This window comes from Bombina bombina, chromosome 11 (genome assembly GCF_027579735.1).
Source record: "Bombina bombina isolate aBomBom1 chromosome 11, aBomBom1.pri, whole genome shotgun sequence".
NCBI classification, from domain to species: Eukaryota; Metazoa; Chordata; class Amphibia; order Anura; family Bombinatoridae; genus Bombina; species Bombina bombina.
This window is the reverse complement of record NC_069509.1, coordinates 61,549,070-61,837,427: the sequence shown is the minus strand read 5'-3', so window position 1 is coordinate 61,837,427 and position 288,358 is coordinate 61,549,070. Positions and strand designations below refer to the sequence as shown.

Here is a 288,358-nt window from a genome sequence, read left to right as displayed (position 1 = left end):
CAAAGTTCTCTTATCTTATTTGGTTACGAATATTTAGCATTCTATAGAAACTATCTTTACCCCAAGTTGATTAGTGAAGCGAACATACTCTGGGGCGGAATAAGGTAACAGCCTTCCCGTATGTGTGGTGGAAGATTTATTAACTGATAAGAAACTTATAAGTTAATTTCCTTAACACTCTATAATTATAAGCACAACAATTTAACATCTAACTTCATAGCGCAAGCTATGACAAACGGATAATATTGGCTAGATAGTTTATAGTGGGCAGCGCACAAGCCAATACAGGCAGTGATAGCAAGTATTTGCACTAATTACGAAATAGCCTGTTGGCAGCGGTCACATAAACATTACTCCTGACAATAAACAGAAACCGGGATTAACTGTATTTATTATAACTGCTCCTGACCGCACAAATTACATCTAACCTACTGACCGATTAATTTTTACTATTACCAAAATTAAAGGAGTTTAACCTTTCCATCAAGATTTTATAAGTACCGTTTACCATGCAGGTAAAACAAAAGCACTTACTATACACTCTCCTCATGCAACGTTATAAGCTATTCTTGATCTGTATGTAATAAGTGGGTAATATTTCATTACTCTATTGTTATACAATAGACATATATAACAAGCTATACTTGTATTATAATCATTGAGATATACATTATATTCTCCACACAGTTGCACCGGGTGAGTTTTGACACTGGTGCAGCAAAAATATATTTCAATCTATCACCACCTAATATATAATTTAACAACAGCGTATGTATAGCAAATAGCAGACTCAAATGAAACAGTATACTAATTATTATCAAGCATAACTATTAAACTATATTATTACGATACCCAGAGACCTGGTGAAGATTTTGACTATATAATATGTGTGTATGATTATAACTAACTCACAAACATACAGTAAAGATTAGTTAACCATAACTCTCTGGATATAGAGATATCTATACCATACAGTTAATGTAACATGTACACTATTTAACTGATCAGCTGTGAAGCAATTCTATCAATATATATGGACACCATCCCTTAACACGCAGGGAGTGAGATATATATATATATATATATATATATATATATATATATATATATATATATATATATATATATATATATATATATATATATATAGAATTATTATAATTCATTATAGTACTATAGTACCCATGGTACTATCATTGATTAACACATTAAGACAGTCTAGATATAAGTAGATTAACTATATACCCATCTTAACGTACTCAACGCCAAATAACTTTAGACCAAGCTATGTGACATTTACCTGTACCCAAGGCCATATTATATCATTATCACAGTCACTATATTGGTCCATTTGTACTTTGAGCATAACAGAGTCTATATTTTAATTATTCTGTTAGTTTTGTTTTTTAACTGTAACACATTAAAAGTTATGTTTTAATTATACCTGGAAATAACCGCTCTCAAGTCTGGGCAGAGAGTGCTAAGTGCATTCTTTCAGTGGATAGTATATCATCCACTATTTTTTTGGTCAATTTAACTAATGCACAGCACCAACCCACACAAATCAAGATATTAATCGATCTATAGCGCAATTACAATATGCTATAAAAGGGATACTATAAAAATATCAATTATTTTGTGGGGATTGCCACCCAGTTAGTGCCATTGTCAACTTTTTGTGTTGAACATATATTCTTTGTATCAGTCAAACTATATACCCATGTTCAAGACTATTAGAGATTTAATGGCAAAATGGAGGAAATTCAAAATATCCCTCATTGGTAGAATTATATGCACCAAAATGTCCCTGCTCCCCAAACTGCTGTATCTCTTAAGATCCCTTCCTATTACTATTCCACATTCTGAGCTGCAAAAACTCCAGTGATATCTTAAATTTTATATGGCAGGGCAAAAGAGCTTGGATCAATAAAGGACTCATGTGCGCGACCAAAAGAGAAGCAGGTGTCGGAGTTCCGGTTTTAATTCCTTATTACTACTCGGCTCGAATAGCACAAACTCTTCAGTGGTTTAAAATTAATAGCCCTTCACAATGGGTACACATTGAATCTAGTATCATGGAAACTGCACTGTTATCTAACATACTTTGCACCCCAGACACTCCTGCACCCCCTAGACCATGCAACTACATTGCAATCCAGCATACTTTACACCTATGGAAAAGGCAAAATTCTAAATTTCCTTTAATTCAAAAGAGATCTCGGTTAACACCATTGGTGGCCCACCCCTCCTTTATAAATAAAACTATACAGCAGAAATGGTCCAACAAAGGACTCTATAGGATAGCAGATGTTTACAAAGAGGGAAAATTGTTAACTTTTGAACAATATCAAGCATTAGACAGCGAGGACAAGAACATATGGTATCATTACCTACAATTAAAGTCAAGAGCACAGGAAATTATAGGTAGTGAGAAACTTCCCTCAAACACCACACTTGAAACACTATGTCTCTCTACTCACCATACTCGGGGAGCGATATCCATTTTATACACTATATTTAACCGGCCTCCATCGGCTAGCAAATCTCATCTTATGACAAAGTGGGAACGGGACATATGTAAAGCATGGCCAATTGGGACTTGGACAGAGAATCTGGATAATGGTTTAACCTTTTCACAGAACGCAACACTCATTTTAAAATTTAATGAAGGTAGCTTTCAGATGCTACCTCTAACCAACAAGATCGGGAGGGGGGAATCACTACCCCAAAACTGCTACAGAGGGTGCGATGAGAGTGGCACCTACCTACACATGTGGTGAGAGTGTGTAAAGGTTAGGGAAACCTGGGACCATACTTCTGATCTACTGAGTTTAATATTTCAAAAGAGAATACAGTCTACAACCGAACAGGCATTACTTCATTTCCCAATACCCGGGCTAGCAAAGCAAAATAATAAATTGGTCATGTTGATATGCACGATTGTTAGGTTAGGTTTTGCAATTCTGGAAAAAAGAGCCTCCAAGCTTTGAATTAATAAAACATAAGATCACCTATCACTACAACATGGCGAGTGCAGCCGCAGAATTCCTGAACAATAGAGAAAGCTTCCTACTGCAATGGAAACCGTATATTATGCATCATGAGGCTTCCCTGAGAAGCGGGGTTCAGACAACTGGGGTTGAGAGCTGGGGCACTGGGATTAATATTGCGTAAACAAAAACAAATAATAATAAATAGGAGTGATATATGATGAGGAAATGTAGGAGAACCAAAATGTGATTTTACTCTGCATTGATGTTTTGTATTTAGCTACAGAGAACTTGTAGATATGTACTTGACTGTGACACGATGGAATGTTTGATTTATGTATAACTCATTTACTTAAAAATTCAATAAAAACAATTTCAACATAAACAAAGGAGCTCATTAACCAAACAATATTACTTCTTCCCAATTCCTTCACCTTTTTTGGCGCCAAACAGCATAAAGGAATGAAAAAAATCGATTTTATCAAGCGATCATTCATTTTTCATCTGTTTCATCCAATAAAGTATTCAGCTGTTAATGTATCAAACGACTTGATGAATCAGCAATACTCAGACGAATTTGCATTACTCCAAAGCCTTAATACACATCTCTACTGAAAACTAAAAGAGAACATGGAAGCCTAACCCTGTCCCCAATTTGCAGTTTTGACAACAGTGGCAAGAAATGTAATATCCAGACTGAGGTCCATACTGGCTCCTCCAAATAAGTAAGTGGTGAATGGAGTTTTACCATTGACAAACAATTGCAGCAAAAAAGGTGTTAACCTATGGGCCCAGCTCTTTACAGATCGCATCATAAGAGCCGACTACAACAATGAGGGCAGAACCCTCTACCCACTTGACCCCTACAAAAGCTATCCTGTACACAGACTATGTTTACAGCGCTGTGGAATCTGTTGGCGCTCTACAAATACCTGATAATAATAATAATAATATTCTAATAACATTCAGAATTTTTACAGTATGTATATTCATTTTGAATAATATTTTTTTTTAATTTTATTTATATTTAACATTTTAAAAAACGCACTTTCAGATTAGTTATTCTTCATGTGCGCTAACCGTTAAACTAAAGTGCAAAACACAAATCGTGTTACACATATTTTACATTCCTATGTTCTTCACATAGATGATATATACGTGATTTTCATTATTAAATAAATATTTCTATATACTGTATATCTGATAATGTTAATATAAAACAGATATCTAAAATAAGTTCACCTGTAGCTACATACTTACCTTAATGTGCTCTGCAGAGCGCGCTAACCCAACTTGCCAGAGCACGGGACACGCTAACAGGAGGCTTAGCAGTTTGGCTACTCAGGACCTGTACTAAAGTTAACAGGAGAATAACGTCTTAAAAATCTATTTAAAGGATTTTGTCAGTATTTCTTAGATTTCTTTTAATTTCGTTGGTGCATTCATTTGGATATTCGTTTTGTTTACGAAAACAAAAATCTGATTTCAGGTACAAATGCACATTTGTCCAAAAACAAATGCACATGTCTTTTATATAACTATTTATCTAAATTCAAGATAACGAGCATGGCCAGTATTTTTTTTTCCAGAAAAGGTGGCAACCTTAATTCTGTGGAAAGCAGAACCCAGCTGCAGAGTGAATGTTTGATCTGTGCAGGAGCTTGTATAAAACTGTCCCTAACGGGCCACAAGAAAAGAAGTTAAATAAAAAACACTCAAGAGGCTTTCTAAGTGTGTCCTAGCCCTGCAAGACAATGCAGATCTATTTAGCAAAATTCTTTTAAAGTGTGTTTTACGTGCAAATATTTTGCAAAACAGTGAATATTTTTTAATGCATAAATAAAAGTTGGATTTCAATTTTCCTTTAACTGCTAGATCATAGAACACCCCTCAAATATAAAGTTACATTAGATCCCTCATCTGAAAGAGAGAACTGCTAAGCTTTCTTTGAGGGATACCAAAGAGCGCTGCTGATTTCATCAGCAGCAGTTTCTGCTAGGGAAGAGCAGTGTTCTGTACTGCGAGTCTCAAGCGGGAGTTTAAAGGGACACTAAACCCAATTTATTTCTTTCACGATTCCGATAGAGCAGGCAATCTTAAAGGGACACTATACCCAAACATTTTCTTTCATGATTAAGGTAGAGAATACAATTTTAAACAATATTCCAATTTACTTCTATTACCTAATTTGCTTCATTCTTTAGATATACTTTAATGAAGAAATAGCAATGCACACTGTGAACCAATCACAGGAGGCATCTATGTGCAGCTACCAATCAGCAGCTACTAAGCATATCTAGATATGCTTTTCAGCAAAAAATATCAAGAGAATGAAGCAAATTAGATAATAGAAGTAAATTAGAAAGCTGTTTATAATTGTATGCTCTTTCTAAATCATGAAAGAAAACATTTGGGTTTCATGTCCCTTTAAGCAACTTTGAAACTTACTCCTATTATCAATTTTTCTTTGTTCTCTTGGTATCTTTATTTAAATGTAAGCTTAGGAACCGGACTATTTTTGGTTCAGCACCCTGTGTAGCACTTGCTGATTGGTGGCTACATTTATCCACCAATCAGCAAGCGCTACCCAGGGTGCTGAATCAAAAATAGACCGGCTTCTAAGGTTAGATTCATGATTTTCAAATTAAGATATCAAGAGAATGAAGGGAAATTGATAATAGGAGTAAATTAGAAAGTTGCTTAAAATTGCATGCTCTATCTGAATCATGAAGGAAAACATTTGGGTTCAGTGTCCCTTTAAATAATGACAAGTGGACCCTGACAATGTGCTCAGACAAAATGTATGTCCCTTATCTGAAAATGAAGGTCATGGTCACCCCATACTAACGGAACACGGCTGACAATTGTGTCTTGTGTAAACACCTGTTGTGACCTACAAGTACAAACAAATAAATGCTGTCCTGCAGCTCTTTATACATTTTTTCATAACTATCTTAGCCTAGTTAAAATCTCAAATTAAAGGTACAAAACAGAGCTTGTATTAAAGGGCTGTAGTTGAAAAATGATGTTCTAATTTTCTAGAACATGTTATTGCAAGAATAGCGACCCTGCACACAGTAGAAGTACCGTTTAGGACCCTCAGAGATATACTGGTCCCGAGACCAAACTGCTGCTGATTTAATCAGGAGTGCTAGTCGCAGGACCCAGCTATATAGCTAGTTCGGATAAATAGATAATTGGCAGTTTCTTCTCAGGACCTGCAGTGCTCTGTGGAATGTCAGCAGTACTTTTACTATGTGTTTAACCCCTTTTCCTTTACGGAGGTTAAACACATAATGCGCATTGAAGTTAACAATTCTTTATGTGCGCTAACCCGACACCACGTTAGACCTAAATCGCGAACCCTGATGCTCTAACGCATATTTTACATTCCTTCACATACATTTTTTTTTTTTATTAAATTTATATTTCTATATACATGTGATAATGTTAATGTAAAATATATATCTATACCTATATATCTATAGGAATAGATATACAGGTATAGGAATATACAGATATGTATAGAAGTATGTATTTAGAATAAAAATGACATATTCCTGTATGTGAAGAACATTGGAATGAAGAAAATTTATAACTGCCGTTGGGTTAGCGTGAGGGATAGGTTTTAGGTTTTTTTCTTCCAGGCTTGACTTCTTTGGGGAAAATATGTTAACACAGTCACGATATTTGGTTTGGTGGGTTTCACTCGTGTGCAAACTTTATACTTCAACTTGTAATACATGCGTTATCCGAAATGCACAAAAAACGTCTGGCTAAATAGCACCCTACAAGTAATCTAGCCCATAGAGGGTTAATAATCTCATTGAGTATGTATGTGTGTTTTTGCAGTTGGATAAAGTAGTGTTTATTTTTTCATTAAAATAAGTTTTTAATGTAATTTACTAATAGGTAAACAAACATTAGTATTGATATCCATATTGCTTTTGCAACTGTCAATATCTTTTAGGTATATTTTATTAACGTTTTTGTACTTTTATATTTCATGCAGTTTATGATAATGATGAGTTATTCAGTATCCTTTTATTTGGTTCGATTCAATCGTCATCAAAAAAGGGCTGTCGCCATTGTCGGCATGAGACACCATATTGTTTTTCAGGTCTGAGCATGTGCAGATTATTGGCCAATATCTTTATATCAGATTTGTGCTATCGCTCGATCTGTGGGCTTTGAGCCTTTTATATCAAGTGCCTTTGGCTGTTCAGTTCCAAGTATGAATTTTGTTATCAATATTTAGTTGATAACTTGTGGTTGGGTGGATTGAGATCACAAAATGAATGCCGTCAATGCATTGTATCAGTGAATTTTCCAATATCCGATTGGATCTGATCGATATTTTTACAATAAAGAAATCATGTTATCATTTTGCTTGTAAAACAGACAATAAACATTATTTACAATATTGGAACTGACCCCTATATGCATCCCCTAATTGGCTCAACTGCTGTGTTCTTCTCCAAACCAATAGTGCATTTCTTTTTTTAGAGCTGACTTTAACTATGTGTTTAATAACATTGTAGGGGTTAAACACAGCACTGTGAAGCACTAATTTAATTATAAAAATGCTCAAACTCAGAGCAATTTATTAGTGCTCCTTTATATATATGCATTTAAAGGGACAGTCTACACCAGAATTTTTATTGTTTTAAAAGATAGATAATCCCTTTATTACCCATATCCCAGTTTTGCATAACCAACACAGTTATATTAATATAGTTTTTACCTCTGTGATTATCTTGTATCTAAGCCTCTGCAAACTGACCCTTTTTTCAGCTCTTTTGACACACTTGCAGTCTAGCCAATCAGTGCCTGCTCCCAGATAACGTCTTGTGCACGAGCACAGTGTTATCTATATGAAATACGTGAACTAACACCCTCTAGTGGTGAAAAACTGTTAAAATGCAATCTGAAAGAGGTGGGCTTCAAGGTCTAAGAAATTAGCATATTCAACTAAGAATACCAAGAGAACAAAGCAAAATTGGTGATAAAAGTAAATTGGAAAATTGTTTAAAATGACATGCTCTATCTGAATCATGAAAGTTTATTTTGTCCTAGACTGTCCCTTTAAGTGTTGTACCTATTAAAAGAAAAGAAGATACTTTCTTAAATTACATTCACATATAGGTTGGCAAAAATAAAGCAATTGCAGCCTCTAGTGTTCACATAGGGAACTGCAGATTTAAATGTGCGTTGTCTTTCCTGTAATCCTTATCATTTAAAATCCTTTTTCTCAAAATATGTATTTTTTTGTCAGTTGGTTTAACAGATTTTCAGATGTAAATTCAGAACTTTTTTATAGGGGTTAAAAATGCATTCTCTGTGCTTATTAATGGTTAATGTTGCAAGGATATCTGAATTATTAGAGTTAAAGGGACAGTCAACACCAGAATTTTTGTTGTTTAAAAAGATAATCCCTTTATTACCCATTCCCCAGTTTTGCATAACCAACACTGTTATAGAAATATACTTTTACCTCTGTGATTACCTTGTATTTAAAGGGCCATAATACCCAAATGTTTAAACACTTGAAAATGATGCAGCATAGCTGTAAAAAGCTGACTAGAAAATATCTCCTGAACATCTCTATGTAAAAAAGAAAGATATTTTACCTCAAAAGTTCCTCAGTAGCCACCTCCCATTGTAAAGGATTTCTAAGCAGCATTTTAGTGTGTCTGTCCTGGGACAGCTTAGCGGATGAGCCTTGTGAACTCTCATATTATTTCACCAATCAGGTAAAGGAAGCTTACTATGAAATCTCATGAGAGTTAAGTCAAATCTCATGAGATCACAGTAAGAGTTCATGACCTCAGCAGTGCTGATGCTGATTGGCTGCTGTTCATTTCTTCATTTTTTTCAATTTTTTACCTGCAGCTGGGAGCAGCTGAGTATAACTTTTTACACAGAACTTACTCTGCTGAGCTGAGGAGATTGTGAGGTAAAATATCTTCCTTTTTTACATAGAGATGCTCAGGTGATATTTTCCTGTCAGCTTTTTACAGTTATACTGCATCAGTTTCAAGTGATTTAGCATATGAGTATTATGTCCCTTTAAGCCTTTGCAAACTGCCCTCTTGTTTCAGTTGTTTTGACAGACTTGCTTTTTAGCCAATCAGTGCTCACTCCAGGGTAACTTCACGTGCATGAGCTCAATGTTAGCTATATGAAACACATGAACTAATGCCCTCTAGTGGTCAAAATGCATTCAGATTAGAGGCAGTCTTCAAGGTCTAAGAAATTAGCATATGGGCCTCCTAGGTTTAGCTTTCAACTAAGAATACCAAGCGAACAAAGCAAGATTGGTGATAAAAGTAAATTGGAAAGTTGTTTAAAGTTACATTCCCTATTTAAATCCTGAAAGTTTTTTTTTTACTTGACTGTTCCTTTAACACAGTGCATCCAGAGCAAAGTGCTGTTTGAAGAGAACAGTCAAATATGGAGTAGCTCTGCAAAGTAGCACTGCATTTATTGTTGACTGGTTCTCAACTTCTCCCCCATACTTCCCCAGTCTGCAAAGCTGTGAATTCTGAATGAAAGATGTAAGAATGTAAGATGTATTTGTGATCATTACTACATTTCTACCTTGTGATGTTAGACCAAGAGAAAAAGGAAACAACATTTTTCAGTTGACTTTTTTTTCCTCCTCTGCAGCTAATTTAGCACTGCAGTTGAAAATTGCATTGCAGATTATAAAACTTAAAAAAAAAGGCTTTACTTTCTAGTTAATTAACACACTGCAATTGAGCTGGCGATTTAGTGTAACTACCTCATTTAAAATTGAATTTTATTTTAAAATGACCTGCAGACAATTTTTCACTAAAAAAATGTCATTGCAGAAAGTGAAGAAAAGTTCTGCCTCTGGGAGTTGTATTAACCTCTTGGTAACAAAAGCATTAAAGGGACAGTCTAGGCCAAAATAAACTTTCATGATTCAGATAGAGCATGTAATTTTAAACAAGTTTCCAATTTACTTTTATCACCAATTTTGCTTTGTTCTCTTGGTATTCTTAGTTAAAAGCTTAACATAGGAGGTTCATATGCTAATTTCTTAGACCTTGAAGGCCACCTCTTTTCAGAATGCATTTTAACAGTTTTTCACCACTAGAGGGTGTTAGTTCACGTATTTCATATAGATAACACTGTGCTTGTGCATGTGAAGTTATCTGGGAGCAGGCACTGATTGGCTAGACTGCAAGTCTGTCAAAAGAACTGAAATAAAGGAGCAGTTTGCAGAGGCTTAGCTACAAGATAATCACAGAGGTTAAAAGTATATTATTATAACTGTGTTGGTTATGCAAAACTGGGGAATGGGTAATAAAGGGATTATCTATCTTTTAAAACAATAACAATTCTGGTGTAGACTGTCCCTTTAAGGAAAACTTACTACACACCTGACAGAATCCTGCTGGATGCCTATTACAGCCCTCTCTGGTATTAATGAGGTTAACCCTAACAGTTCAGTGCTAATTTTTTATAAACAGCAGAAGAAAAATCAGGTTCTACAATGTAATATCTAATGTGTAATAAAAAAAAGATCTATCTTTCATTTAAAGGGATATGATACCCAAATGTTGAAGCATTTGAAAGTGATGAAGCATAGCTGTAAAAAGCTGACTAGTAATTATCACCTGAACATGAAAGAAAGGAAGATATTTTACCTCAAAATTTCCTCAGTAACCACATTCAAAGGTAAAGGGATTTTTTTGAGTCTCTGATGAAGCGCCACTAGAGGGCGTGAAACGCGTCAGACTACCTCTTGTCTATGTCTGTCATGGTTTGATTTTACCAATAAACCTTTGGAATTTATTAGAACCTGTGTGCAGCCTTCTATATGTAAAGGGATTTTTAGCAGCCAATCAGGATGCTAGTCCTGGGCCTTGCAAGGGAGCGTGCGTCTGGCATGTGCAGGCACAGACATGTTATTTTCCTCTTCATGAGATCACAGTAAAGCAAAGCATGTCCTCAGCACTGCTGATGCTGATTGGTTATTGTTTTTTTTCCAACCTGCAGCTGGACAGTAGCTGAAGTATAACTGTTCACAGAGCACTTACTATTGTGAGATGAAGAAATTTTGAGGTCAAATATCTTCCTTTTTATAAGAGATGCTCAGGTGATATTTTCTTGTCAGCTTTTTACAGTTATACTGAATCCCTTTCAAGCGATTTAGCATATGAGTTATGTCCCTTTAAGATCTTCAGAAATGGAGATGTGGTAAAACTGTGTTGTCTGTAAATGTTGCATGTACAATAATGGGAAGTGGTTTTGATTCTGAAATCAGTATTACATTTTTCAGGAAATATTGTCACTACGCTTAAGAAAAACAACTTTAAAAAAAAAATGCCATTCTCAGTCATTTTAATGAGAGCTGGAACATTTGGAACATTTAAAAGATTATAATGGTTTTATAAGGCTACACAGGGAGAGATTAAAGGGACAGTAAAAAATAGACATGTGCGTTTCGATTCGTTCCGAATCAAAATTCGGCCGAATTTGTTAAATTCTGAGATTCGGATCGATTCGAATTTCCGAATTACGGTAGTACCGAATCTACCGAATAAATCCGAATTAGTTCGGATTTATTCGGTAAATTCGGATGGCCATGGATTACACTAGTATTGTACAGTATATTAGGTTATATCACTCTGCTATGGGTTACACCTAATATACAGTACATAATACTAGTCTAATACACAGCACATCCCACCTAACACATACCGAAATTCCGAATTTCCGAATCGAACCGAACCGAATCCAGCCGAATTTATTCAAATCCGAATGAATCTGAAACGAATCCAAAACGAATTCAATCAAATTTTTCCGAATTCGAATCGATCCGAACCGAAATTCGAAAACATCCAAACCGAACCGAAACAAATTTTTCGGCCATGCACAAGTCTAAAGATAGATTAGCCATTTATTACACATTCCCCAGTTTTGCATATCCAACATGGTTAGATTAATATAATTTTTACCTCTGTGATTACCTTATATCTAAGCCTCTGCGGACAGTCCCCCTTATCACGTGACTTTTTATTTTTTATCTATTGGCTTGCATTTTAGCCAATTAGTGCAGTGTCAGCCACAACTGCACGGGACAGAGCACAAGGTTATCTATATGGCACACATTAATTAGCAGTCTCTTTTTGTTAAAAGCCAATAAAAAAAACATGTGATAAGAGGCTGTCTGTGATGGCTTAGAAACAGGCAGAACATTAGAGGTTTAAAGGTTATAAAGTATATTAGGGACCAGTAAATATCATGTATTTGTTGATTATGCAAATCTTCTCTAACAAAACAATGCAATAGCACTTAGTCTGAACTACAAATGAGTAGTACATTTTAGTGATGTCTATTTCCACTCCTGTTACAAGCACAGACCCACATCACATCGCCGCCTGCCCGGCACTCACTGCCTCTCATTCTCTGTAACACACAGTGCACAGCATGGATGAGAGGCAGTGCCGGGTACGAACAGCTAGAGAGCTGAAATTGCGGCCGTGGGGATGAATGAGAGAGATAGTGAAGTGAGGGGAGATAGTTAGTGTGAGGGGTTGCCATATGAGTGTCTCACTGAACTGAATGAAGGGAGACACAGGAGAGCGCAGGGGAGAAAGGAAAGAATCCTGTAGTAAGCTTTTGGGAGACGTCAGAGAAGGAGGGGTCAGGCGGCCATTTCAAAACGGTCAGATGAGATCTAGTAAGTGTATTTTCTGCCAAAGTTTGTTTAGATGAAAATTGGGATACAGTTTGCTGTAAAGATGGTTAATTAACTAATCTAAATAAGTAACAGTAATTTTTGGGTTGACTGTCCCTTTAAGGGGAAGGTCCAATGTAAGCGTGAGTTCCTATTTGGTAAATAAAACAAATAAGAATAAGGAACACAGAGGGGGAGAATAAAGGGAAAGTCTGTCACTTTTTAGTAGGGGTGCACATACAGGATATTACATATAAAGTAACAAAACTCACCTTATGGAGAAATACTCTTTCAGCACCAAGAATAAATCCCCAGGTATGGCCCCCAAACAGAGGGTGGAAAAAGCAAAGCTAATGCAGAACTCTCATCAGATCATTTCTCTGAGAGAGAGCAAACAACATCAATGGTAGATCCACAAGTGCAGGCGAAGCAGATTACAGAGATGATGGCGCCACAGTTTGATAAGGAAAGATATCTCTCAACTCTCTGCAGAAGTAAAACAGTTTGCTGCAAGATTAGAAGAGGAGGAAAGAGTATCTGGTTTAGAGGATAGAACTCATTCTCTAGAGCAAACACTGCAAAATTATGATATCAAGATTAAAACGCTACAGAACAGGATAGATGAAATGGATGACAATGTCAGAGTAGAAGGTCTTACCGAAACAGTGGAATACCAGGGTCTATTAAATTTTTCCACCAGTAAATTACCTGAGATCCTAGGGATGCAAGTGAAGAACATTCCAATTGAAAGAGTTCATAGAATTGGTCAGAGCAGAGAACAGGGACAGGGAAACAATAGGAAAAGAAGGTGATAATAAAATATCTGAATTTTCAGGATAAAGTCAATGGGCTCCATGTACTAAGCGGCGGGCGGACAGCTTCTCAACTCGCGAAGTTGTCCGCCTGCTTTCGTTACATACAGGCAGCGGATCTGTTGATCCTCTTGCCCGTATGTATCATTACACACTCATCGGAGTGTGTAATGCCCACCCCTTCATTCGCGCGACCAATCACGTGGCTGAAGGGGCTGTCAATAACCAAGAGTGAGCTCTCTGTGATTTTCCCTCGCCACCTCAGAGGTGACGTAAGCTGTAAGAAGCAGCGGTCTAATGACCACTGCTTCTTAAATTGCGGAAAGCAGGCTCGCATATGCGAACCTGCCCCGCAAGGGCTCCAGAGAAGCTTTCGCTGGTTCGTACATGGAGCCCAATATCTTCAGACACTATAGAATAATACTGCCCCTGAAAATAGGTGAAAATACCATTTTAATTTTTCAAAATTTCGCCATAGACACCTCAAATCCACCTGAGCATCTCTATGTAAAAAAGGAAGATATTTTACCTCACAATTTCCTCACAAGTTCCGCAGAGTAAGTTCTGTGTAAAAAGTTATAATTCAGCTGCTGCCCAGCTGCAGGTAAAAAAAATTAAAAAATTAAGAAATGAACAGCAGTCAATCAGCATCAACAGTGCTGAGGTCATGAACTCTTTTACTGTGATCTCATGAGATTTCACTTAACTCTCATGAGATTTCATAGTAAACTTCCTTAAACTGAATAGGGAAATAAGATGAGTGTGCACAAAAGCTCACTCCCTTAGCTGTCCAGGGACAGACATACTGATTTGCTGCTTAGAAGTCCTTTACAATGGGATGTGGCTACTGAGGAATTTTTGAGGTAAAATATATTTTTCTTTTTTTTTTTTTTACATAGAGTTGTTCAGGTGATATTTTCTAGTCAGCTTTTTACAGCTATGCTGCATCACTTTCAAGTGTTTCAACATTTGGGTATTATGGCCCTTTAGGATAATCCTGCTTCAAAAATCTCGTTCCTCTTGTCAAAATCTACTGTTACTTATCAAAGATAGGGATATAAAGAAGTTCAACTCTGGCTGCTCTCAGTTCCTGTAGAACAAAAACAAAGCAAGGCCAGCTCTAAGGAAATTATCGCAAAAAAAGGAATGGGGAGGGCTGAGCTTTCCAAATCTCAAACTTTATAATCTTTCATGTATGGTGAAAGTGGCCAGTGATTGGATTACGGGAAAAAAATCTGGTGTCCTACGCTAACATAGAAAATGATTCAGTTGAGATAGCTTCGGTTACAGGGTTACTTCATTTAAAGAAGAAAGATATTCCAAAAGTGATAAAAGATAGGAAAGTAATATATAACATTGTATTAGCCTGGCTGAAAAAAAAAAAATAGGTGTGAATAAACAGCTATCCAAATATCTACCAATTTGGGGCAATGCAGAATTTGCTCCTAGTCTGGTCACGAGCATTTTTAAAAAATGGAAACAGAGGGGTTTGATGTATATGTATCAACTAGAAGATCTGTCTTTAGGTGCAATTAAATCTTTTGAACTTCTTAGGCAAGAATTTGGATTACCGGTAGAAGACTTTTATGCTTACTTACATGTCAGGCAGTATTACAATTCCCTAATTAGGAACCATGGCAGAAATTGGTCACTTGGAGAGGTGGATCAAGGGATACATCTATATAAAGCAGGGATTACCGCAATTTCGGTCTGGTATAATCTGTTAAAGCAAAAATTGGCTTTAGAAAATCTAGAGAGACTACAATATAAATGGCAGGAAGAGTTCTCGGAGATTTCAGCGGAGTATATTAGAGATAGCTTATCGGTAGTACATAACTGCACTAATGTGCAAGCTTTGAGAGAGGCTCATATGAAAGTTATAAAGTATATCTGACTCCAGAAAAACTATCTAAGTGGTCTCCATGGAAGACTGCGACTTGTTCTAGATGCTCTCTCCTAAAGGCTGATTTAACACTGTTTTTGGTTTTGTCCAAAAGTGGAGAAATTTTGGCAAAAAATAAATTTCTGGCTCAATACGTTTCTGATAAGGAAGGAGACACTTAATTTATCAGACATTTTTTTCCTCTATATAACAGATGCGTAGTCAGCTCAAATCAGGACTTGATAAGTACTTGTATCCTTATGGGCAGGAATATAATTGCACGCTCTTGGAAGTCCAGAGTCAGTCCCAGCATGAAGGAATTCACTAATAAAGTACAATATCAAATCACGTTAGAACAGCATGATCCAAATATAACAAAAGAATTGGGAGTCAAATTTTATTTTGCTAAAGGGGGCAAGGTTACACTTTCATATCCCGAAAGAACACAAAGAGAAATAGTAAGTTCATTCCATAAATGAGATTTTTTCTTTTTGGATATCGGTCTTACACGGACGGTTCCCTGATTATTGGCTAGAATAACAAGATTTGATGCCCTAAGATTACGCTATAACCCTGAGTGATTTGGGGCTATTTATTTTTAGTATCACATACATCATCTGGAGTTAAAGTGGTTATTCAACCTTCCCCCCCCTTTCCTCCCCTCTAAAATGGATATCAGACAGTAAAGCACAGTATAAACGAAGATGTTTAAATCTCAGTGGTACAAAGGTCACCCTTTATGATTAGATAATAAGGGGCAAACAATGATTGACTTGGGTTTGATTTTCTGTTTTTGTTCTTCTTCTGGCTAGAGTGAATATATCTTTTAAAACAAATATTAGGATATTGTTCCCTTTATAATGTTAATTGTGCTATTGTATTGATGAGACTGTGATGTCACAGTCTCCTGTAAGATTGTAAATGAAAAACTAAATTTTATATATATATATCCAATTGATTGTGTTACTCGCTTAAAGGGACACTGAACCCAAAAATTGTTTTTGTGTGATTCAGATAGAGCAGCACTTTTAAGCAACTTCCTAATTTACTCCTATTAGCAAATGTTCTTCATTCTCTTGGTATCTTTATTTGAAAAGCAAGAATGGAAGTTTAGATGCCGGCCCATTTTGGTGAACAACCTGGGTTGTTCTTGCCGATTAGTGGATACATTCATCCACCAATAAACAAGTGCTGTCCAAGGTCTGGACTTTCTTTTTCAAATAAAGATAGCAAGAGAACGAAGAAAAAAATTATAATAGGAGTAAATTAAAAAGTTGCTTAAAATTGCATGCTCTATCTGAATCACAAAAGAAAAATTTTGGGTTCAGTGTCCCTTTAAGAATAGGGAGAGATGTGAGTTTTCTGAATAAGCTCTATAAATAATAATCTTAAAGGGACACTGAACCCAAATTGTTTCTTTCATGATTCAGATAGAGCATGAAATTTTAAGCAACTTCTTAATTTACTGCTATTATACAGTTCTCTTGCTATCTTTATTTTAAAATCAGGAATGTAAATCTTAGCAGCCAGCCCATTTTAGGTTCAGCACCATGGATAGCGCTTGTTTATTGGAGGCTTACATTTATCCACCAATAAGCAAGCATAACCCAGGTTCTCAAACAAAAATGGGCCGGCTCCTATGCATCACATTCCTGCTTTTTAAATAAAGATAGCAAGAGAACGAAGAAAATTTGATAATAGGAGTAAATTAGAAAGTTGCTTAAAATTACATGCTCTATCTGCATCATTAAAGAAAAAAATTGGGTTTAGTGTCCCTTTAAATATAGAACTGCATCACCAATCAGCAGCTAGCTCCCATTTGTGTATTGCTGCTTCTCAGTCTACTTAGGTATGCTGCTTTTCAACAAAGGATACCAAGGGAATAAAGCAAATTAGATACCCAGATGTGCCATGACAAATGTGCTGCAGTCTGAAAATGTTTATAAACCAGTGGTCTGTGATTTAGATGGTAATGTATAGAGGAGCTGCGACGTTGGACCAAAGCTGCACAATATCTCTCCGGCTTTGACAAACTTACACTAAACATGGTTTTATGTAAAAACAAACAAAAAATAAACACGGAACTGCGCATATAAGAAATAAAGTCTTACTATATAAATAAGATTGATATTTATTGTTGGACAGATTATACTGTAGAACGATTTACACAGAGGTCATATTACAGTTTAATACAGGTCACAGACAGATCTTTGACATATTGTGATAAGAATCCATTTTAGAACCTTGGTTTTGTGTGTGTAGGCAAATGCCACTGAGGTATATTAAATATAAATGTTTTAAGAAGTTACAGTTATTGTTGATCATGTGAAAAACAAAACAATTAGCAATATTGCCAGAAACAGAAAAATACTTAAAAATTCAGGTACCTTCTACAATTTACACAAGACTAGACAAAATTCTCTCTAAAAGGAATATTACGCTTAAAAAAAAAATATGATGGAAATCACATTTATTTTTATTGCTATATGTAAAACCTTAGGTTTGAAAATGTGATGAAATGCTTATTAGTTCCCAAGCAGTGTGAAGTTATGTTTCACTTTTCTGCCTTGTGAACGTTTCTCATATATTGTGCATATCAACCAATAAGAACTAAAACAGCTGTATGAAATGTGCCAATCATCATTGAGAACTAATACTGTGGTTTAAAAGGGACATCAAACCCAAAACCTGTTTTCATGATTCTGATAGAGAATACAATTTTAAACATTTCAATTTACTTCTATTATCTAATTTGCTTCATTCTTTAGATATCCGTTGTTGAAGAAATAGCAATACACATGGCTGAGCCAATCACACGAGGCATCTATGTGCAGCCACTGAGCCTATCTAGATATGTTTTTCAGCAAAGTATATCAAGATAATGAAACAAATTAGATAATAGAAGTAAATTAGAAAGTTGTTTAACATTGCATGCTCTTTCTAAATTGTGAAAGAAAGAAAAATTGGGTATCATTTCCCTTTAAACTCTGCTCAGAATATATTAAACATTTAAAGGGCCATTATAGTGCAATAAATACATTCTCTGATTCGTTAGAGTGTGCACATTTTAGCACCATTGGCCCTACAAATCTAGGTGTTTAAAGGTGTTAAATACATAGGTAAAATATCACTCAGGAGCAACAGCGAACTGCTGGTCCTGAGCGGAAATTGCCACCTAATCAGCAGCGATAGTCACATAAACCAGCTGATTGGCTTTTGCAGCAGTTTCTGCTCAGGACTAGAAGTTCTTTGCAGCTACCGAGTTGAACTTTACCCATGTGTTTCACCTCTTTGTTGGGAGCATGTAACTATTTCACTATATTGGCCCTCGATGACACACAACATAATAGTTCAGAATCCCATATTTCTCCAAGCAAAGTAAACCCAAGTAAAATAATAGAAAAAATTCAATACAGCAATCTGACCTATAAAAAGTGCAAAAATAACAGTTATTTTGACTAACCAGTATCCACTGATGAGGAGTACTCAATAAAGTAACAAAATAGATTTCTTTTCAGTGGGATTAAACATTTCACAACATAGATAATGATTTTCTCTGTAAACCTGTAATACACGTTTTTGGGAGGTTTATACCTTTAAAACAAAGTGCATTGTGGGAAAGTAAATAAAATCACTGCAGCCCTATATGATTTTTAAAATATGTGGAAAAAGAGGGCGACCCCTAGTGCAAATCAATTATGGAGATATACTGAGTATCTACTTATGATAACAAGGGATTACTCACAAATTATATTGCACACTGTAGTGCAAATGAAGCATACTAGGTATATTATGGTGACCTAGTGCACATTTAAACCAAGGTAATGCTGCTGCAATAGGAGATGAACTCTAAATGGACTGCTGATGAACGTCAGGACCAGTCATTTGCCTGAGGAAAAAGCGCGGTTAGCGCTTAGAAACGCGTAGCAATTTAACACAGGTTTATTGTCTGATCTGTGTATTTTTATATTTCTTTTAATTAAATATTTTATACTCATTTCTACACTGGAGTCTTCTTCCTTTGGTCCTGACGTTCATCAGCAGTCCATTTAGAGTTCATCTCCTATTGCAGCAGCATTACCTTGGTTTAAATGTGCACTAGGTCACCATAATATACCTAGTATGCTTCATTTGCACTACAGTGTGCAATACAATTTGTGAGTATTCCCTTGTTATCATAAGTAGATACTCAGTATATCTCCATAATTGATTTGCACTAGGGGTCGCCCTCTTTTTCCACATATTTTCAAACTACAGATCTTTCTGATTTTGGGAGGAGCAGCCACGGCACGGTGCACAGTTTACTGGGACACTGAAGTTCCCAGCACACTCTCCTAGGCATTATCTCTGCCTTTCAACATTGTTAATATGTTTCTTTTTCTCATCCTCCATTTGTGATTTATTGGCTACACTAGGAGGCGCCCTTTCTCTGCTTTGTTTTCCTATATGATTTTTATTTGGTTTAAAATCCCCAAAAAATGGTGATGAATAAAATGATGCAGGTGAATCAGATTAAATTACAGGTGTAGCTATAGGCTCCTCAGCAGAGACTTCGCACCACATCTGACACCATCACATACAGCTCCTCACCCCAGACGTCCTTAACGGTTTTATCTCGAGTGATTCATCCAGTGATGGCGCATCAGGAAAGGCTCAGGCCTGCCGAGACATAAGGCCTTCTGCAGTTTTTTTAGTTTCGCTTTGCTCCCCCATCAACATTGTCTGTAGAAAGAAAGAAAAAAAAAAAAAAAAAAATGTAAAAAATACCTTTACAGTCATTTTCAAGAGAAAAACTAAAGTATTTTTTTTTCAATCAAGTTATTACAAGCATTGCTAGTGGTCAACATTCCGATGTAGACAAATTGAAATCACGCGATTGTGCAAACGATTGCGAGATTTCAATTATGGGATCAGGTCTGGGGTTGTCCCTATGACGCTAAGAACGCGCTCTAGACTGCGATCAAATCCTGCAAGCGCAGTTGACTTCAGGACAGCCGTTGGCTATGACGTTGTATTCTGTCATAACGGTTTTAAAGCCCAGCGCCGTTGTGACGGAATACAACAGCATAATGGCGGGAAAAGGTTAAAGAAGCAATGTGATAGGGATGCTTAGGACACATGTATTTATATTAACAAAATTACATTTTTATTGCACAAATTATCATTAAATAAATTTTATGTTATGCAACTAATTTGTGCTTTGGATAGCTGAATTATAAAATATTACACTGCCCCCACCCGGCTACTTCATAATGCCATAGAACGCACACACACACACATATATATTATAATATAATATAATATAATATAATATAATATAATATAATATATATATATATATTTCACATGTACATCAAGCTAATCTGTTAATTTGTGTTTTAAATATATCATATCTCGCATGAATATACCTTTAAAATGTAAATTATCTTTCCAGGAATGTACATGCTGATCTGTGATATTTATGAACTCACATACAAGTTCACAAATCAAGGACTAAGATGCAGATATCCAGTTAGTGCTGCATTATAAAGTTAACTATTAAGCCTTAAAGATATCTGGGGATATAGGGGCAACAGGTTCATGTAAAACATTTCCAAGACATCTGATGAACAACAAAAGCATCAGCTGCAAATTCCAGCAAAATAGTTTCTTCCATGTGGCTATTGCTTATGTATATGTATGTTCTACTTGTATAGTGCTGAATATATACAGCTAGCCCTTATGTATATGCATGTTCTACTTGTATAGTGCTGAATATATACAGCTAGCCCTTATGTATATGCATGTTCTACTTGTATAGTGCTGAATATATACAGCTAGCTCTTATGTATATGTATGTTCTACTTGTATAGTGCTGAATATATACAGCTAGCTCTTATGTATATGTATGTTCTATTTGTATAGTGCTGAATATATACAGCTAGCTCTTATGTATATGTATGTTCTACTTGTATAGTGCTGAATATATACAGCTAGCTCTTATGTATATGTATGTTCTACTTGTATAGTGCTGAATATATACAGCTAGCTCTTATGTATATGTATGTTCTATTTGTATAGTGCTGAATATATACAGCTAGCTCTTATGTATATGTATGTTCTACTTGTATAGTGCTGAATATATACAGCTAGCTCTTATGTATATGTATGTTCTACTTGTATAGTGCTGAATATATACAGCTAGCTCTTATGTATATGTATGTTCTACTTGTATAGTGCTGAATATATACAGCTAGCCCTTATGTATATGCATGTTCTACTTGTATAGTGCTGAATATATACAGCTAGCTCTTATGTATATGCATGTTCTACTTGTATAGTGCTGAATATATACAGCTAGCTCTTATGTATATGCATGTTCTACTTGTATAGTGCTAAATATATACAGCTGGCTCTTATGTATATGTAAGTTCTACTTGTATAGTGCTGAATATATACAGCTAGCTCTTATGTATGTTCTACTTGTATAGTGCTGAATATATACAGCTGGATCTTATGTATATGCATGTTCTACTTGTATAGTGCTGAATATATACAGCTAGCTCTTATGTATATGTATGTTCTATTTGTATAGTGCTGAATATATACAGCTAGCTCTTATGTATGTTCTACTTGTATAGTGCTGAATATATACAGCTAGCTCTTATGTATGTTCTACTTGTATAGTGCTGAATATATACAGCTGGCTCTTATGTATATGTATGTTCTACTTGTATAGTGCTGAATATATACAGCTAGCTCTTATGTATATGCATGTTCTACTTGTATAGTGCTGAATATATACAGCTAGCTCTTATGTATATGCATGTTCTACTTGTATAGTGCTGAATATATACAGCTAGCCCTTATGTATATGCATGTTCTACTTGTATAGTGCTGAATATATACAGCTAGCTCTTATGTATATGTATGTTCTATTTGTATAGTGCTGAATATATACAGCTAGCTCTTATGTATGTTCTATTTGTATAGTGCTGAATATATACAGCTAGCTCTTATGTATATGCATGTTCTACTTGTATAGTGCTGAATATATACAGCTAGCTCTTATGTATATGTATGTTCTATTTGTATAGTGCTGAATATATACAGCTAGCTCTTATGTATATGCATGTTCTACTTGTATAGTGCTGAATATATACAGCTAGCTCTTATGTATATGCATGTTCTACTTGTATAGTGCTGAATATATACAGCTAGCTCTTATGTATATGCATGTTCTACTTGTATAGTGCTGAATATATACAGCTAGCCCTTATGTATATGCATGTTCTACTTGTATAGTGCTGAATATATACAGCTAGCTCTTATGTATGTTCTACTTGTATAGTGCTGAATATATACAGCTAGCTCTTATGTATATGCATGTTCTACTTGTATAGTGCTGAATATATACAGCTAGCTCTTATGTATGTTCTATTTGTATAGTGCTGAATATATACAGCTAGCTCTTATGTATATGTATGTTCTACATGTATAGTGCTGAATATATACAGCTAGCTCTTATGTATGTTCTACTTGTATAGTGCTGAATATATACAGCTAGCCCTTATGTATATGCATCTTCTATTTGTATGGGGCCCTTTCACAGAGTTTGCCTGGGGCCCAGCGAGTTCCAGTTATGTTTCTGCCCTTTAGGGAGATTTCATGAGTGGGAAAATGCAGGGTGAAGTTTTCAGCATAATATATTGTTTATTAGCACATATAATATTATGGTTTTAGTTGCTTTGAAACATGTATTTTATCATTTCTGATCCATAAATTTTAGTAGTATTTTCCATAATAAGATTATAGCATACATATGAATATATTGAATCACAACAGTTGTGGGGTAGTGACTCAGTCAATGGGAAACTAATCTAGATGGATAAAAAGGCAACAGATAGAGAGAACAGTATCCTTGAAAAAGCCAGACATCTTCTGGCAAAACGTACATCGGATTGGACACTTGGGACTGAACGTCACAGCACGGTCGGGATTTCTAACAAACTACTTCCCCACTCATTGTATTTGCTAACAGTGTCTTGATGTTGTGTTGGTAGTTTTGGTAACTGAAGTTTTCCTTGTACCAGAGTGATTTGTATGTTCCCTGAATACATTTTTTTTAAATTCAACCTTACGTGTTGAGAATGTATTTTATGGGCATATACACTGAGAGCTAAGTTATAGCTATTCTATACATGAGTACGGTTCTTCCTGACACCTTTCCAATTTGCTTACGGAACTTGGCTATTGTGTACTTTCTACACATTTTTCTTTGGAGGTTGCATCTACACTGAACAAGAGAAACCTTCATTTAGTGCACATACAAAATAAACAAAAGGAAAATATATAATTTATCTATTGTATGTTACAAGGTCACCAATTATTGTTATAATCCATATTTTCATTACAACCTAAGTGTACTCAATGTGGGGACTTTAGAAAGATGAAAGGTTAAGTGGATTTGATGCTGTGAGAATTTCTGCTGTTTCTGCCCAAACCTGCCTGAATAATTGGATATGCAAATTAAGTCATACTTTACTTTGGTATAAAATAAATAAATAAATACTGAATTAATTGTAATGTCAGTCTTCTACATTTGCACAGCTTTCAAACAACATAAATAAAATTGATTGTGAAATACAGTTTTCCCCATTGGAAACAAGTTAAATTGATGAATACAGATGGTTTGGCTATTGTAGCTAGATGAAGCAACAAGGCGGTTACCTTTGGGTACGAACTTAAGCGAGCTGCTGAATATTCAGAAGCGCGACTGACCCTTCTTTGGGCCATCGTTTATAAACTCATGACCCAGTCCATTTCCGCACTTTCCACATGAGACCTAGAGAAAAAAAAAAACACGGATACCAAACATGAAAAATGGGTAGAAAGACTGTATTTCTCATTTGATGCACAAACTACAGTTTGTAAAGGTAGGAAATTATACTTGTTTCTTCTATATGTTTACTCAGCATTTAAAACTGATTTTATTTGTTGATTTTCATTTTATATTCTTGGCCATACCCAGCCAGTATTTTGGGCAGATTTGCAATTAAATTTGAAAATAAAAATAAATCCATTTTTCTCATTAAAAGGACACTATAATATAAATGTGTTTCCCTTTAATGTTTTACAAAATGACTTGATATACCTACTGCAGACTATTAAATGTATGGGAAATTGTTAATTTGTGTATACTTTCATATTTGAAATAGCTGTTTTTCTTAAGGACATACCCATAAAAATGGGCTGAGCCTCTGGGTAATGCAAACCTGCTAATGCTATGTGTAAACATGCCGCCTATAGTTAGGAACTGAAATATTAATTATGGCTAAAGGGGTTCAATGAGCACAACCAGCTATTTCCAATATAAAAATATATATTCTTCGTTCTCATGCCCCACTGGGAGATTAATTAGTACTAGTGTTTCAGGTTTACATGGCTTTCTAGAGAGAATATGTTATTCATACTATCAGAATATGTAGTGGTTTCTACAGGCAAAAGCAGCTGTTTCTAACAACAAAATAAAGGTAAAGAACACATCTGCAAACAAATACATGACAGCACGTGTAATGGGCCATAAGGAACACAATAAACAAGACAAAACTTTAGAGTTCAATATCCCTTAAAGGGGGGGGGGATCATTAAAGTACATTTTTGTTTGCTTTTTTTTTAATCAAAACATGGTTTGTTTTGCAGTTCTTTTCTAATCATCTCTGCTGAAGCCCAGTAGGGACAGATATGTGTCAGTGATAGGCTTGTGACTGCAACCATGTGCTCTTTGAGTTCGTAGAACTTTTCAAACTTTAATTATTTGGAAAGGGGGGGGGTTATAAATAATGTATACTAAAAAGCAGATGTAATATGCATAAATAAACTTTTTATATTACAATCTCAAGGCATTTACCGTCCCTTTAACTGTTCTGTGATAAACAAACCCACAGTGATATGAAGTCCCTGCGTTTCCTTCTCTCAGTATCAACTAACTAGCAGATTCTAAACAGGTCACATGACATCTCTTACCTTAAACGCATTGGGCCTTTCTAAGTACTTGGACACACTGTCATCGTGAACGGTCTCACTGAACGCCGGCCAAGGGGATGAATGTTCAAATTTGGTACGGCTGGAAAATAGCTCATATCCACACTTAGAACATACATAGATTCCTGAGGAGACAAAGAATAATTTACAATGGAAAGGTCTAGTGTTAGTCAAAGTAATGGTTAACTTCATTATCATGGTATCCTTTATGGCAGGAGCAGCAATCCAGTACTGGGAGCTAGCTGAACACATTTAGTGAACCAATGAGATGAGACATTTATGTGCAGCTAGCAATCAGCAGCTAGCTCCCAGTAATAAATTGATGCTCCTGAGCCTACCCAGGAATGCTTTTCAACTAAGGATACAAAGAGATTGGAGCACATTTTTGGGGGTTCAGCAATTATATCACAGGCTGAAGGGATTTATGAATGATCATTTTTAATAGTGTGTAGTGACACTAATAGGTCTATGGCCTTCTGCTATATTCAGCACCAGATTTATTGCTGTAAAACTGCATCACAAATATTATTACACTAATAAATCAAATGCTGAAAATACCCGTATACCACTGCCTGTGGCCAAATTCGGCATGCGCTTCTATAACGGATGCAAACGCAAATTCTTGCTCATGCCCTAACAGCAGTATGAGTTAATTTACGCAACCTTTCAAAGTTATAACATAAAGGTTACATAAGACAGGATAAAAATTACACAGAATGTCTTCAAATTGCGGTTAGACTAGAGATGTGCAAGTTATGTACCTCCACGGATTTATATGTAGACATAACTTCCAAAAGTACAGTCACTATGTAACTAACAGATATTGCACAAACATTACACAATTCCTGCTAATTTAGTAAACAGTTATATACATATATTGGATAGGGGGGGGACAAAACGTGCATTAAGTTCACAATCGAATGTTAATAAGCATGGAAATTCCAAAAATAAACTACCCAACCAAAAAATACTTTTATATAATTAGGTTTTATGCGGTAGGAGATTTTTTATTTCAGAATTTGTGCTTTTTAACATTTACAAAGCTGTGGGATTATCGCTGGGTAACTGAAGTTTCTTTTTTTTCAGAAATGTTTAAGTGCCAGACAGGTTAAATACAGCAAGCAACGAGGCGGCAGTCACTGGTCCTTTTACACAGCAAACCAAGCTTTAATTTACGGCTGTGAGTGCCGTCTCATATACATATATACACACATAAATACATAGCTCTGGAATAAAGTTAGAGCACTACAAAAGTATCAGTTTCTTTGGTTTCACTATTTATAGGTATGTGTTTGAGTAAATTGAACATTTTTGTTTTATTCTTTAAACTACTAACAACATTTCTAGAGCATTTCATTTGCAGAAAATGACAACTGGAAAAAATATAACAAAAAAGATGCAGTGTTTTCAGACTTTGAATAATGCAAAGAACAAGTTCATATTCATTTTTAAACACCACAATACTAATGTTTTAGTTTAGGAAGAATTCAGAAATCAATATTTGGTGGAATAACCCTGATTTTCAATCACAACTTTCATGCGTCTTGGCATAATCTCCACCACATTTTCACATTGCTGTTGGATAATTTTATGCCACTCCTGGTGCAATCATTTAAGAAACTTGGCTTTGTTTGATGACTTGTGACTATCCATCTTCTTCAGGTTTTTAATGGGGTTCAGGTCTGGAGATTGGGTTGCCCTAACAGGGTCTTGATCTGGTAGTCAAACAACTTTCAAATATACTTACGGTTATCTAATGTGTTTCATTCTCTTGGTATTCATTGTTGGAAAGCATACCTAGGTAGGCTTATGCACTACATAAAGCTAGCTGCTGATTTTTGGGGGCACATGTATACCTTCTGTCATTGGCTCACCTGATGTCTTCAGCTAGAGTTCAGTACCGCATTGCTACATCTTCAACAAAGGATACCAAAAAACTAAAGCAAATTAGAAAGTTTTTAAAAATTATATGTCCCATCTGAATCACAAAATATTTTTTGGAGTTTTATGTCCCTTTTAAAAAGGACAAAAAGTCAGAATTAAACCTTCGTAATTTAAATAGAACATGTAATGCTAAAAAAAACACCAACAAACAAAAGTCCCCCCATTTAAATCTGCTATTTTTTATTGAAGAACTACGTAGGCTCAGGAAGGCATCATGCGCACGTTATAGCAATAGTGTTTGCAACAATGTATAACAATGTTACATCCTTGAAAGCATTGTTGCCATATGACGCTCAAGCCACTCACATACTCATGTACCTACCTAGGTATGCTCATTAACAAAAGACCAATTTAACATAAGTGAATGATAAAGTTTTGTTTTTGTTAATTGCTTGTTCTATCTGAGTCATGAAAATCTGAGTTCCATGCCCCTTTGAACTACAGCTGAATTGTATGTGGCATAGAGTTTTCATCCCCAGCATTACATACTCACAATATCATAATATTAATAGGACACCGTGAGTTCTAAGAACTGGGTGAGCTCCAATATAATTCCATGGAAACCCAAAACTTCAGCCAACTACAATAAATGACACACTAGTAGTCAGAATACACTGGGCATCACTCCTAATAGAGAAAAGCTTTAGGCAGAGCCAGTGTTTTCAGAAAAGCTTGTGAGGGAATAGCCATATTTGCTGAAATTTAGAGCTACCTGAATTATCTAAAGAGATTGAACAGCATATTTTTATTAATGTATCACTACAAGAATATATAAATATGTTGTATCTATAGAACAGGTACATACATGTAAAATAATCAAGAAATAGGAGCCAAAAGGAAAATTCTGTAAGTTCCAGGGCTGATCTAATATGAGTTTGTATTGCATAAGCAGTGGTGACAGCAGTGTTTTTTTTTCACTGAATAGGAAACTTCCCTGGTCTTTAAAGCTTATGCAACACAATACTGCAGGGGTCACAGAGTGCAACAATGTTACATACAGCCATAACTTGTACTACATACAAATCTATCAACATACAGTGACATAGATTCAATACCAACTTAATTAGCCCCTCTAAGGAAAGAAAAACAAATATATCCACTGCCTGTCTTAGAGAGCACTCTCTCACATTAGTGAATTATCCCCATAACAAAGCATTTGGTAAGCTTCATCTATAAAGTGAGGAAAATATCTCCATCCTCTATGATATCTAAGGGCTCTGATTTATTGATTATAAATAACTTCTAGGAAGTTTGTGAATCAGAGCTGGGGAATTGCAATGGAACTGGATATTTTTGTCTCACTCTGCAGTTTTTGCCAATATTGCTGAATTTAAACTAAATGCCTCTCTAATATAGAGCTGTAGTGTCATACGTATTGTATAAGAAAGTAACAAGAATACGTTACATAGTATCACTGCTATGTGTTGTGCAGACTTAGTTATGCAATACCTGACCACACACACACATAATACAAATAGTCACACACACATATATATACTGTACCAGGCTGGACAGACATTACCGTTTTTGAAGTGATCTTTATAAACCTCCCCACCAAAAAAGGAGCAGAAAGACATGTCGTAGGAAATAAGAAACCGCAAAACTACTAAAACTGATCCTCGCCGGCCACCACCTCAAGGAGACTGACACACAAGCTGGGACTCTCTAGTAAAGAACCTGCTAGAGTCGGCTGGGGCTGCCTACGTCGCAGCAAGGCGGGGCAAGCGTGTACCACGTGACATGCTCAGCAGGCTCTGTTGATGTAAAGTGGAGTAGTAACTAAAGCTGATTGGCAAATCTATATATTCTGCGTAGAACTCACTGTTTAATTCATCTTTTTTAACTACGTTAAAAAAAACCCTGAATATTTGTTTCACAATTTCACATGTTAATCATCACATTACCTAAATACTATGGTCTACCAATGTGTTAGTTCTTCGTTTTCCATTACAAAATATGTAATTACTTTTGGTTTTAATTGTATGCTAAGCTGTAACACTGAAGAGCTGCATGGGCTTAGTAAAGTCAAAATTAATATTTAATGATTCAGACAACACGCAATTTTATACAACATTTTAATGTGTTGAAAAGGCAGCATATCTAGGTAAGCTATGGAGCAGCAATATATGTCTCTTGTCGTTGGTTCACCTGATGTGATCAGCTAGCTCCCAGTAGTGAATTGCTTCTCCTTCAACAAAGGATACCAAGACAATGAAGTAAATTTGACAACATAAGTAAATTGGAAAATTGTATGTTCTGTCTGAATCATGAAAGAAAAGAAAATAGGGTTTCATGTCCCTTTAACCCCTTAACAACCAAGGACGTACGCCATACGGCCTAAAAAAAAATACAGTTAATGACCAAGGACGTATGGCGTACGTCCTTGGTCTGGAAAGCAGCTGGAAGCGATCCTGCTCGCTTCCAGACGCTTTCCGATTATTGCAGTGATGCCTCGATATCGAGGCATCCTGCAATAACCCCCCCTTGGCCATCCGATGCAGAGAGAGCCACTCTGTAGTCCTCATTGCACCGGACATCGATGGCCGGTATCGTTGGTGGGTGGGCGGCCATCGATGGGCCATGTGACATCAAGGGGGTTGGGATCGCCGGGGGGCGGGCGCGCGCGTGCAAGGGGGCGGGGGCAGGCGCGTGCACGGGGTGGATGCGGGTGGGAACGGCTACACTACAGAAAAAAATTAATATTAGAAGTTGGGTAAAAGAAAAATAAAATAAAAATCGAAGTGATCTGGGAGGTGGAGGGGGGGTTGCTACACTACAGAAAAAAAAAATGAATAAAAAGGCATTTTTTTGCAGAAACTGGGTACTGGCAGACAGCTGCCAGTACCTAAGATGGCTCCCAGTAAGGTAGAGGGGGAGGGTTAGAGAGCTGTTTGGGGAGATCAGGGAGGTTGGGGGCTAAGGGGGGAATCCTACACATCAGCATATGTAAATATGCTAAAAAAATATACATTTTTTTTTAAAATACCTTTTTATTTTAGTACTGGCAGACTTTCTGCCAGTACTTAAGATGGCGGGGACAATTGTGGGGTGGTGGAGGGAAGAGTACTGTTTGGGAGGGATCAGGGGGTCTGATGTGTCAGGTGGGAGGCTGATCTCTACACTAAAGCTAAAATTAACCCTGCAAGCTCCCTACAAACTACCTAATTAACCCCTTCACTGCTAGCCATAATACACGTGTGATGCGCAGCAGCATTTAGCGGCCTTCTAATTGCCAGAAAGCAACACCAAAGTCATATATGTCTGCTATTTCTGAACAAAGGGGATCCCAGAGAAGCATTTACAACCATTTGTGTCATAATTGCAGAAGCTGTTTGTAAATGATTTCAGTGAGAAACCTAAAATTGTGAAAAATTTTACGTTTTTTTTTAATTTGATCGCATTTGGCGGTGAAATGGTGGCATGAAATATACCAAAATGGGCCTAGATCAATACTTTGGGTTGTCTTCTACACTACACTTAAGCTAAAATTAACTCTACAAGCTCCCTACATGCTCCCTAATTAACCCCTTCACTGCTGGGCATAAAACACGTGTGGTGCGCAGTGGCATTTGGCAGCCTTCTAATTACCAAAAAGCAACGCCAAAGCCATATAAGTCTGCTATTTCTGAACAAAGGGGATCCCAGAGAAGCATTTACAACCATTTATGCCATAATTGCATAAGTTGTTTGTAAATAATTTCAGTGAGAAACCTAAAGTTTGTGAAAAAGTGAACAATTTTTTATTATTTGATCGCATTTGGCGGTGAAATGGTGGCATGAAATATACCAAAATGGGCCTAGATCAATACTTTGGGATGTCTTCTAAAAAAAAATATATACATGTCAAGGGATATTCAGGTATTCCTGACAGATATCAGTGTTCCAATGTAACTAGCGCTCATTTTGAAAAAAAGTGGTTTTGAAATAGCAAAGTGCTTCTTGTATTTATTTCCCTATAACTTGCAAAAAAAGTAAAGAACATGTAAACATTGGGTATTTCTAAACTGAGGACAAAATTTAGAAACTATTTAGCATGGTTGTTTTTTGGTGGTTGTAGATGTGTAACAGATATTTTATAATATTTTTAATAATAAATTATAAGATATGATGAAAATAATGGTATCTTTAGAAAGTCCATTTAGTGGCGAGAAAAACGGTATATAATATGTGTGGGTACAGTAAATGAGTAAGAGGAAAATTACAGCTAAACACAAACACCGCAGAAATGTAAAAATAGCCCTGGTCCTTAAGGGAAAGAAATTGAAAAATGGCCTTGGTCCTTAAGGGGTTAAAAAAAAAAAAACCTAGAAATTTGACTGTCAAATAATAGCAGTCAGTGGAGGGGGGCGGGATCGTGGGCGGGGATGTCCGGGGGCGCGCACGGACGTGCGCACGTGCACGGGAGGGCGGGGGCGTGCGCGTGCACGGGGAGGAAACGGGTGGAAACCGCTACTCTACAGAAAAAGTTGGTGTAAAATTTTTTAAAAAAAGGAATAAAATTTAAAAAAAAGGCAGGTGGTGGGGGTTGGTCTGTGGGGGGGGGGGGGAGCTACACTAAAGAAAAAAAAAAAAACCCCCAGAAAAAACTACTTTGTTTTGCAAACTGGGTACTGGCAGACAGCTGCCAGTACCCAAGATGGCCGCCAATAAGGCAGATGGGGAGGGTTAGAGAGCTGTTTTGGGGGGGATCAGGGAGGTTGGGGGCTAAGGGGGATGCTACACCACAGCATATGTAAATATGCTAAAAAAATAAATTACAAAATATTTAAAAACCTTTTATTTTAGTACTGGCAGACTTTCTGCCAGTACTTAAGATGGCGGGGACAATTGTGGGGTGGGGGAGGGAAGGGAGCTGTTTGGGAGGGATCAGGGGGTCTGATGTGTCAGGTGGGAGGCTGATCTCTACACTAAAGCTAAAATTAACCCTGCAAGCTCCCTACAAACTACCTAATTAACCCCTTCACTGCTAGCCATAATACACGTGTGATGCGCAGTAACATTTAGCGGCCTTCTAATTACCAGAGAGCAACGCCAAAGTCATATATGTCTGCTATTTCTGAACAAAGGGGATCCCAGAGAAGCATTTACAACCATTTATGCCATAATTGCATAAGTTGTTTATAAATAATTTCTGTGAGAAACGTAAAGTTTGTGAAAAAGTGAACAATTTTTTTTTATTTGATCGCATTTGGCTGTGAAATGGTAGCATGAAATATACCAAAATGGGCCTAGATCAATACTTTGGGATGTCTTCTAAAAAAAAATATATACATGTCAAGGGATATTCAGGTATTCCTGACAGATATCAGGTTTCCAATGTAACTAGCGCTCATTTTGAAAAAAAGTGGTTTTGAAATAGCAAAGTGCTTCTTGTATTTATTTCCCTATAACTTGCAAAAAAAGCAAAGAACATGTTAACATTGGGTATTTCTAAACTCAGGACAAAATTTAGAAACTATTTAGCATGGTTGTTTTTTGGTGGTTGTAGATGTGTAACAGATTTTTCAGGGCCTGCCAGGGCACAGTGTCACACCAGTGCAACTCATATCTGGTGTAACAGTAGTGTGCATTAAAAAAAAAATACAATTTTGACTGTAATAGATTGAATAGCAGTTAGTTGTCTGCAAGCATGTGTGTCAGGCCTACAGCGTCTACTCTGCCAACTTCTGCCAGTGCACAGTGCCACTCATATCTGTTGTCACAGAAGCTTGCACGCATAGTACCACTAATCGAAAAAAAAATGACAGGCAGAGGCAGGCCACCCCGCAGGGGCCGTCGTGGTGCTGTGATTCCCTTTGGCCCTAGAATAATGCCTAGTGTTCAGAGGCCACGTACCCTGAACTCGAAAAGTTCTGAGGACATAGTTGACTGACTAACACAGGACACCCAATCTTGTACAGCTTCCGCTCAGAACCTTGACGCACCATCCTCCTCCAGCTTAGCTTCGGGCACCTCTCAATGCGCAACCATTATTGCCAGAGGATGTAGATAACAGGGATATGTCTCAGTCAGGCAGCATTACACACATGGACGTACGGTGTGATGATGATGTTGTACCCGCTGCGGGAGTTTGGTCTGTCACTGTGAAGCGGGCGTAACCCTTACACTACCTGATCGATACAACATCATACCTGATGTTTTAAAGCACGTTATTCCAAACAATTTAGGAATGTTAGGTGATTTATGCCTTTTATGGATTAAAACCAGACTCTGCATCAACTATGTAATTTTCCATGGAAGTTTTGCCATGGATCCCCCTCCGGCACGCCACAGTCCAGGTGTTAGTCCCCTTGAAACAACTTTCCCATCACTATTGTGGCCAGAAAGAGTCCCTGTGGGTTTTAAAATTCGCCTGCCCATTGAAGTCAATGGCGGTTCGCCCGGTTCGCCGGTTCGCAAACTTTTGCGGAAGTTCGTCGTTCGCGAACCCAAATTTTTAGGTTCGCAACATCACTACTTGATGCAGATGGGCTACAGCAGCAGAAGACCACACCGGGTGCCAGTCCTGCCAGCTAAGAACAGGAAACTGAGGCTACAATTTGCACTGGCTCACGTAAATTGGACAATAGAAGATTGGAAAAATATTGCCTGGTCTGATGAGTCTCGATTTCAGCTACGACATTCAGATGGTAGGGTAGGAATTTGGCGTAGAAAAACATGAAAGCATGTATCCATCCTGCCTTGTATCAACGGTTCAGGCTGGTGGTGTAATGGTGTGGGGGGTATTTCTTGGCACATTTTGGTCTTCAGATGGCTACTTCCAGCAGGATAATGCACCATGTCAAAAAGCTCAAATCATCTCCAACATGTTTCTTGAACATGACAATGAGTTCACTGTACTCCAATGGCCTCCGTAGTCACCAGATCTCAATCCAATAGAGCACCTTTGTGATGTGGTGGGACGGGAGATTCACATCATGGATGTGCAGCCGACAAATCTGCAGCAACTGCGTGATGCTATCATGTCAATATGGACCAAAATGTCTGAGGAACGTTTTCAACACCTTGTTGAATCTATGCCATGAAGAATTAAGGCAGTTCTGAAGGCAAAAAGGGGTCCAACCAGGGACTAGCAAGGTGTACCTAATAAAGTGGCCTGTGAGTGTGTGTATATATTTATAATAGGACCAGTAGAGGGCGCTAATCACTAAGAAAACAGAGACATTGTTTGTAGCACTGATGCTATTGCTTATAAAAAAAAGGATGCAGGATCCTGGAAACTTGGCCCCTTTTCTCTTCTTTTTAGTTACCCATTAAAGGAACATTAAACACTTTGATAATGTAATATAAAATGTTTAATAATATGTAGTAAAAATAGCTTTCTCAATATAGTTTTATTTATTTTGTCCCCTTTTTCCTGAAATTTAAAACAGTAAAGTCAAAATTACAATACAATTTTAAACTAATTTTCAAATTACTTCTTTGATCTAATTTGCTTTGTTCTCTTGACATTATTTATTAAAAAGCATTCCTATAGGTAGGCTCAGGAGCAGCAATGCACTATTGGGTGCTATCTGCTGATTGGTGTCTGCACACATTTGCCTCTTGTTATTGGCTCCTCTGATGTGTTCAGCTAGCTCCCAGTAGTGTATTTATGCTCCTTCAAGAAAGGATACAAAGAGAATGAAGCAAATTTGATAATAGAAGTACAATGGAATTGTTTACTAATTTATTTGAATAATAAAATAAATATTTTGGGTTTTCACTTTAATTCTCAAACATTAGACTTTCAAATTCCTGTTAAAATTAGAAGTGCAGATTACAAAGGAACAAAGTATGGTTAACCATTTAGTTTTAGTGCTTTAACACATATTCATTTTGATACGTTACCCAATGAGATTAAAAAACTTCATTTTATTAGGTTCCCTATTTTAGTTTGGCAAAAGACCTGTACGAAATTGTTTATTAGGGTCGAATTTCAAACTTCCTTCGTATAAAAGGGAATCCAAATTTCTTGGTTGGTAACACATCGAGTTTTTAAGCTCTGGCATCAAAATCGTTTTTCCCATGTCTTTCAAATCTTTGATTATTAAATAAAAATAGTTTTTTGACTTTGATTATATTAAATCAAAATATAATTGCTCTAATAAACATTTTTTTTGCATTTTTACAAACAAGACATTTCTATTTATCTTTAGGGAATGATGTTTATCTTTAGGGAATGATGTTTATCCTTAGGGAATTATGTTTATCTTTAGGGAATTATGTTTATCCTTAGGGAATGATATTTATCTTTAGGGAATGATATTTATCCATAGGGAATGATGCTTATCTTTAGGGAATAATGTTTATCCTTAGGGAATGATGTTTATCTTTAGGGAATAATGTTTATCCTTAGGGAATGATGTTTATCTTTAGGGAATTATGTTTATCTTTAGGGAATGATGTTTATCTTTAGGGAATGATATTTATCTTTAGGGAATGATGTTTATCTTTAGGGAATGATGTTTATCTTTAGGGAATGATATTTATCTTTAGGGAATAATGTTTATCCTTAGGGAATGATATTTATCTTTAGGGAATAATGTTTATCCTTAGGGAATGATATTTATCTTTAGGGAATGATGTTTATCTTTAGGGAATGATGTTTATCTTTAGGGAATTATGTTTATCTTTAGGGAATGATGTTTATCTTTAGTGAATGATATTTATCTTTAGGGAATGATATTTATCTTTAGGGAATGATGTTTATCTTTAGGGAATTATGTTTATCTTTAGGGAATGATGTTTATCTTTAGGGAATGATATTTATCTTTAGGGAATGATGTTTATCTTTAGGGAATGATGTTTGTCTTTAGGGAATAATGTTTATCTTTAGGGAATGATATTTCTTTTTAGGGAATGATATATATCTAGGGAATGATATTTATCTTTAGGGAATGATGTTTGTCTTTAGGGAATGATATTTGTCTTTAGGGAATGATGTTTGTCTTTAGGGAATGATGTTTATCCTTAGGGAATGATGTTTGTCTTTAGGGAATAATGTTTATCTTTAGGGAATGATATTTATCTTTAGGGAATGATGTTTATCCTTAGGGAATGATATTTATCTTTAGGGAATAATGTTTATCCTTAGGGAATGATGTTTATCTTTAGGGAATGATGTTTGTCTTTAGGGAATAATGTTTATCCTTAGGGAATGATATTTATCTTTAGGGAATGATGTTTGTCTTTAGGGAATGATGTTTATCCTTAGGGAATGATGTTTGTCTTTAGGGAATGATGTTTGTCTTTAGGGAATGATGTTATCTTTAGGGAATAATGTTTATCCTTAGGGAATGATGTTTATCTTTAGGGAATGATGTTTGTCTTTAGGGAATAATGTTTATCCTTAGGGAATGATATTTATCTTTAGGGAATGATATTTATCTTTAGGGAATGATGTTTATCCTTAGGGAATGATGTTTGTCTTTAGGGGATGATGTTTATCTTTAGGGAATGATGTTTATCTTTAGGGAATAATGTTTATCCTTAGGGAATGATATTTATCTTTAGGGAATGATGTTTGTCTTTAGGGAATGATGTTTATCCTTAGGGAATGATGTTTGTCTTTAGGGAATGATGTTTATCTTTAGGGAATGATGTTTATCCTTAGGGAATGATGTTTGTCTTTAGGGAATGATGTTTAACCTTAGGGAATGATGTTTATCTTTAGGGAATTATGTTTGTCCTTAGGGAATGATGTTTATCTTTAGGGAATTATGTTTATCCTTAGGGAATGATGTTTATCCTTAGGGAATTATGTTTGTCTTTAGGGAATTATGTTTGTCTTTAGGGAATGATGTTTGTCTTTAGGGAATGATATTTATCTTTAGGGAATGATGCTTATCTTTAGGGAATAATGTTTATCTTTAGGGAATTATGTTTATCTTTAGGGAATGATGTTTATCTTTAGGGAATGATATTTATCTTTAGGGAATGATGTTTATCTTTAGGGAATGATGCTTATCTTTAGGGAATGATGTTTATCATTAGGGAATGATGTTTATCTTTAGGGAATGATATTTATCTTTAGGGAATGATGTTTATCTTTAGGGAATTATATTTATCTTTAGGGAATGATGTTTATCTTTAGGGAATAATGTTTATCTTTAGGGAATGATGTTTATCTTTAGGGAATAATGTTTATCTTTAGGGAATTATGTTTATCTTTAGGGAATTATGCTTATCTTTAGGGAATGATATTTGTCTTTAGGGAATGATGTTTATCTTTAGGGAATGATATTTGTCTTTATTGAATGATGTTTATCTTTAGGGAATGATGTTTATCTTTAGGGAATGATATTTGTCTTTATTGAATGATGTTTATCTTTAGGGAATGATGTTTATCTTTAGGGAATTATGCTTATCTTTAGGGAATTATGCTTATCTTTAGGGAATTATGCTTATCCTTAGGGAATGATGTTTATCTTTAGGGAATGATGTTTATCTTTAGGGAATTATGCTTATCTTTAGGGAATTATGCTTATCCTTAGGGAATGATGTTTATCTTTAGGGAATGATGTTTATCTTTAGGGAATTATGCTTATCTTTAGGGAATGATGTTTATCTTTAGGGAATGATGTTTATCCTTAGGGAATGATGTTTATCTTTAGGGAATGATGTTTATCTTTATGGAATTATGTGTATCTTTAGGAAATTATATTTATCTTTAGAGAATTATGTTTATCTTTAGCGAATTATGTTAATCTTTAGGGAATGATGTTTATCCTTAGGGAATGATGTTTATCTTTAGGGAATGATGTTTATCCTTAGGGAATGATGTTTATCTTTAGGGAATGATGTTTATCCTTAGGGAATGATGTTTATCTTTAGGGAATGATGTTTATCCTTAGGGAATGATGTTTATCTTTAGGGAATGATGTTTATCCTTAGGGAATGATGTTTATCCTTAGGGAATGATGTTTATCTTTAGGGAATGATGCTTATCTTTAGGGAATTATGCTTATCTTTAGGGAATTATGTGTATCTTTAGGGAATGATGTTTATCTTTAGGGAATGATGTTTATCCTTAGGGAATGATGTTTATCTTTAGGGAATGATGTTTATCCTTAGGGAATGATGTTTATCTTTAGGGAATGATGTTTATCCTTAGGGAATGATGTTTATCTTTAGGGAATGATGTTTATCCTTAGGGAATGATGTTTATCTTTAGGGAATGATGTTTATCTTTAGGGAATTATGTTTATCTTTAGGGAATGATGTTTATCTTTAGGGAATGATGTTTATCCTTAGGGAATGATGTTTATCCTTAGGGAATGATGCTTATCTTTAGGGAATTATGCTTATCTTTAGGGAATTATGTGTATCTTTAGGGAATGATGTTTATCTTTAGGGAATGATGTTTATCCTTAGGGAATGATGCTTATCTTTAGGGAATTATGCTTATGAAGGAGAGAAATTGGATAAAGCTACTATTTCTCCATGATATAATCTCATTAATAATCAAAAAGCTTTCCCATATTTGCAAATGTTATCCCAGAAATGGTCTAAATTATTTCCACATAATCAGATGACACCTCAGCAGTTTATATTTAGTATGATGTGAGTGGAGAAAGACACAGTAGCATCACACACGCGGCTCTTGCATCTTTCCTATCTGACTCAAGTCATGCCAACATTGAAGAATTCCGATTTATCGTATACATTACAATGCTTCTATAATTGCCCCAAAATTAAAATAATGTTGGTTCAAAGTCTGCTATTGGTTAAAAATATATAAAGTCAGGATATCACACTTTCTTTGATATCATATTCCAAGTGAAAGCATATCAATTTGATCCAGTAACCAGAATAGTTAATAAGATTAATTAGCAGGTGAAATCTTATACTTAGTAATTGGAAGTCTAAAAAAAGAACCTAAATTGAAAGCCTAATTAAATAAATTATACATTTAAATGATAATTTAACAGTTTGATGTGAAGATCAACTCTGAAACCAGTTTTAGAATATTTCTCTTTAAATGGGAAGGCTACATTAGGTCATTAAATGTAGATACTCAAAAATGATAACCTACCTTTTTAGGAACTCTGAAGGGATTCAATCTGCTCAATTAAAAGGTCTTTGGATATTTTAAAGGGACATGAAACTCAAAATTTTTATTTCACGATTCAGATAGTGAATACAATTTTAAGCAACATTCCAATTTACTTCTATTAACCCCTTAATGACCACAATGTACCCTGTATGTCACTGGTCGTTAAGGGTTTTTTCAAGACATAATAGCACAAGTCTAGCAAGAACACGCTATTAATGCCCTCCCTCCAGCAGGCTTTGTGGAATAGAGCAGTCTCAACGCTGGTGGCAAGACCGCACTATAAAACAATCAAGTCCCAAAAAAAGACCAGCGACATACAGGGTACGTCGCTGGTCCTTAAGGGGTTAAAGTGTGGATACAATGTTCCCTTTATAAAATCAGATCCGGAATGTTAGTTATATTTTAGATAGAGTTTTATTCATCAGTTGTAATGAAAATGTGCCATAACTTACTTTTTAATATAGAGAAAAAAAATTCAAATACCCCACGGTCCGCCCCCCACTTCAATTGTCAATTTCTCTGTGAGCTAACAGTTTGAATTGTTGTCCAATCAGCACTCTCCCCATATGGCACTTTTGTTGTAGCTAGAGCGCTGATTGAAAAACAATTGGAAACCTGTAGCACACAGAAAAATTTACTTTTGAAGTGGGCAGTGGAGCAAGGGGAATTTAAATTGTATATCTATTTTAAAAAATAAGTTAGAACGCAACTTCATTACAACTCATGAATGAAACTCCCTCTAAAATAACAATAACATTCCGGATATATTTTTTATAAAGGGGAGAGTTTGCCATCACTTTAATTAATTTACTTTCTTCTTTAGGTATCCTTTGTTGAAGAAATAACAATGCACACGAGTGAGCCAGTAACATCTATGGCATCATGCAATAGGGCTAATCCGGAACACGGTCAAGACCACTGGTCATAGCAGAGAGAAGCAAATATAAGGTAACTGCTTTCCTACATACCCGGAGTGCCGTAGAAGGCGGAGGATCACGCCAGGATTATCAAGGAGGAAAACACAAGATTGCAGGCACTGCTAGGTTAGTTAAAAGTAAAAGTCCATTTATTAGAAACATTAAAAAAAAGTGAGAACCCAGACAAGGGTTAAGCTATGATTAAGCACCACTAGGGGGCGCGAAATGCGTAAGACAGTCCTTTTTGTGTTAGTACCTTGTCTGGGTTCTCACTTTTATAATGTTTCTAATAAATGGACTTTTACTTTTAACTAATCTAGCAGTGCCTGCAATCTTATGTTTTCCTCCTTGAACATCTATGTGCAGCCACCAATTAGCAGCTACTGAGCATATTTAGATATGCTTTTCAACAAAGGATACTAAGCGAATGAAGCTAGTTAGATAATAGAAGTAAAATGGAAAGTTGTTTAAAATGGCATGCTCTTTCTAAGTGTTAGTTTGAAGTCATTTTTCTTTACTGTATTTGATTGCAAATTTATTTGATTTTGATGTCTGTAATTCTCCATAAAAGAAATTAAAAAAGAAAACTGTACAAAAAAAAAAAATTCAAAAGAGCTTTAAGTTTATAAAAGGAGTATAACAGTCTTGGCGAATAAGCTGAACCGGGTGTTCCATGGGGGTGTCCACAGTTTGCTCACAGGTTTTAATGTATTCTCTAAATATCTAACCCCTCACCTGCCTGCCTTTCAAATTTATCTCGCCAAATATTAGCTGACAAGTTTGTCTCAAAAGATATAATGCACTTATTACACGGAAGACGTTTGTGAAATCAGAAGCAAAAGCAAGTTACAGTACACTTAAAATAGCACAATTTCATTTGTATGTGATTCAAAATCAGGTTGCTATCAGTGTCTGGTGCTCCCTGTCAGATTCACTGTCCTCTGCAAAATGCTGCATTCCTCAAAGCTATATTATTCTCTTTCAGAGGCAGCTCGCCACTTACTGGGTTCTCTTTTTTTGTAGAGAACTGAGTGAGGTCAGTCCATGCAAGGATTGTTGAGATGATTTCACTTCATCCCGTTGCACTTTAGAGAATCCGTCCCTAAGTGAAACAGAGAATACATTTTTTGGGCTTATTGATCTTTTAGTATCTCACATGAATAGTTTTGTTTGCAAGTATAAGAAAGAGTTAATACTCGGAAATGTCTTTCACCTAGATTACGAGTTTTGCGTTCCGGTTTTAACGCTGAAAAAATGGCCATTTCGTAATTTAGTGTTTGTTATTTTTTGTAATTTAGTATTTTTTTTATTTTTTTTTTAATTTTAGAATTAATTTTTTTAGTAGTGTTAGTTTTTTTTTAATGTGTAATTTAGTTTATTTAATTTGTAGTTATTTTAATTTTAGTATAATAGTTATATTAGGTTAATTGTTAGTTTAAACTTAGGTTTTTTTAATTTCACATGTAAGTTTTTATTTATTTTAAGACAGGGATATTGTAATTTTAATTTAAAGTTAGGGGGTTGTTAGGTTTAGGGGTTAATAGTTTAAATTAGTTTTTGACGATATGGGGGGGTGGTGGTTTAGGGGTTATTAGGTTTATTTAGTGGCAGTGATGTGGGAAGCTAGAGGTTTAGGGGTTAATAACTTTATTTAGTGGCGGCGATGTCAGGGAGTGGCAGAATAAGGGTTAATGTCTTTATTATAGTGTCACGATGTTGGGGTGCGGGGGAATAGGAGTTAATAACTTTATTATAGTGGTGACGATGTCGGGGGCAGCAGATTAGGGGTGTTTAGATTTGGGGTTTATGTTAGGGTGTTAGGTTTAAATGTAACTTTTTTTACCCCATAGACATCAATGGGGTTGCGTTACAGCGATCGCCATTCTGCGCTTCAGGTGTTAGTTTTTTTCTAACACTCTCTCCCCATTGATGTCTATGGGGAAAGCGTGCACGAGCACGTATTCTCAGCCCTTGGATTTTGTGCGGTATGGAGCTCATGGTTACCATATTGCACGCACAAGGCAGCTTTTCTAAATCCTGTAGAGCTATGGAGGGTAAAATAACGCAACTTTTGTTGCGTTCGTTTCGCACCCTCTATAGCGCAAAACTTTTAATCTAGGTGTTTGTATGAAAAAAGCTGACGCATGAATTTCTTAAGCCAATCAATAACTTAGCAGTCTGACAAATATATTTAGATGACATTCACAAGGTGAATAAGCTAATTCCAAGGCTGTAGTTATTGCCAAAGGCTTATCTTTTAAATTGCATCAAGGTGTCACAATTTTTTTATTTATTATTTTTAAAAATGTTTATCTCAGTTCTGGGTATATTTATTTGTATCAAGTTTCTGGAGGCTCCTCCAAGTCCACCAATGACATATGCAGTTTATGACACTTACTTTGCTTATTTGAATTGAATATGAATGTGTACGTTTTTGTTTTGATTAATAGTATTTCTAAAATGTGTTATATGGCCTTGTGCTTTACAAAAGAAATGGGCTTTAGCCCCTGCTTTCCAAACATTCTACTCATGTATTATATTATACTAGTCCTAAAGCCCGTTCACACGGGCCATTTTTTGTAGTACAGCGTTTACACCCCTTGCGCTCTCTCCCTCCCCCTCTCTTTTGCTCCCTCTCTCTCCCCCCTCTCTTTTGCTCTCTCTCTCCCCCCTCTCTTTTGAGCTTTCTCTCCCCCCCCTCTCTTTTGAGCCCTCTCTCTCCCCCCCTCTCTTTTGCGTTCTCTCCCCCCTCTCTTTTGCGCTCTTTCTCCCCCCTCTCTTTTGCGCTCTCTCTCCGCCCTCCTCTCTCTAACCCCCTCTCTCCCCCGTCTCTCCTCCCCCTCTCTATCTCTCTCCCATCTCTATCTCTCCCCCCTCTCTATCTCTCTCCCTTCTATCGCGTGACCGTGCCTGGCCACGCCCCTTCCTAACCGACCACGCCCCCACGACCATTCACACCAGACCACGCCCCCTTCACGCTGGCCACACCCCCGCTCACGCCGGCCATGCCCACTTCTGCCAGATCAGCTAGGGACTCAAAGGCCTGGTGTGTTTGTCCTCGTGCTGTCTCTACTGCGCATGACAGCTTCGGACAAACACACTTGGCCTTTTATTATATAGGATAGATATTTTTTCTTCAGCAACATCGTCACCACTATACTAAAGTTATTAACCCCTATTCCCCCGCACCCCAACATCGCCCTCACTATAATAAAGATTTGAACCCCTATACTCTCTGACATTGCCGCCACTAAATTAAGTGATTAACCCCTAAACCTCTGGCCTCCCACATCACTACCCCTAAATAAACCTATTAACCCCTAAACCGCCAGCCCCCCACATCGCCAAAAACTAAATTAAACTATTAACCCCTAAACCTAACAACCCCCTAACTTTAAATTAAAATGACAATATCCCTATCTTAAAATAAATAAAAACTTACCTGGGAAATTAAAAAAAAACTAAATTTAAACTATAAATTAAACTAACATTACTATTATACTAAAATTAAAATAACTACAAATTAAAATAATTAAATTACACATTAAAAAACCTAACCCTACTAAAAAAATTAAATCTATAATTACAAAAATATAAACAATTACACCTAATCTAATAGCCCTATTAAAATAAAAAAAAAACCCTAGCCTACAATTAACTACCAACAGCCCTTTTGTAGGGCATTGCCCTAAAGAAATCAGCTCTTTTCCCTGTAAAAAGAATACAAAGACCCCCTCAACAGTAAAACCCACCACCCAAACAACCCCCCAAAATAAAAAAACTAACTCTAAAAAAAAACGAAGATACCCATTGTCCTGAAAAGGGCATTTGTATGGACATTGCCTTTAAAAGGGCATTCAGCTCTTTTTCATTGCCCTTACAATGGCATTTAGCTCTTTTAAGAATGCCCAAAACCCTAATCTTTAAAAAAAAACACCCAAAAAAAGTTTAAAAACCTAACACTAACCCCGACAATCCAATTACAGTTTTTGAAGTCCGGACATCATCATCCAGGCGGCGCAGTCTTCATCCAGGTTTGGGAGGTCTTCATTCATCCAGGCGGCGTCTTCTATCTTCATCCAGGTGGCATCTTCTATCTTCATCCCGGCGGCACGGAGCGGCTCCATCCTGAATACATCCGGCGCGGAGCATCCTCTTCATATGGTCGCCGCCGTATACTGAATCTTCAATGCAAGGGAGGTTTTTCAAAATTGCGTCCCTTGCATTCCTATTGGCCAATAGGATGAGAGCTACTGAAATTCTATTGACTATCAGTAGCTCTCATCCTATTGGCTGATTTGAACAGCCAAAAGGATTTCAGTAGCTCTCATCCTATTGGCTGATTTGAATTTCCAAAATCAAAGCGCCATTTTGAAAAGACTCCCTTGTATTGAAGATTCAGTATACGGCGGCAACCGTATGAAGAGGATGCTCCACGCCGGATGTCTTCAGGATGGAGCCGCTCCGTTCCGCCGGGATGAAAATAGAAGATGCCACCTGGATGAAGATAGAAGACGCTACCTGGATGGATAAAAACCTCGCCACCTAGATGAAGACTTCACCGCCTGGATGAGGATGGATATCTGGACTTCAAAAACTGTAAGTGGATCGTCGGGGTTAGTGTTAGGTTTTTTTAAACTTTTTTGGGTGGGTTTTTTTTTACATTAGGGTTTTGGGCATTCTTAAAATAGCTAAATGCCCTTTTAAGGGCAATGAAAAAGAGCTAAATGCCCTTTTAAGGGCAATGAAAAAGAGCTAAATGCCCTTTTAAGGGCAATGAAAAAGAGCTGAATGCCCTTTTAAGGGCAATGCCCATACAAATGCCCTTTTCAGGGCAATGGGTAGCTTAAAGGGATAGTTCACCCAAAAAAATTCTCCCCTTTAAATTATCCCAATGATCTTTGTAACCTGCTAGAGTGTATTAAATTGGTTACAAGTAGCTCCTTTACTCCTATTTCAGCATTTGAAATAGCTGATTGAGCCTGTGGTATCGCCACCTACACTGAACAAATTAATACTGGAGAATAGGCTATTGAATAGCCTAAGTATTCACAGCCAGCAGAAGAGATTACACTCTCAGTGGGATGCAGGATAGTTAAGTAATAAAATGATCATTTTCCATTGTTCTCTCTATGTATTGAGCTTTGGTGTTCCATCCAAATAAAAGATAAGGAAGCAAATCTGTTTACACAAGCTTAGAACATAATGAGATCTGATATCACCTTTAAGTTCAACCCATTGTAATAGGCTGTGGTTTCAAAGCACAAAAGCAGCTACTTCATATACACAAATAAGCATGAAAATGGAATTTCTCAAATATTTTGTACTCTGCAGTTGGTATAACAAGTCATTTAAAATACATTAATGGAAAAACAATTTTACAGTGTACTGTCCCTTTACATTTTTTTTTAGAGTTAGGTTGGTTGGGTGGTGGGTTTTACTGTTGGGGGGGGTCTTTGTATTTTTTTCAGGGAAAAGAGCTGATTTCTTTAGGGCAAACTACAAAAGGCCATTTTAAAGGCTATTGGTAGTTTATTGTACGCTAGGGTTTTTTTTTTTATCTTGGGGGGGATTTTTTGTTTTGATAGGGCTATTAGATTAGGTGTAATTGTTTTTATTTTGGATAATTTAGTTTGGTATTTTTCGTAATTTAGTATTTTTTATTTTTTGTAATTTAGCATTTTAATTTTTTGTAATTGTAGATTTATTTTTTTTAGTAGTGTTAGGTTTTTTTAATGAGTAATTTAATTTATTTAATTGATAGTTATTTTAATTTTAGTATAATAGTAATGTTATTTTAATTTATAGTTTAAAAAAAAAAGTTTTTATTTATTTTAAGATAGGGATCTTGTCATTTTAATTTAAAGTTAGAGTGTTGTTAGGTTTAGGGGTTAATAGTTTAATTTAGTTTTTTGTGATGTGGGGGGCTGGTGGTTTAGGGTTTAATAACTTTATTTAGTGGTGGCGATGTCGAGGAGCGGTGGAATAGGGGTTAATATCTTTATTATAGTGTGGGGGCAATATTGGGGTGGGGTGAATAGGGGTTAATAACTTTATTATAGTGGTGGCGATATCGGGAGCGGCAGATTAGGAATTAATAGATTTATTTCGGTGGCGATGATGTCGGGAGCGGCAGATTAGGGGTTAATAACTTTATTTAGGTGTCAGCGATGTCGGGGGCAGCAGATTAGGGGTTAATAACTTTATTTAGGTGTCAGTGATGTCGGGAGCGGCAGATTAGGGGTTAATAACTTTATTTAGGTGTCAGCGATGTCGGGGGCAGCAGATTAGGGGTGTTTAGACTTGGGGTTTATGTTAGGGTGTTAGGTTTAAACGTTAACATTTTTTCCCCATAGACATCAATAGGGTTGCGTTCCCCATTGATGTCTATGGGGAAAGCGTGCACGAGCACGTCAAAGCAGCGCTTGGATTTTGTGCGGTATGGAGCTCATTGCCACCATATCGCACCCACAAGGAAGCTTTTTTAAAACTCGTAATGGCAGCGCTATGGAGGGTGAAATCACGCAACTTTTGTACTTGTAACAATTTATCCTACAAAATGTTATCAGTCTTAAATGGACACTAAACCCACATTTTTCTTTCATGATTCAGTTAGAGTATGCAATTTTAAGAAACGTTCTATTATGAATTTTTCTTCATTCTCTAGCTATCTTTTTTGAAAAAGCAGGAATCCAAGCCAAGGAGTCGGCCCATTTTTGGTGCAGCACCCTGGATAGTACTTGTTGATTGGTGGGTACATTTAGCCACCAGTCAGCAAGCACAACCCAGGTGCTGAACCAAATATGGGCCGGCTTCTAAGTTTACATTCTTGCTTTTCAAATAAAGATAGCAAAGGAACAAAGACAAATTGATAATAGGAGTAAATTAACAAGTTGCTTAAAATTGTCTGCTCTATCTGAATCATGAAATAAAACATTTAGGTTTAGTTTCCCTTTAAAGGACCACTCATTGCAGTAGAATTGTATAATTAACAAGTGCATCATAGAAAGAAAATGATTTAACACCTAGGGGCCGATTTATAAAGGGCCGAACGGGCCCCTGATGCCCCTCTTTAGGCTCGCCGGAATCAGCAGTTATGAAGCAGCGGTCTTAAGACCACTGCTCCTTAACTGGCCCGCTGGCTCTGAGGCTGCGGACATGAATCCGCCCTATCCTATACAATCGGGCTGATTGACAAATCTGCAGGGGGCAGCATTGCACAAGCAGTTCACTAGAACTGCTTGTGCAATGTTAAACGCCGACACCTACTGACAGCTGTAGCGTATTATGTCCACCAGACAATGAAAATTCAACCTCCTACTGAATTTAAAATAAGCAGTAGCATTTTTTTTCTGACAAATTAAATTTTTCTTTCATTGTCCCAACCCCTGTATCACGTGACATACATCAACCAATCCCAGACTAGTATACGTATACCCTGTGAGCTTGTGCACATGCTCAGTAGAATCTTGTTCCCCAGAAAGTGTGAATATAACAAGATTGTGCAAAATTTGATAATGGAAGTTAATTGGAAAGTGTCTTAAAACTGTTGCTCTATCTGATGCATAAAAGTGTATTTTGAATCCATTGTCTCTTTAACTATTGCTTCTTTTAACAATTTAGATGCTGATCAAAAATTGTCAGGTATTACAGAAAACAGAGTTATTCTATTTTCTCATTTAAACCCCTATGTGCTAAAGTTTGCAGTTTATATATCTACTTGTTTTCATGTTGAAGAAGTAACCTGTCTAAATGACCACCTCTCCTCTTGTTTCAAACAATTGTTTCATACCTTTATATCTGTTCCCAACTGAAAAATAAATAATCATAAGGTGGCCGAGAAGTTAAGGAGCAGTGGTCTTTCGACCGCTGATTCTTAACTTCGGTTTCAGGCGGACCTGAAATGATGGGGCTCCCAAGCAGCATCCGTTGCGTAATAAATGGACCGCTTAAAATACAATCTTAAACAAATTTCTAATTTAAGCCTATGATCTAATTTGCTATATTCTCTTGGTATCCTTTGTTAAAGACACAGCAATGCACATAGGTGAGCCAATAACATGAGACATATGTGCAGCCACTAATCAGCAGCTCCTGAGCCTACCTAGGTATGCTTTCCAACAAAAGATACCAAAAGACTGAAACAAATTAGATAATAGAAGTCAATTAGAAAGTTGTTTAAAATTGCATGCTCTGAGGCCTACTTATCAAGCCATCAACCACAAATACGCTGGAATTCTGCAGCGTAATTGTGGGAAGCCTGATTCCCCTTATTTATCAAAGCCTACAGACCGGCAAAAGTTGAAATGCAAATTCGAAAGCTTATGTTCGCTGCTGCCCAATATCCCATTGATTTCTATGGTAGAATAAAAGTTACGTTTACACCTAACACCCTAAAATATTCCTCGAGTCTAAACACCCCTAATCTGCCGCCCCGACATCGCGTACACCTACATTATACTTATTAACCCCTAATCTGCCGCCCCGACATCGCTGACACCTGCATTATACTTATTAACCCCTAATCTGCCGCCCCGACATCGCCGACACCTACTTTATACTTATTAACCCCTAATCTGCCGCCCCCGGACCCCACCACAACTAAATAAAGTTATTAACCCCTATCCTGCCACTCCCAGACCCCGCCGCCACCTACATTATACTTATTAACCCCTAATCTGCTGCCCGCCACCACCGCCACCTACATAAAAGTATTAACCCCTATCCCGCTGCTCCCGGACCCCACTGCCACCTAAATAATGTATTAACCCCTATCCCTCCGCTCCCGGACCCTACCGCCACCTAAATAATGTATTAACCCCTATCCCACTGCCACCTAAATAATGTATTAACCCATATTCCGCCGCTCCCGGACCCCGCCGCCACCTAAATAATGTATTAACCCCTATCCCGCCGCTCCTGGAGCCCACCACAACTAAATAAAGTTATTAACCCCTAAACCCCTGGCCTCCAACATCACTACCACTTACTAAACCTATTAACCCCTAAACCGCCAGCCCCCCACATCGCCATAAACTAAATTAACCTATTAACCCCTAAACCTAACAACCCCTTAACTTTATATTAAATATTAACTCATCCCTATCTTATAATAAATTAAAACTTACCTTTAGATTTAAATTAAACTATATTAAACTAATAATTAACCTACCCTAACTATTATACTAAAATTACATTAAACTATATTAAACTTTTCATTAACCTACCCTAACTGTTATACTAAAATTACATTAAACTACAAATTAAATTAAATATATAGTTAAAAACCTAACCCTACTCAAATAATTTAAATCTACTATTAAAAATTACAAAGTTACAAAAAACTAACAACTAAGTTACACAAAATAACAAACACTTAAGTTACAAAAAAAATAAACACTAAGTTACACAAAATAAAAAATAAATTATCAAATATTTAAACTAATTACACCTAATCTAAGAGCCCTATGAAAATATTAAAGCCTCCCCAAAATAAAAAAAAAACCCTAGCCTGCAATAAACTACCAATGGCCCTTAAAAGGGCCTTTTGCGGGGCATTGCCCCAAAGAAATCAGCTCTTTTACCTGTAAAAAAATAATACAAACAACCCCCCAACAGTAAAACCCACCACCCACACAACCAACCCCCCAAATAAAATCCTATCTAAAAAAACTAAGCTCCCCATTGCCCTGAAAAGGGCATTTGTATAGGCATTGCCCTTAAAAGGGCATTTAGCTCTTTTTCCTTGCCCAAACCCTAATCTAAGATTAAAGCCCACCCAATAAACCCTTAGAAAAAAACTAACACTAACCCCCGAAGATCCACTTACAGTTTCTGAAGACCCGACAACCATCCTCAACGAAGCAGAAAAGTCCTCATCGAAGCCGGCAGAAGTCTTCATCCAACCGGGCAGAAGTCTTCATCCAGACGGCATATTTTGTATTTGTATTTTTTTACAGGTAAAAGAGCTGATTTCTTTGGGGCAATGCCCCGCAAAAGGCCCTTTTAAGGGCCATTGGTAGTTTATTGTAGGCTAGGGGTTTTTTATTTTGGGGGGGCTTTTTTATTTTCATAGGGCCCTTAGATTAGTTGTAATTAGTTTAAATATTTGATAATTTATTTTTTATTTTGTTTAACTTAGTGTTTATTTTTTGTAACTTAGTGTTTGTTATTTTGTGTAACTTAGTTGTTAGTTTTTTGTAACTTTGTAATTTTTAATAGTAGATTTAAATAATTTGAGTAGGGTTAGGTTTTTAAATATGTAATATAGTTAATTTAATTTGTAGTTTAATGTAATTTTAGTATAATAGGGTAGATTAATTATTACATTAATATAGTTTAATTTAAATCTAAACGTAAGTTTTAATTTATTATAAGATAGGGATAAGTTAATATTTAATATAAAGTTAGCGGGTTGTTAGGTTTAGTGGTTAATAGGTTAATTTAGTTTATGGCGATGTGGGGGGCTGGCGGTTTAGGGGTTAATAGGTTTAGTAAGTGGTAGTGATGTGGGAGGCCAGGGGTTTAGGGGTTAATACATTTATTTAGTTGTGGTGGGCTCCGGGAGCGGAGGGATAGGGGTTAATACATTTAGTTACTTGCGGTGGGGTCCGGGAGTGGTGGGATAGGGGTTAATAAGTTTATTAGAGTTGCGGTGGGCTCCGGGAGCGGCGGGATAGGGGTTAATAAGTTTATTAGAGTTGCAGTGGGCTTCGGGAGTGGCGGGATAGGGGTTAATAAGTTTATTAGAGTTGTGGTGGGCTCCGGGAGCGGCGGGATAGGGGTTAATACGTTTATTAGAGTTGCAGTGGGCTCCGGGAGCGGCGGGATAGGGGTTAATACGTTTATTAGAGTTGCAGTGGGCTCCGGGAGCAGTGGGATAGGGGTTAATAACTTTATTTAGTTGCGGCAGGGTCCAGGAGTGGCGGGATAGGGGTTGAACATTTTAATATAGTGCAGTGTTTAGTGACAGGGTATAAATAAAGCTGTGAAAAAGCCAAATAGCAGCGAGATCGATGACTGTTAGTTAACAACAATCTGCTGCTCATCACCCCGTACTTGGTGCGCGGCTTTTTGACAGCTTTTTATATAAATATGCAGAGTGTATTCAGGTCCGCGGCCGCGATGTTATGCGATGTCAGGCGAGCGTATTAGTGCCATTGAATGCAGCACAGTTGACTACTTGATAAATAGGCCTCTCTATCTGAATCACAATATAAAAAAGGGTTTCATGTCCTTTTAAAGGGACATGAAACTTAACATTTTCTTGTCATAATTCAGACAGAACATGCCATTTAAACAACTTTATAATTTACTTCTATTGTCAAATTGTATTTATTCTCTTCGTATTCTTTGTTGAAAAGCAGATAATTCAGCTCAGGAATGTGCAAGTGCCTGACGCATTATATGGCAGCACTTCTGCAAGAATGTTATCCAATTGCAAGAACTCTAGATGGTATAACTATTTCCTGCTACATAGTGCTCCAATCTCTTTAACAAAAAAAATAACATGAGAATGAAGTGCAAACTTTGTAAAATTGTCTAAATCACAAAAGAGAAATTTTGGGTTTCATATCCTTTTAAGACAATGCATTTTATTACTAAACAAATAACTATTTATGGGCTAGATTACAAGTGGAGCTCCTAAATATCACTTGCCTGCAAGCGATGTTAGCTCTCCACTTTTGTAATACCAGCACACGCTAATGTACTTTAGTATTGCAAGGTAAGCGCAATGCGAACGCAACCTCGCGTTTGCCTTGCTAGGAAGCACTGCGCTCACAAGAGCGAGCTTCCATAGGCTCCAATGGAAGCCTCGTTCTGATGCAGTCTCTGACCTAAGCGCAGAGAAGGGGGTAAGCAGCAGTTTTGCAAGAATATTATCCATTTGCAAAAGCACTAGATGGCAGCACTATTTCCTGCCATGTAGTGGCCAAAAACAGCTACCTAGGTATTTCTGCAACAAAGAATACCATGGGATTAAAGCAAATTTCATAATAGAAGTTAATTTAATTTTTTTTTAAATTGTATGCTCTCTCTGAACCAGCATTATTTCCTGCCATATAGTGTTTCAGATGCCTATCTAGGTATTTTGATTAGAAATAGCAGGAAGAGACTTGCTCTTTAAAGAATACACACACTAGCACTCAAGGTTAATAGTTTCCAATGTGTTAGGACAGCATTTATTAACTAAACTTGTGATATTAAATAAAACATAACTTTTATTCAGTAACTTATAAAATTAGGAATTTCATTAAAACCATATTTGGTCACCTTCTGTAGTAGAAAGTTAAGTTATATACATCAATAGTATCTGGTCTGATGTACAAATGGAAAGCTGTATATAGTGAGTTAATATCACTGTGATCAGAAATAAATAAATGAATCTCTACAGATCATCTATAGTTATAGAGAATTAGATAACGCTAGAAATGTCTGTTTGTTATCAATATTATATGGTACTCTTGGGATTGGATGAACAGGCAGTTATAAAGGAGTTGGATAACTAGTAGCACATCATTACATGGGTTATAAGGACACAATATGTCAATGTTAACTGCTTTGTATGTATTATACAATGATGAAGTAGGTATTTATTACCATATATATTGAGTCAGTATTCTAAGTATTCCCAGATTCAGTTGGATTGTGATTACTTATATCCACTAGGTTGTGGTGATAACCTTAGGTAAACGCTAAGATAGTTGTATATTTAATCACTTGCATATATTAATTAACTAAAAAGAAATTAAATTTATATCTTAGGATGTAACTGGTCATAGATATTAGCGGTTTATTAGTAAGGTCCGCTCGTAGTTTGCGGTATATAATACTCGGGTATCTATCAGTATAATATAGCATTTAAAGTTAACTGTTTGTAACAAGCCAGTTTATTCAATCCGTGATGCAAGGGAATAATATAAATAGGGTTTGAGTGCACACTAGAGTAGTGGTGCACTCAGCCTCGCCACAAGCTTGGCTTATATTCCAGAAGGTGATTAATCGTAAGTGTTAACCATTTGATAGATTATAATTGCCACCAGTAGCCTATCTAGGTATCTCTTCAACACAGAATTGGACACTGGTCTGCTCTGTCTGAATCACAAGACATTTTTTTTTGTTTTATATTCATTTAAAGGGACATGAAACCCAATGTTTTTCTTTCGTGATTTAGAAAGAGCATGTCATTTTAAACAACTTTCTAATTTACTTCTATTATCTAATTTGCTTCATTCTCTTGATATCACTTGCTGAAAAGCATATCTAGATATGCTCAGTAGCTGCTGATTGGTTGCTGCACATAAAGGCCTTGTGTGATTGGTTCACACATGTGCATTGCTATTTCTTCAACAAAGGATATCTAAAGAATTGAGCAAATTAGATAATAGAAGTAAATTGGAAAGTTGTTTAAAATTGCATGCCCTATCTGAATCATGAAAGTTTAATTTTGACTAGACTGTCCCTTTAAGCTTGATGTAGCTGCTGTATACATTTTTCAGACTGCAAATGCTCAAATGTCAAAAATAATCGCTCTGGCAGCTCATATGCTATCTTTAAACACTGCTTAGCGGTGCATAAGAAGAGTAAATGCATTAATAGTAGGATACCTTAATGACTTTAGCCTCTCAATCCTCTTATAGTCAGTAAATCCGGCTTAACAGCACTACTCTATATATTTACTATTTGTCAATCTAAATCATAAAAGCTGCATACAATGCCAACTTTTACAAATGTCAATAAAATATCTGTACAACTAAATCCTGACTGTGATACAGTTTTACATAAGGGTTATGAGTTAAAGGGACAGTGTTCTATAAATCTTGTTTCCCCTTAATGTGTTTTCAATTATTTGTTATACCAGCTGCAGAGTTTAAAATCTTTTTTGGAAATGTATCATTTTGGTATATTTTTGTATATGAAATAGCTGTCTCTGCTACACAAACCAATCAACACCCGTACTCACGCACAAACCCGATCGCATATTCTCAAGTGCGCTAACCCGACATGAAATAGTAATATTGAACATTCCAATGTTCTTTAAATAGTTCCTTAGGCTTATTAGAATACTGATGCAGAAAAAAAAGGTTTTAACTTAGAATGAGAGTCCCAAATTTTTTTTCTCTTATCACCCTTTTACCTTCCACAAACGCTGCTTTCTTTCAAACTTCTTGTTAGCAGGTTACACGCGTTTTGCCCATAATCCGTTGCGTGAATGGGCTTCGTCATGGCTGCCATTGATTGGAGTGCAGTCAGTCTATATTGCACAAATTCCTCCCAAGTCTACCACCTCCTATTTTAAGGTGGATTATTCTACAACTATAGCCATACTCTATACTTTTATTGTGAATCCACATCTATTCTATAGATCAAATAAACCTTAAATTGTATGGGGTATTTTGCAAGGAATAATGGCATTCATAATATTATCAATATATATCATATCTTACAAAGAGTATATAACATTTAATTTTATGTTGGAACATTTTACTTCTTCACCTCTATCTTTATACATGTTTACAATTTTTTCTATAGGTGAAAAAACATCATACTGCTTAATATACATATTAATTTTCATTTAGAGAAATATATATATATATATATAATGCAATAATGAGCACTCTCACCTTAATGACAACTGCCAGGGTGCCAGCGGTTAAATATATCAAGAAGGAGAAGGCACTCATTTGAAAAGACCAGTGAGGGCCTTCTCCTAATTGATAATATATATATATATATATATATATATATATATATATATATATATACTGTATATATATCTTAATATAAATTAATATAAATATATAAATATATCTTAATATAAATTTGTATATATATATATATATATATATATATATATATATATACTGTATATATATTTTGTTATTTTTTTTATGGAAAGGTGTTATCTCAAATTGAGTCAGGTATTTTATCTACTACAAATCTTACTATCCCCCTCCTGCTCCTATCAGCACCTGCATCCTCATCCATCTCTCTCCTTCTCCTACTTTGAAGTCCACTGCATCCACATTTTCTCCCCCCTCTTCCTCAAGGTGGCAGTTATCACCTCCCTGGACCAACCTCCCAATTCCTCAACATTTTTGCTTCCTGGCTTTCTCACTTTCTCTCTACAAATACACCTGCTCTAATCCTAGGGGACTTCAACATCCCCATTGATAACCCATCTGCCCCTGCTGCCTCTAAACGTCTCTCACTCACAAACTCCTTTAGTCTCTCACAATCCACCCTATTCCCTACTCACCGTGATGGACACTCTCTTGATCTGGTATTCTCCTACCTCTGCTCCCCTTCTGATGTCACCTGTTGCCCATTTCCCATCCCAGACCACCATCTGCTCACCTATAATCTCAATGTACAGGCTAAACCTATTTCTCCCCCCCGCCTCCGCACCTGTAGAAATCTGCATACTATTGTTCCTCTCTAACTTTCTAACCTTATTCAAAAACGCCTTCCACACACTTCCGCAGGTATCCTTCCCTGACCTTGCTACAAACCACTATAATAATACTCTCTCCTCTGCACTCGACACCCTTTCTCCTCCACAAATGCTATCTACAAAAATGCTCCCGTGCTGCTGAACGTGCCTGGAGGAAATCCCGCTCTGAACCCGATTTCCTAAACTATAAGTTAATTCTTCATTCTTACTCCTCTGCCCTTCACTTAGCCAAGCAAAACTACTTCTCTTCTCTCACATCTCTTCTCCACTTTCAACACACTCCTCTATCCACCTTCATCACCCCCTTCATCTGAATTTAGTGCTCAAGACTTGGCAGACTACTTTTTCAACAAAACACTTACCATCCAAAGTAACATCCCACCACAAGACTGCAACCTTCCATCTCCGCCCCCGATCTCCCCCTCCAACACTCTCAGTACCTTCCCCCCAACCACTGAGAATGAAGTGAGTTCCCTAATATCTTCCTCACACCTCACTACCTGCCCCCTTGACCCTATCCCTTCACATCTAATACCTTCTCTGTCCTCTACCCTCACCCCTCCTCTTACTCACATATTCAACCAATCTTTTACTACTGGTTCATTTCCATCATCCTTCAAACATGTAAAGGTCACCCCCATCCTCAAAAAATCCTCCCTCAACCCCAATTCTCCTGCAAACTACCGCCCCATATCACTACTTCTGCTAGCTTCTAAAGTCCTGGAAAAACTAGTTTTCAATCGCCTAACACACTTCCTATCCTCCAACTCATTACTTGAACCTGGCTTCCATCCCCAAAACTCAACTGAGCCTGCCCTCACCAAGGTTATTAACGATCTTCTTTCTGCTAAAAACAATGCCCACTATTTTATACTTATCTTACTTGACCTGTCTGCTGCCTTTGACACTGTTGACCATCTCCTCCTCCTACAGACTCTCAGCTTCCTTGGGCTCTCTCTAATAGGTCCTTTTCTGTCTCATTTGCTGGCGACTCATCCTCTCCATTGCCTCTGTCTGTTGGAGTACCTCAAGGCTCTGTTCTAGGCCCTCTACTCTTCTCTATTTATACTGATAAATGTGACAATAGTCACTAGAGGGCGCTATAGGACAATATGTACTACTTCGATATGTTGACACATCCCTAAGGTAGAACTCACCATAAATATTTACAATATTATGTAATATACCACACAGTCAAATGACTAATATAGAACCATATACCCCCTTCTTAGGCTCGATATAAAAATTAATAGCGCTATTGCTATTTTTATAATAATAATAAATGATAAACAGAAAAATGATAATAGAAATATATATATGAAGCTGCTCCTCTTTAACCCTAAGCTCTAAAAAGGCTGTGAGATAAAAAAATAAAAATGTATGAACACAACAAGAGGGCGCTAAATATATACTAATTAAAACAGGTATACAGCAAACTAGCATGGGATATACAGTGCCCGTCTAAAATAATGTATTGTAAGAATGTATGGTGGACCCTCACTAAATATTAGTATCTCATTAAAAATCTGTCCACAAAATAGTGATCTAAAAAGACCAGTCCATAATTAGACAAAGAAATCCCTGTCGACAACGATGGATAACAAAACTCTGCAGACTCCTTCTTTCCCTCTCAGGCAGCAGATGAATCTGTGGAGGTGGGAGACAAACAGAAGTGACCAATGTGTGTATCCAAAGCAATAATAGCCCAAACTCGCACCAGTATTCTATGCCCAGGGTACTCACACTCTTGCTGAGCACACCGATGTGCTGGTAGATACAGACTGGTTATCAGAGCCAACCAGCTTGCTCTCTCAAGTCAACACTCTCCCTGCAGCGGTGAACACTCTCCTGTCGGCTTGCTTCCTCCAATAGTGCTCCTCCAAGCAGCGGTCAGGGATACTCCGCTTACAGATAGTTTCCCCCAACGGAATGGTAATGAGATTGCTCACTTGTTTCAATCATTGCTACATACAGTGATCCTTATTCAACAAATGAGAGGAATTCCTCAATTAAAACAGATCTCCCATTCACAACAAAACATAAATTGGCGATGTACTAGTCGAGTAAAATCGGGGACTAAATTTGTTCAACAATAAACCCATTCATATTCTCCTCCACTGCACAACCAGATCCTACCTCTCGCAAGCCTGCTAAATTATAAACGTGATGTTGCTTCAACATAATAATAGTATGATACATGATGTTACATTATTACAATAGTGTTCTATTAGTTCGTCTCACTGCTTAAAGGGATATATACAATACTTAATAGTAGTGAATTACATAAAGGCGTATAATATTAAAGCTGTATAGAATCGTGTGGCGCTGTCACTTAGTTCACATCGCCACCTTAAAGGTGTATACACAGCATTATATTTATTGTATTTGCCATACATGTATATGATACAGGGACTAAATTGTCAGATATTAAAGGTGCCAGCCTAAATCATACTCTAGTGGCATCCAATTGTGTATCTATCAAGAAAAAATTAAAATTAAAAGTGCAAATTAAATCTAATATCCATTGACAACAATATTGTGTGAATACTATTCTGAATTTGATAATGAATATGTGTATAGGTGATAGTATGATTTAAACTAAATAATGGTGATGTGATCAAATATAGATTAGGTTTACATAGGAGGACAAATATATGTCTAAGTGTGCTAAAATCAAATAATGAAGTGTTCTATCGAGAATTTATAAATATATATATATATATATATATATATATATATATATACAGGGAGTACAGAATTATTAGGCAAGTTGTATTTTTGAGGATTCATTTTATTATTGAACAACAACCATGTTCTCAATGAACCCAAAAAACTCATTAATATCAAAGCTGAATAGTTTTGGAAGTAGTTTTTAGTTTGATTTTAGTTATAGCTATTTTAGGGGGATATCTGTGTGTGCAGGTGACTATTACTGTGCATAATTATTAGGCAACTTAACAAAAAACAAATATATACCCATTTCAATTATTTATTTTTACCAGTGAAACCAATATAACATCTCAACATTCACAAATATACATTTCTGACATTCAAAAACAAAACAAAAACAAATCAGTGACCAATAAAGCCACCTTTCTTTGCAAGGACACTCAAAAGCCTGCCATCCATGGATTCTGTCAGTGTTTTGATCTGTTCACCATCAACATTGTGTGCAGCAGCAACCACAGCCTCCCAGACACTGTTCAGAGAGGTGTACTGTTTTCCCTCCTTGTAAATCTCACATTTGATGATGGACCACAGGTTCTCAATGGGGTTCAGATCAGGTGAACAAGGAGGCCATGTCATTAGATTTTCTTCTTTTATACCCTTTCTTGCCAGCAACGCTGTTGGAGTACTTGGACGCGTGTGATGGAGCATTGTCCTGCATGAAAATCATGTTTTTCTTGAAGGATGCAGACTTCTTCCTGTACCACTGCTTGAAGAAGGTGTCTTCCAGAAACTGGCAGTAGGACTGGGAGTTGAGCTTGACTCCATCCTCAACCCGAAAAGGCCCCACAAGCTCATCTTTGATGATACCAGCCCAAACCAGTACTCCACCTCCACCTTGCTGGCGTCTGAGTCGGACTGGAGCTCTCTGCCCTTTACCAATTCAGCCACGGGCCCATCCATCTGGCCCATCAAGACTCACTCTCATTTGATCAGTCCATGAAACCTTAGAAAAATCAGTCTTGAGATATTTCTTGGCCCAGTCTTGACGTTTCAGCTTGTGTGTCTTGTTCAGTGGTGGTCGTCTTTCAGCCTTTCTTCCCCTGGCCATGTCTCTGAGTATTGCACACCTTGTGCTTTTGGGCACTCCAGTGATGTTGCAGCTCTGAAATATGGCCAAACTGGTGGCAAGTGGCATCTTGGCAGCTGCACGCTTGACTTTTCTCAGTTCATGGGCAGTTATTTTGCGCCTTGGTTTTTCCACACGCTTCTTGGGACCCTGTTGACTATTTTGAATGATACGCTTGATTGTTCGATGATCACGCTTCAGAAGCTTTGCAATTTTAAGAGTGCTGCATCCCTCAGCAAGATATCTCACTATTTTTGACTTTTCTGAGCCTGTCAAGTCCTTCTTTTGACCCATTTTGCCAAAGGAAAGGAAGTTGCCTAATAATTATGCACACCTGATATAGGGTGTTGATGTCATTAGACCACACCCCTTCTCATTACAGAGATGCACATCACCTAATATGCTTAATTGGTAGTAGGCTTTCGAGCCTATACAGCTTGGAGTAAGACAACATGCATAAAGAGGATGATGTGGTCAAAATACTCATTTGCCTAATAATTCTGCACTCCCTGTATTATGATAAATAATATTTATCATAATATACGAAACTATTAAATTTTTACTATTAAATGTATTTAGTGCTAAGTCTATTAATATTTATGAAATAAATATTAATGATTATGTACTAACTAAATAAAATGAGTGTACGAACGTGAGCAATTATGCCAAGTGATGTAATAATCTCTATGGGCATATGTGAAAATATTTTTGGCTAGTATAACAGCCGCTAAATAAAGGTGCTCATGACCTGTGCATAATATAAAAATGATATGCAGTGATATCAAATCATAATATATATGCTATTCATTAGGAATTATCAATCACTAATAATATAAATTTAATAAATGTGAAAAAAAATGTGAGCAAGCTGGTTGGCTCTTGTAACCAGTCTGTATCTACCAGCACATCGGTGTGCTCAGCAAGAGTGTGAGTACCCTGGGCATAGAATACTGGTGCGAGTTTGGGCTATTATTGCTTTGGATACACACATTGGTCACTTCTGTTTGTCTCCCACCTCCACAGATTCATCTGCTGCCTGAAAGGGAAAGAAGGAGTCTGCAGAGTTTTGTTATCCATCGTTGTCGACAGGGATTTCTTTGTCTAATTATGGACTGGTCTTTTTAGATCACTATTTTGTGGACATATTTTTAATGAGATACTAATATTTAGTGAGGGTCCACCATACATTCTTACAATACATTATTTTAGACGGGCACTGTATATCCCATGCTAATTTGCTGTATACCTGTTTTAATTAGTATATATTTAGCCCTTTTGTTGTGTTCACACATTTTTACTATTTATACTGATGATGCTGATGATATTCAGATCTACCTATCCACCCCTGCACTCTCCGCTTCTGTCCTTTCCCACATCAGCGACTGCTTATCTGGCATTTCTTCCTGGATGGCCTCTCACCACCTAAAAATCAACATGTCCAAGACTGAGCTTCTTCTAATTCCCCCATCTAATTCTACTCCAGTTTCTAACTTTACTATCACTGTTGGTGACACCACTATCTCTCCATCACCCCAAGTCCGCTGCCTAGGAGTTACACTTGACTCCAACCTGTTCTTCATACCCCACATCCAATTGCTCTCTTCATCGCAACCACCTATGCAATATCTCCAAAATGCATTATTTTCTGAGTGCTGAAACTACTAAACAGCTAATCCATTCCCTAGTAATTTCCCGGCTTGACTACTGTAACAACCTACTAACTGGCCTTCCTCTCTCCCACCTCTCCTTCCTTGAATCCATCCTAAATGCCTCTGCTAGGCTAATCCACCTCTCCCAATGCTCTGTATCCACTGCACCCCTCTGTGAGTCCCTTCACTGGCTCCCCATTCACAGCAGAATTAAATTAAAAATTCTCACTCTGACCTACAAAGCCCTTACCAATGCAGCCCCCCCATACCTGTCCTCACTCATCAACAAATATACTCCAGCCCATTCCCTGAGATCCAACAACGATCTACTCCTTGCCTCTTCTACTATCACCTCCTCTCATGCTAGACTACAGGACTTCTCTTGTGCGGCACCAACCCTCTGTAACGCACTTCCTCGTGCTGTCAGACTTTCCCCCAACCTCTCCTCCTTTAAACGCTCCCTAAAGACCTTCTTGTTCAGGGAAGCCTATCACCAAATCAGTAGCTAATGAATTCCACTTGCCTAATAGTTGCCCTCATCTAACTCCACACTAACATCATTCCCACCTTTGCAGTCCCCACCTCCTGTTTCTCACACTCCTACCCATTTAGATTGTAAGTTCCCATGGGAACAGGGCTCCCAATTCCTCCTGTATTTGTTAAATTTTGTCTGGTGTCTTACATTGTACTGTCCTTTTACCTTTGTTACCCTTGGACAGCGCTGCAAAATCTGTTGGCGCTTTTTTATATATATAACTTTTTATATATATATATTTTCTAAAGTGTAAGATCCCCCCTTACCACCCAACCTTCTTGATCCCCCAAACAGCTCTCTTACCCTCCCCCCTCTACCTATTAGTCACTATCTTAGGTACTGGCAGCTGTCTGCCAGTACCCAGTTTGACCTAATTTTGATTTATTTCACCCAATTTTTTTCTGTGGTGTAGTGTAGCTGCCCCCCCCCCAATTACCATACCCACCTCCCCCTCCCAGATCCCTTTCTCTCAACGGATCCCACATAGGATCCCCCTCATTGTCCCTCCTCCCTACTCTCCCCTCACTGACACATTTTTTTTTTCTCCTCTTGCCTGTAGCGTGGCGTAGTGGTCCCACCCGCTCCCGCCCTCCTCCAGTCCCCTCCAGCGATGGGCTGCCCACCCGCCTCCCTCCTTACCCTCCCACCCACCAACGATCGGCACCACCGCTATCCGATGCAGAGAGGGCCACAGAGTGGCCCTCTCTGCATCGGTAACTCTGCAACTCTATTTCTGCAGTGCCCCACTCATGGGACTTGCAGAAATAGCACAATCTCGCTCATTAACGAGACCGCAGGAGAGAGAAGCCCAGGACTGCAGCCTCATACAGGGTACAACGCTGTTCCTTAAGGGCATAAGGGGATATATACTGTGTATATATATATATACGCATTCATACATTTACATATTTAAACATGTGTGTATGTATCTCTATGTTATAGCATTTTGCATACTTTTTTTTAAAACTCTTGAGACCTTATATCTTATAACTTTTTGTGCAATATTTTTTGGAATAATCTTTATTAGACAGTGTTATTATGAGTGTAACTGTACTGTGAGATGTATTTTTGAGGTGTTTTGTGCAACTTTTTTGTCTCATGTAACCGTTAACCAAAGCTCTGAAGTCGCGCTAACCTGGTGCGCGTTACATGCAATTGCACTCAACCAAACTCATTTATTTTCAACTCGTATTACGCGCACTACTTCCGTGATGTACCCCTTAGAGCTGCAATATAACCCTTATTGCTCGCGTGCAACAGTTAGCGCACCACTCATAATGTAGTTACTCTAAATTGTCCTTAGCTTAGTATAATGAGACCAATACTAAGGCCCAGTTCTCAAGAACTCACAGTTATGAAGAGAGATCATCAACTGATTTTACTGAGCATTATATTGTAATAAATGTGCCCTCTCCTTCACATAAATAATATTAGGGAACTCCCCTTAATGAGATACACAGTTCCCAAGGTGAAAATTGCCTTTAGAATAATCACTGAGGGGCCTCGTTATACTGATAAAGCTTCTTATGGAATCTCACTAAACCAGTGAGCTTTAGAGCTTTGGACCCTTGGAGAAAACAATTGGATATTAACATTTTAGTATATTTCTGTTCCACTCCCACTGGGAGCATGATTTCTTATAAACCTTTGTGTTTACATAGCTTTTCTATAACCAGTATATATTGAAATGTTATATATATTGAAATGTTATATATATAGTTATATGTTATATAGTATAGGTGGGAATACAACAGGCAAAAACAGCTATTTCACATGGCAAAGTAAAGGTAATGGTGCAATTTGTAAACCATTTAAGATAAAATAGATTATTGTTAACATATTAAACGGGGGGAGGGGAAATCACAGTACACTGTCCAGTTTAAGTCCCCATAGATTCTGAGTTATTAATTTCAAAGTGAATGTGTGGCAACCCTTTTTATATTAAAAATCTGTAAGGTTCATTTGAATTGTGTGTAAGGGCTGGGATGGTCATCAAATTTGATGAGGCATGAAAAGGAAGACATGAAGCTTGACTTGCTCAAGAGCATACGTGTCTCTAGGGGGCCAGGGGGCACTGCCCCACATTCATAGTGAAAGGCCCCAAATATGCGCTCCACCAAGGTGAATATCCCTCTCAATATAGTGAGGTTTTCTATATATGGTTCTTGGAATCCCTTTAAAGGAACGCTAAAGTCAAAATTAAAGTTTCATGATCCAGGTTAAGCAGGATAGGTGAGCAGGTGTGCCCACTCTAGAGCTGGAATCAGAGGTAATGCCCACCATACGGCCAGTAACAGGAATGCCCACTCTAAGGCCGAGACTAAAGTGCCCACTTGAGGCTGAAGACAGGAATGCGCACTAGAGGCCGAAGACAGGAATGCCCACGAGAGGCTGAAGTCTGGAATGTCCACTTGAGACTGAAGTCAGGAATGCCCACTAGAGGCTGAAGACTGGAATGCTCACTAGAGGCTGAAGACTGGAATGCCCACTTGAGGCTGAAAACTGGAATTCCCACTAGAGTCTGAAGGTTGGAATGCCCACTAGAGTCTGAGGACAGGAATGCCCACTAGAGGCTGAAGACTGGAATGCCCACTAGAGGCTGAAGACTGGAATGCCCACTAGAGACTGAAGACTGGAATGCCCACTAGAGGCTGAAGACTGGAATGCCTACTAGAGGCTGAAGACTGGAATGCCCACTAGAGGCTGAAGACTGGAATGCCCACTAGAGGCTGAAGACTGCAATGCCCACTAGAGGCTGAAGACTGGAATTCCCACTAGAGGCTGAAGACGGGAATTCCCACTAGAGGCTGAAGACTGGAATGTCCACTTGAGACTGAAGTCAGGAATGACCACTAGAGGCTGAAGACTGGAATGCTCACTAGAGGCTGAAGACTGGAATGCCCACTTGAGGCTGAAACCTGGAATTCCCACTAGAGTCTGAAGGCTGGAATGCCCACTAGAGTCTGAGGACAGGAATGCCCACTAGAGGCTGAAGACTGGAATGCCCACTAGAGGCTGAAGACTGGAATGCCCACTAGAGACTGAAGACTGGAATGCCCACTAGAGGCTGAAGACTGGAATGCCTACTTGAGGCTGAAGACTGGAATGCCCACTAGAGGCTGAAGACTGGAATGCCCACTAGAGGCTGAAGACTGCAATGCCTACTAGAGGCTGAAGACTGGAATTCCCACTAGAGGCTGAAGACTGGAATGCACACTAGAGGCTGAAGACTGCAATGCCCACTAGAGGCTGAAGACTGGGATTCTCACTAGAGGCTGAAGACTGGAATGCCCACTAGAGGCTGAAGATGGGAATTCCCACTAGAGGCTGAAGACTGGAATGCACACTAGAGGCTGAAGACTGGAATTCCCACTAGAAGCTGAAGACTGGAATTCTCACTAGAGGCTGAAGATGGGAATTCCCACTAGAGGCTGAAGACTGAAATACCCACTAGAGGCTGAAGACTGGAATGCCCACTAGAGGCTGAAAACTGGAATGCCCACTAGAGACTGAAGACTGGAATGCCCACTAGAGGCTGAAGACTGGAATGCCTACTTGAGGCTGAAGACTGCAATGCCCACTAGAGGCTGAAGACTGGAATTCTCACTAGAGGCTGAAGACTGGAATGTCCACTAGAGGCTGAAGATGGGAATTACCACTAGAGGCTGAAGACTGGAATGCACACTAGAGGCTGAAGACTGGAATTCCCACTAGAGGCTGAAGACTGGAATGCCCACTAGAAGCTGAAGACTGGAATTCTCACTAGAGGCTGAAGACGGGAATTCCCACTAGAGGCTGAAGACTGGAATTCCCACTAGAGGCTGAAGACTGGAATGCCCACTAGAGGCTGAAGACTGGAATTCCCACTAGAGGCTGAAGACTGGAATTCCCACTAGAGGCTGAAGACTGGAATTCTCACTAGAGGCTGAAGACTGGAATTCCCACTAGAGGCTGAAGACTGGAATTCTCACTAGAGGCTGAAGACGGGAATTCCCACTAGAGGCTGAAGACTGGAATGCCCACTAGAGGCTGAAGACTGGAATTCCCACTAGAGGCTGAAGACTGGAATTCTCACTAGAGGCTGAAGACTGGAATTCCCACTAAAGGCTGAAGACTGGAATTCTCACTAGAGGCTGAAGACTGGAATGCACACTAAAGGCTGAAGACTGGAATGCTCACTAGAGGCTGAAGACTGGAATGCCTACTTGAGGCCGAAGCCTGGAACAGGATTCAGAAGCTTGGTGGACAGGACACCCACTGCAGAGTGTGAGTACAATAGGTGTGCTTTCATTATTTAGTACAGTAATTTGTCTACATTTCCTGTAATTTAAATATGAAATCTGAGACTGCAGAGCATTCTGTGGAATTCGGATACCTGACCCACCTACGTGCTGTACAGTTATTGCCTGATATGTGCAGGAGTTCGTTACTATCGATCCCTGATTGGCCACAGCAAAGGAGATATGGTAAACATTCTCTAGAAGCTTTCAAGGAGTGTGTACCTGGCTTGAAAAACAGTGAAAATTTTGCTAACAAAATTATAGCTGTAATTGGTTTTAAAACATTTATTTTGTATCCAGATCTGTTACATTACAGTGTATTAAAGGGACATGTTAAAAATGTTCTTTCATGAGTCAGATAGAAAATACAATTTTAAACATCTTTGCAACATCTACAGTACTATAAAATTTGCTTTATTTTTCTCTGTATCCTTTGTTGAAGAAGCAGAAATGCACTACTGGGAGCTAGCTGAACACCCAGTACTACATTTCTGCTTTTCTCTGAATCATGTTTAACTTTGCAAAGGGGTTAAACACATAATACTGCTAGGATTGAGCTAAACACATCTGATGAGCCAATGACAAGAGACCTATATGGGTAGTCACTTATCTCCAGCTAGCTCCCAGTAGTGCATTGCTGCTCCTGTGCCTACCTAGATACACATTTCCACAAAGTATACCAAAAAAATTAAGTACATTTTGATAACAGAAGTAAACTAAAGAATCTTTATAAAAGTTTTATAGTAAGTTTCATATTACTTTCATTTTTACTTTGCTGTCCCTTTAAAGCCCCTTTAAATGCAAACTTAATAAAGAGAAGAATATCAAACCCTTAAAGGGACACTAAACCCAAATATTTTCTTGCATGATTCAGATAGAGCAGCGATTTTAAGCAACTTTCTAATTTACTCCTATTATCAATTTTTCCTCGTTCTCTTGCTATCTTTATTTGAAAAAGCAGGAATGTAAGTTTAAGATCCAGCCCATTTTTGGTTCAGCACCTGGGTAGCACTTGCTGATTAGTGGCTAAATATAGCCACCAATCAGCAAGCACTACCCATGTGCTGAACCAAAAATGGGCCAGCTACTAACCTTACATTTCTGCTTTTTCAAATAAAGATACAAAGAGAACAAATACAAATTAATAATAGGAGTAAATTAGAAAATTGCTTAAAATCGCTGCTCTGTCTGAATCATGAAAGAAGAAAAAAATAGGTTTAGTATCCTTTTAATCTTGGCATTCACAGAGTTAAGACTCCAGAGGCATTAACAATTTATAAATATAGTGTACATCTGCTGACCTGTGCTTTCTCTCTGCTTCCTTCAACACTGTAGAAGATACATTTTCAGCATCTTAAATGAAATCCTAAACTTCAGAAATCAAATAACCAAATCTTTGCTTCCACAAAGTCAATAGTGCAGAGTTGGTGAATGGGACAGTGTGTAGCTGGAGTCCTTGGTTACAAAGCTTTGTACACCTTCTGGCACCCATAAACACAAATTGTAAACTACATGATTGTAAACATTCATATATAAGAATAATTTTGCAATGAAAACTGCAGCTTTGTTTTGTCAGATGAGTTACTATTTTATGTTTATTCTTTTCACTGATTAACCTGTCCCTCAGAACAAAATAACCCCTGCTAACTAATCAGAAACTAATATTAATATATAGCACAAACTCTCAGGTAGACTACGAGTTGTGCGTTCATCTTTAAATGCTGAAAAAATGGTAATTTCATCGTTAAAACAGCAACGCAGCCATTACAAGTCTTGTCGGTAACAAGACTTTAGCCTGTAACGCAACGTCAGTCCCGCACTCGTAAAAATTACGTTTCATATCGCTATCATTACAAGTTTTGCGGTAAGGCTAAAAAGCTTGCGTTACACCCTATAACGACAAGATCCGTACCGCCATCTGAGAGCAGTAGTTATGAGTTTTACGCAGCAAAACTGTTACATAAAACTCATAACTAAACTGTTACAAAGTACACAAACACCCATAAACAACCTATTAACCCCTAAACCGAGGCCCTCCAGCATCGCAAACACTATTTAAATATTATAAACCCCTAATCTGTCGTCCGCATCGCCCTCACTATACTATAGTTATTAACCCCTATTCTGCCACTCCCCAACACCGCTGCCACTATAATAAACCTATTAACCCCTAAACCGCAAGCCCCCCACAACGAAATATACTAAATTAAACTATTAACTCCTAAACTGAAAGCCCCCCACATCGCAATAAACTAATTTAAATTAGTAACCCCTAAACCTTAACTTTATATTAAAATTACAATTTCCCTCTCTTAAATTGAATTAAAACTTACCTGTCAAATTAAAAAAAACTAAGTTTCAACTAACTAATATAATTATTAAACTAAAATTAAACTAACTACCAATTAAAGAAAACTAAAATACACTTTAAAAAATCCTAACACTACTATAAACATTACAAACTAATTACAAAATATAAAAAAATACTAAATTACAAAAATAACAAACTAAATTATGAAAAATAACAAACGAAATGATCAAAAATAAAGAATTACACCTAATCTAATAGCCCTATAAAAATAAAAAAGCCCACCCAAAATAAAAAATAAACCTAGCCTACCATAAACTACCAATAGCCCTTAAAAGGGCCTTTTGTGGGGCATTGTCCCAAAGAACTTAGTTCTTTTGCCTGTAAAAGAAACACAAAGACCCCCCAAGAGTAAAACCCACCACCCAACCATCCCCCAAAATAATAAACCTAACTCTAACAAAAACCTAAGCTGAAAAGGACATTCAGCTCTTTTAAGAAAAGCCCAAACCCTAAACTAAAAAAAAAAAAAAAACACCCAAAAAAGTTTAAAAAATCCTAACACTAACCCCCGAATATCCACTTACAGTTCCTGAAGTTCGGACATCCAGGCGGCGAGAGGTCTTCATCCAGGCGGCGAGGTCTTCATCCATCCAGGCGGCGCCTTCTATCTACATCCAGGCAGCATCTTCTAGCTTCATCCCGTCGGCGTCTTCTATCTTCATCCCGGCGGCGTGGAGTGGGTCCATCCTGAAGACATCCGGCGCGGAGCATCCTCTTCATATGGTCGCCGCCGTATACTGAATCTTCAATGCAAGGGAGCCTTTTCAAAATGGCGTCCCTTGCATTCCTATTGGCTGATTTGATTTTGGAAAATCAAATCAGCCAATAGGATGAGAGCTAGTGAAATCCTATTGGCTGTTCAAAACAGCCAATAGGATGAGAGCTTCTGAAATTCTATTGGCTGATTTGTACAGCCAATAGAATTTCAGAAGCTCTCATCCTATTGGCTGTTTTGGGTGGGCTTTTTTATTTTTATAGGGCTATTAGATTAGGTTAATTCTTTTTTATTTTTGATAATTTCATTTGTTATTTTTCGTAATTTAGTGTTTGTTATTTTTTGTAATTTAGTATTTTTTATTTTTTGTAATTACATACTTTGTAATTTTTATAGTAGTGTTAGGATTTTTTTAATGTGTATTTTAGTTTTCTTTAATTGGTAGTTAGTTTAATTTTAGTTTAATAGTTATATTAGTTTAACTGTTAGTTGAAACTTAGATTTTTAATTTGACAGGTGTGTTAATTTAATTCAAGAGAGGGAAATTGTAATTTTAATATAAAGTTAGGGGGGCATTAGGTTTAGGGGTTACTAATTTAAATTAGTTTATTGCGATGTGGGCAGCTTTCGGTTTAGGGGTTAATAGTTTAATTTAGTATATTTCGTTGTGGCGGGCTTACGGTTTAGGGGATAATAAGTTTGTTATAGTGGCGGCAGTGGCGGGGAGCGGCGGAATAGGGGTTAATGAATTTTCATAGTGGCGGCGATGTCGGGAGCGGCAGATTAGAGATTAATTACATTATGTAGGTGTCAGCGATGTGGGGGGCGGCAGATTAGGGGTGTTTAGACATAGTTTTTATGTTAGGGTGTAAGGTTCAAACTTAACTTTTTTTTCCCCATAGACATCAATGGGGCTGCGTTATGGAGCTTTTTATTCCGCCATCGCAGGTGTTAGTTTTTTTTCTAACACGCTCTCCCCATTGATGTCTATGGGGAAAGCGTGCACTAACACATCAAAACAGCGCATGTATTTTGTGCGGTATGGAGCTCAACGCAACCATATTGCACGCACAAGCCGGCTGTTTGAAAACTTGTAATGGCAGTGCTATAGAGGGTGAAATAACACAACTTTTGTTGCGTTCGTTAAATACCCTCTATCGCGCATAACTTGTAAACTAGCTGATAATTTGCACATGTGCAGACTGGGGTAGCCTGCCCTCTTGTATTCCTTTAAAGTGGTTTAGCACTGATTCAACTTAGTTACTATTGCAAAGAATGATTTTCCTATCATGTTTGTTGAAGCAAAACTGATAATCCACCTTTTAGAAGCACGTGACACCATAGAAGCTTACGGCTAGATTTGGAGTTTTGTCGGTAACGACCCGAAAAACTAACGCCGGCTTTTTTCTGGCCGCACCATAAAAATAACTCTGGTATTGAGAGTCCACATAAAGGCTGCGTTAGGCTCCAAAAAAGGAGCGTAGAGCATTTTTAACGCAGCTTCAACTCTCGATACCAGAGTTGCTTACGCAAGCGGCCAGCCTCAAAAACGTGCTCGTGCACGATTCTCCCATAGGAAACAATGGGGCTGTTTGAGCTGAAAAAAACTTAACACCTGCAAAAAAGCCGCGTTCAGCTCCTAACGCAGCCCCATTGTTTGCTATGCGGAAACACTTCCTACGTCTGCACCTAACACTCTAACATGTACCCCGAGTCTAAACACCCCTAACCTTACACTTATTAACCCCTAATCTGCCGCCCCCGCTATCGCTGACCCCTGCATATTATTATTAACCCCTAATCTGCCGCTCCGTAAACCGCCGCTACTTACATTATCCCTATGTACCCCTAATCTGCTGCCCTAACATCGCCGACCCCTATATTATATTTATTAACCCCTAATCTGCCCCCCACAACGTCGCCTCCACCTGCCTACACTTATTAACCCCTAATCTGCCGACCGGACCTGAGCGCTACTATAATAAAGTTATTAACCCCTAATCCGCCTCACTAACCCTATAATAAATAGTATTAACCCCTAATCTGCCCTCCCTAACATCGCCAACACCTAACTTCAATTATTAACCCCTAATCTGCCGACTGGAGCTCACCGCTATTCTAATAAATGTATTAACCCCTAAAGCTAAGTCTAACCCTAACACTAACACCCCCCTAAGTTAAATATAATTTACATCTAACGAAATTAATTAACTCTTATTAAATAAATTATTCCTATTTAAAGATAAATACCTGTAAAATAAATCCTAATATAGCTACAATATAAATTATAATTATATTATAGCTATTTTAGGATTTATATTTATTTTACAGGTAACTTTGTATTTATTTTAACCAGGTACAATAGCTATTAAATAGTTAAGAACTATTTAATAGCTAAAATAGTTAAAATAATTACAAAATTACCTGTAAAATAAATCCTAACCTAAGTTACAATTAAACCTAACACTACACTATCAATAAATTAATTAAATAAACTACCTACAATTACCTACAATTAACCTAACACTACACTATCAATAAATTAATTAAATACAATTCCTACAAATAAATACAATTAAATAAACTAGCTAAAGTACAAAAAATAAAAAAGAACTAAGTTACAAAAAATAAAAAAATATTTACAAACATAATAAAAATATTATAACAATTTTAAACTAATTACACCTACTCTAAGCCCCCTAATAAAATAACAAAGCCCCCCAAAATAAAAAAAATGCCCTACCCTATTCTATATTACTAAAGTTCAAAGCTCTTTTACCTTACCAGCCCTGAACAGGGCCCTTTGCAGGGCATGCCCCAAAGAATTCAGCTCTTTTGCCTGTAAAAAAAAACATACAATACCCCCCCCAACATTACAACCCACCACCCACATACCCCTAATCTAACCCAAACCCCCCTTAAATAAACCTAACACTAAGCCCCTGAAGATCTTCCTACCTTATCTTCACCCTGCCAGGTTCACCGATCCGTCCTGAAGAGCTCCTCCGATGTCCTGATCCAAGCCCAAGCGGGGGGCTGAAGAGGTCCATGATCCAGCTGATGTCTTCATCCAAGCGGGAGCTGAAGAGGTCCATGATCCGGATGAAGTCTTCATCCAAGCGGGAGCTGAGAGGTCCATGATCCGGATGAAGTCTTCTATCAACGGCATCTTCAATCTTCTTTCTTCCGGATCCATCTTGCAGACCTCCGACGCGGAACATCCTCTTCTCCCGACGCCTACTAGCCGAATGACGGTTCCTTTAAGGGAAGTCATCCAAGATGGCGTCCCTCGAATTCCGATTGGCTGATAGGATTCTATCAGCCAATCGGAATTAAGGTAGGAATATTCTGATTGGCTGATGGAATCAGCCAATCAGAATCAAGTTCAATCCGATTGGCTGATCCAATCAGCCAATCAGATTGAGCTTGCATTCTATTGGCTTTTCCGATCAGCCAATAGAATGCGAGCTCAATCTGATTGGCTGATTGGATCAGCCAATCGGATTGAACTTGATTCTGATTGGCTGATTCCATCAGCCAATCAGAATATTCCTACCTTAATTCCGATTGGCTGATAGAATCCTATCAGCCAATCGGAATTTGAGGGACGCCATCTTGGATGACGTCCCTTAAAGGAACCGTCATTCGGCTAGTAGGCGTCGGGAAAAGAGGATGTTCCGCGTCGGAGGTCTGCAAGATGGATCCGGAAGAAAGAAGATTGAAGATGCCGTTGATAGAAGACTTCATCCGGATCATGGACCTCTTCAGCTCCCGCTTGGATGAAGACTTCATCCGGATCATGGACCTCTTCAGCTCCCGCTTGGATGAAGACTTCAGCCGGATCATGGACCTCTTCAGCCCCCCGCTTGGGCTTGGATCAGGACATCGGAGGAGCTCTTCAGGACGGATCGGTGAACCTGGCAGGGTGAAGATAAGGTAGGAAGATCTTCAGGGGCTTAGTGTTAGGTTTATTTAAGGGGGGTTTGGGTTAGATTAGGGGTATGTGGGTGGTGGGTTGTAATGTTGGGGGGGGTATTGTATGTTTTTTTTTACAGGCAAAAGAGCTGAATTCTTTGGGGCATGCCCCGCAAAGGGCCCTGTTCAGGGCTGGTAAGGTAAAAGAGCTTTGAACTTTAGTACTTTAGAATAGGGTAGGGCATTTTTTTATTTTGGGGGGCTTTGTTATTTTATTAGGGGGCTTAGAGTAGGTGTAATTATTTTAAAATTGTTGTAATATTTTTATTATGTTTGTAAATATTTTTTTATTTTTTGTAACTTAGTTCTTTTTTATTTTTTGTACTTTAGCTAGTTTATTTAATTGTATTTATTTGTAGGAATTGTATTTAATTAATTTATTGATAGTGTAGTGTTAGGTTAATTGTAGGTAATTGTAGGTAGTTTATTTACTTAATTTATTGATAGTGTAGTGTTAGGTTTAATTGTCACTTAGGTTAGGATTTATTTTACAGGTAATTTTGTAATTATTTTAACTAGGTAGCTATTAAATAGTTATTAACTATTTAAAAGCTATTGTACCTGGTTAAAATAAATACAAAGTTACCTGTAAAATAAATATAAATCCTAAAATAGCTATAATATAATTATAATTTATATTGTAGCTATATTAGGATTTATTTTACAGGTAAGTATTTATCTTTAAATAGGAATAATTTATTTAATAAGAGTTCATTAATTTCGTTAGATGTAAATTATATTTAACTTAGGGGGGTGTTAGTGTTAGGGTTAGACTTAGCTTTAGGGGTTAATACATTTATTAGAATAGCGGTGAGCTCCGGTCGGCAGATTAGGGGTTAATAAGTGTAGGCAGGTGGAGGCGACGTTGTGGGGGGCAGATTAGGGGTTAATAAATATAATATAGGGGTCGGCGGTGTTAGGGGCAGCAGATTAGGGGTACATAAGGATAACGTAGGTGGCGGCGCTTTGCGGTCGGCAGATTAGGGGTTAATAAGTGTAGGTAGGTGGAGGCGACGTTGTGGGGGGCAGGTTAGGGGTTAATAAATATAATACAGGGGTCGGCGGTGTTAGGGGCAGCAGATTAGGGGTACATAAGTATAACGTAGGTGGCGGTCCGCAGATTAGGGGTTAAAAAAATTTAATCGAGTTGCAGCGATGTGGGGGGACCTCGGTTTAGGGGTACATAGGTAGTTTATGGGTGTTCGTGTACTTTAGAGCACAGTAGTTAAGAGCTTTATAAACCGGCGTTAGCCCAGAAAGCTCTTAACTACTGACTTTTTTCCTGCGGCTGGAGTTTTGTCGTTAGATGTCTAACGCTCACTTCAGACACGACTCTAAATACCGGAGTTAGAAAGATCCCATTGAAAAGATAGGATACGCAATTTACGTAAGGGGATCTGCGGTATGGAAAAGTCGCGGCTGAAAAGTGAGCGTTAGACCCTATTTTGAGTGACTCCAAATACCGGCGGTAGCCTAAAACCAGCGTTAGGAGCCTCTAACGCTGGTTTTCACGGCTAACGCCAAACTCCAAATCTAGGCCTTAGGGAGGGAGGGAAAGTAAACAAAAGTTTTCATAAATTGTAAAATGTATTTTACAACAAAATGCTGCAAAATAAATAATGAATGTATATTGTGATAATGTTTGTATTTGCAATAATGAAACATTTGATGCATTGTTGAAATGTCAGGTTTAATGTTTCTTTAAGGGATGTCAATTATCTGCTTTGGGGGACGGAGCAATTCTCTGTATTTTGTCAAGTTCTGAAGCTTAAACATTTCCAAAATTAGATGTTGTAGATGGAAATGAAAATGAGATAAATATAACAATTTAATGCATTGCTGTATTGACTTACCTAATCTGTTTTACGATTTGCATTTAAAGGAGCATCAACCTCAAAATTAAAGGGACATTTAATTAAAAATTAAAATCCCTATAAATGTATTATAAATTAAACACCATTGTAATATACATTTATTAATTATTTTGCCTTTCATTTTCTGTTTAATTTGTGTTTACATTTTTCCTAGAAAAATCAAAATGCAAATTATTATTCAGGTACCTAAGTATGGTGCAAAATACAGCAAATTGTCTGAACCAGCTAACCTAGCTTATCTCCCTTAAAAGGAAAGGAAACCCCAATTTTTTCTTTCATGATTTAGATAGAACATACAATTTTAAACAACTTTCCAATTTACTTCTATTAACACATTTGCTTCATTCTCTTGTTATCCTTTGCTGAAGGAACAGCATTGCACTACTAGGAGCAAGATGAACACATCTAGTCAGCCAATCTCAAGGGACAAATTTGTGCAGGCACCAATTAGCAGCTAGCTCCCACTAGTGTAGGATATGTGCGTATTCATTTTCAACAAGGATTACCAAGAGAACAAAGCACATTTAAAAATAGAAGTTAATTTAAAAATGTCTTAAAATTACATGCATCTGAATCAAGCAAAATTAATTTTGACTTTCCTATCCCTTTAATTGTGGATAATTATGACTAACTTCAAATTAAATCACTACAAGGTAAAATAATCAGGGTTAGGCAGTTTGCTGCATAATTAAAGAGACATATTATTCAAATGTATGTATGTATGTATATATATATATATATATATATATATATATATATATATATATATATATATAAAATAAAAAAAATCTAATAAAAAATATGGACATAAACTAATTCCACAACCCCCCCCTTTTATGTGGGTACTCACACAAGTAACCTCAATCAATAAGAGGTAAGGTATGTACGTAATACACCTCAAAGGGTGAAAACAGGATATCCCACTATGCGGTCTGTTGTATATCCAAAAGTTCGTCCGATAGTCTACAAATGTTTGTGACTCCAAGCAATCTGCTGTGAGACGATCCCCATGCGTTGTGAATAATCACAGTAATAAAATAGCCAGACTATGTGGCAAAGAGAATTGCATGTAACAGATACAAATTGCTACTTAGTAGCGTGTATCCCTTGTCGGCTCCTTTCACCGTGACTTAAGGTCGGGGGCCCACCTTACACTACAGTGAAAGATGCCAACAAGGGATACACGCTACTAAGTAGCAATTTCTATGTTGTGGTATTTTAAATTTGAAAAGTCTTTCTACCTACAGTTGATGGGGACGGTGATAGGGTCAAACATGGCCCCATCGTACACCAATTTATACATGACTCAATTTTTAAGGAGTGGGTCACTGAGCTATTCAAATATAATCAAATTAAGTACTTTAAGAGGTACATTGATGATTTGTTCCTGCTGTGGAGTGGTACTGAATTCAAGTTGCGAAATTGGTTTCAAGAACTTAATGAAACTATCCCTTCCCTACAATTTTAGATGACTTGTCATGAACAATGGTCGATTTCTGGATTTCAGAATATATATTGAAGAAGATCAGCTTCATACAACTCTATTCAGAAAGAAAACAGACAGGAATTCCTTACTTGAGGCGACCAGTTGCCACCCGCCATCACTAAAAAATGCTCTCCCTATGTCCCAGTTTAAAAGGGTGATATGTAACAACAGAAATATGAGCCAAGCCCAGGAACAGCTGGGAGAAATGAAGACCAGATTCTTGCAAAGAGGCTATTAAGGAAAGTACAATCAACAACATTTCCGGACCTTTGAGAACATGGATCAAGATACAGCTTTGCGGACGTCCAAACCACAACATAGTGGTGAGAGAATGATGTTTACAACCGCCTACACATCGGATAAAAGAGGGTTACCTCAACTGGTGAAGAATAATTGGCATATTGTGGAGACAGATAAGAACTTGCCATTTAAAGAGATGCAGCACCCTCAAGTGGGTTTCAAGAGATCCCGATCAATTAGGGACATTTCAGTAAAAGTGGACGCAGTACACAGTTACAGGACTACCACTTGGCTACAAACTGTTAAACCTGGCTGCTACAGATGTGCCGGGTGCACCACTTGTAAAGGTCTATTAACTACAAAATTCTTTACCCATCCAGGTACCAACCATAGATATACTATCTGACATACAGTAACCTGCACAACGACATTTATTGTATATTTGTTACATTGTCCGTTTGGGTTATTCTATGTTGGAAAAACAGTGGATGATCTCCGGACACGTATGGCCAATCATCGCACTGCAATTAGAACTGCTATAGAGAAAATGGGTCTGAACAGAGCCCATAGCTCGCCACTTTGCGTTGACTGGACATACCGTTGCCGATATGACATATGTGATCATTGATCACATCCCACCTCCTGTGAGAGGGGGGATAGAGGCAGAATGTTGTTGTAGTGCGAGTCCAGGTGGATATTAAACCTGGGGACTTTGGTGCCTGGTGGTTTGAATACACACCTGGACTGGCACTGTTTCCTTTATATGATGTTGTCCAGTATGGCTGGCCTGTTTTTCATGGCTGAAATGTCAAAATGTGAAAAGGTTAAAAGTGTTAAAACTTCTCTGCACAATGCTTAGTTGCAGTTAGCTCCTATTTTATTTTTAATTGGGTTTTCTTTCTTGTATATACTATTTTATATCCTATAGCACCTGTTGTGTAGTGAATGTTATGCTTGGTTGATCTTCGTATAGCTTGATTATATAGGGATCTTTACTATAAGTATAATTTACCCCCCCCCCCCCCCCCCCGCTATTTATAGGCTATAATGGCAACTATTAGAATATGCACAATAGTGATGTCTTTAGTAATGATTTAGATTGTGACTATTATGAAATAATAGACCAGATAGCTAAGTATAATAACGATCGTGTGTGCATTTTAGATGTATTATGATCTATGCTGTCTCTGTCGCTTTATTTTTTAGAAACGCCACGTCTGGTAACCACGTCAACGGGCTGAGCCTGCGCAGTGGTGCGGTCAGGCATGCCGGGGAGTTTCCGGGTTGGTGGTGTGAAGGTTTGGTGGAGGGTACATAGGAAGTAAGGTATGTGCACTTTTTTACTTTATGTGGTCTGAAGACGGGGATAATATCCCCGAAACGTCACTGCTATGATTGAATAAACTAAATATTTATATTGTGATGACCGAGTGAGTGCTTTCCATTACTCTTTTGTATATATATATATATATATATATATATATATATATATATATATATATATATATATATATATAGAAGCAAGTAAAATGTGTTCACTCAGTACACTGGGTAAACACAAGTGATACTCTATAGTTGGCGCTAGTCAATATTGTGTAGGGTATAGTGGCAGCTATATAAGACAAGTACGGGTTGGGATGTATGGTCCCAGTCAGTAAGTGAAAAATGTGTATACAAGGATAGATACAGCGCCTATATATCCATTAAAGTATGGGTGGTATATGGGAATATGATTGAGCTATATTGACTCCTGGAGACCGACTATTGCCTGCCTGACCTTGCTTTTTCGTGGACTCTCAAACTAACTCCTGGATTTATATTTTCCTTTTCCTGTCTGAGTCTTCTACAGTCCTGACTAAATTTATACCAAGACAGAAAAGGTACTCCAAGAGGCTAACTACCAACACAAAGGAAGTACAAGGGATCTATCTACAACCAGAAACACATCCCTGCATACTCCAGGAGGCTAACGAAAACCCTAGAAGCACCACATCTGGATACAAGGAGAAGATTCTACCATCTGTATATACCCCCAGTGCGGCATACTTACCTCATTAGATTGAGGTAATATCTGGTAAGGGTATTATATACCATCTATTTACTGCATATCAACTTCATGTGAGGATGTACCACGGACTGTATATTGTCTAATGACTCATATGAACATTGTTTCATAATCTATTCATCATTTTTTTAGCATTATTTATTTCACTATTTTTTATATTCTTTTAATTGTTATTATTTCTTAATTAATTATCCTTAGCTCTCAATCATATTCCCATATACCACCCATACTTTAATGGATATATAGGCGCTGTATCTATCCTTGTATACACATATATATATATATATATATATATATATATATATATATAATTATTTTTCTAATTATTTTGCAAGAAACAGATACAGGAACATCAATTAAAAAAAAAAATACCGTAACACACTTTGAAACACTCTGTTTTAGACAAAACAGATTAATCTTTTGACAGTTGTCTTCCTTTAAAGGGATATTAAACAGTGCTCCTTTAGTAAAAACAAATATGTTAAAGTAAACATGAGAAGAAACAGATTGTGTAAATAAAAATAACAGACAACTTACTTGCTTTCTTGAAAAAAATGAGCACTTAGAATTTCTTATTGTAGCCACTGCCCTCAGGGAGATAAGAGATGAGACATAAATAGACCAAACAACAGTAATGGGGTATAAAAGCTGCAGCCCACTTTATTAAACATCCTCTAAAATATATAAATAAATAACCATAACTTTTAACAATGTAAGATCTTTTAAAGAATAACCAGACTCCCAGGTTAACTTACATATCTTCTACTGGCTAACAGCCAGGAATGCCTCCCAATACATAAACGCTCCCACTACATATAATGATGTATTCCAAGAAAAGATAAGTATGAGAATAACATATTGATGTATTTTTAAAGACAAAGTCTCATTAGCTGTTTAAATAGTGACAAAATAAGTGTAAAGTTTTACGGCTAGATTTAGAGTTTTGTCGGTAACTACCCGAAAAGCTAACGCCGGCTTTTTTCTGGCCGCACCATAAAAATAACTCTGGTATTGAGAGTCCACATAAAGGCTGCGTTAGGCTCCAAAAAGGGAACGTAGAGCATATTTAACGCAGCTTCAACTCTCGATACCAGAGTTGCTTATGCAAGCGGCCAGCCTCAAAAACGTGCTCGTGCACGATTCCCCCATAGAAAACAATGGGGCTGTTTGAGCTGAAAAAAAAACTAACACCTGCAAAAAAGCCGCGTTCAGCTCCTAACGCAGCCCCATTGTTTGCTATGCGGAAACACTTCCTACGTCTGCACCTAACACCCTAACATGTACCCCGAGTCTAAACACCCCTAGCCTTACACTTATTAACCCCTAATCTGCCGCCCCCGCTATCGTTGACACCTGCATATTATTATTAACCCCTAATCTGCCGCTCCGTAAACCGCTGCTACTTACATTATCCCTATGTACCCCTAATCTGCTGCACTAACATCGCCGACCCCTATATTATATTTATTAACCCCTAATCTGCCCCCCACAACGTCGCCTCCACCTGCCTACACTTATTAACCCCTAATCTGCCGAGCGGACCTGAGCGATACTATAATAAAGTTATTAACCCCTAATCTGCCTCACTAACCCTATAATAAATAGTATTAACCCCTAATCTGCCCTCCCTAACATCGCCGACACCTAACTTCAATTATTAACCCCTAATCTGCCGACTGGAGCTCACCGCTATTCTAATAAATGTATTAACCCCTAAAGCTAAGTCTAACCCTAACACTAACACCCCCCTAAATTAAATATAATTTACATCTAACGAAATTAATGATCTCTTATTAAATAAATTATTCCTATTTAAAGCTAAATACTTACCTGTAAAATAAATCCTAATATAGCTACACTATACATTATAATTATATTATAGCTATTTTAGGATTAATATTTATTTTACAGGTAACTTTGTATTTATTTTAACCAGGTACAATAGCTATTAAATAGTTAAGAACTATTTAATAGTTACCTAGTTAAAATAATAACAAAATTACCTGTAAAATAAATCCTAACCTAAGTTACAATTAAACCTAACACTACACTATCATTAAATTAATTAAATAAAATATCTACAATTACCTACAATTAAACCTAACACTACACTATCAATACATTAATTAAATACAATACCTACAAATAACTACAATGAAATAAACTAACTAAAGTACAAAAAATAAAAAAGAACTAAGTTACAAAAAATAAAAAAATATTTACAAACATAAGGAAAATCTTACAACAATTTTAAACTAATTACACCTACTCTAAGCCCCCTAATAAAATAACAAAGACCCCCAAAATAAAAAATGCCCTACCCTATTCTACATTACTAAAGTTCAAAGCTCTTTTACCTTACCAGCCCTGAACAGGGCCCTTTGCGGGGCATGCCCCAAGAAGTTCAGCTCTTTTGCCTGTAAAAAAAAACATACAATACCCCCCCCTAACATTACAACCCACCACCCACATACCCCTAATCTAACCCAAACCCCCCTTAAATAAACCTAACACTAAGCCCCTGAAGATCATCCTACCTTGTCTTCACCTCACCGGGTATCACACCGATCCGTCCTGTCTCCGATATCTTCATCCAACCCAAGCGGGGGCTAGACATCCACTGAAGAAGTCCAGAAGAGGCTCCAAAGTCTTCATCCTATCCGGGAAGAAGAGTAGATCCGGACCGGCAACCATCATCTTCCAAGCGGCATCTTCTATCTTCATCCGATGAGGACCGGCTCCATCCTGATGACCTCCACCGCGGACCCATCTTCATCCGGCGACGTCCAACTGAAGAATGACGGTTCCTTTAAGGGACGTCATCCAAGATGGCGTCCCTCGAATTACGATTGGCTGATAGGATTCTATCAGCCAATTGGAATTAAGGTAGGAATATTCTGATTGGCTGATGGAATCAGCCAATCAGAATCAAGTTCAATCCGATTGGCTGATCCAATCAGCCAATCAGATTGAGCTCGCATTCTATTGGCTGTTCCGATCAGCCAATAGAATGCAAGCTCAATCTGATTGGCTGATTGGATCAGCCAATCGGATTGAACTTGATTCTGATTGTTTGATTCTATCAGCCAATCAGAATATTCCTACCTTAATTCCGATTGGCTGATAGAATCCTATCAGCCAATCGGAATTCAAGGGATGCCATCTTGGATGATGTCCCTTAAAGGAACCGTCATTCTTCAGTTGGACGTCGCCGGATGAAGATGGGTCCGCGGTGGAGGTCTTCAGGATGGAGCCGGTCCTCATCGGATGAAGATAGAAGATGCTGCTTGGAAGATGATGGTTGCCGGTCCGGATCTACTCTTCTTCCCGGATAGGATGAAGACTTTGGAGCCTCTTCTGGACCTCTTCAGCCGCCGGAAGATGGATCGCCAGCCCCCGCTTGGGTTGGATGAAGATTTATTTTACAGGTAAATTTGTAATTATTTTAACTATTTTAGCTATTAAATAGTTCTTAACCATTTAATAGCTATTGTACCTGGTTAAAATAAATACAAAGTTACCTGTAAAATAAATATTAATCCTAAAATAGCTATAATATAATTATAATTTATGTTGTAGCTATATTAGGATTTATTTTACAGGTAAGTATTTAGCTTTAAATAGGAATAATTTATTTAATAATTATATATTAATTATTATATAATAATTAATTTTGTTAGATGTAAATTATATTTAATTTAGGGGGGTGTTAGTGTTAGGGTTAGACTTAGCTTTAGGGGTTAATACATTTATTAGAATAGCAGCGAGATTCGGTCGGCAGATTAGGGGTTAATAATTGAAGTTAGGTGTCGGCGATGTTAGGGAGGGCAGGTTAGGGGTTAATAAATATAATATAGGGGTCGGCGGTGTTAGGGGCAGCAGATTAGGGGTACATAGGGATAATGTAGCTGGCGGCGGCGTGCGGACGGCAGATTAGGGGTTAATAAGTGTAGGTAGCTGGCGGCGACGTTGTGGGGGGCAGATTAGGGGTTAATAAATATAATATAGGGGTCGGCGGTGTTAGGGGCAGCAGATTAGGGGTACATAAGGATAACGTAGGTGGCGGTCGGCAGATTAGGGGTTAAAAAAATGTAATCGAGTTGCGGCAATGTGGGGGGACCTCGGTTTAGGGGTACATAGGTAGTTTATGGGTGTTAGTGTACTTTAGAGTACAGTAGTTAAGAGCTTTATAAACCGGCGTTAGCCCAGAAAGCTCTTAACTACTGACTTTTTTTCCTGCGGCTGGAGTTTTGTCGTTAGAATTCTAACGCTCACTTCAGACACAACTCTAAATACCGGAGTTAGAAAAATCCCATTGAAAAGATAGGATACGCAATTTACATAAGGGGATCTGTGGTATGGAAAAGTCGCGGCTGAAAAGTGAGCGTTAGACCCTTTTTTGAGTGACTCCAAATACCGGAGGTAGCCTAAAACCAGCATTAGGAGCCTCTAACGCTGGTTTTCACGGCTAACGCCAAACTCTAAATCTAGGCCTTAGTGTCTATTAAACAATGGGAGCTGCCATATTGTAACTTAGGTTACCTTTTCTGCTGTGGCCAATTAGGGACACTTATAAATAGGTCACTAGAGTGTGCAGCCAATGGCTGTGTGGAATATAACAGTGTTCTGCACTTCCATTTCTAACAGGAACTGAAAAGCTCACAATTTCAGCATGGAATTACAGGAAAACAGGACGCAATAAATAAAGAAAGTATATTGCAGAGTTTTTTTATAGATACTATTTATCATTTTATATTACAATCTCAAAGTGTTTAATGTCCCTTTAAGTCCTGCACCTTACCACAGTTGTGAAAGCCTCATTCTAGGGTGGGAGAGAACTTCTTCTTTCTACTTTCCAAAAAGTAGCTTCTGCTATCCCCCACTACAATTAACCTCTCACAAAACACCTCTCCCTGACCTCAGTATCACCCTAACAAACCTATGGTTGACTGTGTACAAAGCTACTCAGACAAACACAACAGGTCCTTGCTGTGTTTCCTGCTACTACACAATGTGCAATTAATGTTAATAATACATGCTAATATAAAGCTTGGAAAAACAAAAAATGTAAGCCTACAGTACAAGTGGCTGCAGTTTATCGTAGCGAGAGAAACTGTAACTTGCTGATAAACCTGAACTATGATAGAAGAAAAAACAGTGAAGGCAAAGATCAGTAAAACTTCAATTATAAAGTGAGAAAGTTTTTTGCTTTGCGTATCTAGGATAAAACACTAAAATTATCTTTCACTATTGTGTGATTTTAAATAGCTGTTTATACTTATACTGACCATTTTAGTACAAAAGTAATGTTTATAGAACAGTTGCGCACACAAGAAGCAGCAGAAGAGATCACACTTGCAGAGGGGGGTGATACAGACACTTATATGATACAGACACAATTTCAAATGCTCTTTCTATATGGTATATGACAAGGTGTTGGACTGCATAGGGCTCAAAGGGGTATATATAAGTGTGTGAATTTGAACGTGCTTATATATATATGTGTATTTGTGTGTTTTTATGTATTTATATGTATGTATGTATATGTACTTATATGTATGCATGTATTTATATGTATGCATGTATTTATATGTATTTATATGTATGCATGTATTTATATGTATGTATATGTATTTATATGTATGCATGTATGTATATGTATGTATGTATTTATATGTATGTATGTATATGTATTTATATGTTTGCATGTATTTATATGTATGCATGTATTTATAGATACAGATTAGTTGTATATAAAGAGCGCTCACCTGCTTACATCCATGATCATCTGTAGAACCGGCACAATGGAGCGTGGGCGGGGACACACCCCCTACGTTAACCAATGCCTAGGCTGCTACTCCGGGCGGAACTGCCATACACGCCCCAAACAAAACATCGACAGATAATCCAATATGTAGTAGCGCCGTACAAAGCACGGTATATTGAGAGACAAATGTTGCAATCACAAAGATGAATGAGATCCCAAAATGTAAAATTACAAAAATCTTTATTCCGAAGTTAACCTGTTCTATTTTTCAACCTGATGGTTGTGTTTGTTGCTGGCTATTTGGCCTGTCTGTTTTTAACTTCGGAATAAAGATTTTTGTATTTTTTACATTTTGGGATCTCATTCATCTTTGTGATTGCAAGATTTGTCTCTCAATATACCGTGCTTTGTACGGCGCTACTACATATTGGATTATCTGCATATATTTATATGTATGTATATGTTAGAGCATGCAACTTCACTGTTTGGTGGCTGAACAATTCTTAAGCCTACAGTTTTAACCTAGTTTTGTGGCGTAGGAGTCTGTGTACAGGAAAACAGAGATCCAGTGTGATATGGGATATAAATGACTTTAATTTTAAAGCAGTGGTGAGCGCAAACAACATTTCATAATAACTACAACAGCTGTAACACAATATGAAACTGTCTGTGATTTCTACTAATGGTGACAAAGTAGCAGGTACTGCTAATACTATTATGGTTTCAGCTAGAGGGAAGTAAATATAAAACTGTACATTTATTTTTCCTATTAACGTTCACAGACTCAGTAGAGCCCAGACTTAAGGGTCATGTGATCATCACTGGAATTAGGAGACCATCCTCTTTCAAATGAATGGTTTCTTTGATTTATTTTTGGCATAGCAAGGCAATGTTTCAATATACTTTCTATTCATTCCATTTGCTTTTTTTTTTCTTCAATGAGTAATCTTACGCCATGCATGGTGCAACATGGCAGAGGTATTTTTTTAATACTTGACCCCAAGATCAGACCCCAGACACATGTGCATGCTTGAGGGGGAATATGACCACTTTTGCCCAATGCTGTACTTTTTTGTTTTGAAAAACTAATCTCTACTCTATAACAAACAAAGTACTTGATTTTACACTAATGGGGCATTTTACTTCACACTGATAGAGCTGTATGAGTTGGGTTCATCAGTCAGTGAGCCATGTGTCTCTAGGGTTGCCAGGTGTCCAGTATAATACTGGACACTTAAAGGGACAGGCTACTCCAAAATGTTTATTGTTTAAAAAATATAGATAATCCCTTTATTAACCATTCCCCAGTTTTGCATAACAGCACCATTATATTAATATACATTTTACCTCTGTGATTACCTTGTATCAAAGCTTCTGCAGTCTGCCGCCTTATTTCAGTTCTTTCAACAGACTCTACAGGCATGAGCACAATGTTATCTATATGGCACACATGAACTAGCTCTGTCTAGCAGTAAAAAAACTGTCAAAATGCACTGAGATAAGAGGCGGCCTTCAAGCGCTTAGAACTTAGCATATGAGCCTACCTAGGTTTAGGTTTTAACAAAGAATACCAAGAGAACAAAGCACATTTGATGATAAAAAGTAAATTGGAAAGTTGTTTAATTGCATGCCCTATCTGAATCATGTTGATTTTGACTAGATCTTTACATTTCCAGTTTTTAAAGTTGATGAGTCTTAAATGTATAATACCTCCTTTGCCTCAATGCATTACAAATATGGAACAGAAAAAGTGAAGAGCTGTCAAGGTGGTCAAATCTCTACCGTTTACACATGTTACTAACAATAAAATAGGTAGAGTTTTTGATTTCTATGTTACTGACAGTCAAGAGGTAAAATGACTGCCTAGTTGTGAAACATATACATTAGTATCAAGAGTGGGGTCTAAGGAGTTTTGGTTGGGGGGGTTGAATGACCCCACAGATCATTGTACCCACTCACTTACAGATTTACAGTATTTTTACCCTATATATCCCAAGGAATGCACTAGGTGTTTCTCTGTAGTTATCATGCACAAATATCTTTAATATATAAAAATAGTGCGCTGTCACATGCACAATATTTTTTTAAAGGGACAGTCAACATAAAAAAAAAATAATTAAAGGGCCATTTTAGTGAAAAAAAATGACATGTAAGGGTTAAACACATAGAGTTGCAGTGTCATATTTTTAGAGTATGTATTTTTAACGAAAATGTCCATTTAAGAATTAAAAAGACCCAGGTAAAGACTTACCCTTGACTATGAATATTTATTTCAAAGAATTAGCCAAAGTACCTTTTGGAAACCCCAAAGTGATATGATGATAACACTGTTCAACTGAAGAGAAGCTGCACAGCCAATCAGATACTGTACCACCTGTCACATGGACTGTAAAGCAGAGCACGCCCCTGCTGCTAAATATTACTGGTTACATCTGATTGGCTGAGTTGTCCATCTTCAGGAAACCAGAAAAAATGCCCATGAGTTTGTGTGAACATGGTACTTTCAGGAGATCAAAACATAATTTTCTTAATGAACTAAATGCTGGTGATTTTATTTTTTTACATTTAATATCCCTTCAAAAAGATGTTTGGAAAAAGCTAATTTTAAATTAAAGCATACATTATGCCAACAAATATCTAGATATGCATTGGTCAATACCTGATCAAGACAATGTCCACAGAGTTTTGATTGACAGGGTGGGAATATGCCTCCACAAACCAGGCAAGAGAAAAAGTAGTTTTATTCAGCACAAGAGCACCAAGTTTTAAAAAGTAATACATTGTTAAATTCTTCCATTCAGTTTGAGCAAATAAAAAAAATATAAGAGCACTGTCCCTTTAAAGGGACAGTAAGCACCTCATAATTACTCATTGTTCTCTATTCTTCCACTAGATTAACATAGCAGTCTAAATTAGAACAGGTTATCACCTTGTTTGCTGCAATCATTTTTCAATGGCCAAACTCCACACACTACTTTGCTTATTGAAAGAGAACATGGCAGCCTAAACCTGTCCTAATTTGCAGTTTTCAGGACTGACTGAAAAATCTGCAGGGAAAATGGTCAAAATATATCATGAAAAATATAATAAAAAGTTGTTTTGGTATGTATACGTTGTATACTATGTATATATTTTTATTTCATGATTTTGATAGAGCATACATTTTAAAAAAAAATGGGGTTCAATGTCCCTTTAAGTATTTTATATTGCAATATTAAAGTGTTTATTGCCTTTAAATTTGCTTCTTATTCTTTGGGTTCTCAGGCACTAGGATAATAGAAATTAGTCAAGCCTGACAGTGACCATTAGCTAAGTCCAGGGTGGTATTGACACAGATGTCCTCCTAAAAATAATATCTGTCACCTGCTTCAGGCATTAAGTCTACACACACTTCCCATTCTGCATATTAAGATGACAATTCACAAACCAGTCTGATGAGGCTGCTAAACAGCAATCTACAGAGAAGACAAGTTAAGATGTATGTCCCTTGCAAGTCAATAACGCAGCATTATTAAAATAGCACAGCAAGTAATTCCATGGTGCTAGGAGCATCTCTGTTAATATGCTGATGTACACATGAGATATGCAGTGAAACTACAGATGGAAGAATCAATGAAGAGATAAGAGCTGCATAGATGAGAGAAAAAAAACAAATACATTATTGTAAAGAGAAATTGCAGCATCCTATGAGCAGAAATATCCAACAAAGTGCACCAGGATTTGCCCGGAGAGCAAGATACTTGTTTAATGTATTCATCCAATAGAATTATGATACTGACTTCTACAGCATTTCATCCCTGAAGGAGTTGGATGAGTGTGTGGCAGTTCTCATGCGGCACCCACAGTGTTGTCAGATTAGCAGAGAGCTGGTAGAGTGCAGTCAGCAGAGCCCTGCAGTACCCACACTTGGCTGCTGCTGCTGGATAAAATACGCAGAGATAAAGATGAATGTTCCTGGTCACTGCTGCTGACCTGAGATTTGGTGTCAAGGCCATTCCCAGGGCTTTAATTGGGAGGCAGAGAAATACCTTCCCTAGGACTGATGGTCAATGAAGCGTGAAAGAATTGCACCCTAGGTACGTGTCATTTAAATATTTATATTAATGGAACTGTTCCCATTCTAAGCCCTGCTGCAGTTACTGGATATAGGGATCAGTGCTGCAAGTATGTAGATTTAATACCTTAGCCAAAATTGCATAATTATATTATTAAATCTCCAAAACGGCCAAGTGCCCCTGAGACTTGCTGCATCAATGTGCCAGGTTATATTATAGCTGTAAATTAAACACTGGTAGAAATAGCAACAACAACAACAATAATAATTATTGTTTTCATAGATGTTAGAGATTTTTGTTGTTAGTAACTGTAGTTAAATTTACAACTAGAATGTGATCTGCTCGTGTAACCAGTAGAATAGGTTGCTTTAATATATCTCTTTTTAAAGCCTTCTCAAAATTGCTTGAAAGAGATAAAACTTCCAAAAAGCACAGGAACAAATTGCAGCCCAGTCCAGGGTAGTTGGCTTTGTATGCTTAGAAGACAGTACTGTATATTTTATTTAGCTGGACAATCTCACAACATACTGCAGAGTGAATAAATTGACTGTGTGTAGGTAAATAAACAGAAATCTGTCTCTATAAAGATACATGAAAAATTGTTTCTAAATAACTGCACTATGCAAGGGACAAATTATTTAAAGTGATTTCTATCTTTCCATTTATCTAACTGCAGATTTTCATATTTTTTTTTGTTACATTACACTTGCAAATGCTGCACTCTGATTGTAAACATTACTTAGCTTGCTGCATTTAGAGTAAGAAAATGTGTTTAATCAGTGATTACATTTCCAATTAGGGTTCTGCATTTTTAATGTATAGATTAGTGGAATTTGCACTGTGTGAAGCCACTTGGCAACAATATGAAAACCAATTTGTACTAGAAAAAATTTGAATCTGAAAATGCCATAAAAATGATTGTTCTATTGCATTAGAACAGGCGCATTTTTTTAAAATAAATTAATGTTCATTTCCAACATAATGATAAATATTTGTACTTATCAATATACTAATACAACTTCAATAGTCATTAAAGGGATATAAAACTCAAAACTGAATTGCACTACTGCATTCATTTTTCCAATATATTATACACTAGTGATGCACCGAAATGGAAATTCTGGACCGAAACCGAATCCGAAAATCCGTGATGCACTTGGCCGAAAACCGAAACTGATACCGAAAATGTATTTTTTTCAAATTGTTTTTTTTTTTGCATAATTAGAGCCAATAAAAAAGCCCACCCTTTTATTGAAAGTAACACACTAAAATTGGACAAAAATATCTTAAAACAATAATATGCTACAAAATAATTTTACCAAGGAAAAAAAAAAACAGGCAAAAAAATAATGCCATTTTCGACCAAAATGTTTCTGCAACCAAAATTTTGGTGCATCCCTACTTAAAACAATTATAAATATCAATATACTGTATTATTCTTCATTTAGTTCTATGTAACAGAATCATATTTAACAGGTTTTTTTTTTTTTACCAATTATCCAAATAAAGTATAGTCCTAGAAAACTCATTGTATGCAGAACAGTAAGTGAAGTAATAAACTTAAACTCTAGGCTAGCATCGAATTTGAAATAAGCTACACAATAATTTTACCGAAACTAACATGCAAAAAAAACGAAAAACGAAATAACCAAAAATGCCATTTTCGGCCGAAACTTTCTGCGGCCGAAATTTCGGTGCATCCCTATTATACACATATAAGCAAAAATGCGTTTAGTAAACCTGCAAAATTCAAACAGACTCTATGTTGTCTCTTATATAAAATCTTGTCTCACAGTTATGTCGGACCATTTCTAAGCCAAGGTTGTCTAGTTATTTATTTATTTTTTAATTTTCTGTAACTGTTTTCTTTTGTTTATTTGTTATACTTGATTGCTTTATATAGGGAGTTTTTTTATTTTAATTTGTTTATTAATGTTTTCAAGCTGGAACTTGTTAACGGTTGTGAGATAGCTCTATTGATTATAATGGAGCTGATCTCACAACTCTCAGCTTCGATGAGGGAAGGGTTCAAATCTTTATCAATACCAAAATTTTCGAGCTGTGATGTTGCACCCAAAATGTGCTCTCTGAGCAGACACAGGGCGAGATTACGAGTGGCCCACTAAGAGTTACACACAAGCGAAAAGGGTTTATTATGGATGTTTGCATGCATTGGATGTAGCGCTCATTTTACAATTTGAAAGTAAATGCAATTGCTTCAGCACAATTGAAGTTAGCACGTTTCGGGATAGAGTGTTTTTAGAGCTCTGGTTAACTGTTCCGCTAAACAAAGAAGTGTCACAAAGCACATAAAAAATAAATTTAAAAGTACAGTTACATTCATAATAACACCATCTAATAAAAATTATTTTAAAAAAAATATTGCACAAAAAGTTATAAGGGCTCAAAGATATGAGGTCTCTGGTGTTAGAATAAAAAAGGCAGGAAAAGGGGTTTTAACATAGCAGGAGTGTAAATCTCAGGAGCTGGCCCATTTTTTGGTTCAGAACCTGAATTACGCTTGCCCTTATTAACCTGTCTGGGCTATAGTAGGAGTTACCGCTTTTGTGGCATTTTTGCATTTGATTTTTTGCATTATTATTTGTATACAGGGAGTGCAGAATTATTAGGCAAGTTGTATTTTTGAGGATTAATTTTATTATTGAACAACAACCATGTTCTCAATAAACCCAAAAAACTCATTAATATCAAAGCTGAATAGTTTTGGAAGTAGTTTTTAGTTTGTTTTTAGTTATAGATATTTTAGGCGGGATATCTGTGTGTGCAGGTGACTATTACTGTGCATAATTATTAGGCAACTTAACAAAAAACAAATATATACCCATTTCAATTATTTATTTTTACCAGTGAAACCAATATAACATCTCAACATTCACAAATATACATTTCTGACATTCAAAAAGAAAACAATTACAAATCAGTGACCAATACAGCCACCTTTCTTTGCAAGGACACTCAAAAGCCTGCCATTCATGGATTCTGTCAGTGTTTTGATCTGTTCACCATCAACATTGCGTGCAGCAGCAACCACAGCCTCCCAGACACTGTTCAGAGAGGTGTACTGTTTTCCCTCCTTGTAAATCTCACATTTGATGATGGACCACAGGTTCTCAATGGGGTTCAGATCAGGTGAACAAGGAGGCCATGTCATTAGATTTTCTTCTTTTATACCCTTTCTTGCCAGCCACGCTGTGGAGTACTTGGACGCGTGTGATGGAGCATTGTCCTGCATGAAAATCATGTTTTTCTTGAAGGATGCAGACTTCTTCCTGTACCACTGCTTGAAGAAGGTGTCTTCCAGAAACTGTCAGTAGGACTGGGAGTTGAGCTTGACTCCATCCTCAACCCGAAAAGGCCCCACAAGCTCATCTTTGATGATACCAGCCCAAACCAGTACTCCACCTCCACCTTGCTGGCGTCTGAGTCGGACTGGAGCTCTCTGCCCTTTACCAATCCAGCCACGGGCCCATCCATCTGGCCCATCAAGACTCACTCTCATTTCATCAGTCCATAAAACCTTAGAAAAATCAGTCTTGAGATATTTCTTGGCCCAGTCTTGACGTTTTAGCTTGTGTGTCTTGTTCAGTGGTGGTCGTCTTTCAGCCTTTCTTACCTTGGCCATGTCTCTGAGTATTGCACACCTTGTGCTTTTGGGCACTCCAGTGATGTTGCAGCTCTGAAATATGGCCAAACTGGTGGCAAGTGGCATCTTGGCCGCTGCACGCTTGACTTTTCTCAGTTCATGGGCAGTTATTTTGCGCCTTAATTTTTCCACACGCTTCTTGCGACCCTGTTGACTATTTTGCATGAAACGCTTGATTGGTCAATGATCACGCTTCAGAAGCTTTGCAATTTTAAGAGTGCTGCATCCCTCTGCAAGATATCTCACTATTTTTGACTTTTCTGAGCCTGTCAAGTCCTTCTTTTGACCCATTTTGCCAAAGGAAAGGAAGTTGCCTAATAATTATGCACACCTGATATAGGGTGTTGATGTCATTAGACCACACCCCTTCTCATTACAGAGATGCACATCACCTAATATGCTTAATTGGTAGTAGGCTTACGAGCCTATACAGCTTGGAGTAAGACAACATGCATAAAGAGGATGATGTGGTCAAAATACTCATTTGCCTAATAATTCTGCACTCCCTGTAGATTAAATAATTGGTTTAATGCATTTACAGGTTGTGACCTCTGATTTTTTTCTGAGTGCCAGATAAGGGTATAATTTAACCACCTGTGGAGACACATCTTGATGTCACCAAAAGCTGGAATTTCTTTTTCATGTATGTGTGTGTATATATATATATATATATATATATATATATATATATATACTGTAGGTATAAATATATATGTATGCAAAATACCATCATATATATATATATATAGAAATGTGTATTTATGAATAAATAGAACATATTCTGCTATGTGAAGATTCAGAACATTTGAATGTGAAATATTCATATTTTCATGTCAGGGGTTTGCGCACTTAGAGGCCCATTTATCAAGCTCCGTAACCCATTCCGCCTGATCTGAGCAGGTGGACAGGAATCGCCACAATTCAACCCTACGATCGGGTTGATTGACACCTCCCTGCTGGCGGCCCATTGGCCGCAAATCTGCAGGGGGCGGCATTGCACCTCTTGTGAGCTGCTGGTGTAGTAATGCTGAATACGGAGAGCGTATTGCTCTCCGCATTCAGCCAGGTCTTGCGGACCTGATCCTCACTGTTGAATCAGGTCCGCAAAACCTTTGATACATAGGCCTCTTAAAGTGAAGGTAAACTTTGATGAATGAAAGCCTGTTTTTTAAAAATACTATTAAAAACAGGGGCACTTTCATTCATCAAAGTTTACAAAGCAGCCGTTTTGATTAAAAACTTACCTTTTTTTCTTTTCACAGCCAGAGCAGCTTCCCCCTCCTGGAGATCCTCTCTTCACAGGTCAGCAATGACTAATCCAGCTTCCTCTAATCAGGGCTTTCCCCCCAGGGTAGTCATTACCTGAGGCCATGCTGTGATTGGAGGAAGCCGGATTAGTCATTGCTGACGTGTGATGAGAGGATTTCCAGGAGGGGGAAGCTGCTCTGGCTGTGAAAAGAAAAAAAGGTAAGTTTTTAATCAAAACGGCTGCTTTGTAAACTTTGATGAATGAAAGTGCCCCTGTTTTTAATAGTATTTTTTAAAAACGGACTTTCATTCATCAAAGTTTTCCTTCACTTTAAGAAAATGCAAACAAGTTTGAGTGTGAGTAGGGTGTTTTCCCCACTTTTTTTGCTCCATTGACTACTATGGGGGAATACTATATTCAAAGTGAGCACTATATACGTGAGCACTATATTCAAAGTACGCTTTTTGTTTGCATCGGGTTAGCGCGTGAGCGAAAATGTTTTACTTTCAACTTGTAATACGAGCACTACCCGACGCGCGCATAAAGCTTACTTTTAGCAGAGTTAGCGCGCGAGTGGGATCGTTAAATACAGCTTCACTTGTAATCTGGCCCACAGTGTTTAAAGAAGAGTACATGTGGAAAATATGTGAATATACTCTGTGCACAGCAAAAGCTGACACTTATTGTTGCTAGAAGTATTTTTGCTAATTTATTAGTATTGATAGTGTTTCCCCCCCAAACTGAAATGCATTTATGACTATGTCAATGTTGAGTTATGTTCATTTAAACTGTTTTCCAATACAATTGTAATGGAAATCATTTAGAAGTCATGCAGTCTATTCTGATTTATTACAACTATAAACAATTATTTGTTTTTGTTTTTCTAAAAGTTGTTCTATGACATTTTCACATTCGCGATCATTTAAATCCATTTGAAATCTGTTACAAAACTTGGTAGTCATGTGTTTTTTCAATAACTTTGCTTCACAAAAACTCCCTTAATACTTTGCATTGAAAGAATTTCTAGTTCTGCAGACACTTTAAGGCGCTTTTTCGTGTGATTTGTTTCTAACTTTTCATTTTAAAAAAAGCCTCAACCTCCTGAAAATTAATATTTGCCTGTCTAGAATGGAATATCTTTTCTGAGCGCACAACTTTTTATAAAAAGGTCAAATTTTGGCACGTGCCCAATTGACATATTAATAATAATAATAATAATTTCCCGGGAATGGCAATTCAAGCATTCGATTTATAGAGAGCATACATTATCCTGATTGAGTCAGGAATACACGTGTGTTGGGTCACAGGTGTTCATTAGGCAGAATCAGCAGCATAACTAACTACCCAGTGTTCTGTGCTTGAGTATATAATGCAAGGGACAGTGCACTGACATTTCACCCATCCAAAATTACAACTGAGTGTAATGCTTATGTACAAAACACTCATCTGAGACGGATACGTAGATAGATAGACAGACAGACAGAGGACACACAGAAACAGAGAGAAATATAGACAGCTAGACAGATAGATAGACCAATGATAGATAGATTGATAGATAGATAGATAGATAGATAGATAGATAGATAGGCAGACAGATAGATAGATAGATAGATAGACAGACAGACAGACAGACAAACAGATAGAAAGGCAGACAGATAGACAGACCAGCAGAAAGATAGAGAGATAGGCAGGCAGATAGATAGAGAGATAGATAGATAGATAGCCAGACAGACAGATAGGTAGATAGATACATAGATAGATAGAACGTGAGATAGATAAACAAAAGATAAAGCGATAGATAAACAGAGACATAGGTAAACAGAGATATAGATATATATATATAGATATATAGATAGATGACAGATACATAGAAAGCGAGATAGATAAACAGAGAGATAGACAGATAAAGAGAGAGATATGTAGATAAACAAAGATATAGATAGATAGATAGATAGATAGATAATAGATAGATAAATAGATGATAGATACATAGAAAGCACAATAGATAAACTAAAAGAAAGAGGTAAACAGAGAAACAGAGAGATAGGTAGATGGATAGATAGATAGATAGATAGATAGATAGATGATAAATAGATAGATAATAGATAGATAGATAATAGATAGATAGCTGATAAATAGATAGATAGATAGATAGATAGATAGTCACCCTGCAGATGTGTTCATTCTTGGAAAGGAGTGTATTGCTTTTTGACAAAGAAGTGCATTATACTGACAAAGCTGTTCTGTTTATCCTGCTACTGTCGTTATAAATTAGGTCATCTCTTTGTCTTCAAATCAACAAATGTGTAGAGCCCCAGATAATTCTGGGCACATCTATTTTAAAGACCAGATTGACCAGGAAATGAGTTATGTCCGATAAAGAGGATTGTAAGAAATGTAATGACTGTCACAAACACCAGTACTAGAATTAAAATACTTTTGCCACTACTGCAAGATAATTTACAATAGTTAGAAAGAAAAAGCACAATTTATCCAAATGATCTGAATAATATTGTATATCCAGGAACTCAGAAGAGATGTGCATTTTTCATATACATTACTAGAGAGATTGCATAATGCTGAGAACCTGACAGCTACTAATCCCAAAATGTTTGCTTCTGGTCATTAAAGTAAAAATTAAACATTCATGAACAACTTCTATTATCAAATTTGCTTCATTCTCTTGGTATCCCTTGCCGAAGAGCATACCTAGGTATTCTCATAAACAGGAGGTATGCCTCTTGTCATTTGCTTACTAGAAGTGTTCAGCTAGCACCCAGTAGTGCATTGCAGCTCCTGAGCCTACTCTTCAACAAAGGATACCAAAAACAAAGCAAATTTGATTATAGTAGTAAAGACAAATTGTTTAAAATTTGAATCATTAAAGTTTGACTACTGTCCCTTTAACTGTTTAACTATATATATTAATAGAAGTTTCTTTACTGGCTTCTAAAACTATGCACCTGGTTTACCCTGACTGGCACCTACGTTTCTTATAAGTTGGTGTCCATGTCTTAAGATTTCTTTACATATATAAAATATGGTCTATTTAAAGAGACACAGAAACTGCTCCAATTGAAAAGGCCAATTTACACAAACCTACCCAAACAATGTTGGTGCAGTGTTTTCTGGGGACTATAATGACCCATTAAAAAGGTACCAAAAATATTGATCATTACTAACATAAGCAATAACTAATCTAAAGCAATCTAAATCAATTTGTCCTTTTGTTATACATCTGTTTTTTTTCTAACGCCTTCTTTTTTTCCTAGAAATAAAGCCATGTTTTGAAGAATGTCTGACCCATCTGAAGTCAGTGCTGTTGAGGAAGGTTCTCCTTCAGTTAACAGTTCAATAACTTGCTCCACACAAGTTGATAACTTGCCTTATGTCCCACAAGCGATAACCATTCAGTTAACTAAAGTACACAGTGAAGAAAACTGGGAAAATTTAGATGAGAGTGAGCTCATTTTCACATTGGATCAAGATGATGATGCTGGCTCAGGATCTATAGTTGAGAAACCCGTATCCCCAGCACATTTCCATTCTGCAGGACACTCTGGAATTGTGGTGAATGAATTGGCCTTGGCTGCATACGAGTGTGTTGGTGATGTTTTGTTGTGTAATGAAACCCAGAGATGCCTCTCCCCATTATTTCCAAGCTCGCCTACATCCAAACCACTCATCAATTTGGTGAAATCTGTCTCCACTGAAATTGAGTCTAAGGACCCTTCGCCACATAAGCCTCATCCCTTGGTAAATCTAGTCAAGTCCATCTCTACAGAAATTTCCCGGCTGGAGCCTGAGGTGACACAATCCAAGTCAGACTCTAAACTCAACGTTCACCTCTGGAGACAGATAACCCAACCTAAAAATAAGAATGGAGACTCCAGGACAGCTCCCTCATCTCCAAGCATGTCACCATCTGAGAGTAAAGGAATGTTTTTTAATGTCCAGGATGTAGAAGCAAAACTGGAAGATACTAAGAGGAGGCTTTCAGAAGCCATGCAAGAACCCTTGAGTATGCTTAGTAAGATAATAGGAGATGAACCTAGTTCCAGTTCCAGATATAGAACTAATTCTCCTGTAGTATTAGCACAAGAGTCCCCAACCAGCCAAAGGGATCAAGTGCTTTTTGATGCAAGGAACACGTTATCAATATATCGAAGAAATGAAGAAGCTGAGAGTTTAGTCTTCACAGAAAGTACAACAAAACCTGTCCATAAAGACTCCCTGAAAAACTATTGCAACTACGAAATCTGTTCATATGGCGATGTAATTCAGGTAGTAGAGTTATCAACCAATGACAGTTCAGAAGTAGACTCTCCTGGTGCCAATCTCCAGCCTCCACTTCATCGCAGTGATGTGCCATGCAGTGCTCTGGCCTGTGTTGCAATCTTAACTTACAACTTTTTCATTTGGCCTCTTCCATCATATATATCAGGTCTTTTGCTTGGTCTGGCAAGTGGCTTTCTTTTAGGCTTTTTTTTAATTTTGTTGTTTGTGCCCAAAACAACTTATTCCACCAGACATGCACGTTTCGTACAGGAGAAGTTAAAATCCTCTTTAGCAACACCTAAACCCCAGGAACCTGATATAATGAAGGTAAGAAATATTTACTTTAGACTTTCATTATATCCATGAAATAGAAAAAAAATAAAAACATAAATAAAACTATACATTCAAAAGTCCCAAACAGAAAGAAATGTCATGTGAGTGGGGTCTACCTGTGGCTATTAGTATTTTGTGTCTACGTCAAAGTTATTTAGACGTCTTTAATATGGGTCTTTACCTTTTTTTGTATCAAAAGTAGTAACAGGAATATGTGAAAGGTTTAACTTGGTGAACTTTATTTTTTTTTATCATATATTACTAAGTAACTAGAGGTAGCAGCAGACCAAGATTTTAGTAAACATATGGTTGAGAACAGATGTGGTAAACCACACTACCCACTGATCAAGTCAATTGTACTTTATTAAAAACTAATATGTTTATAAATCTTAAAATGTTTACTTCATGATTCAAGTAGGGAATACAATTTTGAACAACCTTTCAATTTACTTCTATTATCTAATTTGCTTCATTCCCTTGGTATCCTTTGTTGAAGAAAGAGTAATGCACATGGGTGAGCCAATAACATGAGGTATATAAGTGCAGCCACCAATCAACAGCTTCTGAACCTACCTAGGTATGCTTTTAAACAAAGAATACCAAGAGAACTAAACAAATTAGGTAACAGAAGTTAATTGGAAAGTTGTTTAAAATTGCATGTTCTCTCTAAACCATGAAAGAAAAAAAATCTTGGTTTCACGTCCCTTTAAGGATTAAAGTTGAACATTTTTGGCCAAACAATGGATTGTAAAGTGCATGAAACTAACTGCTAGGTAATGACTTTAATTGCATGACCCCAAAGACAGTTATTTTGCCCATTGTATGGCCTCTTGTGCAGCAATCATTTTTCACTGTGAAATATTCCTACTTGTTAACTTTATTTATATGGCTGTAAGTTTTCCCCTCCTTGCTAAGGGCTTGATTACAAGTGGAGTGCTATTTTATCGTGTGCCCATAAATGGGCAAATTCGCCCGTTTGAGGACGCAAGATAAATAACCATTACAAGTGGCTGGCTATTGCTACCACGAGCTCGCGGTAGCAATTAGCGCTCAGAAATTTAACCAGAGGTCTGATTTTCTAAATGTTCCCTAATTGCCCCCAAAATACAGTGAGTAGTTCTTTTTTAAAATGAACAAATGCTAGCATTTTTTAAAGGAAAAAACGGCACTGAAAAGCGCCTTTACATTGCGGTCTATGGGTTCTGTGTGTTCTCTGTAAATATATATGTATATTCTTATATAAATATATATATTTATGTGTTAATATGTGTGTATACACATATAAACACATATGTAGATAATCCTATACATATATGTTTATATTTGCTGCCTATCGCTGTGTGACCTACCCCTGTGCTAGTTCTCATGTTCTTTATATGAATGATATACTTAAAGGGACAGTAAAGTCAAAATGAAACTTACATGATTCAGATAGAACATGCAATTTTAAAGAACTTTCTAATTTACTGCAATTATCAAATTTGCTTTGTTCTCTTGGTATTCCTTGTTGAAAAGCATACCTAGGTAGGCTCAGGGCCAGCAATGCACTACAGGGAGCTAGCTGGGGATTGGTGGTTGCACATATATGCCTTTTGCCATTGGCTCACCAGATGTGTTCAGCTAGCTCCCAACAGTGCATAACTGCTCCCGATCCTACTCTTCAACAAACAATACCAAGAAAACAAAGCAAATTTGATAATAGAATTAATTTGAAAATGTGTTTAAAATTGTATGCTCTACCCAAATAACAACAGTTTAATTTTGACTTTACTGTCCCTTTAAATTCTTTCTAACATATGAAAAAGCGAAAACCACTGAAGCATTGTTGTTCCTAATAATAGTTCTCAAAGAGCACAATACAGATGACTAGATTTTACAAAAGGCCTGAAAATATAGTGTGCGGTTAGCGGGAGTTACTTCACTGCATCGCTATGGAATTTAGCCAGTGCTGGAGCCAAGTCTTAGAATGAACAATATATCAGCATAAAGCAATGCCAGGCTTGGCTGCACACTTCCTATCACGCTAGACCTCAAGTCAAAAATAATAATAAAAAGACTCATTTGGCTGAGATTGTCTCTAAAAAGCTATGTGAGCCACTGCAAGGGAAGATTCAGTTGTACTGCTTCATGCTGTAGGATCTGGGCTGCAGAATGAACCATAAGAGGAAGCCATTATATTTCTTAAAAAAAGAAATGGTGTTTGATTTAAAAAAAATGATGGAAATGCAATGGAAAATGTGTTGTTGCCTTATAGGAATGAAAATATTATATTGATCTGTTTCTATTTTAAAATATAACATTGTGCACAAACTGTATTTATTGCTAAGGTAGTCCAGAGTGGTGTATTTGCCAAGGAAATCCTACATCTGCAACAATTTGAGATTATATTTGCATTCCTGTATTTCTCAATACTGGAGACCAAAGACAGGTGACCCCATTAGATAACCAGGGACCACTGATTTGTTATAATATTAATAATATATTAACCCTTTGAGTGCTAAGCACTATCCCACCTGGGTGCTAAGCTGTTTTAAGGTTGTTGTTTTTTTTGTTTTTGTTTTTATTTTAAATATATTTTTTTTTTACTTTTTTTCCCAAGATCCCAAAGACTTACACTGTTGGAACGGTTAGGTGATTACCTTTCTAACGGTGGGTCTTGGGGGTTTGTAGCTGCTTAGATGCCTAAGATACAGGCTTCTAAGCAGCATGCCCCCTTTTCCTATAGTTAGCATTGTCATTTTGTTAATAAAGTTGTGCAGTGACGTCATCATGTCATTGTGCGTGACGTCACCACGCAAAACGGGAAGCCCCAGCGACGCCTGGGGGTTAGACTTAGGATTTTTTAAGGTTTTTTTGGGGGGATTTGTTTTATTTAGAGTAGGGATGGGCAGAAAAAGAGCTAAATGCCCTTTAAATGCAATGCCCAAACTAATGCCCTTTTCAGGGCAATGGGTAATTTAGGTTTTTTAGTGTTAGGGTCTTTTATTTTGGGGGGTGGGGGGGTTTAATGTTAGGTGTATATTTTTTGTAAAAGAGCTGATTATCTTGGGGCAATGCCCGGCATTTTAAGGGCTACTGGTAGTTTATTATTAGAGTAGGGGGTGTTTTTATTTTGGGGGGTCTTTTTTATTTTCATAGGAATTAATTAATTAATTTTGTGAAATTTGGTAATTTGATTTTTTTATTTTCTGTAATGTTAGCTTTTTTTCAATTTTTTGTAAACTTATTATTATTTTTTATCTTTTGAATGTATTCGTTTAGGTAATTTGGGTTTATTTAATGGGGTGTTAAGTTAGGGGTTGTTAGGTTAGGGGGTGTTAGGTTAGTACTAAATTAGCTTAGAGGAGTATGTGTTTGTGTGTGTGTACACATGTATGTACTGTATATGTATGCGTATGTACAGTATGTGTGTGTACATATGTATGTGTGTGTACAGTATGTGTGTACACAATGTATGTATATGTATGCGTATGTACAGTGTGTGTGTGTAGATATGTATGTGTGTGTATGTACAGTATGTGTGTACACAATGTATGTATATGTATGTGTGTGTACAGTATGTGTGTGTACATATGTATGTGTATGTACAGTATGTGTGTACACAATGTATGTATATGTATGTGTGTGTACAGTATGTGTGTGTACATATGTATGTGTATGTACAGTATGTGTGTGTACATATGTATGTGTATGTATGCGAATGTACAGTATGTGTGTGTATATGTGTGTGTATGTATGTATGTGTATGTACAGTATGTGTGTACATATGTATGTGTATGCATGCATATGTACAGTATGTGTGTGTACACATGTATGTATATGTATGTGTACGTACAGTATGTGTGTGTACATATGTATATGTATGTGTATGTACAGTATGTGTGTGTATATATGTAAGTATGTGTATGTATGTGTATGTACAGTATGTGTGTGTACATATGTATGTGTATGTATGAGTATGTACAGTATGTGTGTGTACATATGTATGTGTATGTACAGTATGTGTGTGTACATATGTATGTATATGTATGTGTATGTACAGAATGTGGGTGTACACATGTATGTGTATGTATATGTATGTACAGTATGTGTGTGTACATAGGTATGTGTATGTATGTGTATGTACAGTATGTGTGTGTACATATGTATGTGTATGTACAGTATGTGTGTACATATGTATGTGTATGTATGTGTATGTACAGTATGTGTGTATACATATATATGTGTATGTATGTGTATGTACAGTATGTGTGTACATATGTATGTGTATTTATGTGTATGTACAGTATGTGTGTGTACATATGTATGTGTATGTGTATGTACAGTATGTGTGTACATTTGTATGTGTATGTATGTGTATGTACAGTATGTGTGTGTACATATGTATGTATATGTATGTGTATGTACAGTGTGTGTGTACATTTGTATGTGTATGTATGTGTATGTACAGTATGTGTGTGTACATATGTATGTATATGTATGTGTATGTACAGTGTGTGTGTGTACATATGTAGGTATATGTATGTGTATGTATAGTATGTGTGTACATATGTATGTATATGTATGTGTATGTACAGTATGTGTGTGTACATATGTATGTATATGTATGTGTATGTACAGTGTGTGTGTGTACATATGTAGGTATATGTATGTGTATGTACAGTATGTGTGTACATATGTATGTATATGTATGTGTATGTACAGTGTGTGTGTGTACATATGTAGGTATATGTATGTGTATGTACAGTATGTGTGTACATATGTATGTATATCTATGTGTATGTACAGTATGTGTGTGTACATATGTATGTATATGTATGTGTATGTACAGTATGTGTGTGTACATAGGTATGTGAATGTATGTTAATGTACAGTATGTGTGTGTATGTATGTGTATGTACAGTATGTGTGTACATATGTATCTGAATGTACAGTATGTGTGTGTACATATGTATATGTATGCATGTATTTGTATGTATGTGTATGTACAGTATGTGTGTGTATATATGTATGTGTATGTACAGTATGTGTGTGTACATATGTATGTGTATGTATATGTATGTACAGTATGTGTGTGTACATAGGTATGTGTATGTACAGTATGTGTGTATATATGTATGTGTATGTACAGTATGTGTGTGTACATAGGTATGTTTATGTACAGTATGTGTGTGTACATATGTATGTGTATGTATTTATGTGTATGTGTGTGTAGATATATATTTGTATGTACAGTACATGTGTGTGCATATTAATGTGTGAATTACATATGTAAGTGTATGCATGTGCATTTGTGTATACATGTGTATGTGTGAACATATGTATGTATGTGTGTGCAGATATGTACTGTATGTGTATGTGTCTGAATAATTATGTGTATGCATGTGATTGTGTACATATGAAAAGAACTGTGCAAAAGTTTTTGGCAGGTGTGAAAAAATGCTTGAAAGCAAGAAAAATTAGATATTAATAGTTTATTTTTTATCAATTAACAAAATGCAAAGTGAGTGAACAAAAGAAAAATCTATATCAAATCATTAGCACCTGTTTGGTATAATTGTTTCATAATGCACCTGACTACGCCTACAAAATCATTGACTTTGCACAAGTGTACCTAGAAGAATTGATGCTGTTTTGAAGACAAAATGTGTCAGACCAAATATTGATTTGAATTAGATTTTTCTTCTGTTCACTCACTTTGCATTTTGTTAATTGATAAAAATAAACTATTAACATTTCTATATTTGAAAGCATTCTTTCTTTACAGAATTTTTAAACCTGCGTAAAACATTTGCACAGTAATGTGTATGTGTATGTATGTGTATGTATATATATATATATATATATATATATATATATGTGTGTGTGTGTGTGTTTGTGTACATATGTATGTGTATGTATGTATGTGTGTACATAAGTATGTGTAGGTATGTATGTATGTATATGTGTGTACATATGTATGTGTTTGTGTGTGTACATGTTGTGTACATATATAGTGTTAGTGTGTGTGTACATATGTATGGGCATGTATGTGTTTGTGTGTGTAGTACATGTGTACATATGCATGTGTATTTGTGTGTACATATGTATGTGTTTGTGGTTGTACATATGCATGTGTGTGTACATATTCATGTGTATGTGTGTGTACATATGTATTTGTTTGTGTGTGAACATATATATGTTTTTGTGTGTGTAGTGTACATATGTATGTGTAGGTGTGTGTACATATGTATGCGTACATATGTATGTGTATGTATGTGTTTGTATGTGTACATATGCATGCATATTTATATATGTATGTGTATATATATGTACATATGTGTGTATATGTATGTGCTTGTGGGTGTACATATACATGTGTATGTGTGTGTACATATGTATATGTTTGTGGTTGTACATATGCATGTGTGTGTGTACATATTTATGTGTATGTGTGTATATATGTATTTGTGTGTGTACATATATATGTGTGTGTGTGTACATATATATTTGTGTGTGTACATATATATGTGTTTATATATATATATGTGTGTGTTTGTGTGTGTAGTGTACATATGTATGTGTGTGTACATAAGTATGTGTACATATGTATGTGTATGTATGTGTACATATGTATACGTGTTTATATGTGTATGTATATGTACATATGTATGTGTGTGTGTACATATGTATGTGTTTGTGAGTGTACATAAGTATGTGTGTGTATATATGTATGTGTGTGTGTACATATTTATGAGTACACATACATACACATGTACACACACATACATACATATATACATACACTTTTGAGCCCTTCCTAGTCCAACACTGTCATATACCATATCCCTTTAAATCAGTCTTAAAACACTTTTATTAATAAGAAAATAAACATATATTTAATCTAATATATTTAGTCCAACACTGTCATATACCATATCCCTTTAAATCAGTCTTAAAACACTTTTATTAATAAGAAAATAAACATATATTTAATCTAATATGTACAAATATGTGTGAAATACTTTCTTAACATATTATGTGTTTTATTATATTTTATTCTAGCCCTAACACTTTATTTTTAAGCACTATTATGAATTGCGCTCACGCACTACACATTACTCTACACTAATATGAGTGATGTTAGTGTGCCCTATGCTATCCTTTGAAAGTATAAGGCACGCTAAAAATGTCGGCTAGGCTAAAATCCTCTTATAAAACTATTTTACACTTGAAATACTAGATTGTGTGCTATTCTTAGTGCAGTGCACAAAATGGATAGCACACCTGCGCTATCAATAGTACTCCACTTGTAATCTCTGTCTATGCCGGTTAAAGGGATAGTAAACATCAAACATGTTATTGTTTAAAAAGATAGATAATCCCTTTATTTACCATTCCCCAGTTTTGCATAACCAACACTGTTATAGAAATATACTTTTTACCTCTGTAATTGCCTTGTATCTAAGCTTCTGCTGACTGCCTCCTTATCTCAGATCTTTTGACAGACTTGCATTTCAGGCAATTAGTGCTGACTCTTAAATAACTTTACGTGCATGAGCACAGTGTTATCTATATGAAACACATGAACTAGCACCCTCTAGTGGTGAAAAACTGTCAAATGCATTCAGTTGAGAGGTGGCCTTCAAGGGCTTAGAAATTAGCATATGAGCCTACCTAGGTTTGGCTTTCAACAAAGAATAACAAGAGAACAAAGCAAATGTGATGATAAAAGTAAATTAGAAAGTTGTTTAAAATGACATGCCCTATCTGAATCATGAAAGTTTGTTTAATAAGTCGATAGATAGCAAAAACATCTGAGTAATGGAGTTTTACTTACCCATTCCCCAGCTTTGCACAACTAACATTGTTATATTAATTTACTCTATAACATTTAAACCTTTAAATTTCTGTCTGTTTCTAAGCCACTACATACTTATCACATGCTTTTTTATTTGCTATTTCATGTGGGCCATATAGATAACATTGTGTTCAAGCCCGTGGAGTTATTTAAGAGTCAGTACAACACAGCACTAATTGGCTAAATGCAAGTCAATAGATAATAAATAAAAAGTCATGTGATCAGGGGGCTGTCAGAAGATGCTTAGATACAAGGTAATCACAGAGGTAAAATGTATATTAATATAACTGTGTTGGTGATTCAAAACTGGGAAATGGTTAATAAAGGGATTGTCTATCTTTTAAAATAATAAAACATAATTTATGTAAGAACTTACCTGATAAATTCATTTCTTTCATATTAGCAAGAGTCCATGAGCTAGTGACGTATGGGATATACATTCCTACCAGGAGGGGCAAAGTTTCCCAAACCTCAAAATGCCTATAAATACACCCCTCACCACACCCACAATTCAGTTTAACGAATAGCCAAGAAGTGGGGTGATAAAAAAGTGCGAAAGCATATAAAATAAGGAATTGGAATAATTGTGCTTTATACAAAAATCATAACCACCACAAAAAAAGGGCGGGCCTCATGGACTCTTGCTAATATGAAAGAAATGAATTTATCAGGTAAGTTCTTACATAAATTATGTTTTCTTTCATGTAATTAGCAAGAGTCCATGAGCTAGTGACGTATGGGATAATGACTACCCAAGATGTGGATCTTTCCACACAAGAGTCACTAGAGAGGGAGGGATAAAATAAAGACAGCCAATTCCTGCTGAAAATAATCCACACCCAAAATAAAGTTTAATGAAAAACATAAGCAGAAGATTCAAACTGAAACCGCTGCCTGAAGTACTTTTCTACCAAAAACTGCTTCAGAAGAAGAAAATACATCAAAATGGTAGAATTTAGTAAAAGTATGCAAAGAGGACCAAGTTGCTGCTTTGCAAATCTGATCAATCGAAGCTTCATTCCTAAACGCCCAGGAAGTAGAAACTGACCTAGTAGAATGAGCTGTGATCCTCTGAGGCGGAGTTTTACCCGACTCAACATAGGCAAGATGAATTAAAGATTTCAACCAAGATGCCAAAGAAATGGCAGAAGCTTTCTGGCCTTTTCTAGAACCGGAAAAGATAACAAATAAACTAGAAGTCTTTCGGAAAGACTTAGTAGCTTCAACATAATATTTCAAAGCTCTAACAACATCCAAAGAATGCAACGATTTCTCCTTAGAATTCTTAGGATTAGGACATAATGAAGGAACCACAATTTCTCTACTAATGTTGTTGGAATTCACAACTTTAGGTAAAAATTCGAAAGAAGTTCGCAACACCGCCTTATCCTGATGAAAAATCAGAAAAGGAGACTCACAAGAAAGAGCAGATAATTCAGAAACTCTTCTGGCAGAAGAGATTGCCAAAAGGAACAAAACTTTCCAAGAAAGTAATTTAATGTCCAATGAATGCATAGGTTCAAACGGAGGAGCTTGAAGAGCCCCCAGAACCAAATTCAAACTCCAAGGAGGAGAAATTGACTTAATGACAGGTTTTATACGAACCAAAGCTTGTACAAAACAATGAATATCAGGAAGAATAGCAATCTTTCTGTGAAAAAGAACAGAAAGAGCAGAGATTTGACCTTTCAAGGAACTTGCGGACAAACCCTTATCTAAACCATCCTGAAGAAACTGTAAAATTCTCGGTATTCTAAAAGAATGCCAAGAAAAATGATGAGAAAGACACCAAGAAATATAGGTCTTCCAGACTCTATAATATATCTCTCTAGATACAGATTTACGCGCCTGTAACATAGTATTAATCACAGAGTCAGAGAAACCTCTTTGACCAAGAATCAAGCGTTCAATCTCCATACCTTTAAATTTAAGGATTTCAGATCCTGATGGAAAAAAGGACCTTGCGACAGAAGGTCTGGTCTTAACGGAAGAGTCCACGGTTGGCAAGAGGCCATCCGGACAAGATCCGCATACCAAAACCTGTGAGGCCATGCCGGAGCTACCAGCAGAACAAACGAGCATTCCTTCAGAATCTTGGAGATTACTCTTGGAAGAAGAACTAGAGGCGGAAAGATATAGGCAGGATGATACTTCCAAGGAAGTGATAATGCATCCACTGCCTCCGCCTGAGGATCCCGGGATCTGGACAGATACCTGAGAAGTTTCTTGTTTAGATGAGACGCCATCAGATCTATTTCTGGAAGTTCCCACATTTGAACAATCTGAAGAAATACCTCTGGGTGAAGAGACCATTCGCCCGGATGCAACGTTTGGCGACTGAGATAATCTGCTTCCCAATTGTCTATACCTGGGATATGAACCGCAGAGATTAGACAGGAGCTGGATTCCGCCCAAACCAGAATTCGAGATACTTCTTTCATAGCCAGAGGACTGTGAGTCCCTCCTTGATGATTGATGTATGCCACAGTTGTGACATTGTCTGTCTGAAAACAAATGAACGATTCTCTCTTCAGAAGAGGCCAAAACTGAAGAGCTCTGAAAATTGCACGGAGTTCCAAAATATTGATCGGTAAAATCACCTCCTGAGATTCCCAAACTCCTTGTGCTATCAGAGATCCCCACACTGCTCCCCAACCTGTGAGACTTGCATTTGTTGAAATTACAGTCCAGGTCGGAAGCACAAAAGAAGCCCCCTGAATTAAACGATGGTGATCTGTCCACCACGTTAGAGAGTGTCGTACAATCTGTTTTAAAGATATTAATTGAGATATCTTTGTGTAATCCTTGCACCATTGATTCAGCATACAGAGCTGAAGAGGTCGCATGTGAAAACGAGCAAAGGGGATCGCGTCCGATGCAGCAGTCATAAGACCTAGAATTTCCATGCATAAGGCTACCGAAGGGAATGATTGTGACTGAAGATTTCGACAAGCTGAAATCAATTTTAGACGTCTCTTGTCTGTCAAAGACAGAGTCATGGACACTGAATCTATCTGGAAACCCAGAAAGGTTACCCTTGTCTGAGGAATCAATGAACTTTTTGGTAAATTGATCCTCCAACCATGATCTTGAAGAAACAACACAAGTCGATTCGTATGAGATTCTGCTAAATGTAAAGACTGAGCAAGTACCAAGATATCGTCCAAATAAGGAAATACCACAATACCCTGTTCTCTGATTACAGACAGAAGGGCACCGAGAACCTTTGTAAAAATTCTTGGAGCTGTAGCTAGGCCAAACGGCAGAGCCACAAACTGGTAATGCTTGTCCAGAAAAGAGAATCTCAGGAACTGATAATGATCTGGATGAATCGGAATATGCAGATATGCATCCTGTAAATCTATTGTGGACATATAATGCCCTTGCTGAACAAAAGGCAAGATAGTCCTTACAGTTACCATTTTGAACGTTGGTATCCTTACATAACGATTCAATATTTTTAGATCCAGAACTGGTCTGAAGGAATTCTCCTTCTTTGGTACAATGAAGAGATTTGAATAAAACCCCATCCCCTGTTCCGAAACTGGAACTGGCATAATTACTCCAGCCAACTCTAGATCTGAAACACAATTCAGAAATGCTTGAGCTTTCACTGGATTTACTGGGACACGGGAAAGAAAAAATCTCTTTGCAGGAGGTCTCATCTTGAAACCAATTCTGTACCCTTCTGAAACAATGTTCTGAATCCAAAGATTGTGAACAGAATTGATCCAAATTTCTTTGAAAAAACGTAACCTGCCCCCTACCAGCTGAGCTGGAATGAGGGCCGCACCTTCATGTGGACTTAGAAGCAGGCTTTGCCTTTCTAGAAGGCTTGGATTTATTCCAGACTGGAGATGGTTTCCAAACTGAAACTGCTCCTGAGGATGAAGGATCAGGCTTTTGTTCTTTGTTGAAACGAAAGGAACGAAAACTATTATTAGCCCTGTTTTTACCCTTAGATTTTTTATCCTGTGGTAAAAAAGTTCCTTTCCCACCAGTAACAGTTGAGATAATAGAATCCAACTGAGAACCAAATAATTTGTTACCCTGGAAAGAAATGGCAAGTAGAGTTGATTTAGAAGCCATATCAGCATTCCAAGTCTTAAGCCATAAAGCTCTTCTAGCTAAAATAGCTAGAGACATAAACCTGACATCAACTCTGATAATATCAAAAATGGCATCACAGATAAAATTATTAGCATGCTGAAGAAGAATAATAATATTATGAGAATCATGATCCGTTACTTGTTGCGCTAAAGTTTCCAACCAAAAAGTTGAAGCTGCAGCAACATCAGCCAATGATATAGCAGGTCTAAGAAGATTACCTGAACACAGATAAGCTTTTCTTAGAAAGGATTCAATTTTCCTATCTAAAGGATCCTTAAACGAAGTACCATCTGACGTAGGAATAGTAGTACGTTTAGCAAGGGTAGAAATAGCCCCATCAACTCTAGGGATTTTGTCCCAAAATTCTAATCTGTCAGACGGCACAGGATATAATTGCTTAAAACGTTTAGAAGGAGTAAATGAATTACCCAATTTATCCCATTCTTTAGAAATTACTTCAGAAATAGCATTAGGAACAGGAAAAACTTCTGGAATAACCACAGGAGATTTAAATACCTTATCTAAACGTTTAGAATTAGTATCAAGAGGACCAGAATCCTCTATTTCTAAAGCAATTAGTACTTCTTTAAGTAAAGAACGAATACATTCCATTTTAAATAAATATGAAGATTTATCAGCATCAATCTCTGAGACAGAATCCTCTGAACCAGAAGAGTCATCAGAATCAGAATGATGATGTTCATTTAAAAATTCATCTGTAGGGAGAGAAGTTTTAAAAGATTTTTTATGTTTTCTAGAAGGAGAAATAACAGACATAGCCTTCTTGATGGATTCAGAAACAAAATCTCTTATGTTATCAGGAACATTCTGCACCTTAGATGTTGAAGGAACTGCAACAGGCAATGGTACATTACTAAAGGAAATATTATCTGCATTAACAAGTTTGTCATGACAATTAATACAAACAACAGCCGGAGGAATAGCTACCAAAAGTTTACAGCAGATACACTTAGCTTTGGTAGTTCCAGCACTAGACAGCGATTTTCCTGAAGTATCTTCTGACTCAGATGCAACGTGAGACATCTTGCAATATGTAAGAGAAAAAACAACATATAAAGCAAAATTGATCAAATTCCTTAAATGACAGTTTCAGGAATGGGAAAAAATGCCATAGAACAAGCTTCTAGCAACCAGAAGCAATGAAAAATGAAACTTAAATAATGTGGAGACAAAAGCGATGCCCATATTTTTTAGCGCCAAATAAGACGCCCACATTATTTGGCGCCTAAATGCTTTTGGCGCCAAAAATGACGCCACATCCGGAACGCCGACATTTTTGGCGCAAAAGAACGTCAAAAAATGACGCAACTTCCGGCGACACGTATGACGCCGGAAACGGAAAATATTTTTTTGCGCCAAAAAAGTCAGCGCCAAGAATGACGCAATAAAATGAAGCATTTTCAGCCCCCGCGAGCCTAACAGCCCACAGGGAAAAAAGAGTGAAATTTTTAAGGTAAGAAAAAATGTTTGATTCAAATGCATTATCCCAAATATGAAACTGACTGTCTGAAAATAAGGAATGTTGAACATTCTGAGTCAAGGCAAATAAATGTTTGAATACATATATTTAGAACTTTATAAACAAAGTGCCCAACCATAGCTTAGAGTGTCACAGAAAATAAGATTTACTTACCCCAGGACACTCATCTACATGTTTGTAGAAAGCCAAACCAGTACTGAAACGAGAATCAGCAGAGGTAATGGTATATAAATAAGAGTATATCGTCGATCTGAAAAGGGAGGTAAGAGATGAATCTCTACGACCGATAACAGAGAACCTATGAAATAGACCCTGTAGAAGGAGATCACTGCATTCAAATAGGCAATACTCTCCTCACATCCCTCTGACATTCACTGCACGCTGAGAGGAAAACCGGGCTCCAACTTGCTGCGGAGCGCATATCAATGTAGAATCTAGCACAAACTTACTTCACCACCTCCATAGGAGGCAAAGTTTGTAAAACTGAATTGTGGGTGTGGTGAGGGGTGTATTTATAGGCATTTTGAGGTTTGGGAAACTTTGCCCCTCCTGGTAGGAATGTATATCCCATACGTCACTAGCTCATGGACTCTTGCTAATTACATGAAAGAAAAATTATATTGTAGACTGTCCCTTTAAGTCCCATGTTATTCAGTACACGTTGGTAAATAATTTTTTTGAAATGCTAGGATTTACCAGTGCCTAAATAAAGGTGACTTTCAGTCATGAAGTATAAAAAACTACATGCTAAGAGTACCTTTATTTGGCCACAAGTTATTGCCAAGCTGAGTGCCTCCGACCACCCACAGCAAAACTCCTTTTTATCAACAGCGTCCTCTTAGCCAATAGCGTGCTAGCCATACAGCAGAATTCTGATCAGCTTCCACAACTATTGGCTAAGAGGTGAAAACATCACCTCACTGAAAAAAAAGGAGTTTTACCGTTTTAGGCGCTGAGGTCGGCAATAACTTGTGGCTAAATAAAGCTACTTTCAGCACAATGTTTTTTATACTTCATGACTGAAAGTCACCTTTATTTATGGCTCTGGTAAATCCTAGCATTTCAAAATGGATTTACCACCACTTTAATACCAGTATTTTCTCATTTAAATAGTAAGTACAATGACTGTGAAATTAGCACTTCCATTGAAAGTATTGGACACACTATTTTTGTATCAGGTGTATTAAAAATGCTTAAGTTAAATATTTCGCTTTGGCCAAAAATGTGCTTTATTAGTTGTGGTTAACTTGTCATTTAGGCCGTATTGTTTCACTGTGCTTGTAATGAAAATAAAATAAAATCATGTTATATTAAAAAAAATTAAATTTATTAGAAAACAAAAAAAATATTCAGTATAATTTATTGGTTGCTTGCACTGGTATATGAATGAACAAAACATTTCTTGATAGAGGAAGTGCAGAGTTCTTAATACATAATAGAACTTTATCCAAGTTGGTTCTGAAAAAGCATTACAGACTAAAGCTAACCATTGTCATCATTAAAGAAAAGTGACATTGAAAATGTTATCCCCCATGAAAGGGTTAAACACACAGTAGAAGTACTTCTTAAGACATGCACAGCACTGCAAGTCCCAAGCGGAAACCGAAGCTAGTTACACAGCTTAGTTGTGCAACTAGCTCTGTTGATTGGATCAGGAATGGTTTCCACTCAGCACCAGCAGTGCTCTGCAGGTCCCAAGCAGTATTTCTACTATGGTTTTAACCCCTTTTGTGGATTAGAGCATGCCATTTTCCACTAGTATGGCCTTTTAATTAAAGGGACAGCCAACACCAGAATTATTGTTGTTTTAAAAGATAGATAATCCCTTAATTACCAATTCCCCAGTTTTGCATAACCAACACAGTTATAATTATGAAACATGACAAGACGGGCGCCTCATGTGTATATCAGTATGTTACAACAAGACAGATACAAGAAGCCAAATGGGTACTCACATTAGGCCGTAGTACACCTATGTACTAATAGATGCAGGCCGGTAACTCTAGGTGTACCGGCTAACCTTAGTAGACCAAAGACAGGGCTGCTCTCCTCCTCACAGATATATCCAGAGCTGAATGAAAGATAGGAGACAAGAGGGGCGCCTCATGTGTATATCAGTATGTTGCACCAAATATAAACATTTAAGAAGCCAGGTGGGTACTCACATTTTTTTTCTTAGTACACTTATGTACTAGTAGGTGCAGGCTAGTAGCTTAAGGTGTACCAGCTAACCCTCTCCAGGTGTAGATAGGCCAAAGCAGAGGGACTCTGCTCTTCCAGGTGGTGATATAGGGTGTCAGTTGCAGCAGTATATACTGCCTGATGAAACAGCCCATGCTGCGGCTGAGAAACGTGTTGCATCCCAAACCTTTGCTTGTTTATGTTTTTAAACTTGTTTTAATATCTGTTTTTAATAAACTAATTTGCATAATACAAGTGCTGGTTTACCTTCATATATAGCAGTATATACTGCTGCAACTGACTCCCTATATCACCACCTGGAAGAGCAGAGTCCCTCTGCTTTGGCCTATCTACACCTGGAGAGGGTTTGCTGGTACACCTTAAGCTACTAGCCTGCACCTACTAGTACATAAGTGTACTAAGAAAAAATGTGAGTACCCATCTGACTTCTTAAATGTTTATATTTGGTACAGTTATAATTATACACGTGTTACCCCTGTAATTACCTTGTATCTAAGCCTTAGCAGACTGCCCCCTTATTTCAGTTCTTTTGACAGACTTGCATTTTAGCCAATCAGAGCTGTCTCCATGGTAAATTCACGTGCATGAGCTCAATGTTATCTATATAAAACATGTGAACTAATGTCCCCCAGTGGTGAAAAACTATCAAAATGCATTTAGATTAGAGGCGGCCTTCAAGGTCTAAGAAATTAGCATATGAACCTCCTAGGTTTAGCTTTCAACTAAGAATACCAAGAGAACAAAGCAAAATTGGTGATAAAAGTAAATTGGAAAGTTGTTTAAAATTACATGCCCTATTTAAAACATGAAAGTTTTTTTTTTTACTTGACATTCCCTTTAAGGTAAATAAAACCTTGTTGCTGTGTAAATTCACTACCAGGAGTTTTAGACAAAAACTTGCTTAAAGTCCTGGAGAATGTTTAGCAGTTTTGCTATTACTCTATTTAAACCTTTTTTTTTTTTATTTACCTATGAAACCTATAGATTTTTTGGCATAAAAGAGCTTTCAGTGGATAACAATTTTAAAATAGCTATTTATTCAAAGACATTATTGTAAATTTACCAAAAAAAAAAAAAAGTATGTAAACTATTATCATATTCCCCAAAAATCTGTAGCTTTCTAACTGTAGAAAAAAATCTCTTAAAATGTGTCCACTGGCAACTTCTGATTCAGCTAAAACCACACGTATATATTTTTCATTATTTTTTATTATTTTAAGGTGTTTATCTGCAGTTTTGTATACAATGATGCAATGTGGTAACTTTCATTTGGTATAACAGAACTGCCCAAATTCTCAAAATTGCCTTTTATATATATATATATATATATATACATACCAAAATTCATTAAAATTATGGGGGGAGATAAAAAACTGAAATTAAAATCCTCCATGTCTCAAAATTAAATCAATGTAAATATTTGCATAGGAAATTAGTACATCCAGGCAAGTATCCCCGCTTGCTTTTCCCCAGAAATTCTTAATATACAATGTTTCCAATGCACAAGAGAATTGTGGGTAAGATATGCAAATTAGATATGCAAATTCTCAGTTTTTTTGCTTCAAAAATACTGTTTTGACACAGCGGTCCTTTTAAACAGGACTATGACAGCAAACCAGAAATCACTCACTAGACAAGCCTGTTTCGTTCTTTTTAGAACTCATCAGTAGGAGATAGATTTCTGGTTGCTGCATTGGAAAAGCTATTTTCATGGTTAAACCAAAATTCATTAAAATTATGGGGGGAGATAAAAAACTGAAATTAAAATCCTCCATGTCTCAAAATTAAATCATTGTAAATATTTGCATAGGAAATTAGTACATCTAGGCAAGTATCCCCGCTTGCTTTTCCCCAGAAATTCTTAATATACAATGTTTCCAATGCACAAGAGAATTGTGGGTAAGATATGCAAATTAGATATGCAAATTCTCAGTTTTTTTGCATCAAAAATACTGTTTTGACACAGCGATCCTTTTAAACAGGACTATGACAGCAAACCAGAAATATTTTTTTAAAGGGACATTGTACACTAGATTTTTTTTGCATAAATGTTTTGTAGATGATCCATTTATATATTTATATATGCCCAATACAATCAAGAAAATTATATATATCACATAGAGATATATATATAATCTCTTTTTCCGTACCAAATCATGTTGATAACAATTCAAATCCTTTTATTACTTTATAAATAAATACATTTTCTTTCATGTAATTAGCAAGAGTCCATGAGCTAGTGACGTATGGGATATACATTCCTACCAGGAGGGGCAAAGTTTCCCAAACCTCAAAATGCCTATAAATACACCCCTCACCACACCCACAACTCAGTTTTACAAACTTTGCCTCATATGGAGGTGGTGAAGTAAGTTTGTGCTAGATTCTACGTTGATATGCGCTCCGCAGCAAGTTGGAGCCCGGTTTTCCTCTCAGCGTGCAGTGAATGTCAGAGGGATGTGAGGAGAGTATTGCCTATTTGAATGCAGTGATCTCCTTCTACGGGGTCTATTTCATAGGTTCTCTGTTATCGGTCGTAGAGATTCATCTCTTACCTCCCTTTTCAGATCGACGATATACTCTTATTTATATACCATTACCTCTGCTGATTCTCGTTTCAGTACTGGTTTGGCTTTCTACAAACATGTAGATGAGTGTCCTGGGGTAAGTAAATCTTATGTTCTGTGACACTCTAAGCTATGGTTGGGCACTTTGTTTATAAAGTTCTAAATATATGTATTCAAACATTTATTTGCCTTGACTCAGAATGTTCAACATTCCTTATTTTCAGACAGTCAGTTTCATATTTGGGATAATGCATTTGAATCAAACATTTTTTCTTACCTTAAAAATTTGACTCTTTTTTCCCTGTGGGCTGCTTCATTTTATTGCGTCATTCTTGGCGCGGACTTTTTTGGCGCAAAAAATCTTTTCCGTTTCCGGCGTCATACGTGTCGCCGGAAGTTGCGTCATTTTTTGACGTTCTTTTTGCGCCAAAAATGTCGGCGTTCCGGATGTGGCGTCATTTTTGGCGCCAAAAGCATTTAGGCGCCAAATAATGTGGGCGTCTTATTTGGCGCTAAAAAATATGGGCGTCGCTTTTGTCTCCACATTATTTAAGTCTCATTTTTCATTGCTTCTGGTTGCTAGAAGCTTGTTCTTTGGCATTTTTTCCCATTCCTGAAACTGTCATTTAAGGAATTTGATCAATTTTGCTTTATATGTTGTTTTTTCTCTTACATATTGCAAGATGTCTCACGTTGCATCTGAGTCAGAAGATACTTCAGGAAAATCGCTGTCTAGTGCTGGAACTACCAAAGCTAAGTGTATCTGCTGTAAACTTTTGGTAGCTATTCCTCCGGCTGTTGTTTGTATTAATTGTCATGACAAACTTGTTAATGCAGATAATATTTCCTTTAGTAATGTACCATTGCCTGTTGCAGTTCCTTCAACATCTAAGGTGCAGAATGTTCCTGATAACATAAGAGATTTTGTTTCTGAATCCATCAAGAAGGCTATGTCTGTTATTTCTCCTTCTAGAAAACATAAAAAATCTTTTAAAACTTCTCTCCCTACAGATTAATTTTTAAATGAACATCATCATTCTGATTCTGATGACTCTTCTGGTTCAGAGGATTCTGTCTCAGAGATTGATGCTGATAAATCTTCATATTTATTTAAAATGGAATTTATTCGTTCTTTACTTAAAGAAGTACTAATTGCTTTAGAAATAGAGGATTCTGGTCCTCTTGATACTAATTCTAAACGTTTAGATAAGGTATTTAAATCTCCTGTGGTTATTCCAGAAGTTTTTCCTGTTCCTAATGCTATTTCTGAAGTAATTTCTAAAGAATGGGATAAATTGGGTAATTCATTTACTCCTTCTAAACGTTTTAAGCAATTATATCCTGTGCCGTCTGACAGATTAGAATTTTGGGACAAAATCCCTAGAGTTGATGGGGCTATTTCTACCCTTGCTAAACGTACTACTATTCCTACGTCAGATGGTACTTCGTTTAAGGATCCTTTAGATAGGAAAATTGAATCCTTTCTAAGAAAAGCTTATCTGTGTTCAGGTAATCTTCTTAGACCTGCTATATCATTGGCTGATGTTGCTGCAGCTTCAACTTTTTGGTTGGAAACTTTAGCGCAACAAGTAACGGATCATGATTCTCATAATATTATTATTCTTCTTCAGCATGCTAATAATTTTATCTGTGATGCCATTTTTGATATTATCAGAGTTGATGTCAGGTTTATGTCTCTAGCTATTTTAGCTAGAAGAGCTTTATGGCTTAAGACTTGGAATGCTGATATGGCTTCTAAATCAACTCTACTTTCCATTTCTTTCCAGGGTAACAAATTATTTGGTTCTCAGTTGGATTCTATTATCTCAACTGTTACTGGTGGGAAAGGAACTTTTTTACCACAGGATAAAAAATCTAAGGGTAAAAACAGGGCTAATAATAGTTTTCGTTCCTTTCGTTTCAACAAAGAACAAAAGCCTGATCCTTCATCCTCAGGAGCAGTTTCAGTTTGGAAACCATCTCCAGTCTGGAATAAATCCAAGCCTTCTAGAAAGGCAAAGCCTGCTTCTAAGTCCACATGAAGGTGCGGCCCTCATTCCAGCTCAGCTGGTAGGGGGCAGGTTACGTTTTTTCAAAGAAATTTGGATCAATTCTGTTCACAATCTTTGGATTCAGAACATTGTTTCAGAAGGGTACAGAATTGGTTTCAAGATGAGACCTCCTGCAAAGAGATTTTTTCTTTCCCGTGTCCCAGTAAATCCAGTGAAAGCTCAAGCATTTCTGAATTGTGTTTCAGATCTAGAGTTGGCTGGAGTAATTATGCCAGTTCCAGTTTCGGAACAGGGGATGGGGTTTTATTCAAATCTCTTCATTGTACCAAAGAAGGAGAATTCCTTCAGACCAGTTCTGGATCTAAAAATATTGAATCGTTATGTAAGGATACCAACGTTCAAAATGGTAACTGTAAGGACTATCTTGCCTTTTGTTCAGCAAGGGCATTATATGTCCACAATAGATTTACAGGATGCATATCTGCATATTCCGATTCATCCAGATCATTATCAGTTCCTGAGATTCTCTTTTCTGGACAAGCATTACCAGTTTGTGGCTCTGCCGTTTGGCCTAGCTACAGCTCCAAGAATTTTTACAAAGGTTCTCGGTGCCCTTCTGTCTGTAATCAGAGAACAGGGTATTGTGGTATTTCCTTATTTGGACGATATCTTGGTACTTGCTCAGTCTTTACATTTAGCAGAATCTCATACGAATCGACTTGTGTTGTTTCTTCAAGATCATGGTTGGAGGATCAATTTACCAAAAAGTTCATTGATTCCTCAGACAAGGGTAACATTTCTGGGTTTCCAGATAGATTCAGTGTCCATGACTCTGTCTTTAACAGACAAGAGACGTCTAAAATTGATTTCAGCTTGTCGAAATCTTCAGTCACAATCATTCCCTTCGGTAGCCTTATGCATGGAAATTCTAGGTCTTATGACTGCTGCATCGGACGCGATCCCCTTTGCTCGTTTTCACATGCGACCTCTTCAGCTCTGTATGCTGAATCAATGGTGCAAGGATTACACAAAGATATCTCAATTAATATCTTTAAAACCGATTGTACGACACTCTCTAACGTGGTGGACAGATCACCATCGTTTAATTCAGGGGGCTTCTTTTGTGCTTCCGACCTGGACTGTAATTTCAACAGATGCAAGTCTCACAGGTTGGGGAGCAGTGTGGGGATCTCTGATAGCACAAGGAGTTTGGGAATCTCAGGAGGTGAGATTACCGATCAATATTTTGGAACTCCGTGCAATTTTCAGAGCTCTTCAGTTTTGGCCTCTTCTGAAGAGAGAATCGTTCATTTGTTTTCAGACAGACAATGTCACAACTGTGGCATACATCAATCATCAAGGAGGGACTCACAGTCCTCTGGCTATGAAAGAAGTAGCTCAAATTCTGGTTTGGGCGGAATCCAGCTCCTGTCTAATCTCTGCGGTTCATATCCCAGGTATAGACAATTGGGAAGCGGATTATCTCAGTCGCCAAACGTTGCATCCGGGCGAATGGTCTCTTCACCCAGAGGTATTTCTTCAGATTGTTCAAATGTGGGAACTTCCAGAAATAGATCTGATGGCGTCTCATCTAAACAAGAAACTTCCCAGGTATCTATCCAGATCCCGGGATCCTCAGGCGGAGGCAGTGGATGCATTATCACTTCCTTGGAAGTATCATCCTGCCTATATCTTTCCGCCTCTAGTTCTTCTTCCAAGAGTAATCTCCAAGATTCTGAAGGAATGCTCGTTTGTTCTGCTGGTAGCTCCGGCATGGCCTCACAGGTTTTGGTATGCGGATCTTGTCCAGATGGCTTCTTGCCAACCGTGGATTTTTCCGTTAAGACCAGACCTTCTGTCGCAAGGTCCTTTTTTCCATCAGGATCTGAAATCCTTAAATTTAAAGGTATGGAGATTGAACGCTTGATTCTTGGTCAAAGAGGTTTCTCTGACTCTGTGATTAATACTATGTTACAGGCGCGTAAATCTGTATCTAGAGAGATATATTATAGAGTCTGGAAGACCTATATTTCTTGGTGTCTTTCTCATTATTTTTCTTGGCATTCTTTTAGAATACCGAGAATTTTACAGTTTCTTCAGGATGGTTTAGATAAGGGTTTGTCCGCAAGTTCCTTGAAAGGTCAAATCTCTGCTCTTTCTGTTCTTTTTCACAGAAAGATTGCTATTCTTCCTGATATTCATTGTTTTGTACAAGCTTTGGTTCGTATAAAACCTGTCATTAAGTCAATTTCTCCTCCTTGGAGTTTGAATTTGGTTCTGGGGGCTCTTCAAGCTCCTCCGTTTGAACCTATGCATTCATTGAACATTAAATTACTTTCTTGGAAAGTTTTGTTCCTTTTGGCAATCTCTTCTGCCAGAAGAGTTTCTGAATTATCTGCTCTTTCTTGTGAGTCTCCTTTTCTGATTTTTCATCAGGATAAGGCAGTGTTGCGAACTTCTTTTGAATTTTTACCTAAAGTTGTGAATTCCAACAACATTAGTAGAGAAATTGTGGTTCCTTCATTATGTCCTAATCCTAAGAATTCTAAGGAGAAATCGTTGCATTCTTTGGATGTTGTTAGAGCTTTGAAATATTATGTTGAAGCTACTAAGTCTTTCCGAAAGACTTCTAGTTTATTTGTTATCTTTTCCGGTTCTAGAAAAGGCCAGAAAGCTTCTGCCATTTCTTTGGCATCTTGGTTGAAATCTTTAATTCATCTTGCCTATGTTGAGTCGGGTAAAACTCCGCCTCAGAGGATCACAGCTCATTCTACTAGGTCAGTTTCTACTTCCTGGGCGTTTAGGAATGAAGCATCGATTGATCAGATTTGCAAAGCAGCAACTTGGTCCTCTTTGCATACTTTTACTAAATTCTACCATTTTGATGTATTTTCTTCTTCTGAAGCAGTTTTTGGTAGAAAAGTACTTCAGGCAGCGGTTTCAGTTTGAATCTTCTGCTTATGTTTTTCATTAAACTTTATTTTGGGTGTGGATTATTTTCAGCAGGAATTGGCTGTCTTTATTTTATCACTCCCTCTCTAGTGACTCTTGTGTGGAAAGATCCACATCTTGGGTAGTCATTATCCCATACGTCACTAGCTCATGGACTCTTGCTAATTACATGAAAGAAAACATAATTTATGTAAGAACTTACCTGATAAATTCATTTCTTTCATATTAGCAAGAGTCCATGAGGCCCGCCCTTTTTTTGTGGTGGTTATGATTTTTGTATAAAGCACAATTATTCCAATTCCTTATTTTATATGCTTTCGCACTTTTTTATCACCCCACTTCTTGGCTATTCGTTAAACTGAGTTGTGGGTGTGGTGAGGGGTGTATTTATAGGCATTTTGAGGTTTGGGAAACTTTGCCCCTCCTGGTAGGAATGTATATCCCATACGTCACTAGCTCATGGACTCTTGCTAATATGAAAGAAATGAATTTATCAGGTAAGTTCTTACATAAATTATGTTTTCAATCTTGAAAATATTTACCCATTAATATTATCGCTATCTATACTACACAAAAAACATAACTTTGTATTATTTTTCACAACCTTATCTTTCCAGTTATTCACTTCACAGATTTTTAATATCATTAATAATCATTTATTCCACCTTAATAATCAGAATTCACCCCACTTTCAATCTTTAGTACTGACACCGATTGAATCATACATTAATCCCTTACGATCTCACTCTTTATGATACTTTTTGATATCACAATTTAACACTTTCTATTTACTATGTAACTTTTTTTTGCTCCAACATTTTGTTCACAATTGATTGACAGCTTAATCAGTCAATCCGGAACATCAAATGCCGTTTATTTTAAACATATGGATTTTCACACAATTTCTGTTTTTGACACACCTTCTTGTTTTCTCCACATGATACATTTTTGAATCGCTAAACCATTTACACTGTAACATCCCTGTTTAACCTTTTTATTTTAAAATGTAACTTCTTAAGATATTGTTTACTATGATTGGACTAGAACAAATAATTGACATCTGTTACAACCAATCGCTAATGCCATAATAATGACTGACAACAAGGTTAACCAATCGATAATCAGACATTTAAAATTGAGGCAATAACATACTCAGAACTTATTTTCTGTCATATCACTAAACGTATTTACCTCTGAGTAAACTAATCTACACACATTGTAATCCCAAAAGTGTATTAAAGGGAAACTAAACCCAAAATGTTTCTTTCACGATTCAGGTAAAGAATATCATTTCAAACAACTTTCCAATTTAGTTTTATTATCTAATTTGCATCACTCTTTAGATATTCTTCGCTGAAGAAATAACAATGCACATGGGTGAGCCAGTCATACGAGGCATCTATGTGCAGCCACCAATCAGCAGCTACTAAGCCTATCTAGATATGCTTTTCAGCAAAGGATATCAAGAGAATGAAGCCAACTAGATAATAGAAGTAAATTAGAACGTTGTTTAAAATCACATGCTCTTTCTAAATTTTAAAATAAAAAATTTGGGTTTCATGTCCCTTTAATAATCAAACTAATAGTTTAGCAACACGATCATAATTCCACCAATCATATGACTTTGGTAGTGATTGACAACTAAATTAACCAATGAACACGAGCGAGATCGTATAAATCATCTTGTGAAATTATGCTCAACGCCCTTTGAAAAAGCCTTGATGGCGAAACGCGTCTGTGTTTGTCTGTTGTGTTGGGTAATATTTAACCCTATGCCTACTATCTCATTACCCTAAATTTGTGAACACAGTGTTATTCAAAAACCACAGTTGTGAAATTATATTTTTTTCCCTTTTGATATTTTTGCAATTCTCATTTATGTGTTTTTTTCACATCATTTGTTTTTAGCTTCTGAATAAAAGTTAATTTTTTAACAATAGAGCATTCATACTGTTAGACTATGGTACGTCTGTGAGTGCAATATGTGTATTCTTTTCTTTCAGTTCTTAACTGAAAAACCCAGTTTCCAAGTTTAACACAATACACTGCACCCCATCCTTTACATGATTTAATATATCCAATTAAAGGCAAGGTAAAGTTTGGTACATTTGCAAACACCTATAGTGTGCTATTTAACACTGAAATGCAGTCGCTAACTTTTTATTAACTTTGCATAACGTATTTTGATGAAAAATAAATTATTTTATCCCTACCGTTTCGTGTAAAACTCCTCCCCCTTCTATTTCCTCTTTTCTTTGTCTCATCGTAGAGACCCAACCCACTTGCTATCAACGTCGGCATTTTGCACGTTCACGGATAAAAAAACTTGTGCGCATGCGCAACTTCCGTAAAATACATTGTATTGAATGTATCAGACAGAGTCTTTTACCTTATTGTCCCTGAACTATCAACTTGATTATACTTACTATTTACGAGATCTCTCTCTGCACAGCTGTTTGCTAAAGTACACTGTAATTTTCACTGAGCATGCACGACTCATGAACGCGCACGGTCAATAATGTAGAGGATTACGGTCGGACGCATGCGCTATGATATGCTGTGTTCACCACCATGTGGAGAAAGCATTGATTGAAGGACACAGTGGTAGCGAAGTGTCAATCATTTCTATAGAAAAGTCGGGCGGCCGAGGAATCGTTGATGTATGAAGTTTTAAAAATAAGAATTGCGGCTATAGATATAGATCCATAGAAAATGATGAATGAAAGTTATGCTAATTTTAAATGATATTTCAGAAATAGTTAACGAGTGCACACAAATTTACCTTGCCTTTAATAATAAAAGGAAGATGTAAATATCTGTACCACAGGTAGTGCCACTGTTTTTTCCAATATACTTCCATTTATATAGCCCATCTGGGTGTGTTTTTGTAAAAATGTTTTGTTTATTTTCAAATAACATTGTGCTGATTTTCAGACTTCTAACCAAGCCCCAAAGTTTTAGATGTATACGGATGTATACAGTCTTCAGATTGCTTCTGTTTGTATAATGGGTCTTTTCATATGCAGGGGAGAGGCTGCTCTCAGCCCCTTTCAGTGGGTGTTCTAGCCTAACCTCATAAACAGTGCTAAATTGGGAGCTTATAAGTAAGTTTTTAAAAGGTTTTATGCTGGATTTTTATATCAGTATCTGTGTATATTATTCTTTATAGTAGTGTCTATTACATGCAGTTAAATGAAAATTGGTGTATACTGTGCCTTTAACTTTTCACAAATGTTGGGGTTCTCACTGAAATTATTTACACATAACTTGTACAGTCATAAGACAAATGATTGCGCTGTAAAACCTGTGATTACCTTAAAGGGACACTGTACCCAAAAAAAAATATTTTGTGATTCAGACTGAGCATGAAATTTTAAGCAACTTTCTAATTTACTTCTATTATCAAATTTTCTTCTTTCTCTTGGTATCTTTATTTGAAATGCAAGAATGTAAGTTTAGATGCTGGCCCATTTTTGGTGAACAACCTGGGTTGTCCTTGCTGATTGGTGGATAAATTCATCCACCAATTAAAAAGTGCTGTCCAGAGTACTGAAACCAAAAAAAAGCATAGCTGCCTTCTTTTTCAAATAATGATAGCAAGAGAACGAAGAAAAATTGATAATAGGAGTAAATTAGAAAGTTGCTTAAAATTGCATGCTCTTTCTGAATTACAAAATAATTTTTTGGGTACAGTGTCCCTTTAAACAAGGATCGAATTTTTCATCATATGTGACAGGAGAAACTTTTACCACCCAAGGTTGTATAAAAAGTTCTACCCATTATGTCATCTATTTCATTGAATGTTCCCAGTGTTTCAAGCAATATGTAGGGTTAACTACGAGAGACGTTTGTACTAGTATTAGGGAACATTTAGGATACATCACCAATAATCAATCATGCTCAGCATTATCACATTTTATTGAGACACATTACCAGAAGGGGGACTTATTCTTACGTAGAGTGGTTATTAAATTAGCCAGATTGGAGCGTCAAGAGATATATTGGATTCATAAACTGAAAACATTGGTGCCAAAGGGCTTCAGTTCACAGTTTGATATTATTAAATATTGGGAGTAATACTATACTATGTAACCTATAGAGTAATATGTTTACATTTCAATTGTTATAGGCTAACTTCTTTATTGTTAACTGGCATTCAAATAGTTAATTGTTTTGGATTATTTTTAATGTAGGAGGGACCTAGTCCCTTTAAAACACGCCATCTAGCATTGGTAGATCAGATCTATGATTACGGCTAGGAATACCGAAATACGTTAGATCGTGTTTTTAACTTCTTGGATGAAGTATGCTGTTTATTTTAATATGCTTCAATAAATTTGGACTTTTATTATACAAGTTTATGGTACATAGACATTTTTTTTATAATCTCAAAGTATATTTCACCTGCAAGTTTTGCTATTTTAACTCACCAATAGCAAAAAGCATTTATCATGCTGATAGAAAAAGAAGTATGCAAAACTAGATACAAATGCAAGTTAATGTAGGCTGAAAACAGAGCAATTTGTATTTGCTTCAAAAAATATTATCAGTTCAGGAGCCCCCCATTATATTCAATTTCCTCTCTAAGATTCTCTATTCCAGAGAAATCATTATTTTGTATGGAGGCAGCTCGACACTCGCAGAGACATCCACCCACATTCAGTCACATTTTTTTGAGAATTTAGTGAAGTCTGCCCATGACATGAGAGGGTTGGCGTGATATTTCTCTCCATGCCTATATGTTTTGAAGAATCAAGCCCTTAGTATTTAAATGGGTGTTTGTAAAAATGTCTTACATGCTTTTTTTCTGTCATTTTTAACATGTTTAAATAGTGCACTTTTATATTTATGATACAAATGTTGATTTTAAAGCCACTTTAAGTGTGCTGCAGCTTCTCTGACTCTTCCTTCACGCTTAGATCAGTGCAGAAGCTATGATATTGGGCCCTAATTAGCCACAATCAAATGAGATAAACATATTCAAGAATGTTTTTAAGGGGTGTAGCGCCTGGTTGCAGTTGCTTTGCAAAATCCCTCAAATATTCTTAACAGAATAATAGCTCTTGGGTTTGAAGATCTTTTATAGCATAGCTCCTAATTGCTGAGATATACTATGCATGTGTGTATATATACACAGTATATATATATATATATATATATATATATATATATATATATATATATATATATATATACATACATACATACATACAATCTTTCAAACTCTACTAACTATGGAGGATTAGCACCTGGACATAAAATATTATGGTTGTTGTAAGTCTATTGCTACTATGATTGTGTATGTATGTATGTATATATATATATATACACACACACACATATAAATATACTCTATATATATATATACACACACACATATAAATATACTCTATATATATATACACACACACACACATATAAATATACTCTATATATATATAATTAGAGATGTGCATTCATTCAGGAACAAATGCAAAAATAACAATTTATGTGTTATTAGTTGCATTAGTTTTTTGACTAATGAACGAATTACCATATGAAGGAATAAACAAATTTTGTTCATACATTCATTCATATTTGTTCTATGAAAAATACTAATGAGAAGCCAATCACAAGAGATCAGGAAGTACTAAACTGATTGATTGCTTAAGCAGCCTGTCAGTGTCAAACCTGAAAGTGAACAAAGAGTAATTTCTTATCCAATCCGGACTAAAAAACCCCCACATTTAATCCCGTGCCTGAGATAGCTCTGATCAGAACCATTTTGAAATTCAGTTTTTGAACTCTTGGTTAATACTTCTGGGCCAAACTGACCTAAGACTGTTTCTTGTCTTCTTGACACTCAGTTACTTTATTACATCTAAGGCTACATTACAAGTGGAGCGCTAAATGATTGCGCGCCCGCAAATGGGCAAATTTGCCCATTTGTGGGCACGCAATAAATAACCAGCCATTACAAGTGGCTGGTTATTGCTTCTGCGAGCTCGGCTGGCCATTAGCACTCAGAAAATTAACCAGAGGTTAATTTTCTAAATGTCCCCCAATTGTTAGTTTTCTTCTTCTTCTTTTTTTTTTTTAATGTAGCATTTAAAAAACAAAACAAAACTGTGGGTTAAAGTCGGCGGCTATGGGGTGTTATTTGTTATTATTTTAATATGTCTCATACAGAATTATTACATTTAATGTTAAAAGGAATTATTTAATTTCTGTATAATAAAATTCTTAATTTTTCCTGAAATTATTTGTTATATGTTCTGTAACTATTTTTTGCATTAAATTAACTTTTTTTTTAAATTGTTTAATGTAAGTCTCGGGTTATTTTGCTGTCCATTGAAAATAATAGTTGAAGAGTAATCATTACATTTTTTCATGGCGAACATATATATATATATGTAGTATATATACAGTATATATATATATATATATATATATATAAAATATCTTTAACGTCTCTTTAAAAATAATTTGCTTTTTTTTCATACCAGGGCTGGATGAACGAGATGTTTTCTTATGACCCTGAGACTTACCACCCAGCGTTCACACACTCTGTATTTGTGACATTAGAAGGCACATCCATAAAACGTTCATACCCAAAAAACAACTTGCCTCGAAGATCAATCTTTGGAGAGGAGATACCTGACATTGTCTTCATTAACCATCAGGTCAACGACTTGACCAATGCAGAGGTAAGAAAAAGAGAGAATTCAAATAGTAGTTAATGATTACCAAAAAAAATGTTTAAACATTTTCAAGCATGCACCAAAGATCCCTATAGATATTTAGTTATATGAGGTTTTTTTTTATTTATGTCCTTATTTAATTAATTTTTATTGGATGATTACAACCACATGTTACACCTCAAATTTTTGTTTGGATTAGCCTTTTCTACAACTGTAGCTTGATATACTAAAGTTGCCACCCTACTGGTATTTTACTGACATGGCTGGTATTTTTAAGGTTCGAGTTGAAAATAAAGATTAAAGGGACATGAAACCCAAATTTGTTCTTTCGTGATTCAGATAGAGAATACAATTTTAAACAACTTTCCAATTTACTTCTATTATCAGATTTGCTTTATTCTCTTGGTATGATTTGTTGAATGAGCCGCAATACACTACTAAATGAATACATTACATACGCCAATAACAAGAGGCATATGTGGTCAGGCACCAATCAGTAGCTAGCTCCCAGTAGTCCATTGCTGCTCCTGAGCCTACCTAGGTATGCTTTTCAACTATTACCAGTTATTATTATTATTTTTATCAGTAATTTGTAGAGCGCCAACAGGTTCAGCAGCACTAAAGACATGGGTCTAATATGCAAAGTGACTGTTATGAGAGACCAAGGTATAGATGGCCCTACCAAGAGTTTCACTGTTGCAAATCATCTCTCATGAAGTTGATCTACAAAACAGCTAGGCTTGTAGGCTTACATGCTAAGGGTGTTCAAGGGGATAGCAATAGAGGAGAGGAACTGGTATTAGGAAAGGTTAGTGTAGGTTGTATGCATCCCTGAACAGTAGAGTCTTTAGGGAGCACTTGAAGCTTTCAAAACTAGGGGAGAGTCTTGTGGAGTGAGGCAGAGAGTTCCACAAGATGGGAGCCTGGGAGCCAGTCTGGAGAAGTCCTGTAAACAGGAATGTGAGGAGGTAACAAGAGAGGAGGAGAGTAGGAGGTCATGAGCAGAGCGAAGGGAACGGGAGAGAGAGTATCTAGAGACAAGATCTGAGATATAGGGTGGAGCAGTGTTATTAGGAGCTTTAAAAGTTAGAGTCAGGATTTTATGTTTTATTCTGGAGGTTAGAGGAAGCCAGTAAAGGGACTGGCAGAGAGGTGCAGCAGATGAGGAACGACATGTAAGGAAGATCAGCCTGGCAGAGGCATTTATTATGGATTGTAAGGGAGATAGACGGCAGCTAGGGAGGCCGGAGAGGATTGAGTTGCAAAAGTCAAGGCGGGTAATGATGAGAGAGTCTTTGTTGTGTCTTGTGTGAGGAAGTTGCAAATTTTGGAGATGTTTTTAAGGTGGAGGTGGCAAGAATTGGCCAAAGACTGGATGTGGGGAGTGAAAGAGAGATCTGAGTCAATTGTGACCCCAAGATATCGGGCATGAAGGGTTGGGGTAATTATGTTAATATCAACAGTTAGAGAGAGTTGGGGGGTAGGGATTTTGGAAGAAGCTAAGGATACCAAGAGAATGAAGCAAATTAAATAATAGAAGTAAATTAGAAAGTTGTTTATTGCTCTATTTAAATCATGAAAGTTTAATTTTGACTTTACTGCCCATATAAATATAGAAATAAAGATGCTATCATGGTCAAACTACTTCTAAGTTCGCTGGAATCTAATTATAAACAAATTATCATTTAAAATAAGTCCTGTAATGAGCATGACCTGTATTTTAACCAAGAAAAGGTGGCAAGTACTGGCAACTCTAGATTTAACCAGGATAGATCACTTTATTTTTGGTATTGCTACAGGTGTTCCTTTATCCATATGGTCTGGCAAGGAAAAGACTATGGAATAAAAAGTATCCTATCTGCATCCAGCTCTCTGACACAGAAGAATTGGTGTCCCCAAGTTTAGAACTATGTGAGACAGAGGATGTAGGGGAAGAAGCTCTGAAACTCAATCCAGAAAATACCCAGAAGCTACCTGGGGATTGTAAGACAGAAACATTATATCTGTTTGGAAGAACAGGAAGGGAAAAAGAAGAATGGTACCAGCACTTGGTGAAAGCTTCCAGAGGGCTCACAAATGGGCAGGGAAATACCAGCAGATGTGAGAGCAAGGCAGGTAACTATCAGCAATGAAATGCCTAGTAAATATGCAAGATTCATTATTATTTTTTTTACCAATAAGTTAGTTTGGAAGCAATGACAACTTGTTTTCTTTTGTGATTCAAATAGAGCGTTCAGTTGTAAAAAAGAAACACATTCAAATTCACATCCATTATCAAATTGTCTGTTCTCTTGGTCCTTTGTTGAAGAGCATACCTAAGTAGGTACTGTGCATGTATATAGAGCACTATATGTCAGCAGTTTTGCAGAAAACTATTAACAATGTTATACATTGTTAAAGGGACAGTCTAGTAAATTAAACTTTCATAATTCAGATAGGGCATGCAATTTTCCAATTTGTTTTATCATCAAATTTGCTTTGTTCTTTTGGTATTCTTTGTTGAAAGCTAAACCTAGGTAGGCTCATATGCTAATTTCTAAGCCCTTGAAGGCCGCCTCTTATCTCAGTGCATTTTGACAGTTTTTTTTACAGCTAGAGAGAGCTAGTTCATGTGTGCCATATAGATAATAGATTACCTAGGAGTCAACACTGACTGACTAAAATGCAAGAGGCTTAGATACAAGGTAATCACATCATATATATGCTTGTTGATATGTATTTATATGTTTATATATGTATTGACAGACATAAATACACATATAAACACATATATACATATATACTGTGTATTTACTGTAAATAATTTACATTTCAATGTTCTGCACATAACAGAATATGTTTTTAGGTCTTTATAAATAGATATTCCTATATACATACAGTATCTATTTATATCTATACCTATATATAATCATGTATATATATATATATATATATATACACAGTATATATATATATATATATATATATATAGGTACAGATAATATATTGTGCCAAAATGCCATCAAATAAATGTAGAAATGTGTATTTATGAATAAATAGAACATATTCTGCTATGTGAAGAACATTGACATAATCATATTTTCATGTTAGGTAAGCGCACTTGAGAATATGCGATCGAGTTTGCATGCAAGTAGGGTGGTTTTTTTCCACTTTTTTTGGCTCCATTGAATTATATTGGGGAATAAGTTATCACGTGCAATATATTAAATTGGGATTTTCACACTGGAGCAGTTGGGATTTTTACTTCTGGCACAGTTCGAGTGGGAGTGTTAAACAACACTCTACTTGTTATCTGGCCCTAAATTGGTTGTGGTTTAAATGAGCAAAAATAGCTGTTTCATATACAAAAATAAACCTAAACCACAATTTCCCATACATTCAATACTCTGTAACTGGTACAACAAGTCACTGGAAATACATTACTGGGAAATTAATTTTAGAGTACACTGTCCCCTTAAAAGAACATTTAAGTCAAATTCAGGATTCAGAGCATATAATTAAAAAAACAAATGCAATTATCAATTTGTACACAGTTTTTTATATGCACACGGTCTAAGGCACCAGCTACTACTGTGCCTGTGCAAGAGTTCACAGTATATACTTTAATGAGTCTATCATTCGCTGATTGCTGTCACATGATACAGGGGCAGGGAAACGGAAGGACATATCAAAGATTTCAAATAAAAAAAATCTGCTCCTCATTTGAAATTCAGAGTGAGTGCTATTGCATTATCTTTTATTGTTTATTTATTGGGTATGCAGTTCTACTTTTAATGCCCCTTTAACTTCAATCCCAGTCCCAACAATAATCCTAAACCCCACAAAAAATGGGTTATTAAATGTAACTAATAATTTTAAAAACTGCCTTCTGTATGTCATTGGAATTTAGGACACACAGGATAACCAAACTTGGACATTTCAAGCATATTCTTACCTGTTGTCATGTGTAATGATACTATGTGGCATAAAGTACATATATAAATATATATATATATATATATAAAAAGCAAATTGTGGTCACCAAGCACTCACGTTGTACATATGATGCCTAGGTGCAGTGCATAAAGACAATATAAACAAAAGCAGAGACCGCACTCATAGGTCTTATTTTCACCACCACTGTGGACTTTATTCAATCTGTAACGTTTCGGGGTTTCCCCCTTTGTCAAACATATATATATATATATATCTTACCAGTATTATATTGTGATGCCCTTTTTCTTTTTAGGTTTTGTTCCAAACACACATTCCAGCCCGAGCAGCTGGGGAGGACCTAGTAACTGCAGTGGGGAGAGCACAGAGGAGAATCCCTGCCAGTTTAGGCCCAAGGACCTGGTAGGAAATGTCAAACAGAAGATACTTCTGGACTACACATCCTACATGGGTCATTTTATCCCACCTGAACAAATTAGCCCCCTTCTAAGCCCCTGCCAAAGTGAGGCCAGTAGCCCAACTCCAAGGAAAAAGGTATATTTTCTGTTCCTCTCTGATATTTATAGTCCTTAAAGGAATAGTCTAGTCAAAATAGAGCATGCAATTTTAAACAACTTTCTAATTTAATCATATTTTCAAATTTTCTGAGTTCCCTTTGTATCTTTATTTGAATGTAAGCCTTGGAGCAGGCCCATTTTTAGTTCAACGCTTGGGTAGCACTTGCTGATTGGTGGTTACATGTAGACACCAATCAGAAAGTGCTACTCAGGTGCTGAAGCAAAATAGAAGTAAATTAGAAAGTTGCTGAAAATTACCTGATCTACCTGAGTCATGAAAGTTTAATTTTGCTTAGACTATTCCTTTTATATATATATATATATATATATATATATATATATATATGAAAACAAAAAAAGGACCAATGGTACTACTCGTACGTATTAATTGCCCCTATGTTACCCAATTATATAAATGGACACTGTACCTGTATTATATTCACAGGAATTGTGAGGTTCTAGTAATAGAATTAGCAACAACAAACAAGAGAGACGGAGAAGCCAACACTTGAAAACAGACTACACATGTACACATGCCTCTCTTGTTTGTTGTTGCTAATATATATATATATCATTTGGTGGGTACAATAAGAAGATAAAAGAGATAACAATATCTCTCAACATTGTCTACTTTGGTTTCAGGACCATGAGCCTTTAGGGTGGATTTTAGGCAAAGAATGACTTGTTTCAAAGATGGAGTATTTACAGCCTATGACAGAGCTTGCTGTTTAGGGTTAAAGTTAGATATCCCTTTGTAGGGGTATGAGCCAGTGTTTGTGCAGTCCAAAGTTTCTTTTATAGCAACCAGGAAATAAATAATGGGAGGAGGTAGCAGGTGGGAAAGCAAGATAGAGATTCCAACCCAAAACGATCACTGCAAAATGCGGGACAATTCAGAGTTCTGTCTCTGTCTCAGATAACTAGGTCATGACAACAAACTGGTGAAAGGAAAACTCTTAGGTAAATGTGACTAAAAGTGAAATAGTCTCAGGCAGATTTAGAGAATTCTAAATATAGCAGTCAAGTTGAAATTAATAAATTACATCTGAGAATTTCCATCAGATAGGAAAAAACTGTTCTGACACCTCAGTTACCCTTTTTGGTTCATATTATTTTGATGAAACAGTTAAGTATTTTACATTATTTGTATTTTATTTGAAGTTAAATATTTTTTAATAACTATGACTATTTATACCAAAGCTTTTAGTCACTAAGATTACAAGTTCCGCCGCCCCCCGACATCGGCAACACTAAATAAAGATATTAACCCCTAATCCGCCGCCCACCCACATCGCTAACACCTAAATAAAGTTATTAACAACTAAACCGCCACCACCGACATCGCCGACACTAAATAAAACTATTAACCCCTAATCCACCCCTGACATCGCCAACACTAAATAAATCTATTAACACCTAAAATGCCGGCCCCCCTCATTGCAACTACTATAATAAACCTATTAACCCCTAAACCACTGCTCCCCACATCGCAACTACTATAATAGACCTATTAACCCCTAAACCGCCGGCCCCCCATATCGCAACGACTATAATAAACCTATTAACCCCTAAACTGCCGGCCCCCCACATTGCAACTACTGTAATAAACCTATTAACCCCTAAACCGCTGGACCCCCACATTGCAACTACTATAATCAACCTATTAACCCCTAAAACGCCAGCCCCCCACATCACAACTACTATAATAAACCTATTAACCTCTAAACCACTGGCACCCCACATTGTAAATAATATAATAAACCTATTAACCCCTAAACCGCCAGCCCCCCCACATCGCAACACACTAAATTAAAATATTAACCCCTAAACCTAACACCCCCTAACTTTAAATTCAACTTACAATATAACTACCTTTAAAATAAATAAAAACTTACCTGATGAAATAAAAAAAAACTAAGATTAAACTATAAATTAACCTAACATTACTATTTAAACCCCCCCCCCCATAAATTACAATATTAAAAAATCCTAACACTACGAAAAAAAATAAAAAACCTAACATTACAAAAAAAAAACCCCACTAAAATTACGAAAAATAAAAAACACTAGGATTACAAAAAATAATAAACAACATTATCCAAAATAATAAAAATTAAACCTAATCTAATACCCCTATAAAAACAAAAAAGCCAACACAAAATAAAAACACCCCCTAAGCTAACAATAAACTACCAATAGCCCTTATAGGGCCTTTTGTAGGGCATTGCCCTGAAGCAATCAGCTTTTTTACCTAACAAATTACAAAGTCCCCCCTAACAATAAACCCCCCCACCCATGCATGTAATTGTGTGTGTATTTGTATGTATGTGAGTAAATATGTATGTATGTATGCATGTAATTATGTGTGTGTTTGTATGTTTGTGAGTGAATATGTATGTATGTATGCATGTAATTGTGTGTGTATTTGTATGTATGTGAGTAAATATGTATGTATGTAATTATGTGTATGTTTGTATGTATGTGAGTGAATTTGTATGTATGCATGTAATTGTGTGTGCATTTGTATGTATGTGAGTGAATATGTATGTATGTGAGTAAATATGTATGTATGTAATTATGTGTATGTTTGTATGTATGTGAGTGAATTTGTATGTATGCATGTAATTGTGTGTGCATTTGTATGTATGTGAGTGAATTTGTATGTATGCATGTAATTGTGTGTGTATTTGTATGTATGTGAGTAAATATGTATGTATGTAATTATGTGTATGTTTGTATGTATGTGAGTGAATTTGTATGTATGCATGTAATTGTGTGTGTATTTGTATGTATGTGAGTAAATATGTATGTATGTAATTATGTGTATGTTTGTATGTATGTGAGTGAATTTGTATGTATGCATGTAATTGTGTGTGCATTTGTATGTATGTGAGTGAATATGTATGTATGCATGTAATTGTATGTGCATTTGTATGTATGTGAGTAAATATGTATGTATGCATGTAATTGTATGTGCATTTGTATGTATGTGAGTGAATATGTATGTATGTATGCATGTAATTATGTGTGTATTTGTATGTATGTAAGTGAATTTGTATGTATGCATGTAATTGTGTGTGCATTTGTATGTATGTGAGTGAATATGTATGTATGCATGCAATTGTGTGTGCATGTGTATGTATGTGAGTGAATATGTATGTATGTATGCATGTAATTATGTGTGTGTATTTGTGTGTATGCATGTAATTGTGTGTGTATGTGAATGAATATGTATGCATGTAATTGTATGTGTATTTGTATGTATGTGAGTGAATATGTATGTATGCATGTAATTATGTGTGTGTATTTGTATGTATGTGAGTGAATTTGTATGTATGCATGTAATTGTATGTGTATTTGTATGTATGTGAGTGAATATGTATGTATGCATGTAATTGTGTGTGTATTTGTATGTATGTGAGTTAATATGTATGTATGCATGTAATTGTGTGTGTATTTGTATGTATGTGAATGAATATGTATGTATGCATGTAATTGTGTGTGTACTTGTATGTATGTGAGTTAATATGTATGTATGCATGCATGTAATTGTGTGTGTATTAGTATGTATGTGAATGAATATGTATGTATGCATGTAATTGTGTGTGTATTTGTATGTATGTGAATGAATATGTATGTATGCATGTAATTGTGTGTGTATTTGTATGTATGTGAGTTAATATGTATGTATGCATGCATGTAATTGTGTGTGTATTAGTATGTATGTGAGTGAATATGTATGTATGTATGCATGTAATTGTGTGTGTATTTGTATGTATGTGAGTGAATACATATGTATGCATGTAATTGTATGTGTATTTGTATGTAAGTGAGTGAATATGTATGTATGCATGCAATTTTGTGTGTATTTGTATGTATGTGAGTGAATATGTATGTTTGCATGTAATTGTATGTGTATTTGTATGTATGTTAGTGAATATGTATGTTTGCATGTAATTGTATGTGTATTTGTATGTAAGTGAGTGAATATGTATGTATGCATGTAATTGTGTGTGTATTTGTATGTATGTGAGTGAATATGTATGTTTGCATGTAATTGTGTGTGTATTTGTATGTATGTATGTGAGTGAATATGTATGTTTGCATGTAATTGTGTGTGTATTTGTATGTAGGTATGTGAGTGAATATGTATGTATGCATGTCATTATGTGTGTGTATGTAGAAAGATGTGTGTGGGTGTATTTCTGGTGTAACACTGAGAAAATAAATTACTGTTATAGTATATAAATAAAATTAATTAGATTAAATAGTCAGAGACCACTTCAAGACTCAATGGTGTGTCAGTCTTTCTATACTTTCATTGCATATTTTAAATATTATTTATTATAAGAATGAGAAGTTTAAAAAAAAAATCCTTGAGCAAATCAAATTTCTCTCTGTAAACAAAATAAAATATTTATAGAAACCTATGGCTGGAATTATGCAAATATTTGTTTGTGTATAGAGAAATGATTGGTTCAGTGGAATGTAATTTTAGCTATGGCTTCAGTTAGACAAATGCTATAGAGAAGATGTTCTGCAAACGTTATATTAAACAATCATATTTAGGTAACAGCTGTTTAATATGTAGCATTCCTCAACTAAGAAATCCGTTTCTAGGTTTCTGCTGCACCAGTTAAAGGGACACTGAACCCAGTTTCTTTCTTTCATGATTCAGATAGAGCAGAAATTTTAAGCAACTTTCTAATTTACTCCTATTATCAAAATGTCTTCATTCTCTTGCTATCTTTATTTAAAAAGCAGGAATATAAAGTTTATGAGCCAGTCCATTTTAGGTTCAGCACCATGGATAGCGCTTATTGGTGGCTACATTTAGCAAACCAATAAGCAAGCATAACCCATGTTGTGAACCAAAAATGGTCCGGCTCCTAAACTTACATTTCTGCTTTTTAAATAAAGATAGCAAGAGAACGAAGAAAAATTGATAATAGGAGTAAATTAGAAAGTTGCTTAAAATTGCATGCTCTATCTGAATGATGCAATGATTTTTTTTGGTTTAGTATCCCTTTAAGGTCCGACACCCTACCTAAAGTATGGCTAAATAAAAAGTGGTGAGCGGAGGGGGGGGGGGGGGAGTGGGCCTCTATGCCCCAAAATGCCCAGGCCTTTTTTTGGTCCCAGTCCGGCCCTGGGGGGGGGGCGGCGGTTTAGGGGTTGATAGATTAGTATTAGCTATGTGGGCGTCTGGCGGTTTGGGGTTAATAGGTTTATTATAGTAGTAGCAATGTGGTGGGCCGGCGGTTTGGGGGTTAATAGGTTTATTATAGTAGTAGCGTTGTGGGGGCCAGCGGTTTAGGGGTTAAAAGGTTTATTATAGTAGTAGCGATGTGGGGGGCCGACAGTTTAGGGGTTACTAGGTTTATTATAGTAGTAGCGATGTGGGGGCTTGCGGTTTAGGGGTTAATAGGTTTATTATAATATTTGTGATGCGGGGGGTCGGAGGTTTAGGGGTTAATACTTTATTTTAGTGTTGGCGATGTAGGTGGCAGATTAGGGGTTAATACTTTAATTTTGTGTTGGCGATGTGTACTTTGTACATTTTTGTTATGAGTTTTGTGAAACATTTTTGTTTTCCAAAATCCATAACTACTGGTCTCTGATCGCGGAATGGATCACGGCAGTAAAAGTTATAACGCTAGCATAATAGCCGGACCGCACAGCCTGTAATACGTGCGCAATGAAAATTCCACACTTAAAAGTCATTTATTGAGTGCGGAATGGAGAGTTGCGTAAAGGCTAAAATGCTAGCGGTATAGCTGTACTGCCACAACTTGTAATACAGCAGACCTGCATATTCCGCATGCAATGGCCAATTTTTCAGCGGTATAGCCATACCGCAACACTTGTAATCTTGCCGTTTGACAGCTAATGAAGCACAACCTAGAGGTCAATAAAGCAGCAAATAATAATATTTTGCACCAGCTGCATGTAAAACATAATGTAAAAACAGAAACATGTAATAGTGTATAATCATCAATGAATGTATTTACATATTTCAACTTCTCAATGCATTTTTCAGAGCTTCCTTAGGAAGTTAATAGCTCAACACATTTTAGCAGGGCTTCCGTAGGGCGCTAATAGCTTCATACATTTTATCAGTGCTTTCTTACGGCTAGATTTGGAGTTTTGTCGGTAAGGACCCGCGTAGCTAACGCCGGCTTTTTTCTGGCCGCACCATAAAAATAACTCTGGTATTGAGAGTCCACATAAAGGCTGCGCTAGGCTCCAAAAAAGGAGCGTAGAGCACATTTAACGCAGCTTCAACTCTCGATACCAGAGTTGCTTACGCAAGCGGCCAGCCTCAAAAACGTGCTCGTGCACGATTCCCCCATAGGAAACAATGGGGCTGTTTGAGCTGAAAAAAAACCTAACACCTGCAAAAAAGCCGCGTTCAGCTCCTAACGCAGCCCCATTGTTTGCTATGCGGAAACACTTCCTACGTCTGCAACTAACACCCTAGCATGTACCCCGAGTCTAAACACCCCTAACCTTACACTTATTAACCCCTAATCTGCCGCCCCCGCTATCGCTGACCCCTGCATATTATTTTTAACCCCCAATCTGCCGCTCCGTAAACTGCCGCTACTTACATTATCCCTATGTACCCCTAATCTGCTGCACTAACATCGCCGACCCCTATATTATATTTATTAACCCCTAATCTGCCCCCCACAACGTCGCCTCCACCTGCCTACACTTATTAACCCCTAATCTGCCGAGCGGACCTGAGCGCTACTATAATAAAGTTATTAACCCCTAATCCGCCTCACTAACCCTATAATAAATAGTATTAACCCCTAATCTGCCCTCCCTAGCATCGCCGACACCTAACTTCAATTATTAACCCCTAATCTGCCGACCGGAGCTCACCGCTATTCTAATAAATGTATTAACCCCTAAAGCTAAGTCTAACCCTAACACTAACACCCCCCTAAATTAAATATAATTTTAATCTAACGAAATTAATTAACTCTTATTAAATAAATTATTCCTATTTAAAGCTAAATACTTACCTGTAAAATAAATCCTAATATAGCTACAATATAAATTACATTTATATTATAGCTATTTTAGGATTAATATTTATTTTACAGGCAACTTTGTAATTATTTTAACCAGGTACAATAGCTATTAAATAGTTAAGAACTATTTAATAGTTACCTAGTTAAAATAATTACAAAATTACCTGTAAAATAAATCCTAACCTAAGTTACAATTAAACCTAACACTATACTATCATTAAATTAATTAAATAAAATACCTACAATTACCTACAATTAAACCTAACACTACACTATCAATACATTAATTAAATACAATATCTACAAATAACTACAATGAATTAAACTAACTAAAGTACAAAAAATAAAAAAGAACTAAGTTACAAAAAAAAAAAAAATATTTACAAACATAAGAAAAATATTACAACAATTTTAAACTAATTACACCTACTCTAAGCCCCCTAATAAAATAACAAAGCCCCCCAAAATAACAAAATGCCCTACCCTATTCTAAATTACTAAAGTTAAAAGCTCTTTTACCTTACCAGCCCTGAACAGGGCCCTTTGCGGGGCAGGCCCCAAGACGTTCAGCTCTTTTGCCTGTAAAAAAAACATACAATACCCCCCCCCCCCAACATTACAACCCACCACCCACATACCCCTAATCTAACCCAAACCCCCCATAAATAAACCTAACACTAAGCCCCTGAAGATCTTCCTACCTTATCTTCACCATACCAGGTTCACCGATCCGTCCTGAAGAGCTCCTCCGATGTCCTGATCCAAGCCCAAGCGGGGGGCTGAAGATGTCCATGATCCGGTAGAAGTCTTCATCCAAGCGGGGCAGAAGAGGTCTTCCATCCGATTGAAGTCTTCATCCAAGCGGGGCAGAAGAGGTCTTCCATCCGATTGAAGTCTTCATCCAGGCGGCATCTTCTATCGACATCCATCTGGAGCGGAGCGGCAGCATCCTGAAGACCTCCGACACGGAACATCCATCCTGGCCGACGACTGAACGACGAATGACGGTTCCTTTAAATGACGTCATCCAAGATGGCGTCCCTCGAATTCCGATTGGCTGATAGGATTCTATCAGCCAATCGGAATTAAGGTAGGAATATTCTGATTGGCTGATGGAATCAGCCAATCAGAATCAAGTTCAATCCGATTGGCTGATCCAATCAGCCAATCAGATTGAGCTCGCATTCTATTGGCTGTTCCGATCAGCCAATAGAATGCGAGCTCAATCTGACAGCCAATCGGATTGAACTTGATTCTGATTGGCTGATTCCATCAGCCAATCAGAATATTCCTACCTTAATTCCGATTGGCTGATAGAATCCTATCAGCCAATCGGAATTCGAGGGGCGCCATCTTGGATGACGTCATTTAAAGGAACCGTCATTCGTCGTTCAGTCGTCGGGCAGGATGGATGTTCCGCGTCGGAGGTCTTCAGGATGCTGCCGCTTCGCTCCGGATGGATGACAATAGAAGATGCCGCCTGGATGAAGACTTCAATCGGATGGAAGACCTCTTCTGCCCCGCTTGGATGAAGACTGGATCATGGACATCTTCAGCCCCCCGCTTGGGCTTGGATCAGGACATCGGAGGAGCTCTTCTGGACCAATCGGTGAACCTGGCAGGGTGAAGACAAGGTAGGAAGATCTTCAGGGGCTTAGTGTTAGGTTTATTTAAGGGGGGTTTGGGTTAGATTAGGGGTATGTGGGTGGTGGGTTGTAATGTTGGGGGGGGGGTATTGTATGTTTTTTTTTACAGGCAAAAGAGCTGAACTTCTTAGGGCATGCCCCGCAAAGGGCCCTGTTCAGGGCTGGTAAGGTAAAAGAGCTTTGAACTTTAGTAATTTAGAATAGGGTAGGGCATTTTTTTTATTTTGGGGGGCTTTGTTATTTTATTAGGGGGCTTAGAGTAGGTGTAATTAGTTTTAAATTGTTGTAAGATTTTTCTTATGTTTGTAAATATTTTTTTATTTTTTGTAACTTAGTTATTTTTTATTTTTTGTACTTTAGTTAGTTTATTTCATTGTAGTTATTTGTAGGTATTTTATTTAATTAATGTATTGATAGTGTAGTGTTAGGTTTAATTGTAGGTAATTGTAGGTAGTTTATTTAATTTATTTATTGATAGTGTAGTGTTAGGTTTAATTGTAGGTAATTGTAGATATTTTATTTAATTAATTTAATGATAGTCTAGTGTTAGGTTTAATTGTAACTTAGGTTAGGATTTATTTTACAGGTAATTTTGTAATTATTTTAACTAGGTAACTATTAAATAGTTCTTAACTATTTAATAGCTATTGTACCTGGTTAAAATAATTACAAAGTTGCCTGTAAAATAAATATTAATCCTAAAATAGCTACAATGTAATTTTAATTTATATTGTAGCTATATTAGGATTTATTTTACAGGTAAGTATTTAGTTTTAAATAGGAATAAGTTATTTAATAAGAGTTAATTTATTTCGTTAGATTTAAATTATATTTAACTTAGGGGGGTGTTAGGGTTAGGGTTAGAATTAGCTTTAGGGGTTTAAAAATTTATTAGAATAGCGGTGAGCTCCGGTCGGCAGATTAGGGGTTAATGTTTGAAGTTAAGTGTCTGCGATGTTAGGGAGGGCAGATTAGGGGTTAATACTATTTATTATAGGGTTAGTGAGGCGGATTAGGGGTTAATAACTTTATTATAATAGCGGTGCGGTCCGCTCGGCAGATTAGGGGTTAATAAGTGTAGGTAGGTAGCTGCGACGTTGTGGGGGGCAGATTAGGGGTTAATACATATAATATAGGGGTCGGCGGTGTTAGGGGCAGCAGATTAGGGGTACATAAGGATAATTTAAGTAGCGACGCTTTGCGGTCGGCAGATTAGGGGTTAATTATTGTAAGTAGTTTGCGGCGACGTTGTGGGGGGCAGATTAGGGGTTAATAAATATAATACAGGGGTCGGCGGTGTTAGGGGCAGCAGATTAGGGGTACATAAGTATAACGTAGGTGGCGGTCGGCAGATTAGGGGTTAAAAAAATTTAATCGAGTGGCGGCGATGTGGGGGGACCTCGGTTTAGGGGTACATAGGTAGTTTATGGGTGTTAGTGTACTTTAGAGTACAGTAGTTAAGAGCTTTATGAACCGGCGTTAGCCCAGAAAGCTCTTAACTACTGACTTTTTTCCTGCGGCTGGAGTTTTGTTGTTAGATTTCTAACGCTCACTTCAGACACGACTCTAAATACCGGAGTTAGGAAGATCCCATTGAAAAGATAGTATACGCAAATGACGTAAGGGGATCTGCGGTATGGAAAAGTCGCGGCTGAAAAGTGAGCGTTAGACCCTTTTTTGAGTGACTCCAAATACCGGAGTTAGCCTAAAACCAGCGTTAGGAGCCTCTAACGCTGGTTTTCACGGCTAACGCCAAACTCCAAATCTAGGCCTTTGGAAGTTAATGGCTCAGTGCATTTTAGCAGGGCTTCCTTAAGAAGTTTAAGGCTCAACACATTTTAGCAGGGCTTCCTTAGGAAGTTAATGGCTCAACGCATTTTAGCAGGGCTTCCGTAGGACGTTAATAGCTTCATGCATTTTAGCAGGGCTTTCTTAGGAAGTTAATGGCTCAACGCATTTTAGCAGGGCTTCCTTAGGAAGTTAATGGCTCAACACATTTTAGCAGGGCTTCCTTAGGACCTTCATAGCTTTGTGCATTTTAGCAGGGCTTTCTTAGGAAGTTAATGGCTCAGCGCATTTTAGCAGGGATTCCTTAGGAAGATAATGGCTCAACATATTTTAGCAGAGCTTCCTTAGGAAGGTAATGGCTCAACACATTTTAGCAGGGCTTCCTTAGGAAGGTAATGGCTCAGCGCATTTTAGCAGGGCTTCCTTAGGAAGTTAATGACTCAACACATTTTAGCAGGGCTTCCTTAGGACATTAATAGCTTCATGCATTTTAGCAGGGCTTCCTTAGGAAGATAATGGCTCAGCACATTTTAGCAGGGCTTCCTTAGGAAAGTAATGGCTCAACACATTTTAGCAGGGGTTCCTCAGGAAGGTAATGGCTCAACACATTTTAGCAGGGCTTCCTTGGGAAGTTAATGACTCAACACATTTTAGCAGAGCTTCCTTAGGAAGTTAATGGCTCAACACATTTTAGCAGGGCTTCCTTAGGACGTTAATAGCTTCATGCATTTTAGCAGGGCTTCCTTAGGAAGATAATGGCTCAACACATTTTAGCAGGGATTCCTTAAGAAGATAATGACCCAGTGCATTTTAGGAGGGCTTCCTTAGAGAGTTTATGGCTCAACGCAATTTAACAGGGCTTCCTTAGAGAGTTAATGGCTCAGTGCATTTTAGCAGGGCTTCCTTAGGAAGTTAATGGCTCAGGGCATTTAAGGAGGGCTTCCTTAAGAAGTTAATGGCTCAATGCATTTTAGTAAGGCTTCCTTAAGAAGTTAATGGCTCAACGCATTTTAGCATGGCTTCCTTAGGAAGGTAATGGCTCAACGCATTTTAGCAGGGCTTCCTTAAGAAGTTAATGGCTCAACACATTTTAGTAAGGCTTCCTTAAGAAGTTAATGGCTCAACGCATTTTAGCAGGGCTTCCTTAGGAAGGTAATGGCTCAACGCATTTTAGCAGGGCTTCCTTAAGAAGTTAATTGGTCAACATATTTTAGCAGGGCTTTCTTAAGAATTTAATAGGTCAATGGGTTTTAGCAGGGCTTCCTTAAAAATGTAATGGATCAACGGGTTTTAGCAGGGGGTCCTTAAGAATTGAATGGGTCAACGGGTTTTAGCAGGGCTTCCTTAATGGCTAAATACATTTTTGCATCCTTCCTAACAAAGTGGAATACTCCGGAAGAAGATAGTTTTTTGCTTAAATGTGTTGAAGTATTTAATGGTGTCCTCATCTGAAGCAGAATGGGGGTGTTCCAGAATTTAAACTAAGATAAAGCGTTTAACTCTTTTGATGGCGTTAAATACTTAAAGGGACACTGAACCCAATTTTTTTCATTCATGATTCAGATAGAGCATGCAATTTTAAGCAACTTTCTAATTTACTCCTATTATCAACTTTTCTTTATTCTCTTGCTATCTTTATTTGAAAAGCAATAATGTAAGTTTAGAAGCTGGCCCATTTTTGGTTCACAACCTGGGTTGTCCTTGCTGATTGGACAGCACCAATCTAGGGTTCTGAACCAAAAATGACTAGGGTACTGAACCAAAAATTGGCTGGCTCCTTAGCTTAGATGCCTTCTTTTTCAAATAAAGATAGCAAGAGAACAAAGAAAAAATAATAATAGGAGAAAATAAGAAAGTTGCTTAAAATTGCATGCTCTATCTGAATCATGAAAGAAAAATTTTGGGTTTAGTATCCCTTTTAACAAGGAAGTGTGTTCAAAAACAAAATGCTCTAACAAAACAGAATATTTTATTTTTACATTAGTATTTCTGTTTCAGTGTGTTCTTTATTTTTGTTTCTGTGTTTTTGGACCTCCTGTGAGTTTTTCATGTTTAATAAGTATAGACTGTGAATGTTAATGATATGGTGCATTCCTTTTATCATTTTGTATTACCTTATCTATAATAATGTCTATAGAACAGTAAATATAAATTCATTATAAATATGAAGGATTTTTTTTATTTGATTCTTTATATTAATATTCCTAGTACAACGTTGTCAGGATCTACAGCACTTAGACATGTACAGGAGCAGAGAGTTCTTTGCTTTTTTTAGCATATACAAAATATTCAATTAATTATGTGTATTTGAGCCCAATATGACAGATGCTACCACGGAAACCAGCTGAATCTTTCAAGCCTCAGGCAACATCCTCTGCTGTTTTTTTCCCCAGTACCAGGTAGAACGCAGCCCCGTAAGCAACTCCCAGTTAAACTGGATAAATGTTCTCATTGGACGAATATTTTGGGACTTCCTAAGAGAGAAGTACTGGGAAGATATGGTGGCCAACAAGATTCAAAAGAAGCTGAGTAAAATCAAGGTAAGGTTTTAAGAAGCAACCTTAAAGGACCACTAAACACAGTATAATAGCATAATCAATAAATCCATAATAAAAAAGACAATGCAAAAGCATTTAGTTTGAATTTGGTGGTAGATTTTTTTCGAACAAATTTTGTTAGTTGCATTTTTCTTTAACTACATCATATGACAGCCATCAGCCAATTACAAAATGCATATATGTATATTCTTGGAATCTTGCACATGCTCATTAGGAGCAAGTGCCTCAAAGTGTTCACACAAAAATGTTTTGCACATTTAGATAATGGAAGTGAATTGGAAAGTGTCTTAAAACTGTGTGCTCTATCTGAATAATGAAAGTTGTCCCTTTAAAGGGATGTTAAACATCAAATTAAAGAGAGTAAAAATGCTATTGTTTGTACAGATCTGTTTTTAACCCTTACAAAGGGCTGCAGGTTTGTTTCATGCACCAATAAAGCCATGGTGCTTGCACTGAGTATTTTTACAAATACCTTTTTCTTCAGCAAAGCCGGACTGGCAATCCCCCACCCACAGCGCCTCTGCACTTATGTCATCAATGACGAAACCGGTGTCCTCCAATCATGGCGTGCACCCCAGAGTGTCCATCTCGTGAGGCCACACCGTGATTGGAGGAAGCCGGTTTCGTCATACCTGTGCTAAGTACAGCATGAAAAGCGAGCGGGGGATCACTGATCCGGCTTTGCTGAAGAAAAAGGTAAGTATTTGTAAAAATACGTTGCAATGTAAAGTTTCATGAATGAAAGTGTCCCTGTTTTTAATAGTATTTTTAAAAACCGGGCACTCACTCATGAAACTTTACATTCACTTTAATACTTGCTCTGGTAAACAATTTTAAATACCAGATTGTGTGTTATTTTTAGCGGAAGACTGCGAGCAAGAGACGCACACTCTTTCATGAAACTTTACATTCACTTTAAACACATAGGTAACATCCCACTCAGGAGCCCCAAATTGTATACATCAAGGTATCATCCAGCAATTTCACTGGGACTGATGCAGTTAAAGCCTGGTAAATTCATTAGAGCATAAAATGTTGTCTTAATGAACCTAGATTAACCTGCAAAGGAGTTAAACACCTTAGTAAAATTGTGCTTGGGAGATGCAGCTTGCAAGCAGAACACAGATGGTGGCGGGTTGTGTGACTACATCTCCTGATTGGCTCACAGACTGTGTTCTGCTTGCAAGCTGCAGTTCCTGAGCACAATTTTACCTATGTGTTTAACTCCTTTGCAGGGGTAAGCTAGAGTAATAAAGGCAACATTGTATGCTTTAATGAATTACAATGTTTTAATTGCATCAGTCCCACTGGGATACCTAGATATTTACACAATTTGAGGATGTGGATGAACAATGCAAGCTGCTTTGTGCCCCAGACCTTACACTGTAGAGTGGTGTATAACTACTGTCTTTAATTTTTATTTTAGCTGCCACATTTTATGAATGAATTAACCCTCAAAGACCTGGACTTGGGAACATCACTGCCACAAGTGCTCTCCAATTCAGCTCCAACGATGAACGAAAGAGGTAAGTATCACATTCCTCTTCTGGGGTGATTTTTAGCAAGAAGAAAATCTAATTTACTTTCATAATCAAATTAACTTTTTAAAATGTGTATCCTTTTGTATTGTATCCCCACCACCACGGATTTTCCTCTCCACCTGGAGTATAAACTGCAGGGGGTGAAAAAAGACAATTCAATGTCCTTTGTGTTCTTCTTTTAATCCCCCCTCAGTGTAGCTCTGTTTTAGAGGACAAAGCACAGCATTCTGAGAGTTATATAGCATTCTGGAATTTGTAGCACACTATTTAACTCTCAGTATTGTGATTATGCAATTCTGGACTTAATTCCCAGCATGCATTGTACAGTGGTGGGAAGTGAGCTTCTTGGAAGGCAGAATTTTTTTGCATGAAGTCATACCCCTCCAAGACACTGGAGAAGGCAGCTGGGAGTATTGTCTGACCCTTTACACAGTTTTATATGTTTATTTGAATGGTCAGACCTCCTGGACAAGTGGTAGTGGAGGGAAGGGGTGCACTATGCCAGTGATCTTAAACTCTGCACCATGACTTCCAAGTTATATATTTCCACTCCCACAACTTTAACAGCAGCAAATAATAAGGTATCTCATTAATGGAAAGAAGTGACAGGCAACAAAGGGGATACATCTCTACTATTTACGTGTGTTACTGGAAACCAAAGAGGTACAATTATTGATTTGTATGTTTCTAACAGCCAAGGGCTAAAATGACTGCCTAGTAGTGAAAAAATATACATGGTTGGATAACGCGTAGGGTCTAAAGTAAAGCTTTTGTGCAAGGGCATTGAGTGACCGCACAGATCATTATGCTCAGTTGCCTATAAATTGTCCAATAATTGTATGGAGGACATCTGAAAACCAACTATAGCAGTCTTGCTCATGGTACATCCCAGTCACGCCCCCGTCACATTCCCACCAACAAAAACACTGTTAGTCCTCCAGGAGCTGCTGGGAGCTATGTATGTGCCCCCTTATGTGGTTTCTACAGATGACACTGCCTTCTGTCAACTTGCTCCTGAACCTGCTACCCTTCATTTTCAAATCATGTCCCTTTGTTCTGGTTCCATTTAATGGAAACAAATTCCAGCCTAAGCTTTTTTGTCAACTTCGTACTTGTTATGTACTTGAAGCTTACTATCATATAATCTCTTGCCATTTATTGGTGCACAGGGCTACTGGCATTCTCTCAAAGAAGATAAAACCTATGAATTTAAGGGGCATTGAAATAAAAAATGTTCTGCTATACATTGAATGGGAAATAAAACACATTTTGTGAGCCAATGACAAGATGCATATATGTGTAGCCACCAATCACCAGCTAGCTCCCAGCAGTGCATTGCTGCTCCTGAGCCTGCCTATGTATGCTTTAATACAAAAATAAGTTCCATTTTGACTTTTATGTCTCTTTAAATCTCTCTTAATGTATATGCATGCAATAACGCATTTTTGCCCAGTGACATCAGAGTTAGGAATTACATTCACTACAAACATACATTTGTCAATGATGATATTAAAGTAATTTTTTTATACATACATATTATATATCATACATTGTAAAACAAATGTTGAAGGGTAAGTAGGGTTGCCATATTGCAGCTTTAAAGGATCAGTAAATAAAGTAGATTTGCATAAACAGCAAATGCATGATATAAACAATGCAATAGCACTTAGTCTGAACTTCAAATCAGTAGCAGATTTTTTTCTGACAAATTTTAAAGTTATGTTTTACTCTCCTCCTGTACCATGTGACAGCAGCCAATCACAAATACATATACATATATTCTGTGAATTCTTGCACATGCTCAGTAGGACCTGGTAATTCAAAAAGTGTAAATATAAAATGACTGCATATTTTGTTAATTTAAGTAAATTGGAAAGTTGTTTAAAATTGCTGCTCTATCTAAATCATTAAAGTTTAAAGTTAATTTTGACTTGAGTGTCCCTTTAAAGGAGGACACATGAGGGTGGAGCTTGACTGAGCTCCAAGATGATCGTGTGAGCTCTGAACTCTGGGCGGTTAGTGAAGTATAAAGGAGGAATAAGCTAGCAATCCTGCCATAACTCATCTCAAAATAGCCCATAAAGATCCACAGAGGTGAGGAGAGCTTGCTGGACTGTGCCGAAAATGTGATTCTCCGAAACGGACCTGCTGGGGCCTACATGCATGCCGCAACTGAAGCCTGACTGTGGGTAGTGACGGATCCGTGATATCTAATCCGCTTACCTAATGCAACTGATAAAACCTGCAGGACTATCTACAGTTCTTGAGCCGTTGGGCAGAATTAATTGCTGCGCCATCCAACGGATAGCAGCATCCACGTGGGTAAGAAGCTATTGTAAAATGTCAGCAAGTTAACCTATATAACCTAATATGAGAGCTAAACTGAATCTAACCATGCTACACATATCAGGGAGATTATGTTAATTGCCACAGGCAATCTGCTACGGAAGCAAGGTCCATGAGTTATGGATTGGTAGTCTGAAGTTATCTGTTAAATTTTATTTGAACAGCCAATAGGATTTTAGCAGCTCTAACTCCTTTTGGCTGATTCAAATATTTCAGCCAATAGGAATGCAAGGGACGCCATCTTGAAATGGCTCCCTTGCATTCAAGATTCAGTGTACGGTGGCGACCGTATGAAGAGGATGCTCCACGTCGGATGTCTTCAGGGTGGACCCACTCCGAGCTGCCGGGATCAAGATAGAAGATGCTGCCTGGATGAAGATCGAAGAGGCTGCCTGGATGAAGACTTCTTTCCACCTGGATGAGGACTTCGCCACCGGGATGAAGATCGTTCAAGCGGGACTTCAAAAACTGTAAGTGGATCATCGGGGTTAGTGTTAGGCTTTTTTTTAGGGTTTTTGGGTGGGTTTTTATTTTAGATTATGGTTTGGGCAGCAAAAGAGCTAAATGCCCTGTTAAAGGGACAGTTTCCTAAAATAAATTCTCTTCTTTAATTTGTTCCCATAGATCTACTTTACCTGGTGGAGTGTATTAAATTGTTTACAAGTATTTCCATTGCCCTTATATTGGCATTTGAAATAGTTTATTTAGCCTGTGGTATTCCTACCCATCCTGAAAGTTTTTGGCCTCAAGGCCAAGCTGTGTTAACACAGCCAGTAGAAGAAATTACACTCCCAGTGGGTTATAGAAGAGATAAGGTAATAAAATGTTAATTTTCCATTGTTCTCTCCAATTATTGGTGATTGGTTTATGGACAGATATAAGATAAAGAAGCAGGTATATGTACACAACGTGATAAAGTAATGAGATCTGATTATACCTACAAGCTCAACCCATTGTATTAGGTTGGGGCCTAAAAACACAAAATCAGCTAATTCATATACACAAATAATCCTTAAAAAAGCAAATTTCATACATTTTATACCCTGCAGTTGGTAAAATAAATAATTAAGGGAAAAGCTATTTTACAGTATACTGTCCTTTTAAGGGCAATGCCCATACAAATGCCCTTTTCAGGGCAATGGGTAGATTAGGTTTTAAAATAGTTTTTTTTATTTTGTGGCTTTAGGGGGGTGGGGGTTTGTAATGTTAGTGGGTATTTGTATTTTTTTTTTTCTTCAGAAAAAGAGCTGATGGCCCCTATTTATCAAAGGTCTGGCGGACCTGATCCGACAGTGCGGATCAGGTCCCACAGACCTCGCTGAATACGGAGAGCAATACGCTCTCCATATTCAGCATTGCACCAGCAGCTATTGTGAGCTACTGTTGCAACGCCGCCCCCTGCAGATTTGCGGCTAGCAGGGGGGTGTCAATCAACCTGATCGTACTCGATCGGGTTGAATTGTGGCGATTTCTGTCCGCCTGCTCAGAGCAGACGAACAGGTTATGGAGCAGCGGTCTTTAGATTGCTGCTTCATAAATGCTGTTTCTGGCATGTAATGTATTTTTTTTTTTCGTTTTTGGGTGAGTTTTTATTTTTAGATTAGGGCTTGGGCAGCAAAAGAGCTAAATGCCCTTTTAAGGGCAATGTCCATACAAATGCCAATTTCAGGGCAATGGGTAGATTAGGTTTTACTTTATTTTTATTTTGTGGGTTTGGGGGTGGGGGTTTGTATACTGTTAGGGGGTGTTTATTTTGTTTTGTAGCAAAAGAGTTGTTAACTTTAGGGCAATGCCCTACAAAAGGCCCTTATAATTTTTATTTTTTGGGATAATTTTCGTGTTTTTTTTGTTTGTTATTTTGTAATGGTAAGTTTTTTTTTATTTTTTTGTGATTTTAGTGTTTTTGTATTTTTTTGTGATTTTAGTGTTTTATTTTTTGTGATTTTAGTGTTTTTTTATTTTTTGTGATTTTAGTGTTTTTTTATTTTTTGTGATTTTAGTGTTTTTTATTTTTTTGTGATTTTAGTGTTTTTGTATTTTTTTGTGATTTTAGTGTTGTTTTATTTTTTGTGATTTTAGTGTTTTTTTATTTTTTGTGATTTTAGTGTTTTTTTAATTTTTTGTAATGTTAGGTTTTAGTGTAAGGCAGGTTAGGTTTTATTTCACAGGTAATTTTGTATTTATTTTAACTAGGTAGTTAGTAAATAGTTAATAACTATTTACTAACTAGTCTACCCAGTTTAAATAAATACAAACTTACCTGTGAAATAAAAATAAAACCTAAGATAGCTACAATATAACTATTAGTTATATTGTAGCTAGCTTAGGTTTTATTTCACAAGTAAGTATGTATTTAGTTTTAAATAAGTATTATTTAGTTAATAATTGTAAATTTAATTTAGCTCTATTTTAATTATGTTAAAGTTAGGGGGTGTTAGGGTTAGGTTTAGGGGTAGGTGTAGGGGTTAATAGTTTAATTTAGATTTTTGTGATGTGGGGGGCTGGCAGTTTAGGGGTTAATAGATTTATTTAGTGGTAGTGATGTGGGAGGCCAGAGGTTTAGGGGTTAATAGCTTTATTTAGTTGCGCGATGTCTGGAGCGATAGAATAGGGGTTAATAACTTTAGTATAGTTGCAGCGATATCGGGAGCGGCAGACCGGGCTGCCACTAGAAATTTTGAAGCCCCTGACTTAACCATTGATCAGGGCCCCCCCTCCTTTGACATGTGCAATTTTTGACCAAGTGACTAAAACGTATATGCACTTTATTCTTAAGTGTCTATTTAAACTTGGAAATGTTGTAAAGGTAGTAACATACAAACACACAGACACACTCATACACTGAAACACACACACACTCACACATAAGGATTCACATATAGACACTCTAGCAGACACGCAAAGAAACACACTCAGACACCCAAACAGACACTCAGCACTTGTTTACATTGACCAATCAAGTAATGAGGTAAACTACAGTTTTGTAAAAAAAGGAAATTTAGAAAACAAAATATGGAGTTCTGATTATCTTTTTGTAAAGGAAGATGCCAACTAAATGATGACAACAGCATGCAGTGGCTGAAAGGAAGGGCCCTGAACTTCTTAAACAATAATTTAAAGGTTAAATGGTGGATTGGTGACTTCCGGAAAAGTCTCGTTAGTCTCAAAGTCTGTAGAAAGATGTGAATATTCAGTAGTAAGGTCATAATGTCCTAAAAAAGAACAGACAATGGACACACACACACACAAACTCAAACTTGCACATACACCCAAGTAAACACCGACAGAGACAGGAAAATCAATCGATAACTGCATTCCATAAAAGTTAAAATGTTTCCTTTATTCAAATTCGATTAAAATCCACGGCACACATGTTAAAACCATAAAAATTCATTGGGAAATCTGTCAGTCTGACGCGTTTCGGCTATCTAGCCTTATTCATAGACTTAATCTGACTAGCACCTGTGGAGCTTAAATACGCTCCCTCACATTCTCATTGGTTGCCTCTTTTCCCACTGAAAGCTGTAGTATGGAGACTTAAAGAGACAGCAGTTCAACACCATCAATGATATTGTAAAAGGGAAGCACACATTATTACAGTACAGTTAACCCCTAACTGACTATGGTGTAACTTCTCTACTTGTAATATTGCATGCATTTCATTAGATATATTTTCAAATCCATCTTAATCTAGTTAAGTACTACATATCTACTAAACAATGATAATAGATGAGTATATATATATGTGTTGTGCATGCATATATACAAGTTAGATTTCTTCATCCTTATTCTAGGAGAGACACTGACTGTACCCTAATATTTAACTTTTGTTTGTGTTTAGAATAGAAAAAATGATTAGTAACAATTATTCTCATCATTACATCCATTTACTATACATGGCCTATCTTACTGCCTATTTACTCCCAGAAGTTAATGATGTCTCCATCTATGTTTAGGCCATTTGGTTTACGCGTCCTAAGTGTAAAAATCCAGTAGGCCTCCATTCTAAAGAGGGCATGTACCCTATTACCACCCCTGGGCTGTTTCATTACCAAATCAATAATCATCCAGGTGAGCATACTTATATCTCCCCCATGTTCAAATATGAAATGTTTTGAGACTCCTGTTGTAGCTCTATTCTTATCTATGTCATATAGGTGTTCCTTAATCCTGACTCTAGTCTCTCTGGAAGTGCATCCTATATACTGTTTCTCACAGGCTGTGCATGTCACCATGTATATGGCATAGTCTGATCTACAATTTGTACAAAAGCCACAGTTAAAGACCTTGTGGGTACTGGAAGATTGAAAAACCTTGCTCGTCTGCGTAAGGTCACATGCTACACAGCTACGTGTGCCACACTTATAGTGTCTTTTACATGTGAGCCAACTGCTAATCTTCTTGGGTTTCCTCAATACACTAGGGGACACCATATTACCAATAGTAACATTCCTTTTAGACACAAACTTGCACCCCTCTTCAATCACGTTTTTCAATACATTATCAGCTTTCAAAATTGATAAATTCTTTCTGATAATATTACAGATACTATTGTATTGGTTGGTGTAGGTAGTCACGAATGTGATTCCTCCAGTTTGACTCTTGTGGCTTGTACCTTTCTCATTCCTCTTACATTTTGTTTTTGACATTTTGGGTTTAAGTAGTTCTTCCCTAGATATGTCTCTAACATCTTTATAAGCTATTTTCTGGATAGCCTCTAGCTCTCAATTTGTTAATTAAGTTTCTACTCTCCTTAAGAAAGGTATCTTCATCAGAGCAATTACGTCTAATTCTTATCATTTCCCCTTTGGAAACCCCATAATGCATGTGTTTGGGGTGACAGCTCTTTGCATGCAAAAGGGAATTTGCAGATATAGGTTTGGTATATAGTGAGGTGGATATACATCCAATGCCTGTATCTCCCTCAAGTGTTACATCTAGATAGTCAATCCTATTCTCTTCAAACTGAGAAGTGAATTCCAGACCCACTCGATTGTTGTTGAGATAGGCTACAAACTGTTCACTCTCTGCTTTAGACCCTATCCACACAAACAGGAGATCGTCGATATAGCGTTTGTACCCTACCAACGACTCCCTGTGGGGATTACCATCTGCATAGACGTGGGACAGCTCCCACCATCCCATAAATAGGTTGGCGTAAGCTGGGGCAAATTTAGCCCCCATAGCTGTCCCACGTCTCTGCAGATAGAACTTGCCCTCAAATTCAAAGTAGTTATGGGTCAGCAGAAAGTGAACAGTTCTTACAATGTATTCCTTCAGAGTATCCTCATAGTCACTAAGGAGATCCATCATTTCTTTGATGGCTTTTAAGCCAAATTCATGTGGTATGGAGGAGTAAAGACTCACCACATCAATGGTGAGCCAATTATACCCCTCCTTCCAGGTAATTTCTTTTAATGAGTTAAGCAGATGTTTAGTATCCCTCAAGAATGAGGGTAATTTACAAACAAGTGGCTGTAGTAGGGACTCTATCCAATTAGACAGGTTCTCAAAGAGAGAACCGATTCCTGAAACAATGGGTCTACCCTTAACATTGGTGATGGACTTGTGGACCTTCGGTAAGTGATGAAAAATAGGTACCACTGGCTCATGTATATATAGATATTCGAAGGTCGACAAGTCCATCACCCCTTGTTCCAGGCCATCATCAAGTAAATCTTTCAAAAGTTCTTGAAAGTGTTTGGTGGGGTTAGTATGAAGTGTCTTATAAACATTTACATCTTCTAGTTTTCTAAGTGCTTCTTCTATATATGTGCTCTTGTCCATTACTACAATCGTACCCCCCTTATCCGAACTTTTGATGACTATATTGTCTCTTTCTTTCAATTTTCTAAGGCCCTCTTTCTCTTTGTTAGTTAAATTGGACCTATGTGTCTTAGCATCATTTTTAAGTCTAATTAGATCTTCCTCTACTCTCTTATGAAAGAGTTCCAGAATCAAACCCCTAGATTGAGTGGGATAAAAGTTAGACTTGCGCCTGAAACCATTGTGTATTCTTTTCATAGTGGAGGGAGGACAACTTTCTTTTTCTAGGTGGTAAAGGGAAAGGAAATCAGCGACAGAGACAGCCTCAGAAAACACACAAAGACATACACACACATACAGAGACACCCACAGAAAACACACAGACATACACACAGAGAGACAACCACAAAAAACACAGAAATACATACATACACACACCCTCACAGAGACACCCACAAAAAACACACTCCCTCACAGAGACATCCACAGAAAACACAGACATACATACATACACCCCCCCCTCACAGAGACATCCACAGAAAACACAGACATACACACCCACCCTCACAGAGGCATCCAGAGAAAATACACAAAGACAAACATACACACACCCTCACAGAGACACCCATAGAAAAAGCTCAGACATATGCACACACCCTCACAGACATCCACAGAAAATGCACAAAGACATACACACCCACCCTCACAGAGAGACCCACAGAAAAAAAATACATATACACTCATAGACACACAAACCAAAGCACAAAGACATAAACACAGACACCCACAGAAACACTCACAGGAGTAAACATTTATGCACCTAAATCAACAGTGTGTGACATGCATGATAAAAAAATTGCAGAAATTAAGAGATCACTTTTTAAAGAATCATATTTGTAAATGTGCAAACAAAAATAATTCTGTGAATTCAAAATTATACATTAATGATCTGGGTAGATGGCTAGATGAAGAAAAGTACTTTTAAAAGGTTGCCATATGTTTGTTTTTTTCCCCATTTTCCCCAACCAAGAGCACCACTTCAAATATAGTGTACAAATGTTCCCATATGTCAGCTGTACTCTATATGGTCTTGGTGGAACCATAAGCTGTGGTACTCATACCATTAGATCTGGTTAAATGCATGATTTAGACTTGTTGGTATGTATTTCAAAATTAAGTCAGCTGTAGTGTAAACTGAACAGTTTTAAGTTAACCTGTCTCATTTCAAACACTGAGCAATCTTAGTCTGAGAGTATAACATTTTATGCAGATGTAAAAATCTTATATAAAATGCCTCCTTGCATCTGGAAAGTCTTTGCATAAAGGGGCAGTAAACTGGAATGTAATATATATATATATATATATATATATATATATAATGTATTGAGGAGGAAACATTTCTGCATGGTTTTAAATATAGAATTTCTACAGCATTGTAAAATAATCATAAATACACTGCTGCTAAAAAAAAATTGTTTTTATGGACCCCTGGCCCCACCCTACAGCTACTACCACACTGAAGTTACAATCCGAAATTGCACAAAGAAATAAAAAACATTTGGTAAGTAAGTCCTACCTCCTCTGCAAATGAAAGTGATCTGACTCAGGCACACACTGTATAAACAAAGTGCCAAGTCTGTCTCACACTGTGCATAGTGGTTTAGTACACACTCAGAAATCCTCTCAAATGCTAATACTTTTTTCCTTGTAATAACATTTCCCATGCTCAATTAGCACTCTGCTGTAGTACCCACTGGTGGCTGCCAAAATAAAATTAAAATATATATATATATTTTTTTTAGTTCTTGCCTCATGGGGCCCCCCTGGCCCATTGGGCCCCTGACAGGAGTCACCCCTGTCACCCCCTGATGGCGGCCCTGGATTAGGGGTTAATAATTTTATTTAGGTGGCGGTGATATAGTGGGCGGCAGATTAGGGGTTAATAAAATTATGTAGGTGCCGGCGATGTCGGTGGGGGACAGATTAGGGGTGTTTAGACTAGGGGTTTATGTTAGGGGGTTTAAACGTTATTTTTTTTTCCCCCAAAGACATCAATCGGGCTGCGTTACGGAGCTTTTTATTCCGCGATCGCAGGTGTTAGACTTTTTTCTGACCCGCTCTCCCTATTGATGTCTATGGGGAAAGCGTGCACTAGCACGTCAAAACAGTGCTTGTTTTTGGTGCGGTATGGAGATTAAAAGCACCATATCGCACGCACAAGCCGGATTTTTAAAAACTTGTAATGGCTGCGCTACAGGGGTAACGCAACTTTCATTAATTTCCCTATAGCGCGCATAACTCACTATCAAAGTTGCACTTACTTGGTCTCCTCTCCAGGATTTTCTGATTGGGTCTTGGTTTTCAAAAGTGTTTCGCGGGCTACCAGAGCGAGAGTGAGCTACATTCAGTTCAATGTCACGATCAGGCATGCTGTGATTAGATACCAAGTCCGTGAAGCGCTTTTGAAAACCAAAACCCAATCAGAAGAGCCTGGAGAGAAGACCAGGTAAGTGCAACTTTGATAGCAAAAATCTCTCAAAGCTTTTGATTTTGAAAGTTACCGCTAAGATAATATATAATTCTGCACTATGTGCAGAATTATATAACATTATTTTTTAAGTGTGCTGTCCCTTTAATGGCAATGATTAGCCTTGTTGTCTGCCGACTCAAATTTATTTGGCTCCTCCAAATAAGGCGAGTGTTGGGTGCAGTTTTTCTATTGAAAACCAATTGCAGTAAACAGGATTTTATTTTGTTAAACAAATGTTTACACTTGGCTGATGTGTTACTCTGTAGGACGGTAACAGAAATGTCTTGTAATTACAAGGTGTTTACTGTCCCTAATTAGCATATGTAATTGTGTCGTGTAGCTAAGAAACTACAGGTCCTAGGTCTGTCATTATTAAATAGTAGATTACCCACATTTAGAAGCCTTTATGTCTGTATCAATGTTATATTAATTATAGTTGATCTGAACCATACAAAAAGGGTGTCCAGTATTTTAGCAATCTGTACAAAAATACTGGACACTTAAAGACCCCTGTCAGCTAAATGTAAAGGGCCTTCTAGGCCTGTATGCATTAGAAATATGGCTCAAAAAGATGTTACACTCTGCTACAGGCAACCATGGAGGGCGTTCAATCATTTCTAAGTGTTTACTTCTTGCAGCCAAGGGGGTCACATCACTACTACGTACATGTGTTACTGTCAACCAAGGGGATAAATGACTGCTTAGTTGTGAACAAATATATGTAGTGGGATCAAGGGTGGGGTCTAAGTTTGAGCTTTTGTGGGGACAATGTGTGAACCCAGCTACGTCCTGCATGCAGTCACCTATAGGTTGGCCGGTATTTTTATGGAGTGCAGCTGGCAACTCTTAGTGGGACTGAAGTCTATTTGATTCATGTCCTAAGCCTCACTACAATCCACTTAAAGCATTGGTCCCTAGAGGTCTGTTTCTGTCATCTCATGGTTTAGTTGGGAGCAGCTGCCGCAGTTGGCTGCACACAGCACCCTTCCTATCAGATTAACAGTAGCAATTAGAAATCACAACTAGAAAATAAGTCATTTTATGGGATAGAGCTGTAAATTACAAAACACGTTTAATCTGGGGATTACATGTCAACAAACCAGAACATCAAATTTTCCATTAACTATTCATATCGCTTAACTGACGTTTCTGACATCTGTTGTACAGTATTAGCTGGCACATTGCTCTTATGGGTTATGCAGGTTTGAAAATGTAAAGGTCAAAGAGATTATCGTCACCTGACAACAGTTGGAGCTTATATTTATACATAAAAAAGTGATTTACCAGTGATGTTATTTTTAAAGATACATCAAATTCTACACATGCAGAATTATCAGTCTGTGTGACACACTATTTGAGGTCTCTTTTACATTCTATACTATAAATAAGTAAAAGCAAACAATGAAATAAAAAAGGATGCAGTGATTTCCTGATCACTGCAGTAGCTCATTTATATATGTGGCCACAGCAAATAAGATAAGATAAACAACACAGTCCATAGACAGCAAAGCAATGCAAATTCTGCTAAAGAATATTAGAGATTGAAATAATTATAAAATATTTATTTTGTATGCAAATATTTTGCCCAACTGTGCATATCTGCTGAAATTTACTATGTATTTGTATAAACAAATAGCTTTGTCTCTTTAATACTTGCTTAAAGGGTCATGAAATCCAGAATCTTTCTTTCATGATTCAGAGTGCACAATTTATTTATTTTTATCTGAGTTGTTGTATTCAAAGCTGCTGCAGGAACACACTTTCAAATGGGCTTGGCTCTTTCTCGCCCACTGAGAGTGCACCCTGCGCTATCAATATTACTCCACTTATAATCTGGGCCTTTGTGTGTTCAAAATTGCAACTAGTCCTGAGTGTTTTAAAATACACCATTTGTCTGTACCAAAACATTCCAGAGAGCTTTCTGTGTAGTGAGTATTTTCACAAGATATAGGTTTAACTAAAGGGTTATTTATTTACTTGATAAAGGTTTTGAAAGTACCATTCTATATCCATTTATTTGATTAATATACACATAGTGGTCCATTTATCATATTCCAGATGGATAAGGTTTGCTCTCATAAACTTCATGGCGAGGAGCCCACATTTATGCCGCCCCCTGCTTATGCGCGGACAATCACTCATGAGCATGGACTGTAAGTCATCCTAATCCAATCGGATCAGGATAATTTAACTCCGCCACACTTTAGGTGGCAGAGAGGTTAAGTAGCTATGGTCTTAAGACCGTCACTACTTAACCAGCATAACCACGGAAGCCCCAAAGCTGAAATCACAGCTTAATAAATGGGATCACTGGCAAAGAAAGAGAGAGGCATTCATCTTTTTTCATTCAATCCTTGGATGATGAACTTTATTGGCTTTGTGACAAACATATCTTTTACATTCTAGGTCGAAAAGGTCAACCTTTGTCTTGTCAGATCATGGCACATTTTCCCAGATAGTTTGGGGTGACTGGATGGATCTTTTGGCATAATTTAGATGGGTTTGGGTGTTCTTTTTTGTAAGAAAGGATTTCCCTTTTTCCACCTTACCCCATAGCCCAGAGATGTGCAGAATACGAGAGATGGTGGTCACAAGCAAAGAGTGACTGGTACTTGCCAGAAATTCCATCATTGTTGCTATTTTCCTCTTGGTAGCCATCCTGATAAGTTTTCTCCCTGTCCTGTCATCAACTTTCGAGGGTTCTCCTGATCTTTGTAATGTCTCTCTGATGCCACATTTTCTACACTTATTGATGATGGTTTTGACTGTGCTCCATGGTAAATCAAGTGCTTTCAATATTCTTTTATATCCCTCTCCTGATTGGTACTTTTTAACAATTAGTTCTTACAGTTTCCTGGCAACTCTGCGGACCATGGCTCTCCCAGTAGGTTGTAACCCCAAACATTCAAGCAAATCCTACAGCAACAGCTGATATTAATCTGGGTTTAATCACTTCCATTAATGGCAGATGAATGCTATTTACCTACAGACATGATCCAGAATGTGATTGGTTATCTTGGAACACAGCTAGAGCCCCCACTTATGCAATCAGGGTGTTTTTTTTTGTTGTTGTTTTTTTAAATGTTTCTAATAATTAACTATTTTTTTCCTCTGGATTTTTGTTTATTGGAAGATCACATTACAGATCGAAAAAGTCAGATATTTACAATATTATTCTTTCTGTCCTTTTATATCGACTCTACACACATACAGTGTTTACACATACATACTCAAGCACAACACTTGTAATATGAGCACTAATGGAGCTCCCTGCGCTATCTGTTAAATAATATATGGCAAGCTAAAAAAATCTCTTTGCTTGTAATTGTGCACTATTCTTAGCTATCTGAGTACAAGATAACACGCGCTGCATTATCGATTGAGCTCCACTTGTAATTTAGTCCTGCCGTTTTATTTACTTTCTCCCTAAAGCTGGAATTTGATTTGACTTATACTGCGGTTTGGTTAGCAGAAAATCTGTTCTTAATAAAAATTGATTGGAAGTCATAATATGATCGGCTCCTTGCTGAAAATATAATTAGACTCAATCGGGCCAAATTATCAAACTCCGAATGGAACTTGATGCCCCTGTTTCTGCGCAATCGATGTGCGGCAAACATGATACGCTACATAGTATCATGTCCGTCCACACTTTAATAAATCGACCCCATGCTCTCAAAAATTCAACCTGTAGAGATCCAGATAAGTCTTAAATTCTGTTTTTTTTTGTTTTGTTTTGTTTTTTTAAAAGAACATGATATTTGTTATATTTCCTTTGTAGTCAGAATTATAACATTCAGTTCTTTGCTGCTACCCAAAAATACTCAAACAGTTTCTCTTTTCTATCTAAATGAGAATTTTTTAAATTGTATTACGTAGCTTTGTTTTTTGGAAAATAAAAATGTATGTTTACATGCTAAATGAATGTGTGTCCTTGTAAACCAGTGAGCTGTAGAGTCACATGACTCTGCTGTGCACAAATCAAATCTGTTTGCCTTTATTCCTTAGGTCTGTGGATGGATATGGAGGTGGCTTACTTGGGCTCCCTGCAAGTCACTTTAGAGACGAAAATGAACTTATCCAAACTGGGGAAGGAAATTTTAGAGGAACGAGGGCAGACAGAAGACAGAAGGGAAGGGTAAGAGATATTAAGCCTTTTTTTTTGTATTTTTAATAGGTTCTATTTTACAAACTGATTTATATTTAGTACAAATATCGTGGTCAGATCTTTGTGCAAACACAGCAACGATCTATTCCTTTCCAATATCCTGGTGCATCCTGGTCAAAAGATGATTGTACTTAAAGGGACATTAAACACTAAATACATGCTAGATAGAATGATGCATTCAAAGAAAAGATTAGTCCATGACTAACATGTAGATGTATTTTTTAAAGTTTCATTAGTTGTTTAAAAAGTGACAAAATAAGAGTAAAGTTGTAGTGTCTATAAAACACTGTGAGCTGCCATGTTGTAACTTGTGTTACCTTCTCTGCTGTGGCCAATTAGAGACAGTTATAAATAGGTCACTAGAGTGTGCAGCCAATAGTTGTGCTGGATTTAACAGTGTTCTGCACTTCCATTTCTAACAGGAACTGAAAAGCTCGCAATTTCAGAATGAAATTACAGGCAAAGAGGACAAAATAAATAATTAAAGTATATTGCAGAGTTGTTTTATTATATACAATTTATCATTTTATATTACCATCTCAAAGTGTTTAATGTCCCTTTAATGGGACATTTTAGTGCAAACGAAATTCATGCTCTTATTAGTTAGAACGTGTAACTCATACTGAAACACAATGGGGCATATTTATCAAGCTCTGTATGCTCCAAAGACCGCTGCTCCATAACTTTTCCGCCTGCTCTGAGGCCGCGGACAGAAATCAACCCAATCGAATACGATCGGGTTGATTGACACCCCCTGCTAGCGCCCAATTGGCCGTGAATCTGCAGGGGGCAACATTGCACCAGCAGTTCACAAGAACTGCTGGTGCAATGATAAATGCCGACAGCGTATGCTGTTGGCATTTATCGATGTGCGGCGGACATGATACGCTACTTCGTATCATGTCCGCTCGCACATTGATAAATATGCCCCTATATGTTTAACCCCTGCAAAGTCCCGCTCAGCAGCCGCAAGTTCTGCAGCTCTCTCTTCCTGTGGGAAATTAAGGGGACAGTAAAGTCAAAATTAAACTTCCATTATTCTTGTAGAGCATGCATTTTTAAACAACTTTCCAGTTTACTTTTATTATCTAATTTTGATTTGTTCTCTTGGTATCCTTTATTGAAAAGTATACTTAGGTAGGCTCAGGAGCAACTTGATTTTGAATTTGAGGTGTCCATTTTGTTGGCAAAATAAAGTGCAAAGCCTGTGGTCTGGTGGATTGTGATTGCTGAGGCCATTGCTATCCATGCATCTTATTGTATATAGGGTTGTCACCTCGGCCATGTTTTCCTGGACAATTATGAGTTATACATGCTGCAGGGTGTGCATAGAGGAATATGAAGAGTGCTGTTCAGTGTTACTATTTTTGTGCTGTCCAGGGTTGAAATTCATGTTCCTACCATGTATAACTCATAAGTGTCCAGGAAAACGTGGCCGAGGTGGCAACCTTATTTATGGGTAATATCCTGTCATCTGCTCAGATCCAATCAGAATTTTTTCCAATACGGAAATGGTGTTACCTCTTGTATTGTTTTTACTAAGAACTTGAAAAACAACACAGATCGGGAGCCTAATAAATACAGATAAAAAGGATAAGTAAGATTGGAACCGACCAGATAATTATATGTAAGTAATTGTGCAATAATAAAATACTATAACACTTGCTATGTAATGTTACAGCTGTGTTGATTAGTCCGGAAGACTGTAGGGATGAAACACACAGAGGCAGGGAGCCAATTGTCTATATCTGAACTATGAACCAGGCTGTGTAAAAGAGTTCTGGTCTCCTGAATGTCTGTGCTCCAGGAACCACACAATTCTTTTGCCATACTGAACATTTATATACATCAAACTGTCCTTAAAGGGACATTAAACCCAAATTTTCTCTTTCGTGATTCAGATAGAGAATACAATTTTAAACAACTTTCTAATCTACTTCTGTTATCTAATTTGCTTCATTCTCTTGATATTCCTTCCTGAAAAGCATTTCTAGATAGGCTCAGTAGATTCTGATTGGTGGCTGCACATATTTGCCTCATGTGATTGGCTCACCCATGTGCATTGCTATTTATTTAACAAAGGATATCTAAATATTGAAGCAATTTAGATAATAGAAGTAAATTGTAATTTTGTTTAAAAATGTATTCTCTGTCTGAATCATGAAAGTTTAATTTTGACTAGACTATTCCTTTAAAGCCTAGGACTGTTGGACATATATATATATATATATATATATATATATATATATGCGGTAACTAACTCTTCCATTGCTGCTTTTTATCTTAGTTTAGAGCTTGTGAGTGAGTGCTGGACTTTTTCTGTGTGTTATATTAAAGTAAAAGTTATATTAAAGTAAAGTGTTATATTAAAGTATTATTTTTTTGTAATTTTCCCTGTTTGGGCCTTGCACCCAGGCAGGTCTGGGGTTAACTGCCAGTGACTCTGGTGACAGTGCAGCTTCCTGAGAGTGCTGGTTTGCACCCAGGGCTGTGCATGTTGCAGGGTTATAGGATATGTACCCAGTCCGGTCTGAGAGTGCTGACCCCACCCGTGTTTTGTATATGTTTGGGGAGATTACATAAACCTGTGCACCCTCCATTTTTCACAGTTGCTTTTTTTTCACAGTTGTTTGATTGTGAGCCTGCATTGGGTGGCTGTTTAGGGACCCAGGTTTTTTGGAAGAGACCTTGACAAGGTACCTGGGCTTTTCCCATTTGGCCAGATGTGGTAACTAACTCTTCCATTGCTGCTTTTTATCTTAGTTGAGAGCTTGTTAGTGAGTGCTGGACTTTTTCTGTGTGTTATATTAAAAAAAAAAAAAAAATATATATATATATATATATATATATATATATATATCCAGATGGTCCTTAAAGGCTCATTAAACTGCTGGGCACCATATCAACAGGATGGTTATTAATCATATGATATAGGTTTTCCTCTTATGCCTGCAGTTCTCTTCAGACCAGTTCTCTGATTTAAACCCTTTACAGATGCCAGTTGGTAAAGTTCTGCATATTCACATTAGGTGCCGCCATTTTTAAACTCACATATTTTTGCACCCTGTGACAGAAGTAGTGAACATTTACAGATCAATGATGTTGCTGGCTTTCTAACAGCTGTACAATGCGCTTTAGATTAGCATACACAATAACAGTAGGAGGTTTACATTCTTTGCTGTTTTTATACACAGTTTAAAAATTATACTTTAATAATATAGAGCAATGTAGCCAATTCAAAAAATATAAAGCTCTTATTCTGTATTGTGTACGCTAACCCAAAGCGCACAAAACAGCTGGTAAAAAGCAGGCAAAGAGTGAGCATGAGCCGGTATTGCTCATATCTATAAATGCTTCTGTCAGAGTTCAAAAATACCCAAGTTTCAAAATGGCAGCTCCTAGTATTATGATACAGAGTTTGACCCAGCAGCACCTGACGAGCAGTTTAATGTCACTTTAACCAGTGAGCTTTTGTGTAAGCTCTATGTATAAAGGCTATTTGGCAAGTAAACAGTTTAAGAAATCATTGCCCAGCCTAACCAGGAATGTTACTTTTTCTAAGATGTTATCCTGTATCTATTTTTGTTCCCTGCTGACATTGTGCGCAGCTCCCTATGCTGATGGAAGATCATATATCTTTGATCAACACACTGAAAACTGACATTTGGTTTTCTTTGAAGTGGAGAGGAGCTGAAAAATAATTTTCCAAAATCTTGAGTAAAAAAACATGATATTTTTTTTTATCATAGATATGAAAAAAACAGGAATTACCTCATTTTAGTACTTTTTCACTACCAGGACTTTCAGAGAAGAACTTGCCCAAAATACCGGACATTTTTTAGCATTTTTGCTATCACTCCATTTAAACAGAAATAGAGCTTTGATTTTTTTATTTACCGGTCAAAACAATATATTTTTTTTAAGTAGAAAACCCAAGGTATTGATCTAGGTCCATTTTGGTATATTTCATGCCACCATTTCAACGCCAAATGTGATCACATAACAAACATTGTTAAAGGGCACTAAACCCAAAAAATTTTCTTTCGTGATTCAGATAGAGCATACAATTTTAAGCAACTTTTCTAATGTACTCCGATTATCAAATTTTCTTCGTTCTCTAGGTATCTTATTTTTTTTTTTTTTAAAAAGGGATGGAAACTTAGGAGCCGGCCCATTTTTGGTTCAGAACCTTGGCAGCGCTTAAGGATTGGTGGCTAAATTCAAGCTTTTTCAAAAAAAGATACCAAGAGAATGAAGAAAAAATGATAATAGGAGTAAATTAGAAAGTTGCTTAAGATTGCATGGTCAATCTGAATCATGAAAGAAAACATTTGGGTTCTGTGTCCCTTTAACTATAAAGTAAATATAAAGTAAAGTAGACCTGCTAATGTTATTTATTTTAGGTATTATGTCTGGGGAGGGGGGTTTGAATAAGCACAACCAGCTATTTCATATACAAAATATCTCTCTTCATCATACCTCCACTGGGAGATTAATCAGAACTAGTTTCTCCTGTTTACAAAGCTTTTCTACAGAGAAAATGTTTGTAAATGATTTCAAGTTGAATGTTTTCTATACTGGAATTATGTATCCCTCTTACAAAGTAGATGCATGTTCAAGTTCCAAGCGATCAGAATAAATCAGGTTAAAGGTGTAGCATTCATTTAAACGGAGGACACTAAGAAGTTCTTTTCTAATTTACTTTGATGTTAGTAAAACCTGTGTCTGCATTTTTAGCTCACAGTGACATAGTAAAGATTGGATTTTTGCAGGTTTTAATTTTCTGGAATTAATTAGAGGGAGCTTTTAGGCTTAATTAGACATTCTGTTCTATCTGATTTAATTAGGACACGCTACCGGCACAGATGTGTGGAGATAATAGTGCTGTTAACTATTTGTACGCTGGAATAAACTGGGAGGTTCACATAAAGAAATCTGACATCTTTTTTGTGGATCAATGAATTAGTCTCATTTATTCATTAGAGCATTGTGTCACATCTAAAATAAGTCTGGAGTTGTCTTTGGTGTTACAGTAGGAAAATATAGAGAAATATTTCATCAATTGAAAGGTCAATTTTTAGAGAAAATTAAGTTATAATTAAAGGTACAGTCAACACCAGAATTTTTTTTGTTTTAAAATATGGATAATCCCTTTATTACCTATTCCCCAGATTTGCATAACCAACACAGTTATATTAATATTACTTTTTACCTCTGTGATTACCTTGTATCTAAGCATCTTCTGACAGCCTCCTGATCACATGATATTTTATTATCTATTGACTTTCATTGTAGCCAATTAGTGCAGTGTCTGTCACAATCCACGGGCGTGATCACAATGTTATCTATATGGTTTACATGAACTAGCTCTCCCCTGTTGTGAAAAGCAAATAAAAATGCATGTGACAAGAGGCGGCCTTCATGGGCTTAGAAATCATCATATGAGCTTAGCTTTCAACTAAGAATACCAAGAGAACAAAGCAAAATTGGTTATAATAAGTAAATTTGAAAGTTGTTTAAAATGGCATGCCCTATTTGAAGCATGAAAAGTTTTTTTGGACTTGACTGTCCCTTTAAAGGGATAGTAAACACCAAAAATGTTATTGTTTAAAAATTTAAATAATCCCTTTATTTACCATTCCCGAGTTTTGCATAACTAACACTGTTATAGAAATATACTTTTTACCTCTGTGATTACCTTGTATCTAAGCTTGTGCAGACTGCCTCCTTATCTCAGATCTTTTCACAGACTTGCATTTCAGGCAATTAGTGCTGACTCTTAAAGGGACACTGAACCCAAATTTTTTTCTTTCATGATTCAGATATAGCATGCAATTTTAAGCAACTTTCTTCTAATTTACTCCTATTATCAATTTTTCTTCATTCTCTTGCTATCTTTATTTGAAATAGAAGGCATCTAAGCTATTTGTTTGGTTCAGACCCTGGAAAGCACTTGTTCATTGGTGGATGAATTTATCCACCAATCAGCAAGAACAACCCAGGTTGTTCACCAAAAAATCAGCCGGCATCTAAACTTACATTCTTGCATTTCAAATAAAGATACCAAGAGAATGAAGAACATTTGATAATAGGAGTAAATTAGAAAGTTACTTAAAATTGTGTGCTCTTTCTGAATCATGAGAAATAACATTTGGGTTCAGTGTCCCTTTAAATAACTCCACGTGCATGAGCACAATGTTATTTATATGAAACACTTGAACTAACGCCCTCTAGCTGTGAAAAACTGTCAAATGCATTCAGATAATAGGCGGCCTTCAAGGGCTTAGAAATTAGCATTTGAGCTTACCTAGGTTTAGCTTTTAACTAAGAATACAAAAAGAACAAATTAAATTTGATGATAAAGTAAATTAGAAAGTTGTTTAAAATTACATGTCCTGTCTGAACCATGAACGTTTAATTTGGACTTTATTATCCCTTTAAATCTTTCATAAAATGTTTATATTTATTCATAAGACATACATGTGCATTAAAAATTCATTATTTATTTTGCATGCTTCTTATTTTATTTGCCTTTGCAAATTTAGCTTTTTCCACGTCCCCTAGAGGGGCTTGAGCACTTCCTGCATAGAAAAATGCATTCAAATACAATTTGTGTGTCTAGAATCTTGTGCCGGAGGATCACATTATTAGATCATCTCATCTGAGCGTAGAGCGTTATGGGAGGCATTTCTAATCTCTAGTCTCTAGTAGTTCCAGGTTCCACCGTTTTTCTTATGGCTTTCAGTGAGTTCATCCCAAGCTGGAGAATCTTTTATCATCAGACCCTAAGTATTATGCTCACTGTGTATAGAGAGATAAGATAAAGAGAATTTTGTGTAACTATAGAGATATAAGGTCTGCTCTTGCTGTAAGCTCAGCCCATTTGTTAAGGTTGTGGTTTTAGATAGCAGAGACTACTGTTTTATATACAAATATACCTAAAAGAGCTGGTATAACAACCAATTTTAAACTCATTAAGAGGAAAACAATTTTATAGTACATGGCCCCTTTAATCAACATTCTAACACTTGCAATCACTTATACGACCATAATAAACTGTTCTGAATTAGCCAAATCCAAATGAGAAAAAATAAGATTGTGAAAACCTCTAATCAAAGCTCTGTCAAAGTAACAAAGGAAGCTCCTTTCCTGTTCCCTACAGACTGTACCACATGGATTATAATTAAGAGGACTGCTTCACACAGATAACAATTAGGCATGTCACTGCCTGATACACGCAGAGTATAAATAGAAGTGCAACTACAATATCATTTGCTGGAAACTAAATTGAGTGAAGTATTTGTGTGTGCTTGTGCATGTGCTTGCATGTTTGGCATGTGCTTGCATGTTTGCACATGTGTGTGCCAGGGGTGTGAAACCAGGTAAGCAGCTCCGGACTGGGAAATCAGACTGGCCCTGGAAATTTTTAAGACCGGCCCAGCCAACCTGGCCCCCACATACAGCTCAACCCCCCCCACCCCCCGCCTAGGAAAGGCCGAGGATAGATGCGCTATGCTGAGTACAAGGCTCGCTCCATGTCCTGGCTGGGAGACTGTCTCTACACCTTTGCCCAGTAAGTGGCCCTGTGGTACCGGTGGCCCACTGGTAAATCTTCCAGCATCTCAGTGGGCCCATCCGGCACTGCAGGTAGGGGGTTTATATTCCATTAAAGGGATACTAAACCCAATTTTTTTTTCTTTTATGATTCAGCTAGTGAGTGCAATTTTAAGCAACTTTCTAATTTACTCCTATTATCAATTTGTCTTTGTTCTATTGGTATCTTTATTTAAAAAAGCAGAAATGAAAGCTTAGGAGCCTGTCCATTTTTGGTTCAGCCCCCTGGATAGTGCTTGCTGATTGGTGGCTACATTTAGCAAGCAAGCACTACCCAGGTTCTGAACCAAAAATGGACTGGCTCCTAAGCTTTCATTCCTGCTTTTCAAACAAAGATACCAAGAGAACGAATACAAATTTATAATAGGAGTAAATTAGAAAGTTGCTTAAAATTGCTGCTCTGAATCATGAATGAAAAAAAAAATGGGTTTAGTATCCCTTTAAACTAATCTTAACAAATTATTTGTAGCTGTTATACAATTTGAGAGGAACTTTTATGTTCACTTATCATGTAATCACTTCATGGTGCTAAATTGGCACTTAATAGTTTGGGCTTTTCATCAGTGAACTTAGGTTTGCACTCAATTTGAATTGCTCACATTGAGGGATATTAAAAGCAGAAACAGTGTACTCCATATCAGCATAGGTAGGTTTATGAAGGCAGTACACAGAGGTACAAAGTATAGCAAACAGTTTTACTTTTTTATAGATGTCAGATCTTAATAAATGTTTTCTAGTTTTATTTAAAATGTTATACACTCTCCTGCACTAGTAGATGTTAACCCTCGACTAGTAAACTAATGTGATATTTTCCACCCCTGTATAGATAAATAGATAGATAGATAGATAGATATGGATAGATAAATAGAGATGGATAGATAGATTAGTTAGATATGGGGGTCTATTTAACAAGTTTCCGCGCAAGCCTTAAGACCGCTGCTCCTAAACTCATACGCCACCTCCGAGGCAGCGTATAGCAATCCGCCCGATCATGTACGATTGGGCTGATTGACACCCATGCTAGCGGCCGATTGGCCGCGAATCTGCAGGGGACGGTATTGCATCAGCAGTTCAAAAGAACTGCTGATGCAATGATGAATTCCGACAGCATATGCTGTCGGCATTTATCGATGTGCGGCGGACATGGTTCTCTATAGCGGATTATGTCCGTCCGCACATTAATAAATAGACCCCATAAAGTTATTTTGAACCAAACTATAACATGAATCTATATATTACAATTGGGAAATATTAAAGGGACATGAAACCCACAATTTTTCTTTCATGATTTAGGTAGAACATACAATTTTAAACAACTTTCCAGTTTACTTCTATTATCAAATTTGCTTCATTCTCTTGGTATCATTTGTTGAAGGAGCAGCAATGCACTACTGGTTTCTAACTGAACACATGGGTGAGCCAATGACAATCGGTATATATATGCAACCACCAATCAGCAGCTAGAACTTAGGTTCTTTGCTTCTCCTGAGCTTACCTAGATAAACCTTTCAGCAAAAGATAACAAGAGAAGGAAGCAAATTAAATAATAGAAGTAAATTGGAAAGTTGTTAAAAATCACATACTCTTTCTAAATAATGAAAGAGAAAATTTGGGTTTCATGTCCCTTTAAACACAACACAAACAAATAATGTTTTTTTCCCCCCCACAGACCACGGACTTCCAGGACTAGAATTCTAGCAGACAGTGATGAAGAGTCTTCCAGTGCCGGCTCCTCGGAGGACGAAGAGATTCCCATAACAGAGGTGCCGGGGATTATGGGCGAGAGACCCAGCCCAGCTAATGTTGAATGGTAATATTAGCTAGTTTTGTCCTCCATACATAAACAAGGGAGCTGTTTTAGAATAACTGGAAACTGTAAAACATAAAAATAATAAACCATAAAACTAGTTGTCCAGGATGGGGGTTCAGTCCAGTCGACACCAGATAATTAAAGGGCCATTAAGCACTAATTCATTTTATAAGCTTGCTATTCGCAGCCTCCCTCTAGTCGTGGGTGCTGCCATTTTGAAATCTAACTTTTACTGTGTTCTAGTGCTGATGTGTTTTCACCTGTGTGGCAACTCTCCTTCAGATACCTGCAATGTAAACTAGGTTCTGAAATGGTGGCACATGGGTCATTCCTGGGATTCGGTAATATTTCAGTCCCCCAGAGTTTTTAAAGTAGTGGTTCACCAAAATGAAATGTTAAAAGCTTTTTAAAATACCTTGTATGTCAGTTATAATGAATACAAATAATTATTGCATTCAGATAATTATTATAATAAAGAATGGAATATTTCTATCTTACACCAAGCATTTTGTCATGTTCCTGAGGCACTTCACTGAATTTATACTTAGAAAATAATTAATAAAATGTGCAGAACATCTATAATTTTTGGCAACAATGTAAGTATTTATTTGGGTTTCTTTCTTGTGAAAAATAATTTTAAAAATAAATGCAGGATAATTTATAAAACCAGGCTATAAAGTTATGTCCCTCAGTATGGACTTAACCCCATCACACCATATAAACAATATATTTATTTCATTGCTGCATTGTAGTCTTCCTTTCTTACGCCTCATTAGGAGCAGCGGCCATTTTGAGCAAAAAAACACAACCCCATCACACTCAACCCCATCACGTATGCCATTGTTTTGTGGTTTTAAACTTGTGACAGGGTTGAGTTATTAACCACATTTATAAATAAATAATTTAAAACATATGAAATGGTCATGGTTTCAGTAAACATATACTTACTAAAATCATAAAAACTCACATTTTTGTTACAAATAGAGTATTTGATGTAACATTTACAAATTGAATAAGCGCCTGTTCAATATCAACCAGGAATACGCCTACTATTGTGAGCTAAAAAAACAAAACATGGCAATGGATAAGGCATTGATCCACATCAATTTTTCAGAGAACTATGTCTGTAAATACGCATCAAAGATCCAAGCTGTTCACTTTGGGGCCTCACACAAACAGGCCACTCTACATACTGGGGTAAGGCATGTAGGGCAACAGGAGCCCATATGCTTCACCACAGTCTCCCCTTCCAGACACAAAGGCCCTCCTGCTATATGGAAATATCTTGATCCAGTGCGAGACTACCTTCAGGCTACTCATCCACAAGTTTCTCTCCTGCATTTAGTGATGGATCTTGCACATAATATAAACAGAATGGAAACGTTCTGCTTTTTACTACAGAAATCCACAAATGTGGATTTAAAGCTGGCACATGGAACTATTTTGAGTCGAGCCCCTGATGTTGTGGGATGAGCATTAAAGAGAACAGCAGGCAGGTTGGTGGCTAAAGACCATAACATCCAAGATGCAAAGCAGCTGTATGAATTCCTCCTGTTATTTATGGAAAGTGCTGATGTCGAACATGCAGTAGAGATGATGCACAAGCCTATAAAAGCAGTGCCCTCTTCAATGAGAATACATCAGGTCATCACCCTTGTTCCAGGTGAACTGATATGTTGTGATGTAAGCTGCTGTTGTTCAACAAAGAAAGACCTTAACTGGACATGTTTTAACACACAGCACTTCAGTTTTGGTCAGAACATCCCAATGCCTACACAACCAGCAGACAACACACAACTCATGGAAGTGGAGAAATCCTGATGTTCTTGGACAGTGGTGCATACTGAGATATGATGATGACCTGTATCCAGGCATCATTCTTGACACAAGTGTTCAAGTCAAGTGTATGCATCATGCTGGAACAAATATATTTTGTAGGCCTCCTCATCATGATTAGTGATGTCGCGAGCCTAAAATTTTGCTTTCACAAACGCGAACTTCTGCAAATGTTCGCGAACCGGCGAACCCGGCAAACCGCCATTGACTTCAATGGGCAGGCGAATTTTAAAACCCACAGGAACTCTTTCTGGCCACAATAGTGATGGAAAAGTTGTTTCAAGGGGACTAACACCTGGACTGTGGCATGCCGGAGGGGGATCCATGGCAAAACTCCCATGGAAAATTACATAGTTGATGCAGAGTCTGGTTTTAATCCATAAAGGGCATAAATCACCTAACATTCCTAAATCGTTTGGAATAACGTGCTTTAAAACATCAGGTATGATGTTGTATCGATCAGATAGTGTAAGGGTTACGCCTGCTTCACAGTGACAGACCAAACTCCCTGTTTAACGCACCGCAAACAACCGCAAACAGTCCATTTGCACAACCACGAGATCAATAGATTTGATAGATAGATAGATACATAGATTACATAGATCAATAGATGCAATATACATTTGATAGATACCAATTACATAGATCAAAAGATGCAATATACATTAGATAGATACGAATTACATAGATCAATAGATGCAATATACATTTGATAGATACAAATTACATGGATCAAAAGATGCAATATACATTTGATAGATACGAATTACATCAATAGATGCAATATACATTTGATAGATACCAATTACATAGATCAAAAGATGCAATATACATTTGATAGATACGAATTCCATAGATCAATAGATGCAATATACATTTGATAGATACGAATTGCATAGATCAATAGATGCAATATACATTTGATAGATACGAATTGCATAGATCAATAGATGCAATATACATTTGATAGATACCAATGACATAGATCAAAGGATGCCATATATATTTGATAGATACGAATTCCATAGATCAATAGATGCAATATACATTTGATAGATATGAATTACATAGATCAAAAGATGCAATATACATTTGATCGATACGAATTACATAGATCATAAGATGCAATATACATTTGATAGATACGAATTACATAGATCATAAGATGCAATATACATTTGATAGATACGAATTACATAGATCAAAAGATGCAATATACATTTGATAGATATGAATTACATAGATCAAAAGATGCAATATACATTTGATAGATATGAATTACATAGATCAAAAGATGCAATATACATTTGATAGATATGAATTACATAGATCAAAAGATGCAATATACATTTGATAGATACAAATTACATGGAAAATGAAAATAGATTACACTTGCAATCTGATGTAAAAAATTTTTTTTTTAAATTTACACTAATGTTACACCAGATATCAGTGGTGGCACAGAGCAATTAATCACAGTATATGCTGTGAGCCTCACACACAGGCTGACAGGCAGGCAAATGCAATTAGATTACAAAAAAAAAAAACCAAAAAAAACATCGCAACATCACTAATCATGATATCCACTGGTACCAATTTGATGAAGTCCTTGGGAGGATTCCAGCTCTGCAGCATGTGACATCTCCCCATGTAGAGGTTCTGAAAGGGATTTGGGCCAGACCAAAGAATTGCACGCACACCTGGTAGCGCTTATGTCAAGAAATATGAATTAGATTTAGGGGAATATTTATGAAAGGTCTGGCGGACCTGATCCGACAGTGCGGATCAGGTCCGCCAGACCTCGCTAAATGCGGAGAGAGCAATACGCTCTCTGTATTCAGCATTGCACCAGCAGCTCTTGTGAGCTGCTGGTGCAATGCCGCCCCCTGCAGATTCGCGGCCAATCGGCCGCCAGCAGGGGTTTGTCAATCAACCCGATCATACTCGATCGGGTTTAATTGTGGCGATGTCTGTCCGCCTTCTCAGAGCAGGTGGACAGGTTATGGAGCAGCGATCTTGAGATCGCTGCCCCATAACTTGTGTTTCTGGCGAGCCTAAAGACTCGCCAGAAACACGGGGAGTCAAGCTCCATACGGAGCTTGATAGATATGCCCTTTAGTGTTATACAGTTATTCTTCCAGTTTATGAAAATGTGAATAAAGTAACCATTTTAAAATCTTTGTATTGTTAAAGTGAATGTAAAGTTTGCAGAATGAGAAATTAGGTTTTTAAAAATCTTATTAAAAACAGGGGCAATTTCATTCATCAAACTTTGCATTTCACTGGTTTTGTTAAAATACTTACCTTTTATTCTTGGAAGCCGCTCCAGCGCTTCTTCAGCCCGTCACAAGCCTCTTCAGATGTCAGCAATGACAATTCCGGCATCCACGAATCACGGCTTCCCCCCGGGGGAATCAATGCCTAAAGCAACGCCGTGATTGTAGGAAGGCCGGAGTCGTAATTTCTGACATAGGAAGAGGCTTGCGATGGGCGGGGGAAGCGATGGAGCGGCTTTCACGAAGAAAAGGTAAGTATTTTAACAAAACCAGTGAAATGTAAAGTTTGATGAATGAAAGTGCCCCTGTTTTTAATAGGATTATTAAAAACCGGGCACTGGTTCATCAAAATTTACAATTCACTTTAAGTCATGTTTGTGTGACACTTTTATATGTTGCAGTTTTGCTCTTGCAAAGAGGGATCTTTACCTACGCCTATTGAGTAAAAGGTTCTGTTCAGTAATGTGTGTGGTAACGTTTTTTTTTGTTTGTTTTTTAATTACTTGAAAGTTACCAAGACCCTAATGTCTGTGTTTTAAATAGTCTATGCAGTTTGGTTAATAAAGTTCATATTAAAGGGTCAGTAAACATTAAAAATGTTATATAATTCTGCACGTAGTGCAGAATTATATAACATTTTATTAGCGCAAACATTATAAAACATAATATACCCTTTGAATTTTTTTTTAAAAACGGCTGTTTTACAGACCCGCTCTCTGTGCTCTTCTGAGTGGGTCTGGTTTTTTTACACAGCGCATCGGGCCAGCTGTATAGTCACAGCCCGGCCCGACCGCGACATAACACTAAGTGCAGCTCGCTCCTGCTCTGTCTGACAGCAGGAGCGAGCTGCACTGTGTATAATGGCGCCTCTCTGCCAATCCCTTCACTGGCTTCCTCTTGCCTCTAGGATTAAACATAAAATCCTCACCCTGACATATAAAGCTCTCAACTGCACTGCTCCCCCCTACATCTCAGAACTTGTTTCTAGATACTCTCCCTCCTGTCCCCTTCGATCAGCTCAGGATCTCCTCCTCTCTTGTTACTTTCTCACATTCACGTTTACAGGACTTCTCCAGACTGGCCCCCATCTTGTGGAATTCCCTGCCTCGCTCCATAAAACTCTCCCCTAGTTTTAACAGCTTCAAGCTCTCCCTAAAAACTCTACTATTCAGGGATGCATACAACCAACACTAACCTTTCCTAACTCCACTGCTTTCCCCTTGAACCCCTTAGAGTGTAAGCCTATGGGCCCAGCTGTTTACAGATCGCTTCATAAGAGCCGACTACAACAGTGAAACTCTCGGCAGGGCCCTCTACCCACTTGACCGCTACAAAAGCTATCCTGTACATCGACTATGTTTACAGCGCTGCGGAATCTGTTGGCGCTCTACAAATACCTGATAATAATAATAATTCTGCACATACGCCTAGATTTAGAGTTCTGCGTTAGCCGTCAAAAGCAGCGTTAAGGGGTCCTAACGCTGCTTTTGGCCGCCCGCTGGTATTTAGAGTCAGGCAGGAAAGGGTCTACCGCTCACTTTCAAGCCGCGACGTTTCCATACCGCAGATCCCCTTACGCCAATTGCGTATCCTATCTTTTCAATGGGATCGTCCTAACGCCGGTATTTTGAGTCTTGGCTGAAGTGAGCGGTAGAGCCTCTACCGACAAGACTCCAGCCGCAGAAAAAAGTCAGTAGTTAAGAGCTTTATGGGCTAACGCCGGTTTATAAAGCTCTTAACTACTGTGCTATAAAGTACACTAACACCCATAAACTACCTATGTACCCCTAAACCGAGGTCCCCCCACATCGCCGCCACTATAATAAAAATTTTTAACCCCTAATCTTCCGACTGCACACCGCCGCCACCTACATTATCCCTATGAACCCCTAATCTGCTGCCCCTAACATCGCCGACACCTACATAATATTTATTAACCCCTAATCTGCCCCCCCCCCAATGTCGCCGCCACCTAACTACACTTATTAACCCCTAATCTGCCGACCGGACCTCACCGCTACTATAATAAATGTATTAACCCCTAAACCGCCGCACTCCCGCCTCGCAAACCCTATAATAAATTGTATTAACCCCTAATCTGCCCTCCCTAACATCGCCGCCACCTAACTTCAAGTATTAACCCCTAATCTGCCGACCGGACCTCGCCGCTACTCTAATAAATGTATTAAACCCTAAAGCTAAGTCTAACCCTAACCCTCACACCCCCCTAAATTAAATATAATTTTAATCTAACGAAATAAATTAAATATTATTAACTAAAGTATTCCTATTTAAAACTAAATACTTACCTGTAAAATAAACCCTAATATAGCTACAATATAATTAATAATTACATTGTAGCTATTTTAGGATTTATATTTATTTTACAGGCAACTTTGTATTTATTTTAACTAGGTACAATAGCTATTAAATAGTTATTTACTATTTAATAGCTACCTAGTTAAAATAATTACAAAATTACCTGTAAAATAAATCCTAACCTAAGTTACAATTAAACCTAACACTACACTATCATTAAATTAATTAAATAAAGTACCTACAATTAAATAAACTAAACTAAATTACAAAAACAAACAAACACTAAATTACAAAAAATAAAAAAAGATTACAAGAATATTAGGCTAATTACACCTACTCTAAGCCCCCTAATAATAAAAAAAAAAAAATAATAATAATAAAGGTCCCTACCCTATTCTAAATTAAAATGTAACCAGCTCTTTTACCAGCCCTTAAAAGGGCTTTTCGCAGGGGGATGCCCCAAAGTAATGCAGAAAGAAAGAAGTAGAGCACCGGGCTTCCACGGAGAGTAAAATTATAACTTTATTAGATACAACATTTACAAATAAGGGACCATAGTCCCCGGGGTAAAAAACTGACTAATGAAGGACAGAGAACGGCTAACATGTTTCGGCTCCCACGCCGTAATCTTAGCCTAATTTAAAAACACGCTCACTTCCCTTCTAAAAAACCTCTCTCAGTTTCCCATTGGATGTGTAGTACACACCTTCCTAATTCTCCACCAATGGGAACACTGTCAGCTCCGATCGCCATGATTGGCTATGTTGCACACTCCTTCACATACACCAGTGTTAATTTCGTCGACTAAAACTAGACTAAAATGAGTATAAAACTAAAGAAATTCTAATGACTAAAATACGACTAAAACTAAAATGGCGTTTTAGTCAAAAGACTATGACTAAAACTAAATCAAAATGACATTTTAGTCAAAAGACTATGACTAAAACTAAATCAAAATTTGCTGACAAAAACATTTTACGCAATCCATATCTAATTACTGCTCTTTAGTCAAATTTACGAAACTTAATTTTATTAATTTTAAGATAAAGACATGTTACATAACACAACAGTTAAATCTGTATTGTATGTTCAAACCTTAATACCATAAATAAAAACAGGTTAATAAACCTTTACTCCAGGAGTATATAATGAGTTTAGAAGTTCCAGAGCAGTGCTAATATCGTTGCCGAAAATTTTTCGAATCTGTGATCAATTGATTCTTTCTATAGAAATAAGCATAACCCACCAGTATGGGTTTAAGTTATGATGTGCCTGTGCTAGCTGCAGAAACATTTTGTTGTGTTGAGTTACTTGATACTTGTTTTAATTATTAACAGAGAACTGTTAAAGTTTTTATATTGGGTAATATGTGCAATACAGTCAATACAGTTTATAGTTTTGTTTTGTATATTTTAAAGTTGCACTTCTGTTTGTTTATGAAACTTGATTTTATTTAAGTTTAATAAAGATGTTATATATCACAACAACTAAATCTGTGTCCATATAGAAACCTTAATACCATAAATAATAACAGGTGTTATGTTTACTCTTGGAGTATATAATCAGTTTACAAATTATAGAGAAATGCTTAAATAATGCATTACACTTTAACTAAACCCCTTAGATTTTAGTCGACTAAAATCTACTGGAGATTCAGTCAACTAAAACTAGACTAAAACTAAAACAATTCGGATGACTAAAACACGACTAAAACTAAAATGGCATTTTAGTCAAAAGACTAAAACTAAGACTAAATCGAAATTTCCCGTCAAAATTAACACTGACATACACTCACCAATCCGAGCTGACAGTGTGTAACAAGTACCGTAACACATTTACTCGTTAGTATATACGCTCAATTTATGTATAAAAAGCTATACAGTGTACAATTGTATTTAACAGAGGCTGCTCTCAAAGCTAACCCACTCTTTCAGGTCCTATCCAATGTGAACCTCACTAATCGCTGTATATTATTATCTATTATCTATCTATTGCCTAGAGTGTGATGTGACTCTTACATTTACTGTCTATTATGAATGGTATAGTTGAATTCTATATATATCAAACCAAACTATTAGTTATATGATGATGTCCGCCGGACTTGTGTTATTGTAATTGATCTCCATTTCATCCCGCCTAAAGGGGTGCTTTGTCTTTAGTTTTTCACTCTCTGTGTTCAACTTAATAGTGTAGTGTAAATTCTCTTTAACATTCTATTTTGCAGTTGGCATAAGTGTTTAAATATTTAGAGAGTTCCTTTATATCATTATATATAGTGCTGCCTCCTTTACAAAGCTATAGGGCTTCAAATTCTAAGGTGCTCAGTAATTACCTGTAAAGGCTAACAACATTAAGCTGCATCCAACCACTGTTTGGATATGTTACTTTGATGGATAGCTAATCCTAATTCTACCCTCTCTTTAATAATGAAATACTGTTATCTAACTGTTGGGATCTCTAGATATTGTTTTTCACTTGTCTTAGGGTCTTAGATGTATATTTGTTAAATACCTGCTATTACAAATCTCATATTTTCTGTCCCTAAAATAGACTATTTAATATCTGATGTTAGTGTGTAAATCCTCAGTTATTGTTTTTCACTTGTCTTAGGGTCTTAGATGTATATTTGTTAAATACCTGCTATTACAAATCTCATATTATCTGTCCCTATAATAGACTATTTAATATCTGATGTTAGTGTGTAAACCCTTAGTTATTGTCCTTGGGGGAATTTCTACCAGAAGTTAATCAAGTCAAATTCAGAGTTGAGGCCTACTGGAACTCTGGACTTCAGTTTGAATATCCAGTAGGCCTCCCTCTCTTCCAGTTTTCTAGTCCTGTCCTCGCCCTTTTTCATAGGTGGTAACCTCTCTATGATGTTCCAAGTGAAACTGCTGACATCTTTGTTGTGAAGTTGCGAAAAATGATTAATTAGCGGTGTAGTTAGTACTCCTGTCCTAATATCCGTCAGATGTTCCCTAATCCTCACTCTAGCTTCTCTAGTACTAAGTCCTACAAATCAATTTTCATGCCCCAAAGTAATCAGCTCTTTTGCCTGTAAAAAAAATACAAACCCCCCCAACATTAAAACCCTCCAACCACATACCCCTACTCTAACCCAAACCCCCCTTAAATAAACCTAACACTACCCCCCTGAAGATCTCCCTACCTTGAGTCGTCTTCACCCAGCCGGGCCGAAGTCTTCATCCGATGGGGCAGAAGAGGACATCCAGACCGGCAGAAGTCTTCATCCTATCCGGGCAGAAGAGGACATCCAGACCGGCAGAAGTCTTCATCCTATCTGGGCAGAAGAGGACATCCGGACCGGCAAACATCTTCATCCAAGCGGCATCTTCTATCTTCATCCATCCGACGAGGAGCGGCTCCATCTTCAAGACCTCTGGCACGGAACATCCTTCTTCCCCGACCACTAGACAACGAATGACGGTTCCTTTAAATGACGTCATCCAAGATGGCGTCCCTCGAATTCCGATTGGCTGATAGGATTCTATCAGCCAATCGGAATTAAGGTAGATAAAATCTGATTGGCTGATTGAATCAGCCAATCAGATTCAAGTTCAATCCGATTGGCTGGTCCAATCAGATTGAGCTTGCATTCTATTGGCTGATCGGAACAGCCACGCAAACACCATCACATATTCTCATTAGCGCTAACCTAACATGAAAATATGAATATTTCATATTCCAATGTTTTTTACGTAACGGAATATGTTCTATTTATTCATAAATACATATTTCTACCTACAGTAATCTGATGTGTTTTTTTTTTTAAACGAATATATATTTATACCTATATATATATGATTATTTATAGGTATAGATATATACAGATATATATAGGAATATCTATTTAGAAATACTTCAAACATATTCTGCTATGTACAGAACATTGAAATGTGAAATATTTACAGTAAATACATAGTTCCGAATTTAAATAAATATGAACATTGCATAAATATGTTTTTACATGTTTTCATCTACTTAACGGAAAAAGGCTCTTATACACTTATATGTCTGTATATTTATACATATAAATATATGTGTATATATGTCTGTAAATACATATATACACATATAAATATTTAAATACATGTAATACATATGTTTTCATATTTATTTGGGTGTTTTTTCTAACAACCGAGACCTCATATCTTTGATCCCTTATAACTTTTGTGTGCAATATTTTTTTAAATAATCTTTTTTAGATAGTGATATAATGAGTGTAACTGTACTTTGTAATGTATTTTTGATGTGTTTTGTGAGACTTTTTATTTTCACAAAACAGTTCACCACAGCTCTGAAATCGCGGCAATGATTCTAGAGCAAAGCGCAATCGCGATTGCCCTTAACTTGTAATATCAGCACAATTTAAACAGAGGGCAAACCCTCGCAAAAATCGCTTGTGCACGACTAGAAAATCTAGCTCTTAGTGTTTAATATCCCTTTAAGTTAGTGGTTTTAATGTTGGATGACAGATGGAGAATTTAATGTTATATGCTGATTCTGTAAGTTTATTTCATATCTGTTCTTTGCAAAATTATCAGCAGACATAATAAATTGTAACCTTTTTAATATGAATTCTACAAATATTCTTATGTTCCTTTTTTATATAATATCAAAGAGAAATTGCGATCCACGCCAGAAGATGTTTAAAAAATAGAAACTTGACTTCCGGTGGGCGGGCTGAGGAGTGAGCAGCCTGGAGAGTGAGCTCCGGAGCTGAAAGCCTAAAATAAGTGGATTACCCAATATTAAGACAACGGCTGTACTCCCATTTCACCCTCCTTACAGCCCAGATGCGCCCAAGCCTTGGTATATTCAGTGCCCGGCAATTCTTGCATCGGCTAACAACTTTTGCCCTCACCGCAAGTCCGCTAGCACACAGGGTGCACTTGTAAATAGCGGCACTACAGCCTTCAGAACTAGCCTGCTACTGGTGCCTGGGAAAGACTCCTGACGGAGGCAGAGGAGCGAAGACACTTAGCAGAGCTTCCCACCCAGGTCAGAGTTCCGCCGACACGGCAAAGACAGGAGCAGACCCCCTCTCCCCCGCGTGCTGCTGCACTTGTAAGGCGAGCTTGAAACTGACCGGAGACGGTCTGGAATCCTGCAGGTGGAGGGCGAGCTGAAGAGTCAGCGGGTGATCCCCCCCAGAAGCCCTACAGGGAGTGCACAGGACAGATCGCTGCAGCCCGACGTCGGACATCAACGGACCTGCTTGCCCGCAACGGACCGCTTCCAGTGGCGCGAAAAATTGTGAGCGCCATCTTGGTTCAAACACGCTGAGTCGCACACGGCAATTCCTGCGCTGGGAGCTAATGCAAGCATCTGACCGTGCAGCAAACTACCACATAGGAAGGATCTTGATCTGTGCTGGAGTGGCTCTCCTCCGGTTTGAAGAGGAAAGGGTAATGTAATGTTCCATATCCACACCTACACACAGGCCCTTATCTGAACACAGTGAAGTGACACTTCTCTATTAGGAGCTGGGGTTGGGACATACCTAATACTTTGCAGGTGGGAGAAAAGCGGCTCTATAACACGTTACAAGCACTTTTACCACCCTAAGATCACAACCCCGGGCACAGACTTTTTAGAGCCTAAGGAGTAGACACTATTCACAAATGAGGCCTAACTGTGTCACCTCGCCTGGCTTATAAGTGGGTTTACTGCCCTACCTGCATACTTGTGACAGAGGGAGGGGAAGGAGGAAGGAAAAGAAAGGGAAAAGAAAGAGACATTTACAGTATTCCTCTTGACAATATGCTATCTATGTTTCCCAACCTGTGACACTAAACACCCAAAACATTGCTGGGACTCTGGGGAAATAATATCTGATCAAAAGCCTGCTCTCAAAAGAACTGAGAACTGCATGCCTTTGCCTGCTGAGAGAAGATGTGCATATGTCTGTTGGCTGTCTTTATTGTGACTCTTTAGTGGCTAATACTCTCTATCAAAGCAAAGTACAATATTTAAAGAGCTGCCTCTAATAGAACTAGGAAACTGCATTTCTCCCCCTTTTTTTTTTTTTTTTCTTTTATAGTTTTTTTTTTTCTATTATTATTTTTATTTTATTATTTCTTTAATTGTTGAAAGGAGATTTGTGCATGTCATTTTAATGCAATTGTGATAATTCTTTGTTGCTAACACTCTCTATCTGAGCAGAAACAAAACTATATTGTGCTGGTTCATGGATAGATTTCTCTCTGGGAGTAAGATGTCTGGTAAAAATAAGCATGTAGCTAAGAGCAGGGGAGCTGCTGACCATCCGCAGGAGGCACATTCCCCTAGACAGGAGTCCAATGTCAATGGACACACATGTGGTGGTGCAGCAGCTCTCCTCCATTTTCCTCCCAAAGATAGAAAGCCTCCAAAAGGGTCTAGATCACTTAACGGGTGAAATGAAGCAATTTTCTGTCAGGTTTACCGAAATGGAAGATAGGGTATCAGGGCTGGAGGATACTTCTGTAACACATGACACCCAACTAGATGCCCTACTGAAACAGAATATAAACCTTCATCAGAGACTAGAGGACTTGGAAAACAGGTCACGCCGCAATAATTTGCGCATTCTAGGGATCCCCGAAAATGTAAAACCCAAAGACCTCATTTGCTTTATAGAAGACACCCTCCCTAGGCTCCTCAAATTGACCCCAACTGTTTTTAAGGGCAGTGTAGAAAGGGCCCATAGGGTGGGTCCAGAGAGACAAACAGACAGAGGTACTACACAACCTAGACAGGTTATGATCAGGCTGCTGCATTTTCAGCTTAAGGTAGAGATACTACGAGCCTATAGAAGGGCCACCCCTGTCTTATTCGAGGGTTCCAAACTACTAATCTTCCAAGATTACTCAGCTGAGTTACTGCGAAAGCGCAAAGAATTTTCGCCCATATGTTCTGACCTAAATAAGAAAGGAAAAAAAGTGTACCTTCTGTACCCTGCTAGACTGAAGTTGCTTACCCCTGCTGGCCCTAGATTTTTCAACTCCCCGCAAGAGGCTAATGAATACTTGCGTTGTAATGAAAATAGGGACGGGGGGGACTCGCCTAGATCATCTCGGTCAGACCCGGGATGAGGGAGGAGGGTGGGAACACCTTAGCATTTCCACAAAACAGGCCCTGAATGGAGTCGACTATGGTCATAACTGTTATACTGTTGTGTTTCGCAGATATGTTAAGTTTGAAACTTAGTTTTATTTGTTATGCTATATTCTGCCCTTATGCATTGGTCACCTCTGGCATAGTAGACCTCTTATACAGTTGTCAATCTCTTCATTGTCATGGGGAACCATTTACACATAATGTACATGTCTTAATCTATAGAAATTACTTGCACATACTGTTTTTTCTGGATATGGTAATTGAGATATTGCTGCTTACCCCTGGGGGTGGAGCCCTGGCCCGTCTTCTAGGTGTTGCGGAGCCAAAGCCCACTGGCTTTCTTGCTAATCACGGCTCGGGTGCGGGACACAGGCTCCACTACAGGGCACTATGTAACTCAGCATATTTCCTCTCTGAGATGCAAGTAAATACCTTACCCATGCTAGAATGTTACCTAGACATGTTTAGATTGAGAGTTTGCATTGTTTGTTTTATTACTTATTTATTTATTTTTTCTGTCTCTTCGGTATCGCCTGTGGCGGGCACAATGGGCGTTATGCCTATCTGCCCCTATAGGAATGAGCCACGACCAATGCACTGTGAAGCGCTGTTCCTAGTGGACAGTGGAGTTAGAGCAGTTAATTATTTAGATAAGAGATTGTTGTATCAGCCAAAGGAGCGGCAGAGACTTATGCTCTATCAAATAATACTGATCAATTATTGTGCACCTATTTTTGTATGTAGGATTTGCCTGCATATATTACCCCTTATAAATAACATAGCCAAAATACTATTACCTAATCCTAGGAGTGGAACACTGATTCTGTATCTGGATGTGGCGAATCCAGAGTTCATTAGTTTAAATGTTCACTACAATAAAAATGTAAAACAAATACTCCGCCTCCTAACACTCTACAATCCATCAAGTCTTCTTGCAGAATTGCGAGTAATTAATGTGATTATGGTCAGGACCCTACTGTACGCGTACAAAACAAATGTAAGCATAGAAAAAAGAGAGGGTTTTTTTTTTTTTTTTTCTCTCTCTCTCTCTCTCTCTCTCTTCCTCTCCTCTCCCCCTTTTCTTTCAAGTGTCCCTCCTTCTCTCTTCTTCTCTCCTACACAGGACCGACGGGACCCGAGCCCATATGAAATTACCTAGATGGCGGTAAAGTTTATAACATGGAATGTGGGGGGGATTAATTCTCCCGCCAAAAGAAGTTCTATACTGACACATTTGAGGCGTTTGGGAGCCGACATTGCACTATTGCAAGAGACTCATCTTTCTGAGACAGAACACGAGAAACTAAAGAGAGACTGGGTGGGTTTGGTAGAGCATATCTCCTACACTAATTCAAGTAGAGGCATTGCAATTCTGTTTGGGAAAAGAGGGAACGTTGAGATTTTACACAAACTTAAGGACAAGGAGGGTAGATTTTTAGTAGTCAAAGTTAGAGTACACCAGAGGGTGTTGGTAATATGTAATATATATGCCCCAAACTGTAAGTCTACTGCCTTCTGGACACAACTTATACAAACACTCATTCCTTTCTTGGGCCTAGAGATCATACTTGGGGGAGATTTCAATTTAGCACCAAATCCCATCTGCGATAGAATGCGAGATCCGGAACGTGCGACGGGGGTATGCCAGCCAGGGGGCAATGGCATCTTTGAGCGTAAGATTTTCTCTAGAATCTCTAATGCCCTACAACTTGTTGATGTGTGGAGGTTAAGAAATTCGGAAAGTAAAGACTTTACTTGCATCTCCAGAGCCACTCCAACACTATCGCAAATAGATCTCTTTATGATATCCTCTAGCATAATTCCGAGGGTTACCAAAACCAAGATCCACAATGTGGTGGTCTCTGACCATGCACCAGTTGAACTTAGGATCTCGGTCGGAGCTGTGATTGCCAATAAGAATACGCTTAGATTCCCGAGTTTCCTTTACGCCTCTGAGGCCTTTACCAAGCATTTAACACATGCGTGGAACGACTTCTACACAGATAACCAAGCTCACCAGGACAACCCAGAGTTGTTCTGGAATACGGCAAAAGCGGTTCTTTCAGGCGACATTATTACTTATGTAGCTGCCTTGCGAAGGAAAGCACAAGCCAAACTGCAAAAACTGCAGGAAGCCCTAACGGAATCTTACCAAGCATACTGTGGCAACCCATGCCAAGCCCTAAGGGACAAGTATCTTGAAACCAAAGGCGAACTGGATGTATTTCTGGGTCACCAAGCGGTTACGCAACTCCTCAGAACCAGTGCCAAATATTACAGAGAGGGAGACAGATCTGGTAGGCTGTTGGCTTCGCTGGTAAACCGGCGGACGGCTCGTAAACCTATTGCAGCTATCTCCTACCGCAACAAGACGCATAAAACCCCAGAATCCATAGTGAAAGCCTTAGCGGACTACTACACCACCCTATATACTAGCCAGAAGCAGCCCTCTCAAGAGGTCATAACATCCTTCTGGAGGGATCTTGATCTCCCACAACTCAGGGAAGAACAAGTGGCGACCCTTAACTCACCCATCTCTCCTGATGAAATTCTAAAATCTATCTCCTCTATGTCTAATGGGAAGGCGGCGGGCCCCGACGACCTCCCTGCTGAGTTCTTCAAAATGCTCAAACCCCAGATCACACCTACCTTAACTAAATTATACAACTTATATTATAGGGACTTGGTGACGCCTTCTCAGGTGTTCACAATGGCACATGTGTCATTAATCCCGAAGCCAGGGAAAGACCCCGGTTTACCGGAGTCCTATCGCCCCATCTCCCTGCTCAACTCGGACTACAAGATACTAATGAAGATCTTGGCCGACAGGCTCAAAGTAATCTTGTCAGATATTATTCATCCGGACCAAACCGGATTCATGTGCCGCAGAACATCTGTGACTAACGTGCGACGGGTGTTGCACTCCATAGCACACTACGAGAACAGGCCAGGACGTCCGGAGGCATTAGATCAATCGGAGGCCTTCCTGCTATCCTTGGATGCGGAGAAGGCCTTCGACAGGGTGGAATGGGGCCATTTGATGGATGTGTTGAGACGTTTTGGCTTCTCGGGACCATTCCTTCACTATATTGGCAACATATACACGGCCCCATGGATTTCCATTATGGCTAACGGTTTGTTCTCACCGCGCATTACTCTACAAAGGGGCACTCGCCAGGGGTGCCCCTTATCCCCCCTCCTTTTTAACTTGGCTCTGGAGCCATTGGCTGTAAAACTGCGTAAGGTCTACCCGGGCATGATGTTAGGAAATGAGAGGCTGCATCTAGCACTTTATGCGGATGACATGCTCCTATTCGTGGAACATCCGGCAAAGCACATCCCTAAAATCTTGGCGACAATTGAAGCCTTCGGATCTTTCTCGGGTTATAGAATAAACCAAACTAAATCAGAAATACTGTGGCTTCGGAAACGCAAGACACAACTATGCTCCTACCCATTTCAGGAGGCCAAAGCCACACTTACTTATCTGGGCATTCAACTGTCCACCAACAGGCAAACCTTATACCATGATAATATCACGCGGGTGTGTCGTGACTTGGCACAAACCTTGGAGGGATGGAGGAGTCTGCCGATTTCCCTCACAGGACGAATCCACTTAGTAAAAATGGTAATCTTACCACGGATCCTGTACCCCCTCTTGATGCTACCGTTTCTGATCACTAGAAAAGACATGGCGCTATACACAAGGGCCCTATCTGGGTTTCTGTGGAGGGGGGTAAACCTCGAATAGCACTAACAAAATTATATGCACGCCCCTCTTGTGGTGGACTGGGTCTCCCCGACCTGAAACTGTACAACTGGGCAACACTAGGCCGCCTCATGCTGGACTGGCAACTCAGAACAGAACACTTCTATACTCCGGAATTGGAGAAGCATGCTCTGGGGGGACTGGATCCCTCATTCCTACCCTACGCTCAGCCTAATAGCATCCCCACGGAAACCAAGGACAGCTTCCTTTATAAAGACGTGCTGAGGGCGTGGCGACTGGCTCTTGGTTATATTGGCCGTTGTTATGCATCACCCAGGTTAACCCCACTGAGAAACAACACCTGTTTCCCCCCTGGGATTGACACCTCCCCGTTTACTGTCTGGGAGACTAGGGGATTGGGTTCGGTGGGGGATGCTCTAGACCTTTCTAGGAGATGCGTCAGGTCCTTTGAGGATCTGCAAACTCAATACGGGCTACCGAGAGCCCACTTTTATGCCTATCTTCAGATGAGGCATTACATTGACCAGCTAATTAGGGAAGACTCACAATTTTGGGAGCCGCACGCATTTCACATCTCGATATCAGCTTATAAGCTAGGAAGCTTTTCTATTTCAGGAATATACAGAACACTGCTAAACCACACGGAATCTAAACACCTAGACATGTTAGAAAATAAATGGAGGGGACACCTAGAGAGGGAAGATCTACCAGAACTAATTCAAAGGAGCATAGAGAATGTTAAAAGAGCAACGCTGTCTATGACTCTGAGAGAATCTCAGATACGGATGTTGCATAAGGATTATATTATCCCACGAAGACTAGCCAAATGGAAGCAGGGAGTGGTGAACGAATGTAATAGGTGCAAGCTACGTGATCCAGATTTTCTTAATTTCTTCTCTACCTGCCCACGAGTTAGGCAATTTTGGGGTAGGATAGCTTTCTGGATCACAAATGTCATTAAAATCAGGGTCAAGATAGAAACAGAGCAAATCTGCTTCCTGGAATGGGGGGAACAGGACCCTAGACACATCCCAATACTCACTACTATGATTCTAATTGCCAGAAAGGTGATACTTGGGGTTTGGACGGAGAGCTCTGCTCCTACCTTTAATGCATTTAAACACAACTTGCACAAACAATTGCTTATCGAACAGCTAGACACCAAAATGGACACCGACAGAAGACTTAAACACTTTATTACTAAATGGCGGAAGTATATCGATACTCTAACCTTAGAAGCACAAAAACAGTTATTGTCTCCTTTTGCACACACTGAATATATGCTGACAGCCTCTCTGAGGGGAGAGTGGACATTCTTATACCAGACGCGGGGGGGTGGGGGAGAGGGGAGAGAGAGTATTAATATCTAATGAGCTAACACCGCCTACCCGCCCTTGCTACTATTTGTTTACCCCCCCACTTTGGATCCTCTTGGATCCCCCCTTTTCTTTTCTGGGTTTTTTTTTTTTTTTTTTCTCTTTTTCTCTCTCTCTTACCTTCACAGTTAGAATAAGACTGACTCATTCTATGATAATAGTTGGGACACCGCATGGCTGATTAGTTTAAGTTCAAGTTATAGTTAGGTTAAGTTTGAGTTTAAAAAGAAAACTTACAACTTGTTAATTTTCCATAAGAAATGGATAGTAAGTGAAACTCAAAAAAAAAAAAAAGAGGGACATGAGATAATGATGTATGGCGTTTTTTACTTTATATCTAACCGATATTTATGTATACAAATCTTCATTTGTTCGTGTTATAACTGTCTTGGATGTAAAAATGTGAACCTCTTTGTACATCTTCTTATGTCCTCAATAAAAAAGAATGTTAAAAAAAAAAAAAAAAAAAAAAAAATAGAAACTTTATTTCACTTCTTAAAAACAAATGAAGGTTTTGGCAGCATACAGAGTGAGTGCAGCACCTGGCTTACACGTTTTGGCATACAAGCCATAATCATAGCCTGTGGTGCTGTGTTCCACTCTGCTATTTAAGAACAAAGCAAAAAAGCTTATTGGCTCAAACTTAATTATTTGTTAAAAACACATGAATGCGCTCACTCTGTCTAGTGTTTAAATATTGAGTGCCCAGACTGAAAGGAAAGAACATGAGAGAGGGGCAAAACAAATGTTCCATGTACAATTAAAAGGGAACAAAATTATGCAGTTATAACTAGTAAGGTTATCTGGTGTAACATTCAAAGAAGAGGCACAAGAAACATATATGTAAAAAAATCTAAAATAACCTAAGCTCCCCATTGCCTTGAAAAGGGCATTTGTATGGGCATTGCCCTTAAAAGGACATTTAGCTCTTTTACATGCCCAGACCCTAATCTAAAAATAAAACCCACCCAAAAAAACCTTAAATAAACCTAACACTAACCCCGACGATCCACTTACAGTTATTGAAGTCCCGCTTGAAGGATCCATCAAGCCAGCAAGAAGTCTTCATCCAGGCGGCCTCTTCGATCTTCATCCAGCTGGCGAAGTCCTCATCCAGGCAGCAAGAAGTCTTCATCCAGACAGCATTTTCTATCTTCATACATCCGGCGTGGAGCGGATTAATTCCAAAGACATCCGGCGCGGAGCATCCTCTTCATACGGTCACCGCCGTAATATGGATCGTCAATGCAAGTAACGCTATTCAAGATGGCATCCCTTGCATTCCTATTGGCTTAAAGATTTCAAAGAGCCAATAGGAGTAGAGCTGCTAAAATCCTATTGGCTGTTCCAATCAGTCAATAGGATCTGAGCAGCTCTCATCCTATTGGCTGTTCCAATAACTGTAAGTGGATCATCGGGGGTTAGTGTTAGGTTTATTTAAGGGTATTTTGGGTGGGTTTTATTTTTAGATTAGGGTCTGGGCATGTAAAAGAGATAAATGCCCTTTTAAGGGCAATGCCCATACAAATGCCCTTTTCAGGGCAATGGGGAGCTTAGGTTATTTTAGATAGGTTTTTTATTTGGGGGGAGTGGTTGGGTGGTGGTTTTTACTGTTGGGTGGTGTTTGTATTTTTTTTTTACAGGTAAAAGAGCTGATATTTTTGGGGCAATGCCCCACAAAAGGCCATTGGTAGTTTATTGTAGGCTATGGGTTTTTTTATTTTGGGGGGGCTTTTTTATTTTGATAGGGCTACTAGATTAGGTGTAATTCTTTTTTATTTTTGATAATGTGTTCTGTTTTTCGTAATTTAGTGTTTCTTTTTTTTCTGTAATTTAGTACTTTTAATAATGTTTAATTGTATATTTAATTAATTTGAGTAGGGTTAGGTTTTTTAATATGTAATTTATTTTATTTAATTGTTAGTTTAATTTAAATGTAGGATAATAGTTAGGGTAGGTTAATTAATAGTTTAATATAGTTTATTTTAGTTCTACAGGTAAGTTTAAATTTATTTGAAGATAGGGATGTTGTAATTTTAATTTAAAGTTAGCGGGTTGTTAGGTTTAGGGGTTACTAGCTTAATTTAGTTTATGGCGATGTGGGGGGCTGAAGGTTTAGGGGTTAATAGGTTTAGTTAGTGGTAGTGATGTGGGATGCCAGAGGTTTAGGGGTTAATAAGTTTATTTAGGTTGCGGCGGGTCGGGGAGAGGCAGAATAGGGGTTAATAACTTTATTTAGGTTGCGGCAATGTCGGGCAGCAGATTATGGGTGTTTAGACTTAGGGTTTATGTTAGAGTGTAAACGTAACTTGTTTTCAACCATAGAAATCAATGGGATATCTGGCAGCATCGAACATAAGCTTTCGGTGCTTTTAGACTCCCATTAATTTCTATGGTATCCGTGGCCTCCAGGGTGGCGGATTGAAAACCAGGTACGCTGGGCAGGAATAGCCGCGAGCACACCTGTTAAAAGTTTGATAACTGTGAAAAAGTTTCAAATAGAGCCGAATGTGTATTCGGAACATCTGTAATGACGTAAGCATCGATCTGCGTCACATTGAGACCGGCGGATCGTATGTTACGTCACAAATTTCAACATTTGCCAGTCTGTTGCTTTGATAACTAGGTCGGATCAAGCTCGCAACAATTACGCTGCGGAATTCCGGCGTATTTGCGGTTGACAGCTTGATAGATAGGCCCCAAAATGTGTGTTTCCTATACCTTTAACCTCCACTATGACATATAAAGTGTTGAGATTATCCTCTCACCATCTTGCATCAATATCTTTTTGTCAACAGCTATCATGCATAGGGCCCCAAATTGTTCTCTTTGTCTTCAGCTTTACAGGCGGGAGCAGCACCGGCCGCAGAATCCTGAGGTTTGTGGACAAAATTGCTAAGTCTCGATACTTCCAGAAGGCAACAGAGAACGAATACATCAAAAGGAAGATTGAAGAGGTATCAAACACCCCTCTTTTGCTGACCGTTGAGGTCCAGGAACTGGAAGGCACTTTAGTTGTTAACATCCCTCCTCCACCGACAGACAGTATATGGTATGAAATATGCATGAGAGGTGGGGCCTAAAAAAAAACAAAGATATCATAGTAGTGGGCTTTGTATATCAATTTAAACTGATATTGTTCAAAAGGAGGAGCATATGGATTCTGGGCCCAGGTACAATAAATGGTTTTATAATAATAACTAGTATTTATATAGCGCCTTTCTCCCAGTGGGACTCAAAGCGCTTTTTCAGCGCCCGCTCTCGGAATTAACCAAATCAGCAGCTGAATAGTAATAGTTGTTATTATTACCCAATTTAATGGTACTCATTTTATCGACCTCGGAAGGATGAAGGGCTGAGTTGGCCCTGCCAGGATTTGAATCTGTGACCTAGGATCTTTTAAACAGGATTTTTTGTAGTCAGGGCATTTAACAACTGAGCTACCTCACCAGCTTTATCTCTCCCATACATAGTACACTGTGGTAATTAATAATAATGCTGTAAATACTAATTGATATAGAGGTTTATTTATTTATTAATTGCCCAGGTCAAGCCCCATTGTGCCAGTTATATACCCATCTGAAATCTCCTATCAGATGCTTGTACTCTGAAGCCTGTTGATCCATATTATAAAAGCTACATACCCAAATGACACCTTAGTTCAGATGCAGCCTCTTTTAAACCAGCTACATAACTATGTAACCCTCGGATACCTCTCCCCTGCAGCTCATGGCTCATGTGATGTTTCGCAAGACATATCTTAAATATGCCTCGATGAGTCCCCCCACCGTGACTCTATGCATAGAATCAACCTTCTCTCCTCTATATAAATATTTTTATTTGTGCAAGAATATAAATAAAGGCTGTAACGTAATACATTGGTCATTTACAGGTATAGCTTTCGAACGCCCCCACGACTGGAGATGAAGGTGCGGCCGAAGCTTGGTGAACGAGAGGTGACATTCATCCATGTGACGGAATGGATAGAGAAGAAACTACAGGATGAGTTTCAGGTATTTATCAGCAAATGACTGTAGTGAGCTAGTTAGATACAGTCGGATAAAGTCCCTGTGATGTCTCTCAGGTACAATCTCTGTGTAATTCTGTGACTTACTAACCAACTTCAGATGTTGGTTTGGCCAGTGAAGTTGGATAATAATAAAGTGGATGAGTTAAAGGGACATGAAACAAAAATTTATTTTTCATGGTTCACATAGAAGATACAATTTTAAAAATCTTTCCGATTTACTTTTATTATCAAATTTGCTTCATTCTCTTTGTATCCTTTGTTGAATGAAAAGCAATGCACTACTGGAACCTAGCTGAATATAGGTAGTGAACCAATGACAAGTGGCATATATATGCAGCCACCAGTCACCAGCTAGCTCCCAGTAGGGAATTGCTTCTCCAGAGCTTACCTAGGAATGCCTTTAAACAAAAGATACCAAGAGAATGAAGCAAATTAGATAATCTAAGTTAACTGGAAAGTTGTTTAAAATTGTATGTAAATCATGAAAAAATCATGAAAAAAATTGGGTTTCATATCCCTTTAATAGTAAAATCTTAATTTAAATGAGTTTAAAAATACAGCTTTCATTGTATTCTGTGGGACGTGGTCAATAAAAAGTGAGATTTTATAACACTAAAGAACAAGTTCAATATAACACGATAGAAAGTTAGTTATACAATTAAAATATTAAAGAAAGATGAACAACTCAGGTTAAAGTTACACGCCATTATGTCACGAGGAGGGGCGGACTCTTTTTTTGCAAACTGACACTTCTAAACACCAAGGGGCTACACATCAATAAATGCCGACAGCATACTTGTGAACTGCTGGTGCAATGCCACCCTCTGCAAATTCGCAGATAATCGGCTGCTAGTAGGGGTGTCAATCTACCCGATCGTATTCGATCGGGTTGATTTCTGTCCGCCGCCTCAGAGCAGGCGACAAGTTATGGAGCAGCAGTCTTTAGATCGCTGCTTTATAACTTCTTCATAACTTCTGAATGCTCGCCGGAAACAAGGGGCCTCAAACTCCATACGGATCTTGATAAATACGCCCCCAAGCTGCTACATTGTATCGTTAAAAGGACGATTTGTATGCTAAACGCTAAATGGTATCGAGTATGTGAACATTTGTTTTAAACATTGTGACAATAAAGTGGAAATTGCTTTTTACCTGAGTTGTTCATCTTACTACATGTGAGTATTTCAGTCTGCTATAAGAGAGTGAATTTACAGCGGCGCTATGGAGTTTATAAGAATAAGAAGATCCATTGATTCGTTTATGGACATTCCATATAGAGGAGTTCTTCTTTTCAAACATTTCGGTTTTATGTAACAGGTTTATTGTGCACTGTGTATTATTGTCAGTTTTTACATTTTCAATCTATCTGTCATCTATCTATCTATCTATCATCTACCTATCTATCTATCTATCTATCTATCTATTTATCTATCTATCATCTACCTATCTATCTATCTATCTATCTATTTATCATCTACCTATCTATCTATCTATCTATCTATCTATCTATCTATCTATCTATCTATCTATCATCTACCTATCTATCTATCATCTATATATCTATCTATCATCTATTATCTCTCTATCTATCTATCTATCTATTATCTATCTATCTATCATCTATCTATCTATCATCTATATATCTATCTATCTATCATCTATATCTCTGTATCTATCTATCTATCTATCTATCTTCTATCTGTCTGTCTGTCTATATATCTATCATCTACCTATCTATCTATCTATCTATTTATCATCTACCTATCTATCTATCATCTATATATCTATCATCTATTATCTCTGTATCTATCTATCTATCTATCTATCTATCTTCTATCTGTCCGTCTGTCTGTCTATCTGCATGTCTATCTATCTATCTATCTATCTATCTGTCTGTCTGTCTGTCTAGCTGTGTGTCTGTCTATCTATCTATCTATCTATCTATCTATCTATCTATCTATCTATCTATCTATATGTTTCTTTAAACCATGATTAGATGTTTTAGATATACTCATAGATTTACAATGTGATCTTAATTAGAAAATGAGTTTTAGTATTTAAATGTGTCTCTCTTTTTAGAAAGTTTTGGTGATGCCAAACATGGATGACCTTTATTTTCCAATCATGAAATCCAGTGTGGAGAACCCCCAGGCATGACAAGCACATAAGCAACCAGTTCTATGAACCAATCGAATGGAGATTTAGAAGATTTGCTTCCAGCACCTTTCATTGGAGAACTGTGACTATAAAGGAACGAAAGACTGCACCTGAAGCCCATTTAATTAGCTATGGGGATACGGACTGAGATAAACCACTTGAGAATACATGAGATAATAAAGTGCTGTAAGAGTGTATGATCTGTTAAAGATTTTTGCCATTTCAACGTGGAACAGCCAACGATGATAACCATATGTAAATATAATGTTTTGGAGCAAAAATATATGCCATAGGCAATCTTGCTGATGCCATCAATTCCTCTAAGGAGCTGCTATTGACTTTAATAATGTGTTTCCATGTCAGTATTTCAGTTTAATTAATTTATGGTTGAACTTCATCTTGGTATTTCAGTTGCTGGTCCACTATTGAATAATTGATGCACAAGATGCTGTAATGTACTATAAAATCATGTAGAACTCTGTTTCTATTCTTTATTTTTTAATTTTCTGACTATTAGGAAGTTAGAGCAATAATAGATAGTTGAGATCCATTCCATTGTGACTAAGCTTTATCAAATAATTGCATTTAAAGAGTTCCATCAAGATTATGTTTTTCAAATTGTATCATAAAGCTCCCATCAACTCTACTGATAGCTGTTGGATCACGTGTTGTACCAAAAAAGGATAAAAGACTAGTTTGAGTCAAATTAAAGGGACACTGAACCCAATTTTTTTCTTTCATGATTCAGATAGAGCTTTCAATTTTAAGCAACTTTCTAATTTACACCTATTATCAATTTTTCTTCGTTCTCTTGCTTTCTTTATTTGAAAAAGAAGGCATCTAAGCTATTTTTGGGATTCAGAACCATGGAAAGCACTTGTTTATTGATGGGTGAATTTATCCACCAATCAGCAAGAACAACACAGTTTGTTCACCAAAAATGGGCCGGCATCTAAACTTACATTCTTGCATTTCAAATAAAGATACCAAGAGAATGAAGACAATTTGATAATAGGAGTCAATTAGAAAGATGCTTAAAATTGCATGCTCTATCTGAATCACAAAATAAAAAAATTGGGTTCAGTGTCCCTTTAAAGCCTTGGGTGACATTTTAAAGTAATGTACTTTGACACCAGTTTTAATTTATTCTGATAAGCTTGAGTTGGTTTGGAGACGCCTAAGATAGATGTATATATAGTTCTTGAACAAATCTCATACTTGGTCATCCATAACCCAATGAAGACATGCATCATTGCTAAATGTATATTCAACTCGTGTTTAGGCTGTATCCAACATAAAAACTTATTGTAGAATAAAGTGGCAAAATATAGTTTATCAAATTTCTGTTGTATTCTTGATTTGATACAAAACGCTTTTTTGTGTTTTATTGCCTAAGAAACTCTCTGTGCCAAAAGGTTACAGGTTGCATAAAACAACATTTCAATTTTGGACAATAATAAAAATATATGTGTGTGTGTGATTGCACAATGCTTGATACAGCTTTCAAAATAAACATGTGTGGTCAAATGTGTTAAATATTAGATGACTGGGAAAACTTTATTATATTTTGTGAAATGTAACACTTAAAACAACTTTTTTTGTGTGATTCTGACAGAGCATACAAATTCTAAAAATAGTTTCCAATTTACTTCTGTTATCAAATTTTCTTTGTTCTCATGGTATTCTTTTTCAAAGAGATACTTAGGCAGGTAGAGTGCACAAGTCTGGAGCATGCTGCCATCTAGGGCTCTTTCAAATGTATAACATTCTTGCAAAACTGCTGCGGGCATGTGCATGCACCTGAGCTTACCTTCCTGCTTTTCAACAAAGGAGACCAAAAGAACGAAGACATTTTGATACCAGAAGTAAATAAAAAAATTACATGCTCTGTCTGAATAATGAAAAAAAGATTGTATCTGATGGTATTTTTGTAAAATATATATCTACTAGTCCAAAGCACGTGTACATGGGCCAATTTTTTTAAATACTGCAGTTCCAACCCTTGCTCCCTCTCTCTCCCCCCTCTCTTTTGCACTCTCTCTCTCCCCCCCCTCTTTTGCTTTCTCCCCCCTCTTTTGCTCTCTCTCTCTCTCCCCCCCTCTTTTGCTCTCTCTCCCCCCCTCTTTTGCTCTCTCTCCCCCCTCTTTTGCTCTCTCTCTCCCCTCTTTTGCTCTCTCTCCCTCCTCTTTTGCTCTCTCTCTCTCCCCCCTCTTTTGCTCTCTCTCCCCCCTCTTTTGCTCTCTCTCCCCCTCTTTTGTTCTCTCTCTCCCCCCTCTCTTTTTTTCTTTCTCTCCTCTCTTTTGCTCTCTCTCTCTCCTCCTCTCTTTTGCTCTCTCTCTCCCCCTCTCTTTTGCTCTCTCTCTTTCCCTCTCTTTTGTTCTCTCTCCCCCTCTCTTTTGCGCTCTCTCCCCCCTCTTTTGCATGCTCTCTCCCCCTTCTCTTTTGCGCTCTCTCCCCCTTCTCTTTTGCGCTCTCTCCCCCTTCTCTTTTGCGCTCTCTCCCCCCTCTCTTTTGCGCTCTCTCCCCCCTCGCTTTTGCGCTCTCTCTCTCCCTCTTTTGCGCTCTCTCTCCCCCTTCTCTTTTGCGCTCTCTCCTCCCCTCTTTTGAGCTCTCTCCCCCCCTCTCTTTTGAGCTCTCTCTCTCCCCCTCTTTTGCACTCTCTCTCTCCCCCCTCTTTTGAGCTCTCTCCCCCTTTTTTGCGCTCTCTCTCTCCCTTTTTTGCACTCTCTCTCTCCCCCTCTTTTGTGCTCTCTCTCCCCCTCTTTTGTGCTCTCTCTCACCCTCTTTTGTGCTCTCTCTCCCCTCTTTTGCTCTGTCTCCCCTCTTTTGCTCTTTCTCTCCCCCCTCTTTTGCTCTCTCTCTCCCCTCTTTTGCTCTCTCTCCTCCCTCTTTTGCTCTCTCTCTCTCCCTCCCCCCCCTCTTTTGCTCTCTCTCTCCCCCCTCTTTTGCTCTCTCTCTCTCCCCTCTTTTGCTCTCTCTCTCTCCCCTCTTTTGCTCTCTCTCTCTCCCCTCTTTTGCTCTCTCTCCTCCCTCTTTTGCTCTCTCTCTCTCTCTCCCTCCCCCCCTCTTTTGCTCTCTCTCTCCCCCCTCTCTTTTGCTCTTTCTCTCTCCCTCTCTTTTGCTCCCCCTCCTCTCTTTTGCTCTCTCTCCCCTCTTTTGCTCTCTCTCCCCTCTCTTCCCCCCTCTCTTTTGCTCGCTTTCTCTCTTTTCTTCCTCTCTTTTGTTCTTTCCCTCCTCTATTTTGGTCTCTCCCCACTCTCTTTTGGTCTCTCTCTCTCCCCCTCTTCTCTCTCCTCTGTTTTACTCTCCCCTCTGTTTTTCTCTCTCACTTGACCATGCCGCTGCCACCATGACTGCTCCCGTCGGCCACGCCCTTTCACGCGTGCTCCCGTCCAGCCACGCCCCCTCGCCATGCCTGCTGCCAACGCCCCATCACAGCACGCCTGGCCACTTCCCTATCACGGCACACTCGGTCACACCCCCATCACGGCACGCCCTGCCACGCCCCCACCAGACAGCTTCCACGTGCGCACTCCTCTGCTGCTCAAGGCCAGGTATGTTTGTCCTTGTGCAGTCTCTACTGTGCATGACTGCATCTGACAAACATACCTGGCCTTTTATTATATAGGATACCTATATATATATATATATATATACATGATTATGTACAATAATAGATATATACATATATATATATATATATATAGGAATATCTATTTAAAAATACTTAAAACATATCCCCCTATGTGAAGAACATTGGAATGTGAAATATTTACAGTACATACAGAGTTAAACACTTTATTAAATATCAATATGGCATAAATATAATTTTACATGTTTTTAGCTACTTGACTGCAAAGGGTTTCAATGAGCTGGACTTAGCAGAAACAAATAATTCAAGATCAAGTGAGTGAGAATGTTTTGATATTAACATTGGAAATATCAAAAAGACCCAGACCCCAAATCCCTGGGTCCTCCCAAAACATTAAGAAATGCTGTGGGTATATACGGATCCTTCATAAAAATAAGATGAGAGATGATAATTTGAGGATGTTTTATTAGGAACAATTTTCATTGCTATGCATAAAGTTAAATCATAGGCACCATCATCTATGCATCTTCAACTTTCTCTTGTTTATCTTTAACCAGGTGTTTCTTCTGAGGTCCCTAAAATGGCAAAAAAGAACAAAAATGGATAATAAACAAAATGCTTAAAAGGCAATAGTGTAAATTGAACTAGAGATACTCTTGTCTACTTCAGAATTGCTCTGGGTCTTTCTTCGAACACCAGGATGCAGAATGTTCAGGTTCCTACCATATAGAAAGAGTAGCTTTGATCTGTCTCAGGGGAGCTACCCCATGCCAATTGATCAGAATTACCTGAATGCAACATTATAGGGTAACTTGGGTGATTTTTATGGCCAAATTCCTTACACATGGGGGTCGCAGATCAATACTTTAGAAGCTTTAAGGGACGCATATAAATTTATGGTTATTAAACACCCAAATAATAATATATTTCCTAAAATGTACAGTGGTACAGGGACAGTTTCAGGGTTCCCTCTATCTGCATTTTCTTTTCTTCCAAAGGGCACTTTGAGGTTTTGGCCAATTAGTTTGACCTACCAGAAGTCCGCTCTACTCTAGGACCATGAGTCTAGGGCAAAGTCTAAGCAGTTTGTAGGTGGAGTTTTGCTAAATCTGGACAGTAAGTGACCAAGGTTGGGCATCAAGAGTATGCTTTGGTAATTGAGTTTGTGGGTTTTGATTGGGTGTATAAACGGTAGGGAAAGCAGTAAGAGGGACGGTAAGACAGAATGTGCAAACAGAGACTGTACCACAAAATGCAAAACGTTTGGGAGCTTTTGTAGTATCTACTGCACGTTCGTTACTTCAAGAATTCAGCACAAGTAAATTAAAACAGCATGCAAGCACATAGGAAGTGTATCGTGTTTAAACATCAAATAAAACATTATCAGAGTTCTTGGGTGTTTGACTTAAGACTCACCATGAACGCTCTCTTCTCTTGATCTGTTTGGAAGCATCCATGACCAAATTTGGAAGTGGTGTCAATAAACTTGAGCTCAATGGGTTCTAGAGCCCGGCGACTGGTGTGAACCAAAAGAGACTAAACGAAAAGAAGTATTCATTATCAGAGTGTCAAAACCTTCATAGTATCAAATAAAACAACCTAAATAATTATTCTGTAGTGAATTGTATTACTAATGGGGTTTTTTCATGGTTATATATAGGTCTTATACTAATTTCTATAGTGGTGTCCTTTCCCATCTCACACAAGAACCTCTTATGTTGATAAGAAGGCTGTCTAGCCCACTGAGCTTACAATCTAAGGTGAAAAAATGGAAACAACTGCACTCTGAGGTTTATATGCGTTCACACTGTTCACCTAGTCATAAAACTATCAAAATTACAACAACAAAAAAAATTGATATAATCAACCAATCACAATGTTTAGTTAGTTAACTCATTAAAGCCTAATGCTTAAAGGAACAGTCAACTCAAAAAATGTTATTGTTTAAAAAGATAGATAATCCCTTTATTACTCATTCCTCAGTTTTGCACCAAAAACATGGTAATATTAATACACTTTTTACCTCTGTGATTACCTTGTGTCTAAGCATCTTCTGACAGCCCCCTGATCACATGACTTTTTATTTATTATCTATTGACTTGCATTCAAGCTAATTAGTGCTGTGTTGTTAGAACCCACGGGAGTGAGCACAATGCTATCTATATGGCTCACAGGAACTAGCACTCCGCTGTTGTGAAAAGCTAATAAAAAAAAGAATGTGATAAGAGGCTGTCTTTAGTGACTTAGAAACAGACAGAAATGTAGAGGTTTAATAAAGGTTATAAAGTATATTAATATAACCATGTTGGTTGTGCAAAGCTGGGGGATGGGTAGTAAAGGCATTGTCTATCTTTTTAAACAATAACAATTTTTGTGTTGACTGTCCCTTTAGTTCTTGTTGGTAAATTACATCCATAGGAGGACTGGAGAGTAGGAATTATTTTTAGGCACAAGATCACAAAACACAATTCTTGCTTTTGTGTTGATCCTTTACATTTGCCTCCCTAGTCATCTGCCTTATTGGCTTAGTTATGCCTCATAGAGCTTTACATTCTTATAATATATCTATGAAGGCTAAATTGTTTAGTATAATAAAATAAATAAACAACAAACAAACAAATGGGTCTGTACACAATACAGTAGCATAGAATTGAAACACTCACCTTCCTTAGAGTGAGAACTCTCTTCTTTGACCCTATGACACAGCCCTTAAGCATCACAAAATCGTTTTTCACTTCACCATAATGTGGAAATCCTCCCTATACAGGAAATAAGGGGCAGAAAAAAATAGATTGAAAACTAAAGAGATTAACTAAGTGGAAATGGGAATTAGAAACTATCGCCTAGATTTAGAGTTCTGCGTGAGGGTTAAAAAGCAGCGTTAAGGGGTCCTAACGCTGCTTTTTAATGCCCGCTGGTATTTAGAGTAAGTCAGGAAAGGGTCTACCGCTCACTTTCTTTCCGCGACTCAAGGCTACTGCAAATCCCCTTACGTCAATTGCGTATCCTATCTTTTCTATGGGATTTGCCTAACGCTGGTATTACGAGTCTTGGAAGAAGTGAGCGGTAGACCCTCTACCGACAAGACTCCAACCGCAAAAAAAAGTCAGTAGTTAAGAGTTTTATGGGCTAACGCCGGAACATAAAGCTCTTAACTACAGTGCTATAAAGTACACTAACACCCATAAACTACCTATGAACCCCTAAACCAAGGCCTCCCCACATAGCAAACCCTATAATAAAAAATGTTAACCCCTAATCTGCCGCTCCGGACACCGCCGCAACCTACATTATAGCTATGAACCCCTAATCTGCTGTCCCTAACATCGCCGACACCTACATTATATTTATTAACCCCTAATCTGCCCCAACCAACATCGCCGCCACCTACCTACACTTATTAACCCCTAATCTGCCGACTGGACATCGCCGCCACTATAATAAATGTATTAACCCCTAAACCGCCGCAATCCCGCCTCGCAAACACTATAATAAATTTTATTAACCCCTAATCTGCCCTCCCTAACATCGCCGCCACCTACCTACAATTATTAACCCCTAATCTCCCGCCCCCAATGTCGCCGCTACTATAATAAAGTTATTAACCCCTAAACCTAAGTCTAACCCTAACACCCCCTAACTTAAATATAATTTAAATAAAAAATTTTTTTTTACTATCATTAAATAAAATTATTCCTATTTAAAACTAAATACTTACCTATAAAATAAACCCTAATATAGCTACAATATAACTAATAGTTACATTGTAGCTATTTTAGGATTTATATTTGATTTACAGGCAACTTTGCATTTATTTTAACTAGGTACAATAGCTATTAAATAGTTATTAACTTTCTTTCCGAACTTTTCCGGACTGTTCCGATCAGCCAATAGAATGCGAGGTCAATCCGATTGGCTGATTGGATCAGCCAATCGGATTGAACTTCAATCCGATTGGCTGATTGTATCAGCCAATCAGAATGTTCCTACCTTAATTCTGATTGGCTGATAGAATCCTATCAGCCAATCGGAATTCAAGGGATGCCATCTTGGATGACGTCATTTAAAGGAACCGTCATTCGTCGGGAAGTCTTCGGCCAGGATGGATGTTCCGCGTCGGAGGTCTTTAGGATGCTGCCGCTCCACTCCGGATGGATGAAAATAGAAGATGCCACTTGGATGAACACTTCAATAGAATACAAGACCTCTTCTGCCCCGCTTGGATGAAGACTTCAATCGGATGGAGGACCTCTTCTGCCCCACTTGGATGAAGAATTTGGCTTGGCTGAGTGAAGACGACTCAAGGTAGGGAGATCTTCAGGGGGTTAGTGTTAGGTTTTTTTAAGGGGGGGTTGGGTGTGTTTTAGAGTAGGGGTATGTGGGTGGTGGGTTGTAATGTTGGTGGGGGTATTGTATTTTTATTTACAAGTAAAAGAGCTGATTACTTTGGGGCAATGCCCCGCAAAAAGCCCTTTTAAGGGCTGGTAAAAGAGCTGATTACTTTGTAATTTAGGATAGGGTAGAGAATTTTATTATTTTGGGGGGATTTTTTATTTTATTAGGGGGCTTAGATTAGGTGTAATTTATTTAATTAATTTATTGATAGTGTAGTGTTAGGTGTATTTGTAACTTAGGTTAGGATTTATTTTACAGGTAATTTTGTAATTATTTTAACTAGGTAGCTATTAAATAGTTAATAACTATTTAATAGCTATTGTACCTAGTTAAAATAAATACAAAGTTGCCTGTAAAATAAATATAAATCCTAAAATAGCTACATTGTAACTATTAGTTATATTGTAGCTATATTAGGGTTTATTTTATAGGTAAGTATTTAGTTTTAAATAGGAATAATTTATTTAATGATAGTAAATTTATTTCGTTTTATTTAAATTATATTTAAGTTAGGGGGGTGTTAGGGTTAGGGTTAGACTTAGGTTTAGGGGTTAATAACTTTATTATAGTAGCGGCGACGTTGGGGGCGGGAGATTAGGGGTTAATAATTGTAGGTAGGTGGCGGCGATGTTAGGGAGGGCAGATTAGGGGTTAATAAAATTTATTATAGTGTTTGCGAGGCGGGAGTGTGGCGGTTTAGGGGTTAATACATTTATTATAGTGGCGGCGATGTCCGGTCGGCAGATTAGGGGTTAATAAGTGTAGGTAGGTGGCGGCAACGTTGGGGGGGCAGATTAGGGGTTAATAACTATAGGTGTCGGCGATGTTAGGGGCAGCAGATTAGGGGTTCATAGGGATAATGTAGGTTGCGGCGGTGTCCAGAGCGGCAGATTAGGGGTTAATAATAAAATGCAGGTGTCAGCGATAGAGGGGGCGGCAGATTAGAGGTCAATAAGTGTAAGGTTAGGGGTGTTTAGACTTGGAGTTCATGTTAGGGTGTTAGGTGTAGACTTAGAAAGTGTTTCCCCATAGGAAACAATGGGGCTGCGTTAGGAGCTGACCGCTGCTTTTTTGCAGGTGTTAGGATTTTTTTCAGCCAGCTCAGCCCCATTGTTTCCTATGGGGATATCGTGCATGAGCACGTTTTTCCAACTTACTGCTACCGTAAGCAACACTGGTATTGAGGGTTGAAGTGGAGCTAAATTATGCTCAATGCTCCCTTTTCTGAGGCTAACGCAGCCATTCAGACAACTCATAATACCAGCGTTGTCTTAAGGGTGCGCTGGAAAAAAAAAGGCTCGTTAGCATCTCGGGTCTTTACCGACAAAACTCTAAATCTAGGCGATTGTACTCAAACATGTTCTCACTTCTATATACTGTAAAAGTCTTTATTTCAAATAAATTGCAGTGCATTAAATAAGGCGTTTCCTGTGCTGAATAAACCAACTTTTTATGTGTGCATTGTGAATAAGCAATAGATACTAAGGTATAAGTTATACACAAATCTTCACTTCCTGATACTTTCACTTTAAACTTAAAGGGACACTAAACCCAATTTTTTTCTTTCATGATTCAGATAGAGCATGCGATTTTAAGCAACTTTCTAATTTACTCCTATTATCAAATTTTATTTGATCTCTTGCTATCTTATGGTTAGATTACGAGTTTTGCGTTATGAGCTATGCAGTGCTAACGAGCAGTTTTTTCTCACCGCTCACTTACCTACAGTGCTGGTATTACGGGTTTTTACAAACCCGGCGTTAAAAGGCAAGAAGTGAGCGTAGAGCAAAATTGTGCTCCATATCGCACTCCAATACCAGCGCTTCTTAAGTCTGCGGTCAGCTGGTCGTACGTGCTCGTGCACGATTTCCCCATAGGAATCAACGGGGAGAGTCGGCTGAGAAAAAGTCTAATACCTGCAAAAAAGCAGCGTAAAACTCAGTAACGCAGCCCCATTGATTTCTATGGGGAAACTAAAGTTATGTTTACACCTAACACCCTAACATGAACCCCGAGTCTAAATACCCCTAATCTTACACTTATTAACCCCTAATCTGCCGCCCCCGACATCGCCGACACCTGCATTATATTTATTAACCCCATCTACCTACATTATACTTATTAACCCCTAATCTGCTGTCCCCAACATCGCCGACACCTACATTATATTTATTAACCCTTAATCTGCCGTCCCCAATGTCGCAGCAACCTACCTACACTTATTAAACCCTAATCTGCTGCCCCCAATGTCGCCGCCACTATAATAAACATATTAACCCCTAAACCGCCACACTCCCGCCTCACAAACACTAGTTAATTATTATTAACCCCTAATCTGCCGTCCCTAACATCGCCGCCACCTACCTACATTTATTAACCCCTAATCTGCTGCCCCCAACGTCGCCGCCACTATACTAAATGTATTAATCCTTAAACCTAAGTCTAACCCTAACCCTTACACCCCCTAACGTAAATATAATTACAATAAATCTAAATAAAAATTTATATTATTACCTTAATTATTCCTATTTAAAACTAAATACTTACCTGTAAAATAAACCCTAAGAAAGCTACAATATAACTAATAGTTACATTGTAGCTATCTTAGGTTTTATTTTACAGGCAAATTTGTATTTATTTTAACTAGGTAGAATAGTTATTAAATAGTTATTAACTATTTAATAACTACCTAGCTAAAATAAATACAAAAGTACCTGTAAAAAAAAAACTAACCTAAGTTGCAATAACACCTAACACTACACTATAATTAAATAAATTAACTAAATTAACAACAATTAAATAAATTAAATTAGCTAAAGTACAAAAACAAACAAACACTAAATTACAGAAAAAAATAAACAAATTACAAGATATTTAAACTAATTACACCTAATCTAATAGCCCTATAAAAATAAAAAAGCCCCCCCCCCCCAATAAAAAAAACTAAACTATCAATAGCCCTTAAAAGGGCCTTTTGCGGGGCATTGCCCCAAAGTAATCAGCTCTTTTACCTGTAAAAAAAAATACAAACAACCCACCCAACAGTAAAACCCACCACCCACACAACCAACCCCCCAAATAAAATACTATCTAAAAAAACTAAGCTCCCCATTGCCCTGAAAAGGGCATTTGGATGGGCATTGCCCTTAAAAGGCTCTTTTGCGACCCAAACCCTAACCTAAAAATAAAACCCACCCAATACACCCTTAAAAAAACCTAACACTAATCCCCTGAAGATCGACTTACAGTTCTGAAGACCGGACATCCATCCTCAAGGAAGCGGCAGAAGTCTTCATCCAACCGGGCCGAAGTCCTCAACAAAGTCCGGAGAAGTCTTCATCCAAGCCGGGCGAAGTGGTCCTCTAGACGGGCAGAAGTCTTCATCCAGACGGCATCTTCCATCTTCATCCATCCGACGCAGAGCGGCTCCATCTTCAAGGGGTGTCAATCAACCCGATCGGGTTGATTTCTGTATGCGGCCTCAGAGCAGGCGGACAGGTTATGGAGCAGCTGTCTTTTCAGCTCCAAATCATTTTGGGGATTTTGTACCAAGATGCACCTGCTCCTCGGGCGGTGATGAGAGAGCAGAGTTATGGCTACCCACTTTATTTTTAAAATCCCACCTACTGCGGCAAAGCAGAATCCTCAAAAAAGATGCAGATTCTGTTTGTTTCAAGAGGGGGCAGAGAAAGAACCTTTTACTGTCCTGATTGCCCTGGACAGCCTGGACTCTGCATTGGGGAACGGCTTCAACCGGCATCACACACTGGTCTGTTTTTATTTAGTTTTTTACATTTGTAGTTCAGTTTTGTTTTTGTTTTTTGGTTACGTTTACTGTTCCTGAGTTTGTTCATTTCTTTCACTTTTACTGTGCCAGACTTTTACATTTCACGGCTCTATTTTTATGAGCAAGTTCTAAAATTGGTGCTGTATTTTACCAAAACCCCTGTCAAACTTATGCATGGGGGACATAGGTTTACTCAGGAGGTCTTGCAGAAAACAATCTGGAGTGTTTATTGCAATAACTTACAACTGGCTCTCCTAGATCATAGTCAAAACGCAATGTGTGTGTAAAAATTAAAAATGACCACCATACACTTCTTCACAATTTTCAACATTTAAAAAAATACACTTTCATGGCAATAAATAAAACTGGGGTATGCGATAGGCCCCAAACTAAAGATAGGCCTATCAGAAGAAATACTCTCACTTTTAATAACTAAAATTACAAGTCATAAAATTGTAACAGAACCTTCCCAAAATCCTGGAAAACCTATGCATGGGGGGTATAGGTGTACTCAGGGGGTCTTGTAGAAAACAACCTGGAGTGTTTTCTTGCAACAACTTACAACTGGCTCTCCTAAATCATAGTCAAAAAGCAATGTGTGTGTAAAAATGAAAATTGAAAAATTACCACCATACACTTTCTCCAATTTTATTTGGCTAAAACGGTTGCATCAAAGGCATCAAAGCACTCCATATACAATACTTCAGGGTGTCAACATTTCAAATATATACACTTTCATGGCAATAAATAAAACTGGAGTATGCAATAGGCCCCAAACTAAAGATAGGCCTATCAGAAAAAATACTCTCATTTTCAACTCAAATTACAAGTCATACAGTTTTAACTGAACCTTCCCAAAATCCTGGCAAACCTATGCATGGGGGCATGGGTGTACTCAGGAGGCCTTGCAAGAAACAACCTGGAGTGTTTTCTTGCAATAACTTAAAACAGGCTCTCCTAAATCATTGTCAAAAAGCAATGTGTGTGTAAAAATGAAAAATTACCACCACACACATTCTCAATTTTGTTTTTGCTAAAACGATTGCATCAAAGGCATAAAAACACCCCATATACAATACTTTGGAATGCCAACTTTTCAAATATATGCACGTTCATGGCAAGCAAATAAATTGGGGTATGTAAGAAGGCCCCCAAAAAGTAGATAGGCAAAGAAGATATGTCAAATTTGAAAAAAATCACAAACACATGTCATATGTTTGGCATTGCATCCCCCAACTGGTGGTATACTTAGTGTATGGAAAGTGTTAACATACCAGCATTTAAAATACCCTATGGTGTCTACTTTTCAAAAATATATGGTTTCATGGGGGTAAATTACATTGGCCGGCTTCAAAAATATCCCAAATAGGACATGGGTGCATGATGACCAGATGTGAAAATTGTAAAACTGAAATGCGCACCCTACAAAATAAGGCCTTTTAGCCCCCAGCGAACCTGACACACCTATACATGGGTGGTATCACTGTACTCAGGAGATGTTGCTGAACACATATTGTGGTGTTCTTTGGCAGTAACCCTTAAAGTGCTCAGTACATGTATTCATAAATTGCTGTGTGTCAAAAAAATCACCACATTTTCTTTCAAACCTTGGCATAGATTGGTGGTAAAATGGTTGCATGAAAAGAGTCAAAATACCCCAAGTTGAATACCTTAGGTTGTCTTATTTTAAAAAATATATACATGTGAAGGGTTATTCAGGGATTCCTGACAGATATTAGTGTTACAATGTAACTTTCGCAAATTTTGAAATAAAAAATTGTTTGGAAATAGCAAAGTTCTACTTGTACATATTTAGAAACTATTTAGCATGGGTGTTTTTTGGTGGTTGTAGATGTGTAACAGATTTTGGGGGTCAAAGTTAGAAAAAGTGTTTTGTTTTCAATTTTTTCAACATATTTTATAAAAAAAAATGTAATAGTAAATTATATCCATTTAGTAAATTATAAGATATGATAAAAATAATGGTATCTTAAAGTCCATTTAATGGCGAGAAAAACGGTATATAATATGTGTGGGTACAGTAAATAAGTTAATGGAAAATTACAGCTAAACACAAACACTGCATAAATGTAAAAACAGCCCTAGTCCTTAACGGTAAGAAAATTGAAAAGCGGTCTGGTCACTAAGGGGTAAATACAACAAAAAATAAATATGTGTAATGTAAGTACTAATTTCCATTTAAAGCATTTAACAATCAACTATTAGTTTTAAATGGACACTGATTGAGATGATTAAAGGAACAAGAAACCCCAAAATTTGATTTCATGATTTGGATAGAACATACAATTTTAAACAACTTTCAAGTGTACCACTAATAGCAAATTTGCTTCATTCTCTTGTTATCCTTTGCTGAAGGAACAGCATTGGGATACTGACAGCTAGCTGAACACATCTAGTTAGCCAATCACAAGAGACAAATGTGTGCATGCACCAATCAGCAGCTGGCTCTCACTAGTGTAGGATATGTGTGTATAATTTTTCAACAAGGGATACCAAGAGAACGAAGCACATTTAAAAAATAGAAATTAATTTAAAAGTGTCTTAAAATGACCTGCTCTATCTGAATCATGCAAGTTTTATTTTCACTTTCCTATCCCTTTAAATTATTACCTTACAGAAGAGGACACAGAGAAAAGTTTTACAAAAGAGAGATTTACCAGATTTCTAAGCTTGAAACCCGTCTACCCAAGGGGTTAAATTCTCAATAGGATCTTTTCAAATTTTTGTAAATAAATAAATCTCTTTCAAAATAATTGAAACTAATCTGAAATATTGTCATATCTTGTGAACTAGTAATGTGATTGTTAAACATACATTTTTAGCATTTTTGCAAATGATATTATTACATTAAAGGATTCCGTTAATTAATATTAAATAAACATAAGGTTACATGTACTTTTGTTTTGAAAGGGCCAGCATGGGGTTAATTAAGTGTGGTTTCTAATTTTTTGAAGATATTCAATGATATTTTAAGCATTTGATATTTAAATCCCAGCTGCTGTTGACACTGTGATTATGGCTCAGTCTGAAACGCGTTAGAGTCAGTTTTTTTAAGCAACCTGCTTTCATTGGTTGATTTTATCAAGTCTGTTTATATGAACATTTAACTGTATCTAATGAAATATGGCTTAATATGCCGGACCGTCAAGTGGTAAATATACACAATTGTGGCTAAGCTTGTTTTTAGTTTTCTCACCAATGGAGTAATAGACTTGTCTGTGATATCATACTGAGTAGCTGCATTGTTCTTCACGATTTTACCATCCTGCATATGTATTCCGCGGCCTATGCGATAAATCTGTAAGAGAAACATTAAATAGCATTTCACAATCCTAAATTATCAGTTGCAAACTATTGCTTGGAATCCAGTCCCACTGTTGGCGTAATGAGGACTGTGGTGAAATAGTTGTACTAATACAATAGACCAACTCAGCTGAGACAGGATTTACACAGCTGCACTTGGAATTCATACTAGTGGTGTATTTAGTTTTGTGCTGTGCTAGGCATGGGGGATTTTTGCTGCTCTCAGACCACCACCAACAATTTCAAATCATAAAGCCCTCATATATTTCTCACAAGCAGAGGCCTGGGATGGGTGGAGGGGTCATGCAACACCGCTACTAGATGAAAATAAATCATTGATTTGTAATAAAATTAATAAAAGGGTGGGAAGATTCCATGCCACAGAACGTCCTCTTAACATTTGCTGCCCCGTAAATCCTGCTGGCCTACGCCAAAACACACAGTTAATTTATACGCTTGGATTTAGTTCTTCTGGAGATGTATTAAAAGTTTTTTTTGGTTACAGAAGACTGTGTCCTAATGAGTTATATTAAAAGAACATGAACGTAAAAAAAACATATATAGGGCTAGATTATAAATGGAGCTCTATTTATCTCTCCCGTGCTAAGCTTTTTACGTGCATCGGGTAGAGCACGAATTAGAAGTTAAAATTAAAATGTTTTTGTACAGGGGCTAATTCAACACGCACAAAAAGCCAAACTTGGAATATTGCCACCGCATTCATGTATTCCCCCATAGACCACATTCCAATGTTCTTCACACAGCAGAGTATGTTCTATTTATTCTTAAATACATATTTATATATATATATATATATATATATATATATATATATATATATATATATATATATACACAGTATATATACAGTATATATATATATATATATATATGATATTTGTTTGGTAAAATACATATCTATGCCTATAAATATATATGATTATATATAGGTACAGATATATACAGATATATATCAATTTAAAGATACCTAGAGCATATTCCCCTATGTGAAAAACATTGAAATGTGAAATATTTACAGTGAATACACAGTATAACACTTTATTAAATATGAATATTGCATAACTATGATAACATAATTTATGCTTACCTGATAAATTCCTTTCTCCTGTAGTGTAGTCAGTCCACGGGTCATCCATTACTTATGGGATTATATCTCCTCCCTAACAGGAAGTGCAAGAGGATCACCCAAGCAGAGCTGCTATATAGCTCCTCCCCTCTACGTCATACCCAGTCATTCGACCGAAACCAAACGAGAAAGGAGAAACTATAGGGTGCAGTGGTGACTGGAGTTTAAGTTAAAATTTTTTAGACCTGCCGTAAACAACAGGGCGGGCCGTGGACTGACTACACTACAGGATAAAGGAATTTATCAGGTAAGCATAAATTATGTTTTCTTCTGTTAAGTGTAGTCAGTCCACGGGTCATCCATTACTTATGGGATACCAATACCAAAGCTAAAAGTACACGGATGACGGGAGGGAAAGGCAGGATCTTTACACGGAAGGAACCACTGCCTGTAGAACCTTTCTCCCAAAAACAGCCTCCGAAGAAGCAAAAGTGTCAAATTTGTAAAATTTTGAAAAAGTATGAAGTGAAGACCAAGTTGCAGCCTTGCAAATCTGTTCAACAGAGGCCTCATTCTTAAAGGCCCAAGTGGAAGCCACAGCTCTAGTAGAATGAGCTGTAATCCTTTCAGGAGGCTGCTGTCCAGCAGTCTCATATGCTAAACGTATTATGCTACGAAGCCAAAAAGAGAGAGAGGTAGCCGAAGCTTTTTGACCTCTCCTTTGTCCAGAATAAACGACAAACAGGGAAGAAGTTTGACGAAAATCCTTAGTTGCCTGAAAATAAAATTTCAGGGCACGGACGACGTCCAGATTGTGCAGAAGTCGTTCCTTCTTTGAAGAAGGGTTAGGGCACAATGATGGAACAACAATCTCTTGATTGATATTCCTGTTAGTGACTACCTTAGGTAAGAACCCAGGTTTAGTACGCAGAACTACCTTGTCTGAATGAAAAATCAGATAAGGAGAATCACAATGTAAGGCCGATAACTCAGAGACTCTTCGAGCCGAGGAAATAGCCATTAAAAACAGAACTTTCCAAGATAACAGCTTGATATCAATGGAATGAAGGGGTTCAAACGGAACACCTTGCAGAACGTTAAGAACTAAGTTTAAGCTCAACGGCGGAGCAACAGTCTTAAACACAGGCTTAATCCTAGCCAAAGCCTGACAAAAAGCCTGAACGTCTGGAACTTCTGACAGACGTTTGTGTAAAAGGATAGACAGAGCTGAGATCTGTCCCTTTAACGAACTAGCAGATAAACCCTTTTCTAAACCTTCTTGTAGAAAAGACAATATCCTAGGAATCCTAACCTTACTCTATGAGTAACTCTTGGATTCGCACCAATATAAGTATTTACGCCATATTTTATGGTAAATTTTCCTGGTAACAGGTTTCCTAGCCTGTATTAAGGTATCAATCACTGACTCCGAGAATCCCCGCTTTGATAGAATCAAGCGTTCAATCTCCATGCAGTCAGCCTCAGAGAAATTAGATTTGGATGTTTGAAAGGACCCTGAATCAGAAGGTCCTGTCTCAGAGGCAGAGACCAAGGTGGACAGGACGACATGTCCACTAGATCTGCATACCAGGTCCTGCGTGGCCACGCAGGCGCTATTAGAATCATTGATGCTCTCTCCTGTTTGATCCTGGCAATCAATCGAGGAAGCATCGGGAAGGGTGGAAACACATAAGCCATGTTGAAAACCCAAGGTGCTGTCAGAGCATCTATCAGTACCGCTCCCGGGTCCCTGGACCTGGATCCGTAACAAGGAAGCTTGGCGTTCTGGCGAGACGCCATGAGATCCAGATCTGGTTTGCCCCAATGCTGAAGCAGTTGGGCAAACACCTCCGGATGAAGTTCCCACTCCCCCGGATGAAAAGTCTGGTGACTTAGGAAATCCGCCTTCCAGTTCTCCACGCCTGGGATGTGGATCGCTGACAGGTGGCAAGAGTGAGACTCTGCCCAGCGAATTATCTTTGAGACTTCCATCATCGCTAGGGAACTCCTTGTCCCTCCCTGATGGTTGATGTAAGCCACAGTCGTGATGTTGTCCGACTGAAACCTGATGAACCTCAGAGTTGCTAACTGAGGCCAAGCCAGAAGGGCATTGAAAACTGCTCTTAATTCCAGAATGTTTATTGGAAGGAGTCTCTCCTCCTGAGTCCATGATCCCTGAGCCTTCAGGGAATTCCAGACAGCGCCCCAACCTAGCAGGCTGGCATCTGTTGTTACAATCGTCCAATCTGGCCTGCTGAAGGGCATCCCCCTGGACAGATGTGGCCGAGAAAGCCACCATAGAAGAGAATCTCTGGTCTCTTGATCCAGATTTAGCATAGGGGACAAATCTGAGTAATCCCCATTCCACTGACTTAGCATGCACAATTGCAGCGGTCTGAGATGCAGGCGTGCAAAAGGTACTATGTCCATTGCCGCTACCATTAAGCCGATTACCTCCATGCATTGAGCCACTGACGGGTGTTGAATGGAATGAAGGACATGGCAAGCATTTAGAAGTTTTGATAACCTGTCCTCTGTCAGGTAAATTTTCATTTCTACAGAATCTATAAGAGTCCCCAAGAAGGGAACTCTTGTGAGTGGCAATAGAGAACTCTTTTCTACGTTCACCTTCCACCCATGCGACCTTAGAAATGCCAGAACTAACTCTGTATGAGACTTGGCAGTTTGGAAACTTGACGCTTGTATCAGAATGTCGTCTAGGTACGGAGCTACCGCTATTCCTCGCGGTCTTAGTACCACCAGAAGAGAGCCCAGAACCTTTGAAAAGATTCTTGGAGCTGTAGCTAACCCGAAGGGAAGAGCTACAAACTGGTAATGCCTGTTTAGGAAGGCAAACCTTAGATACCGGTAATGATCCTTGTGAATTGGTATGTGAAGGTAGGCATCCTTTAAATCCACTGTGGTCATGTACTGACCCTTTTGGATCATAGGTAAGATTGTCCGAATAGTTTCCATTTTGAACGATGGAACTCTTAGGAATTTGTTTAGGATCTTTAAGTCCAAGATTGGTCTGAAGGTTCCCTCTTTTTTGGGAACCACAAACAGATTTGAGTAAAACCCTTGTCCGTGTTCCGACCGCGGAACTGGGTGGATCACTCCCATTAGTAAAAGGTCTTGTACACAGCGTAGAAACGCCTCTTTCTTTATCTGGTTTGCTGACAACCTTGAAAGATGAAATCTCCCTTTTGGAGGAGAAGCTTTGAAGTCCAGAAGATATCCCTGAGATATGATCTCTAACGCCCAGGGATCCTGGACATCTCTTGCCCAAGCCTGGGCGAAGAGAGAAAGTCTGCCCCCCACTAGATCCGTTTCCGGATCGGGGGCCCTCACTTCATGCTGTCTTAGGGGCAGCAGCAGGTTTTCTGGCCTGCTTGCCCTTGTTCCAGGACTGGTTAGGTTTCCAGCCCTGTCTGTAGCGAGCAACAGTTCCTTCCTGTCTTGGAGCGGAGGAAGTTGATGCTGCTCCTGCCTTGAAGTTACGAAAGGCACGAAAATTAGACTGTTTAGCCCTTGGTTTGGCCCTGTCTTGAGGCAGGGCATGGCCCTTACCTCCAGTAATGTCAGCGATAATTTCATTCAAACCGGGCCCGAATAATGTCTGCCCTTTGAAAGGGATGTTAAGCAATTTAGATTTAGAAGTCACATCGGCTGACCAGGATTTAAGCCACAGCGCTCTACGCGCTTGAATGGCGAATCCGGAGTTCTTAGCCGTAAGCTTAGTTAAGTGTACTACGGCATCAGAAATAAATGAATTAGCTAGCTTAAGGACTTTAAGCTTGTCTATAATCTCATCCAATGGAGCTGAGCTAAGGGTCTCTTCCAGAGACTCAAACCAGAATGCCGCCGCAGCCGTGACAGGCGCAATGCATGCAAGGGGTTGTAATATAAAACCTTGCTGAACAAACATTTTCTTAAGGTAACCCTCTAACTTTTTATCCATTGGATCTGAAAAAGCACAGCTATCCTCCACCGGGATAGTGGTGCGCTTAGCCAGAGTAGAAACTGCTCCCTCCACCTTAGGGACCGTCTGCCATAAGTCCCGTGTGGTGGCGTCTATTGGAAACATTTTTCTAAATATAGGAGGGGGTGAAAAAGGCACACCGGGTCTATCCCACTCCTTGTTAACAATTTCTGTAAGCCTTTTAGGTATAGGAAAAACGTCAGTACACGCCGGTACCGCAAAATATTTATCCAGCCTACATATTTTCTCTGGAATTGCAACCGTGTTACAATCATTCAGAGCCGCTAATACCTCCCCTAGTAATACACGGAGGTTCTCAAGCTTAAATTTAAAATTTGAAATGTCTGAGTCCAGTTTACTTGGATCAGATCCGTCACCCACAGAATGAAGCTCTCCGTCCTCATGTTCTGCAAATTGTGACGCAGTATCAGACATGGCTCTATTATTATCAGCACACTCTGTTCTTACCCCAGAGTGATCGCGTTTACCCCTAAATTCTGGCAATTTAGATAGTACTTTAGTCATAACATTAGCCATGTCTTGCAAAGTGATTTGTATGGGCCGCCCTGATGTACTTGGCGCCACAATATCACGCACCTCCTGAGCGGGAGGCGAAGGTACTGACACGTGAGGAGAGTTAGTCGGCATAACTTCCCCCTCGTTGTCTGGTGAAATTTTCTTTACATGTACAGATTGGCTTTTATTTAAAGTAGCATCAATGCAATTAGTACACAAATTTCTATTGGGCTCCACATTGGCCTTTAAACATATTGAACAAAGAGATTCATCTGTGTCAGACATGTTTAAACAGACTAGCAATGAGACTAGCAAGCTTGGAAAATACTTTTCAAATAAATTTACAAGCAATATAAAAAACGTTACTGTGTCTTTAAGAAGCACAAAAAACTGTCACAGTTGAAATAACAATGAACCAAATTAGTTATAGCAACCAATTTTCACAGTAAATGCATTAAGTTAGCAAAGGATTGCACCCACCAGCAAATGGATGATTAACCCCTTAGTACCCAAAAACGGATAACAATTTAATATTAACGTTTTTATCACAGTCAAAACACACTCTCACAGGTCTGCTGTGAGTGATTACCTCCCTCAAAACTAGTTTTGGAGACCCCTGGGCTCTGTAGAGACGTCCTGGATCATGGAGGAAGAAATAGGAAGACTGTGACTGAATTTTTACTGCGCAATAAAGCGCTAAAATAGGCCCCTCCCACTCATAATACAACAGTGGGGAAGCTCAGTAAACTGATTTTATTCAGAAACAAACGACAGCCATGTGGTAAAAATCATGCCCATAAAGTTTTATCACCAAGTACCTCAGAAAAAAACGATTAACATGCCAGTAAACGTTTTAAAAATAAAATTATGAAATGTTATTAATAAGCCTGCTGCTAGTCGCTTTCACTGCAGTGGAGGCTCAAATATTACTTAAATATATACAGTATTTTCTTAGTGAAGTTCCATTCCCCAGAAATACCTCAGTGTAAACATACATACATATCAGCCTGATACCAGTCGCTACTACTGCATTTAAGGCTGCACTTACATTACATCGGTATTAGCAGTATTTTCTCAGTCAATTCCATTCCTTAGAAAATAATATACTGCAACATACCTCCTTGCAGGTGAACCCTGCCTGCTATCCCCTGTTCTGAAGTTACCTCACTCCTCAGAATGGCCGAGAACAGCAAGTGGATCTTAGTTACGACCGCTAAGATCATACACAAACTCAGGTAGATTCTTCTTCTAATGCTGCCTGAGAAAAAACAACACACTCCGGTGCTGTTTAAAATAACAAACTTTTGATTGAAGAAATAAAAACTAAGTTTAACAACCACAGTCCTCTCACACGTCCTATCTATTAGTTAGGTGCAAGAGAATGACTGGGTATGACGTAGAGGGGAGGAGCTATATAGCAGCTCTGCTTGGGTGATCCTCTTGCACTTCCTGTTAGGGAGGAGATATAATCCCATAAGTAATGGATGACCCGTGGACTGACTACACTTAACAGGAGAAATATATATATATATATGTCTATATATGTATACATATGTATTTATGTGTTTATATGTGTATATATATATATCCATAAATCATACAGACACATATAAATACATATGTACACATATAAATACATATATACACACATATATATTTAGATATGAATATGTATGTATCTGTATTAAAGCCCGTTGCAGTCTTTTTATTTTTTCATAATACCAGAGACCTCATATCTTTGAGCCCTTATAACTTTTTTATGCATTTTTTTCAAAATATTTTTTTATCATATAGTGTTATTATGAGTGTAACTGTACTTTTAATTGCATTTTTAATTTCAGAGCTCTGAAGTCGCGTTAAATTGCAGTCGAGTGAACGCGTTTACTTTCAACCTGTAATACACGCATTATTTCAGACACACGCAAAGAGCTGTGATAAACGTTTAGTGCTCCACTTGTGATCTAGCTCATAATTGGGGGGTGGGGTTTAATGTGCAAATAGCAGTACACATATATATACTTTAAAAAAAACACTTTTTTGTAGCCTTGCACTGATGTAAAATATTAAAATGAATTAGCACCTTTTTGTTGAGCTCTGTACGATGGTGATAGCCCTTTTGACCAGCGCGGGCAATAGTGTAGGAAACGCGAGCTGGGTGCCAGGCTCCAATACAAGCCACCTTACGTAGACCTTTGTGTGTTTTCCGTGGCAACTTCTTGGTGTGCCAGCGTGAGGTAACACCTTAAAGTAAATAAAATGTATTAACGCTCTGGAATAATTAGTCTAACGTGTTCTCATTAGGTACATAGAAATTATTTAATCAATATGATATCATCTGTTTTTTTATTTAAGTTGAAAAAAAAACAACTTTGAAAATTAATTTATTCCAAGGGGTCAATTTATTAAAGTCTGGCGGACATGATACGCTAAATCGTATCATGTCTGCCAGACATCGCTGAATGTAGACAGCATACGCTGTCCGTATTCAGCAGTGCACAAGCAGTTCTAGTGAACTGCTTGTGCAATACCACCCCCTGCAGATTGGCCGCTAGCAGGGAGTGTCAATTAGCCCGATCGTATAGGATTGGGCGGATTTATGTACGCCGCCTCAGAGGTGGCATATGAGTTAAGGAGCAGCAGTCTATAGACCGCTTCTTCTTAACTCCTGTTTCCGGTGAGCCTGAAGGCTCGTGCGGAAACCGGGTAAATTGGCCCAATTCGACCAATAATAAATTGACCCCCATGGGGTCAATTTATCATAGTGCGAGCGGACATGATACGATGTAGCGTATCATGTCCGCCGCACATCAATAACTGCACAAGCAGCACAACTACTGTTTCATAACTTCTGTTTCCGGCGAGCCATTCGGAGTTTGATAATTGGCCCCCATGTGTCCTTTCTTGTTTTTTCTATATCCATGTCATGAACAAGTTAAGAACAAGACTTTAACTTGTACATCACAAGAAGAGTCCACTTTACCACGTTCTTAGATAAAATCTAAGGGGTATATTTATTAATGTGTGAGCGGACATGATACGATGTAGGCTGAAGGCTCGCCGGAAACAAGGGGCAACAAGCTCCATTCGGAGTTTGATAAATCGGCCCCTAAGTCTTCTATGGGCACTTCGTCTTGTGTACTCTAATAAAATCTATCGATTGTTATCTATTGCTCTGTTTAATGTAGATTTCACTATGTAACAAAAAGTTTTTCTCAATAAAGTTGTAAATTTAAAAAAACAAACGCTTTCAGAACTATGTATAATACAGTGGTAAATAAGTGTGAAATATGGGTTCCATCTATTCAAAATAATGTATTATGACAGATTTGGCAAGTGTATATGTAAAGTACACAGCACTTCAACAGACGTGCTAATTGTTGCAAGTAACAATACGGGCTTGTTCACACCTCTGCTGTATTATATAGAATTGCTATTCAAAACCATGCAGAAGTGTCTAGCACACAAATCCACATCTAATCACGCTACAAGAGATCTCTTCCTGTTTGCTGTAGAATTGTATTGTAAGGAACCTGGCAAAAAGCGAAAGGACAGAGGGACAAACACAAAAAAAGTATCTATATTTGTTTCATGACACTAAGGGGGGTAGTTATCAAGCCGTCTACTTTTCTGGCTTCGCCGGCCCAATACGTCAGCCTAAGCTCGCCTACCTTCGCCGCCGCGGACCTTGAATACGTTCGCCTAAGTTATCAAATAAAGCTGTCAAAAAGCCGCGGGGCGATGAGCAGCGGACTGTGACAGTTATCACTCATCCGATCTCGCTGCCCTTCGGCTTTTTCCCAGCTTTATTGCTAGCCTGTCACTAAGCACTCACACTAAACTGCACTGTTCTACCCCCTATACCGGCGCCCCCGGAGCCCCCCGCAACTAAATAAAGTTACTAACCCCTAAACCGCCCCGGACACCGCTGCCACCTACAGTATACCTAGTAACCCCTATCCTGCCCCCCCTACACCGTCGCCCTCTTTATAAAATTATTAACCCCTATCCTGCTGATCCCGTACCTCTCCGCAACTAAATAAATAGTTTAACCCCTAAACCGCCGCTCCATGAACCCGCCGCAACCTATATTAAACCTATTAACCCCTATCCTGCCCCCCCTACACTGTCGCCACCTATAATAAATTTATTAACCCCTATCCTGCCCCCCACTACGCCGCCGCCACTGTAATAAAATTATTAACCCCTAAACCTAAGTCTAACCCTAACCCTAACGCCCCCCTAACTTAAATATTAATTAAATAAATCTAAATAAATTAACTCTTATTAACTAAATGAATCCTATTTAAAACTAAATACTTACCTTTAAAATAAACCCTAATATAGCTATAATATAAATAAGAATTATATTCTAGCTATCTTAGGATTTATATTTATTTGACAGGTAACTTTCAATTTATTTTAACCATGTACAATAACTATTAAATAGTTATTAACTATTTAATAGCTTACCTAGCTAAAATAAAGAGAAATGTACCTGTGAAATAAATCCTAACCTAAGTTACAATTACACCTAACACTACACTATACTTTAATAAATTATTCCTATTTAAAAATAAATACTTACCTGTAAAATAAACCCTAAGATAGCTACAATATAATTAATAATTATATTACAGCTATCTTAGGATTTATATTTATTTTACAGGTAACTTTGTATTTATTTTAGCTAGTTAGAATAGTTATTAAATAGTTATTAACTATTTAATAACTACCTAGCTAAAAGAAATACAAAATTACCTGTAAAATAAATCCTAACCTAAGTTACAATTAAACCTAATACTACACTATCATTAAATTAACTAAATAAACTACCTACAAATAACTACAATTAAATACAATTACATAAACTAACTAAAGTACAAAAAATAAAAAAAGCTGTTACAAAAAATAAAAAAATAAGTTACAAGCATGTTAAAAATATTACAACAATTTTAAGCTACTTACACCTAATCTAAGCCCCCTAATAAAATAACAAACCCCCCCAAAATAAGAAAAATCCCTACCCTATTCTAAATTAAATAAATTTCAAAGCTCTTTTACCTTACCAGCCCTTAAAAGGGCCATTTGTGGGGGCATGCCCCAAAAAGTTCAGCTCTTTTGCCTGTAAAAGAAAAATACAAACCCCCCCAACATTAAAACCCACCACCCACATACCCCTAATCTAACCCAAACCCCCCTTACAAAAACCTAACACTAATCCCCTGAAGATCATCCTACCTTGAGTCGTCTTCACTCAGCCGAGCCACCGATGGAACTGAAGAGGACATCCGGAGCGGAAGAAGTTAATCCTCCAAGCGGCGCTGAAGAAATCTTCCATCCGATGAAGTCATCATCCAGGCGGCGCTGAAGAAGTCTTTGATCCGGCCGATGTCATCTTCCAAGAGGCGCTGAAGATGTCTTCTATCCGGGCGAAGTCATCTTCCAAGCCGGGTCTTGAATCTTCCTTCCGCCGACGCGGAACCACCTTCTTCACCGACGGACTACGACGAATGACGGCTCCTTTAAGGGACGTCATCCAAGATGGCGTCCCCTCAATTCCGATTGGCTGATAGGATTCTATCAGCCAATCGGAATTAAGGTAGGAAAATCTGATTGGCTGATGGAATCAGCCAATCAGATACAAGTTCAATCCGATTGGCTGATCCAATCAGCCAATCAGATTGAGCTCGCATTCTATTGGCTGATCGGAACAGCCAATAGAATGCGAGCTCAATCTGATTGGCTGATTCCATCAGCCAATCAGATTTTTCCTACCTTAATTCCGATTGGCTGATAGAATCCTATCAGCCAATCGGAATTGAGGGGACGCCATCTTGGATGACGTCCCTTAAAGGAGCCGTCATTCGTCGTAGTCCGTCGGTGAAGAAGGTGGTTCCGCGTCGGCGGAAGGAAGATTCAAGACCCGGCTTGGAAGATGACTTCGCCCGGATAGAAGACATCTTCAGCGCCTCTTGGAAGATGACATCGGCCGGATCAAAGACTTCTTCAGCGCCGCCTGGATGATGACTTCATCGGATGGAAGATTTCTTCAGCGCCGCTTGGAGGATTAACTTTTTCCGCTCCAGATGTCCTCTTCAGTTCCATCGGTGGCTCGGCTGAGTGAAGACGACTCAAGGTAGGATGATCTTCAGGGGATTAGTGTTAGGTTTTTGTAAGGGGGGTTTGGGTTAGATTAGGGGTATGTGGGTGGTGGGTTTTAATGTTGGGGGGGGGTTGTATTTTTCTTTTACAGGCAAAAGAGCTGAACTTTTTGGGGCATGCCCCCACAAATGGCCCTTTTAAGGGCTGGTAAGGTAAAAGAGCTTTGAAATTTATTTAATTTAGAATAGGGTAGGGATTTTTCTTATTTTGGGGGGGGTTTGTTATTTTATTAGGGGGCTTAGATTAGGTGTAAGTATCTTAAAATTGTTGTAATATTTTTAACATGTTTGTAACTTATTTTTTTATTTTTTGTAACTTAGCTTTTTTTATTTTTTGTACTTTAGTTAGTTTATGTAATTGTATTTAATTGTAGTTATTTGTAGGTAGTTTATTTAGTTAATTTAATGATAGTGTAGTATTAGGTTTAATTGTAACTTAGGTTAGGATTTATTTTACAGGTAATTTTGTATTTCTTTTAGCTAGGTAGTTATTAAATAGTTAATAACTATTTAAGAACTATTCTAACTAGCTAAAATAAATACAAAGTTACCTGTAAAATAAATATAAATCCTAAGATAGCTATAATATAATTATTAATTATATTGTAGCTATCTTAGGGTTTATTTTACAGGTAAGTATTTATTTTTAAATAGGAATAATTTATTAAAGTATAGTGTAGTGTTAGGTGTAATTGTAACTTAGGTTAGGATTTATTTCACAGGTACATTTCTCTTTATTTTAGCTAGGTAAGCTATTAAATAGTTAATAACTATTTAATAGTTATTGTACATGGTTAAAATAAATTGAAAGTTACCTGTCAAATAAATATAAATCCTAAAATAGCTAGAATATAATTCTTATTTATATTGTAGCTATATTAGGGTTTATTTTAAAGGTAAGTATTTAGTTTTAAATAGGATTCATTTAGTTAATAAGAGTTAATTTATTTAGATTTATTTAATTAATATTTAAGTTAGGGGGGCGTTAGGGTTAGGTTTAGGGGTTAATAATTTTATTACAGTGGCGGCGGCGTAGTGGGGGGCAGGATAGGGGTTAATAAATTTATTATAGGTGGCGACGGTGTAGGGGGGGCAGATTAGGGGTTAATAAATTTATTATAGGTGGCGACGGTGTAGGGGGGGCAGGATAGGGGTTAATACATTTAATATAGGTTGCGGCGGGTTCAGGGAGCGGCGGTTTAGGGGTTAATACATTTATTATAGTTGCGGTGGGCTCCGGGAGCGGCGGTTTAGGGGTTAATATGTATAGAGTAGCTTGCGGTGGGCTCCGGGAGCGGCGGTTTAGGGGGTAATAACTTTATTTAGTTGCGGCGGTGTAGGGGGGGTCAGATTAGCGGTGTTTAGACTCGGGTACATGTTAGGGTGTTAGGTGCAGACAGTTCCCATAGAAATCAATGGGATGTCTGGCAGCAGCGAACTTGTACTTTCGCTATGGTCAGACTCCCATTGATTCCTATGGAATCCGCCGCCTCCAGGCTGGAGCTTTGAAAACCAGGTACGCTGGGCCGTAAAAGTGCCGAGCGTACCTGCTAGTTTTCTGATAACTAGCAAAAGTAGTGAGAATGTGCCGCACTTGTGTGCGGAACATCTGGGGGCCCATTTATCAAAGGGCTTGCGGACCTGATCCGACACTGCGGATCAGGTCCGCAAGACCTCGCTAAATGCGGAGAGCAATACGCTCTCCACATTTAACATTGCACCAGCAGCTCACAAGAGCTGCTGGTGCAACGCCGCCCCCTGCTGACTCGCGGCCAATCGGCCGCCAGCAGGGAGCTGTCAATCAACCCGATCGTATTCGATCGGGTTGATTTCCGGCGGTTCCTGTCCGCCTGCTCAGAGCAGGCGGACAGGGTTATGAAGCAGCGGTCTTTAGACCGCTGCTTCATAACTTGTGTTTCTGGCGAGTCTGAAGACTCGCCAGAAACACGGCCCTTCAAGCTCCATACGGAGCTTGATAAATGGGCCTGCTGGAGTGACGTAAGAATCGATCTGTGTCGGACTGAGTCCGGCGGATCGAAGTTTACGTCACAAAATTCTACTTTTGCCGGTCTCGAGCCTTTGATAACTAAGGCGAATCAGCCTCGCCACAAATACGCTGCGGAATTCCAGCGTATTTGAGGTTGACGGCTTGATAACTAGGCCCCTAATTCTTCATCACAACACCTAATAACAAATGCTTATAACTGTAGCACAAAAGGGAGACATTTTACATCTTTTTTTTCATATATAAAAGATCTCTGTGACCAGGCAATTTGCTGACACACTTTTGCTTATGCAGTATATCTATTAGAAGAAAATAAATGTGTTCTTGACATTGTACACTAGGGTTTTCTGTGCATAAATGTTTTGCAGATGATCCATTTATACAGCCCATTTGGGAGTGTATTTGTAACAACTAAGTTTTGCTTAGTTTTTAAAAACATTGTGCTGATTTTCAGACTCCTAACCAAGCCCCACAGTGTCAGATGTATACTGAAGTCTACAGATTCCTGCTGGCTCCTGTTTGTGTTATCGTTGTTTTCATATGCAGGGAATGGGGGGAGGGGGTCTGCTCTTCTTGTTTACCCAGCCCCTTTCAGTGGGTGTCCCAGACTACCTCATAAGCAGTGCTAAACTGGGAGCTTCTAAGTAAGTTTTTAAAAGGTTTATACTGGATTTTTAGATCAGTATCTGTACATATTATTCTTTATAGTAGTGTCTATTACATGCAGTTATATGAAAATGAGTGTATACTGTCCCTTTAATAAAACTTTATTTTCCATATCTGTAGCTACCAATAACACTTTGCTTGTAATCTAGGCCTTTATGTGTAATTTCTGTTTGAGTTTTATACCATTTTAAATATCCTGTATTCAGCAATGAATTCCTGTAAATGTATTTAACTTTTTAAAAACTGTTCTCATCCTGGAATTACCATAAAGAGGTTCTGCATAAGGTTGTGGTATCATGTTAGCCAGGATTATTCCCTGCAAGTACCTTTCATTCCTTTCCCTTTGGTGACACCAATAACATCTATCATTTCATCCTGGGAGAACACGGAATGCACAGGAACCTGTTTCTCCAGCTTCTCACGTGCCCAGTCCACTTTCTCTGCCACGGTGCCACCATTCAGCTGAATTTCCATAATGTGCGACTTCTTCTGGCGCAAAGGTAGAAGTTTCATCTGTGTGGGACAGATAGAGAAGGAATCATAATATGACACCGTTACACCGGCTGTAGATCCTGCCCTGGCATAAGCGCATCTCACCTGAGTGTGCGCAATGACTCTGATCACCTTGCAGTATTTCTTCATTGACGTAAAGTCTTTCTCCAGCTGTTTCTTGCCATCTTCATCTTGCCATTTCTTGCAGTACTTTGTAAAAGACTTTTTTTTGCACTTGTACCTGCAGCATAATGTAAACCATGCAGAAGCAAACATTTATCATTAGATAGTGAGATGACCCAAGTTATTAATGCAATATATATATATATATATATATATATATATATATATATATATATATATATATATATATATATATGTATATGTAAAGTGACTTTCCAAGTCCAAAAATCCAAAAACAAAATGCTACTGATATAGGGTAAAATATGCCTAAGGAAATATATACATTTTAAGTGTAGTAAACAGATATGATGGGAAGTCATGCAAAAAAGATACATTGTCCTCCTCCACAATGCTTGTATATTGCAAAGGATGATGTGTTTTCCTTTTAATAAACTTGTATAGTAGAAGAATAAAGAGGAACTGGAAACCTCCTCATTGTGCATGATGTCACATGTAATAAGGAAGAACACATAGGCAGAAATACTACATTATGGGGTAGATTTATCATAGTGCGAGCAGACATGATACAATGTAGCGTATTATGTCCTCTGCACATCGATAAATGCCGACAACATACGCTGTCTGCATTTATCATTGCACCAGCAATTCTTGTGAACTGCTGGTGCAATGCCGCCCCCTGCAGATTCGCGGGCAATCGGCAGTTAGCAGGGGGTGTCAATCAACCCAATCATATTCGATCTGGTTGATTTCTGTCCACGGCCTCAGAGCAGGCGGACAAGTTATGGAGCAGCGGTCTTTAGACTGCTGCTTCATAACTTCTGCTGCTGGCGAGCCTAAAGGCTCACGCGGAAACAGGGGCATCAAGCTCCATACAGAGATTGATAAATCGGCCCCTATGACTTGTGGTGCATGGCTGGCATTAAAGGGACATGAAACTTAAAAATGTTATTTCATGATTTAGACAGAACATGTGATTTTAAACAAGTTGAAAGTAAAATGTTTGCAAGCGAAAGACGATGCATGCTAACTGTTGGTCTTAAGATATCGCAACCGTGCTAACTTATTCTCTCTATAGACTTCAAAGGAGAGCGCAAATAAAAACTAAACCCAACACCTATTGCTTGCACGCTAACACAATCACATTTTACCAAGTGCGCCATACCCAACATGACTTATGAATATTTTACACTCCAATGTGTCTGAGAAGTACACAATTGATAGAGCTGCTCTTTCATATAGATGGCAGAACTGCAAACCTACCAATGGAGGGTTTCAAAAACAGGGAGGTGGTAGAAGTTGTGGGTGGTGGTCAACTGGTGTTTTGGGGTTGGAGACATGATGGGAGGGGCAGGTTTGTGGGTGTGAAGTGTTGAACTTGTCGTAAGTGGGGATGTGTTCCATGGTTGAACTAGGCAGAGCCAGGGTATGTCCTGGGTAGAGCTTAAGAAGCCCTAAAAACTATGATGTTTATCCCTGATTAGGCACTGCGGGCAGGAAAGTGGGTAGGCCACCCAACCTTAGACAATCCTGCAGTATCCATAAACGTTTGGAGGTCTGGAATTGTATTGAGTGCAGCCGTCCCTTTTATGTTCCTTTACTAAAGGGAGGTGAGACAGAGCAAGGGTGTTTAGAGGGGTAAAACTGAGGTCTATGTTTCTATAGATACCATTGGTGCCTGCAGTAATGTTTCAGGGGGTGATGCAAACAAAAATTAAACCAATAAATATCTTCACAGGGAACTTATTTATATAACATAAGACATAACAGAAACTTTCCTTAAAAAAAGGCTAGATAATATTCCAGTCCTACACTAAATGAGCAATCTCTCTTGCTGTTCCCTCAGACCTCATTGCATGAGCCAGGTTCCACAATCTTCTGGGGCAGGTTGCGGTGAGGTCAGGATGCAGGGAACCAATAGGAGTGAACCTCATTCTGCAACCTACAGGGGGCTCTGGGGAAACCTCACTGTTTATATAGTGCTGCACCTTTCCCTACATCGCTATGGGGAGGATGCTTGCACATGATCCGTCTACATAATGGCTGTACTCTCCATGAACTGGCTCATTTCTCAAAAGTAATCTTCCCAATTACTCAGTGTCCTAATCCCCTACTAGTAGGGCACAGTAGTCCCCCTCATGACTGATACATAGGTGCAACCAAGTGTCAAATCTTGCCCTGAAAAATGGTATTCTCCCATGTTTATCTTGCCACCTCACATTACCCATGAGGTTACAGCCATACCAGTTCTTGTAGAAGCGTCTCTTGCACTCATCGCTTAGGTGCTCAGCAAATATGGTCTTCAAACTCCGTAGGCCTCGTGGGGTCTCTACATATCCCACCAAACCGACCACAACTAATGGTGGGGTCTCAATGATTGTCACAGCTTCCACCGACTCTCTTTTAGAAATCTCTGAGAAAAAAGTGTACACAACCAGGGGTTAAAGGGATAAGACACTGTAGGGTCATTTTTTGATACACACTTTACTGCAAGTGGGTTGATTTCTAAACATTGTTATTTTCTGAACAAGGTAAGAAGCAACTTGGTTTTGCTTCCATTAGCAACAAAACAAGGACCATTAAATAGACAATATCATTCATGGGCATTCACAATGGAGTCAAGAGGAAGCAAACACTATGGCCTAGATTTGGAGTTTGGCGTTAGCCGTGAAAACCAGCGTTAGAGGCTCCTAACGCTGGTTTTAGGCTACCTCCGGTATTTGGAGTCACTCAAAAAAGGGTCTAACGCTCACTTTTCAGCCGCGACTTTTCCATACCGCAGATCCCCTTAAGTCAATTGCGTATCCTATCTTTTCAATGGGATCTTTCTAACTCCGGTATTTAGAGTCGTGTCTGAAGTGAGCGTTAGACATCTAACGACAAAACTCCAGCCGCAGGAAAAAAGTCAGTAGTTAAGAGCTTTCTGGGCTAACGCCGGTTTATAAAGCTCTTAACTACTGTACTCTAAAGTACACTAACACCCATAAACTACCTATGTACCCCTAAACCGAGGTCCCCCCACATCGCCGCCACTCGATTAAATTTTTTTAACCCCTAATCTGCCGACCGCCACCTACGTTATACTTATGTACCCCTAATCTGCTGCCCCTAACACCGCCGACCCCTATATTATATTTATTAACCCCTAACCTGCCCTCCACAACATCGCAGCCAGCTACCTACAATAATTAACCCCTAATCTGCCGACCGCAAAGCGCCGCCACCTACGTTATACTTATGTACCCCTAATCTGCTGCCCCTAACACCGCCGACCCCTATATTATATTTATTAACCCCTAACCTGCCCCCCACAACGTCGCAGCCAGCTACCTACAATAATTAACCCCTAATCTGCCGACCGCAAAGCGCCGCCACCTATGTTATACTTATGTACCCCTAATCTGCTGCCCCTAACACCACCGACCCCTATATTATATTTATTAACCCCTAATCTGCCCCCCTCAACGTCGCCTCCACCTGCCTACACTTATTAACCCCTAATCTGCCGAGCGGACCGCACAGCTATTATTATAAAGTTATTAACCCCTAATCCGCCTCACTAACCCTATAATAAATAGTATTAACCCCTAATCTGCCCTCCCTAACATCGCCGACACCTAACTTCAAACATTAACCCCTAATCTGCCGACTGGAGCTCACCGCTATTCTAATAAATGTATTAACCCCTAAAGCTAAGTCTAACCCTAACACTAACACCCCCCTAAATTAAATATAATTTAAATCTAACGAAATTAATTAACTCTTATTAAATAAATTATTCCTATTTAAAGCTAAATACTTACCTGTAAAATAAATCCTAATATAGCTACAATATAAATTATAATTATATTATAGCTATTTTAGGATTTATATTTATTTTACAGGTAACTTTGTATTTATTTTAACCAGGTACAATAGCTATTAAATAGTTAAGAACTATTTAATAGCTACAATAGTTAAAATAATTACAAAATTACCTGTAAAATAAATCCTAACCTAAGTTACAATTAAACCTAACACTACACTATCAATAAATTAATTAAATAAACTACCTACAATTACCTACAATTAACCTAACACTACACTATCAATAAATTAATTAAATACAATTCCTACAAATAAATACAATTAAATAAACTAGCTAAAGTACAAAAAATAAAAAAGAACTAAGTTACAAAAAATAAAAAAATATTTACAAACATAATAAAAATATTACAACAATTTTAAACTAATTACACCTACTCTAAGCCCCCTAATAAAATAACAAAGCCCCCCAAAATAAAAAAATGCCCTACCCTATTCTAAATTACTAAAGTTCAAAGCTCTTTTACCTTACCAGCCCTGAACAGGGCCCTTTGCGGGGCATGCCCCAAGAAGTTCAGCTCATTTGCCTGTAAAAAAAAACATACAATACCCAAGCCCCCCAACATTACAACCCACCACCCACATACCCCTAATCTAACCCAAACCCCCCTTAAATAAACCTAACACTAAGCCCCTGAAGATCTTCCTACCTTGTCTTCACCTCACCGGGTTCAACGATCTGTCCAGAAGAGCTCCTCTGATGTCCTGATCCAAGCCCAAGCGGGGGGCTGAAGAGGTCCATGATCCGGCTGAAGTCTTCATCCAAGCGGGGCAGAAGAGGTCTTCCATCCGATTGAAGTCTTCATCCAAGCGGGATCTTCTATGGTCATCCATCCGGAGCGGAGCGGCGGGATCCTGAAGACCTCCGACGCGGAACATCCATCCTGGCCGACGACTGAACGACGAATGACGGTTCCTTTAAATGACGTCATCCAAGATGGCGTCCCTCGAATTCCGATTGGCTGATAGGATTCTATCAGCCAATCGGAATAAAGGTAGGAATATTCTGATTGGCTGATGGAATCAGCCAATCAGAATCAAGTTCAATCCGATTGGCTGATCCAATCAGCCAATCAGATTGAGCTCGCATTCTATTGGCTGTTCCGATCAGAATATTCCTACCTTAATTCCGATTGGCTGATAGAATCCTATCAGCCAATCGGAATTCGAGGGACGCCATCTTGGATGACGTCATTTAAAGGAACCGTCATTCGTCGTTCAGTCGTCAGCCAGGATGGATGTTCCGCGTCGGAGGTCTTCAGGATCCTGCCGCTCTGCTCCGGATGGATGACCATAGAAGATCCCGCTTGGATGAAGACTTCAATCGGATGGAAGACCTCTTCTGCCCCGCTTGGATGAAGACTTCAGCCGGATCATGGACCTCTTCAGCCCCCCGCTTGGGCTTGGATCAGGACATCGGAGGAGCTCTTCTGGACAGATCGTTGAACCCGGTGAGGTGAAGACAAGGTAGGAAGATCTATTTAAGGGGGGTTTAGGTTAGATTAGGGGTATGTGGGTGGTGGGTTGTAATGTTGGGGGGCTTGGGTATTGTATGGTTTTTTTTACAGGCAAAAGAGCTGAACTTCTTGGGGCATGCCCCACAAAGGGCCCTGTTCAGGGCTGGTAAGGTAAAAGAGCTTTGAACTTTAGTAATTTAGAATAGGGTAGGGCATTTTTTTTATTTTGGGGGGCTTTGTTATTTTATTAGGGGGCTTAGAGTAGGTGTAATTAGTTTAAAATTGTTGTAATATTTTTATTATGTTTGTAAATATTTTTTTATTTTTTGTAACTTATTTCTTTTTTATTTTTTGTACTTTAGTTAGTTTATTTCATTGTAGTTATTTGTAGGTATTGTATTTAATTAATTTATTGATAGTGTAGTGTTAGGTTAATTGTAGGTAATTGTAGGTAGTTTATTTAATTAATTTATTGATAGTGTAGTGTTAAGTTTAATTGTAACTTAGGTTAGGATTTATTTTACAGGTAATTTTGTAATTATTTTAACTATTGTAGCTATTAAATAGTTCTTAACTATTTAATAGCTATTGTACCTGGTTAAAATAAATACAAAGTTACCTGTAAAATAAATATAAATCCTAAAATAGCTATAATATAATTATAATTTATATTGTAGATATATTAGGATTTATTTTACAGGTAAGTATTTAGCTTTAAATAGGAATAATTTATTTAATAAGAGTTAATTAATTTCGTTAGATTTAAATTATATTTAATTTAGGGGGGTGTTAGTGTTAGGGTTAGACTTAGCTTTAGGGGTTAATACATTTATTAGAATAGCGGTGAGCTCCAGTCGGCAGATTAGGGGTTAATGTTTGAAGTTAGGTGTCAGCGATGTTAGGGAGGGCAGATTAGGGGTTAATACTATTTATTATAGGGTTAGTGAGGCGGATTAGGGGTTGATAACTTTATAATAATATCGGTGCGGTCCGGTCGGCAGATTAGGGGTTAATAAGTGTAGGCAGGTGGAGGCGACGTTGTGGGGGGCAGATTAGGGGTTAATAAATATAATATAGGGGTCGGCGATTTTAGGGCAGCAGATTAGGGGTACATAGGGATAATGTAAGTAGCGGCGGTTTACGGAGCGGCAGATTAGGGGTTAATAATAATATGCAGGGGTCAGCGATAGCGGGGGCGGCAGAATAGGGGTTAATAAGTGTAAGGTTAGGGGTTTTTAGACTCGGGGTACATGTTAGAGTGTTAGGTGCAGACGTAGGAAGTGTTTTCCCATAGCAAACAATGGGGCTGCGTTAGGAGCTGAACGCGGCTTTTTTGCTGGTGTTTTTTTCAGCTCAAACAGCCCCATTGTTTTCTATGGGGGAATCGTGCACGAGCACGTTTTTGAGGCTGGCCGCTTGCGTAAGCAACTCTGGTATCGAGAGTTGAAGCTGCGTTAAAAATGCTCTACGCTCCTTTTTTGGAGCCTAACGCAGCCTTTATGTGGACTCTCAATACCAGAGTTATTTTTATGGTGCGGCCAGAAAAAAGCCGGCGTTAGCTACGCGGGTCCTTACCGACAAAACTCCAAATCTAGGCCTGTATGTCTAGAGTCTGATACTGGGGACAGACCATCAAATTTACCCTAAAGGCACATGAATACTCCTAATTTTTCTTTCATGATTCAGATAGAGTATACAATTTCAAAGAATTTTCGAGTTTAAATCTATTATCATATTTGCTTCATATTCTTGGTATTCTTTGTTTAAGGAGCAGCTACGCACTACTGGGAGCTAGCTGAAGATATAGTTTAAAGGGACACTGAACCCAATTTTTTTCTTTTGTGATTCAGATAGAGCATGCAATTTTAAGCAACTTTCTAATTTACTCCTATTATCAAATTTTCTTCGTTCTCTTGGTATGTTTATTTGAAAAGCAAGAATGTAAGTTTAGATGCCGGCCCATTTTTGGTGAACAACCTGGGTTGTCCTTGCTGATTGGACAGCACCAATAAACAAGTGCTGTCCATGGTCTGAACCAAACATTTACTGGCTCCTTAGCTTAGTTGCCTTCTTTTTCAAATAAAGATAGCAAGAGAACGAAGACAAATTTCTAATAGAAGCAAATTAGAAAGTTGCTTAAAATTGCATGCTCTATCTAAATCATGAAGGAACAAATTTGGGTTCAGTATCCCTTTAAGCCAATTAAAAGAGGCATATATGTGCAGTCAGTCACCAATCACCAGTTAGCTCTTGTAGAGCATTGTTGACACTGAGTCTACATAGGTATGCTTTTCACCAAAGGATACCAGGAGAATAAAGCAAATTAGAAGTAAAGATGGAAAATTGTTTAAATCTGCATGTTCTATATGAATCATTAAACTTTAATTTTTCATTTACATTCCCTTTAACACAGCTCCTGTGCCTCTTAGAGGGGTATTGCACCCCTATATGGAGAGGAGAACATCATATCTTTCAATTTAGGGACCATCTAGTTATAACTTGGACTGTGTAACAGTGACAAATTTCTTATTTGTTGGAAACGATGCTTAGAATAATAAGTGTGGAAGGGCTCAGAACTGTGCGTTTATCTCAGGCAAAAAAGAATCCATGTACCTGAGGTCACCTATTAAAAAGAGGAGAAGCTCCTTTTTCAAATTAAAAATCACTTTACACTCTAGATATCATGTGATCAATACTCAAATTGCAATTTCATAACCCATTAAAGACCAAGGTTTGGTGAAGTTATGGGAGTTATGTAAGGCCATGTGCATTTAAGGAAATGGTTTAGTGCATTATTTATAGAAATCTGAATATGGTGGAAAAATGCATCAGATGGGACACTAATGCAGAGTTCCGAATATGTGACAATCAAGAAAAATGCTGGATGGTTGGGAGCTCTGCAATGACCAACATGATTGGCTGTTACCTAAAGCATGCACACAGAGGTTTGGGATGATTAGAGAATGCCAAAAGGTTGCACTAGGGGAACGTAAATAGCAGAAATCAAACCTATACAGGCACCTCCCCTACAAGTTACTGATCACTTACTCTGCCCTGGTCTGTGGACTTCTCTCAAGGTGTGTGTCATCCCAGCCTTGTAGCCCATGAATGCTGTTAAGTGGACAGGCTTACTCGGGTCATCTTTGGGCCAAGTTTTCACTTTGCCTCGGTGACGTTTACTACGTTTACAAGGCAGGAACCCCAGGTGGCCATGCCTGGGAGCTGAGAACTTCCGATGAGACTAATGAGCAGGAAATGAATAAAAAAACAGTAAGGTAATGACATCAAGAAATGATTACATCTTAAAGGACCACTAAACACAGAATAACATAATCAGCAACTACATAATAATAAGACAATGCAAAAGCACTTTGTTTGAATTTTAAATGAGTAGTAGTTTTCTTTCTGACAAATTTTAATATTATTTGCAGGTTCCTTCCTACTGTATCATGTGACAGCCATTGGCCAATCACAAAATTTATATACGTACATTCTGTGAATTCTTGCACATGCTCAGTAGGAGCTGGGGCCTCACAAAAGTGTGCAAATAAAACGATTGTGCACATTTAGATAATGAAAGTGAATTGGAAAATTGTTTAAAATGATGTGCTCTATCTGAATAATGAAAGTTTAATTTTTGACTTGACTCTCCCTTTAAGCACTATCTCTGTAGCCCATATTAAAAGTGAATAATTGAAACGGAAAAGTGAATGTCCCAAAAGGTTTAATTATGTGTAGTAAAAAAATGTACTTTCAATATTTATTTAAAAAAAAACTCTTATATGTACTCTGCATTCTAATATAAAATGTTTAATTAGGTAGCCGAATAAAGTAATTAATTATTTTGGCTCCTTTTTCTGTAATGTAACAGTTTACCAGTTCTGAGAACCAGAAGTGCACACTGCAGATGTTTCAAGCCTAACCCTGCTTCATATTTGGCCCCAGAAGATATGATAAGATAAGATACGAAAAACAATGAAGATGTTACTAACAAAATGACAGTGACTACCTGTGTCTACTCCAGGAATACTGCTGATAAAACAAAACAAAGGTACCATATAGTGGTCTGAATACACAGCTTACATGAGGCTAAGAAACATGTTGCCTGAGCTCACTACCTCCCTGTGAAGTTCTTGTTATTGTAAAGCTACATGAAAACCAAAATGTAAGTTGTTTTATGGTATCCTATGTTGAAGAGTAAACTAAGGTAGTCTCAATAGCAGCAATTTACTAGTAGGAGCTATCTGGTGATTGGTGGCTACACAGATACAGTATGTCTCTTGTCATTGGATCACCTGATGGGTCCAGCTAGCTCCCAGTAGTGCATTGCTGCTCCTGAGCCTACCCAGGTTTGCTATTCACCAAAGGATGCCAACAGGGGTGGAACAATGTTTGTCTAGGCCTCCTAGCAATTGTTGTTCTAGGCCCCCTCAGTCCTAACCTTCTCCCTACCCCCCTACCGCCTGGTCTGCAGAGCAGCAGGCTTGCAACACGCCATGTGCACACAGGTCACTCTGTGGCCTCCCTCTGCTCCCTGCCACTGGTCCCCAGCAGGTGATGCGACCCTGAAAAGCTGGGCAGGCAGCATCAAGGTGGATCACTCTTATCTGTGGGCCCCCAAGCCTTGCAGGGTGACTGGATAGCAAGTAGGGTTGCCAGGTGTCCAGTATTCTACCAGACAGGCCCTGTACACTTAAATGTCCCATTTTTTTTAAAGTCCCCTAAGTGGCAGCTACAGTTTAAAGGTCTGATTTACCTCTATACATTACAAATATGGCCCAGAAAGAAGAGACATTGCACATGTACTACTCTATGGGGGATATCTATCAAACCATCAACTTTGTTGCATTCAACGGCACCAATACGCTCACCTAACATCGCGGTCGCGGACCTGAATACGATCTCCATATTTATAAAAAAGCCGGCAAAAAGACGCGCACCAAGTATGGGGCGATGAGCATCGGACTGTTGTTAACTAACAGTCATCTATCCCGCATCTATTCGGCTTTTTACCAACTTTATTTATACCCTGTCACTAAATGCCGCCACTATATTAAAATGTTTAACCCTATTCTGCCACTCCCGGACCCCACGGCAACTAAATAAAGTTATTAACCCCTATTACGCTGCTCCTGGATCCTGCCACAACTAAATAAATGTTTTAAACCCTAAACCGCTAGCCTCCCACATCGCCATAAACTAAATTAAGCTATTAACCCCTAAACACAACAACCCGCTAACTTTACATTAAAATTACAACATCCCTATCTTATAATAAATTAAAACTTACCTGTAGAATTAAAAGAAACTTATTCTAAACTATTAAGTAACCTACCCTAACTATTATACTAAAATTACATTAAACTACCAATTAAATTAACTATATTACATATTAAAAAACCTAACCCTACTCAAATTATTTAAATCTACTATTAAAAAGTACTAAATTACAAAAAAAAAATAAACACTAAGATACAAAAAATAAAAAACACTAAATTACGGAAAAAAAACCCCACAGTTTCAAAAATAAAAACAAATTACACCTAATCTAACAGCCCTATCAAAATAAAAAAGCCCACCCAAAATAAAAAAAACCCTAGCCTACAATAAAGTACCAATGGCCCTTAAAATGGCCTTTTGCGGGGCATTGCCCCAAAGAAATCAGCTGTTTTACCTGAAAAGAAAAATACAAACACCCCCCCAACAGTAAAACCCACCACCCGACCAACCAACCAACCCCCCTTAATAAAAAGCCTATCTAAAAAACCTAAGCTCCCCATTGCCCTGAAAATGGCATTTGTATGGAAATTGCCCTTAAAAGGGCATTTAGCTCTTTTACATGCCCAGACCCTACTCTAAAAATAAAACCCTCCCAAAAAAACCTTAAATAAACCTAACACTAACCGCCGACAATCTACTTACATTTATTGAAGTCCGGACATCTATCTTCATCCAGCCAGCGAAGTCATCATCTAGGCGGCCTCTTCTATCTTCATCCATCCGGCACGGAGCGGGTCCATCCTGAAGACATCCGGCGCGGAGCTCCTCTTCAATACGGTCGATACTGTGGTTTTTGTTGTTGTTGTAATTTAGTACTTTTTAATAGTAGATTTAAATAATTTGAGTAGGGTTAGGTTTTTTAAATATGTAATATAGTTAATTTAATTGGCAGTTTAATGTAATTTTAGTATAATTGTTAGGGTAGCTTAATTAATAGTTTAGAATTAGTTTCTTTTAATTTTACAGGTAAGTTTTAATTTATTATAAGATAGGGATGTTGTAATTTTAATGTAAAGTTAGAGGGTTGTTAGGTTTAGGGGTTAATAGCTTAATTTAGTTTATGGCGATGTGGGGGGCTGGCAGGATAATACATTTATTTAGTTGCAGTGGGGTCCGGGAGCGGCGGAATAGGGGTTAATAACTTTATTTCGGTAGCGGCGATGTCGGAGGCAGCAGATTAGGGGTGTTTAGACTCAGGGCTTATGTTAGGGTGTTTTTTTTTTAAAGTTTTATTTATTGATTGAAAAGAGGAACAGGTTATACAAGTTAGTCTATCAAATAATACAATGAAAGGCGTACATACTTCATGATTAGTGTTATATACAGCTACTTATAACAAAAAGACAATACAGAATGCTTTTATTGAGTTCGACAACCTTATCCAATGATGCTTCTTGGAATAGAAGTTGTGGATACAATTAAGAAACCTATGCCTCGAAACATTTTCTCCTTTTTGAACAAACAAAAACCCAGAACAGATATAGAATACAGAAAAGAAAAAACTGGGAGAAAGAAAGGAAAAGGACGGGCTGGGAAAAGAAAGAAAAAAGGGAAGAAGCGAAAAAAAAAAAAAAAAAAAAAAGGGGAGAATTAAATTAAATTCCCCCACCCCCCCTCCCCAAGAGGTCGGGACCATCAAAAAATTAAGTAATTACACCACTACTGATTTCCCCTCTCAATACAGCATTCTGAATCCATTCAGAGTGCTTGAAGGGAGCAATGAGACTTCTTTGATCTTCCAGTGTATTGGAGAGAATATATTCTCCCCATTTCCTGAAAAATTTGGCAATTTCTTTTTCAGAGGATATCTGCGTCTCATATTGTTCATATATTAATTTGGAGTCTAACATATTCAGAAAGGATGTGAACATAGGGCTTCTATTGGATTTCCAGGAGGAGAAAATAATGTTTCTAGCGGTTAAGATTACAAAATTAACAAATTTTATGTTTCCCACCCTTTGATCGTATTGCCTTAAAAATATGCTTTCCTCCATCTTCAAAGAGATTTTATGCTTTAGAATTTTTGAGAGCCAAAATGAGACTTTTGCCCAAAACTGTTTTACTTTGGGACATGCCCAGATGCAATGGATCAAATTGGCATTTAGATAGTGACAGCGTGTACATTCATATCTTTGCGTATTATTCCACTTCCCTAGCTTCTCTGGGGTGATATAAGTCCTATTAATTAATCTAAGGTGAGATTCGCGCCAAGATAACAGAGGCGTCGCTGACCAAGCCCTATCAATACTTTCTTGAATTGTCTTAAGCTCCAATTGCGGGATGTCTAATGACCATTTCTCATGGAGCCGTTCCATGCCATATACACCATCTTTAAACAGTAACAGACTGTACCAGTGAGATATGGAAGCTCTGCCAAGCTGACGGCGTGACAGAGCTTTAGTTAAAATTTCCCAGTTTTTGTAGAAGTCTGCAAGTACTGTATTATTGAGAAAATGCCTAATTTGAAAATAACCAAACAAATCGCGGTTAGGGAGATTATATTTTTCTTTTAGGGAGCCGAATGAATGAATAACTTGTCTATCTTCATCAATACATTGTGCAAAGTAGGCGAGGCCCCCTACCTTCCACCTCTTGAAAATTTCGGTATCAGAACCTGCGGGGAAGAGTGGGTTATTCTGAATAGGTAGATATCTAGAACACTGGAAATTGGCACCCACCACCGTGCATAATTTTTGCCAGGCTATGATAGGGTTTCTAAGAGTGTGCATTGCTTTAAGTAAAGGAGGCCAATCTTTTTGCCTCAAGTGTATTAGGGCTTTTAAGCTGTGCGGTTTAAGAAGACCGACTTCAACATCCTGAGGCGCTAGCTGACTCATATCTAATAACCAATCTGGTACTATCTTCATCAAGCAGGCCAAATTATAATTATAGATTGAGGGAAGGGCAAAGCCTGCGTTTTCCTTGGGTTGGGATAGTCTTTTTAGCGACATTTTGTGCTTTGTTTTTCCCCATAGAAATCTCCTAAATGCCGAATTTAACCTATTTATATCTCCTTTGCGTAAGAACAGTGGGATATTCTGCATTATATACAGAAGTTTGGGGAGTGCGATCATTTTTATGAGATTTATTTTGGCAGCTAGTGTTAATGTAAATGATGTCCATCTAGAGATATCCTCTAGAATTTTCTTAATTACGCCATCGATATTAGCTCGATACCACTCTTCCGGGCAGTTTGTGACATTAATCCCTAGATATTTAACCATTTTAACCTCCTTAAAGGGCAATGCCCCCAGAGAATCTCTGGTCTTGTTTAACCACATAACCTCTGATTTACTATCATTTATTGTATAACCTGAAAATGAACCATATCGTTTCAATAGACTCAGTAATGTAGAAACATTCTCCTTAGTGTTGGAAAGGAATACAAGCAAATCATCTGCATAAAGGGAGATTTGAATGTCTGTCTCCCCAAGTCTAATCCCCTTAATGGTATTGCGTAGTACTATAGCCAGTGGTTCAATGCAGAGATTGAAAAGTAGTGGAGAGAGTGGGCACCCTTGTCGAGTGCCCCGCGCCAATTGAAACCATTCTGTGGTCCTGCCATTCACAATTAGGGCAGATCTTGGATTCTGATATAGAGCTTGTATAAAGGACAGGAAGGCACCTCTCATGCCAAACTGTTCCACTGTGGTAAATAAGTGATCCCACCCAATGGAATCAAAAGCCTTTTCGGCGTCGAGAGCAATGATAACCTTATCCTCCCTATCAGCCTCATTTGATTTCTTCCTAATGTTATGATATTCTGTTGTTAATAGTAGTTTCCTTAGATTTGAAAAGACAGATCTGCCCTTTAAGAAGCCCGTTTGGTCTGGGTGGATGAGTTTGTCCATAATTTTTTGTAATCTAGCTGCCAAGATACTTGTTAATAATTTATAATTGGCATTGAGTAGGGATATAGGGCGATATGAATCTAGTTTTTCTGCATCCTTGCCCTTCTTTAAAATTAACACTATTAGGGAGGCACTGAAATTAGACGAGATGGGATGTCCTTGCAGGTAATATGCATTAAATAGATCACATAGAGGTTCCGTTATTTGCTGTGTGAGTATTTTATAGAACTCTGCCGGAAAAGTGTCCGGACCTGAGGCCTTATTCAACTTACTACCTTTTATTGCCTGAGTGACTTCATCTTTATTAATTGGTTCGCACAATGATTTGCCTGCTTCATCATCCAATGTCGGAAGCCTACATATATCCCAGAAAGCTTTTTTATTATCCACATTGATATCCTTAGGTGAAAAGATTTGGGTATAATATTCTAAAAAGTTTTTGCTTATGTCCTTAGACTGTGTTAAGCGACTACCATTAACTGATATTGCAGATATGAAGTTAGAGCCCCGATTTTGTTTGACTAAGTTAGCTAAATTTTTACCAATCTTTCCTCCAAACTTATATAACCTTGCATTGGGCCTGGCCACCGTATAGGCAGCTTTTTGTTGGAGGAATATATCTCTTTCTTTTTTTGCTTTAGCATAATTCTGCCAGTTAGATGGCGAAGCTGTATGTAGATATGTGTTAGGGTGTTAGGTGTAAACGTTACTGGTTTTCAACCATAGAAATCAATGGGCTATCTGACAGCCTCGAACATAAGCTTTCGCTGCTTTCAGACTCTCATTGATTTTTATGGCAGTCGCGGCCTCCAGGGTGGCGAATTGAAAACCAGGTACGCTGGGCCGGAATAGCAGCAAGCGTACCTGTTAACTATTTGATAACTTTGAAAAAGTGTCAAATAGAGCCGAACATTTGTAATGACGTAAGCATCGATCTGTGATTTAAACTATTGCCGGTCTGTAGAGTTTGATAACTAGGTCGGATCAAGCTTGCCACAATTACGCTGCGGAATTCCAGAGTATTTGAGGTTGACGGCTTGATAAATATCCCCCTATGTGTTACTGACAGCCAGGGATGCTAAAAACAAACCCTTGTCTTGTGTGTTTTGGGCAGTTTGTGGGATGTTACAATATTGATCCTTGTGTGTTAAATGTAGCCACTGGGTTAAAATCGTAGCTCTGAGTTTTTTATGGGAAACCATCAGGGTGTAAAGACTCTATGGGGTAGATTTAACAAGCAGCGGATGCTGCCATCTACCCCGTAGTTTCAGGTTCCCCTGAAACGTAAGTTAAGAAGCAGCAGTCTTAAAGTGAAAGTAAATCCTAGAGTTGTACAAACGCTAGGATTTACTATTGAAACAAATAAAGGGCACTTTCATTCTTTAAGTATTAGATACTTCATGTAGAAAGCTCCTTTGTTTGTTTCAACTGATCACCATTTTCAACTGCTACATCAACCCACGGCTAAAACAATTTTTGCTAAGAGGTGACGTTTTCACCTCTTAGCCAATAGCCGTGCGGTAAATCCGGGTTGGCGCCCATGGGAGACGATTTACCGCACGACTATTGGCTAAGAGGTGAAAACGTCACCTCTTAGCAAAAATTGTTTTAGCAGTGGGCTGCTGTAGCATTGCAGAAGCAGTTCACCAGAACTGCTTGTGCAATGTTAAATGCATCAACAGCGATGTCTGTCGGACATGATATGCAGCGCGATCATGTCGGACAGACAATTGATAAATCGGCCCCTTACATATAGGAAACCAGATCTTTACAGCTAGTAAATTACAAATAACACATTAAACAGACTAGCACCAGAGAATAGATGCTCTTGTAAACCATCAGAGGGGGAAGGTCTATCTATCTATCTATCTATCTATCTATCATCTATCTTTCTGTCTGTCTATCTACTGTATATATGAAAGGAAAGAGGTGATATGATTGTAACTTTCAAGTATATGAAGGGGCTTAGTAAACCTGACGCTGTGAGTATTTTTCATAAAAAGAAAAATTCAAGAACAAGGGATCTTGATTTTAAGCTGAAGGGTAGTAGTTTCAGGAGTAATTTGCTGATAAACTTCTTTACAGAAAGGGTGATTGATTCATGAAATAAACTACCTAATGAGATGGTAATGACAAACACTGTGGGGGACTTTAAGAATGCCTGGGATAAGCTTAAGGCTGTCCTACATACTGGATACGTTAGAAAATATCAGCAGGCTTGCTGCGCCTATGGTTCTTATCTGCCGTCAAAATCTATGTTTTTATGTTTCTATAAAGTCCAACATGCTGAAAGGAAATATGACTTGCGAATTGTTGTCCCTTTACTGAAACATAATAAAATATTTACAAAATAAAAAAAGAAAAACATATTTCTCTCTAATAAGCTTTCTGTAGAGAGGTTGTACAACTAACTAAATGGATCCAGCAACAAGATTGTAAAATGATCCATTTGGCAGATTGACCCTTCTCTGAAGTCAGCACCTTTAAATAACTTCACTGCCATTTCAGATATTTATATTAGCGGCATGAGCACCTGTATAGAACTCTCAAAATCAGCTGAAGCACTAGATAAAACATGTGTCATACGAGCTTACTGGCATGTTGTAATTATATCAGCCATTAAGCATTGGATTAAAAATAAACATTTAAAACTGTAATTTTGCTAGCAAAATTTGCATTTTGTTTTTTACAGTCCAGTCTTATCTCTTCTGATGTGGCTATAATGTCCCTTTTTTTACTTTCTTCTTTCTATCTTGTAAACCCTGAATGTTTTGCATTCTGATTCCAGTATTTTTCCTTAATTTATTGTAACCCCCAATCTCTTTTTCTCAGTAATCACCATGAGTATGTTTCATCAAAAAGTCTAAATGTTTTGGAAAATAATTTGACTTTCTAAAATTCTTTGAGGGACCTTATAACACTGATTTCTTAGATAATCTCACCAGAGCAGAGAGCATAATATCATTAGCTTACTTTATTTATATATATATATATCTATAAATATATATATATATGTATGTGTGTATATATATATATATATATACAGTATATATATACGTTGTATATATATATATATATATATATATATATAACCCCCAATTAAATAATATTGTATTATTAAATATTAAATAATGAAAAAGTGCTCTTTAACCTAATGGCTGCTATTAAATTTCCTTTATATATTATAAACAATGTATACATGTGCCACGTGATGTATAGGGGTAAAGTGTGTGGCTAGATTTCTATAATATGTTTATTGTGTGTAGGCTGACATTTTAGAGGTAACAGGACAGCACTACAGGTACTTGCTGTCTTCCACACAGCACTATACCAACCAAATATCCAGGATTACAATTGAGCAGGTCTTAATTTATTTATTTTTAAATCTTTATGTGTCAGTTGTTTTTTTTCACAAAAGATTGCAATTATGTATTTAAACACATCTGGTTTACCAAAGTCCATAATAGTCAGGGGCGAAACTACTGGGGGTGCAGAGGTTGCAATGGCGACTGGGCCCCCAAGGGTGGGGGCCCAGCTTAAAAAAATAAAATATTTTTTTTTTACAATAAAAAACGTTGACCTGCCACTGCCTGCACTGATATCATGTGAGTGTGACATGATGCTTCAATAGTGTCTCTGACTACAGGGGTTAGTATTTCTGTTTTACCCATTGGTGTTTATGTGTGTGTGTGTATGTGTATGTATGTGACTGTGTGTGTATTTATGCATGTATGTGTGTATGTTTGTGTATGTATGTGACTGTGTATGTATTTATGCATGTATGTGTGTGTGTATATATGTATGTGACTGTGTGTGTATTTATGCATGTGTGTGTGTGTGTGTGTGTGTGTGTGTGTGTATGTGTATGTATGTGACTGTGTGTGTATTTATGCATGTATGTGTGTGTGTGTGTATGTGACTGTGTGTGTATTTATGCATGTATGTGTATGTGTATGTGTGTGACTGTGTGTGTATTTATGCATGTATGTGTATGTGTATGTATGTGACTGTGTGTGTATTTATGCATGGATGTGTATGTGTATGTATGTGACTGTGTGTGTATTTATGCATGTATGTGTATGTGTATGTATGTGACTGTGTGTGTATTTATGCATATGTGTGTATGTATGTATGTGACTGTGTGTGTATTTATGCATGTATGTGTATGTGTATGTATGTGACTGTGTGTGTATTTATGCATGTTTGTGTGTATGTTTGTGGAACCAGCAAATTACAGACCTTGTTAATAGTTATTAATAACAATGGTTAAAGGGACACTGAACCCCAAAAAAATTTTTTTTTCCTGACTCAGATAGAGCATGCAATTGTTAGCAACTTTCTAATTTACTCCTATTATCGATTTTTCTTCGTTCACTTGCTATCTTTATTTGAAAAAGAAGGCATCTAAGCTTCTTTTTTTGGTTCAGCACTCTGGACAGCACTTTTTTTATTGGTGGATGAATTTATCCACCAATCAGCAAGGTCAACCCAGGTTATTCACCAAAAATGGGCCGGCATCTAAACTTACATTCTTGCATTTCAAATAAAGATACCAAGAGAACGAAGAAAAATTCATAATAGGAGTAAATTAGAAAGTTGCTTAAAATTGCATGCTCTATCTGAATCACGAAAGAAAAAATTGGGTTCAGTGTCCCTTTAAGTAATAGATGTTGTAATACTCCTATCCTATTGGTGGATAGGGACATGCATACACAAGCATGGAACCAAAAGGTGGGTTTATTCAGTACAGGCCCATCTGTGTTTAAAAAAAACCTGTAATACATTTTAGAATCCTCTATTTTTTATTTTTAAAAACAATACTCTTCCCTTCTCTTCCATTATACAGATACTTGAAGCATGAAGGTGGGGCATTGTATGGCTGATTTGCATATCCTTTCCCAGATTCCTCAGCTCCAGTACAAAAACTGGTAGTTCAGGTGTTCTGTAGGAGTGTGGGGGAAGTGTAGATGGGATATACAATGATATATTGGGGTAGATTTATTAAAGGTCGAGCGGACATGTTTAACTGTAATGAATTATGTCTGCCCAACCTCGCTAAATGCCGACAGTATACGCTGTCAGCATTTAACATTGCACAAGCATTTCTTGTGCAATGCCGCCCCCTGCACACTCGCGGCCAATCGGCTGCTAGCAGGAGCTGTCAATCATCCTCATCCTCATCGTATCGGATTGGGATGATTTCAGTTCGCCATCTAAAAGGTGTTGGAGAAGTTAAGGAGCTTCTTACGACCGCTGCTTCTTACCTTCCATTTCAGGCGAGCCTGAAACGATGGGCGTAAAAATCAGCATCCACTGTTTACTAAATCTAGCCCATTGAGTGTAATGTTATATTATTTACATGGTTAAAGTTGGAAAAATATAAGAATGATATTAAAGAAACATGAAAAAGAGCATGCGATTTTAAACAACTTCTGGTATAAACGTTTCCTTGTTCTCTTGGTGTCTTTTGTTGAAAAGCAGGGAAATCAGCTCAGGAGTGTGCACGTGTCTGAAGCAGTGGCAGCAGTTTTGCAAGAATGTTACCCATTTGTAAGAACACTAGAGGGTAGCACTATTCCCTGAAATGCAGTGCTCCAGAAACCTACCTAGGGATCTCTGTAACAAAGAATACCATTGGGAACAAAGCATAGTTTATAATAAAAGTAAATTGGAAACTGTCTGAATAAGAAAAGAATATTTTTGGGTATCAAATCCCTTTAAGAATATTTGTTGTCCCCCCCCCCCCCCCAAACAAACAAAAAACAGTAGGGCCAGGATTTTAAGTTTATGTTCCAGTTTATGAATGGTTTAGACCAGCAATATATTATTTGCCACCTATGATAATATATCCTTTATGTTTTCTTATCTGAACTAATTATACAAAGTTACATAGTAATCACACATAATGTAATGATTTAAGCACAACCATACAGCAGTCAAGGGGTTACACATAAAAAAGTATAATCCTTTGCAAAAGAGCCAGATTAAAATCTCTTCTTACAAGCCCTACGTTGCCCTCAGTGCCCAATTGAGACTTAAAGAGCTGGTATTTAAACCGAGAAGCAGAAAGGCATATACATACTGACCATAGGACTTGTCGCGGAGCTGGCTGTTGATAGAAAGAGGGTTTTGCCAAAGGGCTGATCCACTCTGATACTTAAGATGTAGGAGACACAAATTTAGAAGCTGGCTTCATATACTTCTATATTCATTACAAACACTGGGGGGATCTGGGAACGTGTGATATAAATCAGAGCGTCCTATTGGGGAAGGACAGTTGTCAGAGTTTTGATTAACTCCCTGGATGACAGTAACCTAGAAAGATAAGGCAACAATGGTGCAGTTTGCACAGAGACTGCTATTGTGATGGGTTAGACTAAGTATGGCTGTTACCTACTTAAAATGAGTTACATTCAAGGGACATTAGAATCAAAATATAATTCCCCATAAAATGTTTCAAAGGACATAGTACTTGAAAATGTATTAGTATTTCAAAGTGTTTTTTTTAATGGAACTTATTGTGCTGAATAAACTAACTTTTTCTATGAATGGTCCCTGTCAATCATTAAATGATACATACTTGGTGCTAAGCTGCACTTCCTTTTCATTTAACTTTATCATGCAAAAAAAAACAACACATTTTTTTTAAAGTTTAATTTCTACTTTTTGTAGAATGTGTGCATTTTCTAAAAAAAAATTAAATGATGGGTATTAATGTGAAGTGCTATTGTTATTTATAATGTTTGCTTTACCTGTAATTTAAAGGGACATGAAACACATTCATATAATGATAAAAATGTTATATTATATACAGTAAAACGTCCTTTGCAACATACTTTCATTGTTAGTTTTTACCTATTTTTCTATAATTTAAAGGGATACTGAACCCACATTTTTTCTTCCATGATTCAGATAGAGCATGTAATTTTAAGCAACTTTCTAATTTACTCCTATTATCAATTGTTCTTTGTACTCTTGGCATCTTTATTTGAAAAAGCAGGAATGTAAGCTTACAAGCCGGCCCATTTTTGGTTCAGAACCCTGGATAGCGCTTGCTGATTGGTGGGTACATTTAGCCACCAATCAGCAAGCAGTACCCAGATGCTGAACCAAAGATGGGCAGGCTCGTAAGCTTTACATTCCTGTTTTTTCAAATAAAGATATCAAGAGAACAAAGAAAAAATGATAATAGGAATAATTTAAAAAGTTGCTTTAAATGACATGCTCTATCTAAATTTGGGTTCAGTATCCCTTTAACCTTACCAATTGTTGGTTTTTTAAATTCTGCAAGAATGAGAAGAAGGGACACCCTCAGCATCTGCAGGGCCCTGGGCATAACAAATATATTAGGCCCCTTAGCCCAATGCCCCCTATTCCCATCCCCCTGTATGTGTATGGTTCTCCTGTCCCAACATTCATTTGTAGATATATAAATAATAACACCATATATTACACCTCCTGATACCATAAACATTTCTTCCTAAACTAAATACATGATTTACATTGCATCTTCTCATACCCTCACCCCTAACACTGTGGGGACCTTAAAGCACTAGGACCTGAGCAAGGACCCCTGTCACCCTGTCCAAAGGGCAGCCCAGATGAGAAGTGTATAACCCCAGCTTTAGAAGTTTAACAATGCTACATTCTATGCAGTTATTGATTCATTACTGTAGTTGCTCACTTACATCTGTCACTAACTGGTTTCTGCAAAGGAGATAAAACGTTCAGAGACTGAAAAATAATGCAGATATTGCTAACAAGATGACAGTATATATGTTTAAAAATGTTATTTTGTATGCAGATCCTTAAATGCTGTATATATATATATATATTGAACACTTGTTTTATGTCTCTTTAACAAAGAAAATGATTCTTTTTTTCAGTGCCAGCAGAATGACTGCAGTGCATCTTGCATGATCTAGTCTAGACAAGTGTTTCTCAGTGTGCTGCTGGTCGGGAGACAGTGCTGTGCCTTCCTTTGTGATAGTAATTTATAGTTATATTTGTATAAAAACTTTCACCAGCATAATATTTATGTAACAATAGTTATTTTGCTGCAAATGCTAAACTATAGCGCCACCAATTGACCAATATATATATATATATATACATACGTGAATTGCACTCACTGAGTTTCAGGGTTTGATAAAGCATTAGCATAATTTAATAATATATTGTTTAACATTTCAGGGAACAAGTCCCCTTCCTCAGACAAAAAATATTTTTATGCAATCTCATTATACCATCCAGCATTGCATAAAAGTAAGACCGCATAAACACGGTTGTTAGCAGGGGTCAAGTCCTACAAAAAAAGTGTGGGAACTCACCAAGACTTCCACCCCCCCTCACCATTAATATTGTTTTATAAACACACATACACACACTGTATTTATATGTGTATAATCTATACACCTTGGTTAATGAAAGCAAATTAAAACCAATGAAGGGTTGAATTGTTGCCTTTGGACCTGAGACTCCTCATCTGTCACAGAGTTTCACCCACTTAAGGTGCAATAGTCCTTTTTCAGCTGAAGTAAGTTAAATAATCCCAGAGCAATCCCCACTGAAATGTGTTTCCGATATTGCGGGATAATTACACAGCAGGACTGCTAACAGGCTTGCATTTAGTGTACTGTAGGAAGTGTTACTGCTCATTATTAGAGGATCTCACTATCTATCTAACCAGACTGTGCTCCAACTCCTCCCACCAGCAGCAGCAGTGTTTACTGAAGCATTTATGTTCTCTGTCCAGTTCCACCTGCAAAAATAGTGCAGAACTTAGTTCCCATTCGTTCCCGCTGGACTTGACCCCTGGTTGTTATTCCATAAGCAGGTTTAGTAAAGTGAGATACAGTTTTATACAAACAAAACGGCTCATTAGTTTCATTAGTTTCAATGGTAGAAATTGTGCTTTTTTACAAAACAGGTTTTACAATTTGAGAATCGTTTCAAGAAGCAATAGTGTGACCAGGAAAAGCAACAGCCATTTTTTTAAAGAGAGATATTAATATCATGATCATGTAGATATAAAAACTGTGTTGCCAGTATTATGTTAAATTATGTTGAGTATTATGATGAAATGTTAAACCACCAAGACTATACAATTTGTTATCTTATTAGTGACTTGGTAACACTATCAACAAGTTGCCCAAGAAAAGGATGAAAAGCTCATTCTTACTCGTGAACAAATAAGGGTTAATATATCGAACTAAAAATAAAAGAGTGACAGAAGAGTAACTCAGATATCCGTAGAGGGCACTCTGAATCTCAAAATACCTTGTCAGGGTTAAACGAATGTACCCACCAACACAAGGTAAAATGTTAGAAACCACAAACAAGTTAGCCAAGTGGATAACCAAATACAGACCAAATAATAGTCCTAAATCAAAGTTTTATATAAATATTGTGATGTTCCGGCAGCTCTCTGGAGAAATCAGCAAACGTAGAAGATTGAATTCCTGAGAGGGAAAACAAACAGAGGAGCCTCTAAGTGTGGTATCATCAGGGTAACACAACAACAGAAAAGAAAAAGTAAACCACTCACATGCGGTGATGCACACTGTAGTGCAAATGGGGCAAGCCGAGGCTTCTGAGCCGCTCGGCTGACTAGACACCCGACTCTCCAGGCAAATAGACTCTTAGAGTGATGGTCCCACCATAGGTCATCAAAGCCAATCGTGACCTGCTTGGTCCAAGTCGTGTAGCTGCAGTGGCCCAATACTCAGGATATCAGACCCCGGTTGAAATCCAATTGTATGTGAAAATGGTAACAAAATTACCAAAGGAGCAGGTAGCGATAAAAACATTTATTGAGTAAAAACAAATGCCAGTAAAACAGTGATGCATTTCTCAGCGATCAATGCTGATTCTTCAGACTGTAATTGTACAAACAACCGCTACCTATTTAAATCAATAGGCTTCAATAGAAAACTTTGCAGGTGAGAGAATTATGACCTCATGTAGATGAACAGAACCTATCTAGCCTATCAACAGGTCACACATAGAGTGCAATACCTCCTCCTTGAAGAATAAAACATTTTTGACAGAGGATGGGATATGCCTGCCAGCGTAAATCAATACAATACATTAACACGTATAAAATTTGAAAACCTATTACATCTATAGTGAAAACCAATATGCAGTGATCTCATTTCTCACAATTACAACCATAGTATATCCAGAGACCGTCCAACCAAGGCCAATGTGTCATATATGTAGCCTGGGTGGAGTATATTGCAATCGCAAGCAATCCTATTCATAACATTGTAAATAAGTGAGACTAAAATAGTAAAAAGAAAAATTTATGCTTACCTGATAAATGTCTTTCTTTCCTGGCATGGAGAGTCCATGATTTCATTCCAACTACTAGTGGGAATTCAACTCCTGGCCAGCAGGAGGAGGCAAAGAACACCCTAGCAGAGCTGTTAAGTGTCACTCCCATTACCCATAATCCCCAGTCATTTGGCCAAAGGAAAATGGAAATAGAAGAAGACAAAAGGGTATAGAGGGGCCTGAGGTTTATACACAAAAAACTGCAGTCTTAAATCCAATTAAGGACGGGCCGTGGAATCTCCATGCCAGGAAAGAAAGAAATTTATCAGGTAAGCATAAATTTTGTTTTCTTTCCAATAGCATGGAAAGTCCACAATTTCATTCCAATTACTAGTGGGAACCAATACCCAAGCTAGAGGACACAGAATGAAAGGGAGGGAGAACAAGACCTAAACAGAAGGCACCACCACTTGAAGAACTTTTCTCCCAAAGGAAACCTCAGCCGAGGCAAAAGTATCAAATTTGTAGTATTTGGAAAAGGTATGCAATGAGGATTAAGTGGCCGCCTTGAAGATTTGTCCCACACAAGCTTTATTTTTGAAAACCCAGGAAGAAGAGACAGACCTCATGGAATGAGCCGTAATTCTCTCAGAAAGGCTGCTGTCCAGCTGTCTCATAAGTCAACCTGATAACACTTCTCTACCAGAGAGAAAGAGAAGGAGAAGTGGCCTTCTGACCCTTACGTTTATCAGAGAAAACAACGAACAGGGCAGATGATTGCCGAAAATCTTTAGTTGCTTGAAGAAAACATTTTAGAGCATGCACAACATCTAGGCCATGCAACAGGCAATCCTTCTGAGCAGAAAGATCAGGACAAAAAGAAGGAACAACAACTTCCTGATTGATACTGCGATCCGATACTACTTTGGTAAGAAATCCAAACTTAGTACGAAGAACCGCCTTATCCACATGAAAAATAAGGTAAGGGGAATCACACTGCAGAGCCGAAAGCTTGGAAACTCTGCGAGCAGAAGAAATAGCAAGGATAAACAAAACTTTCCAAGATAACAACTTAATATCAACTGAATGCATAGGCTCAAATGAAGCCTGCTGCAGAACTTTAAGAACAAGAATAAGGCTCCAAAGGGAGCAACAGGTTTAAAGACAGGCCTGATGTTGACCAGGGCCTGCACAAAGGATTGTACATCTGGCAGATCTGACAGACGTTTGTGCAAAAGAATAGACAGTATAGAAATCTGACCGTTCAGAGTGCTGACTGATAAGCCTATCTCCAGGTCCTCCTGAAGAAAAGACAAAGTTAGAGGAATCGTCACCCTGCTACAAGAGAAACCCTTAGATTCACACCAATAAAGGTATTTACGCCATACCGTATGGTAAATCCTGTGAGTAGCAGGTTTACGAGCCAAGACTAGGAGTTCAAACTTCAAGCAGTCAGCTTCAGAGAATCTAGATTTGGATGGAGGAAGGGACCCTGAAGTAGAAGGTCCTTCCTCAAAGGCAACGTCCAAGGGGGAAGAGGTAACATTTTCACCAGATCCTGCAAAGCCAGACAGGAGCTATTCAAATCACAAACGCCCTCTCCTGCATGATACAAGATATGACTCGAGGAAGGAGAACAAACTGAGGGAATAGGAAAGCAAGTCTGAAGTTCCAAGGCACCGCCAGAGCGATGATCAGAGCGACTAGTGGATCTCTTGATCTTGAACCATACTTTGGAAGCTTGGCGTTTTAGATGCAACGCCATCAGATCCAACTCCAGAACCCCCCACCTGAGGGTTATCATTGTGAACACCTCCAGATGGAGAGCCCACTCCCTGGGATGAAAGGTCTGCCTGCACAAAAAATCAGTCTCCCAGCTGTCCACCCCTGGGATGTGGATAGCAGAGAGGAGACAATCGTGAGACTCCACCCATTGGAGAATGCGAGTCACCTCCGTCATAGCTAACAAACTCTGAGTTTCTCCATTGTGGTTGATATATGCCACCGACGTGAAGTTGTCCGATTAGAAACTGAACCAAGGCTAGTTGAGGCCAAGCTGATAAGGCATTGAAGATTGCTCTCAACTCTAGGAAGTTTATGGGGAGAAAAGACTCCTCTCATGTCCAAAGGCCCAGACCCTTTAAAGAACCCCAAACTGACAGACTGACGTCCATGGTCACAATCACTCAGGATGGTCTCAAGAAGCTTGTACCCTGATGTTATGATATGTCTGTGAATTTGAACTAGAGGAAGGAATCAAATTTGCAGATTTAGTAAGCGGTATTTATCAATGTTAAGTTAGTTTGTAGCTAGATGTATAGTTCTCCCCTTAACTTTGCAAAGGAGTTACGATACTGTAGCAGTTAATTTACCAATGTTTGAGGAATTGTAGTTGAGCTTGAACGACAAATCCTTTATAGTGGATAAAGTGATCACAAGTTATATATATATATATATATATATATATATATATATATATATATATATATATATATATATATACCAAACCGCTATGAATTGACAGGTGGTCTCATCAAAAGATAGGGAAGTTTTATATACATTCTATACATAGAATACAGCTTAAGATAACAAGGATATTAATTATAAACTGGATCAATGTATTGAGTTTATAGACATTGTTTTAACACTGGAGATTTGAGGATAACATACTGAACAGCTGACTGTGTTACTCTTGATATCAGGTTTTACTGAGTTCTGAGCTAATATGTAAAGATATTACGATGATTTGATAACTAAGTTGTGCAAATATATATCAGAGAGATGAGACTTAAGTTTGCGATGGTAAGTACTTACTTAACGATCCAGGGAGGCACGATGCAATCTCCTCCGTTCTTTGCTGCAGAGTGTTTGACTGCAAAGATGCTATCACAGAGAGGGGCGGTCCCGTAAACAAACTGGCAAGCGGCTGATTCGGAGAGGATTCCAGAGCAAGGTCGGATTCCAAGGGCTGTGATTGACAAGTGTCAGGCAAGGAAGGCTAGCACAGTGATTTCCCCACACTGAGGGAAATTACCAAATTAACAAGCAATGGTAGAACGGATAGGAGCAGCTAATAAAGGGAAAAAGTTCAACCCACAATTAAAGCGATAGCGCATAATTGTAGAAGAGAACCAGAATACATGTAAGATATACGAACATGACATGTCCCCCACCCAAAGAAAACCTCCAGGTTTTCAGGGAAATGGCCAATCCGGATGACGCCTATGGAATAGAGAGACAAGGCATGGAGCGGATAGATTCGAGGCCGGTTCCCACAAATCCTCTTCATGTGGGAAACCAAGTTTCCAATGTATAAGATATTGGAGGTTCCAGTTAACAACTCTGGAGTCGAGAACTTCAGACACTTCATAGTCCAACTTGGGTTGAAGTTGATCAGGAGGTACTGGAGCTTGTGCAGTATCTGATCTGACACTTCTATACAGTTTGATCAAGGAGACGTGAAAAGAGGAATGTATACAGTAACTATCAGGTAGTTGGAGAACAACTGAGTTAGGGTTAATAATCTTAGTAATAGGGAAAGGTCCTATGAACAGTTGGTTAAACTTCCTGGTGGAGGCTTGTAACCTTAAGTTACGAGTGGATAGCCAAACTAGGTCACCCGTCTCCTGTAAGGTTTTAAAGTTTTGAAATATGTTGTTTACGAGATCATTCACTATGGGGCAGGAGGCGTGCATGTTTGATAGTAAATGAAAATCTGGATGGAACCCATAGTTAGAGAAAAAAAGGTGTGTTTTGAGTAGAATTATTTTTTGTATTGTTATAAGCAAACTCTGCGGTGGCTACATAATCAGCCCATTTGTCTTGTTGTTGGGAACCGTAGATTCTTAGACATTGTTCTAGTGTTTGATTGGTCCTTTCACATTGGCCGTTAGTTTGAGGATGATAGGATGTTGTTAATTTCCTATTGATTTTTAGTCTCTTGCACAATGATTCCCAGAACTTGGATGTGAACTGACTTCCTCTATCAGTGAGTATAGAAGAAGGTAACTCATGTAATTTGACAATATTGTAAAGGAATACATCTGCTGTTTGGGAGGCAGTAGGTAAAGATTGAGTGGGTAAAAAATGAGCCATCTTGGTAAACAAGTCTATCACTACTAGAATAGTTGTGAATGATGAGCATTTAGGTAAATCTACTATGAAATCCATTGCAATTTCTATCCAAGGACAGTTTTGTATTGGTAGGGACATCAAAAATCCAAAAGGTTTTTTATGATCCTTTTTGAGTTGAGTACAGGTAGTGCAGGAATTAACATATTCTTTAACTGAGTCAAACATATTTGGGCTTCTGATGTCCAAATGTATGGGTTGGTTTTCCCTGTGAGTGGTTTAACGATTGCTGAGAAGTTCTTAATAAATTTTCGGTAGAAGTTTGAGAAACCAAGGAAACTTTCGAGTTACTTTATATTCCTTTGTTGAGGCTAATTGGTGATAGCAGAAATTTTAGTGTATTCCATGTAAATTCCTTGTGGTGTAATTCTGTACCCAAGGAAAGATATCTCTTGTGTATGGAAAGTACACTTTTCGGGATTAGCATAGAGTTGATTCTCCCTTAATCTAGATAGTACGGTGTGCATATGTTTTCCATGCTGTTCAAAGTTATCAGAAAATATAAGGATATCATTCAAGTAGATGATTACATATACATATAGTATGTCTCGAAAAACCTCATTAATGAAGTGCTGGAATGTGGCAGGGGCATTACACAGTCCGAATGGAATCACTGTGTATTCATAAAGTCCGTACCTCATACGAAACACAGTAAGCCATTCGTCCCCTTTCCTGATGCGTATCAGATTATATGCCCCCCTAAGGTCCAATTTAGTACAGGGAGTGCAGAATTATTAGGCAAGTTGTATTTTTGAGGATTAATTTTATTATTGAACAACAACCATGTTCTCAATGAACCCAAAAAACTCATTAATATCAAAGCTGAATAGTTTTGGAAGTAGTTTTTAGTTTGTTTTTAGTTATAGCTATTTTAGGGGGATATCTGTGTGTGCAGGTGACTATTACTGTGCATAATTATTAGGCAACTTAACAAAAAACAAATATATACCCATTTCAATTATTTATTTTTACCAGTGAAACCAATATAACATCTCAACATTCACAAATATACATTTCTGACATTCAAAAACAAAACAAAAACAAATCAGTGACCAGTATAGCCACCTTTCTTTGCAAGGACACTCAAAAGCCTGCCATCCATGGATTCTGTCAGTGTTTTGATCTGTTCACCATCAACATTGCGTGCAGCAGCAACCACAGCCTCCCAGACACTGTTCAGAGAGGTGTACTGTTTTCCCTCCTTGTAAATCTCACATTTGATGATGGACCACAGGTTCTCAATGGGGTTCAGATCAGGTGAACAAGGAGGCCATGTCATTAGATTTTCTTCTTTTATACCCTTTCTTGCCAGCCACGCTGTGGAGTACTTGGACGCGTGTGATGGAGCATTGTCCTGCATGAAAATCATGTTTTTCTTGAAGGATGCAGACTTCTTCCTGTACCACTGCTTGAAGAAGGTGTCTTCCAGAAACTGGCAGTAGGACTGGGAGTTGAGCCCCACAAGCTCATCTTTGATGATACCAGCCCAAACCAGTACTCCACCTCCACCTTGCTGGCGTCTGAGTCGGACTGGAGCTCTCTGCCCTTTACCAATCCAGCCACGGGCCCATCCATCTGGCCCATCAAGACTCACTCTCATTTCATCAGTCTATAAAACCTTAGAAAAATCAGTCTTGAGATATTTCTTGGCCCAGTCTTGACGTTTCAGCTTGTGTGTCTTGTTCAGTGGTGGTCGTCTTTCAGCCTTTCTTACCTTGGCCATGTCTCTGAGTATTGCACACCTTGTGCTTTTGGGCACTCCAGTGATGTTGCAGCTCTGAAATATGGCCAAACTGGTGGCAAGTGGCATCTTGGCAGCTGCACGCTTGACTTTTCTCAGTTCATGGGCAGTTATTTTGCGCCTTGGTTTTTCCACACGCTTCTTGTGACCCTGTTGACTATTTTGAATGAAACGCTTGATTGTTCGATGATCACGCTTCAGAAGCTTTGCAATTTTAAGAGTGCTGCATCCCTCTGCAAGATATCTCACTATTTTTGACTTTTCTGAGCCTGTCAAGTCCTTCTTTTGACCCATTTTGCCAAAGGAAAGGAAGTTGCCTAATAATTATGCACACCTGATATAGGGTGTTGATGTCATTAGACCACACCCCTTCTCATTACAGAGATGCACATCACTTAATATGCTTAATTGGTAGTAGGCTTTCGAGCCTATACAGCTTGGAGTAAGACAACATGCATAAAGAGGATGATGTGGTCAAAATACTAATTTGCCTAATAATTCTGCACTCCCTGTATATATGGTAGCTTTGCTTAATCTTTCGATTAGTTCTGTGATTAGAGGTAGTGGGTATCATTTTTTAATGGTAATTTAATTAAGTTGCCTGTAGTCTACAATTGGTCTTAGGGTGTTGTCTTTGTTATGTACAAAGAATATCCCTGCAGCGGCTGGTGATGTAGATGGTCTAATAAAACGTTTTTTTAGATTTTCATCTAAGTATTGTTTTAAATGTAGTAATTCAGGCTGTGATAGAGGATATATATGGCTGTACAGGATAGGTGAACCTGGTAATAGTTCGATAGGACAATCAAAAGATCTATGCGGTGGTAAGGACTCTGCCTCTTTTTTGTCAAAGACATCTTGAAAGTGGGAGTATTGTTTGGGTATAGAGCTTGGTGACTTGTCTGTAACTGAAGTGATATGTGAGGTACAGATAGTGGAGAGGTAAGAATGCTTACAATGCTGTGAGGTGAATTGAGTTTTAAGGGATAACCAATCTATAGTTGGCTGATGTAGTTGCAACCACTTTAACCCTAGAATAATAGGGAATAAAGGTGATGGTGTGACATCAAAGCTAAGGTATTCCCTATGACCCTTCTCTGTTTCTACTAAGATAGGTGTTGTGTGGTGGGTGATAGGACCGTTAGCTATTTGAGTACCATCATAAGTTGCAGGTCGCTCCGGAATCAATAAGAGCCTTCTGAGTTATCTCCTTTGTACCCCACTGTAGAGAAAGGGAGAGTTGACAATAAGTAGGATTTTGAGAAGGATTATAATAATGTGGTTTTATGTTAAAGGTCTTACCTTTTTTGTTTTTGGCATTCCTTGACCTCATGTCCTTTGGCTGCACAGTAGAGACAAAGGTTATTATCTCTCCTTCTCTTTTTCTCTTCAGGGTTTAGAGGACCCCTAATAACTCCTATCTCCATGGCCTCTTCTGTAGGTTTTGGGGGATGATAACTTGTGGTTGTTACACGTTTGGTAAATGTATCTGCTGAAAATCTTTCTTTTTTACGCTCCCTCGGGCGTCTATCTATATTGATTGAGCGGGACATTAAGTTGTCCAAACTTTCGGTACATCTATTCTGGAGAGTTCATCCTTCAAGGCTTCTGATAGGCCTAGTCTAAACTGGTTCCTAAGTGAGATATTATTCCACTGGGAATCTTTTGAAACCTTTTTAAACTCTGCTATATAATCCTCTAAAGGCATTTTCCCCTGTTTTAAAGCTCTCATCAATGTCTCTGAAGTAAGCTGCTTGCAGGGGTCATCATAAAGAAGAGCAATGGCATGAAAGAATCCCTCTAGGAAATCTAATATAGGGTAATTTTGTTCAAAATATGAGTTAGTCCAAGTCCTTGGTTCTGCTCTTAGAAAAGATATAACAGTAAGGACTTTTTTTCAGTGTTATATGTTTTAGGTTTCAAAGTGAACAACAGGTAGCAGGAATTTTTGAAATCTCTAAACTGACTCCTATCTCCAAAAAACTTCTCTGGTGGTGAAACTACTGGTTCAATTACAGAATCTACTGTGACCTGTTTAGGAGATGCTGTATCTTTAATTATGTCTCGTAAAGTCTGGTTTTCCACTTGTAACTCCCTTAACCCCTGTGACAATTGATCTACTCTTTGAGATAGATTATACATGGGTGGCTAAATCTGCTTGGTCCATTGCGGCTTGTTAATATGTTATGATATGTCTGTGAATTTGAACTAGAGGAAGAAATCAAATGTGCAGATTTAGTAAGCAATATTTATCAATGTTAAAGGGACATAATACTCATATGCTAAATCACTTGAAACTGATGCAGTATAACTGTAAAAAGCTGACAGGAAAACATCACCTGAGCATCTCTATGTAAAAAAGGAAGATATTTTACCTCACAATTTCCTCAGCTCAGCAGAGTAAGTTCTGTGTAAAAAGTTATACTCAGCTGCAGCTCAGCTGCAGGTAAAAAAAAATAAAAAAATGAAGAAATGAACAGCAGCCAATCAGCATCAACAATGCTGAGGTCATGAACTCTTTTACTGTGATCTCATGAGATTTTACTTAACTCTCATAAGATTTCATAGTAAACTTCCTTTAAACTGAATAGGGAAATAACATGAGAGTGCACGAGGCTCAACCCCTTAGCTGTCCCGGGACAGACATACTGATTTGTTGCTTAGAAGTCCTTTACCATGGGATAAGGCTACTGAGGATCTTTTGAGGTAGAATATCTTTCTTTTTTACATAGAGATGTTCAGGTGAGCTTTTTACAGCTATACTGCATCACTTTGAAGTGTTTGAACATTTCGGTATTATGGCCCTTTAAGTTAGTTTGTAGCTACTTGTATAGTTCTCCCCTTAACTTTGCAAAGGAGTTACGATACTGTAGCAGTTAATTTACCAATGTTTGAGGAATTGTAGTTGAGCTTGAACAACAAATCCTTTATAATGGATAAAGTGATCACAAGTTATTTTATATATATATATATATATATATATATATATATATATATATATATATATATATATATATATATATATATATATATATATATATATATATATATATATATATGCCAAACCGCTATGAATTGACAGGTGGTCTCATCAAAAGATAGGGAAGGTTTTATACATAGAATACAGCTTAAGATACAACAATATTAATTATAAACTGGATCAATGTATTCAGTTTATAGACATTGTTTTAACACTGGAGATTCGAGGATAGCATACTGAACAGCTGACAGTGTTACTCTTGATATCAGGTTTTACTGAGTTCAGAGCTAATATGTAAAGATATAACGATGATTTGATAACTAAGATTTGTGCACATATATCGCAGAGATGAGACTTAAGTTTGCGATGGTAAGTACTTACTTAACGATGCAGGGAGGTACGATGCAATCTCCTACGTTCTTTGCTGCAGAGTGTTTGACTGTGAAGATGCAATCACAGAGAGGGGCAGTCCCGTAAACAAACTGGCAAGCGGCTGATCCAGAGAGGATTCCAGAGCGAGGTCGGATTCCAAGGGCTGTGATTGACAAGTGTCAGGCAAGGAAGGCTAGCACAGTGATTTCCCAACACTGAGGGAAATTACCAAATTAACAAGCAATGGTAGAACGGATAGGAGCAGCTTATAAAGGGTAAAAGTTCAACCCACAATTAAAGCGATAGCGCATAATTGTAGAACAAAGAGAACCAGAATACATGTAAGATATACGAACATGACACCTGAGACAGATGATCCTGCGAAATCCACCAAGAAAGAGAATCTCTTGTATGGGATACAGAGCTATCCTGTGTTCTATTGTCTGAGCATGCATAACTGTAAGGGTCTCAGATGGAACTGAGCAAAAGGAATAATGTCCATGGAAGCAACCATTAGACCAATTACTTCCATACAATGAGCCACTGATGGACAGATAGAGGACTGAAGTGAAAGGCAAGAAGGAAGCAAGTAGATTGAATTTCTTGACCTTTGTCAGAAAAATCTTCATGGACAGAGAGTCTATAATCGTTCCCAAGAAACACACCCTGGTGTCTGGCACCAGGGAACTCTTCTCCAGATTCACATTCCACCCGTGGGAACGTAGAATAGACAACAACATCTCTGTATGAGATCTTGAAAAGACTGAACCAATATGTTGTCCAGGTATGGGGCCACCGCATTCCCCGAGATCTGACCACCACCAAAAGAGCCCCTAGAATCCTTGTAAATATTCGAGAAGCCATAGCAAAACCAAAGGGAAGTGCCACAAATTGGTGACCACTGCCAATTGTTTGCATAGAAGGGCAAACCGCAGGAATTGGTGATGTTCCCTATGAATGTGAACATGAAGATATGCGTCTTTCAGGTCTATGGTAGTCAAGAACTGATCCTCCTGAACCAAAGATAAAATGGAACAAATAGTCTCCATTTTGAAGGACGGAACCTTGAGAAATTTGTTAAGACACTTGAGTTCCAATATGGGACGGAAAGTTCCCTCTTTCTTGGGAACCACAAACAGGATTAAATAGAATCCTTGACCCTGTTCCACCACGGGAACTGAAAATTAGTATCAGTCAATACAGAATATTACGGTTCCCATACCGAGCCCTAGGGATGGACTTGTTAGCTGTAAACATTTGTACTGTATATAGAAGCAGTTAAAGAAAAAGGTACAGTTAGCCGCCGCAAGGTGGCATACCTACATAATAAATTCCAATGATCATTAGAGGCATACAAAAATCTTTTGTCTGTTCTCTTCTTAAAGGACTGCCAAAGTACAAAAGGCAGATACAACCTCATATATGGGAGAGCTCTCTGGTTTACAAAGACTTATTTAATATACACAATTATATATAGAGAGAGAACTGTACCAAAATAAGGTGCAGCACTAAAGACCAGGATTCAAAATACCCACCTAGTAATAATAATAAATAGAGTACAAAAAATAGCAAAAAATATATACAGTTTAATGTAACATGATTTCATATAGAATAAAAGACATTAAATGACTAATGGCTTCCATAAAATACAGAATACATGAATGCAACACTTATAACATAAGGACACACACAGAAGACAAACAGACAAATCACATGGGCCCCTCATACCCATCTAAATAACATCCTAAGCCGGCAAAAGAGTCCAGTATGTAAGGATTAAAGTTTCCAATGATGGCGAAAAACCACTGGAGGATGAAATTTGTACTCTCAATGATGACACAAACCACTCATAGATGAAATGAAAAATGAATAAGACACATAAATGTATCAAATGAATGGATATGGTATATGATATGATGATGAGAGGTATTTCCAATGTCACAGCAGAAATGATGTTTGAATAGACAAATGACAATGATAATGATGGATGACAAACAATACTGAGACTGAATTTGCCAGATAATCAACATGCACAGCAACCAGTATAATGGATAGGTCCAGATGGTGAGTGTGGGGGATTTATGTGAGACAAATTGTCAGCGGGGCGAGTGTACTTGGTGTAGAGAAATCCAGTTAGAATGCAACACTGATGCAAGGCAGTTCATACCACACTCAAAAGCCCCTAAGTTATGATCACACATGCGACCCTTTCCAGATGTACTCACTACCACCTCACACTTGAATCGGCTCTCTTAATCGGCACTTGGCGGATATTACCACTGGCTATGCTGCTCCAAACGATAGAGACATGATGTGAGTGTGATATTTCAAAGATAATGTGTATAAGAGTCCTATATAAATCAATAACTGGTTGCTGTGCATGTTGATTATCTGGCAAATTCAGTGTTGCATTCATGTATTCTGTATTTTATGGAAGCCATTAGTCATTTAATGTATTTTATTCTATATGAAATCATGTTACATTAAACTGTATATATTTTTTGCTATTTTTTGTACTCTATTTATTATTATTACTAGGTATTTTGAATCCTGGTCTTTAGTGCTGCACCTTATTTTGGTACAGTTCTCTCTCTATATATACTTGTGTATATTACATTTATTTACCAGGCTGTAGCCCCCTTTTGTTATAATTGTGAATCATATATTGGTTGAACTTCTTCTTGTTTGTTGTACTTATAGCTTAGAAAGACTTACCCTGAAAAGGAGTGGAAATGTAACACATTAAACATATACAGTACAGCAGTGTTAATTTCGTCGACTAAAACTAGACTAAAATGACTATAAAACTAAAGAAATTCTAATGACTAAAATACGACTAAAACTAAAATGACATTTTAGTCAAAAGACTATGACTAAAACTAAATCAAAATTACATTTTAGTCAAAAGTCTATGACTAAAACTAAATCAAAATTACATTTTAGTCAAAAGACTATGACTAAAACTAAATCAAAATTTGCTGACAAAAACATTTTATGCAAGGTGTTAATCAATCCCTATGCAATTACTGCTCTTTTGTAAAATTTACTAAACTTAATTTTATTAAATTTTAAGATAAATAAAGACATGTTATATACCACAACAGTTAAATCTGTTAAATCTGTATTGCATGTTCAAACCTTAATACCATAAATAAAATCAGGTTAATAAACCTTTACTCCAGGACTATATAATTTGTTTGGAAGTTCTAGAGCAGTGATAATTTCGTTGCCGAAAATGTTTCGAATTTGTGAACAATCAATTGATTCTTCCTATAGAAATAAGCATAACCCATGAGTATGGATTTAAGTTATGCTGTGCCTGTGCTAGCTGCAGAAACATTTTGTTATGTTGAGTTGCTTGATACTTGTTTTAATTATTAACAGAGAACTGTTAAAGTTTTTATATTGGGTAATATGTGCAATACAGCCAATACAGTTTACAGTTTTGTTTTTTTATATTTTAAAGTTGCACTTCTGTTTGTTTATGAAACTTGGTTTTATTTAATTTTAAGTTTAATAAAGATGTTATATATCACAACGGCTAAATATGTGTCTGTATTGAGGGTTTAAACCTTAATACCATAAATAATAACAGGTGTTTACTTCTGGATTATATAATCAGTTTGCAAATTATAGAGAAATGCTTAAATAATGCATTACACTTTAACTAAACCCCTTAGATTTTAGTTGACTAAATCTCCAGTAGATTTTAGTCGACTAAATCTCCAGTAGATACTGGAGATTTAGTCGACTAAAATCTACTGGAGATTCAGTCGACTAAAACTAGACTAAAACTAAAACAATTCAGATGACTAAAATACGACTAAAACTAAAATGGCATTTTAGTCAAAAGACTAAAACTAAGACTAAATTGAAATTTGTCGTCAAAATTAACACTGCAGTACAGAGGTGGATGCTGCATTTCTGGTAATCTAATGCTTTCTACACATATTAGGAAACAAATAAGGAATTTAATCAGTAAGTACAAAGAAACAACTGATTAAAATGTAATTATCCCCACATGGCAATATTCAAAATGATGTACACAAAGAGGGATAATATTCAAAAGCTACTAAAGTAGCCTAATGATAGTTGCTGCCACTGAGGGATTTTAAAGCGTATTAGCCCACTAGGAAAGCCCCTCAATGTCCACCCACACAGAGAAATTATGAAAAAGTCCCTTACCCTCATCAGCCCTATTAGACAACAAGCCATGAGGGCAGGGATACAGGACTCACGGTTAAAAGTCTTCTTTCTTCTAAACCAGCTTCTGTTTTGTCAGTTTCACCGGCTTCTGACAGGGACCCTGAAACCTCAGCTGTGGGCAGACATTTAATCCTAGGTGTGACAGATCTAGATTACTTCTGACAGGGACTTTGAGAATAGGAAAAGCAGAGTAACCAACCCTAATTTTCTATATAGGGGTGGCATAAATGTTAGAAGGTAAGCAAGGACTACCTCAGTGTCTTCTAACTGCTAAACGCCACCAATACTCTTACTAAAGAGAATTACATGGACACAGCATAGCCCCAATCCTTGCTTACAGGGAAAAGTACCCATTAAAGGATTAAATATCTTCAGACACCATCTTTGCACATCCTCCCGAAGATAGAGGCAAAGAATGACTGGGGATTATGGATAATGGGAGTGACACTTAACAGCTCTGCTTGGGTGTTCTTTGCCTCCACCTGCTGACCAGGAGTTGAATTCACAAGTAATTGGAATGAAATTGTGGACTCTCCATACCATTGGAAAGAAATAAACAATAATACTAATAATGTGCCTAAAAACAATACTAATTCGCATGAACAAATAATAATATATAGACGTGTACCAAGAAGTATAGGAATAGTACATTTATATGTACAGAAATATATTCGCCATTACTGTCAAACCTAATATAAATATAACATATCTCATCAACTGAAGACATGATATGAGTGTGATATTTCAAAGATAATGTGTATAAGAGAGTCCTATATAAATCTATAATAAATAAATGGATATATTCAATAGAAAGGGGCCGATTTAACAATGTCTGTCCGACATGATACGCTGTAGCGTATCATGTCTGACAGACATCGCTGAATGCCGACAGCATATGTTGTCAGCATTTAATATTGCACAAGCAGTTCTGGTGAACTGCTGGTGCAATGCTGCCCCCTGCAGATTTGCGGCCAATCGGCTGCTAGCAGGGGGTGTCAATTAACCCGATTGTATAGGATCGGGTGGATTGATGTCCGCATCCTCAGAGGCAGCAGACCAGTTAAGGAGCAGCGGTCTTAAGACTGCTGCTTCATAACTGCTGTTTCCGCAGAAACAGGGGCATCAGGGGCCATTCGGCCCTTGATAAATCGGCCCCAAAGTGTTGCTCTAAAGATGAGTGTATAGAGCATGCGATCCATATCGTTCAACCAATGTGCAATAATATCAGCTATATGTAATTAATTATAAAAAGTGTTTAAAATGCAGCTAAGCTTTTTTTACATCATTTATAAAAATGTGAGGATTTTGAAGTTTACATTTGTACAGTGTGGGTTACATTTTCTAAGGGAGGCTTGTCTGTTTATCCAAGTACTGAAATAAGCATGGACATAACTGCTAGGGGTTTTGGGGTTATCCAGTCGCTGCTATCATTAACAGAGATATTCTTTGTGTTCTAATATATAAATATACAAACATATTTATTGCAGATATGTGCAGAAAATCTGACCATTTAATAGTTTTAGGTTGGAACCCTTTTGATATGTAAAGGGAACTGGGATCTCAAGCAAAATCTCGAAACGTATTATATATGAAAGCCTTATTATTCTAAAGTAGTTCTGCTAACATACAAACCCAATACAAAATGAGTGCTGTCTTGCAGGGGAATAACATATTGTAATTCTACAAATGTAAAGTGTTTTTTCACTATAGGCAGGTTGTTTCGCCCTATTTGGAGCTCTTCAGTATGATGTAGCTGCTATGTTTTTTGACTGAAGTATTGATTTTAGGTTTACGGGTATATGCCAGTTTTGCTGATGATTACATTAATTTTCATAACCACACTTTCAAACCATGAAATGAATGCTTGAGCAGAACAGCAGCACCGACCATAGACAGCCTGTTTGGCCCATGCCTCCATTGTATTAATTTTATCAAAAAACAAATATACTTATCTGTGCAAAATTGCAACACTTATAATTCAAAATCCATTTCAATATAATAGGTAGCCCTATAGCAAAGGGTGTAATGCTCGAGGACATCAGCATCAACCATAATGACTTGAGTGAGAAAGAGTCCCAAAGTAGCGAAACAGGCTGCCTATGGTTGATGCTGTGTTATTTAAGCCTCATGTATTTCACTGTTTGCTACACTACTAGTTTAAAATGACAGGAGCATAAGGGGTGCCATATTAAAAATTCTAATCCATTATATATTTATTTGCTGAACTAATTAAATGAAGGATTTATCTCAGTCTATTAACAACAATTCATTTATTGGATGCAAAAATATTCACTTTATACTAACTTAAAGAGACATAAAACAAGTTGGGATTGACACATAATATAATATGTACTTTAATTACTTTACCTGCAGATTTCTACTGCAGTCCCTCGCCATTAACCCTTTCTTTTAAGTTTCCAAATTGTAAAGCTCTAACTCCCCCCACACGTTTCCTTCTATGGCTGTATCTATATCTATTGTTGTTTTGGTAGAATGCAAAAGTGAACAGGGATTATCTGCTGGAGCATGCCTAGAAGCTGTGAACTACAATGCCTGTGTCTAAACACTATAAGGGAGTGGTGGAGTAGACTGCTCCAGACAGCATGGCTATTTTAGTATTTTTGCTTATTTTTGAAAATTATTTTAAAATACTTGATGGCAATTTTTTTTAAAAAAAGTATGCAAACTATTTTTAATTTATTAGCCATTTTAGGATATGCACATATCTTAACCTGTTTTATGGCACTTTAATGATTAGCCCTGTTATCTGCCGACTCAAACTTATTTTGCTCCTCCAAATAAGGTGATTGTTGGGTGCGGTTTTTCTAATAAAAAACAATTCCAGTAAACAGGACTTTATTTTGTTAAACAAATGTTTACACTTGGCTGATATGTTATTCTGTAGGACGGTAACAAAAATGTCTTGTAATTACAAGGTGTTTACTGTCCCTTTAAGTTCTAACAAAACTCCCATTATAAATCCTGAGTTTCCAGTGCTTATATCTTGGGAATAGATTATTAAAATGACAAGAACTGCTTTGGTCTGGTAATATCTACAGAGCTATAGATGAGTCTCATGTCATGTGATTACCTCTGGGGTTATCAGCTATACTAATTAGCATATGTAATTGTGCAGTGTAGCTAGGAAACTACAGGTGCTAGGTATGTTATTATTTAGGTGCTAGGTATGTTATTAATTAATAGTAGATTCCCAACATTTAGAAGCCTTTATATCTGTATCAATTTTATATTAATTATAGTTGATCTGAACCATACAATTAGGGTGTCCACTGTCCAGTATTTTAGCAGCTGTCCAGTACAATCTGTACAAAAATACTGGACACTTAAAGACCCCTGTCAGCTAAATGTAAAGGGCCTTCTAGGCCTGTATGAATTAGAAATATGGCTCAAAAAGATGTTACACTCTGCTACAGGCAACCATGGGGGTGTTCAATCATTTCTAGGTGTTTACTTCTGGCAGCCAAGGGGGTCACAGCTAGGGTTGCCACCTCAGCCATGTTTTCCTGTACACGTATGAGTTACACATGCTGCAGGGTGTGCAGGGAAGAACATGTAGTGTGTTTCTGGACAGCACTATTCATATTCCTCCCTGCATAGGCTTACCAGAAGTCCCACTTTTACTGGGATTGTCCCGGTTTGGAGGCGCTGTCCCAGTGTCCCACCCAGTTGTTCATTCTGTCCCAGTAGGGTTGCCACCTCCAGGTTTCAAATCATGTGTCCGGGTTTCAGCCCACCTGAAACCCAGACACATTATTCAAAATGACTGGACTGTGGCTCTCCAGCATAGTTGGATGCTGGTACTTTGTACATACAGCCCTGCTCAGCTTAACGTTCGTGTCCTTCAAAGTTTACATTTAGTAATACAGGCTGAGTGAGCAGCATAGGTTTTTTTTTTAAATTTTGTAGTACTACTTGGTTTATTTTTCTAAGAATTTAACCCCCCCCGACCCCTGGTGACATTGCCGGTAATACACCTTTAGGGGAATCATATGGGTATGACTAGGAAGTGCAGACAGGCAGGATTTTTGGCGTGGATCTTGCTTTACTTCATGCAGGATAGCATTTTGGCTATAATCTTCCTGCATTATGGTATAGAGTAGCCTCTTAAACAGCTTTAGCAGGTACGTGTTTCTTTTTTACTTTCATTCAATGTTGTATTTATGCCTTATCAGTATTTGGCGTTGTTCCTTAATTAGACACATAAAACACATATTACACTGCAGATATTAAATTGTGAAATTGATAATTATGAAAGAGATAATTATGCTTGATGTTTGGCATTATTTAGAATCTGAGATTTAGATTAATGATTTATTTGCCATGACAACGTAATGGTGCCTTTTTCACTAGGGGGTTGTGTTATGGTCTATTTAAACTGTGTGATTCACTTGTTTGACTGAGGAAGGCTAGAGAATCCACAAAACATTACACACATAAAAGCTACTACTTTAAAAGGACCGGTAATTGCCACGCCCCCTTGACCACGCTCCTGACCACACCCCCACTGGCACCGCAACAGGTGGTCCCAGTTTCACCTCTAAAAAGTATGGTAAGCCTATCCCTGCACACCCTGCAGCATGTGTAACTTATAAGTGTTCTGTATTTTAAGGGACAGGTGGCAACCCTAGTCACAGCACTACTACATACATGTGTTTCTGGCAACCAAGGGGATATAATGACTGCTTAGTTGTGAAAAATATATGTTGTGGGATCAAGGGTGGGGCCTAAGGTTGAGCTTTTGTGGGGACATTGTGTAAACCCAGCTAGTCCTGTGTCCAGTCACCTATAGGTTGTCCAGTATTTTTATGTAACGCAGCTAGGGTTGCCACCTCGGCCATGTTTTCCTGGACACTTATGAGCTACACATGCTGCAGGGTGTGCAGGAAGGAACATGAATAGTGCTGTCCAGGTGCACAGTGAATGTTGCCCTCTGCACACCCTGCAGCATCATGTGTAACTCATAAGTGTCCAGGAAAATATGGCTGGGGTGGCAACCCTATCTGCACACCACAGTACCAACCCAAACTAACTAGAACAAATAATTTAAAACTCCTAATAATAATTCTGTCACTATATATTTTGTAAGATAGTAGTTTTGATAAATGTTGCTGGAAGTTGCTTCAACGTTTGTATATCATTATATTTAAAAAAAAAAAAAACTGCTTCACTGAGCCTAATTTTATTGCAATCAGAATTATCCCTAATTTACTATAATGTATTTTTTATTTTTACTCATTTTTAGGTGTGTTTTTTTTTTTAGTTTATTGTCCCTTTGAGTGTTGAATTTTTTATATATTTTATTTATAATAATTTCTAAGAATTGAATTTTAAAGGGCAATGTATTGCTTTATTGATTTGCTGCTGCTAATTTCAAACTAGTCTAGCTGCAGACAGGCACTCCACTCTAGACAGGAAACATGTGACCTCCACTGACTATAAGACAGGAAACACGTGACCTCAACTCAAAGTTGTTTTTTTTTTAAATCAACTTTAATGTAACAAACAACCTACAGACAATCATTCTGAAAACGAAACATTTTGCAGCTTTCTTGTTCTTAATGTTCACTCACAGTGGTTTATGCTGATTGTCATTTATAAGGTAACTACTGTGAGTGCAAATTAAGAAGAACAAGAAAGCTGCAAAATGTTTCGTTTTCAGAATGATTGTCTATAGGTTGTTTGTTACATTAAAGTTGATAAAAAAAAAAAAAGCTTTGAGTGGAGGTCACATGTTTCCTGTCTAGAGTGGAGCTCCAGTCTGCAGTTAGACCCTTCTCGCTAATTTGTTTTTTATTGGCGGCGTCCTTGTTTTAGGTGGCTCTCGATAATGCCTATTTTCTTATCTTTCTTTTAATAATACTTAAAATGTTTAAAACATGATAAATATACCCAGTGCTTCTGGCGTGCAAGACATTCATAACTCAATTAAAATAAAAAAATAAACTGGCATCCGCTTTTTAAATATATTTGATCTCTCGCGGCCACCGTACTACTACCTCTGGAGGCTGCCATCTTTCGTTTGACAGAGAGTGAAGTGACCTGAGAGATGCCGGACTGGGACAAGGACGCGTACCCGGAGCCCCCCAAACGTACCCCGGCTCCCTCCAAGGAAACCACCCTCCCCAACCCGGCTCTGATAGTGGGAAAGCTGTTTCACTATGCGGTGGACGTGCCGGTAACTGCCTTCCATGGTATGGGCACAGCAGCAGCAGCCTTTTAACCTCTTGAATGCCTCGCAGTGATGTGCAATATGCTGCACTTCTCTCTTTAGCAATCAAGAGGTTAAAATAGATACTAATTAAACAACTTTATCACAGGGAGCTTAGTCACTAAAGTTTGAGGGAGCTCTCTAAAGTTTAGTGAATTGCCTCCATAGAATAACATGGATTTTAGAGATTCACTGGAGAGTTCAGTGTAATTCCACTGGAGTTTCTGTAAAGCATCTCGAAATCTACTGACTGTAAAATAATATATTTATTAGATGTGTTTTCATTGCTAGTTCTCTGAACCCTCCGTGAATCAAAGTAATCACACTCTATCTCTCATTGCTTTTTTGTATTGTCACCATATTCAGTAAATAGTGTTATAATTCAGATATTGAACAGCCATGCAAAAACTCATACATTTGCAAACAAATAACACTACACCCCCCCTGGCATTTCTTTATGTTGATATATTAGATCAGAATTGCACTCAAAATCTTTTGGAACATAAATATATTTGGAGATGAACTTCTGATCTAATATATCCATTTTCTTAACTAAACAAATGCAGGAAAGTAGGATAACTTTGTTAATTGTTTGCAAAACAAAAGCTAAATTAATGTCAATTAATAGAGAATACAAATTTACACAGGATCTTGAGAGCTTGGTTCTTATGACATAACATCTTGCTGTGTTAACATCTTTAATTAGGATTATCTGGAGAGCTACCTCTAATTTTAGTGATCAGCTCTATATGATAACACAGGAATAGAAGTGCATTGTCTCATTGAAAAGCTAGATAGGCATATAATAGGAAGCCTATGTGGTAAATACAAACAAAAATAAGTATGAGAGAGTAGGTAATATTGCTGAAACCAAAAATATGTATATATTATCTGGTGCCACCCTTAATAATAGAATATCCAAAGATTCAAACAGAGAGAATGTAATCACAACATATAATACTGTTGTAAGAAAAGCAAGGGATAAAAATACGTATGCTTAGAGGTTCCTTGTCCTTCCAATAGCATTTAGTCTTTGAAATTTGCCTTTTATTTGGTTAAGAATGCTCACTTTTAGATAATGACTGACCTTGTCATTTTGTGATCCACATATATGTGGTTTGGGATTTAAATAGACATTAATAAATTCGATTATTTACCAAATCCTGTGTGCCTTTTTTATCCCTTGCTTTTCTCACAACAGTATTATATGCTATGTGGTAAATAGTATATGCAAGAGCTATAATTTTAGCCCCATATGATACCTGTAGAATTAGTATTTGAATGCTTGGAGAAGAACACATGCAAGTTTAGATCTTTCCTGTTGTAACCTCACATTTCTTCAGCATACTGGGCTCCTGGCTATTGATATAGACAGCTCTTGTGTATTCCTATAATCTGTATATTTTCTTTTTCTATAATTATTCTGTGGAACCTATTTCAATTCTTGTACTTTTTCATAGACTGGGTTGAAAGTCAACGTTCAAAGACCAAGTTTTACTACTATCATAGGGAATACCGCCGCGTCCCTGACCTAACAGAATGCGAAGTAGGAGACTTTCTGTGCCGTTTTGAAGCAGAGATGCAGTGGAGGAGGGATCAGTGAGTATATTTCACTTTTTTTTTTATATATATATATATATATATATATATATATATAATTTCTTTCTTTCTTTGGAAACAGGTTTTATATAAGAAAGTTGCAAATTAAAGGGCTATTATAGTTAAAAAAAAAAAGTACATGCTGTAATTCGTTAGAGCATGTCATTTTAAGACAAGCTACCCTGCACATCTTTAGGTGTGACCCCTGCGCTACCTCTGCTTAAAAAATCAGACTGTGAAAGCCTTTAAAACTATTGTCTATCAAATGTTTCGTTGTTCTGCAGTCCAGGAAAATAGTCCTTGACATGTCTTTATCTTATCTATTTAGTGTAGTCAATTATGGACAGATATAAATTAGCTTCTGCATCATGTAGCTTGTTTCAGGGTCTGGGTCTTGCAGTATATTCTAAACTCTGTGGGGACAGCGGGGAAAACCACAGTTTTCAGTTACATTTTAGGAAAAGTGGGCACAGTAAATAAAGTACATTACTAAGTTTTCTACTTCCCATTGTTAAACATTTTATGGAGAAGTACATTCTGAATATGTCTTTAAAGAAGTGTAAAAATCTCAATTATACTTGCTCTTCGATACTGTATAATAACCTAAATAATACATATGAAGTCCTTGGTTTTTCAGCAAAGCCTAAATAGAAGTTTTTATTTATAAGATATTTCACTAAACCATAGCTTATCTACAGCCAATACTGCAGTACTAAAAATTCCAGTACAGCTGGCACTGACAGCGTAAACTGGCAAAATTGGCTATTTCAAATGACAAAATAAAGGTAAACTAGCTATTTGTGAACAATCTAATACCCTCTAACGGGTAAAATATATAACTGGAAACACATTAACTCCTTGCGCCTTCTTGACCTAGATACTACTTCAGACAGTACTTTGCCCAGGGTAATACCTATGTCCAGCACAGAGGTGCATATTGCTGAACTGGCAGTGTGAGCTGCAACCAGGGGGCAGACGGTATCTGTCTTCATATGGTAATGGAGCACGATCATGAAGCCAAATAGCTGATTGTTCCAGACAATGACACTGTAACAATCTTGCAGTGGTGCTGGTTGGAAGGAGGCTGGTGGACTTCCCATCAAGGGAGGGAGGAATGGATCCCTACACTGCAGAAAATCTGATTGGTGGAAGGTGGGTCCCTACACTACAGGAAAAAAATATAAAAAAGCCCTGAACTGTAGACTGGCTGCCTTGTACCTAAGATTGTGGTGACCAGTGAAGGTGTGTGTGTGTGTGGGGGGGGGGGGTTAGAGAGAGCTGTTTGGGAGGATCAGGTAGATGTCAAGAAGGTGTCAAGTGCGAGGGTAATACCTACGCTACAGCAAATATTATGCTAAATAGCTAACTGATTAACCCCTTCAGTGCTGGGAATGTCAGAAGTGTGATGTGTAGCTGCAATTAGTGGTCTTCTAATTAACAAAAAGTAATGGCAAAGCCATGCATGTCTGCTATATCTGCACAAGGGGGATCCTAGAGAAGCTTTTAAAACCACGTCTTATGACTGCAGTAAATGTGTCTAAATCATTTCAAAAGATAACACATTTTGTTTTTTATATCATTGCATATGACCCAAATGTTGGCATGAAATATAGCAAAATGGGCCTAGATCAATACTTTGGGTTGACTACTTTAAAAATATATAGTTTTGGGTTTCTATTTTGATAATTTTGGAAGTTCTGTTATACCTAATGCGAGTTACCCCATTACATTATTTTAGAACATGATATAAATAACTGCAGATAAAGACCTTCAAATGAAACGAAAAACTAAAAAGTATGTTTGACCTTAGCTGAATCAGAAGATGCCAATGAACAGATTTTGAGATTTGTTTTTCTACAGTTAGAAAGCTACAGCTTTTTGTTGAATGTGAGAATTCATCTTTGTATTTATTTTTTTACGTGGTCATTTTACAGTATTTTTTTTAATTCTGTTAATTAATAGCTAGATGAAAATGTCATCCACTGAAAGCCCTTTTTATGCCAAACGGGGAGGAGGAAAAAAAAAGCAAAGGCTCTATTTCTGTGTAAACTGAGTGATTGCAAAAATTCTCTGCTACTTTGGGCAAGTTTTTCTCTTAAATTCACGATAGCGAAAGACCATTTTACAGTATAATGTCCCATTAAAAACAATAATTAAAGCTGGTCAAGAGATCTGGTAATATTTACACAATAGGTGAGAGGTTTGTGCTGTTTATTTGTTCTATGTTTTTTTTTTATTATTGGAATGGACCTCTTTGACCTTTTTGCTCCTAAACTTCTTTTGAGTGGGTTGGGACAACATTTACCAGTAACATTTAAGTGTTTGGGTAACAACTAAACAATATCTCAGCTGATACATTTTCTTTGCATTTATTTTCAGTAAAGTGGATCAGGAGATAGTGAAGATCCTGCAGGAGAGAATGAGAGCGTGCCAGCAAAGGGAGGGGCACAGCTACATCCAGAATTGTGCCAAGGAAGTGGAGCAGTTTGCTCAAGCTGCTAAGGGTTATCAGTCCAGATGTAAGTTGATCACTACAGGAAAATTAAACGTTACAGCTTTCTATCAAGCATATGAATGAGAACTAAATAATATATATTTTTTTTTCATGGAAAAGGGGTCTTGATTAAAGGGACAGTTTACTCAAAACATTTATCCCCTTTAATTTGTTCCCAATGATCCACTTTACCTGCTGAAGTGTATTAAATTGTTTACAAGTATTTCCATTACCCTTATATTGGCATTTTAAATAGTTTATTTAGCCTGTGGTATCCCCACCCATCCTGAAAGTTTTTGGCCTCCAGGCCAAGCTTTGTAAACACAGCCAGCAGAAGAAATTACACTTCCAGTGGGTTATAGAAGAGATCGGGTAATAAAATGTTAATTTTCCATTGTTCTCTCTATGTACTGGTGATTGGTTTATGGGCAGGTATATGTACACAATGTGATAAAGTAATGAGATCTGATTATACCTACAAGCTCAACCCATTTTATTAGGTTGTGGCTTCAAAACACAAAATTAGCTAATTCATATACACAAACAAGCCTTAAAAAAGCAAATCTCATACATTTTATACTCTGCAGCTGGTAAAAAGGTTATTGGAAAGACATTAAGGGAAAAACAATTTTATAGTATACTGTCCCTTTAAGGTACAGTAAAGTTAAAATTAAACTTTCATGATTCAGATGACTAACAGCTACCAATACTTTTACTAAGAGGTTTACATGGACACAGCATTAACCCCAGTCCTATCTTGAAGGGAAGCTACCCATTAAAGGACTCCATTTTCTTCCGAGCACCATCTTCACTTCCTCCTAGTTACAGAGGCAAAGAATGACTGGGGGACTATGGGTAGTGGGACTTTACTTAAAGGGACACTGAACCCAAATTTTTTCTTTTGTGATTCAGATAGAGCATGAAATTTTAAGCCACTTTCTAATTTACTCCTATTATCAAATTTTCTTCATTCTCTTGGTATCTTTATTTGAAATGTAAGAATGTAAGTTTAGATGCCGGCCAATTTTTGGTGAACAACCTGGGTTGTTCTTGCTGATTGGTGGATAAATTGATCCACCAATAAAAAAGTTCTCTCCTGAGTTCTGAACCAAAAAAGATTAGATCCCTTCTTTTTCAAATAAGGATAGCAAGAGAACGAAGAAAAATTGATAATAGGAGTAAATTAGAAAGTTGCTTAAAATTGCCAGCTCTATCTGAATCCTGAAAGAAAAAAATTGGGTTCAGTGTCCCTTTAAGCTCTGGCTGGGTGTCTTTGCCTCCTCCTGGTGGCCAGGTGGTGATTTTCCCAACAGTAATGAATGGAATAGTGGACTCTCCATGCCGTTGGAAAGAAATTAAACGTTCATGATTCCGATAGAGCATGCAATTTTAAACAAATGTTCAATGTACTTCTGTTATCAAATTAGCTTTTTTTTCCCTCCTGGTATCTTTTGTTAAAGAGTAAAACTAGCTTAGGAGTGTGCATCTGTGTTTAACATTCTATGGCAGCAGTGTTTGCAACTATGTATATCATTGCTGTAAACGTTGTGTATAGCAATGTTATACATAGTTGCAAACACTGCTGCCAGATGGCTAACGACAGGTGCGTGCTCCCGAGCTTACCTAGGATTACTCTTTAACAAAAGATACCAGTAGAACTAGGCAAAATTGATAATAGAAGTAAACTAGAAAGTTGTTTAAAATGTCATGTTCCATCCAATCCATGTAAGTTTAATTTTGACTCTACTGCTCCTTTTATATAGCACTTTTTTTTTCTTTAAATTAAATTTATACTGTAAATTACTGAAACGAAATGTCTCTAGGGCAGATTAAAGATTGTCTGGTAAGGAAATCTCCCACAGGTTCTTTTAGAGGACCGGGACGCCCACCAGCATTTATTTTTCAATAAACCAAAACATTTAATTTTAATTTGCCCTCTTTTTACTGAATCTTTTAATATAAATGGAAGTTCTAATCTAAAAATTAGATGCTCTTGTTCGGTAGAGCATATATTTTTGCATTACTTATCCTAGCTAGCTATGTGTTTAATTACCTTAAAGGGACACTAAATCTAATTTTTCTTTCATGATTCAGATAGAGCATGGAGTTTTAAGCAACTTTCTAATTTACTCCTATTCTTATTTTTTCTTCGTTCTTTTGCTATCTTTATTTAAAAAGCAGGAATGTGATGCATAGGAGCCGGCCCATTTTTTGGTTGATAACCTGGGTTATGCTTGCTTATTTGTGGCTAAGTGTCAGCCTTCAATAAGCAAGCGCTATCCATGGTGCTGAACCTAAAATGGGCTGGCTGCTAAGATTTACATTCCTGCTTTTAAAATAAAGATAGCAAGAGAACAAAGAAAAATTGATAATAGGAGTAAACTAGAAAGTTGACTAAAATGTCATGCTCTATCTGAATCATGAAATAAAAAAAATTTGGGTTTAGTGTCCCTTTTTAAAGTCTCACTTAAGACACAAGCGTTACTCTTCCTGAGCAGAACACGGCTGCTGATTAGCAACGACATGCGACCGCTGGTGGTTTCCTGCTCAGTGGCTGCATTGTTTACCTTCAAGGGGGTTAGACACGTAGATATGTTCAGTCAGTGGTGCAAAAACGACATGCTGTAATGTATTAGACTGTATATCCTTTTTGTATTAGAATATCCCTTTTAGCATCATTTGCTCATAACAACGCTTCCTTTGTCATTGCATGCAGGCTTTTGTGGAAAGGCCTGTGATTTTTATGTAAACTTACATAGCCGCTAGATGCATACTATATTCTTGAAGACCAGTCATACTTCATGGTGCAGAAAGAGTATGCAATTTTTAACAGCTTTCCACTTTTCTTCTCTTATCAAATTTACTTTGTATCCTTTTTTGAAGATTATACCGAGGTAGGCTTAGAAGCAATGCACTACTGGAAGCTAGCTGACGATTGGTGGCTGCAGATATATTCCTCTTGTAATTGGTTCCTCAGATTTGTTAAGTTAGTACCCAGTAGTGCATTTCTGCTCCTGAACCTACTCTTCAGCATAAGGTATCAAGAGAACAAAGCAAATTTGATTAAAGAAGTCATTTGGAAAATAAATACATTTGCATATTCCATTTGAATCCTAAAGGTTTTGTTTTGACTTTATTGTCCCTTTAACAGACATCTCAGGTGCTGTAATGTGACAATTTGAAAGTGCCCAATGGTACTGAAATTACAGATGTTTTTTTTTATTTTATTTATGCTGTTGAGTATCCTGTGTGTTGCCAGAACGTTTCTCTGATTTAATAATGCTGTGTAAGTAATAACTACAATTCTTTAGCAGGATTCCTATGGTATACACATTTTTTTTTATTTAAAGCCCCTGTGTATTTACAAAATGAGCTCATCCTACATCTGCCATATTTCTAATGCAAAAGGTACATTGTTCTTATTTGTTAGGTCCTGTTCAGGAGCCACACGCCTTGTACCTTTATGTCAGCCAATAAGGAGTGGCAGCAGTATGACCCCTCCAATCACTGCCAGTGCTTTACAGAGGTTAAGGACTTAGATTTCTAGAATCGTTACTATAAAAATGGCACGCTGTAACAAACTAGAGCATGTAATTATTGTGTTAGTCTGCCCCTTTAAGCTTCATATAAAAGGCTTTTCTTTTCTGCCCTTTATCAGACGTGCTTTACTTAGCATTTAAGTCCTTATTAACATCTGCAATTTCCTTGTAAAACATAAAAACAAACACATTTTTGTTGAATCCTAGGCGAGTAGCACCCACTCCTCCAACAAATGTTATGCGTTTAATCTTCTATGCACATTTCAAAACATATAATCTACTTTGTCTGTATTAAAAGCTCTATCAGGTTAGTTACTTTATGGGAAGAAAATTAAATCAAATGTGGCACTGAATTTTTATTTATATATTTATGCTGGTGACCTCTGACAGTTGTAATAGTCTTGTGATTGAGTATTTGTATTTACAGTGTCATTAAAAGAATAATCATTTCCCTAATCCCTTCATACTGGTAGCAAGTGTTAAAAAAAATAAAAAAATTGTGGAACTCATTACCAAAGGAGGTAGTGAATGCTAATACCCTAGATACATTTAAAAATTGTTTGGATACATTTCTGTCTAGAAACAAAATTTATGGATATGATTGCTTGTATTAAATGGGTCACCTTTTAGTGGGATTATTTAAGCTTAACTGGAGCTATTTGTATAGGTTGAACTCGTTGGACTTCGGTCTTTTTTCAACCTCATTTAATATGTTACTTCAGAAAGAAACACTTGCTGGAAAAAATAAATTGACACTGAACCCAAATTTCTTCTTTCGTGATTCAGATAGAGCAGCAACTTTCTAATTTACTCCTATTGTCACATTTTCTTCATTCTCTTGGTATCTTTATTGAAAAGCAAGAATGTAAGTTTAGAAGCCGGCCCATTTTTGGTGAACAACCTGGGTTGTTCTTGCTGATTGGTGGATAAATTCACCCACCGATAAATAAATGCTGTCCAGGGTTCTAAACCAAAATTGGCTGGCTCCTGAACTTAGATTACTTTTTTTTCAAATAAAGATAGCAAGAGAACGAAGAAAAGTGATAATAGGAGTAAATTAGAAAGTTGCTTAAAATTGCCTGCTCTATCTGAATCACAAAAGAAAAAAAAATAGGTTCAGTTTCCCTTTAAGTCACTACGATGCTAAGCACGCCCCCCAGACTTATTTTCCATTCCCTAAAACGAGGAGGGTGCAGGACGCCATATAATGTAGGACGTTCCATGCTATTCTAGCAGCGTTAAAGCCCAGTGTTGTTAGGACAGCATAGAATGTCCTACATTGTAAAGCAGTTAATGAATCGGTAGCTTATTCATTTTGACAACCATAGCAACTTAAAGGCACATTAAACCCCAAAATGTTTCTTTCATGATTCAGCTAGAGCAACTTTCTAATTTACTTCTATTATCACACTTTCTTTGTTGTCTTGGTATCTTTTGTTGAAAAACAGATGTAAGCTTAAGCATGCACATGTCTGGAGCACTTTATGGCAGCTGTTTTGTGAGAATGTATCTACCTAGATAACTCTTCAACAAAAAATACCATGGGAACTAAGTAAATTTAATAGAAGTAAATTGGGAACTTTTTTTAAAAATATATGCTCGGTCTTAATCACGTTTTTTGGGTTTCATATCCCTTTTTAAAGACTGAAATTGATATTAAAATGATACGCTGAGATTTTACTGTTTCTTTTCATTCTGTGTCTCTGTTACATCAAAATAATAATTACTACTGCAAAGCCTAGATTCTCTGTAATGTTCTTAGAGATAAATATTTGTGTAGTCATAACCTCCCGCTGTCTGTTGGCTGCAAGACTTTGAGTCATTCTTTCATCAGTAAATACCTTGTAGTCTGAAGGGACTGAAAGAACAAAATATCCTTAAAGAGACATGAATGTCAAAATTAAAGGGCTATTACAGTGGAAAAACGAGTGTGCACGTGTCTTCAAGTGCTAAAGACGTGGACTCTCCGTAGCAAAGGTTACCGAGAATAATGAGTAGATTTGAAAGGGCTTTTTATTTGTTTGAAATTGCATGCTCTAGCTCTATTGTGAAAGTTTAATTCTGATTGTCATGTTCCTTTAAAAGACAAGTAATATTTTTGCTTTACTTTTCAGATGGGGATCTTGGTGCTCATGGAAATTCTCTAAAATGTCTCATGAAGCAGAAACACCGACTGATCGAAGAACGAAACGCGTCTGCAGAAGCTCAAGCCTGAGTCTCCCAACTGGACTTGTAGTTATCTCATGTACATTTTCACTGCTTACGTCTCATTTCAAAATGTATGTAAGGCCTAACCGTATAATAAACTATATTCATCTAAGCTGCAGCGTGCTTTAGTCTCCCAAGGAAAGGAACTGCTTTCCCTATTCTGGGCACCCAGGAAGGGACTGTACCTGGCTACTGACTTGTCAGATGCTTTTGTGACCACGTGGGGGACAAAGTGTCTCCTCGGCCACTGCTCTATTCTCAAAGCCACTTTTTATTTCCATAAGATTTTGTTTTATGTAACCAATAGCCTTAGCCAGTTGTAAAATGCCCCATCTAATGTTATACAGATACTGAACAAAGTAAAAAACCTTGCACTTCTTGCTCAATATGTGCAATTGTATTCTCTCATTAAATCGTGGTTAGGCAGACGTTGTAAAGTAGCTTAGAAGCAAGAGATGCCAGTATATGGTTTGAGTGAATCAAGTCATTTTAACCATGCTATATGTCTGGCTATGTGTCTGGCTATATGTCTGGGGAGCAGGAATGTTTCTTAAAGTACTACTTTATTTTTTACACTTGCAGGGAGACAAACTGTACCTATTTTCACCTCTGCTAGAAAGCACTGTGTTCTACACAGACAATTTTGCCAGCCAGGTGGCATAATGAAGTAGCCGGGTGGGGGCAGCGTAATGTTTTCTAATATTATATCATTTTCTGCTATCCAAAGCACAAATTAATTGCACAATTTAACATAAATGTATTTAATAATGTTTGCAATAAAAATGGAATATTTTTAATATTTAGCTAATTTTAGCTTAATATTGGCTTCAATTTTAGCCGGGTGGTGCACCCACTAAAAAGGTCCTGCGAAGAACACTAAAACATGATTGGCCACTGCCCTTCTCTTTGTGTTTCCGTTGTTCTCCGGGTCAGGGAAGATGGGTAGATGTTAAGGTCATTAAGGTGAGAAGAGTTTCTCCATGCAAAAGCTAAACACAGCACAGCTACCAAACATTCTGTGTTCCTTTCTCGTTCTACTTCCCCAGCTTAAACGTTCCAGTCTCTTCATCTAGTGATCTTAATAAATAAGAGAAAGGGATGATGCAGTCGGTAACAACTTATTTATATACTGCATGCTCTTGTATAATGTAATATGGGACCACTCGTGCATCCATAAAAAAATAAGCCATCAACCATGGAATGAACCCAGGCATCATAGCTTATTCTATGACGTCACCAACCCTGGAGAATCCTCTTTTAGGCTAAAATGTGCCTTTTGCACAGAACTTTCCTACTAAATATAAATCTGGTCACACTTAGAAGAGGGAACAAAGGTAAAATCTCTTGTTTTCTGATTAGTAGCCAGCTCAAAAGCATTGTCTTGTAGCTCACCCTGCCCTCTTGTATTCACTACTAAGGCTACCTATACTGCACGTGAACAGGCAGGCAGGAGCACGTGCAGATAAAGGTTTCCCTCACAACACCTAAAGTTTCTCATTTTCATTTCCTATGTAATAATGCGTTGGTGCTTGTGGCAATTGGAGCTTTATTGTATATAAGTAGTAATAACATCTTAAAACTTCAGTTACAATATTAATGTGTTCAGGAGCAATGTTAGATTTTTGCTTTACAACGAATGTCATACCATGAATAGACAACTATCTCATAGTATAAAAGTCTGCGCACACAGAACGTAAACCTAAAATATTTCACTTTTTTGTTTTTCCATATAAAGAAACTATTCCCAGCTTTTAATTAAGGGCCACTTTTGGACCTATCTACAGTGATATGTCAAAATGGTGGGGGAACTAACATATTTAATAATGATTCCCCCCCCCCCCCAATAAGGAAACGGTTTTCTTCTTATAATTAAGGGCCACTTTTGAACCCATCTACTTTGATGTAACTCTAAATGGTGGAGGAAAAGAGAATATGACTCGCAAGGGCTTCACTTGGACCATAGCATTTATTCTTGAGCACCATCTATAGACGTCTAGGGGATCTAGAGCATTCGCTAATCTAAAAAAAACGTAGAATTTCTGTAATCCAACATGAGCATCATTGGCCAACTTGTTACACATAACAAAAGCTGTTCTCACATCCAACTATGCATCACTTATGGATCTGTACATGGGCCTTTGCTACCACCTAGTGGAGAAAATCCATATATATTTATAAATCTTAGGTTCAATTCACTGTTCTTCAATCTACTAAAATATGAAATAACCTATATATATATATATATATATATATATATATCTCAGAATAATAGCAAAGAGATCTATAGTAACCTTCGACTATATCATGTGTTGGTCACTTGAAAAACTGAGCATAAAGTACAAGTACAGTATAAATTAGCTATGAATATAGAATTCTTTTTGGGCTTCCAGATGAGTGTCTTAAACAATAGTTACAGCTCTAGCTTAAACAATATTAAAAGGATAGTCTAGTCAAAACTAAAGTTTCATGATTTAGACAGAGCATGCAATTTTAAAGGGATAGTAAACCCAAATTTTGTATTTCATGATTCAGATAGAGCAGGCAATTTTAAGCAACTTTCTAATTTACTCCTATTATCAATTTTTCTTTGTTCTCTTGCTATATTTATTTGAGCAAGCAGGAATCTAAGATAAGGAGATTGCCCATTTTTGGTTCAGAACCCTGAATAGTGCTTGCTGATTGGTGGCTACATTTAGCCACCAAGCGGCAAGCGCAACCCAATTTTCTGAACAAAAAATAGGCCAGCTTCAAAGCTTACATTCTTGCTTTTCAAGTAAAGATAGCAAGAGAACGAAGAAAAATAATTAGATAATAAGAGTAAATTAGAAAGTTGGTTAAAATAACACGCTGTATCTAAATCAGTGTGGGAATACTTTGCAAGACCATAGCATTTTTCAATCAGTGCTATGGACTGAGGGATTTCTCATAGCATTTTATAGTTAGAAAGGGTTAGGCTATAAATAGCAAGGTTACAAAAGACAAGACTGCCTTTCATCCCAATTAGGTTTGGGGACATATGTTACAAATTGAGGGCAGTATGCAAAAGTGCATTTGAAGTTAGGTTATTTAGAGCACTCTTTTCTATAGCATTTACAGGAGCAGGGGTCAAATCGAGCGTGAACGCATAGGAACCGAGTTCCTACACTTTTTTTGCAGGTGGAAGTAAGTTCCCCCTGGACAGAGAACAGAAATGCTTCAGTAAACAGTGCTGCTGCTGGGAGGAGCTGGTACACAGTGTGGTTAGAGGGATAGTGAGATCCTCTAGTAATGGGCATTCAAAATTCCTACAATACACTAAATGCAAGCCTGTCAGCGCACCTGCTGTGTGATCACCCTGCACTATGGAACACATGGTGCTTACATTTCTATGTGGCTACCTCTGGGGTTATTTAGCTCCTCTCATCAGAAATAGGCCTATTGCATCTTAAGTGGGTGAAGCTCTGTGACAGAGGAAAAGTCTGGAGTTACTGTCAGACACAGAGGTCTCAGCCCGCCCTGGAAAAGGAGGGTGTAAGGAACTGAAGCTAAGCTTGCTATGCACCATGTGAGTTAAAAACAAAGTATGGACACTCTGGATCTTGACATTTACATGTGGGCAGGAGCTGTCAATCTACCTGGTCAGAAAAGACCGGGGAGATTTACATTCTCAACCTAAGAGGTGGAGAACAGGGGAAGCAGTGTTTTGATGACCGCTGCTTGATAAATCCTTACTGAAGGTTCGCTTGTTTTACAAACACCTTTAATTGCAATGACTATATAGTGAGTTCTGGCATAGGCTCAATAAAGTGCTTTAGTGATATGTGATAAATAGCGTCTTTTCGCTTAGCCAAATAATACTTGCACAAAATATAGGTTAATATCAAATGAATCAATCTGCTCTAAAGAATAGATACAATAATACAATAAAGTTGCTATAATGAAATTGCTAAAATAAAATTGAATGTCTGGACACTGTCTCTAGAAAGGCTACAATGAATATATTACAAACATGTATTAGGAATCGCGTATTGTGCTGTGAGGGTTCTCTTGATCAGTTACTAAAAGACTGTGCTTATTGACAAGATTTACTGTACCCAGAGGTCAATTTACCTATACTCTAAATACAAGGATTCGACAAAGGCACTCTAAAGACACATAAGAAAAATCAGAACAGTTTGCAACTGTTGCATTGGCGTTTTAAATTGGAATACGTGATTCCTAATACATGTTTGTAATATATTCATTTTAGCCTTTCTAGAGACATACGGCTAGATTTAGAGTTTTGTCGGTAACGACCCACGTAGCTAACGCTGCCTTTTTTCTGGCCGCACCTTTAAAATAACTCTGGTATTGAGAGTCCACAGAATCGCTGCGTTAGGCTCCAAAAAAGGAGCGTAGAGCATTTTTAACGCAACTGCAACTCTCGATACCAGAGTTGCTTACGGACGCGGCCAGCCTCAAAAACGTGCTCGTGCACGATTCCCCCATAGGAAACAATGGGGCTGTTTGAGCTGAAAAAAAACCTAACACCTGCAAAAAAGCCGCGTTCAGCTCCTAACGCAGCCCCATTGTTTGCTATGGGGAAACACTTCCTACGTCTGCACCTAACACCCTAACATGTACCCCGAGTCTAAACACCCCTAGCCTTACACTTATTAACCCCTAATCTGCCGCCCCCGCTATCGCTGACCCCTGCATATTATTTTAACCCCTAATCTGCCGCTCCGTAAACCGCCGCTACTTACATTATCCTTATGTACCCCTAATCTGCTGCCCCTAACACTGCCGACCCCTATATTATATTTATTAACCCCTAATCTGCCGCCCACAACGTCGCCCCCACCTGCCTACACTTATTAACCCCTAATCTGCCGAGCGGACCGCACCGCTACTATAATAAATTTATTAACCCCTAATCCGCCTCACTAACCCTATAATAAATAGTATTAACCCCTAATCTGCCCTCCCTAACATCGCCGACACCTAACTTCAATTATTAACCCCTAATCTGCCGATCGGAGCTCACCGCTATTCTAATAAATGTATTAACCCCTAAAGCTAAGTCTAACCCTAACACTAACACCCCCCTAAGTTAAATATAATTTTAATCTAACGAAATTAATTAACTCTTATTAAATAAATTATTCCTATTTAAAGCTAAATACTTACCTGTAAAATAAATCCTAATGTAGCTACAATATAAATTATAATTACATTGTAGCTATTTTAGGATTAATATTTATTTTACAGGCAACTTTGTAATTATTTTAACCAGGTACAATAGTTATTAAATAGTTATTAACTATTTAATAGTTACCTAGTTAAAATAATTACAAAATTACCTGTAAAATAAATCCTAACCTAAGTTACAATTAAACCTAACACTACACTATCAATAAATTAATTAAATAAAATACCTACAATTACCTACAATTAAACCTAACACTACACTATCAATACATTAATTAAATACAATATCTACAAATAACTACAATGAAATAAACTAACTAAAGTACAAAAAATAAAAAAGAACTAAGTTACAAAAAATAAAAAAATATTTACAAACATAAGAAAAATATTACAACAATTTTAAACTAATTACACCTACTCTAAGCCCCCTAATAAAATAACAAAGACCCCCAAAATAAAAAATGCCCTACCCTATTCTAAATTACTAAAGTTCAAAGCTCTTTTACCTTACCAGCCCTGAACAGGGCCCTTTGCGGGGCATGCCCCAAGAAGTTCAGCTCTTTTGCCTGTAAAAAAAAAACATACAATACCCCCCCCAACATTACAACCCACCACCCACATACCCCTAATCTAACCCAAACCCCCCTTAAATAAACCTAACACTAAGCCCCTGAAGATCATCCTACCTTGTCTTCACCTCACCAGGTATCACCGATCCGTCCTGGCTCCAAAATCTTCATCCAACCCAAGCGGGGGCTGGCGATCCATCATCCGGTGGCTGAAGAGGTCCAGAAGAGGCTCCAAAGTCTTCATCCTATCCGGGAAGAAGAGGCGATCCGGACCGGCAACCATCTTGATCCAAGCGGCATCTTCTATCTTCATCCGATGACGACCGGCTCCATCCTGAAGACCTCCACCGCGGACCCATCTTCATCCGGCGACGTCCAACTGAAGAATGACGGTTCCTTTAAGGGACGTCATCCAAGATGGCGTCCCTCGAATTCCGATTGGCTGATAGGAGCAGCCAATAGAATGCAAGCTCAATCTGATTGGCTGATTGGATCAGCCAATCGGATTGAACTTGATTCTGATTGGCTGATTCCATCAGCCAATCAGAATATTCCTACCTTAATTCCGATTGGCTGATAGAATCCTATCAGCCAATCGGAATTCGAGGGACGCCATCTTGGATGACGTCCCTTAAAGGAACCGTCATTCTTCAGTTGGACATCGCCGGATGAAGATGGGTCCGCGGTGGAGGTCTTCAGGATGGAGCCGGTCGTCATCGGATGAAGATAGAAGATGCCGCTTGGATCAAGATGGTTGCCGGTCCGGATCGCCTCTTCTTCCCGGATAGGATGAAGACTTTGGAGCCTCTTCTGGACCTCTTCAGCCACCGGATGATGGATCGCCAGCCCCCGCTTGGGTTGGATGAAGATTTTGGAGCCAGGACGGATCGGTGATACCTGGTGAGGTGAAGACCAAGGTAGGATGATCTTCAGGGGCTTAGTGTTAGGTTTATTTAAGGGGGGTTTGGGTTAGATTAGGGGTATGTGGGTGGTGGGTTGTAATGTTGGGGGGGGTATTGTATGTTTTTTTTTTCAGGCAAAAGAGCTGAACTTCTTGGGGCATGCCCCGCAAAGGGCCCTGTTCAGGGCTGGTAAGGTAAAAGAGCTTTGAACTTTAGTAATTTAGAATAGGGTAGGGCATTTTTTATTTTGGGGGTCTTTGTTATTTTATTAGGGGGCTTAGAGTAGGTGTAATTAGTTTAAAATTGTTGTAATATTTTTCTTATGTTTGTAAATATTTTTTTATTTTTTGTAACTTAGTTCTTTTTTATTTTTTGTACTTTAGTTAGTTTATTTCAATGTAGTTATTTGTAGATATTGTATTTAATTAATGTATTGATAGTGTAGTGTTAGGTTTAATTGTAGGTAATTGTAGGTATTTTATTTAATTAATTTAATGATAGTATAGTGTTAGGTTTAATTGTAACTTAGGTTAGGATTTATTTTACAGGTAATTTTTTAATTATTTTAACTAGGTAACTATTAAATAGTTCTTAACTATTTAATAGCTATTGTACCTGGTTAAAATAAATACAAAGTTGCCTGTAAAATAAATATTAATCCTAAAATAGCTACAATGTAATTATAATTTATATTGTAGCTATATTAGGGTTTATTTTACAGGTAAGTATTTAGCTTTAAATAGGAATAATTTATTTAATAAGAGTTATTTTATTTCGTTAGATTTAAATTATATTTAATTTAGGGGGGTGTTAGTGTTAGGGTTAGACTTAGCTTTAGGGGTTAATACATTTATTAGAATAGTGGTGAGCTCCGGTCGGCAGATTAGGGGTTAATAATTGAAGTTAGGTGTCGGCGATGTTAGGGAGGGCAGATTAGGGGTTAATACTATTTATTATAGGGTTAGTGAGGCGGATTAGGGGTTAATAACTTTATTATAGTAGCGGTGCGGTCCGCTCGGCAGATTAGGGGTTAATAAGAGTAGGCAGGTGGGGGCGACGTTGAGGGGGGCAGATTAGGGGTTAATAAATATAATATAGGGGTCGGCGGTGTTAGGGGCAGCAGATTAGGGGTACATAGCTATAATGTAGGTGGCGGCGCTTTGCGGTCGGCAGATTAGGGGTTAATTATTGTAGGTAGCTGGCGGCGACGTTGTGGGGGGCAGGTTAGGGG

The 288,358-nt window shown here is 37.7% G+C and overlaps 4 protein-coding genes across 4 annotated transcripts; 2 read left to right on the top strand and 2 right to left on the bottom strand.

Annotated features, from left to right (window-relative positions):
• Positions 1 to 19,568: 19,568 nt before the first annotated feature.
• On the bottom strand, positions 19,569 to 29,031 carry MSRB1 (methionine sulfoxide reductase B1). The gene is made up of 4 exons (XM_053695010.1): positions 28,886 to 29,031; positions 25,402 to 25,544; positions 24,106 to 24,220; positions 19,569 to 20,118 (listed from the first exon to the last, which is right to left on the bottom strand). The coding sequence occupies exons 1-4, from the start codon at positions 28,938 to 28,940 to the stop codon at positions 20,087 to 20,089; spliced, it is 345 nt and encodes a 114-aa protein (XP_053550985.1). The 5' UTR covers positions 28,941 to 29,031; the 3' UTR covers positions 19,569 to 20,086.
• Positions 29,032 to 88,065: 59,034 nt separating this feature from the next.
• LOC128641842 (testis-expressed protein 2-like) lies at positions 88,066 to 197,135 on the top strand. Its single transcript, XM_053694401.1, has 12 exons — positions 88,066 to 88,600; positions 96,765 to 98,097; positions 127,773 to 127,973; positions 129,767 to 130,082; positions 132,196 to 132,434; positions 145,328 to 145,474; positions 146,919 to 147,018; positions 161,684 to 161,813; positions 171,127 to 171,267; positions 192,766 to 192,978; positions 193,819 to 193,939; positions 196,036 to 197,135. The coding sequence occupies exons 2-12, from the start codon at positions 96,787 to 96,789 to the stop codon at positions 196,111 to 196,113; spliced, it is 2,997 nt and encodes a 998-aa protein (XP_053550376.1). The 5' UTR covers positions 88,066 to 88,600; positions 96,765 to 96,786; the 3' UTR covers positions 196,114 to 197,135.
• A 3,018-nt stretch (positions 197,136 to 200,153) lies between these two features.
• RPL3L (ribosomal protein L3 like) lies at positions 200,154 to 246,956 on the bottom strand. Its single transcript, XM_053695093.1, has 10 exons — positions 246,800 to 246,956; positions 234,631 to 234,823; positions 228,506 to 228,674; positions 226,226 to 226,361; positions 225,955 to 226,141; positions 218,877 to 219,037; positions 211,105 to 211,206; positions 202,369 to 202,464; positions 201,122 to 201,241; positions 200,154 to 200,280 (listed from the first exon to the last, which is right to left on the bottom strand). Exons 1-10 carry the CDS (start codon positions 246,800 to 246,802, stop codon positions 200,224 to 200,226), a joined length of 1,224 nt encoding a protein of 407 aa, XP_053551068.1. The 5' UTR covers positions 246,803 to 246,956; the 3' UTR covers positions 200,154 to 200,223.
• Positions 246,957 to 270,429: 23,473 nt separating this feature from the next.
• On the top strand, positions 270,430 to 280,599 carry NDUFB10 (NADH:ubiquinone oxidoreductase subunit B10). The gene is made up of 4 exons (XM_053694107.1): positions 270,430 to 270,630; positions 272,108 to 272,246; positions 274,626 to 274,765; positions 280,394 to 280,599. The coding sequence occupies exons 1-4, from the start codon at positions 270,486 to 270,488 to the stop codon at positions 280,492 to 280,494; spliced, it is 525 nt and encodes a 174-aa protein (XP_053550082.1). The 5' UTR covers positions 270,430 to 270,485; the 3' UTR covers positions 280,495 to 280,599.
• The last annotated feature ends 7,759 nt before the right edge of the window (positions 280,600 to 288,358 follow it).

Bases quoted from the DNA above. Each gene is read 5' to 3' on its own strand.
- LOC128641842 (XM_053694401.1), top strand. From the start codon at position 96,787: ATGTCTGACCCATCTGAAGTCAGTGCTGTTGAGGAAGGTTCTCCTTCA. The intron at 161,814-171,126 runs GTAAGAGATATT...TCCCCCCCACAG, and splicing joins ACAGAAGACAGAAGGGAAGG to ACCACGGACTTCCAGGACTA. The intron at 171,268-192,765 runs GTAATATTAGCT...CTTTGTCTTCAG, and splicing joins AGCCCAGCTAATGTTGAATG to CTTTACAGGCGGGAGCAGCA.
- NDUFB10 (XM_053694107.1), top strand. From the start codon at position 270,486: ATGCCGGACTGGGACAAGGACGCGTACCCGGAGCCCCCCAAACGTACC. The intron at 270,631-272,107 runs GTATGGGCACAG...ACTTTTTCATAG, and splicing joins GCCGGTAACTGCCTTCCATG to ACTGGGTTGAAAGTCAACGT. The intron at 272,247-274,625 runs GTGAGTATATTT...ATTTATTTTCAG, and splicing joins ATGCAGTGGAGGAGGGATCA to TAAAGTGGATCAGGAGATAG.
- RPL3L (XM_053695093.1), bottom strand. The intron at 226,362-228,505 runs GTATGGCTGTAA...ATTATGCTGCAG, and splicing joins AGACGCTTCTACAAGAACTG to GTACAAGTGCAAAAAAAAGT. The intron at 202,465-211,104 runs GTGAGAAAACTA...TTTCCTGTATAG, and splicing joins ACAAGTCTATTACTCCATTG to GGAGGATTTCCACATTATGG.